Here is a 288,358-nt window from a genome sequence, read left to right on the forward strand (position 1 = left end):
CGGCTGCACGTTCACAAAGGTCCGGGGATGCTGCTCAGGCAGAGCACTGAGAGAGCCCACTGCAGAGCCCGTGAGCTGAGGATACTCCATGACACACCCTGCCCACTTGTTTGTAGAGGGGTGTTCCTGTCTACTACAGGGGATGCAAGAGCTCCTGGTCCACCGCCTCCCAACATTCCGATAGGGGAAGAGTTCAAATGGTGTATGTATGCTTATTCTTCCCTGCCTGTCCTTTCTCTTCTTGTGCCTATGTCCTTTGACTCAGAGTGGAAATCTCCAGGATTCTGCAGAGACGGGGAGGTGGAGACGCTCGGGAATAATTGATTCTTGTTAAATGTTTCCAACTCCTGGTTCGCATAATCCCCACACCAGCCAGGTGTAGGTTGTGAAGAGAGATGGGCATGTCTCATTTGGAGCCCTAGATTAGGGAGAACAGCATGAAACTGGGAGAAGGTGCTGGACCATGGGAAGAGGTCACCCCACGCTTCCTGTAGAATGTCAGCTGATTTAAGTTTCTCTGTCACTGAGCTAAGAGGTGTTTCCTGTCTTTGGAAAGGCTGAAATTTAGCACCCTTTGGGGAAATAAAGTACTGCACATGAGCAGGGCCCCTCCAGCAACAGCTCTGCAGGAGGTAAGTCAATGCTTTGTGCTCCCCTCTTTCTGTTGATACACACATACCCCAGAGCAGATGTGCCCTCTCTGGAATGAGGAGATGCTCCTGCTGGCCTGTCTAAGGACACCCTCAGGTGCATGCTGACTACAGCGACCATGTGCAGCAAGATGGGGTGGCATAAATATTCAGAGTGACTTCTGCCTTGGCTCTGTTATGGACTAAATGTCTGTGCTCCCTGGAGTTTTACAGCTTATAGACCACCTTGGAGCCTTGGAAAGACAACTGGATTTAGATGGTTAGGAAACGCCCCTTCCATTTTAGGACTAGTGGGTTAGTTAGGGGTGAGGAGATTCCTCTCTGTGTGAGGTCATATGAGGTCACAGTGAGCAAGCTGCCATCTGCAAGCCAGGATGAGGGTACCCACCAGAAACCGGCCTTTCTTGTCATTTTTGTCTCTGAACCTCCAGGTCCGTGAGAAAGGCAAGTGCACTGCCTAAGCTCCGCAGTCTACGGCACACCACCCCAGCCGTCTGCTATGGTTCAAAAGTGGCCTCCAAGTCCTCGTCCCGAATGCAAAGGTACGGAGAGGTGTAGCATGTTAGGCCACCACAGTTTAGACCTCATGAATGGAGGCAAGCCATCATCCGGAGCGGGGCAGCATCAGAACGGGTTCCTTATGGAAAAGATGTGTTCAGCCCCTCTTCCTCCCTCCCACTGACCATCAGGACTGGAAAAGCAAGAATATTCAGAATTTCCACAGGAACTTGATTGATTAGTTAGGAAGCTCTGGCATTGTCCACTGTGGTAACAAAAAAGGGGATGCATGTGGACAGAGACAATCCGGACTTAACTTCTGTTCAGGTTCTATGCACAGCAGTCCTAGCACATGATGCTTCCTCTGTCCCAGCTTGCTCTGTGGGCTTCAAATCCTGATACCCTAAGCAGAGACAAGATTCTGCTCACTAGAGCTATTTGACTATGAAGCCTCAACAGTAGGCACCAGGCTGGTGTCAGGGCCCCAGGTCAGGATGTACTGGCTGACGTCAGGGCTGGGAAGCCTAGCTGTCTCTGTTTTCCTGCTAGGCTTACACTCGCTTGACAGAAATAATCGCTAAGACTCTTGGAAGGTACAATGACAGCTGGATTGTGAGACATCTCACCACTCACATTTTTTGACAGATCATGATTTAGTTTAAAGAGTAGGGTGTTGGGTAGAATCATAATAACAGAAAATAGGGTGATGTAATCACAGGGCTTCATGAACTTGAATCCAAGTACTTTCTGTTCAGTCAGAGGGGGATGCAGGGATGAGCAAGTCAGCAATGGACACGTGATAGGTGGGGCCGTTTCTGCTTAGGGAAGGTAAGTCTTACTCCTTTAAAATTTACCAGTTGTAGAACCATGAACAAGTCAAGAATTTTGTGTACTAACCTGTGCATTCTAGCCAAAAGCACTCCTCAACCATTCCCTGAAACATGCATATGGGTTCCTTCATTGTGAACTTGGTTCCACACTCCAGAAGGCAAATACACCTGCCTGCTCTCCTGGGATGTTCTCTTTAAGGCACTTTCCCATGAAAAAGGTTTAGAAAAGAATAAAAAAACCAACAAATTATGAATGTTATAATTTATGGATAAATTCAAATAGATCAGCATTTCACATATATAACTTTGGGCAAAGAAGTACTACACATGTTTTTTATTTGTGATTCTGATCATTTTTAATTTAACTTAAGTAGAGGCGGAAAATTGTAGAGTAATAGAACTTTCCATTTGGTAATAGAATAAAGGTTCTGGGAGCTTTTGTGGATATAATTCTAAGTGTTAAGGGCGGGAAGAGTGGTGGGCAAGTATTATGATCTAATGACAGCCTGTTTTACACTATTACCCAAAGCGCCTGGTTTCTGGGGACCTCCTGGTCATCTGACCAGCGTTTCATCTGCATCACACACATCCATGTGCCTGCAAAGTCAAGAGTGCGACGCCTGGCTTACAGCAAGGACCTCTCAGAGTAGGTGGGAGGTTGCAATGACATACAGGGAAATGTGGAATCTGAAAAACAGCTATCATGGCTGACAGGAGTCTAAACAAGAAGTTATTAATTCCACAAAGAAGAGGAGAAAGCACCCTTTCAGCGGGAGTATTTACTTATTCCTACCCTGTACATGGTGTGTTAAACTTAACCCCGCTTTGCCAGGAAAATGGGCGCATTACCACAGCATCCATCATCAGAAAGAAGCAATCGCAGCTCGGTAAGCCCTTCTATGTGGTCCTCTTTCACCTCCGTGCCTAAGACGTGTTTCTAAGCTCTGTTTACAACAGAGTAACCACCTCAGCACACAGAGGAACTTCCCCGTGATTACCCAGACACACCTAAGTGACCATGTGTTGTATTGTGTTTTGTCTTATTTTGTTTTCTCCTTAATTGAAGTTTTCAGGTCATTTTGGAAGTGAGGGCAATGAAGCGCATTGTGTCTGGAGAGCAGAGATGTACTGTTCTTGCTGGAGTCCCTGGCCTTTGGGAAACAGCAGATCACCCTTGCATGAGACTCCAGTCCTGAACTTTAGTTCTCTGATGTGTTTGTTAAAATCATTATGCCTTTTTGTTTCTTGTGTGTCCTTCTTCCTGTCAGGGTACTTGGTCAGCACAATAAGGAAATGTATTTAATACAGAAACATTGGGACCGAGAGTGGAATTGGTGCAGTGAACTTGACCATATGGGTTATGGTTTTTGGAACTGGTTTGTGAGAAGAATGCGGTCGAGCAGAAGAGAGACCTAGGTAGCAGGCAATGCTTTACGGGCTGTTCTGGAGGGGGTGTGAAAGACAAGAAGGCAGAGAGAAACAGGGACAGTCAGAAACAGGACTCTACTGGACACAGGACTGAGGCTCATAACTACAACATTCTGGCTATAAACAACCTGGCTGACTTCTGCTTGAGTGGGGCTCAATTAAAAATAATGGAGTCGTTTATCTGACCAAGAACATCTTAAAACATGGCAGTGCCATGGCCAATGCTCACTGCTCACCCAGCTCTTTGGAAAGAGAGCAACAGTGGATCAGAAAAAAAAATGAAAACATGCAATCTTATGAGAAAATGAATAATCTTAAATTTGATACAAGGTGGGTGGTGAGACAGTAACTGTAATTGTTAAAGAGATTATTGCAATTAAAGAAAAGTCACGTGTTCTTCACTGGAACAAAAAGAATCGCACCCAGAGAGTAAGAGCCTACCCATGGGAGGCTCCAACTTGAGAAAATTTAATTCATTAAAAGGAGAGAGGCTGGTATGTGCTGGAGGGATTTCCTGTTTGAAATAACTGCTTAAGCGAGTATTTTCTCAGATTCAGCCACTGAGGCACAGAGAGACCCCGCGGCTGTGACCGAATGGCACAGAGAGACCCCCATGGCTGTGATCGAATGGGGAAAGACACGTGTTGAGCTGACAACAGAGGTGAACAATGTCAACCACACAGCGGCTGCTGGTTTCACAGGTGTCCACAAGGGAAGTGTGAAGTTACAGTGGCTTATACCAAAATTCTCAAACGCTACCAAGGCCACACATGTATCACAGTTGGTTCCTCTGACAGAAGACTCGAAGAGGACATTGTGTGAATCTGGAAGGTTGTTTCAGGGAAGATCCCAGGTTGTCAGAATTGCCAGTACCTTGGTACATCTGCTGAAGAAAGCTGCACGCATGGACCGAAGCAGGCTCCTGAGATAGGCTACCTGTGTTGCCCCTTTGTTTTCTGACCTTTTTGTTTCATTTTGGCATTTCTTGTTGTATTGGTTTTTGGCTTGAGTGTTTAGATTTTTTGTTTTTCTGCTTCTGGGAGTTTTTGTTTGTTTGTTCATTTTGTGTGTGTGTGTTGTTCCAAAGTTGTTTAAAAGTCTAATGTCAAAAATATCTGCTGAGACTTAAAATGTTCTTGACTGTGAGTCCTTCCAAAGAAGTTACACATTTCAAACATACTACAGCACAGAACAGACATTCTCATGTCTAAGGAGGAGAGTGGAGTCATCGGAAGGAATGACCAGAGCGAGATCAAGAGGAAAAAACACCAAATTCTTCAAGTCCTATAGCTTTGAAACTACTTATGAAAGTCATACCTAACAGATACTATTTAATAATATGTATCTATCCTACTGATTTTGTTTCTGAGAGAGCTGAATCAGTTACTGCCATTTTCATACACACACACACACACACACACACACACACACACTTTGAGAAGCAGATACCCGAGTAGCTCATCAGTCTATGAAAGCAGAGGCTCCCCCTTCATTCCCAAAGCCTGGAGGCTGGTTAAAGGGTTTGCTGTCCCTGAGTCTCCACTGGAAGACTGAAAACTGGATTCCGGCACCAACGAAGGCTAACACTACAGACAGAAGACGACATTCTCAGACCTCTTTCTGACTGACAGTCTGCTGGATCGTATCCACTTGGTGGCAGAGCTGCCCGCCTTCCCTCCACCTTCTCTAGAAATAGTCTTAGGTACACACAGAGGTGTGCCTCCTGGGTTATTCTCAGTCCTGTCAAGCTCACAAGAAAACACAACCTTCACGTGGTCTCTCGTTAATCCAATTACACCTTGGCAGTGGAAGCGAAAACACAGCTGTAATAAGAGGATTTGGTAATAGCTAGTGCTCACTGAGAAATTAAGAAGGCAAAAAAATATTTCACAGGGTGTTTTTAAAACAGGACATAGAGACAGAGCCTGGGACATATATTTTGATAAACAGTAGTGGAACACAAATGGGTATATTTCATATCCTCCTTTCAAACAGCCAGCAGAACAACAGAGTGAGACACCTGAACACTGAATCCTGCTGGGTGGAAGTCCAGTGTCAGCTTCTCTTTTCTCCTTCCCCACAAAGGCAGCCTGCCAAGTGGGCTGTGTTCTGCACATCGCTTCCTAACTGGAACCAGGCAGCCGCAAACGTCCATAATCACACACGATCCAGTCCTTTTCTGCTCTGCGGCTGGAATAATGACAGTCTTATTTTTATTGCTATTCTAATGGCTTTGTGCTCTGAATTGCTATGGTATTATTAATAACGGCTCAGGGGCCTGCCTTAGCCTGGGGAGAGCCTTCTCATATATCACGTTGAGGGCGGTGGGTGAACTGACAGGTTAACGAAGCTGCTCAGATGTGGCTGAGCCAAGCATGATACAGCTGTAAACGAAAGCATGTGGGGAGGAGATGCGAGCACTTTCCTCAATTGCTCGTTCTCAGTTCATATTTACCTCAAAGCAGAGCCTTGCGTCACTGAGTAGTGTTCCTTTTGATTTTCGAATCCCTTCATTCTTTTTCATTGGAGAATTTTATATGCAAAAACAATGAACTTTGCTGAAATACAGACTCATCCTGCAGCTCCTTCTAGACCCACCGCCCGAATCCCTCTCTCAACTTCACAACCTCCTTTTAAATAACCTGCCAAGTCCAATTAATGCACAGCTCTCTATTCCAGATCACTCTTAAATAAGCTGTGTCTGACTCAGCTCTCAAGGTTCCTCTAAGGATGTGTGCCCTTGCCTGTAAAATGGTACAAGCAGAATTACCTTGACATATAAGGCATACAAAATACTACAAAGTGGCAAAAAACCTTCCTGGTGCAGGAATCTAAATCTGGGCCAACCCCACTCTCGCTGCAATAGCCTGTGTCTGGATCTAAGAGTAAACTGCTTTTCCCCCTAAAGATGCCCTGTATTTCTCTCTGAACTCTGTGGCTTGTAAGCCAGTCTCATCTCTCTCTCTCTCTCTCTCTCTCTCTCTCTCTCTCTCTCTCTCTCTCTCTCCTAGTTTGAATGCATATCCTCGTAAATGTACGAAGGGGCAGCTTTACCAGAGTCCCACAAAGCAACTTGTCCGGAAGTAGATAAACAATGAGGGGCTTTAATGAACAGAAGTAGAGAGAGGACAGAATGTTCTGGTCTGGGAGATATTAGCAGATTTTTTTTGGACTGACTGTGGATGCATGTCCTGAAGTGGAACATGCATGAAAAGTCAGCTGGTCATGCTGACCTGAGGTGATTTTGCCAAGGAAGCCATGCCTGTCTCATGGCTTCTTCCAGGCTCTGTCCTTCATGTCTCTTCCTTCCCAGTTTTGGAAGGCCTTCCCTCTCACTTAACAGTTAACTATCAGTGTATCATGTTCTTTTCCCTCATGGTGTTGTCCAAACCCTACTCTGACCGTACTTTACCAGTGACTGTGTGCTTCACTTTGACTGCTACATTAGCAACAGAACAGGTTGCTATTGTATCATCATCCAAGCCCCTCCTGGTTCTGTCTGTCCCCAGCTGTGTCAAGACTGCGGGTGCCATCCTACCAGCCCTGACACTAAAGAAACACGAGGCCAAGACGCACAGGAGGCAGGTGGTGAGTCAGACGTTACTTTCCTTCTGCCATCTGTGAACAAGAAAAAAAGTCCCTAGGATGGATGTATTTTGATGGAATGGAAACAAAGAATCTCTTTAGAACCAATCAGCATCAAGCCCACGCTTCCTTACTGTGAGTTAGAAGGGGGGCTTGTTTCAGTTTCCCCTAATAGCAGAGTTTGCTCTTACTTCCAGTTCAAGAACGTCTATTTAATGATATTTATTATTTGTTTGGGGTTTTATCTAAAATGTGTGAACGCACGCCTTACGTTGAGAAGACGCTGAAACCTAAAGGCATGCACGTGGCGATTTCAGAGTCAACTTTCCTATAATGATAAGAACCCAAATCTCAAATGCATGACTTCCAGTAATAAATTTAAAGAAAGCATAATAAAAGAATAAGGTAAATTCAAGAAAAAGGGATAAATCTGTTAAACGGCACACCCCTCATGGCTCACCGAAATGCACTGGGACCAACTTGAACTGACCTATGCATATGAAGAAGTGTGCTCAGCAGAAAGGGCTTGGCGCTGAGAGTTTTGAGTCAGCACAGAGTCTCGAATGAGCAAGACCACTTTTGAGCAAGTCCTGACTCCAGCATGCGTGAACAGGTTGACTGCTTGACCTTGAGTTACCCTTGGGCTAGCTATCTTACTCATTCATACCCAATGTGTTAATCTTTTAAATATTGACAATATGGCTTCTATACTTTAAAAGATACTCAAAGCACTGTCCGTGGTCTGGAGAGATGGTATCACCAGTGAAGTACCTGCTGTGCAAACACAAAGGCCTCACTTAGGCCCCAACTTTCACATGTTTAAAAAAAATGTCCAGATGTGGTGACTTGGGAGAGGGAGGATGAGGGGTAGAGATGGGAGAACGCCCAACGCTCCAGCCAGTCCACCCAGCCGCTGCTCTGTAGGTTCAGGAAAATCTCTGTCTCAAACAATGGAGAGCAATAGAAGACTACACCCAGCAGCCACACCTGGTCTCCACAAGCACTTGTGTACACACACACACACACACACACACACAAACACAATCACATACACAGAATACACACACCCCTGCAACAAAAAACACTAGAGTCTAGTGCAAGGTAACCTGTGTGTAAGACTTGACTTTTACTGCTACCACTATTACAACCAGTGAAGTGCTGGAACTACCTTAAAATGGGCAGTGAAATAAGAATTCTGAACCAGGTGCCTATGCAGAGAAACCAGCAGCAGCATCCCGTCACCCACGTGTGGCACAGCAGGCCTTGCCTTCTAGGCCCCGGCAAGGAGCTGTTCTGCTTCCTTTTCTGCCTTTCATTTTAAGCTTGAGGGCTGTACCGGGCACATGTCAGAAGTGGGATGCTGAGCCAGTGAACATGGCAACTGAGCCCCTCCTGAGAGTCTGAGCCTTGCGGACTTGTGGATGACTTGCCTGCCATAGACAGAACACTGAGTTCCTGAGAAGACAGTATCTTGGATGAGCCTTAGGGAGGGTTACTTGGGTTCATGGTGGTCCTCAATCTCCCAGCAGGAATAGTCCCTGGCTGACTTAGGCCAGGGGTGAGTTGGACTGGTCTTGGGTGAACCCTGTGAAAGGGTCCTTTGTCCCCATAGGGGTCACAACCCACAGGTTGAGAATCTCTAATTCTTGAGAATCTTGTTAAAGGTGATTCTTTAGGGAAATGATATCAAAGGCGACTGCTCAAGGCAAAAAAGGCTTCGTCTCTGATAGCCTCTTTAGAGCAGAAAGCCCTTTCTGCCCGCATCCTCCATTGAAGAGGAGTTTTAAGCAGCTGTCTCGGCTTTGGCTCCACTCTGAGCCGGCACAACTCCAGGAAGCCAACAGTTAAGCCAGAGGCCTGAGCTACACACTGACCATCCCTCTCCAGGAAGTCTGGGGCATCATCCTCCCTGCCTCTTGACTGCACTATAAGAGAACGAGAAACACGTAAAAGTGACATGTACTCAGCCATGCGGGGTCACAGAGCCCAGAGCGGTGGAAAGCCCTACTCCAGCTCCAGGAACAGAAATTCCTGTGCCTACCACGAGAAATGACCTCAGTGTGTGTGTGTGTGTGTGTGTGTGTGTGTGTGTGTGTGTGTGTGTGTATTTGTTGCCTGACAACAGCTGTACATTTTTTTTACAGTTTTAGAGGTCGTAATTCCAAAATGAGTCTCACTAGGCCAAAGTGAAAGTGTTAGACGTGCTGCCCTGAGGGCACAGGACTCTCCAGTCACTGCTGTCGCAGATTCTAGAGGACTTCTCTTGCTTTCTTTGATGTGGGGCCTGTCTTTCATTTTCAAGACTGAAAGCATGAGCTGCTCCAATGGCTGCTTCTCTGTAACTGTGTGTCTTGTCTTTCCCTTTCCTTCTGTCTACGTCTAACACCCCCACATTTCGTCCATATGTATTTGTGGGCTCATTGAAGACACATCTAGTTTTACATAGAGCACAACCTCCTAAATCAAGGCTCCCAATGTCATCACGTGAGTGAAGAAACACACTTACTCTTCTCATGACTATGGCCAAACACCCAAGAAGAAACAGCTAATGAAGGGGTGGGTGTTGCTTTGATCCAGACCTTGGGGGAGTCTAGTCCACTGTGGGAGGTCACACTGCACCTGCAGTCAAGAAGCAAATATGAACGTTGGTACTCAGCTTGCATCCTTCTCTTTCCATTTTTATTTGGTGGGTGACCACAGCCTGTGGAATGGCACTGCCAACGTCCAAGGTGGGCCTCTCTTCTTTAGTTCCATCTCTGGAAATGCCTCACAGACATGGCCGTGTCTCCCAGAGGGAATTTCATCTGTTGACACTCAAGGTGAACCGTCACAGCATCCCCAGGTCTACAATGTCTTCCTGCCTGTCACAGTGGCACTCGGTGGGCCTCCAGCATCAGTCCCAAGACCTCTACAGCCCCTCCATCTCTCCTCACTGATGCTGGGCTTCGGTGAATTTGGCGCTTTGACTGAAGTTTCATGGAAGTGAGCAATAAAAACCAGGGCGCAAACCGAAGAAAACAAACACTCAATAAACATAATAGCACCCTTGGAGATTTTAAATATAGCTATTAGAAAAATTTAGACTTGATATAAGGGCTTGGCAAGACATAAAAGAAATACACCTAGAATCAGGTCCATTCTTCCATGCCCGCAGTAACCTAGAGAGTATTGTTTATAAAGAAATTCTATTTGCAATAGAAACAAGACATAAAATATTTAGAAACAAATTTAAGAATTGATGCATGTCCTCTATAAAGAAAATGACCTGTTTTCTGGGAAAAAGAAACTCCTTCAATGAGAAATTCTCCCATGTCGATACTAAACAAGGCAGGCTGCTTCTGAGGCAGCTCCATATCAGTACACCTTCACTGTCTCGTTCCTTCCCTGTGCAACTGAGACTCTAGAGTGCAAGCCAAGAACGCCCAGGGCTGTTCCTGTTCATCGGGTTAATATTTTGAACATTTCCTATCACCTTAAACTAAGCATGCTCAGGAATGGACTAACCCTTATATAAGTGTGTGTAAATGTCTGAATAAATTCCCCATGCTCCCTCCCTCTGGAATTAATTCCTTTGGCCTCCTTGCCTGTTTCAAGTAACAGCTCTCCATCTCTTCCTGACTTGACCACACACATTTTGACTTTGTTTTCGCAAAGCAGGTGTACTGCTTCTTAAAGTGGTATGCTAGGTGCGTCAACACCTGCAGGTTAGTTGATAGATCCCATGTAGTTTACATAGGATTCTCTGTGGACTGTCGCAGAAGGAGAGAGAACATCAGGCTGGCTTCGGAGTCACAGGAGCCAGGCAGGAAGCAGTGCCCCACTAGTGAGCTGCAGGTCTTCGATGAGAAGCTGCCACCCTCTCAACCAGCTGCACACCTTCTCTGTGCAGCAGGGACGGGTGACCATGTAGAGTCACACAGGTCACCAGGCCGCAGAGTGGTGAAAGCTGATTCCAACATGCCCAGAAACTGAATCTACAGACTCAGAAAGTGTAGTCGAGGACAGACACATTGCTGCTGTGAGAGGAGATCAAACCACGCTGTCATCAGGACAAGAGAGGAGGGGAAAGGTTAATGTCTTCAAGTGAAGCTCATGTGTGCTGCGTTTACCATCACATTGAATATCTAGGTGAGAGGATGCTCGCCTGGATGTAATTAGTGCACACAAATATGCATGCATTTAAATATCACACTGAATACTATTAATTAATGTGTTAATGGAAAATTAATAGTCAATTTTAAGGCAGTCAACATTAGTCCCAGAAGAAACAATATCTACAATATGAGATAAGGGATTCTGAAAATTATTCTTTGGGGCTTCTTCATCCTTCTAGCACTCCCATAACTGTCTTTTATGGGGATGTGGTGAGGGCAGTGGCCTGGAGCAGGAATATCCCTAATCCCTACTCGGAAACAGGAACACCCATAGGAAAGCCCGAAAGGCTCACAGGATTCCCAGCTATTCCAAGAACTCCACGTACGATGACTACAAAAGAAGAAAACACCAGCAGACATGGCCAGACCCAATGAAGCCTGCTGCAGGGATAAAAGGCATTTCAGGAAAGGCGCTTGTGAAATCATCCCTGGCCCTGTCACTTCTTTTGCAGACTGCTGGGCTGCTGGGGGTGTGCTTCCTGCCTGTGTGAGCAGCTGGAGGACCAGAGTGCTCACAGATCTGAGCAGTTTCTATTTTGGCAGAAGAATAGGGGTTCCATGCTAGGGCAAGTTGCCTTTCCTGCCAAGGCCCCCTGAGCTCCACTTCTCTAAGTCCCAGAGGAAAAGCCTCAGGGCACTCCCAGACCCCACCTCCCTTGGTCTCCAGCCATAGCATTCCACTTCAGCTGTCTCCTCTCTCTCCCTTGGCTGTGCTGCAGGCTCTGCAAACCTGCATGATCTTTGCCTGGGCTATTCCCAGACCTTGTGCATGGCTCTCTCTTCAGATGGCTTCTCTAACATCACCGGTTTGCCATAGCAACTGAACATTGCAAAATGTCACCTTTCATGCTACAATGTGTCTTCTTTTCCTCTGTTCTACCACATCTGTGGTTGTTTCTCTGCTTTTCTTCCTGTTGAATAAGTGTGAGGATGGACTTCAATCGCCTCTGCTTTCTAAAGAACCTACAAAGCTGAGAGCTGAGAGTCAGCGCTACCTCTGTCACTTTGGGACTCACTGTCTCGTTCTTTGTGTTGAGGAAGCAGAGCAGGGGATCCTACTCCCGGAGCTGTTCCCACGCATTGACTATGCTCCATGGAGTGGAGACAGTTCAGACCCAGCGAGGGGCTCCTGGACACATCTGCCTCTTTCTGAGGCTCTGTCCAGCCCTTCCTGCTTCCTTCTGCCCCACTTCCATCCATGCTTGACCTTAGTCTGAGGTGCAGCTCTCCAGCGCCATGCTTGGCCCACCACAATCCTTCCTTCTGATGGCTAGCCACATCCTGATGCCCATGTCTCAGAAAACCCAGTCAGACAGACAGAAAGGAAGCGCTGTTCTACCTTGCTCAGTTTTGTGCTCTTGGTGCCTTGAAAGAGTACCATTCACTAAAACACTGAGCAAAGCCAGCACTCAAAATACATTTAAGCCATCAAAAGAAAAAAATCAGAGCAAAACAATGCAGTTGTATTTTATGTTTCTAAATTAACCAAATAAGTGAGTTTTTATAATTATCAGATCACCGTGAATTTTTATAAAAAGACTTTAACCTTGATCCAAAAGTGATTTCTCTGAGGACAGCTTCTAAGGAAATCTTTACAACAAAAACCGGGCACCCAGCAGGCATGGCCTGAGCCGACACTCTTTGCTCTGGAGTAAGCACAGCAGATTCCCTGCCATCCTGAGCTGAGGCTTAAGCTACTCGGAGAGGAGAGGCAAGGACTCGGTTTGTGGGAAGATATATGAGGTGGCTCAGCAGTTAAGAGCACTGCCTGCTCTTCCAAAGGTCCTGAGTTCAATTCCCAGTGACCACACCGTGTTTCACAGACATCTGTAATGAGATCTGGTGCCCTCTGGAGGGAGAGACCTGGTCAGTCATCCTCATCAGCTTAGACCATGAAACCCAATATGGACAAGTTCAACAAAACCGCCTTATATGGGCTGCCCATGCCTGCTTCAGCATTGCCAGGGCATAAATTTCAACCATCCGTCTGTCCATTCATCCATCCATCCATATAAGAAACCTGCTTACAACCTTGGGAAGCTGTCTTTGCCTATCTACAATTTCCCATGCTGGCCCTGTAGCACAGGCCATTCCTGTTCTATGAGGGGCTCAGAGTGACCTAGGTTCTCTGAAGTCGATGTGGCCTGCACCTGCCTCCCCAGAGCAGGACACTTCTCTCTGTATATGAGAATAGGATTTAGATCACACGGGGACTCCTTCCATCTGGCAAAGCTCGAAGGCACAGCGCGTATACTCTGTATTGTTGATATTTGGTGGGCAATGAATTCTGAAACATTTTATCGACTTACTAATAGCTTTTCAGAGGACAGCAGAAAGGAACCACATTAAGGGTAGAAATCAATCGTAGGACATACTCTCTTTTCCAAACCGTTAACAAGAGAGCTACTGTGTGTCTCCAAGCTGGAGAAATAGAAGGAAGCAGGCTTGGCCGCTGCTTCTAAGAACTTGTCTGGACTCAGGCCACGGATCTGTGCGGGTCACTCACCGTATTTACCTCTGGTTACACATAGCCAGTTGTGAGAAACCCGTGTGGGCGACTGAGCCTTACACCCACACTCCTGAATACCCACACGCTATGTGTACAGAAGCAGAAGTCACACCAAACAACTCTGCACATGTTTTCTGTAGGCTCCTCATTCCTACATCTAACAGTCCCATCACAGAAAAAAAATCAAGAATAAAAATCCCACGGCTGAGAAGAAGGGACTACAGTGTGGGATCAAACGAGGGGGGATTAGATAGTCTCTGTGTGGGAAAGGCTGGTCTAACAAGCACCATTGTTGAGGGGATGGCACGGGGCATCTAGACCCATCAGAAACCTTTTGATGGTGAACAATGAGCGTTTCTGGTCCAAGGAGGCCAAGTGGAGCCCAAACTGACCAGAGCACTACAGACTCCATCTTCCTCCTTCTCTTGGATTGTGACACTTGTCACTGGGGATTTTTTGAGGCTGGGGGTAAGTTTATTTGATAAGTTTCCCCACAAAAGGTAGAGACTCATCTATTAGCTTCAAAGACACACATCTGGGGCGTGGGGGAAAGTGTCTCTCTGAAGGCAGAAGGATGATGGGAGACATCTGACTCTGTGTTGCTCACCTACCTCCTGTCTGCTGAGCAAATGTGATCCTTCCATGAGGGTTCTCTCTGGGTGTACGATAGTTGGACAAATATGTCTGTAAGTCTTTATGTGAAACTTAGAAAAGTTTACCCTGGTGCAGCTTCCAAAGCATGGCGGAGAATGTAGAAATGACAAGTTTCTCAGCCTTCTCAGTGCCCAAAGGGGACCTAGCCTGTGATACTCGATGGAGAAATTTGACCTAATAAGACACAGAAAAGTATGAACTAGCAAACCCCGAAGACCCCAGGTTCGTATGCCATCTGTGATTAACCCAGAGAATGGTGTGGCATGCAGAAAGAGCAGGTCTTTCAATCGTCACACAGGATAACCCCCGGCAGAGGGAGGGTGGCCAAAGGCAGCCCGCTGCATGCTGGATGACACAGAGGAGAGAATACTGATGTGTAACTGAGGAAGCCATGTCCATTAACTGTGTTTTCATATGTGGAATTTGTCTGTCACCGCGATTTCTAATCTAACACTGGTAAAATAGGTGTCCTATCCATTTGCTTTCAGATTAAACATTGAAGTAGTTTGGGGTCTGCTATCCCTTTACACCTAAGATGTAAAGCTAATCTTCATTGCCAGCTGTCAACTTGATGGCACTTAGAACCACATGGAAACTCACCCCTAGGCAAGTCTCTTGACATGTTTCCCAAACTGTTTATCTAAGCAGAGGAGACTCACCCTGAGTGTGGGTGACATAAAGGAAACAGCACCATGCACCTCCCTGACTGGAGATGCCATGCGATCACGTGAGCTGCTGTCACATCTAGAGCCTTTCTCCTGGACCACATCCGCCCTGCCAAGATGAGACGCTGTCCTATGACCAAACAAACGCTCCATTCCTTTCCTGCGTTGCTTTCTTCTGTCACTCAGTCACAGAAGCAAGGAAAGAACAACACAGGCGCCAATCTGCTGCCTAGTGAGGGCCGAGGCATTGTGTGCAGATGGCCGCCTTCTTGTTGGGATCTCACATAGCAGAGAGGAGAGGGAAAGAGAGGGGAGCATAGGAGAGGGATGAGACAGGAGCAGAGACAGTGAGAGAAAGAAGAGAGACAAAGGAAGAAAAGACAGAGGAGCAGAGGGAGCTTTCAGGTCTTCTATGGGCACTAGTCCCATTCTGGAGACTTCCTTACCTCTGAAGCCCCACATTCTGACGCCAACACTGCGACCTAAGTTCCAAGTTGTTTCAGTCCTGAGCAGCTCTCACTTCGCTTCCTCATCTTCAGGCTAACCTTGCTTGTTTGTTCATGAGTCAGGGTAAAGACTCACGTGAGCTCTTTGTTTGACAAAACCGTGAGCAACCAGTGAACGCAGGAGGCGGGTCCTGCTCTCGTCTGAGACCCAATGGGTTCAACTCCGAGCTGCCTGGCTTTGCTGTCAGTCATACACGTGTGCCAGGTTCTTTGATGAAAGCCCAGTCTTTGCTCCTCATGGTTATTCCTGGTGGAGCCTGCTGGCCTGAAGTCTGAAGCCTGCGCTGTGAAGAAGTCCCCCTCAGATACACACACTGATGAGCAGGAGAACCGAGACAATAGAGGCGTCTGTGGTGCTCACACCACGGCTCCGGTCTTTGATTTCTACTTATCCTAAACTCATTTCCAACGTAAAATCCATATGAATGCTGTACCTCGTGGAATTAAATTCTCCTTTGTACTCACTCAATTTTCCACTTTGAGAGACAAAGTTGAGATTATTTCTCAAATAATTAAGCATTCTAGTGAGAAAGTGATCCTGTCTAATCTACTGAGGCATTTTAAGCATTACTTAGGAAAATTAAACAATGACAGCCACCTCTAACGCGTAATTAGCCGCTGTTTAATATTTCTGATTTGTGGCTGGTGTGATTTACTCTCTTTGAAATAGAACACATTTTCATCCCCATCAGGATGTGTGAAGACACGGCAGAGGGAAGGATGTTTTACCCTGGTTGATACAAAGAAGGTTCAGTATAAATCTGAATTTTAAATAATTTCTCAGTTCCTACACTTCAGATGGGGTGGGACAGTCATTTTAAATTTGTAATGCAGAAAGCTATTTGGGATAGAGGCAGTTTGCCGTGGTGAGAAGGGGGAAGGGTGAGGCCTGCAAATTCTCACGTCTTGGCCCTCTGCCATGGGTGACTAGCGTGCCATGGTGGATTAACGATGTCCGTTCTGAGATGCGCCAGTGCCCTGAGTCCCTTGTGCTTGGGAGTGCCATCTTACCTGAAACTGAGCCTTAAGATGAGGTCACATTGAAAAGAAGCCCTGACCTCATATGACCATGGGTCCTTACAGGAGAAAGAGGAGAAATGGCGAGCTGGGGGAAGATGGATGGAAGCAGGGTCACACACAGGTACCTCCTGGGGTGAAGAGTTGGAGCGCAGAGAGGAGAGGAGATGGCGTGAGAGGAAAGCTGAGCCTGGGTGTAGGAACAGTGGTGAGCGCAGAGGAGCACCCAGCACCAGATCACAGGCAGCAGCAAGGATCCCAGAGAGAGTGAGCATCACATGGAGAGCTCCAAAGAACACAAGGCAGCCAGGCATGGCTAAGAGGCACCGCAGGGCTGACACCCAGTAAACCAGCTGCCACCAATGAATGGTTTGTCACGAGCAAGGGCATCAACGATGTGATGATGGGATGTGGCAGAAGATGCAGAATAAAAACCAGGGGGTAGCAACTAAAAGGAGGTATAGGGAGATGGCTTCCTTTAAAATCCTGCCTGAGCTGCAGGGATGACTGGATCTTGCTGGAGTGCTGTCTTGAGATTCTCCTGCCTCACCCTGATCTCCTGTCCTGGAGCTGTGGGGATGAGAGGGGATGACCACCTATCAGAGAGGATCACATTCCCACAGCAATCCCAGAGTACCGGGACAAGACCAGCCTGGTGGCCCCTCTACCATGCACGTTCTGACGTCAGTACAGCCTCAGTTAGACTGTCCTGGAGAAAGACGATGGCATTCCTCATAGCCAACACATCCAGCACCTTGTACTGTTGTTTCCCATAGCCATTTTGGTTTCTTCAGGGCTCTGTGTAGCATCAACGCCCATGTCATCATTTCTTATCTTATATTTCCCCAGTTTGTCCCAGCTTGGGAGACAAACAAATTAGATATGATTTATAGTAAGAACAAGCGATGTCAAAAGTCAGTCACCCATCATAGCCATGGAAACTGTCGAGAAGTTTCTGCTGAAACTGATATCACTTTGCATATTTATTTTCACTGGAAGTTAATTTTAATCTGTGCATACATTATAGAAATTTCCAATAAGCGACATTTGGTTAGCTTTCCCTTGAGACGCAGTTCATTATAGCCTGGGGAAGATGATGAATAGGTTGATGGATCAGGCTGTGTTTGGAACTCACTGCTCTTTAGTGGGGGCATAATATTATGGGATTCAGAGTGTGCGTTCCTTTGCAGAACCCCAGAAATGGCTAACCAGCCCTTATTTCCATCCCCACCACCAAACCCTCTCTCTGGCTCCAGAGATAAAGGATGCACTATGCATTGACAACTGGGATCTCTTTGCAAGATGCAATGGACAAACTGTCAGGCGCTTATCCTGAAAACAAGAGCTCCCAGCACCCAGAAGAGAAAATGAATCCATCCTGGAAGCAGTTGATCAACCACACGGCGAATTCAAATGCCAAGGTAATTTTCAAATGCTAATTTTCAGGTGCAAGAGAAGCTGTCTATAAATTACCTTTATGACTTTTACATCCATAATTTATTTCCTGCCAGGAATATAATCCATTGTCAGGTGCCCAGTACTCAGTAAGACCTTCTAGGATGGAAGTAAAAGGAACAATTCACGCACTTGGCTTTCCCACGTCCAAAGCCCCAGGGACTCTGGATCTACTTGGTATTTCCTGAAAGCACTTTAAGAATTACAGTTGCATGGTTAGTGACTAAATTCCTGGAAGGCTCTGTTCCAGGCAGGGCGGGATCTGGGTGCCGCTGCTGCCCACAGGGAGAGGAGAGGGGCATCCCCGAGAGGGTGAGACACTGACTGCTGAGACGTGATCAAGGAGCAAGGTGCGTCCTTTGGGGATTCCAGCTGGTAGAGATGAGAAGTTCACATGGGAATAAGATGTGCCCCCCTCAAGTGGTGGTGAACCTCTCTTTATTAGACCAAAATGAACCAAACGAAAAGGGAACCACCAGAGTTAAAGAAAGCTAAGCACCATAATAAACCTCTTGCCACTCTAGGGCCCCAGGGACATCTTCGCCCCTCAAAGCGAGTCTTCCAGACCAGCAGTAGCAGAGCCCAGCTGGCTGTTTAGCATCTGCAGTGATACAATGGGCTTTGGTGGTTTGCACGTATGTGAAAGTCCAGGAACACTGCCAGGGGTTATCTGACACAGAGCCAAAGGTCCCTGCTAATGGAGACCAACCCCTTTGAAAACACTTCCTTCCAGCCATTTCGTACAGCTGGCCCCCAATCCACTCCACCAGCCTGCCTCTTTTTGTACCAGGCTTCTCCAGGCTTCCCTGAATACAGCAGAGCCACGCTGGCTTCCGGCCAACCTCTGTGCAGCCCTTTGAGTTTGCCTTCCTAGTGCAGTATTGTTGGCCACAGAGCTGACTGTGTGCAGCCCTGTGAGAGGCCACTCCACACCTGGGGCAGCTGGAAGGCACCCCCCTGGTGCTAATCACTCTTCTGCACACTGTGGCTGCATCTACTCATGAGTGAAACTGGTACAAGTCCTGTTGGAGAAGAGAGAGCTTCCCACCTGCTGTGCTTCTGAGGGTGGGCAGCACAGGAGGTGGGGACCTCCAAGCTGCACCCATAGGCTCTGCCACTTGTGTCGGCAGCCACTGGGCAACGCTGCATCTTCCCAGGGAATCCCACCATGGCCGTCTGTTACAAGCCTCCACGGGCTTCAGAGACATGCATGTTCGTCCTAACACACAGCTCAGGTGCCAAGATCCACTCCGACCCTCTGCTTCCCACATTCTCTCCTCCCCAGGGTGTCATCTTCCAATCTGTCATCTCCCACTAGGGATCTGCGGACATTTGCACCTCTTCTGCCTCTCCCACCCAGTCCGCAGCAAACACCCATAGAGGCTCAGGGTTCATCTATCCCAGGTGCAGAGGGAGTGTGTGCTGTGTCCCCCGCCGTTTATACCAACATAGCTTTAGCTCAGCTCCACAGGCAATACCACCCTAGGATCCGAGGACCTGATCATGAATTTATGTGGGGGTTGGAAATTTGACTCAGCAGTGGAGGCTGAAATTCTCTTGCAGAGGACTCGGTCCAGTTCCCAGGACCTGTATCTGATAACTCACAACCACCCGAGGCTCCAGCCCAAGGGGATCTGATGTTTCCATGGGTACTCGTGGTTACACGCACACACACACACACACACACACACACACACACACACACACACACGTAAATGGACAAACTGTTAAAAGAGTAGACACCGATTCCTGTGGAGAAGGAGCTGCTTCTGGCACCCTTCATTCTGGATAGCCTGTGCTGCCTGCATGGAATCTGCTCTTCCAGGGAAGGCCGTGGGCAGGGAATGGCAGTCGTCCCTCGTATGGGGCAGCTCTGCTGTCACCAGCACTTAGTGTCTGAACCAGGTGATTCTGGGTTCTAAGGACTGAAAAAAAAATCTCATAGTTTGAAAAAATGGTGGGTAAATCTTATTCTAAAGTGACAGTACAAAGCAGAGAGACTGCATTGTCCAGAGGGAGAGCAGGCATGGGAGGGAGGATGCTCGAAGGCTCTGCTTATGGCTTAGGGCCTCTTTTAATAGGGCTCAGCAGGAGTCTGTTGCCGAGGGGTGCAGCCTGCTCAGTTCAGCAGACAGAACAAGTGAAGCTGCTCCGTGTGCCCCTTCCCACAATGCACCTGATTCTAATCCTATGCTATACATAAGCATAAGATGGCAGATGGGGTATTCCCAAAAATTCCCTCAAAGGGCACAAAGTTTGTCTTATTCTTCATGCACTCAGAACTAGTTCAGGCTGGACTGGCCTCCCTGCTCTCTTACTGAAAGTGATCTGGGCTAGGACTTGTTTGAGAGTCATTAAGAGGAGAAAATTACTCCTTTGCATGGGGTGGGATACAAATGCAGGGTGATGCAAGTGGGGTCCAAAGTTGCTAGCTGGTTGCTAGGTGCGCTGTTCAGAGTGAGGTGAGCATTGCACTACCTATTCAGGTCCTCAGCTGTAAAGTGCATTCTCAGACATAGCCCACGCCAAGTAGCTCCAGGTTGCTACTGTGTTCCCTGTGGTCGCTCACCTCAGTAGGAAAGGAAAACTCCTCCTCGCTTTTTGGTGCTCCCAGAGCTCTGGTTCCTGAAGCTGTCAGATACTTAAGTTGGGAGACTCAGAGGGTTGGGAGCAGGGTTAGCCAATCCCTGCCTTAGTGCTGCTGACAGTACCGTGCTTTTTCCCCGTGGAGAATAGGAAAAAAAATGTGTTTCTCAAAGTTCATCTTTATTCAAGAATCTGACCTCATTTCAAAGAGAATAAGTTGTCAATTCTGGCAAAAATGTCACTGGTTTTAGATCCCTCTGCAGGTTGTAATAAAGACACACAAGTCAGAGGTGATGCTAAAGTAACAGTAAGAATCACATGTGCCTACACTGCAGTGTGCTCGTCCAAAGACGCCATGCTGTCCACACAACACACTGCAGGCCCTATGCTGAGACGAAGCTGCACACCCTATGCCCCAGCCAGAGGCACCGATAGCTGCCAGGTGTCTCCCTAGCCAACCCCTCTCCGTGGAGCACCCATTGGCGTCTGACGTGCTTGTTGTCTTTAGTATACTGTTAGATGCCCAAAGGATATAATGGGGGGAAATGCAATCATTTTTCGGTGTGTCAAGGGCCCTTAGCCCTGCTTGTTGATTTATTATGTCACTTTAGACAAAACGACCTAGCTATCAATTGGAACAGTCTGTGTCATAGAAAGCTCAGCCTTGAGTGTCCTCAAACAATGTGGTTTTGTTCCAACTGAGAGATTAACTCCTAACTCTGTTATATATGAAGCAGGAACTGTAGCAAAAATTCTGTTTCCTAAACCTTATCTTTCAGGACTATACAACCCCAAATTAAGCATGTTAAGTTCTCACATAATTACTGCGCAGAATAACAAAGGGCCGTGAATTGCTGGACTAGAAAGTGTGGAGGACAGAGGAAACATGTCATTTTCCTGAAATAAAGTGTCCTGTACACTGTGGCATTATCAGCTCCAGTTTGAGATGGAGACACTAGAAGTTTAGAGGGCAGGAGGAATTCAGGTGTGGAACCTCTGAAGCGATGACAGGACCAATATTCTAAATTTGTAATGGGGAATCTGTCGAGCTTCTCAAACTGGGACACCCCACGTTTCTTCACAAAGCTGATCTGCTACAGATAAAACAACAGAGCCTTAAACAAAATGCTGTTTTACTTCTAATATATATATATATATATATATATATATATATATATATATATATATATATAATTAATATATATTTAATTCTGTTTAGGAGATTTCTGAAACCCTCATAGTCAAACAGATGGTCCTAGGAAGCAAATGGTTTACAAAGAATAAGTTGCTTCCTTTTAGATGCTGGTACCTACCTGAACACATCCAACGGAGAATTTACAAGTGCAGCTGCTTCTCACTGAATGGCTAGTGAAGGAGGATCCATGCTCCTGTGGTAGCTGCTTGTCTGGATTCCATGACAAAATGCCTGGCGAGAACTTAGGAAAAGAAGGGCTTATTTTGCCTAACAGTTCAAGGAGATACAATCCATCACAGTAGAGAGCAAGCAAGGTGGCAGATCTGGGAGGCTGCTGGTCCCATTGCATAGTCAGGAAACTGAGCGTGAACAGGAAGTAGAAATCAGCTATCCCCCCCCAAGGCCCACCTCCAGTGACCTACTTCCTCTAGCAAGGCTCCACCTCCTAAAAGTTCAATGACCTTTAGTGCCCTGAGCTGGAGACCAAGTGTTCAAGTGCACGAGACTCATTCATACCTCAATAGTTACCAAGTATTATTGATGTGGGAGTCCCCTCTGTACGCTGTGATTACCACTAATGAATAATGAAACTGCTTTGGACCTATAGCAGGGCAGAACTTACCTAGGCGGGAAAAATTAAACTGAATGCTGGGAGAAATAAAGGCGGAGTTAGAGAGAAGCCATGGAGCCACTGGAGAGAGAAGCTAGAAACTTTACCCAGCAAGCCACGGTCACATGGCAATATACAGATTAATAGAAATGGGTTAGATTAATATAAGAGTTAGCCAATAAGAAGCTAAAACTAATGGGCCATGCAGTGATTTAATTAATACAGTTTTATGTGATTATTTCGGGTCTAAGCTAGCCAGGCATCAGGGAGCCAACAAACGGCCCTCCTCCAACAGACTGGCGGCTCCTTACAACATATTGTATATTTAAAAGTACACGCTGACTGTATACTTAAACCTTCAAAGTCTGTGACAAACAGATTTGGGACCAGTGATGCCACACAGCTGGTAGAGCTGTTGCCTAGCATGCTGGGATCTCTGGGTTTGAGACGCAGCACCACATCAGAAGTAGGAGTCTATAAGTCCTTGGGAGATGGAGGTGGGAAAGCATCCTCAGTGCTGCATCGTGTCCCTCCTGTGTGTGTGGAGAGCATTCTCAGTGCTGCGTGGTGTCCCTCCTGCGTGTGTGGAGAGCATCCTCAGTGCTGCGTGGTGTCCTTCCTGCGTGTGTGGAGAGCATCCTCAGTGCTGTGTGGTGTCCTTCCTGCGTGTGTGGAGAGCATCCTCAGTGCTGCGTGTGTCCCTCCTGCATGTGTGGAGAGCATTCTCAGTGCTGCATCGTGTCCCTCATGCGTGTGTGGAGTGCTTTGGGGGATCTGCTTCATGCTCCATTAGGGATTCACCAGCTGATTCCATCAAAATAGCAATTACAAACTGGAAATTCCTTAAAAACCCCTGTCATGCAGAAGACATGGCCTCCACTTCCAGTTATGGGAACCTGTGATTGGCAGCCTTTCTCTATTCCAGCTTCACATCACCACTTAAACCAACCAAAATACTCATCTTGCCAGAGAGTAAATTGCCACTCTGAAACATGAAAAACAGGGAAAGTATAGAATTCTGAATAACGGTCATTGTGAGCATCTAAGCACTGTGTGGTTGCGGGAATGAAGCAATTTGCATCTTGTTATGTTTCTGGACTTCTTGCTTTCATAATTATCGGAATACTTCAGATCATTAACGCTGCCAAATACAAATTAGAAAAATAAAAGTCTCCCAACTGACACAGACTTTTCCCAATCTCAACTCCAGGGCTCCAACTCCTAAAATTTTCTACATGGAAATAATCGTTTTTACTTTATTGAAATTACTTCTTTGAAGTCATAAGCTCCACTAAATATGTATATTTACAGCAATGAAACACCTGGTTTATCCCTTTCATAGAAGAGAAAGCCTGGTCTTGTCTTGATACAGTGTGGACAGAAAGTGACACCCTGTCATCTGCCCTTCCTCGGTGATGATAAAGACCAATCAAAAGACAGAAGCAATCCCGAGGGTGCACGGCCTCCAAAGAGATTGACTAATTCTCTGAAACGGAGGGCCTTCTTGTTTGTGATCACATATTAGAGGTGCTTTACTCTTGTAGACAGAGCTAGAGAGCTACCTAGATAATAAGATTATAAGCTAAAAATGAGATAAGCCATTTCTGGGATAGTATATTGTGCAGAGAATGGGAGTATTATTGATGGTGGTCATCCTTACACAATGTATACATGCACCAAACCAACACATTCTCAATCCTGACTATGTAAAATTTGTTAATTAAATATAATATTTTAAAGTAAAAAGAGGACAAGATCAGAGACAAAAGGAAACTGCAGGGTGTCGCCTCCATGGAGTAAGGGATGAGGAGAGTCAAGTTGGTGACATGGAGCCATAGAGCTGGAAAGGGCAGAATCTACAAGGAGCTGAGCTGCAGCCTGCCCAGAGACATGGGCATCAACATTGATGACCAAATCCCCTGGAGGAGAGCAGCCTGGGAAGTACCACAGGCCACGGAAGTCAGGGTCTCCGAAGTGGAGAAGCCCAATAGACAGAACTGAGAGGGGTTGGGCAGTACTAAAGAGGTGAGGATTTCATACTGCAGAGTCTACCCAAGCACCCCTAGGCCTTTGTCCATTTGATGGTATGATTGTTTCAATGTCTTTGCATAAATTTCAAAAATAGCCTTTATAAAAATCAGTGTAAGAAAGCATAGACATATGAGCGGCCCCTGTATCATTTCATCCATAATTAAAGCCTTCTCTTAGGACTGGGGTGCCCTGGTACAGACAAATGAGGCCATTTAGGGATACTCTAGCTGACTGCTGGCATCAGTTTCAGATGACAAAGGTGTCATTGATGTCTCCATTTGGAAGGACAATGTCGTAGGAGACCGACTCATTCCAGGGCTCTACTTCTACAGGGCCTCCTGTGATCTAAGCTTCCTGATTTGCCACACCAAGGCTAGAGTCTGGCAGCCTGGCTGGGGTCATAGAAATGCAGCTGAAACAAACAAATGTCAAATATATTTTATGAAATTTTAACCTATTTTTAAAATGACTGATTTAACTCTATTTTCTAAAGTTTATTGGAAAAAAAAACTTTAAAAATCCTGTGCCTTTTCTAAATAAATATTTATCAAACATCCATCCTGAGGTTAGCTTGGTCCTTGGTGTTCCCTGTTCTTCCTAAGAAAGAGGGTTATAGTCAGGGGTGTTCCTTTCATATGTATACCAAATTGTTCCACAAAGTTCACGCATATGAATTTATGTTTATGCACATTCCAACACACATGTGTGCATAAGAGTATAGTATATACATAAAATACATGCAGGGTTTTTAGATCACGCTGCTTTTCAGCTTTGTATCCTGGATTTTCCACCGAGAATATATAATCATTTAAATCAAACTGTCTGGAGCCTTGTGAACCACTGCAATGAGATGGCTTTTGTTTGTTTAAATGTACAGCCTCAGAAAGTCCATTGCTTTAGTGTTTAAATGCCAAGGTGCAGCTTTGATCTTCTTTGACAGTGCAGCCTACTTCGTGCTATTAGTTGTACATATTTAACTTTACTATTTATATTTGTTTTTAATTGGCACATTATAATTGCACGTATGTATGTGGTACAGTAGGCTTTATGGACACACTGAGCAATAATCAAATCAAGGTGCTTAGCACATTCATCATCTCATACAGGAATAATCTCTTTGTGTTGAGAATGTGCAGTGTCTTCCTGCTGTTTTGAAATATTCGATGTATGATTTTTTAAAAATCAAACATGCAGACTGTGGCTGCAGGTGAAAGTCAGTGTTCTCAATAGCTGTCTATTTCCTTGCGTTGGGCTTAGAATCACACAAAAGTGTCTTGCTGTTTGTGCTCCTGGCATGTGTTTTAGAGTGCTGTTCTGTGCTCCTGAAGCATTGTTGCTGAAGTGGACCTTCGACTATTTCTGCTGAGATTCCTGGATTGTGCTGGATAGGAGGTGCGGCACAGAGTAATAGGAGTAGATGAGAAAAACCAGCGTGGAGTGGGTCTGTCATTCCGGATCAGGAAGTTCTTCAGTCAGGGTCATCCAGAGAAACAGAACCAAGAAGAGTACATGTGAAGCATAAAACACAAGGACACAGGAGTTCACACAGTGCACACACAAGGACACAGGAGTTCACACAGTGCACACACAGGGACACAGGAGTTCACACAGTGTACACACAAGGACACAGGAGTTCACACAGTGCACACACAAGGACACAGGAGTTCACACAGTGCACACACAAGGACACAGGAGTTCACACAGTGCATGCACAAAGACACAGGAGTTCACACAGTGCACACACAAGGACACAGGAGTTCACACAGTGCACACACAAGGACACAGGAGTTCACACAGTGCACACACAAGGACACAGGAGTTCACACAGTGCACACACAAGGACACAGGAGTTCACACAGTGCACACACAGGGACACAGGAGTTCACACAGTGCACACACAAGGACACAGGAGTTCACACAGTGCACACACAAGGACACAGGAGTTCATACAGTGCACACACAAGGACACAGGAGATCACACAGTGCACACACAAGGACACAGGAGTTCATACAGTGCACACACAGGGACACAGGAGTTCATACAGTGCACACACAGGGACACAGGAGTTCACACAGTGCACACACAAGGACACAGGAGTTCACACAGTGCACACACAAGGACACAGGAGATCACACAGTGCACACACAAGGACACAGGAGTTCATACAGTGCACACACAAGGACACAGGAGTTCACACAGTGCACACACAAGGACACAGGAGTTCACACAGTGCAAACACAAGGACACAGGAGTTCACACAGTGCACACACAAGGACACAGGAGTTCACACAGTGTACACACAAGGACACAGGAGTTCACACAGTGCACACACAAGGACACAGGAGTTCACACAGTGCACACACAAGGACACAGGAGTTCACACAGTGCACACACAAATACACAGGAGTTCATACAGTGTACACACAAGGACACAGGAGTTCATACAGTGTACACACAAGGACACAGGAGTTCACACAGTGCACACACAAAGACACAGGAGTTCACACAGTGCACACACAAGGACACAGGAGTTCACACAGTGCACACACAGGGACACAGGAGTTCACACAGTGCACACACAAGGACACAGGAGTTCACACAGTGCACACACAAGGACACAGGAGTTCATACAGTGCACACACAAGGACACAGGAGTTCACACAGTGCACACACAGGGACACAGGAGTTCACACAGTGCACACACAAGGACACAGGAGTTCATACAGTGCACACACAAGGACACAGGAGTTCACACAGTGCACACACAAGGACACAGGAGTTCACACAGTGCACACACAAGGACACAGGAGTTCACACAGTGCACGCACAAGGACACAGGAGTTCACACAGTGCACACACAAGGACACAGGAGTTCACACAGTGTACACACAAGGACACAGGAGTTCACACAGTGCACACACAAGGACACAGGAGTTCACACAGTGCACACACAAGGACACAGGAGTTCACACAGTGCATGCACAAGGACACAGGAGTTCACACAGTGCACACACAGGGACACAGGAGTTCACACAGTGCACACACAAGGACACAGGAGTTCACACAGTGCACACACAAGGACACAGGAGTTCACACAGTGCACACACAAGGACACAGGAGTTCACACAGTGCACACACAAGGACACAGGAGTTCACACAGTGCACACACAAGGACACAGGAGTTCACACAGTGCATGCACAAGGACACAGGAGTTCACACAGTGCACACACAAGGACACAGGAGTTCATACAGTGCACACACAGGGACACAGGAGTTCACACAGTGCACACACAAGGACACAGGAGTTCACACAGTGCACACACAAGGACACAGGAGTTCACACAGTGCACACACAAGGACACAGGAGTTCACACAGTGTACGCACAAAGACACAGGAGTTCACACAGTGCACACACAAGGACACAGGAGTTCATACAGTGCACACACAAGGACACAGGAGTTCACACAGTGCACACACAAGGACACAGGAGTTCACACAGTGCACACACAAGGACACAGGAGTTCACACAGTGCATGCACAAAGACACAGGAGTTCACACAGTGCACACACAAGGACACAGGAGTTCACACAGTGCACACACAAGGACACAGGAGTTCACACAGTGCACACACAAGGACACAGGAGTTCACACAGTGTACGCACAAGGACACAGGAGTTCACACAGTGCACACACAGGGACACAGGAGTTCATACAGTGCACACACAAGGACACAGGAGTTCACACAGTGTACACACAAGGACACAGGAGTTCACACAGTGCACACACAAGGACACAGGAGTTCACACAGTGCACACACAAGGACACAGGAGTTCACACAGTGCACACACAAGGACACAGGAGTTCACACAGTGCACACACAAGGACACAGGAGTTCACACAGTGCATGCACAAAGACACAGGAGTTCACACAGTGCACACACAAGGACACAGGAGTTCACACAGTGTACACACAAGGACACAGGAGTTCACACAGTGCACACACAAGGACACAGGACTTCACACAGTGCACACACAAGGACACAGGAGATCACACAGTGCACACACAAGGACACAGGAGTTCACACAGTGCACACACAAGGACACAGGAGTTCACACAGTGCACACACAAGGACACAGGAGTTCACACAGTGCACACACAAGGACACAGGAGTTCACACAGTGCACACACAAGGACACAGGAGTTCACACAGTGTACACACAAGGACACAGGAGTTCACACAGTGCACACACAAGGACACAGGAGTTCACACAGTGCACACACAAGGACACAGGAGTTCACACAGTGCACACACAAATACACAGGAGTTCATACAGTGTACACACAAGGACACAGGAGTTCATACAGTGTACACACAAGGACACAGGAGTTCACACAGTGCACACACAAGGACACAGGAGTTCACACAGTGCACACACAAGGACACAGGAGTTCACACAGTGCACACACAGGGACACAGGAGTTCACACAGTGCACACACAAGGACACAGGAGTTCACACAGTGCACGCACAAGGACACAGGAGTTCACACAGTGCACACACAAGGACACAGGAGTTCACACAGTGTACACACAAGGACACAGGAGTTCACACAGTGCACACACAAGGACACAGGAGTTCACACAGTGCACACACAAGGACACAGGAGTTCACACAGTGCATGCACAAGGACACAGGAGTTCACACAGTGCACACACAGGGACACAGGAGTTCACACAGTGCACACACAAGGACACAGGAGTTCACACAGTGCACACACAAGGACACAGGAGTTCACACAGTGCACACACAAGGACACAGGAGTTCACACAGTGCACACACAAGGACACAGGAGTTCACACAGTGCACACACAAGGACACAGGAGTTCACACAGTGCATGCACAAGGACACAGGAGTTCACACAGTGCACACACAAGGACACAGGAGTTCATACAGTGCACACACAGGGACACAGGAGTTCACACAGTGCACACACAAGGACACAGGAGTTCACACAGTGCACACACAAGGACACAGGAGTTCACACAGTGCACACACAAGGACACAGGAGTTCACACAGTGTACGCACAAAGACACAGGAGTTCACACAGTGCACACACAAGGACACAGGAGTTCATACAGTGCACACACAAGGACACAGGAGTTCACACAGTGCACACACAAGGACACAGGAGTTCACACAGTGCACACACAGGGACACAGGAGTTCACACAGTGCATGCACAAAGACACAGGAGTTCACACAGTGCACACACAAGGACACAGGAGTTCACACAGTGCACACACAAGGACACAGGAGTTCACACAGTGCACACACAAGGACACAGGAGTTCACACAGTGTACGCACAAGGACACAGGAGTTCACACAGTGCACACACAGGGACACAGGAGTTCATACAGTGCACACACAAGGACACAGGAGTTCACACAGTGTACACACAAGGACACAGGAGTTCACACAGTGCACACACAAGGACACAGGAGTTCACACAGTGCACACACAAGGACACAGGAGTTCACACAGTGCACACACAAGGACACAGGAGTTCACACAGTGCACACACAAGGACACAGGAGTTCACACAGTGCACACAAAAGGACACAGGAGTTCATACAGTGTACACACAAGGACACAGGAGTTCACACAGTGTACACACAAGGACACAGGAGTTCATACAGTGTACACACAAGGACACAGGAGTTCACACAGTGCACACACAGGGACACAGGAGTTCATACAGTGCACACACAAGGACACAGGAGTTCACACAGTGCATGCACAAGGACACAGGAGTTCACACAGTGCACACACAAGGACACAGGAGTTCACACAGTGCACACACAAGGACACAGGAGTCCACACAGTGCATGCACAAGGACACAGGAGTTCACACAGTGCATGCACAAGGACACAGGAGTTCACACAGTGCACACACAAGGACACAGGAGTTCACACAGTGCACACACAAGGACACAGGAGTTCATACAGTGCACACACAAGGACACAGGAGTTCACACAGTGCACACACAAGGACACAGGAGTTCACACAGTGCACACACAAGGACACAGGAGTTCATACAGTGCACACACAAGGACACAGGAGTTCACACAGTGCACACACAAGGACACAGGAGTTCACACAGTGCACACACAGGGACACAGGAGTTCACACAGTGCACACACAAGGACACAGGAGTTCACACAGTGCACACACAAGGACACAGGAGTTCACACAGTGCACACACAAGGACACAGGAGTTCACACAGTGCACACACAAGGACACAGGAGTTCACACAGTGCACACACAAGGACACAGGAGTTCACACAGTGCACACACAGGGACACAGGAGTTCACACAGTGTACACACACAAGGACACAGGAGTTCACACAGTGCACACACAGGGACACAGGAGTTCACACAGTGTACACACACAAAGACACAGGAGTTCACACAGTGCACACACAGGGACACAGGAGTTCACACAGTGCACACACAAGGACACAGGAGTTCACACAGTGCACACACAAGGACACAGGAGTTCACACAGTGCACACACAGGGACACAGGAGTTCACACAGTGTACACACACAAAGACACAGGAGTTCACACAGTGCATGCACAAAGACACAGGAGTTCACACAGTGTACACACAAGGACACAGGAGTTCACACAGTGCACACACAAGGACACAGGAGTTCACACAGTGTACGCACAAGGACACAGGAGTTCACACAGTGCACACACAAGGACACAGGAGTTCACACAGTGCACACACAAGGACACAGGAGTTCACACAGTGCACACACAAGGACACAGGAGTTCACACAGTGCACACACAAGGACACAGGAGTTCACACAGTGCACACACAAGGACACAGGAGTTCACACAGTGCACACACAAGGACACAGGAGTTCACACAGTGCACACACAAGGACACAGGAGTTCACACAGTGCATGCACAAAGACACAGGAGTTCACACAGTGCATGCACAAAGACACAGGAGTTCACACAGTGCACACACAAGGACACTTGAGTTCACACAGTGCACACACAAGGACACAGGAGTTCATACAGTGCACACACAAGGACACAGGAGTTCACACAGTGTACACACAAGGACACAGGAGTTCACACAGTGCACACACAAGGACACAGGAGTTCACACAGTGCACACACAAGGACACAGGAGTCCACACAGTGTACGCACAAAGACACAGGAGTTCACACAGTGCACACACAAGGACACAGGAGTTCACACAGTGTACACACAAGGACACAGGAGTTCATACAGTGTACACACAAGGACACAGGAGTTCACACAGTGCACACACAAGGACACAGGAGTTCACACAGTGCACACACAGGGACACAGGAGTTCACACAGTGTACACACAAGGACACAGGAGTTCACACAGTGCACACACAAGGACACAGGAGTTCACACAGTGCACAGACAGGGACACAGGAGTTCATACAGTGCACACACAAGGACACAGGAGTTCACACAGTGCACACACAAGGACACAGGAGTTCACACAGTGCACACACAAGGACACAGGAGTTCACACAGTGCACACACAAGGACACAGGAGTTCACACAGTGCACGCACAAGGACACAGGAGTCCACACAGTGCATGCACAAGGACACAGGAGTTCACACAGTGCATGCACAAGGACACAGGAGTTCACACAGTGCACACACAAGGACACAGGAGTTCACACAGTGCACACACAAGGACACAGGAGTTCACACAGTGCACACACAAGGACACTTGAGTTCACACAGTGCACACACAAGGACACAGGAGTTCACACAGTGCACACACAAGGACACAGGAGTTCACACAGTGCACACACAAGGACACAGGAGTTCATACAGTGCACACACAAGGACACAGGAGTTCACACAGTGCACACACAAGGACACAGGAGTTCACACAGTGCACACACAAGGACACAGGAGTTCATACAGTGCACACACAAGGACACAGGAGTTCACACAGTGCACACACAAGGACACAGGAGTTCACACAGTGCACACACAGGGACACAGGAGTTCACACAGTGCACACACAAGGACACAGGAGTTCACACAGTGCACACACAAGGACACAGGAGTTCACACAGTGCACACACAAGGACACAGGAGTTCACACAGTGCACACACAAGGACACAGGAGTTCACACAGTGCACACACAAGGACACAGGAGTTCACACAGTGCACACACAGGGACACAGGAGTTCACACAGTGTACACACACAAGGACACAGGAGTTCACACAGTGCACACACAGGGACACAGGAGTTCACACAGTGTACACACACAAAGACACAGGAGTTCACACAGTGCACACACAGGGACACAGGAGTTCACACAGTGCACACACAAGGACACAGGAGTTCACACAGTGCACACACAAGGACACAGGAGTTCACACAGTGCACACACAGGGACACAGGAGTTCACACAGTGTACACACACAAAGACACAGGAGTTCACACAGTGCATGCACAAAGACACAGGAGTTCACACAGTGTACACACAAGGACACAGGAGTTCACACAGTGCACACACAAGGACACAGGAGTTCACACAGTGTACGCACAAGGACACAGGAGTTCACACAGTGCACACACAAGGACACAGGAGTTCACACAGTGCACACACAAGGACACAGGAGTTCACACAGTGCACACACAAGGACACAGGAGTTCACACAGTGCACACACAAGGACACAGGAGTTCACACAGTGCACACACAAGGACACAGGAGTTCACACAGTGCACACACAAGGACACAGGAGTTCACACAGTGCACACACAAGGACACAGGAGTTCACACAGTGCATGCACAAAGACACAGGAGTTCACACAGTGCATGCACAAAGACACAGGAGTTCACACAGTGCACACACAAGGACACTTGAGTTCACACAGTGCACACACAAGGACACAGGAGTTCATACAGTGCACACACAAGGACACAGGAGTTCACACAGTGTACACACAAGGACACAGGAGTTCACACAGTGCACACACAAGGACACAGGAGTTCACACAGTGCACACACAAGGACACAGGAGTCCACACAGTGTACGCACAAAGACACAGGAGTTCACACAGTGCACACACAAGGACACTTGAGTTCACACAGTGCACACACAAGGACACAGGAGTTCATACAGTGTACACACAAGGACACAGGAGTTCACACAGTGCACACACAAGGACACAGGAGTTCATACAGTGTACACACAAGGACACAGGAGTTCACACAGTGCACACACAAGGACACAGGAGTTCACACAGTGCACACACAAGGACACAGGAGTTCACACAGTGTACACACAAGGACACAGGAGTTCACACAGTGCACACACAAGGACACAGGAGTTCACACAGTGCACACACAAGGACACAGGAGTTCACACAGTGCACACACAAGGACACAGGAGTTCACACAGTGCACACACAAGGACACAGGAGTTCACACAGTGCACACACAAGGACACAGGAGTTCACACAGTGCACACACAAGGACACAGGAGTTCACACAGTGCACACACAAGGACACAGGAGTTCACACAGTGCACACACAAGGACACAGGAGTTCACACAGTGCACACACAAGGACACAGGAGTTCACACAGTGCACACACAGGGACACAGGAGTTCACACAGTGCACACACAAGGACACAGGAGTTCACACAGTGCACACACAAGGACACAGGAGTTCACACAGTGCATGCACAAGGACACAGGAGTTCACACAGTGCACACACAAGGACACAGGAGTTCACACAGTGTACACACAAGGACACAGGAGTTCACACAGTGTACACACAAGGACACAGGAGTTCACACAGTGCACACACAAGGACACAGGAGTTCACACAGTGCATGCACAAGGACACAGGAGTTCATACAGTGCACACACAAGGACACAGGAGTTCACACAGTGCACACACAAGGACACAGGAGTTCATACAGTGCACACACAAGGACACAGGAGTTCACACAGTGCACACACAAGGACACAGGAGTTCATACAGTGCACACACAAGGACACAGGAGTTCACACAGTGCACACACAAGGACACAGGAGTTCATACAGTGCACACACAAGGACACAGGAGTTCATACAGTGCACACACAAGGACACAGGAGTTCACACAGTGCATGCACAAGGACACAGGAGTTCACACAGTGCACACACAAGGACACAGGAGTTCACACAGTGCACACACAAGGACACAGGAGTTCATACAGTGCACACACAAGGACACAGGAGTAAGGGGTACACTCATCCATTGCTGGTGGGAATGCAAACTTGTGCAACCACTTTGGAAAGCAGTGTGGCAGTTTCTCAGGAAATTCAGGATCAACTTACCCCTGGACCCAGCAATACCACTCTTGGGAATATACCCAAGAGATGCACTATCATACAACAAAATTATATGCTCAACTATGTTCATAGCAGCATTGTTTCTAATAGTCAGGTACAAGTTCTTATAACTAATCAAAACCCAGAAGAAAATTCAGGAGTATCTACAGGCAAACCTCCATGCCAGCTTGTCTTTTTAAACTTATTTTTATCTATCTATGTGTGTATTCACAAGTGAGTGGAGGTGCTAACTGAGGCCAGCAGGGAGCAGCAGATCACATGGAGCTGAGTTTACAGGAGGTCGTGGGTCATCTCACATGGCTTTGGAAGGACAGTAAGGGCTTTCAACTGGTGAACCTTCTTTCTGGCCCCACGGCTGTGTTTTCTTAACAAGGTATTTTGTTTGAATTAGAGCAAAGGTTGTGTGTGTGTGTGTGTGTGTGTGTGTGTGTGTGTGTGTGTCTGATAGCTGAAGCTGATTGTAAAGATTTACTGGTCCTGTCATTCCAGCTCTGTATCCCCATGGGAGTGCTTAGGGTACATCCTTACTTAACTTTGGTGCAGTGTTTTGTGGTAACTACCATGCATGCCATAACATGCCATGCATGGTAACTGTCTAACCAAGAACCAAAGAATTCAGCTCAAACTGCACAATTGGGAAACGGTGTGCAGGTGTTGCCGTCCCAACTGATCCCACGGTGCTGACTTGTGCATGGGTTTTCTTCATGCAGCAGAGTGTCTTGGTTACAGAACAGAGTGACCTTTGGCTGAAAGAAACAGAAATGAGCAATCGGCTATGATGGTAGGAGGTGGGAATATTCTAGAGACTATTCTAAAGGTATTTGAAGGGCAAATCAGCATGTGCCATGAATCCTGCTTTGAGACAAGTAGATATGTGATATTAATGCCAAAGTTGTTCTTCAGTAACCTCAGACTATAGATTCTGAACCGTGCAATGGACTCCATGAACAATGGCTGGGAATTAACCCACAGAGACAGTCAACATTGTACACAGACCACATCATAATCCCTCAAGGAACACACAACTTTTTCGCTGCTTGGTGTGACCCCTCCCTGTGACGTAAACATGTACATGCCAAAGTGCTGCCACATTCATTACCCTTCACCCAATAAGAAGGAATGCTGCATGCCTGATCCCAGGTGTCAGGGTGATCGCCCACATTCTTGCATACTGTAAAGGATGCTCAAGGCTTGTCCTCAAATGGCTTTGTCACTATCAAATGTTCCTGCTGCATTTCCTGAGCCTCACAAACAGCTTCCCCCATCTTTCCTCAATCACACCATAAACACAGCCTCAGAGTACATCAGTCAGAGGTGGGAAGAGGAGAGAAGCAGCCCCCAGTGTCATCTGTCCTCTCTCCCTTGACTCTGCAGAGGCAGCTTACACATAGAACTGTTTTCATGAGTTGCAGGAAGCCAACTGCTGCTCACTCACCTGCAAGTCACAGTTGACAGAAGAAATCGAAACCAGATTCTTTTCACATTTTTCTGAGAGTCATCTTTTAAAAGTGAGGGGTAAGGGACACCAAAGTGGCTTTTCAGATTAAGCGTAAAGTGGGAAATGGCTTCCTGCTGCCGACATCCCAAAGTGATATCTGATAGCACAGAAGGGTTGCAGGAGCCGGAAAGTCGGGATTTCCATGGTTTACAGACAAAAGCACTTGGAGAATCTCTGTCTTTACGAAAGGAACTTGGCTTTTGATAAGAAGTTGTGCTGAGATATTTTCTGGGTTTGATTTTTCCATCGAGGTGTTTACTCCGAGTCCCCTTTCTGTCTAAAGTTTCAATTTTTGATGCATATTTTTATGCAATGACATTTTCATTTTAGAGAAGGGAGACCTCTAAATAAGGCCCGAATGCCCCTTGGTGTTGAATAAAGCTGTAAAACGTTATTAACACATCGTCACCTCTCGTGGCAACAACAGGCTAACAAATGAACCACAGGAAGTGAACTGTATGGAGTGTCTTTCTGCAGGCTGGGAATGTGTGTTGCTCTCATTGGTTGATAAATAAAGCTACTTTAGCCTATGGCAAGGCAGAATAGAGCCATACAGGAAATCTAAGGATTCAGGACCTGTGGAAAACGAAGTAATGCCATGGTCACATGGAAATCTATAGATTAATAGAAAAGAGTTCATTTAAGATGTAAGAGCTTTTTAGTAATAAGCCTGAGCCATTGGTCAAACATTTATAGTTAATATTAATCCTTTGAGTAGTTAATTTAAAAGCATCTGTGGGACTGGGCAGGATGAAAGGTCTCCATTTACAAACCACATCATGGAAGAAGGAGTACTTGGGGCTCAGATTTTCATCTCAGAACAGAACAAGGTCCAAGAGGCAATCCTGGCTATTTCCTGCCTGATCCTGTCTTCTGGGTGATACCAGGACCAACTCAATAACTGGGACTGTTTAGCTGGAATGGGACCAATGATGAATATCAGTGGTGAGCAAAGCAGCCGATGAGGTCCCTGCAGCAGAGAAGTTCTTCCCTAGCACACGTGTGGAATGTACCTAGGGATTGGTATCTTACGCATTCTCAGTGGCCATGGAAATTTTGCAAGTCACCAATAATGACATTGTATGACATCAATAATGACATTATCTTCTCTTTGTTGACGTCTCTGTCTCCATGCTCCCATTTCCCTGGCAGACAAATAACCCCCACAATAGCTCCACACTCAGAATCTATGATTATGTTACCTTAAACAGCAAAAGAGATTTTTCAGATGCCAATGAGGATATTGAGCTTAAAGACTACTCTGGATTATTCAGATAGACTCAGTCCATTGATACCAGACCATAGTGGAGACCCCTTTCTCAGTAGCCAGGAACCTCCCTTGGCGTACTTAAAAGATGAATCAGATTACAGAATGTGGCTGTCATTCCATGAATATCTGGCATTGTGCCACAAACCTCAGCACGCTGGAGGCTAAAGTAGGAATTCCATAAGCCTGAGGCCAGCTTGGGTTACAGAGAGAGCTCCAGACCATCCTGGGCTACAGAGAGAGTTCCAGGCCAGCCTGGGCTACAGAGAGAGCTCCAGACCATCCTGGGCTACAGAGAGAGCTCCAGGCCAGCCTGGGTTACAGAGAGAGTTTCAGTCCAGCCTGGGCTACAGAGAGAGCTTCAGTCCAGCCTGGGCTACAGGGAGATCCCCAGGCCAGCCTGGGCTCATATCGAGCCTGTTCTTGCCCACCGTCTCCTAAAGGACATCTGCAGACAGTGTTGCAGGGGTGACGTATATGTTGGGGGAGGGGAGTGTAGGGCCTATGGCAGGAGGGAGTCTGAAAGGAGGCATCCTTGCAGCTTGTGGCAGCTCTAATAAAGAACACAAGTTCGCTGCTGTGCAAGGGTGTGGAGGCTGAAACTCTGAGCTCAAGGTGCCAGCTGCGTCGCTCTCCATCCAGAGGCTCCAGAAAGTCCCCCTGACTCTCCATGCCACAGTCCTGGTGACATCCTTGGCTTGTGGCTGTATCACGATAAGCTCTGCCTCAGAGTCACCCTGAGCCTCTTTCCCGGGTCTTTATTATGACACCCGCATCCCAGTACAGAGACAGCTCCACGGTACCTGTAAGAAGCCCAGGCTGGGCCCCTTGCTCTCCACAGAGTTCAGTCCTCTACTTCAAACACATATTGGTGTCTCTCCTGACTGCCGAGAGTGACAGATGATCCACAGTGTAGTCTGTAATTGCAAAGGGATTATAGGAAAAGGGCACATTCACCCAGCCAGCCTGTGATCTGTTGTCTTCCACGAATGTGCTGAGTCTCACAAGCCGTGGACAGGTGGAGGCATCTCTGTGCCCTCCGTGTTTGCCATGTGAGGATCTGTGCTACCCAGGAATCAGAGCTTGGGGTAACTAGGACCCAGCAGACCCAGGTTGAGATGACACTGGAGAATGTCACCTCCGGTTCAGTGTGCACAATAGACCGCAAGCTCTCAGAGGTGACAGGCCACTACGTTTTACTTTAATGACAACTTTGCAGTGGCACGCTCAGCTCTAAACCTGGCGAAGGGCTCTGCTCAGGTGCCTGTCTGTCCACAGGATGGGTAGGTTTCTCCAGCTTGTAGGGTTGCTCCTTTCATCTCAGCAGGGCCTGGCACCCATAAACACAGTAAGGGAAACACTAAGTGATACTGAATTTAATTGAAATGAGATCTGAGAAGGGAGGATCCAGAGCCAGCAATTATGTTCCAAAAGTGAACCCCCTGCTGATGGTGTTTTCATTTTTCTTGCTTTAAAGAACCTGTAATGGAAATAATGCTTGATAGAAACAGCGCAAATTCTCTCTGAGGGTGGTGAGACTGCAAAGCCCCATCAGGAAGGATGCTGTAGAGAAGAAGAGTCAGCGCCGACTAGCACGCCATCGTCTGGACTGCACCCAGCTCCTCTGACCTGCTGGCAGACACAGTTCTCTGTGAATTAATGTGTCTGTGTTGAGATGTATTATACTGGCCTCTCTGGACTTATTTCAACCCCAGAGCCTTCTCTTACCCACACGTCTAACCTACACAAATTATATCGGACATACTCGTTTATGAGTCTGTCTGTTGAAGGATTGCAGTGGGCCTGGCTTGACGGGCAGCGAGATGCCCATACTGACAGCTCAACTTCTTTCCCGCTGTGGTGTGGTCATTGACGGGCTCCTCCCAGGATCAGAGCAGCTGTCTTCCTCCAGTTGAAGGTCTGCATCCTCTAAGAGAAACTCTGCTCCAGTCCCTCAGACCAAGTTTTCCTAGTACTGAGGAAGACTCTCAGTCTTCCTCAACTGTGGTCAACCCCATAAAGAGCCTTCCAGCAAACTCTCCTTGGTCACAGCGCTAACGATACCATCTAGACACTACCTGTTCTGCTTGCAGAACACTGAGAAGCCAATCACAAAGTGACTCAGAAACTTTCTCCCTGATAAGCAACTTTTATAGTACTGGAAGTTTCTATGTAGGTTGCTGGGGGATGGGGTGGTGACATCAAATTCCTTACCTAGTCCTGGATCCTGCATGGTACAATACTTAAGTTCCAGGAATGTTGTGCCTTTTGGGACAATACTTTTTGGATGTTTACCAGAGTAAACAATGATTTTCTGATTGTATTTAAGCCCTTTACCTCAGAAAGAATGTTACATTTGATTCCATACATTTGGTCAAAAACCCATGACTAGGGAGAACATAAACTAAGGAGGAACCTATTGGCCTTGTTTAATTAAAGTTCTTGTTGTCAGACTACCTTTCTAATATTTATGTCTCGACCCACAGACTTGTGCTGCCCTTGGCCTTGAGCAGAGACGCGTCTTTTTGCAATGAGCAGTGGTTAAAGCAGAGACTTATAACTGGCTAAACAGTTCTGAAAATAAGTGATTCAGTCATATATAAGTAATCTATACCACCTCTAATCTCTTTTCAAGGCTCCAGGAGCATCACAGAGATGTGGGCAGAAAGAACGTCAGAGCTAGAAAACTGGGAGGAGTCATGTGATCTGTCTTCTGGGGATGGTACAGTTGATGCATGCATCATCTCTAAATAACTCCAGGCACTTGCATGAGGCCTGAAGAAGATCAAGCATGTCAGAATTCAAGCATAGGTGGAGGAGGATTTCCCAATCTCCCATCCCTAGATCAGGAACTATTGGAAATTGATGTTTGCTAAGGGGAGGCTCCTCCCACCCCCTATGATGTCCTCCAGGCTAATCCTGAATACAGCAACTATTCCTTTACAGTCATCCATACAGCTGGAAGCAGCCTCGATAGTGCCCTAGGATAAAGGAAATGGACTTAGGGGGGAACTAGGAAGTCTCTAATATACATTTTAAATTTTGATGTCTGCAGAAAACAGGTAGCTTGCCCAATCGTAGGACGGTCTGCATCCTGCACTGAGATGCTGCAAGGAGAGACTCAGCATTGTGTACAACCAGCTGGGGCCCATGGCAGGAGGCACAGGATTTTACCAACCCTGTAGCAAAAGTGTTGTGGCTTTGAAATACTGATCTACTCAAGGGCACTTCTGTGCTCAAGATCAAAGAGAAGTGCAGCTTTGTGGCCATGTGTCCCTGTGTCCACACAGAGGTAATAGGGTGTCTGAGCCTTGCTGTGGTGTGTCCCTGTGTCCACACAGAGGGAGGAGGGTGTCTGAGCATTGCTGTGGTGTGTCCCTGAGTCCACACAGAGGGAGGAGGGTGTCTGAGCATTGCTGTGCTATGTCCCTGTGTCCACACAGAGGTAATAGGGTGTCTGAACATTGCTGTGCTGTGTCCCTGTGTCCACACAGGGGGAGGAGGGTGTCTGAGCATTGCTGTGGTGTGTCCCTGTGTCCACACAGAGGTAATAGGGTGTCTGAGAATTGCTGTGGTGTGTCCCTGTGTCCACACAGAGGGATGAGAGTGTCTGAGAATTGCTGTGCTATGTCCCTGTGTCCACACAGAGGGAGGAGGATGTCTGAGCATTGCTGTGGTGCGTCCTTGAGTCCACACAGAGGTAATAGGGTGTCTGAGAATTGCTGTGCTATGTCCCTGTGTCCACACAGAGGGATGAGGGTGTCTGAGCATTACTGTGGTGTGTCCCTGTGTCCACACAGAGGGAGGAGGGTGTCTGAGCATTGCTGTGGTGTGTCCCTGTGTCCACACAGAGGGAGGAGGGTGTCTGAGCATTGCTGTGGTGTGTCCCTGAGTCTATACAGAAGTAGGAGGATGTTTGACTGTAGATGTGATTCCTATAGAATTTTCATGTTTTTAATATTTTAATATTCCAGGAGTGACAATAAGACCTCTACAGTGTGGAAATACAGTCCTGAGCTGGGGCAATTTAGAGGGAACATCTGAAGAACACAGATCAGATATGCCACTTGGGGTCCACTTTACTGGGTCTTTAGAGAGACTTGTTTTATGTGAAGTGAATTTCTGTTAAGTTTCCAAGTGCAAGACCTTGTGAATTTTCTTGCAGGGAAGCTCTGATACAGCAAGTTGGATAGATGCTTTCTTTTTAAAAAAAATTTATTCTTCTCCATAAATAATATATATTCATATACTATAACATATAGTATATGTAATATATCATAATTTCCCTCCCTTCTTCCCTCCTAGTCCCCCCACTTTCCCATCTCCTTTCCCCTCAGAAAAGGGCAGGCTTCCCAAGCCATCAACCAAACATGGCATACCAGGTTATAATAAGATTAGGCAACTCTCCCTCGTAAGTGGGACGGACTTGAAAGGCATACCTGGTGGCCAATACAGCAGCAGAGAAGATGCTGGTAGTGACAAGCTTTTTAGGACATCTCCCTGGACAACCCTCTCAACACCTGCAGAGGACCTGGTGTGGTCAAGCGTGCATGGTCACCTTCCTGCCATGTCTCACTCCCCAAAGCCAACTCTCCCCAAAGGATCTGCTGCTCTTGGACCCTTGGCTCCTCCTTCCTTTAAGGACACTGAAATGCTTCATCTAGGACATATTCTAGACCACTTTATGCAAAGAGGCCAATAACAACTTCATTCTCTGGAGGGACTGATCTGGCTAGTTTTATGTCAACTTGAGAGGCGGGAACTTCAGCTGAGGAAACACCCTCATAAGACTGGGCTATCCTCAAGTCTGTAAGGCATTTCTTTAATTAGTGATTAAGGGGGAGAGTCTGGCCCATTGTGGGTGGGGCCATCCCAGGACTGGTGGTTCTGAGTTCTATAAGAGAGCAGGCTGAGAAAGCCATGGGAAACAATAACAGCACTCTTTCATGGCCTCTGCATCCAGAATCCTGCCCTGTTTGAGTTCCTGTCCAGACATCCTTTGATGATGAACAATGATGTGGAAGTATAAAACCAAATAAACCCCTTTCTCCCCCAAACTGTTTTGGTCATGGTGTTTCATCACCATGATTGTAAGACAGTGATTGTAATGTGTTCATTCTCATTATACACAAATCCTTAAAGTGCTCATTTCCAGTGTTTGTGACCTATTTAATCTAACCCCCCTTCTCCAGTCATTTCTATAACAGACATCTCATGCATCTTAGCAAGAGTATTAGGAACAGAGCTGGAAAGCTGGAAAAGCCTGATGTTGTCTTAGCCATTTAAAAAAAAAGTATTAATGAGTTAGGAAAGAAAAAAATGAGGGGTTGTAAGGCAAACTGGGAGGCTCAAAACTACACAATAAATTCCATGAGGCAACCATGCTTGCTAAGTTAGAAGAAAAGTTAAAGGAAAAAGCAACTGTGCAGAGACTGCCTGGTAGAGGACCAGCTGGTGTGAGCCCTGGCAGAGTCGCATTGCACGTGCTCAGGCACCCCAAACCTCAACACCCAGGCAGGAAGCAATGATTCCAAGCCACCACACTGCGGAAAGTTAACAGACAATCTCACGCAGGTCCCGAGGACCATAAAAATCCATAGCACCATGTCAGTGACACTAAGACTCATACAATTTAGCAGCTGGGCAGGTATCCAGGACTGGGCAGACCCACACTGGGTGGAGGTAAACAATGGAAGACAGAAAAGGGCAATTGTCAGGTTACTGCCAATTTGAATCAAATCATGTCTGTCATCTATTACACAATACAAACTCCAAAGGCTGTGAGTCACCTTGGGGCTGTGAGGTGATCTGGTCCCCTGCTGTCCTGTGCTCCTAACCCCGCCATTCCCCCCCTGCTGTCCTGTGCTCCTAACCCCGCCATTCCCCCCCCTGCTGTCCTGTGCTCCTAACCCCGCCATTCCCCCCCCTGCTGTCCTGTGCTCCTAACCCCGCCATTCCCCTCCACAGCTCTGTGTCACCGTCCAGCAAGGCTTTCTCACTGTCTCTTTATTGAAATGCGTTCTGAAGAGCATGTCTTCTTCTGTCACTTGAATTGACACAGGCCTCATTCTGAAGGCAGCCATCACCCTCCCGGCATCTCCTGCATTAGAGCAGGGAAGACCCTAGACAAGCAGCCTCTGCATGTGTAGCCCTCCCTCCGTCTGACTCCCCAGCAGCCAGTCTCGGTGAGAGTTCTGAAGCCATGATGTTTTTCTGGCCATTGTCTGCCTGTGTGTCTCCTTGACTGTGCACACCCTGGCAGCAGGTGATTTTTGTCATGAATCTGTTTCTCGAGTGCTTTGAGAAGTGCCCTGTACTTGGTGACAGACAGCGGAGTGAGACGGAACATTTAGAGACCGTGACTTTTGTGGAGACGAGAGTGGTGGGCGTTTCTTCCAGGGCCCTGAAACGTTGAAGACACACTCCCATCCTCTGCCTGATGCTTATTGATTTGGCTGCCTATTTTCAGCTCCTTCCATCTGAATCCATTTTCCCAAAGACCCATTCCTACCAGTAACACAAACGACTTTTAAAATGCTCTCCTGTTTCTCACACTCCCATAATTCCATTCAGAGATAAAGAGGGTTCTTCAGCAGGCCTCATTTTGACCGTGGCCTTTTTGGATAGCATTTAGTTTTGTCTAAGGGATACCTCTGAAATTTAATAAAACCCCAGATCTTGGCAAGAGGATAGCTTATTAACTGGATCTCTCTGCTGCAAAAATCTCCTATTAAATCTAATTAAAGGTCTGTTATTCTAGTCTGGAAGCCTGATGGGGGTTTCCATGCTCAAAGCGGCCTTACTTGCAGCTGTGTTCCTTACCCCGGCCTCTGTGAAGCACTCAGGGACTCGTTCTTCACAACTCACCTGCACCAGCATTCAAGGACACACCCAGGCTTCCCAGCTAATGTCACTGATCATCAGCTCTGCCCCCAAATACTCCACAAAGCCTCAAACCCATCCTCCCTGTCGCCACCTCTGCCTCTTCTGTGAAAGCACAGATAGTCCTTCTACTTCTCCTATAAGCCAGCCACCATCTACATGTCTGCTTTTGTGGTTCTGGATGCCCAGCTCCTCAGCTCTGATCCATGGGCAGCAACCCGGCTCTATCCACCTCCTAGGAGCTTCCTGTAGAAGTTCATGGAGCCTCATGCTCACCCAGTGCTAAATACAGACATATGTGAAGGCATGAGCAGAGACATAGAGACATGAGCACAGACATGGAGAAATGAGCACAGATATGGGGCATGAGCACAGACATGGAGCATGAACACAGACATGGGGCATGAGCACAGACATGGAGCATGAACACAGACATGGGGCATGAGCACAGACATGAAGACATGAGCATAGACATGGAAACATGAGCAAAGACATGGAGGCATGAGCACAGACATGGAGAAAGGAGCATAGACATGGAGACATGAGCACAGACATGGGACATGAGCACAGACATAGAGACATGAGCATAGACATGGAGACATGAGCACAGACATGGGACATGAGCACAGACATGGAGACATGAGCACAGACATGGAGACATGAACACAGACATGGAGCATGAACATAGACATGGAGACATGAGCAAAGACATGGAGCATGAGCACAGACATGGAGACATGGGCACAGACATGGAGACAGGAGCAAAGACATGGAGGCATGAGCACAGACATGGAGAAATGAGCATAGACATGGAGACATGAGCACAGACATGGGACATGAGCACAGACATAGAGACATGAGCATAGACATGGAGACATGAGCACAGACATGGGACATGAGCACAGACATGGAGACATGAGCACAGACATGGAGACATGAACACAGACATGGAGCATGAGCATAGACATGGAGACATGAGCACAGACATGGGACATGAGCACAGACATGGAGACATGGGCACAGACATGGGACATGAACACAGACATGGAGACATGAACACAGACATGGAGCATGAACACAGACATGGAGGCATGAGCACAGACATGGAGCATGAGCACAGACATGGAGACAGGAGCACAGACATGGAGGCATGAGCACAGACATGGAGCATGAGCACAGACATGGAGACATGAGCACAGACATGGAGACAGGAGCACAGACATGGAGCATGAGCACAGACATGGAGGCATGATCACAGACATGGAGGCATGAGCACAGACATGGAGACATGAGCACAGACATGGAGACATGAGCACAGACATGGAGACATGAACACAGACATGGAGACATGAGCACAGACATGGAAAATGAACACAGACATGGGACATGAGCACAGAAATGGAGACATGAACACAGACATGGAGACATGAGCACAGACATGGAGCATGAGCACAGACATGGAGCATGAGCACAGACATGGAGACATGAACACAGACATGGAGACATGAACACAGACATGGAGACATGAACACAGACATGGAGACATGAACACATACATAAAGACATGAACACAGACATGGAGACAGGAGCACAGACATGGAGCATGAGCATAGACATGGAGACATTAGCATAGACATGGAGACATGAACACAGACATGGAGACATGAACACAGACATGGAGACATGAACACAGACATGGAGACATGAGCACAGACATGGAGACATGAACACAGACATGGAGACAGGAGCACAGACATGGAGACATGAACACAGACATGGAGACATGAACACAGACATGGAGACATGAGCACAGACATGGAGCATGAGCACAGACATGGAGACAGGAGCACAGACATGGAGACATGAACACAGACATGGAGACATGAACACATACATAAAGACATGAACACAGACATGGAGACAGGAGCACAGACATGGAGACATGAACACAGACATGGAGACATGAACACAGACATGGAGACATGAACACAGACATGGAGACATGAGCACAGACATAAAGACATGAACACAGACATGGAGACAGGAGCACAGACATGGAGACATGAACACAGACATGGAGACATGAACACAGACATGGAGACATGAGCACAGACATGGAGCATGAGCACAGACATGGAGACAGGAGCACAGACATGGAGACATGAACACAGACATGAAGACATGAACACAGACATGGAGCATGAGCACAGACATGGAGACATGAACACAGACATGGAGACATGAGCACAGACATGGAGACATGAACACAGACATGGAGACATGAGCACAGACATGGGGCATGAGCACAGACATGGAGACATTAGCATAGACATGGAGACATGAACACAGACATGGAGACATGAGCACAGACATGGAGACAGGAGCACAGACATGGGACATGAGCACAGACATGGAGACAGGAGCACAGACATGGAGCATGAGCACAGACATGGAGCATGAACACAGACATGGAGACATGAACACAGACATGGAGGCATGAGCACAGACATGGAGCATGAACACAGACATGGAGACATGAGCACAGACATGGAGACATGAACACAGACATGGAGACATGAGCATAGACATGGAGACATGAGCACAGACATGGGGCATGAGCACAGACATGGAGACATTAGCATAGACATGGAGACATGAACACAGACATGGAGACATGAGCACAGACATGGAGACAGGAGCACAGACATGGGACATGAGCACAGACATGGAGACAGGAGCACAGACATGGAGCATGAGCACAGACATGGAGCATGAACACAGACATGGAGACATGAACACAGACATGGAGGCATGAGCACAGACATGGAGCATGAACACAGACATGGAGACATGAGCACAGACATGGAGACATGAACACAGACATGGAGACATGAGCATAGACATGGAGACATGAGCACAGACATGGAGACATGAACACAGACATGGAGACATGAGCACAGACATGGGACATGAACACAGACATGGAGACATGAGCACAGACATGGAGCATGAACACAGACATGGAGACATTAGCATAGACATGGAGACATGAACACAGACATGGAGACATGAGCACAGACATGGAGACATGAACACAGACATGGAGGCATGAGCACAGACATGGAGACATGAACACAGACATGGAGACATGAGCACAGACATGGGACATGAACACAGACATGGAGCATGATCACAGACATGGAGCATGAGCACAGACATGGAGACAGGAGCACAGACATGGAGCATGAGCACAGACATGGAGACATGAGCACAGACATGGAGCATGAGCACAGACATGGAGGCATGAGCACAGACATGGAGCATGAGCACAGACATGGAGACATGAGCACAGACATGGAGCATGAGCACAGACATGGAGGCAATCTGCCTGTGACCTCCAGGTGCTGTGTGGCACACACTTTACTTGACACAAACTAGACTTCTGTAAGAAGGACTCTCGACTAAAAAATGCCATCATCATGTTGGCCTAGAGGAAAGTCTATGGTGCATTTTCTTTATCGATACCTAGTATGGGAGGCCCTGGCTCACTGTGGACAGTGTCAACACTGGGAAGCTGGTCTCAGATAATAAAAGAAAAAATGCAGAGTGAGGAAGTCAAGAGGAGAACTCCAATAAGCACTGTTCGTCAACAGCAGCTGACTCCTCCTCCTCCAGGTTCCTTCTCTGTGTTCCTCAGTAATGGATGTATAGGAGGAGAGGGCTGCTTGTTCTTCCCCGCTGCCCGGCTAGCTTGACCCTGAAATAACCACACAGAAATTGTATTAATTAAATCACTGCTTGGCCATTAGCTCTAGCCTTTTGGCTAACTCTTACATATTAGTTTAACCCATCTCCATTAATCTGTGTATCACCACGTGGCAGTGGCTTACAGGAGATTCTAACCAGGTCCATATCAGGTGGAGGATCCATGGCTTCTCTGACTCTGCTCTTCTTCCTCCCAGCATTCAGTTCTGTTTTCACTGTCTGCCTAAGTTCTGCCCTATCAAAAGGCCAAGGCAGCTTCTTTATTCATTAACCAACGAAGGCAACATATAAACAGAAGGACTTCCTACACCAGGACTGTTACGCAGAAGTACAAGCTGAAATAGAAAAGAGTTCCTCCCTAACAAGATACCACCCCACTCATAGAAAGAGGCAGGAATATGTCAACTGATTGTTATAAAAATTAGATAAGAACCAACAATGTATTTACAATTAAAAATTAGCAAATAACAATAGCATGTTCAGTACTAGTATTTAGCTCAGTCATTAGAAAAAAAAGAAAGAATGTCAGACATGTGGGACAGAAATTAATAAGATGAATAGCATCAGTTTCTATAGATGAACTGAGCAGGTTATGCTCATGTACTTAGGAATACACACAGACACACATACACACATCTAAACACACATACACACATGCACACACACACATACAAACACACACACACATGGACAACAATAATTAAAAAAACTAGGCCATGAATTTAAGAGAAAGGAAGTTAGAGTTGTATGTGAGTGATTGGAAGGAGAAAATAGACAGAAAAAAATGTGTAATTATATGAAAATCTCAAAAGGTTAAAATTACACAAATAGGGACAAATCTCAAAAAGTTTTTTATGTGCCCAAATTAGCCTTAATAAAATAAAAAAAAAAACCAAAAATTTTCCAACTTTGGGAAAATGAAAAAGAAATGAAACCCCCAAATTCACAATGTCTATGAAAACTCAAAATTATCATCGAGGATATAGGAAAATAACCTAGAACAGGCCGTCTAGCCTCCTAGAGTGTGAGAACTGCACTATGAGAAATAACTAACAATTGGAAATGGTAAATACTGGAAACACAGCCACAAATTAACAGAAATAGTCCTCCAATACTCACTTCAACCAAAGCCAAGCAGAACAAACCTCCTTCATTACAGTTTCAGATGGAGAAACTAACAGAAGCAACCGCTCAGGGAACAAATGTCCTCGTATTTTAGAACCTGCTGTAGAACTAGGAGCAGAAACCTGTTATAATTGGCACTGATTTTTTTTAACAGAGACAAAAGCAACATGACAAAGCAGAGGCTCCTCCATCTCATGTTCTTGCTGATGCCATTTTAGGTTTGACTAGAATTTGATGTCCTTGATGGAGAATATCATGGAAAATCACCCAACTCTATTCTAGGAACTCAAGGTCATGGTGCCCCAGGCAGCTAATCTTAGCTTCTGTGAAACTGCTTGCTTGAGCAAACCTCCCCTGCAGTTGATGAGTTCAACACTGTGATGTGGTTTTGTCTTAAAGAAATCCTTCCTCTAAACACTGGATGCTACACTTGGGTCCCAAGTAACGGAGTGTAGTCCTGGCACAGTGGAATAAAGACTTTCAGTTGGACCTAAACTGTGTCTGAGAAGGTCTTCCCTCGTGGGTCCCTGTAATGGCCCTAGAAGGAAAGAAACACCTTGTCAAACTCACCTTGGCCAGGGAAGAGCCTCCGTCATATCACAGACCAAACCTGTGCCATTGGAAACAACACAACCTGGACAATGATGTGAGTGTGACAAACACTGAAAATATTCACCATGAAAATTCAAATTTATGGGCTGTAAACAATGCAGTTAAGAGCTTCTATATGTGTACTGACTAAATTCAATATACATTCAAGAGAATTCTGTCAAAGAATTCACAACAGATTGTTACTCTGGTGGTAACAAAAGCAAACCCCGCAACAGACAAAGGTCTGATCTCCAAAATATATAAAGAACTCAAGAAACTAGACTTTAAAATGCTACTTAACCCAATTAAAAAATGGGGCACTGAACTGAACAGAGAATTCTCAACAGAAGAAGTTCAAATGGCCAAAAGATACTTAAGGTTGTGCTCAATTTCCTTAGCAATCAGGGAAATGCAAATCAAAACAACTTTGAGATATCATCTTACACCTGTCAGAATGGCTAAAGTCAAAAACACCAAGGATAGCCTTTGCTGGAGAGGCTGTGGAGGAAGGGGTACCCTCATCCATTGCTGGTGGGAATGCAATCTTGTGCAACCACTGTGGAAGTCAGTGTTTCGGTTTCTCAGGAAATTCGGGATCAACCTACCCCTGGACCCAGCAATACCACTCTTGGGAATTTACCCAAGAGATGCCCTATCACATGTCAAAAGCATTTGTTCAACTATGTTCATAGCAGTATTATTTGTAATAGCCAGAACCTGGAAACAACCTAAATGCCCTTCAATGGAAGAATGGATGAAGAAAGTATGGAATATATACACACTAGAGTACTACGCTGCGGTAAAAAACAATGACTTCTCGAATTTTGCATGCAAATGGATGGAAATAGAAAACACTATCCTGAGTGAAGTATCCCAGACCCAGCTGATACTTTAAATCATTGTCTTTTATCCCCCTCAGCCCTGCTACATGAGATTCTTAAAAAATCTAAAGATAAAAAGGACAACTTTAAAAAATTTACTAAAGGGATTTATGCTCATGTCCATATAAAGACAACTGTCATGAGATGTTCCCACTTAGCATAAGAACAGAAAACTTGACAACATTATGAACACACACACAGACACACAAACACTAGCCAGCAGTTAAGAGCTCTAACCTGTAAGAAAGAGACCAGGTTAGACCACACCCTACCACCTCTCTACAGGCGATTTCTAGGTCAGTTCTGGGGGAAACACAAGCTGAGAGCTTGTGGCTTTACTGAACTCATAAGGATGCTGTCCTTAAGGGACACCAGGGAGTTTTGATTATATGGGGTAGAGGTTTTAGGTAGAAGGAAAAAGTGACCCCACTTAAGTCTCAAGTTAAATTTTCCTCTGACCATGAAAAATTGAAGGGCCATAAGATTCTTGGGTTCAGCCTCCAGGATATCCGTCCACCCACTGTCTGTCCATCTGTGTGTCTGTTTGTCCAGTATCTCTCCATCCTTCTCAGGCTTGGGAGAGAACCACTACCACGTAGCTGAGAACCATTTGGTTCCTGACAGGTGTTTTGTTGCCTAAAAAGGGCAGTTTTGCTGAGCCCTTGAGAAGTCAGTGAAGTTTTAGACAGCTCTCAGGAAGAGCAGTGACCAATTAACCCGTGAGTAAAGGCTGCTTCATAAGAGCCTCAAGAAATGAGGAGAAAGAAGATAGCAAGATCTTCAGGTTTCAACTCCAAGACCTTCCAGTTCCGACTCCTCACAGTACAGTGCTCGTGTGCTGTCTCAAGCCCATGCTTCCAAGCAAGAAAAATAGTTCTCAGAATTCTAAACAATGAAGGGGATTCTAGGAAGTTTCCATGGGTAAAGGCACTTGACGCCAAGGCTGTTGACCTGAGTTTGACCTCCAGGCCCCACGTGGTGGTAGGAGAGACAGTAATGGTGCACATCATCCATCGGTCTCCACAGGTACACTGTGATCCATGACCACCACACACACACAAACAGAATCATAAAAACAATTTCTAAAAATTGGAAATAACATCATGCAGAGAATCCAACAAAAATTAGAATATAAAAGGAACAAGAAGCCGGGCGGTGGTGGTGCACGCCTTTAATCCCAGCACTCAGGGAGGCAGAGGCTGGCGGATCTCTGTGAGTTCAAGGCCAGCCTGGTCTACAAGAGCTAGTTCCAGGACAGGAACCAAAAGCTACGGAGAAACCCTGTCTCGAAAAATCAAAAAAAAAAAAAAAAGAATAAGCAGTTGATCCATTCACTGCTAGAATAGAAGAATCACAGGGGACAAAGAGGTCGTACAAAATTAGCATAGCCGGAAATTAAAGCAGCTACTTACTATAAGCTCAGAAATATAAACATAGTCAAAAGAAAAAAGGAACATATCAAGAAGAAATGTGGGTAACTTTTGGGACAATGAGCCTTTCCTAGAGATCAGCTCCCACAGCAAAATGGTTAGCCCAAAGACTATTTCCACACAGACATCAAAAATGGACTCAAAAGGACTCATGAGTGCATGTGAATGTGCACACACATACACACATGCACGCATGCACACATACACACATATATGTGCACAGACACACATGCATGTGCACACAAACGTATGCATGCACATGCATGATAATAATCAAAGAAAAAGAGACTATCAATTTAAGAGCATAGAGATGACACCTTGAAGAGGGTTGGAGGGAGGAACAGAAAGGGAGAAAATAATGCAATTCTGCTTTAATTTTAAAGTGTATTTTAAAGCCTACTGTAACTGTGCAAACTCTCATGGACTCAGAGATGTTTTCCCTTTGAATGGTGACTTTCCCATATTTTTCCTTGGATGGAATTAACACAAAAACTCAGTGAGTGGGAAACAGGAATAGCCCCATTAAAACTAAAAATAAAAGAAAAGTAAAATTTGGAAAATGTTTGAACTCTCTGTAATTTACTTATAGCCTGGATATGCTCCCTGTAATGGTGATCAAAGCCTTGGGGCATTTAATCCAGTTGGCCCCAGGTGGGAAGGACCATGTCTTCCTGTGGCAGGCCTTCTACCTTAAAAAAATGTCCACATTAAGTGGATTTAAACACTTCATCTGTGCAGTGTTGTGGATTTTATAGGCGAGCTTACCTGGCTAAGTTCTTACGCACAGATAGGCCACATTGCACCTGACAGAAAACACATGCTCGGGGCTTGTAGTGCAGACATAAGGCATAATTCTATGACTCTGAAGTTAAAGAATCAATGATATAAAATTTTACAGTGATTCATTGCAGAGAACATCAGCCCCACAACCCTACACAAACAGCTGCAAGCAATTAAGGAATGCCAAGAGCAGGAGAAACAGTCTTTCCCAATGAAGAACATAGCAATTGGTTATCCAATACCAAATGGGTAACCCTTAGAAGCATAAGTACAAATAACAGTATATAGACTAAGGAGAGAGAGAGATTGGAAATAAACATATATACAAATATGTCTGTAATAACAATTATGGACTATAGAGATCATGAATTTACAAGGAAGGATATACGGGAGAGTTTGGAGGCAAAAAAAGGGGAGGTGAAAATTATGCAATTATACTTTCAAAAAATGAAAGAAGTAAATTTTTACAAAAATATTTCACTAACTCAGGGACTGGGGAGATGGCTCAGTAGAAAAAAGTATTGCTATGTAAACAAGCAGTAAGACCAGAATTCAGATTCCCAGAACCCACACAAAAGCCAGGCAGGTGCTCAGGATACAAAGGGGATCCCTTGGATAAGCTAGGTGGCTACAGTAGGCAGAATTGGAGAGTTCCAGGTCCAGAGACATCTTGACTCAAGAAGGTGGAAGGCAGTGTCTTGTTTGGGTCTCTATAGTCACGAATAAACAAATGCATGCTGACATGCCTATGGACACACACAAACACACACTTGCACACACATAAAGACACACATGCAGGCACACTACACACATATACATACATTCAAGAGAAAGAATTCACTCATTTAGTATTTTTGGTAGCTTGATGGGGCATGACCACCATGAATAATGACACAAGACCATATCTTTCATTTCAATAAAACTGCTCCAATTTAATTCAGAAAGAAAGTGGTTCTAACTTGCCTGCTTCAGTGGCCCCCAAGTCCTTGACTGACCCTTTAACAGGGTGTGAGAGTAATGAAGTTCAGTCACTTCTCTATCTGGGAAGACAGAGTCTGCAGACTGAATACCAATGACTTTGAAGTCCCGCTAAGTTTCACTTCAAGTGGCAAATGAAGAGCAAACCTCACTGGAAGGAAATTGAAAATAGACAAGCAGATACCAAGGCAGTTTTTAGATGTCTGGAGAAGATTAGTTATGGTCCAGCCCTTGGAAAAAAATCTGTAATGTGATGCAAATCACAGAAAGTGGGAATACATACATCAGAAGAATTAGAAATGCCAGGCACGTGAGCATTGCAGCCCTCACCAGCAAATCCCCTGAAAGCATCTGGAAGAGCCAATGGGCCAAGGAGGAACAGGAAACTCACAGCAAGAACTAATCACCAGAAGCTTTACAACTGAGAGTTTTGTTGCTTTGTTTGTTTGTTTTATTGGATCATGTGTGTCCTTGGCTGGTCTTGAACTCACTCTGTCTCTCAGCTCAGAGTGCTGGGAATATAGGTGTGTGCCAACATGGCTGCTTTTTGTTAATTTTGGAATGGAACTCAGGACTTGGTACATTGTAGGTAAATGTATCCACCCACTAAGCTCCACCCCTATCTCTAGAACTGGCTGTCAACATTTATAGGAACAAACCTCTCTGTCACTGTCTGTGTTTGGACAGACTTACAGGAATGGAATTCTTGAAGGAGTGGCTACTGAAGTATCTGGATTACCACAAGCAACCCCAAAAATGAGGAAGAAGAGAAGATGGAGAAATAGCTTCTAATCCACATCAGCAATCTCCCAGAGAGTATTTATGGAACCCTGCAGTCTTTCCATGTTCAGAAGAGGTGATTCTTCTGTGTGTTCATCATTTATGGAAGAATGGGATAGGTGCCATCCCATAGTACTCATGAAAACTGGACAGCAGGCGTGTGATGTTTGACACAATGCTTTCTCATAGCTGCTTCCATGTAGATGAAAGTTTCAGTCCCACATGGTCCTGACCCAGTCCTGCAGCCGTTCAGACCCAAAGTAATACACAGAGGCTTATATTAATTATAGATTGACCCTTAGTCCTAGGGGCATGGGTTCAGGCCCCACATTGGGCGCCACCTCCAGGTGAAAAGTCATCACCGTGTTTTCCCACTAACTTGCATTTCCAAAGTTTCATTTTCACCACCCCCACTCCAAGAGATCTAAGTAACTCTCCACTATATCTAATATATGAAATTTTTCTTAACTTTGTGTATGCTTTTAGTTTTAAACATAAATGAGTTTGATGTTTAGAATTAGGGCAGGTAGAAGGACCCCCAAATTCAGGACCCCTGTCATCTGTATTTAAGAACAAACAAGGAAGATTCACAAGACATTATTTAATGCAAAGATATTGATAAATGTGGATATCTTATCTTTGTAAGAGATTTTAAAACCCAGAATAAAGCTAAACAAAAGATTATTAGAATGTTCATGGGAAATTCAGCAGAGCTAATGCAGCTCACACAAAGGAATGCTTTGTTTATAACCCAAGCAGTCACAGCCAGGGAGCATTGTTCACTGCATTTAAAGGGGTGCCCATCAGTGGTTGCTGGTCTTGATCACAGGGCATCTGCAGACCTGGGCTGACTTTTCCAGCATCCCCATTGCTTATGGCAGTCTTGTGACTGCTTTTGCAATCATCTCCTTATAGTAACAGACTGGTACAAGGACAGCTATGGCCCATGCAACTATTGTCTAAGCCTTCAGTGGGCTGCAGATCCCTAGACGCCTACACCAAAACATGAAAGTGCAGATTTCTGTGAGCAATGCCAATGCACAGAACTGCTCAGCAGACATGTTTCACAAGACAGAGAGAGAGAGAGAGAGAGAGAGAGAGAGAGAGAGAGAGAGAGAGAGACTTGTAGTAAGCCCCAGCTAAAGCACTGCCTCCACCAGCATGGACTGCACAGACACAAAGGGACTGAGTGTTCCAATAGTTTCGAATCCCAGACACAGGAATTCCAGGTTTTGATATATCCCAGTTGACATAGTGTGGCACAAAGACAGAACGCCTTTACTGTTTCAAATTAGAAATTCATTGGTGGAATGAATGACCAGAGCTTCCCTTCTAATGCATTTGCTTGTGAAAAACGAAAACAGATTTCAACAAAGAGACTTGCATATAAAAATGAATTGCTACCAAAAACTGAAAAAAAAAGAGTCCTATATACCAACTGATAGAATAGACAGGCAACTGTAGAGTTCCTATAATATAGACAAAAGACATTTTTAAAAAAGCAAAGTATTTGCACATGTAGAATGGGCAAGTTTTGCATGGCATGATTTCATTTGAATGACATGCAAAGATAGAGAAAACTAGCCAGGCATGGCACCTCACACCTGCAATCCAAGTACTCTTAGAAACTGAAGCAGGAGGTCTGCCCCAACTTCAAGGATGTCGTAAGATACATATTAATTTGAGACCAGACCAGACTAAAAAGTGAGACTCTGTTGCATACATATATATCAAGGTAGTTGTTTAACAAGAATAAGACAGCAATTGTCACACTTAGCTTCAACTCACAGATCTAGAGTCACTTTGGAGAAGGAATTGCCTCTATTCGACTGGATTGCGGTCATGTCTGTGAAACATGTTCTTGACTACTAATTGATGTGGGAGGGCGTTAATTGTCAACCATCCTTAGGCGGGTGAGCCTGTGCTATATAAGAAGGAAGACTGATTAGTCAACACAAGGTTAAGCCTTGGCCCCGGATGATGCTTTGTTAAACTTTCAAACAAACAAACCCATTCTTCCCTCAGGTTGCTTGGATCAGTGCTGTGCCATAACAACAGAAAGCCAGCTGAAACAGTGACCGTGAAACCATTTTGCAGTAGTAAGAATGGCTACGATGGGTGGGAACACGCTTTATCTGATGTGGGGCGTGGGGAATACCGGTCAGAATTCACCAAACAGCCACTTAAGATCTGTACATTTTCATGTCTGCTAATCACAGTTTATTAATCTTCTCCAAGGATACTTGTGCAACTACACCCACCTTATAAAACGCCTCTGCTTGCTCACTCCAACCAGAAATATTTAATAGCACTACAGAGGGATATTTTCTATTAAGCCGTGAGTAGGTGGAAATAGAGAAGTCATATTTATTGAAGGCCACTTCCCAAGGTGAGGAAGCTTTATTAATCCAGTTTGGTGACTGGAAATTCAAACAAGCTAGGCTAACCACCTGGTGAAATATGAGTCTGAAGATAGGAATGTTAGTGCTTGGAGTTCTGGAAGATGAAGATTAAATGGGGCACTCCTGTGCCTAATATTCCCACAAGGATGTGAAGATAAAATTAGCATGGCACTTACTGCCCACTCCACATTACTCCTAACAAGTTGTGGGAAATAACCTTTGTAAAATCAGGGTCATATTAACATGGCTAGTATATGGAGTCAAGGCTTGAGAGGCAGTCATGTTTGTCGAAGAACAGTATCCTGGTTATATGATGATAATTTTGTATGGAAATTAAAGTCAATCCTGGTCAAGGGAGGAGCCTGGCATGAGCCCCATCACCTGCAATCTTGGTCACTGGACAGAGGTGAACATCTCTCTCTCCATGAGGTATAGAAAGGGTTGTGCCCCGTTTCCAGAGGAGACTGAGCTGGGTGTGTGCATCAGCAGTAGAGTGCCTGCCTAGCATGTGTGAGACCTTGAGCTCAGTCTCCAGCAGCACAAAACTGGAAGCTCCATCTCCCTGTATCCCAGCAGACTTGAAAACAGCATACTCGGTTGCCTGTGTCCGTCGATAAGACTGGAATGAGTCCTCCTGGGGTGTAGGAGAGGCAGCTGTGCAGTATAAGAATTTTCTTCCTTCTTTCTGAGAGGTCATAGGTGATACTTGGATGAGTATGTGGACTCTGCCTGAGAAGAGGTCCCTGGTTTTTATAACAATGCTCTCATTCAGATGTGAGGACACAAGGAACTGAAGTCTGGGAGACTAAAGTCAACAGAGCTCACCAGACCACAATAAAAAGGCAGAAGACAAAATGTAGGGGAGGTCCAGAGATCTGCAGAAGGCCGTGTGCCAGCACCCTGCCTTGTTCTGACTGGATGTCCTAATTGAGGAGACTGTGTAAGTTCAGAAAGTCTCAGAGGAACCCGGAAACCTGGCACAGAGCTCACACAGGGTGAGCCAGCGCTTCTTCTCAACAAAGCCTAGAACATGAAATGGCTTGCGGGAGACTGAACTGAATGTGTTTGCCAACTCAGAGGAGAACCATTAGCCCTGGAGGGAGCACCATCCGAGAGTCGCACCACACAACCTCACAGCAGGAGCCAAGGGATCAGACGGTTCCACTGAGAGTAGATTAACTGTCTCTAAACAAAGCTCAGAAACATTTGTGGGAATGCAAACACTGCAGAACCCAGCAAGGGCAAACCAGTCTCCCTACCGTTCAGTCACAGAAAACAAAACAAACAAACAAAACAATCAGCTTTCCGAGAAACAGGAGGGAAAACACGGGTCTACTATTATGCCGGAATATCCTAATCCATCTTTTAATAAATAATAAAGCTGATATTAATTTACGGAAGATATAAAAGATTTAAACAACATTACCAACTGACTTGGTCTAATTAACAGTAAATATCATGGTAAATAGCCAGTAAGCAGCAGAATAGATAATATTCCCGGGAAACTGTTTTTGAGGCAGATTCCATTCAGTGTCATGAAATAAGTGTGGATAAATAGAAAAGAATAAATCCTTACAGAGCATAAACTCTGACTGCCACAATTCACATTTAATTAAAAGCAGGCAAATCTCTGGAAGCCCATGAATACTGAGGGGTGATTAACACACGTCCATGAAAAAAAAAATGATGAAAATCGGAGAATGCATTGAACTTGAGGAAGACGAGACCTCTGTGGGGTTTCTATAGCGCCAGTAACGCCATGATACGGGAAGCGAATTCAGCACAGTATGTCAGTATCAGAGAAATGAATGCTGTCAGTGAGTGACTGAAATTTCTGCCCAAAGAACGACCCTTCAAAAAATGTCAAATCCAAAGTAAGAAAACTATAGGAAAATAAATATCAGAAGAAAAGTCAGAGGAAATGGGAAGGAGCAGAGGATGGGGCAAACCAGCAGCTTCTTGGAGAATCCCAGCGGCTGGAAATCTCCAGCCAGGCCGGCTCTAAAGGAAGAATGAAAGCACCTATTTTAGTAATACTGAGAATTAAAGATGCAGCATCACCATATTGTATAGAGAAGATTAACAGAAATGATTACGATACACTTAACAAACTGGACAAAATGGGCATGCTTCTTGGGGAACATGAACTGTTCAGTGCCCCTTTAGGTGGAGAATGTGGGCAATGCTCAATCTGCTGCATTTTAAACTTGGAGTTATCAACCTTCTCACGAGCAAAATCCTAAACTTTGCTGGCTTGGTGAAAAACTCCCCCAGTCCCAGCTGTTCCAGTGGCTGAGGCAGGAAGATCTTGGGTTTGAGACTTGCCTGGCTACATAGTGACACCCTGTAGCCAGACCAAACAAACTCACTAATCAAGACTTAAAGATACAATAAAAATAATACAGACCGAAATGATTTCATTGGGGCTTTACAGACAATAGAAGAGATAATATCACCTCTCTAGAAACCATTCCTGAAATAGCAAATAAGTAACTGGTTCTCAAATCATTTTCTAAGGCCAGAATTGTCCTAATACTCTATGATGTTACCAGACAAAAAGATGCAGAACAGTGTCGCTTGTGAATATTCGTGCAAAGAATCTGAACAAAATCTTAATGCCTAGACTATGTACTGTGACAAGTTTACATTAAGATTGTAATGTTGTGTTCACATTCAAAAGAGGAGAGAGGAAAACAAGAGTCTTGATAGGGGGTCATTTCAGGGTTAGAGATAAGCCTGGCACCAGGTCAACTCCCAACAACACACAAGGTTGACACTAGGTAAGACTCCTAGCAATATTTGCCTACCCTAATTGTCAGTGGAGAGCCTTTATCCAGTAACTGATGGAAGCAGATGCAGAGTCCACAGCCAAGCACAGGACTGAGCTCTGGGAGTCCTCCTAGAGGAAGGGAAGAGGGAGTGTACAAGTCAGGGGGTCAAGGTCATGACAGAGGAACCCGCAGAGACAGCTGATCTGAGCTAGTGGGAGCTCACAGACTCTGAACTGACAGCCACCGAGCCTGAATGGATTCCACCTAGGTTCTCTGCATGGGTGAGTCAGTTGTGTTGCTTGGTCTGTTTGTAAGGCTTTTAGCAGGGAGCCCAGGACCTGTCCCTGGCACCTAGTTGGCTTTTGAGAACCTGCTCCCCATGCTGGATTACCTTGCTTGGTCTTTCTGCAGGGGAAGAGCTCAGTCCACCCTCAATCTGATGAGTCATTCTTTGTTCAAGCTCACGGGAGGCCTGCCTTTTCTGAATGGAGATGGAAGAGGAGTGGATGGGAGGGAGAAGACTGGAGTCGGGGGGAGAATCGGAGGAGGGAAGGGAAACTGGCTTCAGCATACAAAATAAATGAAAACAATGCTAATTAAATAAAAAAAAATTTTAAAGTCAGTTGTGGCATAAACTGTCATAGCGGCAAACAAACAAGAACCCTGTCATTAGTAAGCACACAGTGCATTTCGTAAAATCTTTCTCACCCAACACCCGGAATAACTGAACAAGACAAAACCTCCTCTACTATCTGTTTAAGGTGATTCATGAAAAATCACAGCTAGCTCCATGTTCACCAGGAAAAGACTGGCTGCTTTGGCTCAAGGACAGGAAAAAGTTGGCATGACATGCATTAGCAAATCTACTCAGCTTTGTGTTAGAGGTCCCAGCTATTGTAACCAAGCCAAAAAAATTAAATTTAAAAGAAGCATTATGTTAAAGTCAGAATTAAGACTGTTATTGTTCACAGTTACCACAATAATTTATCTATGCAGAAGAGGTAGAAAAACCGACTTGAAAAACACATTAGAGCCAGTAAGTAGCTACACAGAGTGGCTTAACACACATCAATCAATTTGTTTTTCTATAATTAAAAAAAATGGAAACTGAAACTAAAGTAATCATACTGTTAAGAAACTCAAACAAATAATAAAGACTAATATGAACAAATAAATGAAAAGTCTGCACATTCAAAAAGAGAAAGCATTACTGAGAGAAATTAAAGAAGCAGTTAAGTGGGAAGCTGCAGGCAGGAGTGAGAAAACAATGTTATGAAAATGTCAGTTTGCCTGAAACTGAATCTAAGCAATCACACCTAGAAATGCTAGGTGACATCGTTGACCATTTATGTTGGCATATGATGGGTAGTCCCCAAAACAATTTTGCAAATGAAAATAAAGCTGGAAGATTAGTAGTGCCTGATTTCATAACACACCATGGAGCTCAGTAATGTAAAATTTAGTGGCACCATTTAGACACAGACACAGGGCAGCAATGCTATTAATACAGAAAAGCAGACCATGGGGGCGTGGCTTCCAGATAAAGCACGCACGTACATACCATCGCTCAGGCAATGGACAGAGACAATGCAGGAGTATGGAAGAGTGATTTGACAGCACCAATTAACGGACTTTTTGCAACAAAAGTGTAATACAAACTATACCCTGCACTAGACATAAAAATGAACTAGGAAGAAAACAGGAGACGCGTTTTGTCAGCTTGGGTAAAGAAAGCATTTCTTCAATTACCACCTCCAAAGCACCATTCATAGAGAAAACCGATAAACTGGACTTCAGCAGAAGTGTTAAATGTCTATTCCAGGAGGAAATCAGTGCGTGAAGACAGGGAAAGGGTGGCTACCCTCGTCCAGGAACTGTGGCTTGGGTACCTCAGCCTGCTTTCTTAGACAACTCAGGACCACCTATCCAGAAGTGGCACTCTCTGCAGAGGTCTGGGTCATCCCTCATCTTCTGTTCATCAACACTGTGCCCCACATTCATGCCCACAAGCTCCTCTGAGGGGGAGAATTCTTGTTCCTGCTTCCCTGCTGTGTCAGACACTTCACTAAGGGGAAAAACTCCTGGTAAATAGCACCTGCAAGATACCCAACATCACTGGGGCAACTGAATTGAAATCACAACGGGATGCAGCCACACACCTTCCACAATGACTGAAACTCAGTCTGACCTTCACAGGTGATGAAAAATACGTACAGGTATTGGGTTCTCGTAAAGTGCTGGGACTCACGTGATAGACAGGTATCAAATACTAATAAAGAATTCAAAACTACTTTGAAAGGGTTGCCATGATTATTTTCTTTTTAAAAGTAATTATTTGTGTTTCATTGGTCATAGGCCAAGGTGCTCATGTTGGGGCGTGATTGTGGAGGTTATAGGATAACACACGGGAGTCTATTGTCTCCTCCCACCACATAAGAACCAAAGATCTAACTTAGGTTGTCAGACTTGGCAGCAAGCATCTTTACCTACTGAGTCATCTTGCTACCCTGTGTCCCCCACCCCAGGTTTGTAAAGGAGTTCAACTTTCTCCTCTCACGTGTCTTGTCCATTCCAATGCTAGGTGGTACCCCAAAGAAACACCAGCATGGATGAACAAGAAATATTAGCAGAGTTGATACCTGTTCTTGGGGTAAGTTTTTCTAAGGCAAACGACTTTGCAAACACTCTCTTCCACCCACCTCTCTCCTGTGTGCCTGACTGTGCCCTCTCCACAGGGTCCTTCTCTCACGTCCTCCAAACGTTTACACAAAGGTGATCGCTGAAACCCGGAACATCCAGCAAGGTGCCCACCTCATTAATCTTTATCTACCAGGTTAGGAACAACCCACCAGGGCCATTGCCATCATGCTGACATGTCAGTAAACCTAACTGGTTGAACTCCTGTCCCATATGGAATCATTCTCCCCTGCAGATCAAGAAGCACACGGCAAGCATGGGCTGAACGAAATAACAGACATGGTCACCTGTGCTGCGGTGAAGTCGTCAGATGTTTGGGTTTTTCGAGAAGACTTTAAAAGATGAATTTATTAGTATGAACTAAGACCCTTGCTCAAGTCTATTAAATGCCTTGAGATACTGGTTCATGATGAAACGGTGGATTATATACATTATGCATACACAAGGACATGTGCCTCGAGCACGTGACCAAAGTGATTGATGGTAGTTCAGGTCAAGGCCTAGAGAAGGATGCTGAGTGTGGGGTGGGCCACACTTCCCACTCAGGAAGCCAGAGAACAGCCTCAAAAGATGACTCAGAAACACCTTGAAGGACAACTCGGCTGGTTCATCTTAACATCTTTGTTTCTGTCAGAATATTTTGCTTGACACTCTCCCTACAAGATGGGCAAGGGAGAGGGAGGAGGAAGAACAACATGGATTTTTAAAGAGCATTGCCGAGAGTCTCCAGTGGTTGCTTCCTCTCTCTGCAGGCTCAGCTTGCCAGCCCCTGCCGAGCCTCACTAGCTAAAATAGCCGTGAACATAGAGCCTTGGCTGAGTTCCCTGGAGTGGGATATATTTTTTTAATTTCATACATCATTTACAGCCTGTTGCAGTGATTACACAATGTAGCCCACATCCTCCAGAGAGAGGAGAGATGAAAGAAGATTGTGGGGGTGGGGGCTCCATGGCCCTCACCACACAGAGGACTCTGAGCCTCCCCACCCAGAAAGGGAAAACACACTTGAATCATGGATTTCTTTACTTCTTGGATTGGTTGATTTCAGTGTTTCTGTCAATTAGCTAATTCCAGGAATGAGCTTAATTTTTTTGCTTTTATATTTGGACAAGCAACCTGATTTTCTTCTAAAGTCTATGTCCTGGCAACGCACAAGCCTGAGGAAGTCTCTTGCACTCTGTTCAATACAGAGGGATTGAGTTCTAGCGACATGTGCCTAGGCTAATGAACAGGAGACATGGGGACATCATGTTTGCATCGGAATTCCATCTTGGGAGAAACAGTCATGTTCAGAATAAACAGCATCATTTTCTTTTGCATTCTTGTTTGTCAGGGAGTCTCAGGCTATGGGAGACCTTGAGTTGGTGCTCAGTAACACAGAACATCACCTGTGCAACTAGCAAAGATGTGTTCATCTAGAAAACTCGCTTCCTGCACCTGAAACTACCCATCCCCCAGCAGTATTTGTGATGCACAACTTGCTGGCAGAAACCAAAGTGGGAGAGGCCAGCTTTGGAGAGCTACTGTCAATAAAACAGAAAAGCGGGTATGTGTGAGACACCCCAAGACAAAACATGGTCCTACAGAAAACCCCGGTGTCGCTCTGTGGCCTCCTGTGGGCAGTGTCATTGTTAACCAGCGCACACTTCCCCCAGACTCGTTCCTCTAATTTGTACTGCCTGGGCTCCTGATGATCCATCCCTGTTTTAATCAGCCAAGAAATGCACCAGCTGCTGCCCCCCATGGGCCCGGGAGCCCTGTAGAGAATGTGTCTCTTCTATAGCATTTTCTTCTCGACTTCCCCTGTGCCAACTGCTCCAGTCTGTTGTCGAACTCTTAGCTGTACAATTTTTTTCCTGGGACATCACTTGAGGCACCCGAGTCACAGTTACTTAGCCCTCAAATCACCAGCAGTGTCTCGTGACATGCAATTCACCATTAGGAAGCAGGGAGGTCCTGCAGTGTTCTCGTAGAGCCGAGGCTGGCTCTGATTCTACACTGCTTTGACCTTGGAAATCCTTTAGTACCACTTATCTGTGCTCAGGGGAAAAACAAAGAGGCCTTTATCGCTGGACAGTGAATCCTTGGTGTCCTCCCGAACTGCAGGAATCTGCTCCTTCCCCCAATCAGGAGTCTCTATCAGACCTAAGGGAAAATTGCTCTTGCAAACTAATGTTTGTCTTCTGATCATGTCTCATTTAAGCAGCATATAAGAAGTCACACATCACCACATAAGGACTCCTGAGTGACACATGATTTTTCTGCCTTTTAGTGGTTCCTATTCACAGAGTGATCCTAAGCTCTACTATGCAGCTAAGTCCAATGCTGTACCCACACTGGGTAAAGACAAGCGTTTGTTCTATTGTCTTTCTGAAGGGAAACAGAAGGAGCAGATCTGGGGAAGAGTAGGGGGTAGGGGGAGCTGGGAAGAGTGGGTGGAGGGGAAACGGCAGTAGGGATGTAATGTATGAGAGAAGAATAAAAGAAAAACAGAAATCAAAGAGCAGGAAGTGTGCTGTGACCAACCAACAGAAGCAGGAGATTGGATCTAAAGCAAAGAGTAAAAGATTTCAGAATAATAGTTAAGCAAATAGCAATAGAAACAGCTCAACTTCAGACTAGTAAATGATTTGAGAACACCTTTATGGAGCTTTTCAGAGACACTGTGTGCGCACACAGGTGTGTAGCCCTTATGCAAATTAACCATGATCGGCATTCTCTCACTGGAGGGTGAGTGGAGGGTTTGTGCACTGGGACACCTTTTAAACTGTGAAGTGTTGGTGGACATCTCCATAAGAGATAATGATTTTTATTATAAATGATTGTTAATTTATGTAGTGTGTCCCTTGTCGACCAGCTAATAATTAGTTGCTAATACCCCAAATACCATTACATTATAAAGAAGTTAAACTTCCATACCATAGATGCAGCTTCTTTTTCTCAAGACAGGACTCTCCCTCTCTGTGTCCCCCCTCCCATCGTGTGTGTGTGTATCTGTTTGTCTGTCTGTCTGAGTGCATGTGTGTTTTTATGTATGCCTGTGTGTGTCTGTGTATGTGTGCCTGTGCATATGTATGTGTCTGTGTGTGTGCATATGTGTGTGTCTGTGTTTCTATGTATCCTGTGTGTGTATCTGTGCATGTATGTGTCTGTGTGTGCCTGTGAGTATGTGTGTGCATGTCTGTGTGTGTGCATATGTGTTTCAGTAGAAATGAAGGATAGTTTAAACTCTCTTGTGGCTTCACAGAAGCTCAGTGTAAATACAGCCAGCAAAAGCGAGAGAGAGAGCAGCTCTCCCCCAGACCACTCCTTACCAAGCTGTGCTGAGAGCCTCCCTCTTCTGTATGGAATTTCCAATGTTTTAGTTCCTGTCAAATGTTCGTTTAGTAATTGTTAATCAGCATCTACGACCATTCCTTGTAGGAACAAGTGTTTACCAATCTTTAAAACCAGGGAAGTTGCACTCAATACATTTTTCAACCAAGCCTGCAAAAAGCAATGTTGGCGTGACATTGTTTTATTACAGGTTTGATTTTTTTTTCAGCCTACGTAAGCTTTGTGTCACAAGAGAAGAGGTGATGATGGACAATGTGATGTCACCACAGGCACGTCAATAGGGTAGCCGCATCCTGGAACCGACACATCCATCACTGAAACTGCAGCAAAGGACAGAAGGAGGCGGAGACCAACTTCACTTTCCCAGCAGATATTTCTGGCCCACGGGGGTTCCTCTTGTGTGGAATGAGGGGTCTCAGCATCCTGAAGTGGCTCAGAAGTGCCAACTCACTTCTCTGTACAAACGTCCTCTTCTTTGTGTCAAAGTTTCTGGACCCTGACTTCGATGGCATGTGTGAGGAGACTGATGTTGAGTATAAACTCTCAGATCCCTGGTTAACATCAGGAATGCTAACCCCCAGGTTTAGTACGTTCAACTTAGACTCAGGGGCTTCTGCCAGGGTAGCCAGGATGAGGATGGTTGGGTTTTTTTAATTATGCAATATTTTTATTTAGTCTTTAAAAACATAGTGGATAAAATATATCCTGGTCATATCAATCTTTACTCTCCCCTCTAACTCCCTCTAGTCCCTACCCATGAAATTTCTTATGCTGTAAATTTTTTAACCAAAACAAAATCATTTTTATAAAGTATATTCTGATCATGGTTTCCCCTCATCTCCTCCTAGATCCCTTCCCCCTCCCCACACTTTCACCTACATGTCTTCTTTCTCTTCCTCATAAAACAAACAAGCAAAAAGAAAAGACAAACAGGAGTAAAGACAAATGAACAAGTTAGTAAACAATAATATGGAAAAAAAGAACATGAGCAAGGAACATGTGTGCACACGGGCGGGCAAACACACACCCTATAAAAGTGCAAAGTTGGCCGTCTACTGCTGGGCATGGTACCTGCCCTATTACCCAGCGAAATTCCCTTGGAAATACTAAGTTTCCTTTGCAAGTTGCTGTTAATTGGAGACAGCTTCTTGATTGGTGCTGGGAGCTCTTGTGCCTACTTCCCATCTCAATGCTGGTGCTCTGAACTCTTTGAACCTATGCAGGCCCCATGCAGGCTGTCTGTCACAGTCTCTATTAGTCACGTGTGCATCCATCCTGCTGTAGTGTCTGGAAGACACTACTTCCTTAGCATCATCCACCTCCTCTGGCTCTGACAAGCTTTCTGCCTCCTCTTCCATATCATTCTCCGAGACAGTTTTAATGAAGACAATTCATTTAAATCTGAGTCTTCCAGGGGCTCTCATTCTCTTCACGTTGTCTGGCTATGGGCTTCTGTGTCTGTTCCCTTCTACTGCAGGTGGAAGCTTCTCTCTCTGATGATGGCTGAGTGAGGTACTGATCTGTGGGTACAGCAGAATACCATTAGGAGTCAGTTCGCTGCTGTGTTCCTTTAACAGAACAATAGTGTTGAGTTTCTCCCTAGCTCCATGACCGACTAGTCTCAGGCTCTTGGTCACTCTATAGTGCCAGCCATGGTAGGTTCATCTCTTGGAACGGATCTTCAATCCAATCAGTTAGTAGTTAGTTAATCCCACAGCTTTTGTGCTTCTATTACATCAGTGTATCCTGCAGGCTGCTCACCACTGTAGATCTCAGGGTTTGTAGCTGAGCTAGTGTTTGTCTTTCTTCTCTGGTGGTGTTCAGAGTACCTTCCAGTACTGTGAACAATAGTCAGTGGGTGTGAAGCCTCCAGTTAGACACCAGCTCAACTTCTCCTGTAGCAGATCTCTACCTGACCCTCTCAAATGGTTTTGTTTTAGCTGACCTCCCCATGTTCCCTCCTTCACCTTCTCCCATCCATTTGTTCCTCCTGTTTTCTCCCCTCTAATTTTTCTTTCTTCCTTGGGGGAGCACCCCTCCCTGCTATTCCTTATTCTATATCTAACCTCTGTGATTATTTAGATAATAATAGCATGCCTACTGAAGGTTTAAAAACTAACATCCTCATATAAGATAATACATACCATATTTGTTTTGGGGAGTCTGGGTTGCACACTCAGGATGATATTTTCTATCTCCACCCATTTACCTGTGAACTTTATGATTTTGTTTTTCCTTAAATAGCAGAACAACAGCCCACTGTGTATGTGTATCTCATCCTCATTACACATTCATCTGTTAATGGACATCGAAGATACTTTCAATTTCTCAGTATTATGAATAGAGCTGCAATGAGCATGGTTGAGAGAGTGCTCTGATATAGGATGTAGAGTCCTTTTGGTATATGCTCAAGAGTGCTAAAGCTGGATCTTGAAGCACATCTGCTCCTAGCTTCCTGAGAAACCACCACACTGATTCCCATTCTTGGCTGTACAAGTTTGCACTCCTAGCAGCAAGAGATGAGCTTTCCCCATACTCAACATTCTCACTAGCATGAGCTGTCATTTCTTATTTTGATCTTGGCCATTCTGACGTGTGTAAAATGAAATCTAAAAGTAGTTTTGATGTGCATTTTCCTGATGACTAAGGAAGTCCAGAATTTTTTAAAACCTTTCTCAAACATTTGTGATTCATATTTTGAGTATTCTCTGTTTAAATCTCTACCCCTGATGGAGGAAGGTCATTGGCTAATAAAGGAACTGCCTTGGCCCATTTTATTGGTTAGGACATAGGTAGGTGGAGTAAACAGAACAGAATGCCGGGAGAAAGAGGAAGTGAGCTCAGACTCCACAGCTCTCCTCTCCGGAGCAGACGCCTCAGAGAGACGCCATGCCCCAGCTCCTACCCAGGATGGACTTAGGCTAGAATCTTCCCGGTAAGACCGGTGCTCACAGATTATTAGAGATGGGTTGATCGGGATATCAGAATTAGCCAGCAAGGGCTAGAGCTAAAGGGCCAAGCAGTGATTAAAAGAATACAGTTTCCGTGTAATTATTTCGGGGCATAAGCTAGCCGAGCAGGCGGCTGGGGTTTTGGGGACGCAGCCCCGCCGCTCCTATTACAACATACCCCATTTTTAAAATTTTTCGTTTTTTACATTTTCTGATTATTTTTTATTTATTTTGCATACCAACCACAGTTTTCCCTCCTTTCCCTCTCCCTGTTTCCTTACCCCACTTCCTGTCTATCCCCCCATTCACTCCTCCATTTAGAAAAAGGCAGGCCTCCAATGAGATTCAACAAAGCATGTTCTATCACACTGATGCAAGATCAAGCTCCTCCCCTACATCAAGTCTGGGTGAGGCATCCCAGCATTGGGAATAGTTTCCAAAAAGTCAGCTCATGGACCAGGGCCAGGTGCTGATCCCACCGCTAGAAGCCACACAAACAGATCAAGCTACAAAACATGCAGAGGGCATAGGTCAGTCTTATGGAGGCTCCCTAGTTGTCAGTCCAGAGTTCATTAACTCAGGTCAGCTAGCTCTGTGGGTTTTCCCATCATGACCTTGAACCCTTTGCTCATACAATTTCTCCTCCCTCTCCTCAACTGAAATCCCAAAGCTTGGCTGTAGATCTCTGCATCTGATTCTGAAGCTCAACCACAAACTTTTAGATTCCAATCTGTTTGAGAAATGGAGCTGCTCGTGGGGACATTTGTTCTGTTCTGTAAGCAAAAGCAATTGGATCTTTCTCTGGAGTTCTCCGCTCGTCTCAGCCGGAATGCGATTCCACTTTGGTTTCCCAGAACATGCAGACGCATCAACAATGAAGCTGATTATCGTGTGGCTTCCCATTTGACTCCCTCCCTTCATGGGTCCCTAGATGTTCTCAGGTTTTCTATTTCTGGAGTTCTTTCCTATCCTAAGCCACTGACCTTTTCGGCCAAACTGGATGAGTTTCTCTTCCAAACTGAGAATCCAGAGCTGGGGCCAAACACTCAGAAATAAAAACACCCTGCTTTGGCTGGGATTGTGGGAACAAGGCCAGATGGGTGGCTGCAGGCGGAGATAGGACATACAGGGAAAAGGAGGTGGGGGTGGGCAGGAGCAAGGACAAGAGCTGAGGAACAGACTTCCTGCTGTGGGCAAGAGGTGGGAACAGGCGGCTGCAGACAGTGGTGTGGGGGACAGGTGGAAGGCTATGTGGAGATAAGGCTGTAGGTTTCGGTAGGTTTCTGAGTGAGCCCTCAGTAATTTTAATTTTCTCTTTAGTTATTTTTCTTAACAAAATCTTGCTCTATGATTAAAACATATTTACAAAGGACAACATGTCAGCTGTCTCTCTGCAGCAAAACACTTAACAAAATCTACTTAGGGAGGGAGGTTTCTTTTGATTATATTTTGGTTTAGTTTGGGGTGCAGCAGGAGGTCACACCAGCAGGGACTGGAGAAGTTCCTCATATTGTGTTACCGCCACCAGTAAGAAAGCAGAGACAGATGCATGTCAGTGCTTGGCCTAATTTCTCCTTTCTAGAGAGCCCTACGGTGTGGATGGGCCTCCCCATCTCAACCACCAGACTGTGGGAAATCCCTCACAGACATGTTCAGAGATGGGGCCTCAAGGGGATGCTGCGTCTGGCCAGGGTTCACCCAGCAGGCCCTGGCGTCCCTATAGTGCTGGACTGGGAACATCTTTCTCTCCAGAGGTAGACTGTCCCAATTCTCCTACATCACTACACCTCCCTGTCACCATTGCATGGGCTCTGCTAGCTCCTTCTGCTTTCCCTGAAATGATTTCTTTTCCATCTTATAAACCAGATGCCTGGAAACACTTGTTTGCTCCTAGAATAATAACAACAACTATCTCTATCTCTCTATCCTTCTGTAGCCGATTTTGCAGCCTCTCCCTTGACCGTTCAACATATTAAGGATAGTTCGCCATAACTGAAAAGGTGAATGAGATGGAGTAGATACCTACACAGAAGATGGTGATATGAACATAATTGGCCATTCTGGTCTGCGGAAAGGGAGCCTATAAGTCAGGGGAGAATGGTGTCTGAGATAGTGGAATTGATTAGAACCGGCATTAAGATGCTCAGCATCCTGGCTCCCTTTAGGAGAAATTGAGGACGACTATAGAGCAGAGAACACGCCATCATGTAGGACTAATGGTGTGTGCCAGAGATATCTGTGTTGCCTCGCTGTGCCTTAAACGTGCTGTCTAGACACATTAGGTTCCACGCTCCTCTCCCAGCTCAGCAGCACTGCCAGCTGAGAGGCTCACGGGGAAGCTGTCTGCCACTCTCTCGTCACCGAGCACTGGGAAGTGACAAGAAATATCAGGCTCTGTCTCATGGAAAATTCTAGACATGGCTGTATAAGGATTGCGATAGTGGTGGAAGGCAGCTAAATGGAAGGGGTGCACAGAAGATGTGGGGTGCTTCTCTGATGTCCCTCTGCCTCGAGGCCTCCCAGTAGAGAGCAGAGGCTGATGGTGGGAGAGGAGGAGCTCATCTTCCGATTGTGGCATACCCTTCGCCCTGGCACTGCAGCTTCCTTCTGCTGTCCTGCCACCTTGTGCTAAAGGGATGCCAACTGTAGGGTATGGACTGTGAGATTCAATATTTCATTTTTTTAAGTTTTCTGCTATGAGGGCATATGCAGTGTGTACCTGTATGGGATTTGCATACATGTGTGTGTTCATGACAAACAGGAATGTCTCGAGAGTCCTTCTCTATCACCTTCCACCTTATTTCCTGAGGCAAGATTTCGCACTTAACCTGTAGCATATATGTATATGGAAATATATATTTGGATATATATTTAGACACATATATTTGTATATCAAATGTATATATATACATATATATATATATTAGTCCTAATGACCCTCTTGTCTCCATGCATACCCCTCCTCCTATCTCCCGCTCCTGTGTTGGGGTTACCATGTTCTTAGCTCCATGCACACCATCCCCTGCATCTGTACATGGGCACATGCTTGACTTCTACATGGATCTTGAGATTCCAACTCTGGTCCTCATGGTGTGGGAAGCTCTCTTAACCACTGAACAGACTCTCCAGCACCCAAGTATAGGATCTAAAAAACCCTGTGTTTCCTCTGTGGTGTGACCTGGTCAGCTCATAGCCCTGACACCCTAACTATCTACCTTTGAGGTGCTGAAGCTCATTCCTACAGGAGGAGGCAGAAGCCTAAACAGCCTGGACCTGTCATCCAGACCCTTACAAATAGAGCTTTGGAAGGATGGTCACTGGGAAATGACTTCCATTAGGGCTTGCGAAAATCTATAATGTCATTTTATTTCTTCTTCCAAAGAAAAAAATCCATAGAAAATCAAGCCAAATCTCATCTGTAAAGCAGAAAGACAAAATGCTTCCTTCATTCTGATTCTGAAACACAGAAAGAGCTTTGAACTCTGTCCAGCCAGCTCTCAGTTAGGTAGCCACAGGATTCAAGGCATAAGGAAGAAAGAAAGAGACAAAAATACGAAACTAAAAATGTCATGGCTCCCTTCTTGCAGTGGGGGCAGGAGGCCCTGTGACCTCACCGGCATAGCTGTGGCTCTGTCCACAGTGTGTGACTACACAGCTGTTCTCTTTGAAGTGCTCAGTTTGGAGCTACCCTTGGCTCCAAGTCCATCTCCGCAGCCCTGCTATGGCACCAGGCTGGCCTCCGGTTCCCTTTCTGTTGTATTTCCTAGAGTCCTGGAATATGAAGAACAAATATTCTCAAAGGCCACACAGGCTCTAAATGCATGTGAAGGGAAAATGAGGGCTCCCACACAGCTGCAGACACCAGTGGATTTTAACACCGCAGTCTTTCCTTCAGGATTTTGGTATGATGCTCCCACCAGCCACCCCTGGCTCCAGGACAACTACACTGATTCTGATTCTCACTCCTACTCCTGCAGCAGAGAGAGAGAGCAGGAGATCCAGCCTCTCCCAGTGCAGAGGAGAGCATTGACCATGCTGTCTGCCTCCTGTGAGACAACAATGTATTCGCCGTCCTTCCTGTGACATGCCACCATCCTTCCTGTGACATGCCACTGCCATCCTTCCTGTGACATGTGACTGATGCGGGTACCAACATCATGCAAATTGGGCTTCTCGCTGTAGCATCTGGACTCCATTATGAGAAAAGTAGTGTCCCCATCCAGGAACCTTTAAACCAATAATTCAGCACCATTTTCTGAGCCTGTGTCAGGGATGTGTACCCTCTGTACAGTCCACAGAGACCTAGGCTCAGCAGTAAAGATACCTGGAGTCTCTTGTGGAGACAGTAGGGGGTGTGAGCCTGTCTGTGGGATGGTGCTCTGTCATCCTGTCTGTGGATGGTGCCGTGACCTGAGCCTCCAGAGCTCATCATGGACACAGTCTTGTCTCTCTTGCCTGGGTCTAGGAACTTTGCCCACCAAAACCGTCAAGGTCCTAAGGGCTGGCAAGGACCAACAGTGAAGACACAGACTTGTTATTCACCTCAGCTCCTGCACAAGTTTTCCACAAGGAGCCTCTTTGTGCACGCAGAGAGAGCACCGCACAGCTTTGGTCCATCCCCACCTGCCCCATAGGAATAACCCACTGGAACTGGGATGCTTCCTGGCAAAAAGTAGATTATTTGAACATTTCCCACCGTCAGGCAAACTCACCTCAGTCTTACCTATGCACATCACACACATAAAGCTAATGGTACCCTGATGGCTGTTTTCAAAGACGAGAAGACTCTTACTTGTTAATGATGTCAATTACACGCTTCTGGGGATGAAAAACAAACCCTAAGTACAAATACTGAAAATCACCTCCATTATTCCTTTGGTGTCTTTCCCATCTGAGCACACAGCAGCTTACAGCTCTCAGGGAAGCAGGGACCTGGACACCCAGCAGTGCTCGTGGCCTAAAAGAACTGAAGGGGTTGCCACCAATGCATCTACTGAAAGCCTGTGCTCTCAGACACTGGCAGTAAAGGAGCTGAAAAACCATGACAGACTCTAGTCTTCACTGTGTAAGAGCGGTTGATAAGGACCATGTGACAATGACCTTTCCCAGGAAGTCCCTTCGTGACCAGGGTAGTTTTATTCGCCTCGTCAAGGATAGAGGCGAGTCCATCAAATGTCTATCCAGGCACCCCACCCTGCCATGACTGAGCAGTTTCTCACCCCTTATAAACCATTCCTCTTTCTGCAGAAGGCTTGGCGTCCTCCACTGGCCTTTATGCCTGCGTTTCCTGTGATACAATGGTGCTGTGGGAACTGAGAGGCATGTAAGTCCCATCCAGCCAACAGACGAAAACAACCTCCCCAAGGAGCTTTTAGCTGTGAAACCCACTCTCCACTCTCAGTGTAGTGCAAAGGCAAAACAGGACAAGTCCAGGGCTGGGAGGATTTACTTCCCACAGCTCTGGGTCTGGACCAGAGACTTCCTACAGCCCAGCAGCCCTGCTTCTGGTCCCAGTGAGGTTTCCAGCCTACCTGGCCCACCTCGGTATGGACTTGACAAGCATTGTAGCTGAGCCTCTCAAAAGGTACCTGCTAGTGACAGGCCAATCATGATATGAGGAACGCAGAGGGTTGAGTGAGGGAGGGAGGGAGTTATAAAATTATTCAGCCCATGCTCTCTGTGAGGAGACTGGATTTGGGTCAGCCTGCAAAAATCTATGCTGCTGTCTTTGAAGTGTTCTTGAAAGCCAACAAATGTGGCTACTCTGATCAGCAGGGGCACCCATTCACCCTCAGTCTCCTCTCTATACCCCCTCCTTCCCTCAGCCTTTGCACAGTACAAAGCACTCTGGGAAACAGCTGCCACCAGCTGGATCCCAATGTGTTTACATTTACTACAAGTGGTAAATTCATCAGGAAGGATTTGGAGCTGGTTTATTATGAGATAGCAAGACAAGGAGATAATCTCTCTGAGCTACCTGCATTTTTAATTTGCATATGATATTGGGACCCAAGCTAATCTGCAAATAAAAGCAATGTAAATACAAAACTGTGATATTTACTTAGAAAAAAAAAGACCATGAATCTCCCTGGTCTCAGATTTATGGAATTTTCAGCGAGTCATAAAACTTATGTTTCATGACTTGTATCTGATTGAGATATCAGACTTAGCCTGCCCTTCTGGGTTACTGTCAAAACTAAGGCTTAACACATTCCGAGTTTTAAACTTAGTTGTCTCTAACCAAGGTCCTTCCCTTTGTAATAGTTATCTGAGAGGGAGGGGGAGGGAGGGAGAGAGACAGGGAGCATTTGTTTCTATTTATAGAAACAAAATAAGGAATCTCAAACACAATGACCTAAATATAGAAAGAATTCCATCCTTAAGGATCAAGCGTTTCCCATAATCTAAATGTGTGGTTGACTACAAAATATCTGTTTGCCAAACACTGCAGGGCAGCTGCACATATAAACCAGCAGAGGCTGTGCAGGCATGTATAAGACCTGAAGAAGCTCAACCCAGACCACATCTCACCATGGGGAGGGGAGGCTGACAGGAAGTCCCGCCTCCAGCATAGCGACTTACAGACAACTGACAGCTGCTGAGAGTCTGTTTGTTTTAAGGGTGTGGGTCCTGGTGAGTCAACTGTGCTCCAGTGAAGATCACACTGCAGGAGCTAAGGAGCAGAGCCAAGGGGACTTGATGGGAAAGAAGAGAAGGAGGAGGAGGAAGAGGAGGAGGAGGAGGAGGAGGAAGAAAAGGAGGAGGAGGAGGAGGAAGAGGAGGAGGAGGAGGAGGAGGAAGAAAAGGAGGAGGAGGAGGAGGAAGAGAAGGAGGAGGAAGAGGAGGAGGAGGAGGAAGAGGAGGAGGAGGAGGAGGAAGAGGAGGAGGAGGAGGAAGAGGAGGAGGAGGAGGAAGAGGAGGAAATGCTGGCGAAGGGGTGGACTGGGAAAGGAGAATGGATCTGGGGGAAACTAAGAAGAGGAGGGAGTGAAGAGAATCAAAATGCCACCTTATGAAATTCTTCAAGGACCAAGTATATAGGATCCTTACTCAACTAGGGAAAGGTGAAGAAGTTACCTTACAGTAGAAGCAATCACAAACCCACTGCCGCCTGGGGCGGTGTGTGACCTGTGTGACCACACACTCCACACATCCACTGCTGCCTATGGCAGTGTGTGACCTTTGTGACCACACACTCCACACTGTGATGGTATGTGACCTGTGTGACCAGACCCGGACAGGCGGAGTGCTGCCCAAGGGGGGGTTGGTGCTGCCCACAGCTCTGGAACTCTATCTGTCCGGTCCAGAAGCAAGCTAAGCAGTATTTACTCATCCTAGGCTGACATTGTGAATTACCAGAATTGATAGCTCCAGGAAGGCCTTCGCTCACCTCAAGTATAGACAAGCTGGAAAAATCATCCTCATACATTACTTTTATCCCCCGAAGAATTGCTATGTGTCATTTAGTCCAAGAGAAAGCGGTCTCGTGAGGTTCGAGCTGCAGAAAGAGAACAGAAAGTCACAAAAGGCCTTAGAATGAGTACCTTGGCTAGTGATGCAACCGTTTCCTTTGGGAGGGATCCGGGTCATCCTGCCTGGCACAGCTCCATTGGGCAGTCAGCCTGTTAAAGGGGCAGAGAGGCAATTCTCACTTACATGGGACTGGGTGCAGCTTCATCCATGAAAGTAGGCAACTTCAAATCTATGCTTGTAATAATAGGGTCACAGAAATGCTTCGTTCTGTTTATGGCTGTCTGCCAGGTGAAAGGGCAGGCCTCAGTGTTGTAAGATGGAGCGGCAGGCTGCGTCCCGCCACCCAACTGGCTTACACCTGGGCTGGCGGGCTGCTTGTTGTCCTGGCCACCCGGCTAGCTTATACCCCAAATAATCACACGGAGATCTGTATTAATTAAATTGCTGCCTGGCCCATTAGCTCTAGCCTCTTATTGGCTAACTCTCACATCTTGATTCAACCCATTTCTAATAATCTGTATGTCACCACAAGGCTGTGGCTTACTGGGAAAGATTCAGCATGTCTTACCTGGCAGCTTCATGGCGGGCGGCTCTCTGCCTGCCTTTTTCCTCCCAGAATTTTGTTCTGTCTACTCCACCCACCTAAGGGCTGCCCTATCAAAAGGCCAAGGCAGCTTCTTTATTCAACCAATTAAATCAACACAAATGCAGAAGGACCACCTACACCACCACAGTTTAAGCGGCTCTAGTCTTTGTCTCTCTGGCCTTAATGGCACGGTGGGTCACTGAATGCTAGCTACCCTGTAGCATCATGTGCAGGACACGATCTGGCCTGTGAGAGCCTGAGTCCCTAGGATAGGCTTGTTGAATTGTGGTTGCTATATAAAACATACCTCCCCAACACAGACAAACACACATGCAGACACATGCATACACACAGAACACACATGCATACACATACATAAGCATACACACATATATACACACACGCATACATACACACATACACACATATGCATACATGCACGCATACACACACACATACACAAACACACACTCCTGCTCAAGGACTCTGTCGAGAGCCTTCTATGAAGCACTGCTCATTTCTGCAACTTTCAGTCATTCCCATTTCATCAATGAAAACCCCTGGGTTTCATTCATGGAAGCAGAGGATAAAGTATGATCATTAGTCACAGTAACACAACACTGCTGCTGTATTCTGGGTGACTCTAATTAGTATCACCACCCCGGGGCCCGCTATGATTTGAATGTGAACTGTTCCTCGTCCAGTTGTGCTGTTCTGGAAGGCTGTGGAGCCTTTCCGAGGTAGACACTTCCTGCCGTTCTTTCCTTCCTGGAAGCAGATGCGAAGAGAGCAGTTGCTTGCCCTCCTGCTGCCATGCTGCCCTGCCGCGGCTGGAATAAAGAAGGCCCCTGAAGGGAGTGGCACTATAAGGAGGTGTGGCCTTGCCTGAAGTCTGTCACTGCAGGGGCCGTCTTTGAGGTCTCTCGATCTCAAGCTTCAGTCAGTGTGACAGTCTATGGACTTCCTGCGGCCTTCTGGTCCAGATGGAGTGAGCACCACATCCACCTGCAGGCTGCCATCCTCCCTGTCACGATGACAGTGGACTGAACTTCTGAAACTACATGCCATCGCCTCAATCAAATGTTTTCTGTGTTGGCAGAAGAATGACATCATTCTTTCAGGAAGCATATCTGTTGAGATACTAAGAAGCAAAGGCCATCCAGCATATGGATGGGGATGCCATGTGGGAAGACCCAAACACATTCCTGAGCTTCTGCAAGCTTGTGTGAAACAGGACACGTAAGCTGCTGCTGGGACAGCTTGTGATACCATGGCATGGAACATGTAAGCACAATAGATGTTGAGCATATAACTTAAAAAAATGATACAACATGCCTCTCCATAGCCCAGTGAACTGGGGGGTCCAACTACTTGCCCTTGGCCACACCATACCCTGTAGTGATGACTGAAGAAAGGACTTTAGCTCTGTGTGTGTTAGCACTGTGGTCCCCAGGGCTGCTTCCCAGAGCTGTGGGAAGTTGATCCAGCCCTCACCAGGAATACACTTCTATGACTTCATGGAAGCATAGTTTAAATAAAATAAAGTTCACCCAAATTAAGCGTTGTTTGGTGAGTTGCAATTGTGCAGGTGGCACGGGGATCAACATTGGCAACACTTAGGTTGGCTCCCAAATTCCCTTTGCAGGAAAAGCCCTTCGTAGAAGTCCGTGCCCGTTGGGAAGAAAAGCCAGGATTGGCGGGTAAGGAATTTCTTCCTTCGGACAGGCTGAGTCAGTGAAAGCTTCCAGCCAGCCATGCTGTATCAGAGGAAGATTAGTGCTTCCTTCTTAAAAACCAATACACATGTTTCTTATAACATCATAATAATCAAGATCAGAGTACTTCACCAATAACAGACATATAGATCAATGTGTTGAGATTCAGTTGTGTTCAGAATTCTGGAGAAAATTCTATTTGACCTTGCAAGAGAACGTCTAGATTAGTGGTGCTAGGCATAGCAAAGCTCCCAAATGATCGTGTTAGCTATCATCAGGGACCAAGTTCTCCACGTACCTGTGGCTTTGCTAGTTACACAGGCTCATTCTAGTCCCAACAGTTCTGCCACATGCTCATCTACCATGGCAGCCAGCTCTTAGGTGTAATTTTCCTCTTATCATTATGAAGTTCTTATTTTCACTCCCATCTTATCTGATATTTAAATGGCCATCCTACCTCCCTTGCAGTGTTCATGAGGTTTGTGTTTTCATGTCATAGCTGTGTCTCTGAGTTTAAAGTGAACCTCTCCATCAACATGCATAGCTTCCTCACCTAGCGTGATAATTTATAACTGATTCATCACGCTAACCTCACACTTCGGACATGTTCGTGGGAAAGTGTCCCATGCCTGTCTACTTTGGATCGCTTTATAGTATCCCAAGTAACGGATGTGCGATACATTGAGATGACTATCCCCCAAGCACTGGCCTAGATTAAAATAATAATCACTAAATATAGCACTTCTTATGTGTCAGTCAACATTGCAAATTATTTAATCCCCAAGAAAAACATAAGAAAAATTCAGCATGTTGCTCTTGTACAGATGAAGAGCTGTGGCATAAAGGGAGAAGTTCATGTGACTTCCGTGCTTGCTTTATACAATTTGTATTAGCTCAAAATTAGATAGCATGGACTTCAAACATCTTTACCTTTTGTTGTGAAAATGTGTCAGTTTTGGTAAACTATCCCCATGTTAGCTCATTCGTAAAAATCTCTAAAGAATAGCCATTGAATGCTGTGTATGCATGTATAAATGTTCACTAACTTTTAACTTAATTTTCTGGTAAAATTGTCTGTGTGATGCTTATAAACGTCGTGAGCTGCAGCTGTTTAGTTTGCCTTTCTCTGTTCCCAGCTTATGTTGTTGGCTTTTCAAGGTTTATACCAGTGCATTTGGTTCCTAAATCCTGGCTTTGGTACTGAATTACTATCCTTCTACATTGTTCAACTTTCTCAATATCAAATTCTTCATGACATCAATATTGTTTCTATAGGCTTTGTTTGCTTATTTTTATCTAGATTCCATTGTTCAATGTCCTTGTCTTTTTACCATTTTACTTTAAACCTTTGTTTCCATATATTTCTGGTAAGCATAAAAAAAGGCAGGTTAGTAGGGATTCCCTTCGCTGGTGTTTATTTCAACCCGACCAAAGCCCCTTCCTGAGTAACACAAAGACAACGGCAGCCAAAGTGGTCTGAATCTCTGCACACACTCACCAAGATAGTTCATAAATGAAGGAGACAACAAGGGAGACGCAAACAGAGCACAGAGTAGAGAACGCCACAGCTGCTTACATGAAGCAAAACGTCCACCACCATGCCATCAGCCCCACGCTTCACGCCCCCCTCACTGGTTGTTGACATCGGTGGGTGAAAGGTCACCAAAGAGCAGGGCATGCTTATGTGCCTGACTGATCGTCTTACCACGGATAGCTTATCAGAGGTCTCTGTGTGTACATGTTTATACTGAACTACTCAACAGTAAAGAGTTGTGATGCTTTCACCCAAAAATCACAAAAAATATTATAGACACACAGAAAGGGGAGTGCTCAGGTAAATTCTGTCAAGACTGTCAAAGATTCTTAGGAAGGTTACACAGGAAGTTCTTTATAGTAGCCTTATGCACCTTCCGCAATGACAGATTCTCACCAAGTGAACCATCCACCAAAGAAGGAAGAAAGTGAGCTCACTTCTAGTGGGTTGGCTTCCTTGGACTCACTCTTCCCACCGCACGGTGAGCCTGCTCGTTCTGTGTGTGCTCCTGTGTTTCCATTTACATAACTTTGCTTTTTTTTGCCAGCTGAGTGCAATGTCTCTTTTTATCCTTGAGTTTCTATATATTTCCCATTCACAAGAATATGCATTCCACAGTGGCTTGAATGGAAAACGTTACCTCATAGACTCATGTTTTTGAGAGCTTGGCCTCATGTTGGTGGTGCTTTAGGGGACTGTTTATGTGGCCTTATTGGAGAACAAAGGCCACTAGTGGCAGAAGCACACCCTAGTGCTGTTTTGTCATAGCCTTGGCACTCTGGGGTCCTGTAGGACATTTCAGTGGATGTCTGTAATAAACAGAAAATGATTGTACACATGATGAGCCAAACAAATAGCCAGCCAGAGGAGGTGGAGTGTACCAAGGACTTGGGGCATGCGGTCAGCCCTGAACCTCCACTTAATCCTGCACACACTTTGTTCACACCAGTAGCGTGACCCAGAGTGAACCCTTTCCTGAGCCCCAATGTCTGCCTTCTCAAAATAAGAGTACAGAAGAAAGATGGAATCTGCCCTGGTAGTGGGTCTAACCGGCATGGGGATGCTGATGGGAAAGCTAGGACAACCCTGGGCTTCCTGACTGGGCTAATCCGCTATGTCCACCAGGGGGAGAAGCTGGGAAGCAGCAAGATGAAGGCAGCCAGCAACTGATGGATAGGAACAAAACTCAGCCACCAGCCATTCCTGACCCAGTACCCAATCTGCACACACAGGGTAGTTGTCCCAGCCAAAGAGAATTAAGTAGAGTGCATCTCAATAAATTAAATGGGATTAAAACAAAAGGCACAGAATGCTGCAGCGATCTCTAATTTGGGGGCATAAAAGAGAAGGGAGAGGGGATCTTAATGGAGCTCCCAGAGCCATTAGACTTGGGAAAGCTATTTCCATAAATTATGGAAATGGGTGCTGGTCTCAAGTGCGGCCCATTTTCATATTGTTTTGCGGTCTTAATGACATAGGCTATTTTTGTAACATCTGTTTTTGGGGACCCCCCTTTCCTCCCACACTTCATTAGGAATTCTGTCGCCATCCTTTATGAGCCGTGCCTGCTGGGAGACGGATGGCATGCCATTGTGTTACTGCGCAGACCATGATGTGGAGTTGAAACAGCCTTTCACAGAGTGTGTTCTGATGTGGCTCTAGACAAGTTCCTGGATGGATGTGCACGCATACCATGCTCCGCAGAGGCAGGAGGTTAACTTTCTCTGATTCTGGGAACAGGGTTTGCCATGTTGACCATTCCCAAGCAGCGGCGTTCACTTCATGGCCAGATACAGACTGTACTTGAGAAATTCAAACAAGATTCTAAAGTTATTACCCATGGCAATGGCACTGAGAATCTTAGAGCATCAGCACAGACAGAAATTAAACCCCAGCCATCAAATGTGGCAAAGCAGTGTAAACAGAAACTGTGGCAATCCTCTAAGGACCCGGATTCTGGGTGAGCCTGCAGGGAAAGGCCACTTGATTACAGTGAGAGGCAGTGAACTGCACACTGGTCTTGGGGTGAGAAGCAAGCAGGAAAAGGAAGGAAGGGAAAATAATGGGGGTGGAGAGAGCAAGGCAGTTTAGGGAGCCCGAGTGAGAAGTGCTGTGTCTGGCTACCATTCCGCCTTCCCACTAGGCAGTGTGCATGCCCTGACTAGGTTTCACCTCAGTCCTCTGGGAATGAGCACCCACTGATGCACTGACCACTGGTCATCAGGAAAGAGTCCCTGCAGAATCACAAAGAAGGAAGATGAGGTATACCCACATGTCTTCCTCATCTTTGTGATCTTTTAAAGTCTGTATTTTCATAGGAATTTTTACACCTTTCTGTCTTACCTGTGAAGATCAGATTTCACGTTGTTTTACACAAATCTAAGTTTTAAAAGAAAAAATTGAGAATCATGATTTTTTTTACTTCTGAAAATGTGAGACCCTTGCTCTGCTGGCTATACGACAAAATAGGGTGGAAATTCACCCTCCTGTCCCTTGTCCTATCTGTCTGCCTCCTTTCCACACATTTGTTAAACTCAAGACTCATTCTCTTGTGCACATGGCACACGCGTGTACACACACACACACACACACTCCATCCCTGCCTCTCTCTTCCTGGTATTTCACAGTGCCCCCACTTGGACATCTGGTTTGAATGATCATGGAAGGCGTTAATTTCTGAGGGAGCTTCAGTAAGGAAAAAGAGACTGGACATTTAAGTTTGCCAGTTTTGAATCTACCCTTGCCGTCCTGTCCTTCTAACCTGGCCAAAACTTGGGTTCCTCCTAAAGATGTCCCCTACCTAGGAGAGGAGGGGCCTAGTCACACTGCAACTTGACATGCCATAGCTAGCTGACATATGTTGGAAGCTTGTCCTTTTCTGAAGAGGAAGGAGGAGAAATGGAGAGGGGTGGAAGGCTGGGAGGAGGGACTTGGAGGAGAGGAGAGAGGGGAAATTGTGATCGGACTGGAAAATAATAAACAATTAATTTAAGAAGATGGCCCTTACTATGGACAAAAGCGAGGTAGCTGCTTGCAGCCGGCAGCAAGTCAGATCTACCTAGCAACCGACATGGCCACCTCCCCATTTCATTTGATCCAGGCACGCTGCTGAATTAAATGGCTTTGATTCCCTGTCCAGGTCAGCCAGAAAGGCCACACTGGGCAGAAGCACGAGGAATGGCGGAGGTCACTTCAGCCCAATATTCTCAGTGATCTTAGAAGCAGTGTTAGCTCTTTAGATCCTCTGCCATTAGACTCGAGATGTAACAGGAGCTGCCTCCCCTGCTGAGGAGCTGTCACTTCCTAAAAGCATCAACAAATCAAACCTTAGAGCTAAATAGCTACCTGGGCTTATTGTACTAAATAGCACGATCACAAGAGGGGACAACCTCCCCTCTGTCACAAAACCATTAGAAAATTAGAAAGTAAGAAAAATGAACAACCACTCGTAGTTCCTAATCCAGTAAGTGGTCAATAAATCCTCAAACTGTGCATGCATGCGTGTGTGTGCATGCGTGTGTGTGCATGCGTGTATGTGTGTTGCTAATGACATCACTCTCTGCTTCTGAGACATATTTAAGTACTGATTGCAGAAATGCTGTGTTCTTCAGGAGAAACTCCCCCCCCCCTCCCCTACACACACACACATCACTTATTTCCTCCTGAGGTCCACAGATCCTTGGAGAACTGGCAAGTCTGAACCTCTTGCATTGATTCCTGACCAGAAAGGATACTGAACCAAACTGTGCCCCCACTAGGGCTAGGGCCCACAGAGACAGTAGCTGTCCCTTGGAGATGTTCAGGAGTTTAGCATCTCAGCAGGTTAGTAGCTTATCCGGTTTAAAGGATATAATAAAACCCCCACTCTTCTCTGCAGCAAAAATGCTTTTTGACTGCAGCTGGGAGGTCCTGGGATATAGATGGATCCATTACTGACCTCTGGCATCAAGTAACAGCTACCTCCCAAGGTACCCTGCTGTGGCTGCCCCTGCATCCCCACCTCACCAGCAGCCCTTAGTAACTTCAGCTGCATCTGATACAGTTAAAAGCCTTGGGCTCAGTTTTGTTAACATGTTTCCGTGAGCTGATACCATGAGGTTCTCTTAAGTAGTTGTTTTGATTCACTTGGCAGAAAACATCTGAAACAAGCTAAACACACCCATCTCCTTTTTGATTCAGTTCAATGAGACTAGGGATTATGAACTCATTTTAAAGAGTTACCAAGGGGGGGGGGTGGTTTAAGGAAGCCTGGAGTCTGGACTCACCTGGAGGCATTGGAATCCCTTGGATTAAGATGGAATCTTGCGTTCTGCAGTTGGTGGTGATATTTGGCAAGGGTACAGAACCTTTGGGACGTGGAACCTTGCTGGAGAAAGTATGCCACTGGGGATGGGCTTTAGGGGTTTATAGTCTTCCACTTCCTGTTCTTCCTCTCTGCTTCCTGTATGTGTATGAAAATGTCCCCCACCTCCTGTAACTGTCCACAGGCCACGCCATCGCTCCCATCTTCAACTCTGTGCCTCTGGAACTGTAAGTTGAAATAAACCCTTTCTTGCAAACAAAAAACAAAAAAACAAAGAAGCTAACAGCACAGTAGTGTTCAGGTGTCAGCATGTTTTAAGGCATGAAGCATAAAGCTAGTTCTATCTTAGATGAGGCTAGGACCATCTTGCAATTAGGTGACCTGCTGATGTCTTCAGCTCAAACCGTCATGTGACCTGGTGTGACAACAGGATTGTTGCCGATGGAACTAGGTAAGATGGTATCATAGCGGAGTACGGTAGCCCCTGATGCAAAAGGAATATACTCAGAAGGATGTACCTACAGAATGCAAGATGCAAATGAAAAGAGAGCTAATTACAAGCCAAAGAAAGCCAAAGACTGACAGCAACCCCCAGAAGCTGGAAAAGGTCAAGCTCTGCCCACGCCTTCTGGAAGTACTCCTCTTGCTGACACCTTGACCTCAGTCTCTAAGTTCCAGAACCTTCAGAGGACACTGTGGTTGTTTGGCAACCCATTTGGTAGTTATTCCTTAGGCAGAATTAGAGAACTGAGGTGGCAAACAGCTGTGAATTTGCAGGGCATGCATGTGAAGTGTGCACAGATTCACTGTGATCACTTCAGCACAAGGAAAGTGCGGAGAGTGTGCACGGGCTCCCAAATAAGAGGGGGCTTCCTTCTGACGCTCACCTGGTAATTTTACCTCACATAATCAAATCAGTTTGCATTGCAGATAGGCAAAAGACAGTGAGAGCGAAACTCCAAGCAGGAAACCTGTGGGGACCCTTTCTTCCCCGATTTGAATGTGTAAATAGCATGGGGAGCTGTGCACTTAACTAATTCATAGTCATAAATGGAGGATGCGCGAAATCTGCAATGCAAAATATTCTAGCTCCAGATGCCGAGTTCATAAAAATTTCTATTGCTTTATAAATTAGAATCCTACAAAGATTCTACAGGATCCAATATTATCAGATCTACTTCATCTTTCAACCAATTTATAAATCATATTTTAGGTCAACTCATGCATGAAAGACAGGTGTTTCAAAAACAATCAGCGGCCTTCAGTAAAAGGCGCCTTCCACCAGCCTCTCTTCTGCTACTGTTGAGCACTTAACAAATTTCAACTGTCTTTGAATGAAACAGTAACTACCTGGGGAAAATTAAAGTACTTTCGCCAACAGGGAGATTAGCATTTCAAACAGTAGTTGCACTTACTCTATGAAATGGATTTTTACCATACTGCTGACACATAATAAATTAAATATTGAAATCCAAGTAACTTTATTTTACAATATCCGCTACTCAGATTTTCTAAACATTTTATTGGAGGGAAGGAAATTATTAGGATAGTAAAGAAAATAGTTAGGTGAGAACACTTCAAGATGTGGGCCAGGGGAAGAGGAGATGCTCTGGTTAGCCAAGTGATTAGAGAAGCATGAAGGTCTGGGTTCAATTCCCTGGTACCCATGCATAAAGAAAATAGCTGTTTTCATGGTGCAAGCCTAGCATCCCGGTACTGGGGCAGAAACTTCTGAAAAGCAGTTTCCTACAATAGGAGAGGATGGGACAATGTGGGCAACCAGCCTGGTAGCCCAGCTTAATCAATACTCGAGGACAGGGAGCATTCTGAAGAAATACAGTGTAAGGGGCGATGGTTAAGGTCAGAGTGCCCAAAGTCTGGAAGGGTCCTGGTCAAGACATCAATCACACATCACAATCTGTGTGGTCACTATGGTTTAGAACTCTTTAACTCATGCGTAGTGCATTTGAATTGACATATATACAAATTAGTAATACCACATTTCTCTAGATGTTTCTTTGCAAGTTAGAATTTTCGTTTTCTTAGTCCGTCACATGTGCTCATCTAAATTAACAAACACTGACTGACTAAATCTTCTGTGTTTACTATTTTCTTATCTTCCCCAATCAATGCCTTTTTTGGTAAGTGATGGAGGATTCTCACAGGTGCAGAACTGACTGCCTTAATATGAAAATGAGAATCTAAAGGTCGAAGCCATAAGCTCTGTAGACCACCAATGGAAATGCAGGATTTCGTCTGGGAGAGAAGGGATATTTCAGAGAAGAGCGCTAAGTTTGACATCAGCCTTTCTCTATAGGGGGCTTAGACTTCGTGTCTCTGCCTTCCTGTGTTATCACTTTCTTTAGTCTGTGACTATTAGTTAACCATATCCAATCTGCTTCTAATGTCAATCTCATTCGACATATTTTAGGGATTCTTACCTCAGCTCTGAATATGGGTTTCATAGAATATTCCTGATGCTCTGGTGGGTGACCTCCCGCATCTCTTCATAAATGGTCTTCTCTGCTCGAGTAGACATTAGAATGTATTAAGTTAAACACAATGCAACCATGGCTTTCAGGAAGTTTATGGTCTACTGAGGAGCTGAGATAGCATTCACAAAAGTACAATTTAAGGTAGCGAGTGATATATTGCTATGGAGACATGGAGAAATGAACTGTAATATGAAAGAATATAGGGGATTAAAGTAAAAAGCTCAGGGCATTGTTGGCTGTCTTTTTTGTATCTTCTCCTCATCTTTCTTATCCATAGGCCCAGTCGTATTTTGAGGATCTCTATAGCTCTGACAAACTAAGGAAATGTTCATGTTATGTTGAGTGTACTTTCTAGATGTTACAATATAAGACTGTGTTAGTCATCTTCTCCAGAAAAACAGAATGAGAGAATTTACCTGTAATCAGAAGGGGTGGGTTATCAAGTTGGTCGACTTGATCTCAGGGGCTGAGAATCATAAAGATCTTCCATATGCTGAGAGGCCAGGAAAGCTGCTGCTAGTCAGCCATGCCAGAAGCCCAAAGAAAACACTCCAGGCTGAGGCTCAGAACCTACAACCCCCACTGGGGTCAGGACCTGTAGGTGAAAGCCAAAGGGGGTGACTGTAGAGAACACACCTTCTCAAGAAGACTCATGGCAAGCCAAACGTGGCTCCTCTTACTGCCTTTTCCTTCTCCTTTGGCCCTAGCCTGTCACCCACACCCCATACGTGTCACCCCCATAAGTTTAATGACACCCATGCCAGTCTTCCTTCCATTAATTCACAGACACACCCAGAAGAGAGCCTCACCAATTCTCTACACTTCCTTGAGTCCAGTAGACAGCCAAAATCAGCTATCTCAATGACCATCAATCTTGGGAAATTACTGAATTCTGTCTTTTGGAAATCCAATGCCTATTTATATTTTCCATATAGGATTGAGATATTGCATGCTCTAAGCTGGAATAGACTAGTGCCAATTTGTCCTTGTTGGGGTGGGGGAGCTTCTTCAAGAAAGAAGCTTGGAAGTAGGAGGTGAGAGAGGGAGAGAGAGAGAGAGAGGGAGAGAGAGAGAGAGAGAGAGAGAGAGAGAGAGAGAGAGAGAGAGAGAGAGAGAGAGAGAAGGAACCCAGAGAGGAGAGTAATTTCCCTTCAGGAGGATAGAGAGACAGCAAAAAAAGGAATTCAGTAGGCATTTGTGGGCAAAAGGGGAGACATGAACAAATGAAGGTAAGGTAACTATGGCAACAGAAGAGGAAGATAGATGGAAAGTAGGAGGAGTGATAACTGTCAAGGAATTAGGCGCATAAAGGCTGGTGGGAGAGTATGGGATAAGGATGGCTCCGTAGAAGGTCACAGAGTGGCCCTTCCATCTCCAGGAAACAAGGGGAGGAGACAGCTTTACAAACAGAGGAGAACAGAGGGCTGAGCAGGGCCACAGAGAGCTGGTGGCACAAGGAGATCCATCATTGAGGTAAACACAGCTTCTGTCTGTGGCTGTTTGAGCAAGGTCTCTGTCCTCAGGGCTGTGCAATAGGGGAATAACACACCAGGAAACAGAACTCACTAGACAAAATGCCAATGTGTCTTCTACACAATAATGCTCAGTAGATGTCAGCTAATCTTTCTCCCTGCCTTCCCTCTTTCCTTCCATCCATACCCATTTGGTCTTTTTCTTGTCTTCTTATCACACTCAGTCTTTCCTTCTGCAGAAAGGAAAAGGTTTGGGAAATAGCCGCTAGCAATTGAGAAGAAATCACTGATGTTTCCTTCATGTCTCATCTTCCCAAGGACACTCATGTGCCACCGAGATCCCCAGTTCCTTCCCCTCGTGTTTGTTTTTTTATTTTTTTATTTAGGAAAAGGTTTTGTTTCAGTTTTTCTGAATTTTGTTTGCTGGCTTTGTTTGTTGAGACAGGGTCTCCTGTAGCAGAGGCTCTCCTTGATCTCTCTATACAGCCAAAGATGACCTTGTGTTGTAATAGGAGCGGCGGGGCTGCATCCCTAGCACCCGTGCCGCCTGGCTAGCTTATGCCTTAAAATAACAACACACAAACTGTATTATTTTAAACACTGCTTGGCCCATTCTGCTTGGCCCATTAGCTCTAGCCCTTACTGGCTAATTCTGATATCCCTATCAACCCATCTCTAATAAACTGTGTAGCTCCGGTCTTATCGGGAAAGATTCAGCATGTCTGACCTGGCGGCTTGCTTCATCGTGTGCGTCTGCCCGGGAGAGAGGAGCATGGCATCTCTCTGAGCTCACTTCCTCTTCCTCCCAGCATTCTGTTCTGTTTACTCCTCTTACCTATGTTTTAACCTATCAGGGCCAAGCAGTTTCTTTATTGCTTAACCAATGAATTCAACAGATTGATATATGACACTCCCACATCAACCTTGAACTTCTCTTCCTCCTCTGGGATCACAGATATGTGCCAGCACAGTCCTGTTATGTGGTACCTGGAATCAAGTGCAGGCCCTTGTGCATGCTAGGTAATCACTTGACCCACTGAACTACCACCCCAGACTCCTTCGTGTTCTTCATTCCAAGACTAGGTCAGTGACCTCCTAGGTCAGTTTCCTAAGTAAAACTCCAAACCATAAAAGCAGCAGCTGTGTTTGACTACGCACTATTGACTCTGCTATTCAGACATCCACCATGCTGCCTCTGAGAAGAATCCTAAAGGATGTCCCAGGAAAATTAAAACCCATACCTTCTTAAAGATTTCCAGAAAAGGGTTGATAAATAATTCATTCTGGTATTTAATGGCTGTCTACATAAGAAATATTTCTGTTAGATCCTAAGTGTTGTGCCACTCAGCAAGGTCTTCTGAGGAGCTGTGGTTAGCCATGGTGGCACCAATTACTACCAAGAACATTTTGCCAGTCACCATTTGTCACATGTAGTTCATATGTGAATGAACACAGAGCTCCTACATGAATGACCCTCATCGACAAATCGTGTCCTGTCTTTAAGAGCAGGTAAGGGACACAGTCTGTGTCATTAGCAGTTACATGTTGTAGGGAGTGGATGGAAGCCCTTCTTAAGGCATGACAAGAGCCAGCAGCTCATCGGCATCATTCCCAATGAAGACAATACAGACTGCTATTTCCCCTTGTCCACTGGACCACTCTGAAGCTCTTCTCTGTATTATTAGATGAAGAATGAAATAAAAATCAACTAGTCTGCCATGTGCAGTCTAGCTTGGGATGGTATCAATTCTTCATTTGAAGATAAAGAACCATAGATGTATGACTTAAATGTGTTCTCTCAAGCTGCTGTTATGACAGAGCAGGAACAACACACAGTCTGGTTTCAGTGTGGCGTGGACCCAAGCTCCAAGATTTGCCTGGATCTCACACAATGAGCACTCAGTTTTGGTTCACTGAAAGAGCGTGACCATATTTTGAAACACCAGCCTTGATCTCTGCATGCTTGTGGCACTCCTCAGCATTCTCTGTGGAAAAAAAAATCCAAGAACGGAATACCCGCCACCTTCTCCTGTTCATCCCTGCAGATCATGCAGCAAGATTGCCTATGTTGGTGCACAGGTCTCTATCACACTACACACACCAGTGCTGTTGGTGCACAGGTCTCTATCACACTACACACACCGGTGCTGTTGGTGCAGAGGTCTCTATCACACTACACACACCGGTGCTGTTGGTGCAGAGGTCTCTATCACACTACACACACCGGTGCTGTTGGTGCACAGGTCTCTATCACACTACACACACCGGTGCTGTTGGTGCACAGGTCTCTATCACACTACACACACCGGTGCTGTTGGTGCACTGGTCTCTATCACACTACACACACCGGTGCTGTTGGTGCACAGGTCTCTATCACACTACACACACCGGTGCTGTTGGTGCACAGGTCTCTATCACACTACACACACCGGTGCTGTTGGTGCACAGGTCTCTATCACACTACACACACCGGTGCTGTTGGTGCACAGGTCTCTATCACACTACACACACCGGTGCTGTTGATACACAGGTCTCTATCACACTACACACACCGGTGCTGTTGATACACAGGTCTCTATCACACTACACACACCGGTGCTGTTGATACACAGGTCTCTATCACACTACACACACCGGTGCTGTTGATACACAGGTCTCTATCACACTACACACACCGGTGCTGTTGATACTGTTGATACACAGGTCTCTATCACACTACACACACCGGTGCTGTTGATACACAGGTCTCTATCACACTACACACACCGGTGCTGTTGATACACAGGTCTCTATCACACTACACACACCGGTGCTGTTGATACACAGGTCTCTATCACACTACACACACCGGTGCTGTTGATACACAGGTCTCTATCACACTACACACACCGGTGCTGTTGGTGCACATGTCTCTATCACACTACACACTCCGGTGCTGTTGGTGCACAGGTCTCTATCACACTACACACACCGGTGCTGTTGGTGCACAGGTCTCTATCACACTACACACACCGGTGCTGTTGGTGCACAGGTCTCTATCACACTACACACACCGGTGCTGTTGGTGCACATGTCTCTATCACACTACACACTCCGGTGCTGTTGGTGCACAGGTCTCTATCACACTACACACACCGGTGCTGTTGGTGCACAGGTCTCTATCACACTACACACACCGGTGCTGTTGATACTGTTGATACACAGGTCTCTATCACACTACACACACCGGTGCTGTTGGTGCACAGGTCTCTATCACACTACACACTCCGGTGCTCTTGGTGCACAGGTCTGTATCTATCACACTACACACACCGGTGCTGTTGGTGCACAGGTCTCTATCACACTACACACTCCGGTGCTGTTGGTGCACAGGTCTCTATCACACTACACACACCGGTGCTGTTGGTGCACAGGTCTCTATCACACTACACACACCGGTGCTGTTGGTGCAGAGGTCTCTATCACACTACACACACCGGTGCTGTTGATACACAGGTCTCTATCACACTACACACACCGGTGCTGTTGGTGCACAGGTCTCTATCACACTACACACACCGGTGCTGTTGATACACAGGTCTCTATCACACTACACACACCGGTGCTGTTGGTACACAGGTCTCTATCACACTACACACACCGGTGCTGTTGGTGCACAGGTCTCTATCAATCACACTACACACACCGGTGCTGTTGGTGCACAGGTCTCTATCACACTACACACACCGGTGCTGTTGATACACAGGTCTCTATCACACTACACACACCGGTGCTGTTGGTGCACAGGTCTCTATCACACTACACACACCGGTGCTGTTGGTGCACAGGTCTCTATCACACTACACACACCGGTGCTGTTGGTACACAGGTCTCTATCACACTACACACACCGGTGCTGTTGGTGCACAGGTCTCTATCAATCACACTACACACTCCGGTGCTGTTGGTGCACAGGTCTCTATCACACTACACACACCGGTGCTGTTGGTACACAGGTCTCTATCACACTACACACACCGGTGCTGTTGGTGCACAGGTCTCTATCACACTACACACACCGGTGCTGTTGGTGCACAGGTCTCTATCACACTACACACTCCGGTGCTGTTGGTGCACAGGTCTCTATCACACTACACACACCGGTGCTGTTGGTGCACAGGTCTCTATCACACTACACACTCCGGTGCTGTTGGTGCACAGGTCTCTATCACACTACACACACCGGTGCTGTTGGTGCACAGGTCTCTATCACACTACACACACCGGTGCTGTTGGTGCACAGGTCTCTATCACACTACACACTCCGGTGCTGTTGGTGCACAGGTCTCTATCACACTACACACACCGGTGCTGTTGGTGCACAGGTCTCTATCACACTACACACACCGGTGCTGTTGGTGCACAGGTCTCTATCACACTACACACACCGGTGCTGTTGGTGCACAGGTCTCTATCACACTACACACACCGGTGCTGTTGGTGCACAGGTCTCTATCACACTACACACACCGGTGCTGTTGGTGCACAGGTCTCTATCACACTACACACTCCGGTGCTGTTGGTGCACAGGTCTCTATCACACTACACACACCGGTGCTGTTGGTGCACAGGTCTCTATCACACTACACACACCGGTGCTGTTGGTGCACAGGTCTCTATCACACTACACACACCGGTGCTGTTGGTGCACAGGTCTATATCACACTACACACACCGGTGCTGTTGGTGCACAGGTCTCTATCACACTACACACACCGGTGCTGTTGGTGCACAGGTCTCTATCACACTACACACACCGGTGCTGTTGGTGCACAGGTCTATCAATCACACTACACACACCGGTGCTGTTGGTGCACAGGTCTCTATCAATCACACTACACACACCGGTGCTGTTGGTGCACAGGTCTCTATCACACTACACACACCGGTGCTGTTGGTGCACAGGTCTCTATCACACTACACACACCGGTGCTGTTGGTGCACAGGTCTCTATCACACTACACACACCGGTGCTGTTGGTGCAGAGGTCTCTATCACACTAAACACACCGGTGCTGTTGGTACACAGGTCTCTATCACACTACACACACCGGTGCTGTTGGTGCACAGGTCTCTATCACACTACACACACCGGTGCTGTTGGTGCACAGGTCTCTATCAATCACACTACACACACCGGTGCTGTTGATACTGTTGATACACAGGTCTCTATCACACTACACACACCGGTGCTGTTGATACACAGGTCTCTATCACACTCCACACACCGGTGCTGTTGGTGCAGAGGTCTCTATCACACTACACACACCGGTGCTGTTGGTGCAGAGGTCTCTATCACACTACACACACCGGTGCTGTTGGTGCACAGGTCTCTATCAATCACACTACACACACCGGTGCTGTTGATACACAGGTCTCTATCACACTACACACACCGGTGCTGTTGGTGCACAGGTCTCTATCACACTACACACACCGGTGCTGTTGATACTGTTGATACACAGGTCTCTATCACACTACACACACCGGTGCTGTTGGTGCACAGGTCTCTATCACACTACACACACCGGTGCTGTTGGTGCACAGGTCTCTATCACACTACACACACCGGTGCTGTTGGTGCACAGGTCTCTATCAATCACACTACACACACCGGTGCTGTTGGTGCACAGGTCTCTATCACACTACACACACCGGTGCTGTTGATACACAGGTCTCTATCACACTACACACACCGGTGCTGTTGGTGCACAGGTCTCTATCACACTACACACACCGGTGCTGTTGATACACAGGTCTCTATCACACTACACACACCGGTGCTGTTGGTACACAGGTCTCTATCACACTACACACACCGGTGCTGTTGGTGCACAGGTCTCTATCAATCACACTACACACACCGGTGCTGTTGGTACACAGGTCTCTATCACACTACACACACCGGTGCTGTTGGTGCACAGGTCTCTATCACACTACACACACCGGTGCTGTTGGTGCACAGGTCTCTATCACACTACACACACCGGTGCTGTTGGTGCACAGGTCTCTATCACACTACACACACCGGTGCTGTTGGTGCACAGGTCTCTATCACACTACACACACCGGTGCTGTTGGTGCACAGGTCTCTATCACACTACACACTCCGGTGCTGTTGGTGCACAGGTCTCTATCACACTACACACACCGGTGCTGTTGGTGCACAGGTCTCTATCACACTACACACTCCGGTGCTGTTGGTGCACAGGTCTCTATCACACTACACACACCGGTGCTGTTGATACACAGGTCTCTATCACACTACACACACCGGTGCTGTTGGTGCACAGGTCTCTATCACACTACACACACCGGTGCTGTTGGTGCACAGGTCTCTATCACACTACACACTCCGGTGCTGTTGGTGCACAGGTCTCTATCACACTACACACACCGGTGCTGTTGGTGCACAGGTCTCTATCACACTACACACTCCGGTGCTGTTGGTGCACAGGTCTCTATCACACTACACACACCGGTGCTGTTGGTACACAGGTCTCTATCACACTACACACACCGGTGCTGTTGGTGCACATGTCTCTATCACACTACACACACCGGTGCTGTTGATACACAGGTCTCTATCACACTACACACACCGGTGCTGTTGATACACAGGTCTCTATCACACTACACACACCGGTGCTGTTGGTACACAGGTCTCTATCACACTACACACACCGGTGCTGTTGGTGCACATGTCTCTATCACACTACACACTCCGGTGCTGTTGGTGCACAGGTCTCTATCACACTACACACACCGGTGCTGTTGATACACAGGTCTCTATCAATCACACTACACACACCGGTGCTGTTGATACACAGGTCTCTATCACACTACACACACCGGTGCTGTTGGTGCACACGTCTCTATCACACTACACACTCCGGTGCTCTTGGTGCACTGGTCTGTATCTATCACACTACACACTCCGGTGCTCTTGGTGCACTGGTCTGTATCTATCACACTACACACACCGGTGCTGTTGGTGCACAGGTCTCTATCACACTACACACTCCGGTGCTGTTGGTGCACAGGTCTCTATCACACTACACACACCGGTGCTGTTGGTGCACAGGTCTCTATCACACTACACACACCGGTGCTGTTGGTGCACAGGTCTCTATCACACTACACACTCCGGTGCTCTTGGTGCACTGGTCTGTATCTATCACACTACACACACCGGTGCTGTTGGTGCACAGGTCTCTATCACACTACACACACTGGTGCTGTTGGTGCACAGGTCTGTATCTATCACATTACATGCTTTAGAGAAAGCTTCAGCTCCTTTTATAAAGTGTCCCCAGCTGAGGGCTGTAAAGCTAGGCCAGGAGCCAGGTTCTGATGTGCAAACTTCTGAATAATCCAACTAACCCGAATAAAATATGCATTTGAGATACGGGCCCCTGAAACATGCTTTCCTCTTTGGAAACTGAGCAAGTAAATATAAAATTCAACCACCATAAGGTAAACTTAGCTTTAAACAAACAACCTTATTTCTTTATTGAATAGCTACTGAGGAAGTAGAGGCAAAGAAGAAGATAAATCCATGCAAATTCTAGCTGCACCCTGAGGCAAATCAAAGCAGTCTGGAGACAGGCACCTCGGGTGGGAAGTCCCCCACCTCCACAGACCAGGGTGCTCATGAGCCTGCAAGCACTGCGTGGCAGGGAGGGATACTGCCCATCCTGTCCGGAACTGAAGCCAAGTCTTTTCCCAAAGGCAACTGCCTGAAACATCTAGGTACCGAGAAGCCAAGGACAAGTAATCTTCATTGATATTCTTTTCAAAATGGGGTCCTACTGTGGGACAATGGTCTTTTATCCTGTCACTTGTATTGTTTTAATGATTGGCCAGTATCCAGGCAGGAAGTATAGGCAGGGTGATGAGAAGGGGAGAATTCTGGGAAGAGAAAAGATGCAGTCTGCAGTTATCACCCCAATGCAGAGGAAGCAAGATGAGAATGCCTCGCTGATGAAAGGTACCAAGCCACGTGGCAAACACAGACAAAAATAATGGGCTGATTTAAGATGGAAAATTAATTAATAAGAAGCCTGAGCTACCAGGCCAACCAGTTTATGATTAACATAGACCTCTGTGTGTTTCTTTGTGACTGAATGGCTGTGGGACCGGGCAAGACAGAAATCTCTGCCAGCAGGGTCCCAATAGCAACTCAACAACAACAACAAAAATCTGACCAGAAACCACAATAATTTCTTTTGCCGGCATGGAGTTGAGTTAGTCAGTTAAATTACAATTTCCAGGCTTGCATCTTATTGCAATTTTCTGTGACTTCACACTGCTTGAATATTCCTTGCTCTCCTTGGGAGGAAAGTGTTCATTCTGAAGGCTATCACTAGTATCTATTAGAGTCCGTGCTGCTGGACGCCTCTCTGAATGGCCCCAGGAGGAAGCATTCTAGATAAGTGGATTGATTGCTGCCATTATAAGTCCAGCTGGAATCCCTGAAGTGAAGGTGACATCCGCAAGGGCAATTAACACAAAGAGAACTTGGGCACTCATCTGTCAGAGCCTGGGGACAGAGAAGAAAAACATTTTGCTCCTTAGATTTCACAGGAAAGAAAGTCAGTCTGGGAGAAGATGGTTCTATTGGAAGAGGGTTTTAAGTTCATTCCTAGATACATGCCCACAAGGTCTTCTTGTGTTCTGTGCTCTGAGAACAGATGACAGAAGCCCCCATGTATGTAATGGTCTACTACTGCAGGAAGTAACAAGGCCAGCCTGTGCTCCAACCACCTGGGAGGCTGAGGCAGGATGGAAGGTTCAGTGCCTCTCAGGGACACACAGGAGGCTCAAAACCAGGTCATGTAACTTAGTGAGACTTCCTCAAAAAGAAAAACATTAAAACAATTTGGAACATAGCTCAGTAGTAGAGCTCTTAGCGCAGATAAGACCCTAGGATTAATTTTCAGTACCAGGAGAAAATTACTTTTGAGTTACAGTACTTTTACAATGTGATTTAAACTTATTGCCCGAGTACTTTAATAAAACCTAATGGTGACATAAACCTCGTAGTTGATTTGAATCATTTTAATGTGCTGCCAATTTCCTGTCTCTCAAGTGCAAAGGCTCCAGGCTGGCCCTTGAGAAGAGCCCTTTTGGAAGTGATGAATGGACCCCAGACTTTGGGAGTGACATGCAGACACTGGAGCTGCCACACCAACCTAGCCCTACAGAGGGGGAGTTTCCTTAGCAGATTTTCCTTGAATCCCAGAATCAAGCCCTCAGAGGGCAGGAAAAATGACTAAGGGGGCAGGACAACAAGGTTCTGCAGCTGCGCCATCTCTACAGCCCTGCCCCACACGTCCTGCTGACTGCTATTTGGTCAGTGCTTTTGTGGGTCAAGCTGACTTGGTGGTGGCTTCCACTCTGTTTTGCAGAGACTGGAAACAACAGGTACTATAGAAGTTGAAAGGCCAAAGGCTGGTCTGACTCAGGAGGCCCACTGGGTGATGTCATTTGCTTAGGGGACAGCTAAACTCCAAAAAGTTTCAAAAGATGAGAGCTTACGTTTGGTTCTAAAAACAGGTGAAAACTAACAAAACTGATTACATGATAATTATCAACACCAGCAAGGCTTTTACATCTTGTTTTATTATTTTTTTAGTTGTTCAGGCACCCTGCATGCCTCTGCTAGAACAGTGTTCCCTAGACAGGCCTGGTCATGGCTGTGCTCTGCATCTAGAAGTTCACAAACACCCCAAAAGGACTCTCAATGGTTGACTGGACCAGCAGGAGCTTTGGAGGCTCAGCCTTAGGAGGTCTTGCTTACATCTCTGGACCCCTTCTATGTCTACACACATACATAGTGGGAGATCTTGTTGTGAAAATCAGGTGGAACAGCACCTGAGACCCTCTGGTTCCACATACACATATGCACACACATCCACACACACAAGCACCTGAGCGTATACAGACACATGCACACTCATAGTAGCAACAATCATGGTTATTATTATTATAAAAGTATTATAAATTTTAATTTTTTATAATTTTAAATTTAAAAATTATTTATTTAAGATTTATTAAATTATTTTAAATAAGTAACTAAAAAATTTAGAAACAATTATACAAAATATAAAACCCAAATTATTATTTGTATTTTCACAAGTATTAGAAATTCACAAAACAGGAAAGAACTGTGTAATACAAGTCACAAAACTGAGAGATCTACTGTCAGCTGTCGGGTCCAAGGTGGCCCCACTGTTGCACGAGTCCTGCTTGGTCTTAATAATAAAAACCCGGAGCCAGATATCAGAGTAAATGCTGAAAGATCAGAGACAAAGGAGCCAGCCACAGCCACCTTTTACCTTGCAAACACCTCCGCTGAAAAGGGGCTGAGCTCCTGACCCCTCAAGCCTTATCTTCCTCTCTCCACCCAGGTGTATCACTTCCTGCCTGTCTGTGCAGACTGCCAGACCTCCATGGTTAACTAGTGGCTAGCTCAGCCCTCTGGTCTTCAGGCAAGCTTTATCGTTTAGAACACAAGCGGAATAATGCCACAGCCTACCTTTCCCAGCATGCACTGCTGCATCAGGACTATGGCGAAGGGCCTGGCACACCGTCTCCCTTCAGACTTTCCCAAACAGCGGCTGCTATAAAGTTTCTTCAAACCTCTCTATCCACTACCAGTTATAAATGCTTTCGCAGCGTGATTTAAACATATGGCCATGTGTTTCATGAGGGCCTAGTGATGGCATAAACCTCACAGCTGAGTTGAGCATCCTCCCCTTCTTGTCAGGCCAAGCCATCCCTGGACTGGGGCGATTCTTGGGGTCTCAAGCATGATCTTCCAAGCCAAGTCTCATGTCCCATGGCTCCCCTACTCCACCCTGCAGCCCCCAGACCATCCCTAGCCCTCCCTTTGGGTCAACTAAGAGAGGAGTCTCCTTTAAAGCAACCTCCTCCTTCTGACCTTCAAGGCCCGGTTCTGAGCTGCCCACTCCTGCTGCGTGAAGCCTTCCCTCTCCGAGCAGCCATTGACCTGCGCTGTTCTCCAGTGGCTTTCTCTTGAGCCCCTGACTCATGGATTTGTTTCTTTGCTGAGGTTAGAACATCATAGGCAAAGCAGGAAGAAATGGTTCCTGGACCCTGTTGTAACCTAAGAAAAGCAGACCACCACTGCTACAAGAGAAAACCAGAACCAGCTGCATTTAGAAAGAACCTACAGGATTTGGGCTTCAAATAAACATCTGCGTGGTCACCATCCTCTTCCTCTGATTCTCGCTCTCTCAGCACAGGCTCAGCGGACACGCAGAATGTCCCGGACTAAAGCGATTCTCCCCACCCACCCACTCACTTCGAAACTGATCTTGCTGCTTCCCCAAGCCGGTAAATCTAATTCCCTGCCTGTGAAAACCTTGATTAGAGTATTACTCAGCAGTAAAAAACAAGGACTTCTTGAATTTTGCATACAAATGGATGGAAATAGAAAACACTATCCTGAGTGAGGTAAGCCAGACCCAAAAAGAGGAACATGGGATGTACTCACTCATATTTGGTTTCTAGCCATAAATAAAGGACATTGGGCTTATAATGCATGTTCCTAGAGAAGCTAAGTAAGAAGGTGAACCCAAAGACAAACACATAGGCATCCTCATGAATATTAACCTTCATCAGGCGATGAAAGGAGACAGAGACAGAGGAGCACGGGACAGAAATCTCAAGGTCCAAATCAGGAGCAGAAGGAGACGGAGCACGAGCAAGGAACTCAGGACCGCGAGGGGCGCACCCACACACTGAGACAATGGGGATGTTCTATTGGGAACTCACCAAGGCCAGCTGGCCTGGGTCTGAAAAAGCATGGGATAAATCCGGACTAGCTGAACATAGAGGACAATGAGGAATACTGAGAACTCAAGAACAATCGCAGTAGGTTTTTGATCCTACTGCACGTACTGGCTTTGGGGGAGCCTAGGCAGTTTGGATGCTCACCTTAGGAGACCTGGATAGAGGTGGGCGGTCCTTGGGCTTCCCACAGGTCAGGGAACCCTGATTGCTCTTCGAGCAGATGAGGGAGGGTGACTTGATCGGGGGAGGGGGAGGGAAATGGGAGGCGGTTGCGGGGAGGAGGCAGAAATCCTTAATAAATAAATAAATTAAAAAAAAAACCTTGAAGCTGACCCTCACTCCTTTCTCTGTCACACTCAGCTGCCAAACAAACTCTATTTAAACTGGACCAGCTGCCCTGGGTTCTCCATCACTCCTGCCCAGCTGCAGCAGCCAGCGTCACCTGCAATGTTGTCCATTCACCTCGAGCCTACTTCCCCCACTGCCACCAACTCCCTCTTTCAAGAGACTGGCCTGTTAATCTACTGTCAAAGTTCACTTCCAACAACTCTCGTGCTTCCCACACGCACACCCCTGGAAAGCTACGGTCTTTATTTCAACATACTAGACTTGAGCACAGAGTCAGACTTCTGCCTGCGCATCCAAGTCACTCTGCCCCAGCTCTGCTGGCCTTTGGCCTTTTCTGTCTCCTACAATGGCAGCAAAGCCCTCTCCCGCTTACTCCGCTGTGTGAATTGCCTATGCCCTCAGCCTTTGGTTCATCCTTCTGCTCTGTTGAAGCACTGTACCTCAGCACTTTCTACCCTCAACCAGCCCTGGTCACATCCTTGGGGCATGTCGCAGCCTCTCTTCCCCAGGTTCTGTGCCTGTGCCCATGTCAACGCCTGTGTGTATGTGCTATATTTATCTAACACTTTTTATTGTATGCCCCCTTAAAAGTGTAGACTCTGTGAGGAGACTTTGTTTTTGTGGTCATTGCTATTGTTTATTTTTAAGTTACACTCATTCTTTGACAGTCTTAGACGTGCACCTGATGTGTTTCCATTGCTTAGAGTCAGATCTGAGACACTGCAACCTTGCTGTACCTAGGAGAAGATAGGCAGGAAGAAAGGGGGAAGGGGGAACAAAAGGCAGGAAAGGAAAGGCGAGAAGACAGCTTCCTGTCTCCATCAGCACCAAACTGGCTCTTTCTGTGATATTAGAAAGTACATTTCTTACAAAATTAAAGGTGCTTCCAACAGATAGCCAGGTTTCTTGAGTGGCAATTAGGAAGAAAAATCTGTTAGGAAATCATTGGGGGGCGTTCAGTTTGAGGGAGACTTCATTTTGAACAGATGGATGTGAAATGCCTGCAGTTAGAAAACAGGGAGGAGGAGCGGTTGGCACATTTGCGTGGGGAGCGCCTTGGAAGCCTTGGATAAGCACTACAAATGGACCTGTGTTTGAAAAGCAAAGCCCACCCCCGTGCAAGGGTGAAGAAGACTTTGCTTTGCACAAGCCTGAGCTTGCTGATGGCATTTCTGGGACTCACCTTAGCGCATGCAACCAGTGAAGATGCCTGCAAAGCCAGGGAAGAAGCTAATTTAGGAGAGGAAGCCAGTTCACATTCGTCTCCAAAAGCCTTGATCCAGTCTCATGTGCCACTTAGGAAGGGCCAGTGTTATTCTAAGGACAACTGTTCTGCAGAGTCTTTCACGGCTGCATAACTGCTTGTGGACTCCAGGAAGTTAAATGCTCCACAGTGTCACCTGGCAGTGGAGACAAAGGCTCTGGCTTCTCTTTCTTGAAAGTCTACATTGTCCTTGCTCCCAAGCCCAATTAGAGCAAGCTCCCCAGTGGTGGTTCACTGATTTACCATAGTATATGCCTAAAGCTCAGCCAAGGCATGGCTGATTTATAAAACACAATATCCTGTTTACGAACAAAGGTGGCAATAAAGAAAACTGACAAACTCTGCTGATGGATCATTTTGCTCATGCAATGAAAGACTTTTACATTTTTCTTACAATTCTTCCCAAGATTACCAGCATGGTGGTATAATCGATCACATAACGCATGTCATCAAAGAAGCTGGAAGAGAAATGCATTCTTCTGAAAATCATATCAAAACTTAGAGTGCCACACAGCTTCTTAAAAGAAGCCCAGATATTTCCCCACCCTTGGGGGATGGAGCACGTTCTATGAGCTGAGACCATACACCAAAAAGAAAGAGTCATGTCAGGGAGAGAGATTAGGTTCCCTCCCTTTGACCTCATGCTCCCAGACAAAAGGTCAACACTCCAGTTTTGATGTGAGTCGGGGAAGGGGTGAAGGTAAGCACCTCGGGCCTCCTGATTGCATCCAAACTGAGTCTCATATCAGGCACGTGGTAGAATACTTGAAATTCAACTTACAAAAGATCCATGCAGCCTAGAAGATAGGAAAATTGCTTTAGTCCCATCTTCTGTGTGTGTTTGTGTGTGTGTGTGTGAATGTGTGTGTGAATGTGTGTGTGTATGTGTGTATTTGATTGTGTGTGAATGTGTCTGTATGTGTGAGTGTGTGTATGTGTGCGTGTGTGTTGTATGTGTGTGTGTGAATGTGAGTGTGTGTGTGCGGTGTGTATGTGGGTATACACATGCCATGGTGTTCTGTAGTGGTGCCCATGTAGATGTCAAATGATTGGTCCTTGATTCCTAACTTGTTTGAGACAGGGGTTCTCTTGCTTGTCATTGCATATGCCAGGCTAGCTGGCCCATGAGCTTCTGGAGACCTTCCCCCAGGTCCCCCTGATTGCTATAGGGGTTACTCTGAAGTTTCAGATGCCTTCACTACTCTGTCCAGCTTTTGTGTGGTCCTGGGCATCCTTCAGGCTTTCAGCCTGGCGCCATGAGCGTTTTACCCTCTCAGCCATCTCCCTGTGTATGTCTGCCCTTCCTGTTAAGGCAGAATCTCTGCAAGCCAAGTTGGCCTCCAACTCGCCTTGTCTAAGGATGACCTTGGACCTCTGCCTCCACCTCCCAATGGCACATACCTCTACTCCCAATTTAGGGGACGCTGGAGTTCAAACTTGGGGCCTGTGATCATTGTGCAAACACTCTGCTAGCTCCTTGACTTGCACCCACAAGTCTTTTTTCCTTTTAAAGAGACTGGAAACTCAGACTTGTGAGGTGACCCGGGGGTGAAGCTGCTCACTCCCAAGCCTGATGACCTGAGCTCAGTTCCTAGGAGCCACGCAGCAGAGGGAGAAAACCGACCTCTCAAGTTGTCTTTGACTTCTGTAGCCAGACCTTTCGTGAGCAGCTGAAAGCAATGCCCTCTGAATGCTGAGAGCTTTGCACTTGGTCCCTGTAGCTCATTGGTTTTGACAAAGCACATAGACACCAGCGCTGCAGAAATAAAAAAGCCACAGCCATAGCTCAAGGGAATAAATGATGGGCTGAACAGAAAGTGCAAAAATAAAAAACTGGACCTTTTCCTTCCTAGACATAAAAGGTTTCTTCTTCATCTCAACTAGGAAGACTATGGCATCTCTAAACAGGAGTTAGACGCTGTTCGAAGTAGAAGAGTGAACAACTTTGGGCATCGGGGAATACAGAGAGCATGCTTATAGAGGAGCCGGGCATCCAAAGAAGAGGAAGACTGTGGTTATGCAGGTCAAAGGGGAAGAAACCCAGGCAGCCAAGGGAGGAGCTCAGACCTGGCTCCGATGGTGTTATTTTTTTATGCTACATTTGTTTAACTCTGTGAAGCTGTGATTCTTTGCCTGTATGAAACACCTGATGGTCTAATAAAGAGCTAAATGGCCAATAGCAAGGCAGGAGAAAGGATCAGAGGGGCTGGAAGGCAGAGAGAATAAATAAATAAAGAAAAAGAGGAATGAAAAGCAAGAGAGATCAAGGAATAAGAAAAGGAGAAGTGGAGGATACAAGGTGCCAGGCACCCAGCCACACAGGCAGACATGGAATAAGAAGGAAAGAAAAGATACACACAAATAGAGAAGGGGTACACGGGATGATTTAAGTTAAGAGAAGCTGGCTAGAAACGAGCCAAGCTAAGGCTGGGCATTTGTAAGTAATAAGTCCCCATGTGTATCTATTTGGGAGATGGGTGGCAGAGCCTCCAAAACAGCAAAGAGTAATGAAACAACTAAGCACAGGAAAGTGAAAAGGGGATGGGGGAAATGATGTAATGTTCATCTCCTTATATGGTAGACAATCAGCACCGACTGCCAGACAGAGCATTCTGTGATGATAGACACTGTGCTCACACTGTCGTGGATAGAAAACGGTATAGCATGTAACTTTTAATGTATGCCCAGTCTTACTGAAGAAATGCATGTGGAATATTATTTAGTTTTATTCACTTCAAATTCAAATTAAACTGCATTATATTTAGTCTATCTTTAAACTTTTAAAGTTTAATTACTAATAAAATTGTGATTCTTGTAAATAAACAAACAAACAAAAAACACAGATCCCCAAGCTGTGTGGGGAACGCATCCTTATAGTTCCAGAACTCAGGAGGTAGAGGTTGGAAAATCAAGAGATCAAGATTAGGCTAAGCTGTGCAGCTAGTTTGAGGCTAGCCTGGGCAACACTAGACATTGTCTCAAAATGCTGATTCTCAGGCTCTATCCAAGACATAGGGAGTCTATCAACAAGCCTCCCAAGAGACTTTCATAGACACAAAGTTTGTGAACTTCTGTGACCCTTGGGTCCAGTATGGCCCATCACGTGACCTATTTGAACAGAGATAAGAAAATAATAATATTCCCTATACACTGACTGTGTCTATTGTCATGGAAATAGCATCAGAAGCCAGGTGGCCTGCTAAGGTTAAACTGCAACCTCTGACCCCTCAGAGCTTGCTCACATGCTAGCCCCTGTTCTAGATCTTGTATCAGCTGTGCAATGCTGTTGGGGTCCATGACACCCCTGAAGCCTCCTCCCCAGTTCCCTGCCTGCCTCCATTGGGATTCTTCCCAGGCCCAGGCTCACAGCCATCTCCTCTCTTAAGCTCCTGCCGATTTCTCCCTGCTCCTCTTCCCAGCGCTATACCTGAACAACCTCTAGAGGTGCATAACAAATGCCGACTAAATACAGAAGAAGGATAAATGATTGGAACGCAGAGGGGCCATTTGGATCTTCACTGGTGTGGAAACTTCCGATAGGTAATACTCACTGTTATTAATGATCTAGTTCCAGGTGGCATTTCAGTAGACATTTAAAAGAAATACGATAGGCGGGGGGGGGGGGGTTCCTCCGTCTCTTCCTTATTGTTCTGCATGTATTCTGATACCTGGGCGCTGTTACAGGTGTGCACACTGTAGATACTTCAGGTCAACAGGAAGAGGCCCTGCAGGGTCGGTCACCTCTGTGCTCTCACTCTGTCCCCTCAAATCCAATCCATGAAGATCCAATACTATTAGATCCCTATATCTTCTCAGGGATGTTATAGCTTTACAAATAAAACTGACTTGAGCGTACGAACCCACACAGCTTTAGGAGCTAGAATGAGGGAATCAGTAACGAGAACCAAATGGGAAGGATCCTTAACAAACTGTTCTGAATCAGTTCAAAACAAACCACGGCGGTTCGTGCACACAGAGGATCACCTTTCGTATACTGTGATCTAAGGACCAAAGCTTCACAGAAGGACAGGGGTTGCCAAGATTTCTCTCTCCTGACATGGTGTACATTTTGATCATAAACTTGTAATGTTTGGTTGCAAATAACTGAGATTCGATGCAGTAGCAATGCTTTAGACAGAAGCTCCACAGATACTGACAAACAGCACGGTATTGCTCTAGAGAATAAACTCTGGCCTTTCTCAGGACTTTCCCCTGAGTCCATGAGGCAAGGGATTGAGAGAGCTGAGGGCAACCTGTGCTGTTGGTCCCTGATCACCCACACAATAAATCTGGGCTGTTCTATGGTCCATTTTATCCAAAATAGTGTTTTCAAGGTGATGTTACCCCATTAACCTTGGGAAATTAGAGAAGATTCAGTTTTAGTCAAAGGACCCCTGAGATGCCAGAGAGGAAGTAGCTGTCCTGTCAAGGTCTGGGGAGAGCGTGGTGACCGTGCTTGGGCAAGTCCTGTGGACAGTCCTTCACTTCCTGTATGAGTCCAAGATGTCCTCCTGTGCTGAGCATCCTTATATGTGACCAATTCCCTCCTGAACCTGCAAGTGACTGACATCTAGTCACTCCCAAGTACCTTTAGCAATAATAATGTCAGGTCTGTTTGACCACATTCCTGTCGTTGATGTCACCTCATAGAGCGTTTCTGTCTCCCTGACCCTTGCTCTTTGGGTACACCCCAACTCCCCATGCTTCGCTTGGATCAAGGCTAATCTCCCTCCTCCATTATATGAGCCCTTTGTATTGGTCCTTTTATCTATTTTTATCCTTAATACAATCTGCCTGTTTCATACTTCAAATGTGTAATTGAATAATCTTCTTTACCAGCAGCTACCCTCTGGGGCTTACAGGAAAGGCTAACACAGCCAGTCATCCTGTTTCTAGAGAGCCACCAGTGTCCCCGAGCTTCGTCTAGGTTGTGGTGTGCTCCAGCTAGCTCCAAAAAGCCACCAGCAGAGCTTGCTCTATTCTCATCACAAGGGAGACCAAGACACACCATCACCTTCCTTTCAGCAATCCCCATAGAAACCGGTGGCCAAACCTCACAGACAGCCAGTTTGTAGGTGATGGACTCTTCAGGGTAGCACTGTCTCTGGGATATCTGAGGAAATTACCGGACAACAGAAGGTAAAAGGAAGTCACCACAAGACATTTCTGTGGCAGGCAGAAGCTGGCCTCGGTTTTCTCAAACCAAGCCTCTCTCCCTCTGAGAGAGCCAGGCAGAAATCTGATCCTCAGCTGTTGAACAACTTCCTCCTGGAACCACATATACAGTGAGCCAGCAGACACTGGATCACTGAATGTTTTCTCAATATGGTTAGCCCACAGTTCTAGATCACATTCCACATGAATAAAATATATCTTGACTTTCGCTGTGATATGCACGCTTGACTAACATTTAGTCCACGTCGCTATCATCTACGTGTGTTGTGTGGACACTGTTTTGGGGATGTGTTTGCTGTGTGGAGACTGTTGCATGAATGTTTTGGGTGTTCTGTAAAATAAACAGTGGAAAAAAGCGTAGAAAGAAGGCTGAACAAAGTCCTGATAGCTTCTTCCTCTACCCTCCACCCCATTCCACTTCTTCATTTGGGAGTTCACGCTTAGAGGATAAAGCCCACTCAGCTCCATGAACTAGGCGCAGCTCACCCTGGCTGAAGGCCACCATAGCAGCTCTTTTCCAGTCAGTGCTCGCTCAAAGGCTCTCATAGACTTTGACTTCTTATTTCTTCTCCAAAATTTTAGTTTATGCAAATTGCATAAAACAATGGGTTCCATAATAACGTTTTAAAATATACCATGTACATTGGCCATATTCCCTCCCCATTACTCTCACCTACCTCCCTTACCACTGCCTGCTCATTCCCATCCCTTTCCCAAAGCATCCTCTTATATTTTTAAAATGTGTTTGTGTATGTATGCACATAAAAATAGGTCCCACATGTAAGAAAAAATGTGTGGCAATTGCCTTTCTGGATCTGTTTATTCTGCTTGATGTGACAATCTCCAATCCCATTCAATTTTCTGTACATGACATTTTTTCCTTATTCATGGCTGAATATATATATATTCTTTAATCCCTTTTTTCTGAACTCCATATCTCTTGGCATCAGAATTGTCAGTCTGCCACTTGGGATTGCACAGTCTTTGCTCCAGTTGAGATGTTTCCTCCCTGACTTTCAGGAGGTCACCTAATGTCAATTGCAACTTTGTAAAACTCTGCAGAAGACTTCCCAGACAAGATGGAGATGGAGGTCAAGGGAGCATGGAATGAACGGGTCTGATGTGCACAGGGTGCTTTAGAAGAGGACCTGGGGAAGTTCCAGGGCTCGCTCCCTTTGAGAGACAAGAAGAATTCGTGATCTAAGTTGAACTCTGTCAATCATTCCTCTGTCTCTACATTTTTAATCTTAGTTATAGCAACCAGACCAGAAACATATGAAGTGCAGAAATATTCTATTTTCTAAACATTGTGCTCTGACTTGAATAATCACATATTAAAATGTGATAAAGTAATAATAACTGTCTACTGCCTTTTATGTCTGTAACACAGCCAGAATTCACTCTTTCCTCATTAGGCACCCTCAAAGTCTGGACCCTTAAGCAAAGCTATTGTATTGAACCAAAGACAAACCAAGCAATCATCACTCAACAACATAAAATCCTCCTGTGATTAAACAACACTGGTAAACCTAAGGCAAAGGTGCAGGATAATAATAACAATAAAAAATCCCTTGAAATCTCTGTGCTAGCATGAAATCTTGAATATAAAATTAACAAAACAATAAAATTGACAAGAGTACCAAAACTTAATAAAATAAGATCAAGAGAGCAAATATAATAAAAGATGTTTCAAAAGCTGGCTCAGCTAGTAAAGATGCTCACCATCAAGCCTCACTACCTCCGATCTGTACCCCAGAACTTTCAGAACAGAGAGTGCTGGCTCCTGTACTTGGTCCTCTGACCCCCACAAACTCACTATGATATCTATGAACATGTATGTGCACATGTCCACAGGCACACACACGTGTATAAGAATGAGACAAAAGTACAAAACATATATTGAAAGTTGTAAAAAAAATGTTTTCAGAGAGAAATAAATGGGCCATCAATAGCTGGAGTTATGTACTATATCCATAGACTGGATTCTCAAAACATTAAGAAGTCACTTGTCCATAACCAAATTCATTGTGGCCCCAATCAAAAACCAGCAGAATGTGTGTATACTTATAAGCCAATTTTGAAACTCATAAGGAAACACAAAGAGCTTAGGAGAGCCCAACTGTAAGGAAAAATAATAGAATTGGATTTTCCAAACTAAAGATTTACTGCAAGGCTATAATAGTCAAGAGAGTATTAGATGGAGAACATAAGGAAAAATTCAGAGCAAAGACAGAATATATATGGAAATATTGTTTTCAACAAGATTTCCAATATGACTCCTAGGGGACTGGATACTCTTTTTCCTTAAAGTGTGTGTGTGTGTGTGTGTGTGTGTGTGTGTGTGTGTGTGTGTGTGTGTGAAGTATCTGTGTTTATTAATATATGCGCACACTGTGTGCAGATGTATGTGTTTAAAGGTCAGAACCAGGGTGTTATGAATGTGAATGGCCCCTTTAGGCTCAAATATTTGAATACTTGGTCCCCAGTTGGTGGAGTTGTTTGGGAACAATGAAGAGGTGTGGCCTTGTTAAAGGAGGTGTGTCCCTTTGAGATTTTAAAAACCCACATTATTTCTGGGGTTCCCCCCTGTCTTGTACTTGTGGATCACGGGAAAGCTCTCACTACTTCTTCAGCATCATGCCTGCTGGTCTGCTGCGGTGCTCCCCCCGCCATGATGGTCATGAACTCTAACCTTCTGGAACCTGAGCAGCAAATGAAACACTGTTGTAAGTTGCCTTGATCATGGTCTTCTGTGGTGGTGACTGAAAAGAAATTAGGACAGAAGTGAACTCATTCCTTTCTCAGCTACTCCCAACCTTTATTTTTTGAGACAAAGACTATCACAAAAGCCTAAAGTGCTGTCAAATTGTCTAGGCTGACAAATAAGACTCTAGGATGCTCTTGTCTCCATCTCTAACCTAGCTGCACACACGCAGAGCCGAAACTGTAGGTGTTTCAGCTGAGGATTCTGGGCTTCCAAATTCATGTGTTTGTGCTTATGTGGCAGGCACTGTAATGATTAGGCCATATCTAGAGTCTCAAATAAGATAATCTGCAATTAATGGTGCTAGACCACTTAAGCAATTATTTATGTACATCCTTACCCGACTCTTTACACATAACCAAACTAAAGAATCCACGGACTTGTGAGTTGACACAGTATTTTTGCAATGAGACACTACTCAGTGGTAAAATAAATAAATAAAGAATAAATCCCTGTCCTGTGGTACATGTGTCAATTTAAGAGCACCTGGCCAAGGAAAACAAACAAGGTAAACACAAAAGAGTGTGTCGTGTAAGATTTCACCGTGTTCATCTACAGAATGCAAAACGATAGTCACAGAAAATGGATCTCCACTGTGCTGGGATCTTGAGAGAGCAGCTGATGGCTCTGAGCAAACATTTGGGGAGAGAAGAAAACTGTGTACTGTGTTTATAGTCATGGTTCAACAGCTGCGAGCATTGTCAGGCACAGCCCATCCTAGACTCAACACCGTGACTTTCTCCACCTCTGAGACCAGAGAAAACAGCTAAGAAGGAGAGTTTGGTCTGTTTGTTAAGTCAGGCTGAGCAGATCTAAACCATCAGCTCCCTACAGTCAGGCTGAGCAGATCTAAACCATCAGCTCCCTACAGTCAGGCTGAGCAGATCTAAACCCTACAGTCAGGCTGAGCAGATCTAAACCCTACAGTCAGGCTGAGCAGATCTAAACCATCAGCTCCCGACAGTCAACGGTGGTTTACTCAGACCTTTCTTTTCTTGTTTTGGCTGACAGTATACTCTTTTATTTTCTTTTCTGAGGTGATTATCTGCTACTCGACTAATTAAATATTAATTTAGAATTCTATTATCGTTTTCAATGTTTTATAGCTCCCTTTAATTATATTTGGTTTGAAAGTTAAGCGAGGAGAGTGTTTTCCATTTAGCCCGATTATCCTCTATAAGAAGCGTGCACCCATGGAACCAGAGATGACACACAAGAGGGTTATTGAATACAGTGCCCTGACCCCTGCCTTCTGTGAGTTGTCTGCCTGTCTTCGTCATCCACAAAAATCAATGGTACAGTAAGGGATCACCCCCATAGCACTACCCCCGAGTCTCATTTCCCATAGGCACCCCCACTCTGCGGACCACTCTCCCTCACAACCCCCTCCCCATGAGTATCTCCACTCTATAGCTCACTATAGCCCATGAACTGCCATTACACGTGGACTTCCTCAAGCCTCAGTGGCTATGTTATATGAAGCTGTCATCTGATCTATTATAGTGATATATTATTTGTGTTTTAATAAATAAAGCTGGCCTGAAGGTCAATGCAAGGCAACCACACTAATCAGCCATGCAGGCCAGGCAGTGGTTGCACACACCCTTAATCCCAGCAGCCATATTAGTTAGCCATAGAGGCCGGGTGGCGGTGGTGCATGCCTTTAATCTCAGCCCTAGAAAGGAATGTAAGATGAGAGGAGACAGCTCTCACACACAGTCTCATTCTGAGGATTTGTGGAGACATGATTGCCATTTTGGTCTGAGGTAGGGGTAAGAGCCAGTGGCTGGCTGTTTTTCCTTTCTGACCTTCAGGTTGAACCCCAGCATCTGTCTCTGGGATTTTATTAATCATGCTACAAACTGTCTCACTGCACTGTCTTGTAAAGGTGTTCCCTGTATTGGAGTCAGTTTTTCTGAAATTTTCAGGAACTTTGTCTTTCTCTTAATGCTGCAGATGTTAATATATAAAGATTACTCTCATAGACACAGGCTGTAGTCCCATGTCATTTTACACTTAAGTATTTCTCTTTGAGAAATGTATTTGTGGAAATAAAATAGGAGTTGGGAAAAGAGAAGTACCTCTCTCTCTCTCTCTCTCTCTCTCTCTCTCTCTCTCTCACACACACACACACACACACACACACACACACACACCACCACCACCACCACCACCACCACCACCACCACCACCACCAGATGCTTCCTGCGGAAGGATGCCTGTGGTTTTCAGTGAAGTCTGCTGGTGACCCGGCCCCGATTGTGGTTCTTGCTGGAGGGGTCACCACTGACAAGTCCAGTGCCTCCCTGCCCTAGAGGTTGCTGCCATTGTGAGGCAGGTTATGGTATCCCAGATCCAATGATACAAACTTAGCATCTTTCTGATCTTTTATCTGGACTCCAAAATAGAATTGAATTTATCCCTGAATCCAGCTGACTGTGTTTAGTGACAGTTACAAATAGCAGTTCCCTCTTCTCTCTGTGGGGAAATCTAGCCAGTGTTCATCTTTGGAACTGGGATTCACATCCCACAGCTTACACTGAAGGGAAAGGAAACAGCAGACTCCATTACAGTCTTGAAATATAGACAATCCATAATGGTGAAAAATTATAGAATTAACTTCCTTTATGCTGTAATTAATTGGTTTTGATCCAGCATTTATTGTATATTCCATATGAACTACTGTCTATGCTGAAGAGGCTGCAGAGAATTCAGAAGCAATGGAGAGAATCTCAAATCATGTACATGCTACCTCACAGACATGCGCAAATGCGCAGAAGACTCACCCTGAGGCAGACTTACTGAACCATGTGTAGGCATGTGAGGTTCCTGAACCATGTGTAGAGGGCAGGGGCATGGTTGGAGACAGAGCCATGGACTTGTTTCTTTGCTCAGCTACATACTAGCACAGAGTTCAGCTTTTTTATCTGTCAACTGGAGGAATGAATGCAGAAAAAGAGCAGTATCAGGAACCCAGTGGGGCACCAAGCTCAACGATGAAGTTGTGAGCTGCGACAATCCCTCATCTATAGACTTGGAATTTGTAATCCTCACTAAAGGTCAACCTGAAAGACCTGGAGAAAAATGGAAGGCCCAGAAAGGATGTCCCAAGAGCCTTGCGTATAAATCACAAGAAGTCCTTAAACTAATTCCTTGGGCTGTGGCCTAGAGAACTTGGGCATTCTCTCAACTAACCCTAGTAAAACTAGAAGAAGATTGCCAGTGCATGGATTGAGGAGTCCTCTCCAGGGACCAGTAACGTGTCTGTGATGATCGGCTTTACTTGCCAACTAGTCAAAATTAGAATCACCTGCAAAGAGTCTCAAAGAGGAATTGTCAACCTTGGATTGGTTTGCGGGCACATCTCTGGAGGACTGTCTTCATTCAGCAAACTCATGTGCAAAAACTCAGTGCACTGTGGGTGGCACCATTCCCTAGGCAGGGGATGGTCACTGTACTCGTGTATCCAGGCAGACCCAGGTGTCTGTGCGCCCAGAGAAACCCCTTGTCCAATCCTGGGGTCAGTTTACCCCATCTGCAGGTGGGTAGACGATCAGCTCTAGCTTCTCTGTTGTGGGGTTGGCCAGAAGGCAGCCTGCGAGGAGCCACCCTATTTTCCTGCTTACCAGGGGCCATGCTGCACTGGAGCCTGTCCCCATCAGTTAGCTAGAAAGAGCACAGAGCCGAGAGAAAAGAATCACACACCACAAAGAGCTCAAGCAGGCCTGCATGCAAGGGGGCTGGCTCCTGTTTCAAGACAGCTTTATCTCTATAGCTCCCACCCTCAGGCTCTGAGCAATTTCAAGGTTGAAGGGGCAGCAACTGTCGGGCTTTCTTCCCAGTTGTTGCTTATTTCTCTCAGAGTTGTAGCAGGAACACAAGGCAGCCTCGGATGGAAATAGCGTGGATGTTCCTCTCTCTGCTCACCCAGCCACATCAGACCTTTCTGAGGCCTGGGGGCTGAGCCCAGTTAAGGACAACCTGGGCCCTTGCACATCACCATGCTATGCTGTCAGATCATGCTCTCAGTCCACACAGAGTTCACCAGCACAGAACGTCTGTGCCCCGTGAAGGGAACCAGAATGTTCCCTACGTGTTCCAGTCTGCCAGTCTGTCCCCTCTACCTCAGAGACAATCACATGGGTCTCACCTCCATGCTACAGCCCTTCCAGAGGCTTCTGTACCAACCAGTGAATGGCATTAACCCCGTGGGACAGAAAGCAAGGGCTGTGGAAGAGCTGTCATTGTGCCCACAGTTGCTTCTGTACCCAATGAACCTTACATGGCCCACTCAGAGTCTCTGAAACCCATGTCCCCCTCCGTTATCTCAGAGCTGTTGGGAAGACCAACTTCAGGCTGGAGATAAAAAAATCATTTTCATAATAAATACCATCTTTTCCTTCAGTGCTGGCATCTAGACCTGTGGGTCTTAATGCCCTGAACTGAATTTTAGTCTCCCATGTAAAATCCCTTTCGTGATGGCCGTACTGTGAACTCCGTTCTGGGGTGGAACTCCAGTGTGCTTGTCACTGGCTAAGCTCCTGTCCTTCGGCACACTGTGATCCATTCACCTTGCAATGGATGCTTCCTGAGATAGTCAAGCTTTTACCAAGAGAAACAGTAAATGCAGAAACCTCACATCCAGCAGGAAGTCCCTGGGGACACATCCCAGTGTCAAGCCAGCTCTCCCACAGGCATGAGGGGATGAGGAAGAAGCAGGGAGTTGTAACTTTACACTGCTCTGTTGGGCTTTGTAATAATGACCCGGGAGACCCCTGCTGTGAAGGTGTGCATGAGACAGGAGCATGTGCACAGATATGCTCCTAGCCAGTAAGCATAAACATGACTCTCTAAGACAGCAGCAGGAAAGCTCCATCCATTGCCCCACCCTCAGTGAGGGTTGTTATGGGCTGAAGCATGATCCTGTTGGACTCTAGCATCCAAACACCGAGAAGGAGTCGCCCCCAGAGACCATCTCACACACCACAGCCTATGCAAAAGCATGAGGATTTTATTAATTCTGTCATGACAGGGTCCCCTAGCATTCGGGAAGCCGAGGGACCTCGAATAGCTGGTACAGTCTACTTTTAAAGGGGCCATAGAAGCAAGGGGGGGGGGGTTGTTCTTTGACTATTCTGATTGGCTTATTTGAAAGGACTATTACCAATAATTGACTGAAGAGCTGTTGCCAGATCAGATGAGGTAAGAGGTCATTTTGACCCCGTTTCCCAGGGGACTGAATCAAAACATATGTATATGGGTAATTGTTCAGGAACTGAGTACGTGCGAGTGTAGCTGTTAGGTCCTTGGTTCCCAGGGGAGGAGGGGAAGCACTATGGCACAGAGGCTGAGAGGATTCAGAATTGTCAAAAATGGCGTCAGGATTGTCTTAAAGTCTTACAATCCCAATTAATCTTAACAATAAAAAATCAGGAGTCAAATATTGAGGGAAACCTGGAAGAACAGAAAACTGGGAGCAGCCACCAGTTGCTTCCTACCTCTCTCTGTTCCTCCATCTGAAAGACTCAGATCCTGCATCTGCCCTGCCCCAACCCTTCCTCTCTGCCTCCCAAGGGCTGGGGTCAAAGGCTTGAACCTCCCAAATGCTGGAATCACAGAGGTGTGCCACCACTGCAGGAAATATCACCTAGCAATGGATTGGTACTTTTTTCCAGGAAACTGCATTTAGGTCTCAAATGAATCTTAAAATATGCGATGCTAAGCTGTGAGGTAACCCTTCTCTCTCCTAAAGAGGATGCAGTTATGTGGACCTTCTTGTGAAACCTTCTGGAAGGGTCAGGAGATGGTCTTTGGGGCCATGTTTTTCACCTGCTGAGCGACTTCACTCAAGACTGTCTCAGTGAGTGTGAGGTCGTCTCCACTCACGCTCCAGACCCTCGGGGCAACCGTTGTCCTAACATGGGTCTTCTAGGAAGATCATACAAGGGACTGTGGACCTGCACATGAGCAGAACACTGACTCCCTGATGACCTCCTAGGTGCAAATCTCCCTTCTGCTTAGTCTCATGAGGAGCTTGTGTTCTGTCTGCCTGATCTTCACGCACTGAAGATCACGCATCTCTAGCGGCCACATCTATCTTCTTCAGTGAGGATTCCAAACCTGGCTGGTTTATATGTTGGCTATAGACCTTCAAAAGTCAAGGGACTCCCCCTGTCATCAGAACATGGCCCGGGAGAGGAGCTGTGTTAGGAGAATTCTGACTGCTTGTGAGAACACTTCAAGGAAACAAGACAAGGGTCTCGTGACCTTGATTTCTACAACACACAGAACTGTTCTCGGACTGAGTTTTCACGCTCCTCCCAGGTGTAGCTGATAGGAGTGAGTGTGCTTCAGACTGTTGCTGTTGTTATCCAGTTAAATGTCTAAACCATCCTTTATATGCCTCTGGAGAAAAACATGTGTTCCTGCCATGTGCCGCTTGTCCTTGCATTTTCATACAGCTTGAACTCACAAGAACGTTACTGGCGTGAGCTTTCTCAATTGGCAACATATACATTGTCTGAGGCTCCCAATGAAGTTGGCTATTGAAGGAGACTTTAGTCTGCCTCATTCTTTGGCTCCATTCTCCCAGGTCCCACCACTTCTAGAAAGATGACCCCCCATGTGCTTAACCATTTTCCCATTTGCTAAAGTGCATAGTGCAAGCCAGTAGCACCAAGGCCTGATTACTTTTGCCCAGTGCAGAGACGCTGTCAATAATTAACCTTCTCCATACACCGGGGAGGGTGACAAGGCTCAGAGTCCCATGCATCGCTGGTAGTCATCACTCACATCTAAATACATGTCCCTTTGCAAAGGACATTATTGGTCTCTTCTTCTTAATTGGGATATTGGTTTGTCTCCTGGGAGAACTGCAAGAGAGTTATCTCTATCCATCCATTGTCATTGGATCCACTGGGGAAAATCCCTTTGTTCTTTCTCAATAGTGAAATAATGCAGACTGGAGCCTAGTGCTTGACTGAGATCCCCAAGATGATAGAAGTTTGCACAAGGAGCAGATTAATAAGTGAGTGAGCCCAAGTGTTCCATACTGGGCAGACTGGGTGTTTATCATCCAGTGCCAGTGTAGGAGATTAGGGGCTCAGGACAGTTCCTGGATTGATGGGACTGTCTGAGTGGGCTGCTCTTGGTGCTCAGAATTTAAGACTGAGTCTAGACATCACCTTTCGTTTGAGAACACGATGTGGCGTTATCTTAGACTCAAGTCTACAAACGCATCTCACAGCTGCGAGAGCCCTTTGAGCTGGGCCAGGGATCCACACCAGTTCTGGCGAGCCATGCAGAACACTGAGCACCTCTTTCTTGGTCTTCTGGAGTTGCATGACAACCCTGGAAGCTGAATGTACAGAGTCAAGGGGTCAAAACTCAGTGTCTGGTGAGCGCTCTCCCCTGGCTGGCCATTACCAGGCTTCACGTGCTTGTGGGACTTTTTCTGCCCACGCATGCAGAGGAGATGGAATGGAAAAGGGTGATTGGGTGTCAGGTTTGGATCTTACTCTATACCTCAGCTAAATTTTTTCCACGCACACTCAGATTGGGGGTTGTTATGAATTTGGAGGATGGATACAATTCAATGCACTGTATGTACTTAAAAGGAGTTGAGAATTTTGTCCTTGGAATGTTTTCACAGTTAGACTCATGATCAGATTCCTGCCTGAGGAGGAAGGATGCTTTGGTAAGAGACGGTGTGCCTGCCATCTGTCACTCTCCCAACTACAAATGGGGAGTGGAGGGAGATGAAGAAAGGAAGAGGAGAGATAAACCCACGGTGCTGATTCACGGTCCGGCAGGAACAGGGGAAGATTCGAGAAATACAATCTGTGTTCTAGAATGCTAAGCACTGTTCATGAGGAACTCTTTAAAATAAAGAGCAGAAAGCCGTGCTTTCGGGACTGCAGGCAGGGATGTCTCAGGCCTGTGAGGCTCTCTGTCCTGTGTCTGAGGGATATGGGATTCTCTCAGTTCTCAGTGGCTTGTTGAAATGGGCTTCCAGCCTCATTGCCATGCATCCATCCATTATGCATTTGGCAAACTTTCAATTATTCAAGAAGTAAACCAGTATTTCCTCGGGAAACCACGAGAGCTAATGAAGCTCTTCCCTGTGTGGGCCGATTTATCCTTACCGTCCTCTTGAAAGGGTTCGGGTTTCCATTTCTTTCTTTATTCCAGACAAGGAATTCCATAAACGGTTTATTATCAGCCAGCTAAGCCAAAACCAACCCTTAGGTAATAAGGATAAAGAAATACACAAATTAATTTTTTGTAGTATGGGCCATTTGCCCTGGCATGCCTTTTCTCATTTAAAATTAAAATCTCAAAAATGTAAAGCCAGCCGTAAGCTGTTCCAACAGTTACCAGTTTAATTCTCAGGAATGCTGAGGGTATATCTATACACAGAAACATAAATTGTCTGTATTAGTATCCTGTACCACATTTGTATTGGGGTTGACTTCTGAGCCCCTGTGCTGAGGATTTATTTGGACATGAATCAATGGTCAGCTTGGTGGCTTGGCATGTTATTCTCTTAAATAGACCAACATATTCTGCTAAATTTGTATTTTCTTAAAGTATGCGTATGATTGCTGCATACTTTTAAAGAAAGATTTATTTATCTGTTTATTTGTGTGTGTGTGTGTGTGTGTGTGTGTGTGTGTGTGTGTGTTTCTGCCTGCATGAGTTTATGTGCACTTGGAACTGGAGTTATAGATTGTCACCTGCCCCATGTAGGTGATGGGAATTGAACAAGAGACCTCTACAAGACCAGTAGCTCTTAGTCTCTGAACCTTATCTCTAGCACTTTACTGTGTACTTTAAAACCAGATTGTCTAAAACTGGTTAGATTAAAGCTGCCTTTCTGGGGGATAGGTTTCACCATTCAAAGGAAACATACACAGTCGGGAGGGAAGTTTAAAGCAGTTTGTCCATAATTCAGTGCTGATAAATAACTAGTACCAGATATACTAACCACACACACATACATACATACACACATAAATACATATATACATACATGCACACACACATACATACATACACACATACATACATACATACACATACACATGCTCTCTCTCTTTCTCTCTTTCTCCCCTCCTCTCTTTCTCACACACACACACTGTCACACACACACATTGTATTTTTTAATGCTCTGAAATACCCCAGAGGGATAAGAGCCTCAGGTTCCTACCATCATCTCCATTCTATCTGCAGGGGGTTGGAGAAGAATCCTTGTCTCACAAAAATGAGCCTGCCTCATGTCTGTGTGAGTTACCTTGTTCCTCTCCTGGCCCCATGCTGGCAATGCAGACATTGCTTCATCAATCAAGAACAGCAGCCCAATGTTGTTTATAACTAACCTCCCTTGACTGGTTGACATCTGAAGGCTGCCTAGAAGGATGAGTGTGGTCACTGGTCCCAGGTGTACGTTCTAATGACCACATGAAGTTACCTTGGCATCCTTGAACTTTCTGTATGGTCAGCTAGTATACAGAAAACATGAAATAGGGTAATAGTGTCCCTGGTGGACAGAAGCATGGCCTGTGGAGACAGACTGCCTTGGGACAAGTCCCTTCTTCGCTACTTCCGTGTTGCATGGCCATGAAAAGGTCTGTTAACCTTAGCAATACCTTTCAAGGCTTCAAGGCTCCAGGGAACGTGCGCCAACGCCTGCCTGTAGCAAGTGCTGTGCCTGTTTGATGCTCTGAAAATCGTGAGGGATGAGAAGATGTTTCTGTTGGCTTTTGATCTTCTAAGAGCTCTTTGAACGTGAGGCAGCAGAAGAGACAATGAAGAACAATGTCCTTTCTTCATGACATTTGTTGATTTAATTTTCATAAACATAATAAGAGGACAATCAGAACAGAGATGGAAAACCTGAATGGTATCAAGCAAATGAAGCACGAACAGGGAGGATTAGCGGGGTCTGTGAACCACAGCTAATTGGGTGCCTGGCTCTTTGGGGTAACTTGTGGGGCCCATTCAGATGTGTGACCCACCGTCACATGTGATACTCTGCTTTCTTCTGGCTCCCCCAAAGAAACTAGTGCAAAGTACTAGCATAGCAATTGCTGTCTGCTGGGGGGGGGTCACTTTGCTTCAGGGGTGTGGCCCCTCACAAGCTGCCCCCACTCTAGTGAATGGTCTTATACCCATGTTATATAGGCTGCACTAACTGGACTGACAGGAGGGCAATGATGATGATGATGAAATAATAAAAATAATGAGCAAATGTTTAAAAAAGAAAGCAGAAAAGCCCACAAAAAGGCATGAAGTTTGAAAGGGAACATGGTGGGGCCTGGAAGGAGTTACAGGAGAGAGACAATGTAGAAATGATTGTGTACATGAAGGTCTCAATGAATAAATTAAATATGTTTATTTAAATATATTTAAATACATAAAGAATAAATTCATATATTTAAATAACTGCATCAAAATTCTGCTAGAGACAATGGCGTTCATTGTGCCTGTTTGGTTAGTTTTACACACCTCATCCTGCTGTCCCCCTGATGGAGGCCTCTGCTATACAGAATTTTGATAACAATCCCTTATCTTTACTTGGGTCTTAACGCTAGTCCAAAATGCCACCACTTCCTCCAAAAGGCTTCACAGACCAGGCTGACCCCATGGGTGCTCTCTCCCTCCATTCTATCATAATTTGGGGTAGATGCCAAGTCCCATGAGGGCACAGTTACATGGGAACAAGATGGTGTGTGACACACAGGAGCTGGCAAGCAGGCTATGCCCTTCATGCTCCCGTCCAATGGATTACGAATGCCTTCCGCGTGAAACTCGCCATGAGCACACTGTTTTGAAGATCTGAATGTGTGACCATCAGAGTTCATCGACTGGAATCCCAACGCCCTGCCAGATAGTGTTAAGAAGTGAAACTTTTGGTAGGGCAGGCCATAGGGTGGACCCCTGGTGAAAAGGATTACTGCCATTATATAAAGACACATCCTTGAGATCCCAATTTTTGCTCGGCAATCTTGTCTACTTCCCATATCCAGGAGGATAACTATATGTTTTTCTTTGGGTTCACCTTCTTATTTAGCTTCTTTAGGATCACAAATTATAGACTCAATGTCGTTTATTTATGGCTACAAACCAATCATGAGTGAGTACATCCCATGTTCATCTTTTTGGGTCTGGCTCAGGATAGTGTTTTCTATTTCCATCCATTTGCATGAGAAATTTGAGAAGTCATTGTTTTTTAACTGCTGAGTAGTACTCTAATGTGTATATATTCCACACTTTCTTCATCCTTTCTTCCATTGAAGGACATCTAGGTTGTTTCCAGGTTCTGGCTATTACAAATAATGCTGCTATGAACATAGTTGAACAAATGCTTTTGTAATATGATAGGGCATCTCTTGGGTATATTCCCAAGAGTGGTATTGCTGGGTCCTGGGGCAGGTTGATCCCGAATTTCCTGAGAAACCGCCACACTGATTTCCAAAGTGGTTGGACAAGTTTGCATTCCCACCAGCAATGGATGAATGTGCCCCTTACTCCACAACCTCTCCAGCAAAGGCTGTCATTGGTGTTTTTTATTTTAGCCATTCTGACAGGTATAAGATGATATCTCAAAGTTGTTTTGATTTGCATTTTCCTGATTGCTAAGGAGGTTGAGCATGATCTTAAGTGTCTTTTGGTGGCATAGGGGTAAGCAGAGATGGGGAGAGAAATGTGAGAAGGGGAGGATGAGGGGAACTTGGGGAATTGGGATGGTTGGGATAAAGGAAGGGTGGATATGGGAGCAGGGAAGCATATACCTTAATTAAGGGATCCAGCTTAGGTGAGCAAGAGACCTAAACCTAGTGGGGCTCCCAGGTGCCCAAGGGGATGTCCCCAGTTAGTGCCTGGGCAGCTGAGGATAAGGAACCTGAAATGGTCCTATCCTATAACCACACTGATGAATATCTTGCATATCACATAGAACCTTCATCGGGTGATGGATGGAGGTAGAGACAGAGACCCATATTGGAGCACCGGAATAAGCTCCCAAGGTCCCAATAAGGAGCAGACGGAGGGAGAACATGAGCAAGGAAGTCAGGACCGTGAGGGGTGCACCCACCCACTGAGACAGAGGGACTGATCTATTGGGAGTTCACCAAGGCCAGCTGGACTGGAACTGAAAAAGCATGGGATAAAACTGGACACTCTGAACAACGAGGACTGATGAGAAGCCAAAGACATTGGCACTGGCGTTTGATCCTACTTCATGTTCTGGCTTTGTGGGAGCCTAGCCAGTTTGGAGGCTCACCTTCCTAGACCTAGATGGAGGGGGGAGGACCTTGGACTTTTTACCTGACTGCTCTTCGGTCTGCAGAGGGAGAGGGAAAGGAGTGGGGGGAGGGGGAGTGGAGTGGGAGGAAGGGGAGGGAAATGGGAGGATGGGAGGAGGCGGAAAATTTTTTTTCCATGAAAAAATAAATAAATAAATAAATAAATAAATAAAAGAACAGGGGGGAAAAAGGCACATCTTTGAGCCCTCCGCCCTGGCAGGATGCCATCTCTAAGGCAGGGGTCTACACCAGATTGCAAACCTGTACTTCCAAAGCTATACAGAATGAGCTTCTTCTTCTTCTGTGGTTCCTAACTGGTGTTCTCACAGCTGCCTGAACAGCCTAGGACATCCACGGAGTCAGGTTACTGGATGTCCTGACGGGGAAGAAACTGCAGCAGTAAAGAGGACATAGGACGCATTGCTATCAGATTTGAGCTTCTGTTGGGATTCTGTGGAAGCGTACAGAAAGCTAGCTTGTCTCTGCACTGCCAGATCCCAGGATTCTCCTGTGGGCATCTTAATAAACCTTATCTAGTGAGTAAGGAGAAAATGGGCAGCGCTTACATCACTATTATCAGCAACCGCGCTGACTGAGCTGCATGGTGTCTTGGACCCCATCCTCCTTCTCGGCTCTGCTGTGATTTCAGTGGGGCCTTGTCTTCTGGAACCCTCATGGCCTCAGACTTCCTACATTCTAGATGTCAGTGTGTTCAGTAGGAGCCACATGCCTTGTTGTGGCTGCTGGGACAGCTCCAGACATCTCTCAAATCCAATTGGTAGAAGAAAGCTGGAAGGACTGTGTTTCCTGCCAGCCTGAGGCTGAATTGGAAGCCTGGGAGCCAGGCTTGCTCAGGACAGAATGAGCTTTCCTTGGATCCTCACCTGTTCCTATTGCTGAGGCAAAAGCTGTTCTCTTCCAGAGACAGCCTCGCAGGCACATCCAGAAACCAAGTCCGCCCGGGCATCTGATGCAACTGAATTGACTCTGTTACCCCGCTTCTGCTTCTGTCTCTTTTCACAGAGGGGCAGAAATGACCAGACTGGAGACAGACTTGGCATTTCCTACATAGTCTTCCCTACCTCCAAGGAGAGAAACTCAAACTCAAGCCCTCCAGAGTGCGGAGTGTCCCCCACACGCATTTGTTTCCAGAACAGATTATTCTCAAGCCACACAATCAGGACTTTTTTCCTCCAAAGAGACCGGCCATGTGCTGTTTCCAACCTGGAGCCTCTGAAGCAACCACCAATCACTGTGATCCTTAAAGGTGAGGAGGCCACTGGGGAGTGTTCCAAAGCTCTTTGCTCATTTCAAATATTTGTCCATGGAGATGAAAAGGAACTCGAGAGGAGGATGTTTGAAGTCACAGAGTGCCTCCTGCAGAATCGGTCCATGGTGGAGTCTAAACATTCCCACGGAATCCTCCCGTGCCTCGTCTACTCGTTTATGTGATGTGCTTGCATTTTCCCAGCATCTGATGAGAGGACCTGTAGTTTATTAATCTAATGCTGGGAGAGCTGCACTCATCATTAGATACACGGTAGAGAGAGCAGAGTATGCCACTGTCCTGGTTTATATTTCGCTCTTGTGAGTGCTTTAGTTATGGGATGAATCACACCAATATTCCTGACTTCTCCAAGCACAGCTGGGGGCAGATTGATAAGGGAAGCGAGCATGCTTGGCCCAATATTTATTGTGGGGGTGAGGCTTGTTTCTTCCTTCATTAAAAAATACTTTTATTAAGAAATGAACTTTTCTCTAAGCCTGTGAACCAAAGGAGATAAGCAAGTAGTAATTTCTGGCAGAGTCCTTGTAGCATACCCGAGAGAAGAGAGTCTGCCCACGGATCATAGCTGTAGTAGCGGAGATCTCACAGATGCTAGGAATGGCACAGTGTCACTGAGCAGGGGACGTGGTGTCACATCCCTAGAAAGGGCCTTCGAGCACCAAGGAAAGGTGCTGAGACTGCTCCCAAGGGGGGAAATATCTCTACAAGTCACACTTGGATTTCACTAACATGGGTGTGAAACTGTGAAATCCAGTAAGTGCTTATGAGTGAGAAGATGGAGAGCAGACGTCAGGTTTCTGCAAGGCGGATCCAGAAATCCGGAGAAGGACGAGGGAGCTGTGGTCTGCAACGGAGCCGAGAGTAGATGGAAAGAAAGAGCCAGGCTGGCAGGAAACTGTGGTGGACCAGCAATCCCTATGACGTAGGTGTGACTTGTAGTGTTTGGAGGAAAGCTACTTCTTTTAATTTGAAGGGAATCCAGTGCAGCCATGGGTATCCTGCCCTTCTTCCACACAACACGGCATTGGCCATGCCCTCTTTCAGGGAAGACATTGCCCTCTGTGACTGAACCCCTAAAAACCTACACTAGAATTCAGAAAGGCAGCCACACACTTGTTGATTAAAAAACAGAAACCAAGGTGCGTACAAAGCAGGAGTCTAGATTTGTTATTTCATAATTCATTGAGGCACCAAAAGTTTCCTTATTAAGTCTTCCCTTTGAGGTCTGAGGTTAAGCCATGCCTAAGGCTAAGAATATAATCTTGAGCAACAACAAACAGACTATGCATTCTGATGTGAAGCAAAAGCAAACCCTGAACCATTTCTTCCAATGCAACTTGAGCATATTCACCTCTTACACACAGCCCAGGTCCAGCCCCCTCCCTACCCACCCACCTTCACATCCACAGCCCAGATCCAGCCCCCTCCCTACCCACCCACCTTCACGTCCACAGCCCAGGTCCAACCCCCTCCCTATCTACCCAACTTCATGTCCGCAGCCCAGGTCCAGCCCCCTCCCTACCCACCCAACTTCACATCCATATCCCAGGTCCAGCCTGCTCCCTACACGTCCAACTTCACGTCCACAGCCCAGGTTCAGCCCTCTCCCTATCTACCTAACTTCACATCCGCAGCCCAGGTCCAGCCCCCTCCAACTTTACATCCTTTTCCCTTAAGCCCACCAAGTACGATTTGTGCTGTCTGTATTCTCTTACATTAACAACCTTCCACTAGAGTGCCTTCAGCCCACATGGGGCCACAGCCTGAAAGAAAACTGAGTTTTCTTCCAGCGGCTCCCAACTGTCAGCAGCTCCCTAGCCAGGGATAGGACTTCCTGCCTACCTCCCTGCTTCATGCGAGAATTTCTCCGATGAAAGACAGCGTAGACCTAATGCATGCCATCGGCCTCATCTGCTGTGAATTTGTATATGCGACTGTCTCTCCATGTCTGGAAAACTCTGCCCATGGCTCAAATCTTTCTGCCCTTAGTCTGGGGGAGGGTTGTGCCAGTTATTCAGTGGAACACTACTCAACTGTTAAGAGAAAGGAGAGCCAACGGTAAATGGAATGAGTTGGGAATAATCACACTGAGTAGATAACCTCGACCCAAAAAGAAGATAAACTTTTGGCATGGAACAGAAAGAACAGGCAGGGACGACTAACACCAAAGATAAAGAAATTATATGAAAATCTGCTGCTGTAGAAGCTTCTCAAAACACCCCCCCCACACACACACACATGCAAACACACACACAGTGGAGTTACCCTATAATGGGTCAACGATGACCTACTAGATTCCACAGGATAATAAATGAAAACCCCAGGGCTGGGAATGGGGTACTTCTTCGGAGTTGTTGATCAATGAGATCCCATTGACCCCCAAACATTGAATTTTGATTTATATGCAATTCTCCTAAGTGCAGCTTGCTAACCCATTGCACCTTTGGAGGTATGATTTATATATGATTCTTGTCATAACAATTTTAAATTTGATTGGTGACTCACTTCTCGCCTGATAGTTTTAGGCACTCTCGCTAAAGCAGAGATCCTCGTGAATCCAGAACAAAACATCTTTGCTGACGCTGCCTCCTCTCAAAGACTGTAAGGGTTTTAAAATGTCTCCTGAAGAACACTTGCCTGAGCGAGCAGGACTGGCTGGATGGCAGGCTCCCTTGCCTCTGAGTCTCTCCAGTCTGAGAAGAACAGGCTCTGCTCCACTTCCTCGTCTCTGCTCTCCTTTGTTCCGAGGCCCCACTTTGTAACTCAGAGGACACAGAACAACAGCCACCATGCTCAGCCTGTGTTTTGGCAAAAGAACTGCAGCCCAAGGACTGTTTCCACCCACTGACCCACTTCTGGGGAACTAGAGAGTCCTCAGCTGCTGAGGTCACAGCAGATATCTGCCTTCCTGGATACTGTGCACGAGCCAGAATTGGTGACTTCACATACTGTTCAGATTAGGAACAGGAAGAATGCTGGGGTTCTACAAGAGAAATTAGATGCCTTGGGAAGATGTTGGGGGTCACTAGAAGGTATGCCTTGGGCAAAGTCTTGAGGGGAGTGACTGCTGGATAATTCTGCCTGAAGAAAAATAAAACTAGGCAGACATTTGTCTTAGGAGAAAGACCATGAAACTTCCTTATGCCAAGACTTAGAAGGACATGGCCAGTAAGGAGCTCAGGGCAATAATGAAGATGATGCTTTGGGGACAGTGCCTTGAACACTCTCTACTTGGTTTCTGGCTGTGTGTCTTATTGAAAATATCAGAACAGTGTTTCCCCAGTCCCAGTGGCCTCCAAGATGATCTTTAGATTCCGAATCTCTTCCTTCTCGTGGCTGCCTCTTGCAGCTACCTATCACTCGTAGCTTCTTCATCTGTAGTGTAGGGGAATTTGCTTCTTCCTGAAGAAGTCAATTCTAGGTCATTGGCTCCATTGTCTCAAGAACCCTGCAAGGTCTCCCTGCATCGCTTTGACACTAGGTCGCCTGGGATGGAATCATGAGTCATGGGTGCTCTACCATGGCAGTTTTGTGATGGTGTGTCCTGTGTGCCCACATTCACCAAGGTGGAGGATGGACAGACATCACACCAATGTCTATGAAGTGCCAGTTGCTCTGCAGGTGGGCATCATTACTGCATCCCCAGCAAAGAAGGAGGTGAGTGAGTGCCTTGGTCACATGGCTAGTGAGTGAAATGGCTGTAACTCCATGTCCCATCCTTTCCTTTCTGGTTCTTCTCTTACCCAAAATGTTCCTTAATTCAAACTCTTTCAACATAGCATTCACACAGTCATGACACCATGTCACAAAGAAGGAATAAAATAATGACTTGGAGCTCAGGAATGCCTGACCCTGGTTATCTAATCCTGAGAGGTTATGCAAAATCAAGCGGTCAACCACTGGCTAGAGGCCTGGGACAAAGTGTCAGCTTCTTGCCACAAAGTATTCATTGACAACACAAACCCAACAGCTGTGTCTCTTTATAGATACCTTAAGATAGAGTGAAATTCCTTGATTGAAAGTCATTGGTATTTACAGGCATAGTTTTGTCGTGCGATTTCTAATTTGGTCTTAATGATAAAATCCCAGAGTCAGATATTAGGGGGTGGAAGCTGAAAGATCAGAGAAGCAGAACAGCAGCCACTAGAGAGACCTCAAACCAAACGGATATCCTGTCTCTACAAGTCTTCAGATGAATGCTCTGTTATCCTGTCTCTACAAGTCTTCAGATGAATACACTGTCATCCTCTCTCCGCCTGCCTTATGTTCTTGTCTCCACCTCCCTTGTGCTGAGATTAAAGGTGTGAGCCTTCCCTGGCTGGCTGTTTCTCTTTTAGATTGATTCAATCTAGGGTAGCTCACGGATGACCTTGAATTCCTGATCTTTCTGCTCAATCCTCCCAAGTGTTAGGATTAAATGTGTGTGCCTTTAATTAAACACAGTTTGATGTAATGAATGAACCCATTGTAAGAATCTTGAAATAAGTTTTATCTCAAGAATTTTCTCCCCTTACGGTGTGAAATTCACCAAGAGTTGACACATTGTCTAGAGGAAGAAGGGAGTGCATCTGTGTAGGATGCGAGAGGATAGATTTCTGTGCAACAGGCTTGCAGGGCTGTGCAGGCTCTGGAAGACCCCCTTGCAGGGTAGGTGATATCTGCATTGTAGAGGAGTTGCTCACAAACCATACATCTATTTTCTCACTGGAACAGGGGAACCTTTTCTGTAGAAGGAAAGGGCTTTTCACTAGGGTTCCTTTGGGGGTGCCTGCCTTCTCTTGCCTTTCTGTGATCATCAGCTCCCCTTCCTGCCCCAAATGTACAGCTGCAGCCAGAACATGGGGCTGTTTCTAAAGTGAAGTGATAAGGACCATCCTGCACTGGTTCAGCCAGATAATTCAAGAGGAAGCAATTACTGTAAGCGCACGAAGGGGCTATTTCAGTTTATCGTGACACAGAAAACTAAAATAGTTCAATCTTTGCAAGGAATAGCTGACTCCTCAGCCCATAGACACTACGGTGGAAGGAAAAGAACCTGAGAAGCAGCTACCTTCCTCCTCCTCTTCCTCCTCCTCTTCCTCTTGTCTGTCTCTTTCCATGTTAAAAGGATAGTTAGCAACTCCCAACTCCCTTTTTAAAATTAATTTTCATACACTGTATTTTGATCATATTCTTTCCCCTCCCCTAGTTCTTCCCAGATCCTTCCACCTACTCACCCAATTTTATGTTCTTTCTTTCTCTTTTAAAACATACACATGTGGATGTACACAGACACACAAAGACAAAAAAAAAGGTACAAAACAAACGGGGACACGGGGACTTTTTGTGTTAATGAAAGACTCCTGGGCATGGGGCCTGCCCTAGAATGTGGTTGATATATCCGGAGATACTCTATTGATGAAACCTGATTCTTCCTCTTCCAGCAAGCATCAATTACAAATAGCTTCTCACTTAAGTAGGGGACTGTTGCGGGAGGTCCTTCCGCTCCTCCAGCCTATAGCCGCTGAGATACCAACCCATTGGGGCGTGGTCTCTCTCCCTTTACAAAGCAGCCACTTTCCTCTCTCTCTTCACTTCCTGCTCTGCCGGCAACTAGACTCCCTTCCTGGTTATGCAGAGGGCTGTTGTCTGGGATGGTGATCTGTAAATTTTTTCCCCTTTAAATAAATACCACCCTATTAATCATAATTCCAAACTGGTGTGGCATTGTTTGTGACTTACGTCTACAGGGAACTCTGTGCCCACTTCCATTTCTCTGTGCTGGGGTTTTGTATGGTTTGAACTTGTGCAGGTCTGTGCATGCTGTCACTGTCTCTGTGAGTTCATGTCTATATCAGCCTGGTTCTATCTGGAAGAACATTGTTCCCTTGGAGGCTTCTGCCACCTCTGACTCTCATAATTTTTCTGCCTCTTCTGCCACATAGATCACCCCAGACCAGCCCTTATGATAGAGCAATATTCACTTGGTACCCAGGACAATCTGGGCACTTGTCTGGGCTGCAGAGGCTCAGTAGGAAAGAGACTGACTGAATCACTACTCATAGGAGGTCCGGGACAAACAAATGGAAAAACACTGTGTTCTGAGTTACATGTTTACAAGACGATGTTTTATATTATACAGTTTCAGAAAATAACTCTCAACTGCACAAATCAGTAGAGGAACTCAGTTGGGGTGGGGTTGTCCAGAACAATCTCTCTGGAAGCAATGGCCACAGCTCTCCACCTGGATTTGTTTGTGAAGATCCTACCTTGAATTGTACTGGACACGTAGGGGACAAGAGAGAGGTGGCACCAAAATCTCTGGTCAATTGGTATCTCCATGTGGTCAGTTTCTCATTGGCACCATTGTCCACTTGGTTCATTCTTAAAAAGTAGATGCCCTTCAAATCTTAGGCAGCCTTCCCTCCCTCACCCAGCAGTGAGAATTCTCTGTGCATTTCCATTTATATGCCTTATTTTCAGCTAGATTAACAGCTGCCCAGGGATAGTAGCTTAAGTTCCAGCACACAGCAGGAATTAAATAAGTGTTGCCTCAAGTGAAATCAAACCAAATTAAAGATGCCAACATTATTTTTTTTCCAAATAGGTACATTTCCTTCAAGAAACATTCACCAAGTCACAGTGTGAATGCCGAGTCTAGGGACAAAGAAGAGATAAGCCGGTCAGAGGCAAGGCTTGACAATGATGTCACATGGCAATCTCCTGCTCGGTTTGATGTTCTTGACTGACTCATTCTCCCTACATGCTTGACTGGAGGGAACATCCTACAGAGCCAAGAAGACCTGATAGAGGCTCTTAGTCACCCTCCCTGAGTTAGACAAATCCCTCCGGAGTCACACACCTGAAATTAACAGCCCTGCAGGAGTACCTTTCGCTGTGGGGAGGCATGTGCGAAAAAGAAGTCTCAAAGCTGGGTGGTATGCATAGCAATTAACAGAAACAAACGGAGCAGGGTAAGTAGGAGGCAGGGAGACAAAACCATAACACACACGTGTGCTGTGTCAGACATAGGATGCGAAGAGCCTGCAGCTCCTGGTCCTTAGCTGGGAACAGCTAAGTCAGAAGGTTTGTGCACGGAAGAGCAGATGCTATGTGGTGTGAGGAGAGATGGATAAAATGTGGCGTGGCGTGAGACCCAAGATATCAGAACCCAGAATGCCCGGGAGAAACATGAATCTGGGTTTAAAGGACAATGGAGGGCACTTCCTTTTCCAGTGAGAAGTGAGAGTAGGAGGTGACTTGCTTGCCTTACAACCACTTCAGGGATTCTGATGTTGCTTTCAGTGCCCAGACCTTCACCTTTCTGACTCTAACATGTGCCTTTCCCGTCTCTATTCTGAACTCAAATGAGCGCATACTTAGTGACATCCGTCACACGTGAAACGTTAAAGTGGTGTTTATCTCAGCAGACACAGGCAGGGACAAGGATGTCTAAAATTAGTCTTGGGTGCTGTCAAGCTATGCACCAAATGCTTGCTGCAAAATCTGGGGAGCATCTGAGTGTGCTCAACCTAGAAGTTGGGTGCACAGGAACCTGGTCATGGAGAGAAGAAACAGGGGGAGCTTCATACGGGAAGTACCCCCTCCCCCTGCTTGTAGGTGCAGAAAAAGTTAATAATGTTGTCATTTCAATATAGGACCATCGAGACATATAGACACTAGCAGAAAGCCTGGTCCCTGACTTTAGTTTGGGGTCCAAGAAGCCTGGCACTCACCAACATGGACTACATGGATTCCTACCCGCGCCGGAGCTCAGATGAAGAAAGCATCAAACAAAAACTTAAAGAGGGTTTGACCAGAACACCTAATCACTCCTCTATGAATGGCTAAAACTGAAACAATTGTAGTTATAGATGAAATCATGAGGCTAAAGATAAATGTGAGAGATGAAAGTAAAATAATAGAATTATGTTTTACAAGTCTAACAGACCGAACCCCCATGTGTGTATATGTGTGCGTGTTTGAAATGCTATGTTAAGTGGACTTTTGTGAGTTGTAGTTGTAGTTTATTAGCTTTGCCTGCAGAATATCCTGTGTCCAATCCAAGTGCCACCGAGGAAACCTAAATTAATTATTTTTTTAGTGGCCTCTTTCTTCTGACTCTTTCCCCCCATGTTTCTCAGTTTGTGCACATCTCAAATCTTGGTTCACCAGTCACTTCTGTCTCCTATCCACGTCCTCCTCTGTGCACCTCACTTCCTCCTCTATGCATTCCACTTCCTCCTCTGTGCACCCCACTTCCTCCTCTGTGCACCTCACTTCCTCCTCCATGTACTCCACTTCCTCCTCTGTGCACCCCACTTCCTCCTCTTTGCATTCCACTTCCTCCTCTATGCCCCCACTTCCTCCTTTGTGCACCCCACTTCCTCCTTTATGCACCTCACTTCCTCTTCTATGCCCACCACTTCCTCCTCTGTGTACCTCACTTCCTCCTCTGTGCATCCCACTTCCTGTTAGGGAATATTATTTTTAGGTGTGTGACTTTTGTTTCTGCTGCATTTGCTTAACTCTGTGAATCTGTGTTAATTACTGTGCCTGTCTAACACACCTGATGGTCCTAATAAAGAGATGAATGGCCAATAGTGATGCAGGAGCAAGGATAGGCAGGGCTGGTGGGCAGATAGGATAAATAGAAGGCAAAATCTGGGAGGAGAGTGAACAGGAGCAAGAAAACAAGGAGAGGAGGACTCCAGGAACCAGCTACCTAGCCATGCAGCCAGCCACAGAGTAAGAAGGAAAGTAAGATAAACAGAATGATAAAAGCCCAGAGGGAAAAGGTAGATGGGATAATTTAAATTAAGAAAAGCTGGCAAGAAACAAGTCAAGCTAAGGCCAGGCATTCGTAACAAAGAATAAGCCTCTGTGCGTGATTTATATGGAATCTGGGTGGTGGGACCCCAAAAAGCAAAAAGAGTAAAATATCCCACTTCACTTCCTCCTCTATGTACCCCATTCCCTCTTTTGTGCACCCCACTTCCTCCTGTGTGCACCTCACTTCCTCTTCTTGCACTCCACTTCCTCCTCTATGCACCCCACTTCCTCTATATATCCAATTTCCTCCTCTGTGCACCCCAATTCCTCTATGTACCCCATTCCCTCCGCTACGCACTCCACTTCCTCCTCTGTGCACCCCATTTCCTCCCAGAGAGATGTCAGAAATCCCAGCCTCCAGCTTCACAACCGCAGACTAAGACAGGAAGGCTGAGGTGAAGTCATCTAAGCCATTTCCTTCTGACACCATGAAGGAAGAGCAAGAACTGAGAGAAGGAGCAGGAGGCAAGCTTTAAAGGAGATGCTGCCTGAGCTGAGCCCTGGAGGTCCACTAGGCACACAGAGGGTAAATGGAGAGGAATCACACCTAAATTACCGTACAGGTGCATGGCTGGATGCAATGACCTTGACCTCTTAGCTGGTAAGATTTTTAACTTCTTTTTTAATTAACATAAATATATTCGAGCAACTGGTGTTTAATAATTAAAAACTCAACCCCTGCAGTGTGCATACCCCTTTTCTGGCATGTGTCATGCCGTGTGTCCATTGCTCTTAGAAAATCCTGCCACATCATCAGATTGCACTGTGTGGATATGCTCCAAATGGCCTAGTCAGCTGAGGACAGACAGCTGGGTTGCTCGTTTGGCTACTGTGAGAAATGGCTTTGTACATCTCCTGTGCACTTGGGACTCCACTTCTCTTGGGTTTACACCTGGGATTTAGGAGTACAGACACCAAAAATTTTGGAAGCTGTCCAACAACCAGACATCAAAGTTCCTATAACCAACTGATGGAGGAAGGTCATTGGTTAAATAAAAAGACACTGCTTGGCTCTCATTGGTTAGAAGATAGGTGGGAGGAGTAAACAGAACAGAATGCCGGGAGGAAGAGGAAGAGAGCTCAGACTCGACAGCTCTGCTCTCTGGAGCAGATGCTTCAGAGAGACGTCATGCTTCCCGCTCCAGGGAAGATGCACGCTATGAAGCTCCGACCCAGGATGGACTTAGGCTAGGATCTCCCCGGTAAGACTGGTGCTATACAGATGATAAGAAATGGGCTAGTCCAGGTGGGAGAGTTAGCCTAGAAGATGCTAGGTAGAAATGAGCCAAGCAGTGTTTAAATGAATACAGTGTTCGTGTAATTATTTCGGGGCATAAGCTAGCCGGGCAGGCGGCTGGGGTGTTGGGGACGCAGCCCCACCGCTCCTATTACTACAAATGATGCCCAGACGTGTGGCTAACTGAGTCCACAGAAAGCCTGAGAAAGCTTGGAAAAGAATAGAGTAAAGCATGTTTCTTGTGGCAATCTCTTGGGTCTACTCTGCTTGCCAGAGGCAAGCAAGCGCCTCATCTAAGAGAGGCTTCCTGACTCAGCTTTAGCTGCAAAGCCTGCAGCTCATTAAGAGGTCCTGCCACGAAACACTTAAATGGTGTTGATGAAAAGCTGAACGCATGCTTTTCGGTTTTCAGCCGTAGCAGGAAAAAAGCTGTGCCGTTTAAAAATGCCAGCTTCTGGGCTGTCCTGCCAGGGCAAACTCTGACTGTTTGAGGCAGGAGGGCCGGCTACCGAGAGAGGATTTGAGTGTTGTCTGTTGTAGCTTGCTGGCTGGCAGGGACCTTGAAACGCCATAGAGGTGTGGCTATAAACATGGCTGCAGCCTGTATACCAGCCATGAGGCTGGAAAGCTAAGGAATGGACTGGATCTAGCTGGCAAAGCCATGCCTTTAGTCCTACTGATATTGCTTGGTAAATTAAAGGCTCTTGTGGTCAGAAAAAGAGAGATATACAATAAAGAGAGATTCAAAGACAAAGAAAATTTCTAAATGGTTTAAACTGTGTTAAAAATATATGCAGACTAAAAGTTAAAATTCTTAAAGTAAACCTCTGTGACTTCAAGGTGTGGTAGCACACGCCTTTAATCCCAGTGCCTAGAAGGCAGAGACAAACAGATCTCTGTGAGTTCAAGGTGTAGTAGTGTACGCCTTTAATCCCAATGCCTGGGACGCAGAGACAGGCAGGTCTCTGAGAGTTCAAAGACAGATTGGCCTACAGAGTTATTCCAGGTCAAAGATATATGCTCAAAAAGCAAAAAGTTAACCTAGGAATGTCACAGCTTAGATTCTTAAGTGCCTAGTGATTTAAAGGCGCAAATCAAACGTGCTCCTGGATAGTAAAAAATTGCAGATTCACAATAGGACAGATTCAGACCACTAAATGAGTCACACTGTTGGATGAATGTACGTAGGCTTGGGAGAGAGAAGAAAAAGAATATAGAAAATAAAGTTAATGTTAAAAAAAAGGTAAAGTCTTTAAAGAGACAGAATAAAGTAAAGTGATAGAGTAAAAATGGAAAATTCACAGAGAGTCTGGATTATGTACATTGTGTTTTCTTTAAAATTTTTGACTGTGAAGGAGCTAAGTACAGAGAGACATTTCATTATATGGGCTGCCAAGTGGAACCAGAACGGATATCATGAGGGTATGACTTTGAAATTTGGATCTAAAGACATGATGCTTTGGAAAGGAGTTTCTTATTTTGTTTTCACAGAGGATGAGACCCTGTTCATTTCTTCAATTCCGATTTGGTATGATGGACCATGTCCTCCTGAAGGGTTGCTGTGAACATCTTCAGAAAATTGCTTCGCTCAACTGCCAACTGAGATGACCCTGGCACACAGGTTATACCATGAAAGGCCTAATTAACGACGCCCCCATTCAGCAGGAAGCAGTTTGGAAAGAAAAAACTGCGCCCATGTTCCCAAATATAGTTTATAAATGTTCTTTTACATTTAAAGGGGGATATGATATAGACATGAATAATTTGCATTAGTATAGATTTTGCTTTATTGATAGAGATTTACGGTCAATTTTGTTATATGTATAAATGTTTCTGATGTAACTTTTACTTGATAACTGTTTTGTTATATGTAATTTTGCTATGTTAAAGTTAAAGCCTTTTGTTTTTTGTTTTTTTGTTTAAACCGAAAAAGGGGAAATGATGGAGGAAGGTCATTGGTTAAATAAAAAGACACTGCTTGGCTCTCATTGGTTAGAAGATAGGTGGGAGGAGTAAACAGAACAGAATGCCGGGAGGAAGAGGAAGAGAGCTCAGACTCGACAGCTCTGCTCTCTGGAGCAGACGCTTCAGAGAGACGTCATGCTCCCCGCTCCAGGGAAGATGCACGCTATGAAGCTCCGACCCAGGATGGACTTAGGCTAGGATCTCCCCGGTAAGACCGGTGCTATACAGATGATAAGAATGGGCTAGTCCAGGTGGGAGAGTTAGCCTAGAAGATGCTAGGTAGAAATGAGCCAAGCAGTGTTTAAATGAATACAGTGTCCGTGTAATTATTTCGGGGCATAAGCTAGCCGGGCAGGCGGCTGGGGTGTTGGGGACGCAGCCCCACCGCTCCTATTACTACAACCAACTATGTTCCCACCCCCAATACCCAAAGGTGTTTGCTTTTCAATTATAAGTTGTTTTACATATGGCCTTAAAGATTTCTTCTTCCATTTGTGGTCATCTGTGATTTTTGTGAGCATGAATTTCAGTCTTAATTCACGGTTTGTATTGGTTCTTACGGAATGGTCAGTACTGCTGCTGTGCAGAGAAAGCTTAGGCCTTTAAGAACCGGAGCGTTTTCCCTTGTGTTTTCTGAAAGTTGTTTCTTTTCACAGTTCAACTTTAATCCACTAAAATCCATCCTCCTGCAAGGTCTGACTTTCTTTCTACAGAGATATCCAAGCAATTTTCTTGGTGGAAAGACTGTTTCTTGAGCCTGCTCCTGGACTCTTTTTCTTCGGTTTGCTTGCTTTGTCTAATTCTGATGTGTTAGGGTCTTTGTTTTATCTTTTATATTACATTACTCTATATTAATTGTATTATGTTTTATTAGTTATATTTTTATCTCTTAGAAGTCTGCTTGTTTCCTAATGAGAGGCATACAGCATGATGTGGACAGAGAAGGCTGGGGAGTGGGAGGAGCAGAGGGAGGAGAACCATGTCAGGATATATTATGTGACAAAAACATCAACTTTCAATAAAAGGGTAAAAAAATAAAATTAAATTTCTGGAAAGAATATCTAAAGGTGGGAAGAGAAGAAGGGAGGAAGAAAAAGAAGGCAATGGAGGGGGAAGATGGTGAGGAAGAGGAGGAGAAATAGGAGAAAGTAGAAGGAGAAGGAAAGAAGGAAGGAAGGAAAAAGAAAAGAAAAATATATAAATGTTAAGTCAGGAATGATATTGGTGCTGACCATGAAGATGCACATACAGTAAAGGAGAAATCCACACACTGAGATGCATCTCCAAGCTGAGATGACGTGTAAATTCTTAAGAACAGTACTGCCAAAAGCAAAAAACTGGAATAGAAGAAACAGAAAATCTAAAGATTTTTATATATACTAAATAAATCTCCAGGTTTGCATAGTTTTTGTTGATTAATTCTTTCAAGCACTCAAGAAATAAACACCAAGAGTTTTTTTACAAATCCTTCCAGGAAATAATAAGGAAGAGAGATCAAACTTAACTGTTTGAAGGACCCAATTCTACACTGATACCAAAGTTGACAGGGAGTGAAACAAAGGACAATTTCACTTCCTCTTTTCATAAATACAGAAGTCCGAATTATGGTATTAGCAACCAAGTAAGGTAATTGGCAACTAAGATCTCAGCCACTAAACAATATAATCAATAACTAACTAAGATAATCTCTAACTATGATCATCTATAACCAACTAAGATAATCTATAATTTAGGTCATCTAACCAAGTAAAATGACCTGTAATCAAGTAAGATAATCTATAACCAAGTATGATAATTTATAACTAAGTAAAATAATCTATAACTGAGATCATCTATAACCAAGTAAGATAACCTGTAACCAAGTAAGGTAATCTCTAACTAAGATAACCTATAATCAAGTAAGATAATCTATAACCAAGTAAGATAATCTATAACCAATAAGATAACCTATAATCAAGTAAGATAATCTATAACCAAGTTAGATAATCTGTAACTAAGATAACCTATCATCAAGTAAGATAATCTATAACCAAGTAAGATAATCTATAACCAAGTAAGATAATCTATAACCAAATAAGATAATCTGTAACTAAGTAGGATCATCTATAACTAAATTATCTATAGGGAAGCAAGAGTGCTGTCTAGAGCCTTAACAACTTGTCACAACATTTAGACTCATTGGATCGAGTCCAACTGAGAAAACAGAATCCTTGCATTGTACAAGGATCAGAATAAAGGTAGAAGTTATATTTCTGTCACAGTAGTGGTAGATCAGTATTTGTTACAGTCAATGAGATCTTTGGGACAAAACTGATAGAATTCTGGAACTAGAGATCATATCCTTGATTTGATCAAGGGTTTCCATAACAACCCTCAGCTCACACACACTCTATAGCAAAGTCCTAAGAGCTGTGTCCACAGGCCAGCAAAAAGGACAAGGACACTCACAGGCACCAAGACACTCACCAGAGTGACTGAAGATGATACTGCAATTTGACATAGGTAAACAAACAAAAGAAAATTCAAATATGAAGAATGAAGATTAAATAGACATTGGTTCATTATTCAATGATTATGTTTTGTATAATCAAACTAAAATTATTTTGGTAAAAGTTTTAAAATAAATAAACACATTTAACAAGCTTGCTAAATGGTAAGGAGGAATAGACGGTAAAAGTTTTAGAAGATATTTATGGTGGTTACAGAAACATGATAGCAAAATTTCTACACATATTTTGTCTTTCTGGGCCTGGGTTACCTCACTCAATATAGTTTTTTCCAGATCCATCCATTTGTCTGCAAATTTCAAGATGTCATTATTTTTTTTTTACTGCTGTGTAGTACTCCATTGTATAAATGTACCACATTTTCTTTATCCATTCTTGGGTTGAGGGGCATCTAGGCTGTTTCCAGATTCTGGCTATGACAAATAATGCTACTCTAAACATAGTTGAGCACATGTCCTTGTAGTATAATTGAGCATCACTCATAAGTGGCTTCTAGACATAAAGCAAAGAAAAAACAGTCTACAGTCCCCAATCCCAGAGAACCTAGACAACAAAGAGGACCCTATGAGAGACATACATAGATTTACATAGGAGGAGAAAAAGACAAGATCTCCTGAGTAAATTGGAAGCATGGGGATCATGGGAGAGGGTAGAATTAGAGGGGGAAGGGGAGAGGGAAGTTGAGAAAAAGGTATAGCTCAAAAAAAGCAATTTTTTTTTTGGTTTTTTGAGACAGGGTTTCTCTGTGGTTTTGGAGCCTGTCCTGGAACTAGCTCTTGTAGACCAGGCTGGTCTCGAACTCACAGAGATCCGCCTGCCTCTGCCTCCCTAGTGCTGGGATTAAAGGCGTGTGCCATCACCGCCTGGCTAAAAGCAATTTTAAATGTAGCAAGGAACAGCGGGCCTCTTCCCTGCCACCCCAGCTCCCGGCTGCCAGCTAGCTGTATACTCAAAATAATTATACGGAAACTGTATTCTTTTAAACACTACCTGGTCCATTAGTTCCAGCCTCTTATTGGCTAGCTCTTACATATTGATCTAACCCATTTCTAATAATCTGTGTAGCCCACGAGGTGGCTTATCAGGGAAGATCTTAACCTGCGGCTGTCTGGAGTGGGAGAATCACGGCGACTCACTGACTCAGCTTCTTTCTCCCAGAATTCTGTTCCGTCTACTCCGCCTACCTAATTTTCTGTCCTCTTAGGGTCAAGCAGTTTTGTTTATTAATTAACCAATGAAAGCAACAGATAAATACAAGACCCACCTCCATCATTTAAAAAAGAAATAAAGCACAAAACCTCTACAGAAAAAAACTACAAAATTTCTGCTGAAATCTTTCTTTTAAATTAAATAACGATGAATTAGAAGTCTCTGTATAGAATAGCATCAGTACTCCCCAAAATGGCCTAATTTTATACAATTTCAATAAAAACCCCAAGTTACATATATTCTGTTAAGTATATAGCCCTCTGTCTTTGTTGTGTTGTGTTAGGCACTGTGGGAATCTCACTGTGTGGCTCCCATCGCCCTGGAATCCACATGTAGCTGAAGTTGCATTTGAACTACAGCAAACTTGCCTTACCCTCCAGGAGCTGGAGTTAAGGTGTGAGGATCCTGTCAAAACTTTGTATACACATTTTATAAAACATGAACAAGGAGGTTATCCTGACCACTGGCTCCCTTACTCTATGTGCCTAGTTTCATCTCTTTCTGTGAGATCTTCCTTAATGCTTTGTAGCTACCTTCGGGGAATATTTTGTTACATAGTTCTTGCATTCATTGTGTTAGATTTATTTCTCCAGAGCTTGAAATGATATTGTATATTTTGTTTCCTTTTCCAGATACAGTTCAAAGAGTATGATGGACTATAGTAAAAAAAGGATGTAAATCTAGTTAATAATAAAATTGTGTCATTGTTGTAATAAGAGCAGCGGGGCTGCGTCCCCGGCACCCAGCCGCCCCCACGGCTAGCTTTACCCAAAATAATTACACGGAAACTGTATTCTTTTAAGCACCGCTTGGCCCATTTCTATCTAGCCTCTTCTAGGCCAGCTCTCGCATCTGGACTAGCCCATTTCTAATAATCTGCTGTAGCCCACGAGCTGGCTTACCAGGAATGATCTTAACCTGCATCTGCCTGGAGTGGGAAAATCATGGCGACTCTCTGACTCAGCTTCTTCCTCCCAGCCTTCTGTTCTGTTTACTCCTCCCACCTACGTTTTAACCTATGAGGACCAAGCAGTTTCTTTATTGCTTAACCAATTAAATCAACAGATTGATATGACACTCCCACATCACTTCCCCTTTTTCTGTTTAAACAGAAAAAGGAAGGCTTTAACTTTAACATAGCAAAATTATATATAGCAAAACGGTTATCAAGCAAGAATTACAGTTTCAATATTTATATCTATTTTATCTTTTATCATAACTAAGGAAAACTATAACTATCTATTCATTCTTCAACTCCATCAAAGACTCCAGAAGGATATAATACTACCTAAGTAAACAAGAAATAAGAAAACTCTAGAAATGACAGAGACATCCCGTTGCCTGGACAGTCACCCAAAGTTCTTTTGTATGGTTGGGGCATCCATCTTCAGCCTTCAGGCCCATAGTATCCAGCAGACATTTCCATGAAGCAGGAAATTCCAAAGACAGTTCAGTCACTTTCTGCTGTATCCTGCAGAATGTCTCGCAGACTCTTTCATGAGTCAGGAACCCCAAAAGACCATCTCACCTTTAGGCAAGTTTAGCAGTCCTCTCTCTGTGGGTTCTTTGTGTTCAGTTTATGCATCAGTCCAGGCAAGAGCAGTTTCTTGCCCAAATGGCTATCAAACTCCATAATGATCCTCTTTGATGCCCATCTTCCTCTCGAAGTCGATTGGTGCTGCCAGGAGCAGACATGTCTCATTGTCATGAAAAGTCCTAAGTTATTAAAATATTTTAAATGCCATATTCTGTAGCCTTTGAGAGATATGAAGAATGCCTATCTGAAATATATCTCTATATATCTAGAAAATCTAAGTAACATGACTACAAACTTGACTATTATTTATGATTATCCAACAACAACCTATATTTCCTAATTATACATTACATTTTAAAAATGAACTACACAATCACACCTTATTCAAGATCAAAAATACATATACATATAACAAATTGACCTTAAAATCCACACCAATGCAAATTATTCATACCTATATCATTTCTCCCTTTAAATGTAAAAGAACATTTATAAACTATATTTGGGAACATGGGCGCAGTTTTTTCTCTCCAAACTGCTTCCTGCTGAATGGGGGCGTCATTAATTAGGTCTTTCATGGTATAACCTGTGTGCCAGGGTCATCTCAGTTGGCAGTTGAGTGAAGTAATTTTTTGAGGGTGTTTACATCAACCTTTCAGGAGGGCGTGGTCTATCATACCAAACTGGGATAGAAGAAATCCATAGAGTCTCATCCTCTGTGAAAACAAAAGAAGACTCTCTCCAAAGCATCATATTCTTAGACCCAAATTCTGAAGTCATACCCTCATGATATCCGTTCTGGTTACACTTGGCAGTCCATATAATGAAATGTCTCTCTGTACTTAGCTCCTTCACAGTCAAAAATTTTAAAGAAAACACAATGTACATAATCCAGACTCTCTGTGAATTTTCCATTTTTACGTGGCTTATTTTTCTTTATTTCTTTTAATCTATAACTATCTGTACTCTGTCTCTTTAAAGACTTTACCCTTTTTTTAAAGTTATTTTTTTAAGTATTTATTTATTTATTACATATACAATATTCTTTCTGCATGTATGCATGCAGGCCAGAAGAGGGCACCAGACCTCATTACAGATGGCTATGAGCCACCATGTGGTTGCTGGGAATTGAACTCAGGGCCTTTGGAAGAGCAGGCAATGCTCTGGGGCTGGAGAGATGACTTTACCCTTTTTTAAAACCATTAACTTTATTCTCTATGTTATTTTTCTTCTCTCTCTCAAGCCTACATACATTCATCCAACAGTGTGGTCTTTTACGTCTGAATCTGTTTTATTGTGAATCTGTAACATTTTTTTACTATCCAGGAGCATTTCTTAAAATGTTAAGCAGTTCTTAAAAACTTATGTTGCGCCATGTACAGGTAATACGGTACCGCCTGTGTCCTGCCCAGTTGAAACCTCAACTGCGCTGTTATTATAGTAATTATGGTAGTTCCTGCCTGAGACCAGCACAGTTCAGCATGGCAGAGCTGAGCCGCTCCTGCCTCAGAGCCATTTGGTGCCCCTGAGCCACACACAGTTCCAGGCACACAGCAGTCCACATTGCCATCAACCAAGCCGTAGAGCTTTACTCCAAATGCTCCATTCAAAAGCTCTGTCTCCCACAGGAGCCAGACAGAGATCGCAATGGCAGCACAGCCCAGATAGCCGGCATTTTAAAACAGCCAGTTTTTTCCTGCTGCTGAGTCAGGACAATTTCTTTGCAGCACGCAACCCACAAACAGCAAAAAGCTGTCTTAAATTCTCTTTCTCTCCTTTTTAAGCCCTCTCAGGTTTTAAGTGGAGTTCATTAGCACGTTGGGTGCCACTCTGTTGAAATATGGAGCGGCGGGCTGTGTCCCGCCACCCGTCTAGCTTTACCCAAAATAATTACACGGAAACTGTATTCTTTTAAACACTGCCTGACCCATTAGTTTCAGTTTCTTATTGGCTAGCTCTTACATATTGATCTAACCCATTTCTATTAATCTGTGTAGCCCACGAGCTGGCTTACCAGGAATGATCTTAACCTGCGTCTGTCTGGAGTGGGAGAACCCTGGCGACTCCCTGACTCAGCTTCTTTCTCCCAGCATTCCGTTCTGTTTACTCCGCCTACCTAAGGGTTGGCCTATCAAATGTGTCTAGGCAGTTTCTTTATTAATAAGAAACCACTCCCACATCATGTCATATATGAGAGGAAATGCTAATAATTTTCTTTGATTTAAGTTTTAAAATGTCCTCACAAAATTAATTTCATCCTACTTTAAATCATTGCTCTTTTATTATTTTGTAAGAAAAATTATCAGCAGCAAAAACTTGCACATGGCTGCAGCTTGTCTATGAATAACTTGCAAAGGATTCTATACTTTTCCATTAAATTAGACTTCTAAGACTGAACTTGATGGAAATAATGGCCCAAACCAATGATTATTAATGAGAGAAGGTAAATTTCATGGGTATAGTAAGCTATCAGTACATGAAATCATCAGTAGAATATAAAGTTCCCGTTTAAAATGCTTCAGTGGAAATGATTTATATAGTTAGAAAAAGACAGTATATGATTAAAATTTTTCATAAGTTAGTCAGCTACATGGCAAAGGAGTTTGAGAAGGCTTGAGAAGAAGCAAGCCTAGGAATGTCTTATCAAGAAGACGTTCTGGATACAAGACGAAGCTTCTCTGGTGATGGCTGAATGAGGCTCTGATCTACGGGTGCAGCAGAATGTCAGTAGGAGTCATTTTCTTGCTACTTTAACAGAACAATAGTACTTGGGTTTCCCCTGATCCATGACTTATCCAGTCTCAGGTTTCTGGTCACTCAAGCAATGCCAGGCACAGGTTCCATTGCTTGGCGAGGGTCTTTAATCCAATGAAATAGTAGTTGGTTACTCTGACGGCTTCATGCCACTATGGCAGCTGTGTATCTTGCAGGCAGGCCATCACTGTAGATCTCAGGGTTTGTAGCTGGGTTGGTGTTGTCCTTCTCCTCTAGTAGTGTTCACAGAACCTTCCAGTACGTAAACGTTAGTCAGTGGGTGTGAAGTCCCTACGTAGGCACCAGCTTGTCTTTCCTGGGTTTAATGAGATGTGTAGTTATCATCTTCTGCAGTAGGACCTTACGACCAATTTTGAGAAAACATCCAAGGGTTTTGGCAACAATTTGAATTATCTGAAAGCTAGGGCCCCTTTGGCCAATTATTTAATATGTAACCCATTCGGGGCACTTGGTTTCAGAAAACCCCCCCAAAAGTCTAGTATTGTCACCCTCATTATTTGGTGGCTTCGTTTACATTTCTTTCATATAGGTGTATATTTTAAGAAACTTCTACATTATTGTTGAGCCCTGCTAAATTTTTTTCCTGAATATGCAATGCAGGCATTCCTGTGACTGAACAGTGAAGTTAATTCCGTCTTATGATTCTCTGCCTTTCTCAACTGCTTCTTCCTCACTGCCTCTCACCAGGAAACGAAGCCCAGCAGAATCATGTGACCCTCCTCTGCAACCTGGAAAAATGTCACTCCTGGGCTCAAATGAGGGCAATAAAAATTCATTTTTATGATTACTTACGCACTTGCAGCAGCAGAGGAACAAGAGAAGAATACAGTCTGTCCCGAAGGAGGTCTGAAAAGAGCAGGCATGGGACAGATGATTAACGAGCTTGTCAATGGCCACCAGCCATGCCTAGCTTAGCAAATGTGAGCTGAGGGTCCTCTGGGACCTGCGTCCTGGCCATTACTGCCAAATGGACAGCAGTCTCCTGGGCTAATTTAATGCTACAGGAGCTCCGGATTCCTGCTGCTCCGTGCATTGGCTGTTTAGAGTGGAGATGCACTTAGCATTTAATCCAACAGCAGACACAAGTGACCTTTGTATACAAGAGGCCAAATACATAAGAAAGTCATGGGCACACAGGCATTAACAGAACTAAAACCACACAATTTTGTAGAGGAAGCTGCAAGAGATGTTGACACCTCCAAGGTCACACAGCCAAACAGCAGAAGACCCTGCACATAGATCCAGCCTCTCCTTTCTTATCCGCCAACTCTGGACATCTGAACCTCAGACAGTGCAGAAGAACCCACAACAACTGTGGATTATGATGGGGAGGGGTTGTAAAAGTTACACACACACACACACACACACACACACACACACACACACACACATACTGCCATGCCCTGGCATCACTTAGGGCCCAGAATTCTCTCTGGTGGTAACAAAGGAAAGAGGAAAGAACAGACAAATAGACACACATACAGGAAAGCTGGGGTAGGGTGTTCTGGGCTCTCCCATAGAGAAGCCTTGGCATCTTAGAAGCTCAGTGTGTTTGTTACACACATCAGAACAGGGAGGTAGGGCTATTGCAAACAGATAAATAAGGCGACGGATTTGGGTAAATCTCCATAGGAGCAATGTCTGTAGGGAAGCTGTCGTTCAGCCCTAAACATCTGGGGAGGGGAAGCAGGGCAACTTGTGCATACTGTTGAAGGACCAGGAAGAGTAGAGCCAAAAATCTAGATTAGCTGGTTCAGTGACTCTGTTCCAGGAACTAGCTGACCATAAAGTTAGATTATAATCTTGAGAATAATCTTGAGAAACGGAGTTACCCCCTTGTAATTATCACCGGTATTTTCGAAATTTTCCAATGATGCCCTCCCTGCCCGCTTTGGGTTGTAGTTTCTTCCCCTATATACCCCCTCTCCCAGCTACTCGGGGTTGAACTCCTCTACCCCTGCTTAGGAAATGAGTTTTGGCCCCAGAGCACTGGTTCCTGTCAATAAACCTCATGTGATTGCAGCAAGGACGGTCTCTCCTGAGTTCTTGGGGGGGGGGTTGTTACCCTGAGACTTGAGTGAGAGTCTCCCCACTCTGGGGGTATTTCACTGTCACCATCCACACAGGGACCAAAGGAAGGCTTTGCCAACTCTCTCAGCAGCACGTGGGGGACACTTTGTCATTTCCGTGGAGTGGAGGCATTGGAGCCTTGACACCGTGGCGCCCATGTCAGTCCACTTTCACTGAGGACTTCAGACACTCAGGGCCTGCTCCGCTCCCCCTCATGCCATATCCTTTTAAACGCATAGGTGCTGCCATGGCTGATAACACACGGGGTCGTCTAGGAGCACCACCGAACTCACGTATTTCATCATAAAATAGCCCTTCAATTAGTGTTTATTTAAAATGAAACCATTTCCCTGGAATCCCTCTAGGCTAATATTTAAAACGCATTTTACTAAACAAGTCAGGGGCCATACTCCTGATGCTTACCCATCTCTAACTCACTACACAAGAACATTCGAGGTTCCTTTTCTTTCTCCAGGCTAAGACAATTGGGTCATCCTGTGGCTTTCACTCAATAGCCCCTCTGCACGGTGAGGAGCGAACACCCAGGAGCCTTCCTGAAGGGCGCCAATTGCGGTACTGACTGCGGAGTTAAGCGCTGGTATTGTACCTGTGAATCGCCATGTAAATGAGCACAGGATGTGCAGGAGAGAGCAGTCGTTTCATTAGGAAGCCAAGCTGGAGCTCTAAGCTGCTCAAATCCTTGTTCGCATCACAAATTACTTTTAATGCATCTTTAAAACAGAGCAAACAAAGGAACAGAGTCATTATTTGCATCTAGAATAGAATTTCTTCCATTATTGACAAAGGACTCCATGAGTCCAGGTAGATAGAATATCATCTTTTCTTTTCTTTTTTTTACAAACGAGGCGAATCAAGAGACCTTGGGTCACAGGGTCTTATATTGATGAATAGTGTGTTCTTATTAGACACTCCCCAGGCAGGTTTACACGTGGGAACCATAACACTTAATAAGGCAGGAACCACAGCCTAAGGACCCACTATGTTTATTAAGTAGAAATTGCAGTGCTTCCATTACGGGGGCCAGTGCGACAGAAGTCAACGATCTTTGCATACTGATGATCTAAATGAGCTGAATTATTTTTATACGAACCCGTAATCACTTAAAACCAGAACTGTATAGAGTCCATTGTCTCTCACACTGACCAGATATATAGGCAAACTATGCCTGTAAAACTCAAGTGCAAAGCTTGGTGGGGACCCGAAAGCCACAGAGAGCAGATTCATTGGGGCCTTGACAGCTAGACAGAGCTGTGCAGGCACGCTCAGCTGAGACCACCATTGGAGGACCTGGAAAGACCGGTGCGCAGAAGAGGAACGTCAGCTAGGCCGTCCAAGTCACAGCCCCTCCCCGTGCCCCACTGAAATGGAGCTGGGTGCTATGTATGGATTTGGCAGAGGTCCATTGGCTTGAAGAAAATTAAGGAGCAACCACCTTATGACCCTTCGCTACTCCTTCCTGCTGTTGGAGACTCGCCAACGGCTGAATTAAGGACCACACGGGGCACAGCCATAACAGTAGAAACAGCGGTGAGAATTGCTCCGTTTTACACTGAGTTTCTACATGTCAGGTCCCAGACAAGGTGCCCCGCTCTGTCACAATCACTCTGTGGGGTGTTTCTCCAATATATGTTAGGTTAGTATAACAAAGGATAACAGCATTTTTAATTTTTTAAATTTTTCTTTCTTTTCTTTCCACCCCCACCGGAGACAGGGTTTCTCTGTAGTCATGAATATCTTGAAACTCATTCTGTAGACCAGGTTGGTGTCAAACTCAGCGATTCATCTGCCTCAGCCTCTGGAGCGGTGGGACTAATGGCGTAAGCCGCCAAGCCCAGCTAGGATAACAGTACTTTAAAACAACAGGCATTTCCTCTCTTTCAGGTTGCATCTTCGTGGACAGGGATTGTCCCTTCTGAAGTCTCTTTCAGAACCAGAGGAGGGGCTGACATTCCAGCTTGCACAGGGGTAGGTGAGATGGAGAGTTCGGGCCTAGGACTTTGAAGGGACGCACGAGTCTCTGAGGCCGGGTGCTGTCGCTTGGTGCCTGCGCGGGTGCTGGTTGGAGGAGACTGGAAATAGCAGGCTCTGAATTGGTGGAGGGGTAACAACTTTGGAAAGCAAAGCCAAGGCCAAACCTTCCTTTTTCAGCAGCCCAGCAGTGTCTCACTAGCGCCCCCTAGAGAAATAACCCAGCAGGGAAGAAGTAACAAAGCAGATACTTGCTTTGCAGAACCGTGGCTCAACAGGGCTAAGCTGAAGCCAAAGGAATGCGATTCTATCGAAATCTGTCACTGAACAAGCAACTCCTCAGCTTAGAAGACTCTGAGTCAGCAATGAGCAAGCGGGATTTGGCTCTACCTGTGCTCCTCTGAGATCAGCTGCGAACCAAGATACTTACTTTCCCTTGAAAGAAGCTTCAAGACACACGCACAGGAGGAAACCATGCTGGGTACTAGAAACCTAGTCAGCTACCTGCAACTAGGGATGTCATAAGTCTTAGAAGAGAATCTACTTACCACTACATTGCCAGACCAGTGTAATTCTTTACTACATCCTAAGCCTTCTCCTTGTAAGCACAGGCCATTGTAGCTCCCACCCCTCATCAAAGAAACTCTCTGTACAGCAAATGGGGGCAACACACTCATTTCACTCCCGTAGGGTGTTAGCTGCTCTTCTGTTGCTGTCATAGGAGGCCTCAACAAGAAGAAACTTAGATGAGAAGGGGTTTCTTTTAGCTAACAAGTCCAAAAGGAGCCATCATATTGGAGAAGGCATGGCAGGAGGAACATGAGACCATCTTGGTCATCAGAATGAGCACTTTGCCACCATACACAGGAAGCAAAGAGAGAGCAGAAAAATGGGGCCAGACTGTATGCCTTCAAAGTTTACCCCCAGTGATGTACTTCACCTCCTAAAGGTCCTACAACCTTCCAAAAAGTACCACCAACTGGGGACCAAGTGTTCAAACACATGAGCCTTTGTGGGGTGGATTTCATGTTGAAATAACAGCCATCAACTCAGACAGATGAGAGTCAAGCCATTTTCTAGATGTTAGAGAAACCATCCTTAGGACCCTTTATGCAACCAAAGGCTACGATGAAGAGGATCATGGGCTCTTTCTGACTCAGTCCTCTAAATCTTCTGAGTCTGCTATGGGTTTCGGACAGGGCAATCATCATTATAACTTTCAAGGGGAGCTCCTGAACGCCTAACACCAAATGGGATGTTTCTTTTCATCCAAAAACGTGTCAAGTCAGACTGAAATTGTTCCCATGTGAATGAAATGTCTGACTACAAAGCAGCCAGATAAGTTATGCTCGTGGTGCACACATACACACACACACACACACAGAGAGAGAGAGAGAGAGAGAGAGAGAGAGAGAGAGAGAGACAGAGAGAGAGACAGACAGAGAGAGATACATCATATACTTGTACATACACACACATATATATACACACACATCATATACATACATATACACATACAAACAGAGAGAGAATGTGTGTGTGTGTGTGTGTGTGTGTGTGTGTGTGTGTGTGTGTACTTCTGCTAGCCCAGAGTGGGGAGGGTGGCTCACACTGTAGACACACTTTTTCCATAAGGCTTATCATTTCCTGCCTGATGGACTGTAGTTGACACACAGTGTTATTTTTAGCTCAGTTCTGAGTTCTGGGGTTGGTGCCTTTCTCACAACTGACGCCATTTGGGGCGGAATCAGCTGGCCTAGGAAGAGTGTGGAGAAAGGGCCTCTGGTTGGAAGGCTAAAATGACCACACAGGTGCTCCCCAAAGCCAGGAAATGAGGTCCACGTGAGACCTGAGCTTTCGGTGTGCTTTCATCTCAGACTCCAGAGGGAGACAGGAGAATGAAGACTTACAGAGAGGCGGCAGGAGGAAACATGACAGGTTCATTGAGCCTCCTTCCTGCTCTGAGAAATAAGCCAATTGTCTTTGTCAGCTTGGGAGGCTAAAACAACATTATCTGTAAAGAACAAGAGCGTGTTTCTGATCTTGGTGGAGGCTGAGAGTCCAGGACTGGGGTGGTGGCTCTTAGAGTCCTGCTGAGGTAGGGAGGCTGTGCCCTTCCACAAGCAAGGTCAAGGGTTAAACTCCTGCCAAGTTCTCTCACAAGAGCATGTGAGCGGTCTGTAAGGAAGGAGCCCTCGTGACTCAGTCGCCTCTAGGAACACCCCTCAAAACTCCCATCACTAACACCGGAATTGCAGAGGGGACGACGTTCAGACCATGGCAGCAGTTCGTCAGCTGAGTACAGACAAATAAGGCGTGTCAGAATTCCAATAGGAGAAGCGGGGGGTGCATCCGCTCCGGTAAAGAGTGCCGGACGCATCGCACGCATCGATATATTGAAATCGCTCCTTGGGGAGGCTCTTCCACTTGTCTTGCCTCCATCCTGGAAATCGATGGGCGCTATACCTCACCCACGTCCATGTCTGCAAGCGTCATTAATTAGAGGGGAGTTAAGCCGCTGGAATGAAACTCGCTTTCCATTATTCACATTCTTAAAAGGCTTCCAGGAGATTAATACTTCTTAAAGTTTTAAGGTGACTATTTCATATATTACATCCCATCCAGGGAGGAGAAAAAAAATCTGACTTCATTTGTTTGATCTCCTTTTCACAGTAAATTTCACAATGTGTTCAAATCCTGCGAAGAAACTGAAGCTCAACACTCCGTTCTAATTTCAGGAAATTTCCACACAGCAATTGTGATCTCATGGTTCAGGCTCATTATTTTAGAGCCTCTCTCCCTCTCTGCAGTTATAGATGACAAGAGTTAATGTTAGAAATCCCTGCTATTGAGCTCTCTGTTTTAAGACTTGTGCTGGGAACTCGAGACGTTTTTAAGAAAGTAATTTACATAAAACTCTGTACAGCTTCTGACTCTCCATGGTGTGTCCCCCACCCCCAGCTCTGCATTTTGCTTCTCACACATTGTTTATTCTCTCAGCACCTGGCCCTGATGCTGAGTCTCTGCTGCCCTTCTCTCTTAGTCCTCACCCCTGGGGACACCTCTCTCAATTCTCCAAGTCTGTTTTGTCATTTTAAGCAGAAAAATAAGACTTACCCAAAGACCCTGTGTTTGATTCTGGGAGAGACAGAGCAGAGGGAGACAAGCTTAAGACAGAAATCATAACAGTATCCAGGGAAAATAGCCCCCCCTTTCCGTATGTGCGTGTGTGCACTGTGTGGTGTGGGGTAACATAGGCGTGGGGGTTCTTTTAAAGGTGTGAGGATAACAACCGACATCTTTACAGTGACCATTAAGCCAAACAATCAACACCTTCAATAAGGATGAGGAGTATGGGCAGGGAAAAAAAAACCTGTACCCATTGAAGATACCTTGAAAGATAAAACCTCAATTAAATCTTTCACACAGCAAAACTATTGAGTCCTTACAATAGTAACCTAAAAGATATTCCTAAGCCTATAGATCAGAGAGAGAAGAGTGTGTCCATTCAAAGGAAAATAAAAGCCAGGAAAATGGAATCTATGCCTAAATCCAACTGAAATTTGCACTGTAAAAGTTTAGATGTATTTTGAGATTAAAACAAGCCAGTTGAAGCTACACTAATCATAAAAGCAAGATTAATACGAGTTCAAATGTTATAAAGATCTTTGTTAGCAGAAAGGATAAAAGGATTGAACTGTTTTAGAAGTAACCTTGCTATAATTGCTAGGAAAAATAATAAAAGTAGAAATGAATATAACCTGCAAATGAGGAAGATAAAAATTGTTATTGATAATAAAAATGAAGTTCTGAGGAAAAAATGGATACAGAGAGAGCTTGACTAACACGCCACGAAGCACAATGAAACATCTAAACCCAGGTACCCAGCACTTCAGGGTCAACAGGATTGTGTGGTTATATCTTGTTTGTACTCCAACAAATAAAGCTTTCCTGAAGATCAGAGGGTGGAGCTAGCCACTAGTTAACCACAGGTTGGAGGACTGTACAGACAGACAGGAAGTCATATGGCTGAGCCGAGAGAGGGAGATAAGGCGGGAGGAGACAGTGGTTCAGCTCCTCTTTCGGCTGAGGAGTTAGTAAGGTAAGAGTTGATTGTTCTTTTGTGCCTCTGATCTTTCAGCATTTACCCTGATAGCAAGCTCCAGATTTTCATTATTGAGACCAATTAGAACTCATTTAACAGGATTTTCCTATAATACGCAGTGATAATATCAGATGGAAATATGATGAGCAAGACATACACCAGATGATGAACAAACTGAGTTTGTTAAATCTGGGGTCACCATGGAAGGCTGGGTTCACAGTAAAAGCTTATTGTTGCAATTAAAAGTATGAAGAGAAAATTAGGAAAGTCATAGCTATGGATATGTCATTTGGTGGAATTTCCACGATAAAAAATTATAGACAGCTTAATAAATTGGTGATACTGGCACTTTTTGCAGTCTGACCAACACCATCTACAAGAAAACAGTGCCAGCACAGATCTCGTCTCAGTGACAGTGATTGTCTCAAAAGCACAAAACCCTAGCCTCAATACCTACCAAAATAATAAAATCCCCCTTAATAAAATCAGCAGCAAATATGTCAGTTGGGTAGCAAGTGAAACTTGTTTTGAATTGAGGAACAATTTCACATACCCTTATATCATATGTGCCTTTCGATGTTGTATTAACACATTAAGTCAGCCTGACATAACAGAGCTAATGGCATAATGGAAAGATAGCTAGACTCAGAGAACCAGGTAAGGAGGCACAGCTCACAGCTCCAGCATTCAGGGGCTCTGAATCTACAGTGTCACAACACCCTGTCAAGAAAGGAAGGAGTGGGGAGAAGGGTGTCTTAGTTAGGGTTTTATTGCTGTGAAGAGACACCATGACCACTGCAACTCTAAAAAGGAAAATATTTAGTTGGGGCTGGCTTACAGTTCAGAGGTTTAATTCATTATTATCATGGCAAGAAACAAGGTGTCATGCAGGCAGACGGTGCTGGAGAAGAAGCTGAGATCCATAGACAGTAGGAAGACAGAGAGAGAGAGCCACACTAGGGGTAGCTTGAGCATTTAAGACCTCAAAGCCCACCCCTAATGACTCACTTCCTCCAACAAAGCCACACCTATTCCAAAAGGACCGTATCTCCTAATATGTCACTCCTACGGGCCATCCATTCAAACACATCCCTATTCAAACCACCACAGTGGAGAAAAAGGCTGAAATGACTTGTGTGAAAGGGAGGTGATATGGTCTTTGAGGAATAAGCTTTGCATAGAAAAACATCCATACATAACTGAGTAGGACTTACAAAATAATTCAGTAAATTTTAAATTTGTAAGAGCAAAAATGTAGAAAACAAACTCATTTTACACGACAGCAAAAATGTTACAAAGCAAAAATGAAAACTTTTAACCATGACAGCAAGTCATGATGAAATAATTAAAACCATGCAATAACTTAATAGGGAGGTTTTTGAATGCCATTAAGACATATTAGAAGAAAATGGAAATTTGACATCTAGCTCTACCTCATGAGCACGCAACCCTTCTCACCCAAGCTGCCAGCCCATGTGGCCACTGCTGACAGAATGACCTCATGGAACGAAATAGTTCTGGCCGACCGGTTGCAGCACCCTCGTGTATATTTTAGTCTTAACTCACTAGGTGGGGTGCTGTTTGTGGTCAAAGCGACCAGATCGCATTACCTCATGACAACTCGTGGCACTTAGCAAGGGATTTCCCACATAATAGATAGTAAGTCATAACTGAATGAAGAGCAGACATGCTGTCAGTTCCTCTAAGCACTGACTTTGGCTATGCTCAAAGAAACGGTGGTTCATGACGTCCATTTTAAAAATACCCTTCTTCTGGGTTTTCATATCTTGTGCTCATCCACGTCACTGCTGAGCACACGTCTCCCTCTGAGTTAACGTTTCGAGAAGCAATCCAAAAGCACTCAGCTTCCTCCCCGTGTGGACAGACAACACCGTAATTAAGATATTTGTTGCGAAAGAAATTACTAAGACATCCAAGTAATGCCTAATTACGGTAGCACTTGGGACCATTAGTCTCCCGTCTGCCTCCCCCTGTCCGGTGGAAGATAATATGCACTTTTGAAAATGGGGATGTACAGAAGTTGGTTCTATCGACACAAAAGCAAAGCTGATGAAAGGGAAGAAGCCATAGAACACAAGCATAATTATACCCTACGTCCATTTCATGTGTGCTGGGAAGAAAGTGCTTTGTACCATAGGACAGGTTAGCCTTGACCTAATCTGGCTATGCTCAGTTCTCTGGGCAATCAGCAGAAAAAAGTCACACAAAACAAAAAGTCATGGGTTCTTGGAAACAGTCATTTCAGCTGCTACCCTAACCTGACCGCATCTCTGTCACCTAGCAACAGATAGCTTCTGTTCTCAGTAGGTCACTTGAAGATGTATCTTACCCAGTGAGGAAAAAGAAAAAAAAAAACAGGTATAAAAGCCAGAACACAGGTTATGTTCTCCTAGGGGTGGGGATCATGCACACTTCCTTGTATTTTTAAGTCTTGGGCACATGAGTCAATGTGAAGCATCAAATGGTCCTATTTAGTAAAAGATATCGTCTATTTCTGAAGCCTCTGGGTGCTAAGAAAGAAAGGCTTAAAGATTCCTAGGAATCTGAACACTTTACAATTCTTCTAAAATGGTTCCGATTTCCTAGGTTCTCTATAGGGAAACCCCACGTGGGTACCCCCAAACAACTCTGTCCAAACCCTCATTGCTGCTCATGATGGTGGTAAGAGGTGCCTATCATTTCCCTTGGGAGCTCACTGCAGGTTGCTCAAGTCCACCTCTTTGCTGGTGACCTGGCATTGATCATAAGCTGCTGAGGGGTCTCAAGGATGAAACCAGCATTGGCTAAGCTCTAGATTTTCCAGAACTGTTCCAGCCGTACCTTACCTTTAAGTGTCACTCATGGGACCCATGACATGGCGATTCCAATTGAAAAAAGGAATGCAGCCTTTTCTCAAGCCTGATCCATAGCCAATAGAGACTTTTCCATGCCTGACCTTGGAGAACACTCCTTGGATACCAGACCCCTTTGTAGACACCTGTTACTGGATCCAATAACCAGGCCTGTTTGTAGCAGCAATGAAAATCACAAGTTCTCCTGAGGCTCTCGACAGTAAGTATGGGAGTGGTTAACTCTGTCCTGTCTCCTACTGGCACATTCAACCACCCTCTCCATAGAAACAAGACAAGGAGGAAGAGCAAGCAAAATGCTCAGTAATGAAGATTCCACCAGAGAATAGTTAATGGAAAGAGAGGAGAAAAGAAAAACAGAGAGGGACAGACAAAGGAAACAAGATGGGTGTCATGTCCCAAGTCTCACTACCTAAATAGCTTCCAAATCCCATCACACCTAGTTTCTGGGAATGGCTGTCGGTGGTGAAGGGTCACAGGTTTGTGCATGGTATTCAGGGAGATCAGAGGGAAATGGAGTTGGAATGTGGTTAACAAGGAGCTTTGAAATCTCACAGAACACAGGAGCATGGCCTGGAGTTACATATATCTGCAAGCTTCTCTCTTAAAAGAGATTTTTGAGTGAAACTATCCAAACGGATCTTGTCAGACCACACACTGTTTTCTCCAGGATTCCGGAATGAATTGAGCATCAGGAAAGTATCCACTGAACTCGGAACCCATCTCTCTCTCTCTCTCTCTCTCTCTCTCTCTCTCTCTCTCTCTCTCTCTCGTGTGTGTGTGTGTGTGTGTGTGTGTGTGTGTATGCACGCGCGCGCACCCGCATGTGTTGTGTATGGACACATTTGAGGGTAACTGGACCTACAGAGGCTAGGAGAACATCTCTCTATCTTATTCTCTTGAGATAAAGCCTCACATGGAGTCTGGAATTCAATGCTTTCCGGCTAGGCCAGAGAGATGGGAAGTGAACTCTAGCTTTCTCACTTGCCCTGGTTTGTGTTACAGATGTGTGGGGAGACAAGCCCAGCTCGGGGTGTGGATGCTGAGATGCAAACCTAGGCTTTCGTGTTTGTGCACAGCAAGTGTTCTTTCCCACTGAGCCATCTCCCCAGCTGTGGTGGTTTAAATGAGAAATGTCCTGCATCGTCTCTGGCATTTGAACACCGGCTCCTTGGCTATTGCTGTGTGGGGAGATTTAAGAGGTGTTGTCTTGACACCAGAGGCAGACTTGGGCATTTTAAAGACTCCCGACACTTTTAGTCTGCCCTCTCTGCTTCATGCTGGGGTTTGAGGATGTAAGTTCTAACCTTCTGCCACTTGCTTCCATGGCAGACTCAACCCTTAGACTGGCAAACCCAAATAAACCCTTAAACCCTCCCTCCTATAAATTGCTTTGGTTGTGGTGATTTCTCACAGCACATTCTGGTCATGATGTTTTAGGCACTCACTTGAAGCAGACGATGTCCCGAAATCTCACTTCCTAGCAAACAACAGCTCCCACACTGGCATGCCATCGTTTTCGGCCAGAACACTGCATCTCAGCTGGCTTCATACAACTCTGTCTCCTCTTCATCACCACCCACCTGATGTCATGCCTGCAGCTCTCCGGAATTCACATGTCTGACGATATATGTGGCTGGCTGGTCCTCACCTCTGCTTTGCCTTTCTAAACTGGAGGCCTCTGGGTCTACCTGTTCCTAACTGTCTAAGGAGGATGTTCTCCATCCTGATTCCAATCTAAGTGCCCAGGGCTCTATTCCAGATATTTGAAATCCCTTTCACTAGTATGTCACCCTGTAAGAGGCAGCTGCCGGGTACTCTTGACCCTATGAATGGCATCTGCATCAGCCAGTAGTAACACACAGCACAGAGTAGCTGCTGTAACAAAGCATGCACATCATCTCGAATTGAAGAACTAGACCCAGTCATATTGGGTGCAGCATAGACCCTGAAAGTGAAGCAGGCAGAGCTGCGATTTGCATCAATATGGCAGGATTAACAAGTCCCAGTGACACGCACTGTGTGAAGATGCAATCAAGTGGGCAGATGGAGACACAGCCGTGCAAGCCCATACCATGTAATTAAGTGGTAAATTGGGTAAGTCGATCAATATGTTAGGAATGATCAGAGCCACTCATTCACACTGGGTGAGGGAGGCGGAACCTCCACCTCAGCTTCCTTCTGTCTGTGAAGCTTTCATGGGAAAACAGCTCCCAAGGCCAGGCCGACTGTTGTCAAGCTCCAGGATGGAGCACGTTCTCAGGTATAGGAGTAGATTAGACCCACATCGGGCAGCTCAGGTCGTCTTCTGCATTGGCACTCTCGTTAGGCGTTAGGTAAAGAGCAAAAGTGGTAGCCTGATCCCCTCCCCAAGTGAGAGGGCAGCGCCATCCCCGGGGGAGAGCTAATCCTCCCCAGCTCAGTCAACACAATCTATTCCTTAATATTTAATTTAACTCATTAAATTAATTTAAAGTGTCTCCTTAGGGGTTTGATAAGGAAGCCGAGTTCATAAGCACTGATGTAAGCCTTTCTAGAAAAAGTTCCCCAAAGCTTTCAGTAAAGATTCAAACTTTCTTCATCAACAGTGTTACATGGGAAGTCAAAAGACAGCCTATGCAGTGTTGGAAAGTTCTGGAAATCATAGACCATTATAAGTCTTATATCCCTGCTAAATCTATGGGGCATTTTAAATTCAACAATAAAAAGGCAAATAGAGAAATTAAGATGAAGGGAAATGAGGCAGATAAGTATTTCTCTGAAAAAGATTTATCAGGTGTGCATGCACACAAATACACACACAGGCACACACACAAACATGTACATGTACATAGACACACACACAGGATGTGTAATATCATTGGTAATCAACGAATTACAAATCAGAGCTACATTTGACACTCATTTAGAATGGCTCTACGGGCCTGTTAACTGAGGAAAAAGTGTTACTCAAATAGCTAAATGTGGCAAATGGTATCCCTCTATGATAAGCTTTGTGAAGGCCTTCTGAACAGAAATTGCTGTGTACCTTAAAAAAAACTGAAGCATATTCACAGGAAATGTGTACATACATACATACAAACATACATGCACATGTGTGTGTGCATGCACACAGACACACATGAACATTTACAACAGTCAAACAGAAATGACCCAAGTGTCTAAATATCTACCCATAAATCTAGAGATAACCAAATGAACTGCATCCATAGACTACGATATTATTTTTATTTTATTTTTGGAAGCCCAGAGAAATTTCATTATAATTTAAAAGCCACCGCAAACACAAGCTATAATTCCTGGCATCTTGGCAGCTGCTCAGAAGAGGAGAATGAGCAGGGAAGGGGAAAGCCATGCCACTCGAATTATTCCAGCGTGAGCTCAGCCACAAGGTGGACTAGCAGCTGCACGAGGGAGGGGAGCTTGACAGAAAGAGGGAGGAAACCTGAAGTGCCAGAGGAGGAACACTTAGCCTCTGGCCAGCTCTGAGAGGAAGAGACAGAAGAGAGAAAAGGGAAAGGAAGGAAGAGCCAGCCCAACATCATGGAGGTTCACCAAGACTGCCATAGGACAGCATTATGAAGTCACAGAAAACCTGATGCATGACTCAGCACAAGAGATCGGAGAACTGTGCTAAGTAAAACGCTAGTTAACAAACGTGTCACGTGACTCCATTTGAACCACATATAGCATTGAGCCACTCAGTTTGAACAGAGAACACTACATGACTGCATCTAAACAGCGCGTCTGTCCAGGACAAGTCAGTTAATGCTGACAGTATACTAACGGTTGCCGGGAGCTTGGAGCGGGGAGAGGACCATGCCTCCCGCAGTGTACCTTTCTCTTCGGAATGATAAAAGTTGTCTGCACTTGAACCACTTTCCCAATGTGCTAAAAAATATTAAAATATATAATTTTAGGGGATCAGTCTTATGATATGCAAATTAATTCTGAGTTAAAATCATTGCCCTGATCATTTTTCCTGAACGAACTTGGTAAGAGCTCACACTAGCTTTGAGATGTGGAGGAGGAGGCAGGGCCACCATCGTGGAGAGATGTCCACTGGATTGTCTCACACCACATCATCTCACCCCCGACACCACAGCATCCGCGACTGTTACAATCAGTCTGTGAACATACGCTAAATGAGCTCAAGTCAAAGATGCATCTGGTCACCAGGTACAGCTCCCACAGCCTAATGGCCCAGGCTCTCGACTGACCTCTTGATTGTTCCCATCCGCTCTACTGAGCAAGGATGGCCACCACTGATAACTGCTGAGAAAACTCATTGCCAAGTCTGGTCATGTTAGGACCAAGTGGGCAGGTAGAGGAGAGAAACCACAACACGTTTACTCTCTGCCCAATCTCAGTGAAAGTTCAAGAAGAGAGGTTTTATCTCTTATATTGCTCTAAAACACGGAGTGTTAGGACGAGAGAAACTGATAGGCACCCAGAGCCCAGGATGGTCTTTGCTAATCACAGCCGTCAAGAGAAGACAGCTTCTCAGCATCAGACGGGCAGCATCCCTGCTTTGCATACATACGAAATACTAGTCCTAATGTAGTCTGTAACTAGAATGTCCAGGTCACAGATGTCTGTGTCTGCTACTTTGAAAGTCTTTCTCCATCGTAGTTACTAGGGAGTGGCTAGGAGCCAGAGAGAGAGACCAGATGAAGGGACAGAAGAGGAATGGGGAAAGAGGGTGGCTCAGAGATGCCACCAACCCATGACTGTAATAAGGAGGATGGTAGAACCATCCCAGCTGACTCCCCATCCTGCCCTGCCCCATCCCTGTCCCTGTCCCTGTGAGGACCAGATCCCTGATGTTGTAATTGCACTTCCTCGGAGTCTTGCTGCCTCTGACTTCCAAGGTTCATCCTGCCCTCCAGCCCTGCACAGCCGTGGAGGAAGGCCCAGTGATGACAGAGAGCCCTGTTTAACTGAGAAGAGAATGCCAAGCAGGATGTGCCGTAGTCTCAAGCTGAGGCCAGTCTCCAGATCTCACATGTCAAAGCAGGGATAGTGCATCTGGTCCCCAATCTCCACCTGTCCCTGGTCTGTCTCGGTCCCCAGCCCCATCTATCCCCACTCCCACTCCTGTCTCTGAGCTCACCGCCTTTTGTCTCAGCATCACCATGCAGAAGGGACATCTGGTCGCCTTCCTCCATGGCACAGCCCCCTTTATTCTGGAGAATTGCTCTTGTATGAGCAGAGGAAAGCCATTTCCCACCCCACCTCCTCCTCCACAGCTTTCCAGGCACTGCAGGACACACAATGCTCTCGCAGACACCTCTCTGCTCAAATTGCCCTTCCCTCCATTTGTGAACTCTCTGGTGGGACCACTCATTTATTGGTCTCTCATTAGGGGAATACACATGGAGCTTTAGATAAAGTCTTTCTGTCTGCATTTTAATGCCAATCCCTGCTAATTCGTCCATCTTTTTTCTCTAAGGGGTCTGCCTCCTCAGCCTCACAGACCAGCGAACCCCTCCCCCTAATGAGCAGTTCCCGCTGCTAATTGAACCTCCACCTGCTCCTATCCTTCCTTGTCCATGTCTCTCTCAGCCTGAGGGATGCTGTCTGTGTCCAACAGGCTCCATCCAAGCCTTTGTCGTCCCACCCTAGGGAGTCAGCCAGATCTCGACAGAGCAAACTTCTCGTTTCACCTCTCTATCTCTCTCCTCAAATAGCCTGGCACAGAAGAAAAGAGGTAAAGAGCAACGCCAGAGAGAAACACGCCCCCTCTTAAAACTAGTTTTTTTATTTTGTTTTGAATTTATTTGGATTAAAGGTTGCAACAGGAAAATAATCCCAGTTGTTGTCAGCATCATTCAAACAATGCCTCAGTGTACTCTTGGAAAAATGTTCTCCAAGGACAGGAAACTGTGTAATGTGGCCCAGTAAGGATTTTCTCTGTCTTTTTTTAAGATTTATTTAGTTGGTTTGTTTGTGTGTGGTGCATGCGTGTGTATGAGTGTATGTATGTGAGTGTCATATGTGTGTGCATGTGTGTGTGATGTGTGTGTGGTGTGTGCGTGTGTATGTATGTGTGTAATGTTTGCGATGTGTATGTATGTATGTATATGTGTGGTGTGTGTGGTGTGTTTGTCTATAAGTGGGTATATAAACATTAATGAAGATGCCTGTAGAGACTGGCAGTTGTTGAATCTTGTAGAGCTGGTGCTACGGTAATCGTAAACTATGTGGTGTGTGTTGTGTGTGTTCTGGGAACCAAACTCTAGTCTTCTGAGGCACTGAGTAGCAAGTACTCTTCACCACTACCTCTCAGCCCACTTCCTAACCCCCCCCCCATCTTTCTACATAGCCCTCGCTGTTCTAGAACTCTCTATGTCGATTATGCTGGCTTAAACCGCTTGCCTCTGCATCCTGAGTGCTGGATTACAGGTGTGTGCTGCTATGCTCAGCTCCTCTGACCTTTCTTAACTCTATGTCTCTGCCCACATTTTGTCTATTAAATAGTGATTGTTCATCTTTCTTTTTAGTTGGTGTATATTTGCTGTACATGGTACTGAGGTCCATAAAGACATTTCAATATAGCCACAGATTGTACTTACATTCTCCACTCCTTTCCTCCTCCCACTTCCACAATCTTCTCACCATTTCACCTCCACCTTCACACCCTAGATACATAATTATTTACACAAATTATTAAATATATCAAGAAGTGAGTGAAAATGTGGTGTTTGTCTTCCTGTGTCTGGCTTAATTTGTTCAATATGATAACTTCAAATTGCATCCATTATTTTCTGTAAGCAAAACTATTGCGCCATTCTCTAGGGCTGAATAAAATTCTGTTGCGTGTCTGTGGTGCATCTTTTATCCATTCCTGTGTTGACAGACACCTAGTTGTTTCCATAGCTTATCTATCATGCATGGGGCTGCAGTGCACACCAGTGTGCAGCGTCCCTGTGGTCCACCTACCTGGACTGCTGCAGACCCAGCGGTGCTGAGCTGGGTCACAGAGTAGCTCTACTTTCAGTTTTTTGAGGGCTTCTGTGCTGTTTTCCTTGGTGACTGGATACTTTGCATCCCTACCAGCAGTACAGAAAAGCTCGCATTTCTCCACATCCTTGCCAGCATTTAATGTTATTTGTTTTCTTAATGACTGCCATTCTCACTGGGATGACATAGAATCTCAATGTTATTTTAATTTGCATTTTCCTGATAGCTAGTGAGGCTGAACACTTTAAAATTTATTGGCCACTGGCCATGTGTATTTCATCTTTAAATAATTATCTGTTCATTCCATTGGCAAACTTATTGGTTAAGTTGCTGGATTTGTTGGGTTTTGAGCTCTTCAGCTTTTATAGATTTTAGATATTAATGCTCAGTGAGACGTGTAGCTATAAACGTTTTCCTCCCGTTGTGTAGGGTGTGTCTTCACTTGGTCCATTTTCTGCTTACGTGATGGAATGCCACAAATTGGGTAATTGACAAGCAGTAGCTGTGTTTGCTTGACAGCTGTAGAGGCTGAGGAGTCAAAGAATAGCGTCTGTACATGCTGCGGACCTTTGGTGTCAAAACCTGGTAGAAGATTCTGCATGAAGAGAAGAGAGAGGAGCTGCCTTATCAAAACTCCCCCTCCTGCAGGGCTCCCCCAGCTTCATCATCTTACATAGGTCTGCCATCTCCAGCTATACTAGGGGCAGTTAAACACACATCAGCAAGAGTTTGAAACAGAATATCCAAACCATAGAGGATGGGGCCTCTGTTCACCAGCATCCTGTTCAGATACCGTGAAGCTCTGTAAAAGGAGCTTCCTTACCATGGGTCCACAGCCATAGCCGACCTGGGGGTGAATGGTTTTTGTTTTTTGTTTTCCCAAGAATGCTCTTGTTTTCCTGACACTCACTCCATGCAATGTCACTTTGCATCCTTAAGCTCCTGTCTTCAGAAGCCCTATCCACTTCGGCTCTCAGAAGCATCCCTTTCCCTTCTGTTTTCTGAAGGTCCCATAAGAGTTAGCACCCGCTATGTCTTATAACCACGTGTTATCAATGACCAGACTATCCACTCCTTCCCTCTGCTCCCCAGGAGCCAGCTAGGTTGAAATTCTACCTCTGGGTAGACATCACAGCACTCCCTCAACTTACTGAAGCCAAAAGCTTCAGCTGGCAAGAAATTCTCCAGCACTAAAGTGTTTTCTTTGGCCTGCTGGCTAACTATGGTGCAACTGACCAGGGAGAGGATGGACTGGGTGATCCCCACCTCAGACAACTGACTGAGCTGCCACACATAGCCTGGCTGTGACTCAAATGTGGGGAAAAGCTCTGTGATTACATCTTCCTATTCCTATGACAGGGTCAATTGTCTTCATGCTCAATCATGACAGCACCATCTTTATTGCAGGCTTAATCCATATGTTAAGAAATTATATGGGGATCAAATGCTCCTTGGCATTAGAGAGTAACTCCCGATTGTTCTCAATGGATTTTATCTGAAAATAAGTGCTGATTTACATGAATTTACATCTAAAATGCAAATCGCACAGTCCCCCAATGGGGAGCCAAAGAATATTTGAAGGCAGCTAGTTTCCTCCTTTATCTAAAAAGCAATAAGGTTCTATTTGGTTTTAGAGTAGAATGAAACAAAGCTGTGTCCATAGCAGTAGCCTACACAAAGTGCAAGGCAGCCCGCACTTTGCACAGGACCCCTTTATCCTGCCCCATGCTGTCTGGACTCCCCATCTTCCATCTGCACCTGATTTACATGACTCCCCTCTCAGCTGCCTGTCAGCACAACACAGAAGAGAGGCAGTCCTGGGGGAGGGATAACTGCTGCTTCCAGAGGGAGAAGAGCTCTCTGGGGCTAATACTAACAGGGGTCTCTGGGTAGTCTGGTCACTTCCAACAGAGAGACTAGCAGGTCAGTTGGACATCTTTAACTCAACACATATACCAGGGCCTTAGAAGAATCACAGTTCCACTGGTCCAGCTAAAGGAGGCATAATTATGTCTGCATGTATATTTGGACAAAGCTGCTCCTAACAGTTCACAGCGAGTGAGACCATGCAGTGGTTACAATCTGCCGTGTTACTGAAGAGAACACTATATGCTTATGGAGGTATGACAGGTACGTTCACTGTCACCTGCCCAGGCTTCTTCCTGCTGGCCCTCTATGAATGGACCAAGGGCCAACAGAGACTTCAGCTAAGCCTGTTGAGCAACCCAGGAGACAGAAATTAGGGATTTTACTATCCTAGTCATCCCAGATGGTTAGGGGGAGAGGAGACAGACATCTTGGTAACCAGGCTCAAGTTCTTCTTCAATAGGAAAATACTGAAAACCAATATCAGACCGTGAAAGACTGCCCGGAGGTCTATTCTTCGAGCTGAGCCATTGTAGACAGACAAGCACTTGGAGAGCAGGGAGGGACATCTAGCCAGAGAGGGGGCAATCCACAACCCTTCTCTCCTCTCTGGCTGCAAGGTTCTTGGGTAGGAATTGGTTCTTTTATTCTACAGTGCATCCCTGGGATCAGACTCACATCTGTAAGCGTGGCAACAAGCACCCTTACCAGCTGAGCCATCTGTGACCCTGTGGCAGCTTTGCAGAGGCCAGCAGCTCCATGCACACACGCAGGAGTTGGCCAAGCCCCACCTTCTCGCCTACTCTCTCTAATGTTCCCCTCCAAGCAATAAGTTCTTGCTTTGACTCTGCTTCACAGCCTCTAGGGGCGGTCCTGCGTAGGTTAATTTGCATCCTACTGATTTCAGCGAATTTGATATTTTCATATGTTTATGAATCATTTAGGCTTACACTTCTCTGAAATTACTATTCAGATCTTCACCCATTTGTCTTTGAAGCTGTTTGTCTTTCTCGGTACAGTTGTAAAAGCTGTTAATGGACTGGAAGTCTGCCCTCCTTCATCTGAGCTCAGGGACCGCCTGGACAGCAGCCTCTGCTGTGTGGAGCCCCAGCCCACCTCTCTGTCTCCTCTTCTGTTGGAGAGGAAGTCTCCATCTTGCAGGAATCCTGAAAGGCACGTTAGGTCGATAGAGCTATTTACCACACAGTTTAATTTAATGTAAGCCAGCATTGTTTTTTATTTGCTATGCAAATGTTTAGATTTATAATGTTTTGATATCATCTGTTTTCAAAGGCTCCAGACCTAGGGAGAGAAGTGTTCATCTGTTGCCAAGCTACCTCCCTCAGAGTATCAACACATTGCTGAACCACAAGGGGGTCTCCCGAAAGGCTCATTACCTCCTCAAATTAGTTCCATGCTTTGTCCAGAGATGAACGCAGACCTGAGGGTGGGAGCTATGGCCAGTGCACCCACGATCTCGCAGTAACAGTAGCCCTCACCTGAAGGTGGAGGCCTCCTCCTCAGCTTCAAGTGGCTGACACTAGCAAACTTCAGCAACCAAGAGGAACTTAATTTTTTTTATTTCATCAGTATTACCCAAAGTTCCCCTGTCACTAAAAGAACAGATTTGAAGTACAGCAAAGGACTTGGAGAACAGGCCATCACCTGCTAAGTTACCACCTACTTTGTGAAGCGGTGACTCTCGGCAAGACTTTCTCTGAGGTGGCTCTCTTTTCCACCAGCATTTGTCTCTGAGTTAAGTGTGAATGCAGCAATACCATTCTGCCACGGTGGATTACATAGGCACATGAACACATCCAGCACCATTCGGGAGGCATGGATGGATGAAAACCCTGTTCCCCCACACAAATGTAGCGCCTATAAACTTACCAAAGTAGATGGGACCATATGGGCACATGAACATACCAAGACCATATGAGACCAAGAGCTTACCAGATACCAGACTGAGGAGAGGTTTAGCACGCCATACTCCATCAAAACACCTGCCATCATGACGCTACAGTCTCATCATCTTGTCATCAGGCCATCCCACACATGCCAGGAACCGACGGGCAGAGAGCTCTCGATGGTCCCAGGGTGTCACTTAGCATGGTTCTGTTGCTAAGCAGCCGGCTGGAACTGTCATCTCTCCATCATCCAGACCGGGTCATGTGCCTCACCTCTATGGCCCCTCACTTTTTTCAATTTAGTTCAACCCTGCTGCTGTACTGTCTGGACACTGTGAGCCTGTGACTCCCACTCTCGGCTCCTTAGAATCTAGCCAACTGCAGAGGTTCTCCTCCGCTCCATCAGTTCTTTGCCTCCAGACCTTTTAGTAGATCCCCCCCGTTTCTGTATCTGTGTGTGTCTATCTATGTCTCTGTGTGTACGTGTGTGCATGTGTGTATGTGTCTATCTGTGTGTGTGTGTCTGTATGTGTCTGTCTTTTTGTCTATCTCTCTCTGTGTGTGTGTTCCATGTGTATACAGGTGTGCTCCTCAGTGCAAGAGCATGTGGAAGCCAGAGGCTGCTGTCATAATGTCTTTCTCAGTCACTTACTTACCTCACAATGTTGGCGCGGGGGGGGGGGGTCTCGTTGAACCTCAAACATGCTGTTTGGGCTCGGCTACCAGGCTGGAGAGCCCCCGATTCCAGTCTCCACCTTCCCATGACTAGGGTTATAGGAGTATTCTCCATAGCTGGCTTTTCTTGTGGGTGCTGTGGATCAGAACTTAGCTCGTCCCTCTCGTGAACAGGCCCTTGACTCCCTGAGCACATCTACAGCCCCACGTAGGGATTTTCAAGTGGCTGATCTTTCTCACGGCCCTTGGTGTGCAGAGGACCAGGAGATCCCTAGCTTTGCTTAAGAATTTCACTTCCCTCTCCACGCTGACTGCCTGCCCTTGGCGATGACTCTCCCTTCCCGTGTGTCCTTCTCGGTGCTTCCTATACTTCATTAGGACCGATTTCTGACTAATTGTTCTGCTTTGTCATTGGCTGCTTTGGTAAGTAAAAGCAATGCAAATTAATGGAATTCCTTTGTCTTTAATTGCTGAATTACTGTTTTAACTGAGGTCGCAAATCATTTTGGCAAATATACATTGTTATGCTTTTTATTGCCAATGAATCAGGAAATTAAATTAATTATTAAATTGATTAACTCTGGCTAACGATGATAATTGGTACTGGCTGCTTTGGTCTTCAGAGGAATAGAAAGCCCATCTTTCTGTCTTCCTGGATTTCATCATAATATCTATCATACTCAAAGTAGGGAGGAGAATAATCATGAACCATCCCCATGAGGGAAGCTCCCACTCTCCCACTCCCAAACATTGCATGCTGAACCTAGACACACTCTTCTCTGGCCCATGTCTTTTTCATTCATGTTTCTTCGTGACAGAGGAATCATAATAAAAACATTTTATACATGGAATTTTCCTGCTAGAGACAGCATCTGCTCCATTCTTTAAAATCCTCATACCCCTAAGTCAAGACCCAAAATGTGATTGTTTAGCTCAACTTGAACATATATGACTATATGACCAGGACATGCTGACAAACCCACGCCTTGGGAGTCATGCCCTCTGGCCATCTTTCAGGACCTTCCTCTGGGAAGAAACCCACCCTGAATCCTTCAGCCTGGTGCCTGGGGCTCTCTGCTCCTTTCCAGTCCCCCGTTTCTCCATGTGCTCCAACCCCACTTTTCTAGGGTCCTTTCACCTGCACTTCTAGAACACCAAGTTGCAAGTGTTTTCTACTCTGCAAACCTATGCCAGCAGCCACCATGAGCTCTTTGGTTTGTGGCTTCATCCCACTAATCTCCATCTCATGGTTGCTTCCAGGAAATCTGATGCCCTGGTGTCTCTGGATCGCTCCTGAGGCCAGGAAACTTCACACAGTCAGTTTTGTTGCTGCCGGTGTCTGTCAATGTCTGAGCAAATTCCTGGTGTGTTGGGCCAGGTTCCTGTTACAACATTATGTGACCACAAAATGCTCCTCTAGGAAGGTACTGACAGGCAGCCATTTTCATCAACCTTTGCCTTGCATGCAGCTTAAAAGACTGAGAAGAAAACAGTCACTGCCCGGACACCCACACACAAAGGTCAGAGCCTGAGCAATAAACAAGACAGGTAAAAGACCTCTGAATGAAATTCATAGGCAGATGTATTTACAGAGACATGCACGTGATGATGCGCTCATTCATTCTTTAAGGTTTTCATATGAGGATACAATATGCTTGGATCTTTTAAAGTCGTCCTCCTCAGTCCTTCCCCTGGACTTCAACCCAACACATCCTCCGAACTTCATATATATCTATGCCCTCCATAGATGGATAGATAGATAGATAGATAGATAGATAGATAGATAGATAGATAGATAGATAGATAGATGATAGATGGATACATACATAGATATAGATGATAGGTAGATAGATTATATGTATATAAATAGATGATAGATGGAGAGATAGATAGATGATAGATATACAGACAGACATACAGACAAATAGATAGATAGACAGACAGACAGATAGACACATGTACACACACGCACATACACCAGTGAGTATAGTTACCACAGAAGAAAATCTTGCATGTTGATCAGAATGGCGGGACCATTAGAGGAGCCCTGGCTTGAGAATGTGAACAGATATGAATGCTGGGCTGTGAAAGTCAGTCCCAGTCGGCTACATGCCGAGGTCAGGCAGAAAATCTCAGTCACCTGCAATTGTTTCCAGTGCAAAGCAGGACCCTCTTACCACACCCCTGCCTTGCGCACAATAGCAGGACTCTCTCTCCCACATCCCCTTTATGGCCACTGAAGCAGAGTCCTGCAAAGTTCCCCCATACACAACTTTCTGCCCTAACTCTTTGAAACAGCTTCAGGAAGGGTGATTTCTCACTCAGTCATAAAATAGATCAATCTACATTTCAGAAGTGGAAAGAGACGAAGGAGGGAAGATTCAATGTGGGTAATAGATAAGAGCCAGAATAGCTGGGTGGAAGACATGAGCCCTGCTGGAGAACGGAATACCACCACTCATTAGGGACCAGAAGCATTTGGCACAGTCGGGAAGGGAGGGAGGCTGAGAACGAGTGTGGGAGCACAGCTCACTGCCAAAGACAAGACCTCCGCCCCAGGCCAGGGAGGAGAGGTGCTCAGAATTAATGGGCAATAATAGCTCCTCGTTGGGGCTTGGTAAACCCATTTGAAATGGCTTGTTCTCTTTTTAATCTCCTATTATCAAAGAGAATGTGAAACATTACTGGGAAGGTCACAACTGAAGATTGTGTGGCTTCAGATCCAGCCAGACAAAAGTGCCCCCAGAATGCCTAATGGGGAAGGAGACACAGAGCAGAATGAGGGCGAATCACTTTCGGAAGGAAGAAGACATCTATCTTAATGTCCTTATAGACCTGCCTGGGTGTGATGGAGACCCCATTTTCAGCCGTACGTACACAAAGGCATCTGGCCATCAGCTGATGATCGCCTGGGTTACAAAGAATGTTGTCAGATAGGATGATCACATCCCAGATAGTCTTAGCAAACAGCAAGCAGTCTTACACTTTCTTTGGTAGAGCTGGTCAGGTGCTCGCTCTCCTGTAAGGAACCCCTCATCCACGCTGCCATAATCAACCCTAATGAAACTCAGTGTGGCACACTCACGTAAGATGGAAGTAAAAAGGGACTGGGCCTAGTTGGAAACAGGAAGGAATTAGGGGTCCTGGGAAAGGGGCCAGAGAGTGTAATGAGGGGTGAATACAATGTAAGTTCATTACAAGCCTATATGAAAACATCACAACCAAACCCATTATTATATATCGATATAAGCTATCAAAAACATTTTTTTAAAGCAAGCTTAGCAGGAGCAGGACAGGTGGCTCAGAGGTTAAAGTGCTGATGCCCTCACAAAGGAACCAAGTTAGGTTCCTAGCATCTCGGTCAGGCAGCTCACAAGCACCTGGAACCCCAGCTCCGGGAACATCCAAAGCCTCGGGCCTCCGCAGGCGTCTGCTCTCACGTGCACATAGACACACACACACACACACACACAAAATACTAAATAGTCTTTAAAACAAACACCTCAGAAGCAGGAAGTAGCTACTCCCTCTGCTCTGACAACACATCAAGTCCCAACATGCCTTTGAGGGGCGCGATGGGGTATAAAACTCTCAGATTTTGAAATGGAAACAGATCCATGAGCCACTATTCTGAGCAAGTCTTCTTTCATCTTTTTTTTTTTTTTACTGAGTGTTGACGCCAGGACACAAGTACAGCCGTGCAGAAGCTGGGGTGAGGGCAATGGGAGAGGCAGGCAGATCAGCCCTACCAAGCAAGAGGAGCTCCTCACAAGCTTGAACATAAGCCATGCCAGAAGACACATCTGGATGTCCCTATACCCAGTTCCCGGTGAAGTCTGGGGCGGATCACAGCTCTGCCACCTGCTCGGGACGCCAGAGCTACGGACAGTGAGGGCAAGATACCAAATTCCAGAGACAAGACACTGTGACGTTCCACTGCCCTCCTGCCTGCTCTGGGAATATCTCCTGCTGGCTGTCCATCGGGTCCTTTATAGCAGCCCTTTTTAGTATCAAAGACAGACAGATGAAAACACCCCCTTGGGTCACATGCGCCTTCCTAACAGACTGTCAAGCCAAGCTGTGTATCTTAGCCCTCAGCCAGTGGGTCAGAAGAAAAGGCATGAGCTGGGGACTTGATGCTGGCTAAACAGACTGACCCCTTGAACTGTGATGTCTGCAGTAACTGTCAGCATTCGCTTGAATGGTCCGAGGGACATCTCTCACACATTTTACATCAAGAGCCTCATGACAGAAAAGCATCTTGTATTTTTCTTGTCTTTTATTTAGAGATTCACTGTAAAGACTTAAATCGTCTAGAACTACCTTTCCCCCAAATGCATCTGGTCTGTGGAAGGAGGCCAGGTCTCCCACATGAGCGCATCAGTGCTCCGTGGACCTTTTAAAATACAAGTGTTCTGAGTGAAAGTCTGAGGACAGGGGTCCGTGGTCCAGCCTGTGGAAGCAGCAGGCATGGACACACTTCACCCCGAGGAGCTGCAGGAACTTACACCCGAGAATGCCAATGATGGGGAAGGATGGTGCTGGCTGGTGGCTGCCATGTCCCCCAACTGCCATGGCAGACATCCAGCGGCTTCTCGGCTGCCAGGTGATTTTTAAATCATTCTGTGCATCGACTCCCATCTACTTCCTAGGTGTCTGCCCACTTAGCTCTTCTTGGTTGACTCTTCTACTAAGAACATTTTGGAAAATCTACAACAGACTGCCACATGGGTTTCCATCTTACCAGAGAGAAGGGTGGCTGAGGACAGAGTGTGTTTCACTCATGTTTCTTTGTATCAGGTAAGGTTAAGATGGAGGACCTATGATCATTTGCTTTTCATCCATGAAACTTCACCATCCCTCTGCATATCAGCAGCAAGAATGGCTACATCCACTCTGCAGCTGAAAGTTTCAATATTTACATAGAGAGTGACTTCATTTTCTTTCACTTACTGCAAAACACATCTCTACCTCAGGAAGAAAAACAAATCCTTAACCTACAACTGGGCTTCATGGCCAGTAAGTTATCACCTGGCTCATGGCTTTCTGTCTGCACAGACACAGCAGTGGGGGTGGAAGGGTTGCTACTGTGATTCATCTGTCAGCTGTGGTTTTTAAAGGTTGGGCTGTATAACCCCAAGAGAAGCATCAAAATAAATTGCAAGCTCCACCGGCCCAGCAGAGAGCTGCAGATGCATGGCGACAGGCTTCTCGGAGCTCGGCAGAGATGAGGGACTGCTCACAAATGTACTGGATGAGAAGTTTATTCATTCAAGAGCTCGGGTCGGCCTCTATCATGTCATTGTGAAGGCACATTATGTTAACCTCTTGAATAAAATGGTCTAAGTCATCGTGGGTGATTTGAACCTCTTAAGAGATAGACAAAAAGTGGCCAAGCGCTGCTCTCCACCTCCCCTCTTTATGCAGACATCAAAATAAAATGATTAGCAGTGACGGGGACAAAGGACAAGGGAGATGGACAGAAAGAATCTCATTGGAAGGAGGACAAAATGAGGTTCATCAGCAAACAAAAGTTTCACCAATTGTGGAAAGCTGAAAAAGGGATGAATCAGAGCAATATACTGTAGGCTCAGACTCACAGAAAAAATAGACCGAGAATAACAAGAACAGGAATAATAGCAGCTGCAAGAACACATCAGCTAACAGCAGCTGGGAGTCACGGACCAACCCCAGTTATCAACTTTCAGCCCACATTCTCACACCTAAGCCCCACAGCAATCCTGACAGAAAGGCGTTATCATTTCCATTGCAACCGAGGAGGCTCCAGAAGAGTTTATATAACGTGTCCAAGGTTAAAAGACTAATAAGTATGAGTCTGGAAGCCAAAATTCATACCCAGGCAATCTGACTTCAATTTCATGCCATTCCCAGAAAGAGAGGGTGAACTTCCATGCATGGAATCTGAGAGAAGTAGATGTTGTGGGTGAGTACAGAAGAAAAGCAAAAAGAAATGGGGGAAGGGGTATATACACATTGCAATTCTAACTTTAAAATACCCATTTGAGTTGTTTCCTTGGTGTCTTAGTTAGGGTTTCTATTGCTGTGAAGAGACACCATGACAATAGTGACTCTTATACAGGCAAAACATTTAATTGGGGTGGCTTACATTTTCAGAGGTTTAGTCCATTATCATCATGGCACCAAATGGTGGCATACAGGCAGACTTGGTGCTGGAGAAGTAGCTGAGTGTCTAAACTTTGACTTGAAGGCAAAAGGAAGTAGTTCAAGACATTGGGGATGCCTTGAGCATAAGAGACCTCAAAGCCCACTTCCACAGTGGTGCACTTCCTGCAACAAGTCCACACCTACCCCAACAAGCCACACCTCCCTTTGGGGACTATTTTCTTTCAAACCACCAACTCAGATATTGGTAAACACAGGGAGAAAAATGTCTCAGACTTTTCTTCTAGCAAAATAAATTCAATAGATCAATAGAAGATAATATAATTGTAATGGATTGTAATGCTGGATGGGTGGTAGATGGTGGGCTGGGGGGATGGGTATCGAATGCTAGATGCTGTCTAAACTGTGGGCATAAGAATGGATAGATGAGGGGAAGATAATTGCATAAGCCATATATTTTGGGTTTCTTCCCTCTTGCCGTGATAAAAAAGAAAAAGAAAAAACCCTGGCAAAAACATCAGGAAGAAAGGGTTTCTTTGCTCACATCTCCAGGTCACTGTCCACTACTGCAGGGAAATAAGGCAGAAGGAATTTGAAGCCATCAGACACATGCACAGCCAGTAGCAAAATAAGAATTAAATGCATGCATGATTGTGCTCAGCTTCTCTCTTCTTTTATGCAACCCAGAATCCCCTGCCCAGGGAGTAGTGCCACCCACAGTGGGTGGATCATCCCCCTCAATTAACATCATTGAGATAACTTCCCACACACAGGTTCATAGGCCAATGATTCTACACAGATCTCTCCCTGAGACCATGTGATCTATACAGCCCCTCACCTATGTCTACACAGCTCCTCACTGATACACTGTATTCTACACAATTCCTCACTGATACAATGTATTCTACATAACCCCTCACTGATACACTGTATTCTACATAACCCCTCACTGATACACTGTATTCTACACAATTCCTCACTGATACAATGTATTCTACATAACACCTCACTGATACACTGTATTCTATACAACCCTTCAGTGATACAATGTATTCTACACAACCCCTCACTGATACAATGTGTTCTACACAACCCCTCACAGATACAATGTGTTCTACACAACCCCTCACTGATACACTGTATTCTACATAACCCCTCACTGATACACTGTATTCTATACAACCCTTCACTGATACAATGTATTCTACACAACCCCTCACGGATACAATGTGTTCTACACAACCCCTCACTGATACAATGTATTCTACACAACCCCTCACGGATACAATGTGTTCTACAGAACCCCTCACTGATACACTGTATTCTATACAACCCCCCACGGAGACAATGTGTTCTACACAACCCCTCACTGATACTATGTATTCTATACAACCCCTCACTGAGACAATGTGTTCTAAACAACCCCTCACTGAGACAATGTGTTCTACAGAACCCCTCGCTGATACAATGTGTTCTACACAATCCCTCACTGATACTATGTATTCTATACAACCCCTCACTGAGACAATGTGTTCTACAGAACCCCTCGCTGATACAATGTGTTCTACACAATCCCTCACTGATACTATGTATTCTATACAACCCCTCACTGAGACAATGTGTTCTACAGAACCCCTCGCTGATACAATGTGTTCTACACAATCCCTCACTGATACTATGTATTCTATACAACCCCTCACTGAGACAATGTGTTCTACAGAACCCCTCGCTGATACAATGTGTTCTACACAATCCCTCACTGATACTATGTATTCTACACAACCCCTCACTGAGACAGTGTGTTCTACACAGTCCCTTACTAAGACCATGTGTTCTATACAACCCCTTACTGATACACTCTCTTCTACACAACCCCTCACTGAGACAGTCCCTCACCAAGATTCCTTCCCAGGTTACTCGGGAGTCTGTCAAGGTAGAAAATTAACCTGAGCATCACAGTCTCTGCTCATTTTTCCTGCTATAAATCCTGTCAGCCCACAGGCCTCCTCACAGTCATGGGATTTTCCCAACACTGTGTATGCAGGAGTCAGGTCACTGCATATAGTAGCAGAGGATACACCAGCCACTTAAATGAATTACCACATCCTCCATTCTTTTAAGATGGTGTGTGGGGACGGGGGAGCACTTAGAGGACAGTGCTGTGGGGATTTTTTTTTACAGCTTCCAGAGATTGAACTCAAGTCATCAAGCTTGGACCAAAAGCACCTTTACAGATGTCACCAGCCCCCACATTCTACTTTGCTTAAGATGATCAGTCTTGCCAGGCAGTGGTGTCTCATGCCACTAATCCCAGCACTCAGAAGGCAGAGGCAGATAGTTCTCTAAATTCAAGGCCAGTCTGGTCTACAGAGTGAGTTTCAGGACAACAAGGGCTACACTGAGAAACCCTGTCTTAAAAAAAAAAAAAAAAAAAACCTAATCGGTCTGAAAGGATTATGAGGTGTAAAATGAGAATCATTGGAATGAGCTAAAATGTACAGAAAGAAAAATTGGCAGTTTAGCTGACATTGGCAAGTGAAGGGGGAGAACAGAGCAAGAGGAAAAGCAAGAGCTATTATCCTTCAGTGATGACCAAAGCAGATCGCTATCATGAGAACCCCCAGGGTTCTACAAACCTCTGGGTCCATCAAGCATTTTATGAAAGCCTGTTCCTCCCTTCTTCAGCTTTGTGTTTCAACAGTACCACATGCTGAGGCCTTTCTGGCCTCTGTCCCTTGAACTAGTCACCCTCCACACCCTCACAGACATACCCACACTCCCTCCTGCTCACTCACACCCAGTACTGCTGTGGGAACATTTGCTGGTTCAGGTGCCTTGAGTCTCCTACAGATATTGCTGGCTCCAAAGGATGCATACTTCTTAGAGCCAGTGTTTAAACAGTGGCCAGCACAAAGCAGGTTATAAATCAGTAAGTGAAAAATAAATCCTTTTATTCAGAAGAAGAGAATGGCTTGTAATTAAAATAAACTAACAGAGATCAATAAAGAAGTCACAGAAATAAAAGCATGCTCTCCAAAAGTAAGAAATAAATCAGAAAATTTCCCATAATACAAAGCAAAAAGACAGACAGAAGAAAAGTTTAAGATAAAAATAAGAGACACCAAGAAATTCCACTTTTTTTTTCTGGAAGGATTTCAAAAAGAGAGAGTAAGACAAAATGGTGGAAACTGACAAAGTAATCTGACAGGAATTGCTGACCAGGCTTCCCTGCCCATCTCCCTTCTTTACTCTGCTCAGTGTCCTTGAAGCTGGTCTACACCACGGGGGCCGGCACTGCGGTCCTCCATTGTGTACCATCTGTCCAAGGAGGGACAAAGTGGAGGCCTAGGTCCACATTTCAGACAGGGGCATCAGAGGAAGACCAGGTCCCTGCGCCTCACAGCCCCCCACCACAGAGCACTGTTCTCACACCCCAGAGTGTTCTGTGCTGTTCTTGGAGTGTCCTCCTCCTGCACACACATGGAAAACCAAGTCTTTTATAACATGACATTATGAGATAAATCTTGAGGAGAGTTAAACACAAGGAGTTTATTTCAAAACGTTAAAAACTCAAATGTAAAGAATGAATGAATACAGTATCCAAAGATTGTTTTTTTTATTTTAATTAAACTTGCTGATCAGTAGAAACATCACAAGTGGTCCAAATGATCGCCAGTGGGAAAGTGTCAAGAATATGAATGAAGCAACATGCTGTGCGATCACCTAAACAAATGGGCAGATAAGTCCTTTTCACAAATGACCTAAGCTAACAAGCTTCTGCTTTCTGCCAAGACCATAAATGAAGATCACAATAAGGCAACGGAATAAGCAGCAAGCATACTTAGGGGGAGTAAACAGTGGCCCTGTTGAGTAGCCTCAGACAATGCTGATGTGTCAAGAATTCAGACTCTCATGACTACTAGAGAATGAATGAATCTTCTTCCTCACACAAGCATGAGATAGCATCAGACTCACAAGTGACTGATCTTAGCACTTTTCTTTAACCTAGAATTCTACATCCAATCATCTCTCAAGTTTAAATGAAACCTGATACAGATTTAGAAAAGCAAACACCTGGAAAGCTTTTCTTAGGAAGCTACTTGAGGGTGCACTACAGACATACAAGGCATGAGGATGATGACGGTTCAAGCATAGGATATCCAATCCAAGGAGAAAACCCAGAATCCATCCTGCAGCCAGTCTAGAAATCTACCCACCTCACTTAGGAGTGAAGAACATAATTCATATGGTAACACAAAGTAGAAGTCCATCTTTCTTGTCAATAATAGGGAAAAAGCCCTATCTAAAATCGATTAAAAGAAAACTCAGATCAAAATAAGAAGAAAATGAAAAGTCAGCACAACTGTGAGCATCTACATAAGATGAAAGGTGACTTGATCATGCGGTGATGGACACCTCTAGCCCCATCCCTGAAGAGGTGTGGGAGAAGGGGCCCTGGTTCAAGGACCTTCTTGGGCAGATAGTGAGTGTGAGGCCATGGAAGGAGACCTTGTCTCAAAAAAGAGGAGGGCTCTAATCAATGTATCCTCCATTTTTCAGTATTATCTAGTTTCTGCAAGATCATGCTGAGGTCATGACCTTGAACTGGCAAAGAAAGAAACCTACAGTTTGCTCAGCACCTGGCCCAGCGGGTAAGATTTTCATGGAGTCACACTCAAGCAGATGCTCTGTGAAGATTTGTAGCTTTTCATTTCAACTGAAAACCATGAAAAAAAGCCACAATTTCAGAAGAAACTATAAATGGTATCAGCTTTGGCAATACAAAATGAAGGCATAAATACAGACTGGGAGGAGAAGAGAGAGTAGACATGATAGGGCAGAAAATGGATGTTGCCTATAAAAGTTGACAAATCTGATTACTGAGGGGGAGGTTTGAGAACAGCAAAACAATCCTATGGCATAGTCAGCACAAGGGTGGGTACTTGATACTAAGCTCTATGATACAAGCCGACTTAATATAAGAAGCCTACTGTGTTCCAAAATATTTGTCTCAGTGGCTTTCCATTTTGCTATAACAAAACACCCGATCAAAGCAACTTAAAGGAAGAGTTGATTTGGACCCCAGTCCATCATGGTAGGGAAGTCCTGGCTGCAGACTCCCAAGGCAGCTGGTCACAATGATCCACTAAATCTCCAATCAGGAAACAGTGAGGTTCAGGCTCAGCCAGCCTCTCCCTCTTTATGAAGTTCCGGACCAAGCAGGAAATGGTATCACCTGCACTTAGTGTGGGTCTTCTCACGTTTTAACTTAGCCAAGATGATCTCGTGTGTGTGTGTGTGTGTGTGTGTGTGTGTGTGTGTGTGTGTGCGCACGTGTGCATGTGTGTGTCCTTGGAGACTTGTCTCCTACGTCATTGTAGAGCCTGTCAAGTTGACAGCACTAATCATTACAACCCCACCTCTTGCCAGTGTGACACCCAAGCTAACCACTTTAAGGCACAGCTTTCTGTGTTTGTTTCCATAAGCTCGCAGCCAGGCAGAAAGACTTTTGATTCACCTTCAGGGGTCCTCATAGCTTTAACAAGAGCCAACACTATTCAAAACCACCAAATCCACATCTTAACTGAGACTAAGGGCAACCTCCTGTGAATCCAATAATATCAATAACAACTCACACGCTTCTAACAAAGTAAATAGTCTTGTTTCAAAATGGAAGAATTGGACCGTCACAAACAGTAAACAGACTAAAGCAAGGCCAGAGCTCAGCAAAGAAAACAGCAAATTCTGTGGCTCACGATGAAACTGGCTCCAAAGTGTTTAGGTTGCCCCATCCCTCAAGTTCTATCATGACGTGCGGCACACACAACCTCCTTCTCAAACTAGCTTCACACCAGCCCTGCACTTTTTCTCAACACCTGTTCCCTGGCCTGGCATTGCCACCATCATAGTTTCTATGGTAACTTGGGCTTCATCTTTACACGGTGACCTCCCAGAGTTTTCAGGGACTCTGACCCTGCTGTAAGCTGTCTAGCCTTAGTTCCTCTCTGGAGTCATGGAAGAAGACACACATACCTTCAGTCTTGTATCTTTCATGCCTTCAAAACCAGTCAACACTCAAATGCTGCTGCTTGCTGGAGCCAGAGCTAACCCCTTGAGCCATGATGGTGTCTGCTGAACCTGAAGAAACCCTTCCCTCTGGGGTTGATTTCAAGAAATGGGGGTTCTGTCAGCTGCATATCAGCCCACCTCTGTCCTTTCAAATAATTTTGCATTTTCACAAATTGAACCCTTAGATGGGTAGAGTCTCTTCCTCTAGGCAAGTTAATGATTGTCCCCGTGACAAGCATGACATTTGTGTTTAACAGACACAGCCCCCTTCCCACAAGCTCCTTTCATTATTGAAGCCATCATATTTATCCACAAACAGCACATCTTAAAATATTTTCCTGCCAAACATTTCTTTGTATTTCTCATTGTAGACCTAGATAAATACAGTAAAAGGAGTTGCACCACAGCCTGAATGTCCTTCTCTTTTGAAATTTTCTTCCCAAGTTAGTCTGTTATCTTTAAATTCATTACCTCCAATAATTCTCTTAATTCTCTATTAGGTTTCTGTCTGATTGACCTGTCCCTTGGAGAGAAAGGTGTGTTGAAGTCTCCTACTACTAGTGTGTGTGGTTTGATGTCTGCCTTGAGTTCTAGTAATATTTCTTTTACATAAGTGGGTGCTTTTATATTAGGGGCGTAGATATTCAGGATTGAGACGTCATCCTGATGAATTGTTCCTGTTATGAGTATAAAGTGACCATCTTGATCTCTTCTGATTGATTTTAGTTTGAAGTCAGTTTTGTTAGAAATTAGTATGGCCACACCTGCTTTTTTCTTAGGACCATTTGCTTGAAACACATTTTCCCAACCCTTTACTCTGAGTAGATGCCTGTCTTTGTGGTTGAGATGTGTTTCTTACAAACAGCAGACTGTTGGATCCTGTTTTCTTATCCAATCTCTTAGCCTGTACCTTTTTATAGGTGATTTGAGCCCATTAATATTAAGTGATATTAATGACCAGTGGTTGTTTACTCCTGTTATTCTTATTGTTTTTGGTAGTAGAGTTTGTGTTTCTCCCTTCTCTGAGATGTGCTGGTGAAGGGTCGCTAGATGCCTCAGTTATTGTAGGCAGTGTTGGCAATGTTGGATTCCTTGGGTTGCAATTTTCCTTCTATTACTTTCTGTAGAGCTGGATTTGTGGCTACGTATTGTTTAAATTTGTTCTTATCCTGGAATGTCTTGATTTCTCCATTGATAGTGAACGATAGCTTGGCTGGGTATAGTAGTTTGGGTTTGCATTCATGGTCTCTTAGCTTCTGCAGTACGTCTATCCAGGACCTTCTGGCTTTCATTGTTTCCATAGAGAAGTCAGGTGTGAGTCTGATCGGTTTACCTTTATAAGTTACTTGCCCTTTTTTCTTTGCAGCTCTTAATATTCTTTCTTTAACCTATATATTTTGTGTTTTGATTATTATATGGCGAGGAGATGTTTTTCTTTGATCCAGTCTGTTTGGTGTTCTGTATGCTTCTTGAATATTTAAATGAATATCTTTCTTTATGTTGGGAAAGTTTTCTTCCATAATTTTGTTAAAAATATTTTCTGGGCCTTTGAGCTGTGACTCTTCTCCTTCTTCTATTCCTATTATTCTTAGGTTTGGTCTTTTTATTGTGTTCCATATTTCCTGAATGTTTTGTGTTGAGAATTTGTTGGCTTTGCTGTTTTCTTTGATCTGTGCGTTTATTTTCTCTATGGTGTCCTCAGAATCTGAGATTCTTTCTTCTATCTCTTGTATTCTATTGATTATGCTTGTTTCTGTAGACTCTGCTCGTTGACCTAGATTTTCCATATCCAGCTGGTCCTCAGTTTGTATTTTCTTCCTTGCCTTCATTTCAGTTTTCAATTCTTGAACTGTTTCCATTACCTGTTTGATCGTTTTTTCTTGGTTTCCCAGGGTATCATGTACGTATTTACTCATTTCTTCAAACTTTTTGTTATACTTCTCATCCATTTATATAAGGGCGTTTTTTTGTTTTTTGGGTTTTTTTTGTTTTTTTTTTATTTTCGAGACAGGGTTTCTCCGTAGCTTTTGGTTCCTGTCCTAGAACTAGCTCTTGTAGACCAGGCTGGCCTCGAACACACAGAGATCCGCCTGCCTCTGCCTCCCGAGTGCTGGGATTAAAGGCGTGAGCCACCACCGCCCGGCCTATAAGGGCATTTTTTACATGTTGTTTAAGGGACTCTATTGCTTTCATAAAGTAAATTTTTTCCTCTTCTTCTGTGTTAGGGTGTCCAAATACTTCTGTTGTAAGATCATTGGGTTCTGGTGTTTTCATGCTGTTTTTCAAATTATTGGGTGAATTCTTGCCTTGGCGCCTGCCCATCTCCTCCTATCGATCCTATCTAATGGGTCTTTTAAAACCGGATCAGCTTTCCCTGCTGGCCAAGGGCTCTGCTTAAGAAATGCCCTTGCTCTGTTTCTTGGTTCCTGCCGCAGGCCAAAAACCCTCTCACCCCTCCTAAGGGTCTTCAGGACAGGACCAGGCTCCCCGTTTGTCAGTGACCTTGCCAACAAAAGGCCTACCTCTTTGATTTAATTGTAGTGGGGTGATCTGCTCTCATTATTGCGCGCCCGTCCCTGCCGCTTGCGTCTGCCGCCGCACCGGTCCCCCAAAGCCTATTCCTGATTGCCGAGCCTCTTTGCCACGTCTGCGCCACGCCTCTCCTCAGCGCCTCTCTGCTGCATCTGGACACTGCGCCTCTCCCTCTCCGTCTCGTCTGGATGCCGTGCCTCTCCCTCTCCGCCTGTTATCTTTAAATTCAGCTCTAGTCAAATTCCAAGGTCATAGACAGGATGAAGCCACACTGTTGGTCAAAATATCACATGGCTGACCCTAAACCAGTTATTAATCCAGTCCTTGCTTCCCTCTAAATCTTCACGAGCCAGGCCTCCCCTCTTCACCCAGCTCTCAGCATCCTTGTTCTTCCCAGCTCCCACCAGTGTCCCATTAGCCCCTACTTCCAGCATGCTAAGCTTTTTTGAGCCCAGCATACCAAATCTTCTATGTTTCAGCCATGAAGCAGCTCCAAAGGTGTAAGAAATACATGCCCAGGGTTTGCCATAGCCCCACTTCCCTATGTGAGATTCTGTTTCAACTCTTTCCCTGTTGCTGCAACAAAATAACCAAAGCAACTTGGGGAAGGAAGAGTTTACTTTGGCTCACAGTGCCAGGGCACCATCGCTCAGGTTGGGGACACTGTTGCTCATGTTGGGGGCACCATCGCTCATGTTGGGGGCACCATCGCTCATGTTGGGGGCACCGCCGCCCAGGTTGGGGATTCTAGTGTCAGGAGCAGGGAGGGAGTCTGAGGCAGTGGTGACACTGCCTCTCAGACAGGAGAAAAGAGTCATGCATGGGCGCCATTAGCTTCCTCCTCTTGTGCAGTCCAAACCAAAGCCCAGAGAACGAGCCTTCCATAAAGTCTTGGCTACTTTAGGAGTGGGCAGTCACCACTATCGCATAATATATCAATACAGCTGATCAGCTGTCGTCAACACACCATACAAATTTATGATGCTAAGATTAGGGAAAGCAGTTTGGTGACAGGAAGAAGGTCTGAGAGTTTTATACTCTGTGCTCTCGTTTTCTGTTCCTGACACTGCTCTAAAAACATAATCTATCTTGTTAAGACAGTTGGAAACCAAGAATAACATAATGACAAACTTGGTGTGAGTGGAAGAAAGTAAATCTACATTTATCTCTTATAAAGAGTGTCAGTAGTTTATCCTCAGATAAAGGGGAGTCAGTAGTTTACCCCTCATAAAGGGGAGTCAGTAGTTTATCCTCAGATAAAGGGGAGTCAGTAGTTTATCCTCAGATAAAGGGGAGTCAGTAGTTTATCCTCAGACTAGGCAGCTGGGCACTGACCGCAGCCTTTACTTGCCAAGTAGAGCAATTCATGAGCAGAGGCACCAGGGTGGCTTCTCTTTAAGAGCTTCATGTGCACTTTGACCTCTGGCTTGGTCCTGAGTTACTCCAGATATAATCTTTCCAAATGCTGGTCTGTCTCTGGGCACCTGTGCCTGGCCATGCTGCCTGGCTGTGCTGCCTGGCTATGTTGCGTGGCCGTGGCTCTCTCAAGAGAAGACAGTGCTGCTCTTCCACAAGATCCTCACCTCCCTCCGGTGTCGGGTACTGTGAACCCCCAAATTCTGAATTTCTTGTAAACAACTTGCTTTCCTCTGCTCTGAGCAGCCTGCAGCTGCTCTGAGCACTAGACCCTGATGGGAGGGGAGTGGGTTCTGATGAGTCTGTAGCTGAAAGATCCCGAGAGCTGGGGTGTGGCCAGAGCTCTATATAAGCTGACAATAAAGGGGACATTCTTATTGTTTCAAGGATGACCTGTGTCTCTGTCTGTGTGTCTTTGTGTGTTTAAATCTCCAGGCCCTTGCCCGAGGCTTGCGAATTCTACCGTAGCATAGAGCATAGAGGGCAGAACACTCTGGGACAGTTCCCCCACAACCAGGGCTCCCCAGTTATTCAGTGTTCTCCCTAATATTGCATATGAGAGGTCTGATCACAACCGTACATATCTACTTATCCCAGGGTTGTCTGCATTTATCTGACATCTTAGAGCGGTTGAGAGGATGTTTTTGTATACTGTGTGAAGATGCCTCTGTTTTACCTCACCTGCCTAAGGCACTTTCTGATTCATTTAATAAAGATTGAAACTGCCAAAAGCGAGGCAGGAGAACATGGGCAGAACTTGTGGCAAAGATGGAAACTCTGAAAAAAAATCTGAGGTAAGAAATTAGCCAGTGAGTCATGGAGGAAGTCAGATCAATGGTACTGAGAAGAGGTAATGAGTCACATGCCAAAATAGAGATTAATATAAATGGATTAATTTAAGTTTTAAGAGCTGGTTGGGAACAAGCCTAAGCTAAGGCCAAGCTTTCATAATTAATAAAATATCGCCATGTCATTATTGGGTAGCCAGCCATCCAAAGAAAGTCCAGCTATAATTGGTGCCCAATGCAGGACATCAAAATTTTGTTTTTCCACCAGCTCAGCAGCTGCGCCTGAATCTGCTCCTGTTTCAGCCAGGACCCGCAGCTCTGCAGTTACTAGTCCATTTCTAGGGCAGTGGCCCACAGGATCCACCCCCTACCGCTGCCACCAAATGTAGCTTTTAACTAAATTGCTATCATTCTGTTTACTTTATTGTAACATTTTGTTACAATAAAGACTCAGGAGTCAGAGGCTGCAGTGAAAACCTCTTCACTTAGAGAGGTTGATGAGAAACTCGCTGACCTTCCCTCTTCGCCCACGTCTCAGAAAGAGAGTACCTCTTTGGATGTACCAAGCTAGAATCAACTGCCACACTCAAAGTCCCTCCCTCCTACTTCCTGTCCGGCTCTCTGTCTGTTTTCCTGACTCCCTCTGACTCTGACTACATTTTTTTTTTTTTTTGGTTTTTCGAGATAGGGTTTCTCTGTGGTTTTGGAGCCTGTCCTGGAACTAGCTCTTGTACTACTTTCTATCAACTAGTAGCTGGCTCTACCTCCTGACCCAAGGTTATTTTATTTAATGAACACAAACACAAACTCAGGGGTCATAGTGTGAACACATACACACACAACAGAGAACCACATATTCATTCATTCGTTCATTTGCCCACTCACTCACCCACTCACTGCCAAGTGCACAGGAATAGCCTCTGGGGTTTGGCAGCTCACCTGGTCTGTTCTGTCTGGGGTATGATGCCATCACCCAGGCAACAGAAGCTAGAGGATGTGGACGGTCATCTAGGAGATGTCCTGGGGACATATTACAGGTAGATGGTGTAGCTTGAATGGAATGTTGGCAGAGAAACCGTTTGTGACCAGCAGAAAATGAGCCAGCAAATTAGACTTGGAAAAGTAGAGTTAAGGAACCTGGAGGGTGGTGTGGGTTAGTCATAGTATGTGGCTGTGTACATATGTGTACATGAATGTGAATACACACATGTACATGTGTGTATATATGTAGGTGTGTCCAGCTCCCCCTGCACCCTTGAAGATGCTGTCAAGGTCACGTACAGCCAGGCACTAGAGAACATGCACCATCTGTCAGAACTGCTAAACAGCTGAACAAACTCATAAACGATTAAGTTGCCCATTTTAATCTTAGTTTTGAGTATCTTTTAGGACCTGTGTTTATGTTCAAGTTTGATCACATATTGTACTAGATAGACATTTCTATTTTAGTTAGATATAATTCCTAATTTCTGTGATTTCTATTGTAGGTAGATGCTATTTTTAATGTTGCTACTAAACTACAGTCCCTAAATGGTGCAACTTACTTGAGTATTTGTAGTTGGTAAACTCTGGAAAGCCAGGCAGCTGAAAACAATGGGGCTCAGTTTAGCCATCTAACTGGAGTCAGTGGATGCTCCGTGAAGTTGCCGGCCCAATGTAGAGATGCCCGGATCCAGTCTCATAAGAAGCAGCTGAAGGAAGTAGCCACAGTTCCCGATTGTGGGGCGTGCAGAGCGATGCTGACAGCAGCGGGCTCCTCCAGGGATCAGCTCTGCGAGACAGCAGGGTAAACCCCTCATCGTTCCTGCATGGCCTCTGGTGTTTTTAATCAATGCTAAAAAGTTTCCTGGAAACTGGCACTAATTACGCATCCCTCAGAATCAAGCATTTAGTGTTCCGCAGGCCTGTACTGCCAAGGGTGTAAACTACTGTGGCTGCCTTCTGCTGAGCGAGAGCCCCGTCTGTGTCCGCGGTCAGAGGAATAAAGGGGCGTTTGGGACAGCTGGAGAGATGTGCACGAAGGGCTGCAGGTTCGGATGGTGTGGAAAAGCCACGAGTCAACAGTATGCTGCCTGGACGCACTGTGCGGGCCCTCACTCCCTCACCCCCTCACCCCCACCACACGTGGGCTGCCAGCCTCCCCCAGGCACCAGAGTCAAATCTGTCTTGCTGGCAGATCTCCATGGGAATCCTGCTCCACTCCACCTTTCTGTGGGCTCCCTCGGGCCTAGATTCTACCCCAGGCAATGCTTTCCTTTTCCAACCCCCGAACTTCATCTCCCAGAGTCTTAATAATCCCTTGGTCCTGTGTCAGTCGTTGCTGACATTCCATGCTTGTCTTCATAAAAGTCTAGTCTGCATCCTACTCTTCAGAGCACTTGACTACGTCCCACCCTGCCATGTGCTATCCCGAGGTCCGACGCCAGGGGCGCAAGTGAGCAGACAGGCCCACCAACGTACCCTGGAACCTGGATATAAGAGGGCAAAACTGTCTCTTGCTTATCTCACATTCCAAAAAAATGCCCAGCTGACCCTAGTCTTAGTGACTTACTGAAACCGAGAGGAAACTCCACACTAGACACAATTTTCCTAAATGGAACTTCCAATTAAGGGCCAGTTCCATCGTGGAGCAGACTAAATTGCATCCCCCTGACGCCTGGCACATAAGAATCTGACAAATGTGGAAACAAAAGGCTACAGAGGAAATCAAACTGAAGTGAGGCTCCTCGGCTGGGCCCTAATGAAACTAACAAGAGACCAAAAGGATACCAGAAGGGAGAGGGCAGAGAAAAGACCTGCGAAGGGGCATCAAGAGGACATCCTGGAAGAACCCAAGAGCTTGGACACAGGAGACCTCCAGCTTCCTGAACCATGAGGCTGACTGCTTGGGCTCCAAAGCTGTGGCACTGTGTCATGGTAACTATAGATAAGCAGTGCATGTAATTTCTCATGTGAGCTTGTACAGCTGTGTCTACATACCTCACTGAATACCAAGATACCTGCAACCCATGTACTGCAGGGTGCTGATCACCTATATGCCTGTGCACTTACACACCTGTTCGTGTGTGCACCTGCTCGTGTGTTCACCTACACGCCTGTGCACCTATGCACACCTGAACGCCTGCTCATCTGCATGCCTACATGCTTCCATGCCTGAACTTATGCACTTTGAATGCCTGAATGATTGTACCCCTATCTGCCTGTGCAACCATACACCTGCACATCTGAACACCTGCAAACTAGGTATCAGCTTGCCTACAAAGTTGCATAGATGGGCACCTGTGTACCCATATGCATGGACACCTGCCAGCCTGCACATCTGCATGTCTGTGTATAGCTGTACCTCAATTCCTGAACACCTCCAAGCCTTTGCATCTGCACACCTGTGTGTCTATACACTTCACAGATACTCACCTACATGTCTGCAAACCTGAATTCCTGTGTACATATGTATCTTCATACTTGCATGGTTGAACAGCTGCACAGATGAACACCTGTGCATCTGTATGCCTGTAAGATTACACATCTGTGCTTACATGTGCACTAATACATCTGCATGCCTGCACATCTGAACTCTACACTTGCATACCTGCATTCCTGGATGCCTGCATTTCTATGTGCCCAAACACCTAATCCCTGTCTGCCTATGTACCTGAGCACCAACAGCTTCGTGCTTGGCATTTCCAGGCAGTTCTTCATCCCTTCTTGTATCATTATTTCTCAGATCATTTTCCCCAGAGTATTTTTCTACTCTGTAATCCACAGAGCCTATTGTCCCTGTGTTCCCATTAATTTCATGCTCCATGACTCAAAGCAATAGGATGTGCATTGGTTACCTGCAAGACCCTCACTCTCGGACCCCCTTAAGCAGCTGCATTTCGCCTGCCATTTATACCATGATCCTTCACAGAGCCTCCGTCCCAGGCTCTACTCGGCATTTGTAATGAGACCCCATTATCCTGCAGAGACCCTATACCTCAAAACCCTCTGTACACTACTGCATGAACACTAACCTCTGTCTCTTGGGTGCAACAATGTAAGGGACATCTACCTCGGGTCCTGATGGGGAAGCACTCACAAGCATGTTCCCTCCTCTCCAGTCTACTGGTCAGTCCATCTTTAGACAGCCTCTGTTTTTGCAGCCAGCATCACAAGGAAGGAATAAGATCAATGAGTTCATATCTAAAAAATGTCCCCTAGCCCCATGATGAAGCACTGTGAACAAACACACTTCATCCTGTACACTGAATTCTTAGCAGAAGGATGGATGAGAGAACCAAGCTGCGCTCCCTCCCTCCCTGTGGATGTGGAGAGGGCTGGTGACAGCCACTCCCTTGTTGGGCGCCTAGAGGAGGAGGGGGCAATCCTTTCTAAGGCCTGTAAGCTGGAGCTGTTGCCGCAGCCCCTGTTTCTGGCCAGGTGCCAGTCCATTAAGAGACAGACTCGAGATTTATTCCTGTGCCTGCATTATAATCCACACATAAAATCTGGCCCTGGAACTGCAGGCCAATGCCAAAATCTGTCGCGTTCCTTTAAGTTTTTGTATTTATTTTAATTAAACGCTAGCAGAATGCCATTTACAGTGGCATATTGAATACCTTTGTTAATTAACAATACCAAGCCGGGGAGACAGGCTTCCTCCACATTCTTTTAATTAACTGAAATATGAAATAGTTCAAGGACGAGCAAGCGATGGTTTCTTTGTGGGCACGGAAGGTGGAGGGTAGAGAGGAATACCCTTCACTAGTGAGTAAGCACCGTTTTGACAACTGAAGGACCTCACAGGATATATTTGTTGTAGAATCATTATTGGAGGTAAAAAGATTAGTGCATGTAATAGATTAAATATTTTGATTGAAAGAACCCTTCATCCAATATGAAATACGGTAAAAAAAAAAAAGTTTAAGTAGCATGAGTGGGCTTAATGGTGCTAATGATTCAGTCTGTGGGGAATTACAGGATCCAGACAGGTCCCTGACACTGGGAAATTGGTCCCAATGCTTCACAGAAATACAGTGCATTTTAAAGTTCAAAACACTTTCCTCCGAGCTGCCATGGCTTTTTTGTTTGTTGGCTTTTCTATTGTCCCTGCAAGGTCCCCAACCTGTGCCACATTTTAAAGGAAATACACAATTTTTTGTCCAGAGCTCTTGAGATGAATTGGTGCCCTATGCATGGGGGCTGCTGCTTCCCCTGAGCCCAAAGCAAGCGTGAACCCATGTGGGTGCAGAAGCATCACACTCTCTTTAGTAAACCCATCTTTAAATCCCTCTCTGGCACCACTGTAGAGCCCAGAGCACAGTGAACTTGTGTTGCTCAAAGAGCAGCAAGAGGCAGTGGGACCCTGCCTTCCCCTCACACTACTGGGTCCCCAGTTACTTCTGCAAGCCCTTAGTCACACCCTCCTTGAGGGTGGGCAGCTGCTGCTGAGCACAAAGGCATCCACCCATTCTTTTGCCAAAGGCGTAGTCCCTGCTCTGACCTCAGAGGAACACCGGAGCTCACGCCAAGAGAAGCCTTGCCCTGGGGGAGGGGGACTTCACTCCTGCTTCCTCTGTGGCAGATGAACTCTTGAGATTGAGAGGAAGGGCTTTCACTTGCTGAATTAAACCACCTCTCCTCTTTCTCCTTCTCATGCTTTGCGGCTCTGAACCGCATTTTCCAGACACAAACTGCCAAGAGAAATCCCTTCTATATTAAATTTTGCAGCCATCCTAAGAAAGGGAGAATTATTTGCTATGCTAAGGAAATGAAATATATTTTAGATTGAATAGCCTCATGAATATGTTAATAAGGCCCAAACAGTTTAATAATGATAACAGACCTTGTCTTCATGTGGCCTCTTTCTTCCAGTAAAGGTTGACAGCGCTTATGGTGGGGGAGGGGCGGAGAACAAAAATGGCCCTGTTGCATAGACTAGAGGAACGAAGCTTTCTCTCTCTGTATGAAACTGGCAGTGGGCACAATCTTGTCCACTTCCTTTTTCCACAGGATGGGGGCTGAGCTCCTGGGATCCGATTGCAGGCTCCAGGACTCCTCCATGAGACTCTCCCCTTTCCGAATCTCACTTATCACAGCCATGAGAGGGAAGCCCATGTCTGCAGGAGATATCCAATGATAAAGATGGTGAATATGGAGTCTTAACCCACTCCCCTTACCTGGGATAGGTCTGTTCCCCCTCAACCCAGGAACCAAAGCAGATCCTCTGGGCTGACCCAAGATTTTCTGACCTTCTGGTACCATTTCCCTGTGTCCACTTTTGCTTGAGAGAGAGGAGGACGGACAGTGAAAACGAGTATCGGTGGAAGCTCATCTCACTAAAGGCAGATGAAGGAGGAAGCTGCTCTGGCCAAGGGTCTGGGGGTAATAAACACTAAACATCTGGTAAATTCTAGGCTGCTCCTGAGTTCAGTGTGAGCTGGAGAGACTGAGTAGGGCAAACGGGCAGAAGGGGGGCAGCCATGAGCAGTGTAGACTTCATGACTCACAGGAACAGTCTGTGATGGAAAAGCAGCAGGCATGGGTGAATGAATGAATGAATCAAATCTGCAGCACACTGTGATAACCTCTTCATTGCTCGTGTCTTCACTGGAGAGCAAGCAAGTCCTCAGCCTCCAGTTACCATCCCCTGGGAGCTACTGAGCTCCCCTGAGAAAACCCACTTGCTCAGGCTTTTTCTGAACTTTGCTTTGGCTGCACATGTGAGGAATTGGCAGCACTGTTTTCCCCTCGATCTCCTCTGAGTGTGTTCTTGAGCATTACTGACCAAGCAGACACCCTCCAGTGACTTAGAAGATGCCCAGCTCCAAAGAAGAAGCTGTCGTCAAGATCCAGCTGCCTCCTGGGCCCCAGGTGTTGATTTGACAGCACAGGAAGAAATAAAAAAGCCCATTGAAGAAGGCCTTGATCAACAGAGGAAGCATTTGTGAGCTGTAAGGCCGCTGCCAGATCCCACACTGCAGTCTAGAAACAATTGCCAGGAAGTAGTGTAGCACAGTCACAGAGGAGAGAGAGAGAGAGAGAGAGAGAGAGAGAGAGAGAGAGAGAGAGAGAGAGAGAGAGAGCAGGTGTCTGTCCTTTGAGTTTCTACTGAAGAGATGGTGTTACAGTTGGATCGGAAATCATCTTCAGAGCCCCCTGTGTGAGCTGTTGGGAAAGGGTGGGACTTTTAGGAGGTGTCACGATGTGCACTATGTTGGTACATTGTCTTCATTGCTGGAGTTCACTGAGAATCTGATCCTGCAAACAGAGTTGCCCCTCCACCTCCAGACCCAACCTGTTTGTCTCAGAGTGCCAAAGCCCTTTGTGAGGGTGGTCCCCCCACCTCCAACTCTGTGACAGGGTTGGAAGAAAGGCACAACAGCACAAGATTAAGACACAGTGTCCATGTAAACAGCTAGAAGGTAAACCATCCCAAATATGGTTACTGTCATTTCTATTCTGATGTGAAAATACCTGTCACACAAACCAGAGTCTTGAAGTACTCCCGTGGAAATCTGCACTCAGGAAAAAGACCCAGTCAGAAACTCGAGCCAGCTGCCTCAACTTCCCCAGTTATTTCCTGCTGGGTGTTACGTTGCTTAGTGCTGGGTGTCATCTCTAAACGCTGTTTCTTCTTTTGTTTGAAAACCGTTCCCAAGGGAGCACTTTGCTCTGCCTAGCACTCTCATCCAGAAACTGCAACTGGCTGCATTGCACGGCTTGCCCGGCAGGTTTCTGTTGGGTGATTTGTGATGTTCTGTTACTTGACCATCTATCTCTTGTTATTTTTTTTTTTACTTTGCCTTGTTATGTACTTAAGAAACCAATTCACTCAAAACTGAAAATCCAGCCCTTAGCTCATTCTCCAGATCTCACAGAGCAAGCAAGTCCCAGGGGCAGGAAGTCTGGTCTTTGAGGTACAAGGCACATCTTAGTGGGGAGATTGGGACCACAACATCTTTTTCATTTTCACATTGCTTCCTGGTCACCATGAAGTGAACAGATCACAAACCCCCCTGCAATGATGTTCTGTCCCACCCCGGCCAAAAGCATCAAAGCTCAGCACCCATCCGACACCTGGAGACAACGGGAAATTAAGCGACTACAAACTGGCTTATTTAGTGTGTTCTGTCACAGTCACAGAAAGCCAGTGCATATGGCAGGTAAGTGTGTGGTGTGTAACGCTCACACATATGCTGGCAGGAAGACAAATAGCTCGAGACGAAAGCCCAATCGTCCACAAGAGCAGAAACTCACAGGGCATGAGTCCAACCCTCCACCTCAGAGACAGAAGGATTCCCATGTCTTCGCTGGCAGCAGCCAGCCCACACTCAACTCCTTTGCCTCCACAGACAACACAATCCTACCCCATCTCAGACATGGGCAAGCGATGAGGAAAACACAAAAATACAGAGCCTGCTTCCCTGCAGGCCTGTCTCTCTGCTGCTCTGTTCTCACTCATCCCTGGAAGCTACAGGGATGCCAAGCCTTTGTAGGGTATGGACGTGGCTTAGGAGTGCTCCCTTCTCCCTGGGCTTCTGCCGGGAGCCTAATCAGGGGCTAAGCCCACTATGGTATCAAATGGACATCAAGGTGTCCTGAGCCACCAGGGTGTGCCAGGCATCTGGTGGGCCTGACAAAGGCAGAAGCCTCCACAATGCCCCTCATCAAGCAATTCAGGCTCCAGAAAGCAGCTTGCATGAATAATGAGGCATTTGCTTCCTCCATGCACAGGACCCATGCCATTTGGTGACCTCATCAGTTTGCTTAGGCTTTAGGCTCACCATTAGCAGGTTAGCACGGACATGCTGAGTCCACTGGGACAAAAAACAGAACACCAGGAAAACCCACAGCCCAGGTGTGATGAGAGGGGTCGACTTACGAGGGTGGGGGTCAGCTCTGCATGTCTGTCTGGTGTCGGATGTCACTGTCATGGTGACCCACATGACGGTCACTCACATTTATTTGAATAACCCCAGACTTCAGCTTCTGAGCCTTCATTGTAAAGATGAAATGTAAAAGAAGCAGGTATCTAGGCTTAAGAACAAGCTTCTCCTGTGATTTGGGGCTACCCCCAGCTCCTAAAAGAGCACAGCTCCCAGGGGCCCTGCTATTCTGACATCTGTGGGCTTTTATCCAGCTGTATTTCAGCCCCATACTTGCTAAGCTTTTGACTCCATATGAAAAGAAGAAAGGGCCCCGACCTTGGACATTAGAGCACCAGGACAACGTGTGGATTTACCTGTGTAATGTTCCTGGAACCCGCCTTGTGCTTCTGTGGAAAGCTTGTGAAGTGGCCTCCTACCCACTCACTCGTGGACAGAGCGTGAAGGCTAATAAGCTACTTGTTCAGTTCAGAGTAGTGCCCACACAACCTGCTGATCTTGGAGCCTAAGCCAAGCCAGCTGGCTTTGTTAGAAGGAGCTGCCGAGATCACCAAGGGTGGAGGCATTGCTCTCCTGACTTACGTTTTCCAGCCTTGAAAAAAGACATAGGTTTAAGAAAATGCTTCTTGGTATTGCAGGGTTTTGTGACAGATATTTTTAAAACAATTCCAATTAATTGTATCCTTATACAAACAAGTCTCTGTGGTTTCACTGAAGAGCCACCAGCCAAGTGTACCTTCTTGATCATTGCTGCCACTAGTCACTCATCCTATTAGTGTGCTTGTCCACAGAAGCAAGGTCAGCTTCAATAGTAATATGGACAGAGGGTTGCTTCTTCATCTCTTCTCCTTTGCAGCAAATCATTTTATGTGAATTTACAGCTCATCTGGAAGCAGTTGGAGACTCTGTTTTGAGTTCTTCCCTGGCTATCTCAGCTTCCTGAAACATAGGGTGCTGTCAGAGCCCACTAGAACCCCAGCAAGCACAGGACTGCCCACGGGGTCTGCTCATCCCTGGAGCTGAGAACCCTGCAATTGCAGAGTCTCTTCTGCTGAGGTGCTCACTCTATAAGAGGTTTGCCATCCAAAGTGCTATTAGCTTTAAAGGCTTGCTGCAGATCAACACGTATCTGAGACACTCAGAAGACACCCCCAGTAGGACCACATCCTCCTCTCGGGGAAAGGATAGCAACAGCTGCTGGAATGAAAAGGAGACTCCGGGGAGACCCTGAGTCCTTATTGCTTCGGGGGAAACTGAGGCTGTTTGCAGATTTGGTTAGAATCAGGCTGACTATGTGGCTGAAGTATGGGTCATATGACATTCCACGCAATAGGAAGCAGGACTCGGGCACATGTTGGAGTGGAGTGATTGCAAATTAGAAACCAAAGAGAGAAAAAGTGACTGTTGTTGGTCAGACATGTACAAACAGATAACTAGTGATGAGAAAGACCATATGAAGGAAGCCTGGGTCAGGCTTCTGCTGCTCAGTCCACACCAGTCAAGCCCGGCAGCTCACAGGTGAAAGCCCAGTTCAGCCACGCCTCCCTATCCTAGGAGAGCAGCTCACAGAAGGAAGGAATTGGATTGAGACTCCCGAAGAGATTGCTTCAATGTTCATCAATTCACTTTCTTTATACTGCCCTGTCAAAGAAACGACCTTAATTATAAGGAAGGAAGGAAGCTGTAGTAATATGGGCGGCGGCAGGGTTGCGTCCCCAAACACCCCAGCCGCCTGCCCGGCTCGGCTAGCTTATGCCCCGAAATAATTACACAGACACTGTATTCATTTAAACACTGCTTTGGCCCTTAGCTCTAGCCCTTACTGGCTAATTCTCACATATTAATTTAGCCCATTTCTAATCATCTGTGTAGCGCCCCTAGGTGCGCTTACCGGGAAGATTCTAGCCTAAGTCCATCCTGGGTTGGAGCTTCATAGCGTGCGTCTTCCCTGGAGCAGGTAGCATGGCGTCTCTCCTGCGGCGTCTGCTCCTGAGAGGAGAGCTGTGGAGTCTGACCTCACTTCCTCTTCCTCCCGGCATTCTGTTCTGTTTACTCCACCCACCTAAGGGTGGGCCTATCCAATGGGCCTAGCAGTTTCTTTATTGCTTAACCAAGGAAATCAACAGATTGATATATGACACTCCCCCATCAGGAAGCTTCTGGTGAGAGAGCTGAATGGTAACCTCAGCTTTACAGACAGTATAATAGCCCAGTTATTAGGGAGGCGGAAGTAAAGACCCTCACTCTGGATGACATCACAAAGCTAGGAAGAGGTGGACTTTTCAGCAGAATGGATTCCATTGAGAAACTCAAAAAAACAAAAACAAAAACAAAACGAACTTAGAACTTTTGTTCCAAGACAAACATGCATACCCATCATGCGCTGAGGTGTGGGTCCTGCTGTCTACTCTTTGGGAGTTCGCCGTTTGCCTGATAAACTCGGGATCTCCGGATCAGGATGTCCTGCCTGTTGAGGGATGTCACTGGTGACTGTGACTGGCCTACTGAGTCGGAGCCATCTTCACTGCCTGAAGTAAATCTATAAAGGAGAGATGTTGTGGAACGGAGTCCAGAGAAGCAGCAAGAGACTCCGGAAATACGAGACAGCTACAGGCTCAATTCAGATTTGACTGGGGCAACAGAATCAAACAAGAGTCATAAACCTATCAAAAATAAATGCCTTCTTTAGCGCTGACAGCAACCCTAACTTTAAGTGTTCTTGTGACTATCAATAATTTAAAGATGGATCAGTCTGCTGTTCATCACTGTACAGAAGAAATTCTGAGGTGAGGTCCTTTGATGAAGAAATGAGGTGTATTTAGCTCCTGGTCTTGGAAGTGGGAATTCAAATAGCATGGTGCTGTCTCTGGGAAAAAGCCATAGAGGTGGTGTGTCATAGTGATGTCTCCATGGTGGAAATGTTAGCAAAAGAGAGAGGCAGGCTGGTAGGACGGAAAGCTGGCGTGCAATCAGAGTAACATTCTCTTTAAAGAAACAACACACAGTCTCATGCAAACCTAATGACTTTTTCTGACTTCCTTCCCATCCCCATGACGTAACCAATTCCCATCAGGTCCCACTTCTGGAAGTACTCAACACCACTCAGCATTGCCACAATAGTGCCTCACTGGGGACCGAGTTCTTCTTAGCCCAACCGTAGCCATGGGTAAGAAAGCAGAGTCTGGAAAGGCCAAGCAACATCCTCACAACCCAGAGAGAATAGCATTGCGACCTGCTACTCCTGTGCCTACAGAGAGCCACCTTTCTCCTGCGCCAGAGGAGCAGGGCGGGTCTTAAATCAGATGGCCAAGGACAAGATGTAAAGAGGGTTGATGTTCTGACTTCCAGGGGACAACCACAAAAGCAGATGTGAGGAGGAGACTCTTCCAGCAGGACAGGAAGAGGCAGGTTTGACTTGGTCATAGTTCATCGTACGGCAAAGCAGTCTCCATCTATCCTGAAGGTCATGAAGAGCTCAACAGTTGCTTCCCATGCAGTGGGCTTCTGGCCACCCCTCCAGCATCTGGTACCCTCTATCATCATGAGTTTAGAGGTGTTAGCTCTCTCAGTTCCGTTATTGCTAAGAGCATCGCCCTCAGGTGATTCTCTCAACCTTTGAGCTACAAAGGAAGGAAAGTAATTGAAAATGACCATTTTTCCTAGTTTTATAAACAGATCTTAGAATGATTCAAAGGGATTTTTTTATGGACTTGAGACTATAGTCACAAGCTGGAGAACATAGTGGCCATTGTCTGGGATGACTAGTATTCCTTTCTCTGAATGCCCCCACTGTCATGATGTCCTTTCTACCACTACCCTGAGGAGATTCCAACTGCATTGCCACCAAAGATATCCACTTCCCTGGAATCTTTACCTCCTGGTGCTATCATCTCCAGGAGCTGGTTCCCTGCTAACAAACATGACTAGAAAGGGCCTCTGTCTGTCTGCACCTTTACCTCCCAGCATAGGGACTTTGAACGTGTCCTCTGCAGAGGAAGTTAACAGCTTCACTAACTACTATGTTACCTAGCATAGGCATTCCTCAAAAATCCCAAGAAGTCAAGGGAACCAGTAAAATAGTATTGCAGAGTGGAAGGGGTGAGCGGGGAATAGAAACACCCTGCAGTAAGTCAGCCTCTCTTCTGCTGACAGGCACTCATGGTCAGGGCCCCAGGAGAGGTAGGAGACAGCATGGTGTCAGAGAGAGAGAAGGTCCTGGGACCAAGCCTTAGCACATAGAAATTCTCTCACTGACTGTCAGTTCAGCGCACTTGGCCTCTCTGCGCACAGCATACCTGTTGAGGCCCAGACGTTTCTAGCATACTCCAGATGTGCGGAAAACAAATGCTGGCAAGAACTCCCTGGAACTTTGGGAGCCAGCTGTTGCCAGATAAAGCACACACCCTGGGCCTTATGTTGAAGGCCTCCATGGTGTTTTGGGGACCTGTGTAATGTGCACCACTGCATGGTCCCTTGCTGGGGAACCATTTGCTTCACAGTGAACCTGACATTGAATCTCACCACATCTTCTTTCCATCCTACTTCAAGAGAGCTTTGGTGTCTCTGGATACTGAAGTAACTTAAGCCTTTGAAGCTTGGGCGATAAAACTAATGTAGCTTGTATGAAAGAAAGACATGCATTTTGGAGTGGGGGTATAGAATGCTTTTGGCCGAATGTTTGTGTATTCTCACCCCCAGAATTCTTATGTGATGGAGTTTGGAAGCAGGAACCTTAAGGGAAAATAGGCATTGAGGGTAACGCAAGGCTATTCCTTCCTGTACCCTAGATATTTGTTCTCCTGAGCATCTACACAATACCAACAAGCCAGGTGTCCCTTTGGCCTCAGGCTCCTTAATAAACTCGTGCTCTGACCCTGGTTATGTTGCAATACAGCACTGTCATGCTGCTCAGATGAGGTCATAGACTAATCATGCGTTGGTGACAATGCAGAACTGACATGCGATTTTCCTACCAAAACCAGACGATTCCTTGACTGGCCTGTTAATCTCAGCACCACCGTCCACATCGTTAATCTTACACATAGTGTCAGGACCTCTCAGACTTCCTAAACCAGTGACAGGCTTGGCCTCAGGGGTCCCTGGCATTAGAAGGTTAGACTAAATGCCAGGAATCACTTCACCCAAATTAATTGGACTTTTAGCTATTCGTACTTAAGGAATAAATAAAATGTCTAAGTAATTTGCCAAGTGCAGAACAGAATGTAATTAAATTGAAATTAAGGTTCATAAACCTTATTTTAGAAGGTACCTAGCAAGTGGAATTATGAACTAAAGCCTAGGTTTTTGCAAACAGGGAAGACACGGCTTCTTAAATAATGACAACAACCCTAATGAGAAGACCCAAGTGCTGACTAATCCATATACCAGTTTTGGGACCAGATGGTATTGAAATAAGCAAGGTTTTTCTGCTATAAAAGGGATTCTTGACAGTCAGGCCTCAAATTTCTGACTTCTAAGGCAGATAAAGTCATAGCAAATTTTGGCTAGCATCTCTGCCTTTCTTGATGGGAGTGTAGTTCAGTGGTAGCACATGCACTAGCTTGTGTGAGGCCTGGGTTCATTCTGTCTCCATCATAGATGCACAGAAAAGTAGACACATGACATGTGATAGGTGATGGGTAAATAGATTAAAGATAGATAGTCAGATAGATAGATAGATAGATAGATAGATAGATAGATGATAGATATAGATGATGATAGATAGATAGATGATAGATAGATAGATAGATAATAGATAGATATAGATGATGATAGATAGATAAACAGATAGATATTTAGATAGATAGATAGATAGATAGATAGATAGATAGATAGATAGATAGAGATAGATAGATGATACACATAGAAGTATATTCAATATCAGTAGATTACATTAAATGTCAAATATGTTAAATTCTCTTATGAAAACTGTACTCATTAACCACAGTTTGTGCTTTCTTCCTAGAAAAGAATCCAGGGTATGGTTATAAAGAATTCTTTGGTGGCCCTACCCTTCTTTCTCCAGTTTCATCTATCATGTCCTGACCCTAGTGCCTTCAGGAGGGCCCTGTCTTCTCTAGACACCTTCTCTGAAGGACATCATTTACATCTCCCCAACCCCGTGACACTCACACACAGCCTGTGTCTCCCACATGCCACATTTACAGCAACACAGACTTCTGACATCTTTAAAGGAGGCTGTTGAGGTGAATCAAGAACAATGAGACCCTGCTCCATCCATGAGTGGGCTTGTGTAGTCTTCTCTGCCTGACTTCTCCCAGTGAACTCTTTTATCTGAGTTAGATGTTTGCTAAGTCAATGGAATGTTCTAAGACTCTGGTCTGGTAAGAGAAGTCCAGTCTTTGACTGGGAAATGGTGTGACTTGTGTAACACTGGATACCTGGTCATGCCCCTCCAGGGGACACTTGTAGGTGATTGTACATGTTGGATGTACTCTTGTGGGATCAGCACTGTGACAAGCTAAGAGAAGGTAGCTTGACCTAGATGGGCTGGGACCGGCAGTGTTCTGGGTCCTCAGTAGTTCATGGAAATGCATGATCCTGGCCATTGAGACTGGAGTCCCTCAAAACATGAGCACACTGCCTAGATAAAGACAGTGTCTCTCCTCAAGTCCACTTGACCACAGCATTTATACCATAGGCCTCCACAGCCAGGCACCTTGGCACAGATCTGAATGTGTGAGCAGCAGTAAGCCATGTGCATTCGTAGGAGCCTCCGTGAGAATGAGGCTGACTGGGGTTTGGGTCCTGTCTTAGCTCCTCCCAGCCTTCTCCACTTTTGATCTTTATAGTGTCAGCAAGGTAGGATGCAGTGAATCTGAGGAAAGGAATTATCTGCATCCTCTTGCAAAGGCTCTAGTCACTGTGGGACCAGAACAACTTTGTTGTAAGTCGTTATTTCAAAGACTTGTGCATAGCAGCAAGCTAAGGATGATCTGGCACAGCAATCCAGGTTTTTATAAACTAAAGCATCACTTTTAAGATAAAAAGCATGTTTAATGCTTAGATAAGAAAAAATATCTTCTTGTAAGCATGAAAAACTTGCAAAGCAAGATTTGTGAGTCTACCCTAAATAAATAAACATCTATTTCTCAATTCTGAGCTAGTGTGGGATTTCTTTTAAGCATCCTTCTTCAGGTACATAACCAAAGGATTTGCTGGGTCTTGGGGAAGGTTGTTTCTTAATTTTCTGAGAAATAGCCATACTGATATCCAATGTGGCTGTACCAGTTTGCATTCCCACCAGCAATGGAGGAGTGTTCCTTTACCCCACAACCTCTCTAGCATAAGCTGTCATCAGTATTTTTGATTTTGGCCATTCTGACAGGTGTAAGATGGAATCTCAGAGTTGTTTTGATTTGCATTTCCCTTATGGCTAAGGATGTTGAGCATTTCCTTAAGTGTCTTTCAGCCATTTTAGATTCCTCTGCTGAGAGATCTCTGTTTAGGTCTGTACCCCATTTTTTACTGGATTATTTGTTCTTTTGATGACCAATTTCTTGAGTTCTTTGTATATTTTGGAGATCAGACCTCTGTCTGATGTGGGGTTAGTGAACGAACATCTTTTCCCATTCTGTAGGCTGTCATTTTGTCTTGTCTGTGTCCTTTGCTTTACAGAAGCTTTTCAGTTTCAGGAGGTCCCAGTTATTAATTGTTTCTCTGGGTGTCTGTTACTGGGGTTATATTTAGAAAATGGTCTCCTGTGCCAATGCATTCAAGTGCACTTCCCATTTTCTCTTCTATGAGGTTCAGTGTGGCTGGCTTTATGTTGAGGTCTTTGAGCCACTTGGACTTGAGTTTTGTGCATGGTGATAGATATGGATCTATTTCCATTCTTCTATATGTTGATATCCAGTTATGCCAGCACCATTTGTTAAATATGCTTTCTTTTTTACATTTGATACTTTTTGCTTCTTAGTCAAAACTCAGATGTTCCTAGGTATGTGGATTAACATGGGATCTTTTGTGTATAAAATCATATGATCTGACATGAAGTTGGGTTGGTATGCTCATCCCAGGTCATCATCTGGGAACTGTTAGGGAATATTATTTTCAGGTGTGCGACTTTTGTTTATGTTGCATTTGTTTAACTCTGTGAAGCTGTGTTGCTGTGCCTGATGGGCCTAATAAAGAGCTGAATGGCCAATAGCAAGGCAGGAGCAAGGATAGGCAGGGCTGGCAGGCAGAGAGGATAAATAGAAGGAGAACAGAGAACAAAAAGAGCAAGGAGCAAACAAGACAACAGGGAGAGGAGGGCATCAGGGGCCAGACACACAGCCACCCAGACACACAGCCACACAGCCACCCAGACACACAGCCGCACAGACACACAGTCACACAGCCACCCAGCTACACAGCCACACAGCCATGAGTAAGCAGGAAGGAAAAATATATAGAAATAGACAAAGATAAAAGCCCCGAGGAAAAGGTAGTTGGGATAATTTAAGAAAAGGTAGCAAGAAACAAGCCAGGCTAAGACCAGGAATTCATAAGTTATAAGCCTCCATGTGTGATTTATTACGGAACTGGGTGCAGGGCCCCCCAAAAGCCAAAACAGTAAAACATCCCACAGCAGGGATGACTTGAGAAAGGGGAAAGAATATATTCAAAATCTATTGTTTAAAAATTCAAATAATTCTGTGTGTGTGTGTGTGTGTGTGTGTAAGAGTCCATATTAGGCACTGAGTGGGATACACACACTGAAATAAATATGGAATGATTGGATTACCATGCACTTTATGGTAAGTGTGGGGGGTTATATGTCAATATCATAGAAATATCAGATAACATAGTGTATCTGTTTTACAAAGCTTGCTGCTGTCAGCCATGTTGTGGGAACAACTTAGACCAACCAAGAAGCTCCTGAATCTTCAGCAGAGCAACAGAGGAGGTGCTGTGGGCCACGGCATTTGTCCCTTGAGAAAGCCACGTGGTGAAGCCTTGGCGGTCAGCTTTTCCGAATGCCGTCATTTTGGAAACAAGAGCCCTATGCATGTAATTAGTTAAGATGAAGTCCTTATGGTGGGCCCTAACCCCATATGCTGTCATCAGAAAAGAGGGAAACCTGAACACATACAAGTAGACACATAAGGAAGGGGGGAGACAAGAAGATGCCGTGTCTGTGAGCCCAGGACAGGCTGGACCAGATTCTCCTCCAGTCACAGAAGCATCTTACCCTCCAGCCCATTTATCCTGGACACCCAATCTGCACAACTCCAGTGTCGCACATCTCTGTTGTCTAAGGCATCTTTCTGTGGAAGTTGTAACCAGCGGGGATAGCGTGCAGCTCCACCCACATCGGGCCCTTAGGGAGCTGGTAGTCTGGTCTCCCTTACCTGTGGCAACTCTGAAGACTGGAGTTCCCATGGACTCTGCAGCTCCACTCCAGGAGCTTCTGTCCTGCAGTCGTACCCTGGTACCGCATGGTCCCTGGAAGACCACAGAAAGTAGCCAATTCTCCCCCTACGTCAGCCTCCTTCCCAGAAGCACTCCAGGCAGACGACAGCACTAACTAGGTAATTACAGACATCGGTCTCTGTCAGGAGTTTGTTTCATTAGCTTCACACAGACGTGACTATCCTGGAGCAAAGCTGCAGAATAATAGTTGAGGTTTCAGGGTAAAGTCTCCGACTGCCCAGATGCCCTCCTGTGTCTGAACCCTGGAGGGTTCGGCTGGTGACACTGTTGTAAGGACGGCCATGAATCAGTAGCTCAAGGAGCAGGGAAATGAAAGGCCAATATATCTGGAAGCTAATGGGGAGGGAGGTGCTTTGCTATGAAAGATGGATTGATTCCCATGAGGGGCATTTCTGCTGGAGAGGCATGCTCACACTAGTTCTAACCTCAGCTAGGATGCAGATGGGACTCAGTCAGACCAATACTTCTCAAAGGCCCAGGCCCCCGGAGATGCTCCGCCCTACTCCTGGACTCACTGATTAGCAGCAGAGAGCCTTCAGGGTCCGTGCTGACTCTCCACTGGACAGACCTGCAATTGACCCGAGTCATCGTTTTCTGTACTCATCCATGAGAAGTGGGGCAGGTTCTTGGGGAAGAGCATGAGTAGACGGAAGGATCCCAGAGCTCACAGGTTGGAAGGAGAGGAGAGCACAATTGGGGGGACCAGGGTCAGCCAGGAGGGAGCTGCCTAATTCAGAGATTTCTGAGCATCTCACATGAATCAGAGACATCTCAGAACCAGAGAAAACGACTTGAAGGAGATTCAGGGTTCTATCAGTGTCTTGTTTTCTGTGATAGCAACACGCCCTGCCCACCCACATCCACCCAGGAGGTAGAGGTCCATGGGAAGAGGGGCTGAGCCACGTGCTAACTGCCTCTTGGAGGCAGGCGTCTGTGGGACTTCTGTCCCTAGACCCGAGTGCTAGCATGGCATGCTTTGGTTCTGATGGTCCTCTGGTCAGGCCTTCTACACATTCATTTTCCATCACCCAATCCTACAAACCCTTGCTGACGCCCTCAAGAAACCGGATCTGGGAGAGCCTAGCTTTCTCAAGACTCAGAAGAGCTAGGTGGGTGGGAGAGAGGACATTGGAGAAGCTTCAGGGCAGACAGATTCTAGGCCGACATCATGCTGCCATTGATAACCTGGCTGTGTGTGGCGGGAAGCTTTGTTGGCCATGTGCAGGGGCAGCAGGCATCCTCTGTGTTTCTTCTCACAGTCATGACTGAAGCAGCCTTGGCAGTCTGATGCCTGTGAGCCATTCCTGATAGATAGCACAAAAGGAAAATGACACCCAGGCAAAGAACAAGTCAGCCCTGACACTAAAAAGACACATGATAAATGGAAACCAAGAATTCCCTAAGCCAGGGCACAGCTGGGTAGGAGGTATAATTTATCAGAATTTCCAGCACCATATACAACAGAAAGAACTGAAAAGGTTTGAGTTGGTTGATAGCGAACCTGACACCTTTACTAAAGGTCTGTATAAAAATCCAGTGTGAAGCTTTAATTTAACAACCTATGCTTTCGGAGTCAGTGAGCTGGCACATTTTATCTGAGAGAGAGTCCTTTGCATATGCTATACCACAGGCACAATTAAACCCATTTCCTGGTACATGCCGACTTGTTAGCATGGTGAGGCCTGGCTCCCTGGGAACTTGAATTCCTTTATAGACTTAGACATGGTACCTGCCACACACAGAATTGAGAGATCCTGGAGGCTGTCAGAACTGCAGGTGTCCTTGCCCGTGGCAAGCAGCCTCACATACCCTTCTATGAGATGGATTCCAGCTGCACTCCCACTGAGCAGCTGGCCCTGGCAGCCGTGAACTGAGGGTGAAGATAGTTGGCACACTGTGGTGGATTTTTCCCTCACATGGGTTTCCATGAGAAACGTCTCAGCTGCTGTCTCCACTCGCCCAATGACAAGGGTCACCACCGCCTTCACTCACATCTCCTTCCTGGCTGTCTTGGCCATTTCAATTCTAATTTGCTCCTGAGGACACAGAAATGTGTCTCTGTGTGCCTGAGAGGACGCCTCAGGGGAGACATGAGCATGTCTCGTGGTGGAGGAGCATTAGCAGAGGCCTGTGAGGTTCCGTGTGGTCATGGTCATGGGAAGAGCATGGGTTCCAGTTTCAGTCTCTGGACTTTCATTGTTCCCTTTAGAACACGTTAACTCTCTCGCTGCCGAAAGCTCTGCAATGTCACCCTGCACGGTTCTCCCTCTGGGTGTGACGGTGGCCTGGTCCTGGGCTGGGTGCATTAAAGGGGGTTGGTAACTGCCCCTTCGAGCCACCTGCACAGAATAATGTCTGCTGTTTCTACTTTGCAACTCACCTCCTCCTGTGTGCAAGCAGCTTTGGAAAATGTCTAACTCCATAAAATGTCTTATCTGCTGGATCCTCGGCACCCACTATTCCCTGTGAGCACAGTAGGGATGCTTGTAAGCGGTGCTTGACCCATCCTCATTTCCCCGGCTCCCATTCTTACCCTCCTAGCTGAGGCCACTTCTCACCTAGCTGTGCATCCGTGCTAAGTGGCTGCTGGTCCTCTGGGGTCAGAAAGCACCACGACTAAACATCTTCCATCACAAGGAGGGCATCCTCAACCCCATCCGTGTGGTGGGTATCACAGTTTCCTCTCTGAACATTTAATCAGGCCTGTTTAATCAGGGCCAAGGGATCAGTTAAACAGAGCTACTGAATAAGATACGAGAGCCCAGGGTTTTAAACAACAGAAATGGTTTGTCTCGTAGTCTGGAGGCTGTACGTTTGATTCCAGAACATTGGTAATTCTGTTCCCTCTTGGGAGTTGTGAAAGAATCCCACACAGACTCCTCTCCTGGTGTTATAACACGAATGTGAAATTCATCTCATAGGTTCATGTGCTAAATATTTGGTCCCCAGATAATGGAACTGTTTTGAGCAAGTCTGGAAATTTCACAGAGTGCAGCATAGCTATCACAAAGCAGGTCCTAGACCAGGTCTCTGGAAGTGACATCTGGCCCAGGTTCCGTTTTCTCCCTTCTCCTCAGCTGTCATTAAATGAACTGTTTTAGTTCTCCTTGCCCTCCTCCGCTGGCTACCTGACACAGGCTAGATTCATTTTTGAAAACACAACTTCAATCAGGAAAGATTGGCCTATGGACAAGCCTATGGAACAGTTTGCTGATTGATGTTTGAGGTAGAGGGCCCAGCTCACTGTGTGCAGTGCCACCTCCAGCCTGGTGGTCCTGAGTGTTAAGAGAGAGCAGGCTGGGCAAGCCATGGGGAGCACACCAGTAGGCAGCACCCATCCATGCCTCCTGCATCAGCTCCTGCCTGCAGGTTCTTGTGCTGAGTTTCCGAGTGAGCTATGGAACTGTGAGCTGAGATAACCCTTCCCTCCTTAAGGAGCTTTTGGTCTTGGTGTTCTAACACAGCAATAACACTTACCTCCCCACTAAGATGGTCTGCCTCACCAAGGGCCTAGCAACAAGAAAGTGGACATAATGCACATAAATTATGGGGCAAGAAATACATTGGAATTATGAAACTATTATGATTAAATATGAAATTCCCCCTTGAATTCATTCCCTGGTGACGTCTTGGGAGGCAGTGGTACAGTCTCGAGGGCTCTGCAATCAGTGAACTCATGATGTCATTGTTAGGAGGTGATGGAGGTAGGAGGTGGCTTGAAGGTGTAGGTAAGTGGGACTGAGTCTTTTAGCCATACTTTCTTCCCGTGTTCCCTCGGTTCCGTGTCCTCCATGATGTCTTTATCTTCTTCCTCTCAACGTCCCCTGCCATGTTGTTTCTCTGTCTCACTCAGAAACAATGGAACCAGTGATTACTCATAGAAATCTCTGAAAATGTGAACTAAAAGAGATTCTTTAAGATGTCTCTGTAAAGTATGTGGTCACAGCAATGATAACGGATATAGTAACTCCCTTTTTTATTTTACCAAAGGGGGTCACAGTTAAACGCCTATCATGTGTCTCAGAAAAGACTTTTGAATGGGGTTGGATCTATTGATTTGAGGGTATGCAGAGGTAAACGTGGTTTTCATTATGAGATGGCCATGAGTGTTTGGAAGCCAGTGGAGTCATGCTATAGTTTGAGTATAAGATGTTGACCACAGGCCTGTGCATTGAGTGCCTGGTCCCTGATGATCTGGTGTTGTTCAGCTCATCAACTGTTCTGCAAAGTTGAAAGAAAAATCTTGATTGTTCCATGAACCTAAGTTTATCTTTTAATTTTGTCCTTTAGACCTCAAATAATTTAAAGTGAGATTATAACTATTATGTTTCTTAATATAATATAGTCTATAGCAGATCTCCAAATCCTTCAAGAATGAGAATACTCGTGACATACGGGCAACTCACAGTGGCACATGGGAGAGCGGACCCTGAGGGCTGGCTCTCACACATTCACATTTTTCATGTCCGATTGGCTAGCACTGTTCATCTGAAGGGCATAGGCAGTGAGGTCCTACATGTGGGCTGGAAGTTAGCATCTCTTCTAAACCCTTCCCACACTCACTTCCTTCTGCTTGTTCACCTGAGCTCTTCCTTCATGCAGATCCATGGATGCAGAACTGCCCGGAGAATGCCAGGAGAACCACGGCTTAGTTCTGGGTTTTGAGTCATTCTCTTTCATTGTTTGAGAACTATTTGGGATGCTGGTTCCATCTCCTCCAATCCAAGTCACTCCAGCCAAGTTCAATTCGGATCTAGAGATAGAGTGACAACTGCAGATTCTGTTTGTAGTTTTACGATTCTCAGGGACAAGCTGGCGAGTTCCTGGCTCTGAATACATTAAAGGAAGCATCTTTTCAATCTACCTGGAGGCTGCCACACCTGTCTGCTCCGCAGGGATGACGGAGGAGAGCCTTTTTGCGGAACACTCTTCCGAATGTAAGCTGTATTGAATACCAGAGAACTATGCCCTGAGAAACTGTCCAAGTTAGTGAGAGGTTGGGCGGTGGCCTTTGTTCGACAGGTAGAAGAAAACAGTGACAGGTGGCAAACAGGCAAGATGGGTGGAGGAAAGCTCAGGTGTCAAGGAAGCCAGCCTCCAGCTGAGCACCTGGAGGGGAGGCCCTGGTGATATTCCCAACCTCCTGTGATTTGGATATGACATGTTCCGAGATGCTCCAGTGTGAAGACTCCATCCCCAGTATCGACGCTCGTGATAGATGGCTGGCCCTCAAGGGTAGCAACTTCACAGATGCACTGATCCTCTGATGAGTACGCAGCTGAAAAGGTTGTTAGAAGTGGGGACAACTGGAAGAAGTGAATCTTGTTCCCAGATTGTTCCTCCCTTCCTTTTCTCGGCTCCGTCGATGACTCTAGGGGGAACATTCTGGCCATGCTGTCTGCCACAGAGGCGTCTGACCATAGACTGAAATCTCCAAAACTGGCAGATAAGAACTGTCTTCCTTTCCAACAGGAACAGCCTGGGTGCTTCTGGAGCCTCTGGGATAGAAGCTGAGGTGGCGTCAGTCTCTGCTCCCACCCTTCTCTCTGCTTCTTCTTCCTCACACCTCCTGTGTCCAATGCCCGAGCTGCTGTCCTCCACACCCTCTGCCGTGCTGCACTGAAATCTTTCCTCCCTGAAGTGGTTTGGCTGGTGCGTCGTGTCACAGTGATAAAAGCTAACCCAGCCGCAGATCCTGTCTGGTGAGGGTGCTGCTCTTTCTTCGTGAGCTCGTTAAGCCTAATCATCTTCATGAAGGCCCTGTCTCCTGATACAGTCCCACTGAGAAGCTGCACCTTGGAGCAAACCTTGGTTCTGGGGGACCATAGTTCAGTCCTAACACACTTTTAAATGAAAGGATGTCAAAGAGGAGTTGAGTTTATTTCACATACACATGTAAGATATTAGTTATTGCCTGGTGATAATAAATGATCAGAGTCAAGAAAAATAGTTCTGTTCCAGTCTATTTTCTTTGATATAATGTTAAAAACTAGTTACATGACAATATTCTTTCAAAGATATTGTTAAGTTCTGTTTCCTGGATATTTAAAAGGAGAACTTGAGCTTGCCAATAGGATGGGCCTTCAAGGCTGGGCTTAGGCTCTGAACTCAGAAGTGCATTGAGAATTTTAGGGCCTGGCAGTGGATGGGAAAATGCCCTGCTCACTGCATGCCTGTCTTCGCATCAGCATACACCTTGGGCTTTCCAAAGACCCTGCTTTTCACACTGGCCAACTGAAGGGAGAGCAGCCTTTACTGAGCACCCCAAACGGATGAAAGATCTTAACCACACACTGACCTTGGTGCTGACCTTGGTGCCACCTCTGCTTAGGCCTGGTACATAAATCAATCTTCTCAGAAGATGCAGAGCAAGCATAGCAAGCACTTGGTCGCGCATGGCTGTTTTTCCTCAATGGATATTGCTTTAGACAGGAGGGACATTGAGCATCTGCTAGGTAGAGTGTCTTATCATCACATGGCTCTGCCCTTCCTCTACTGCTGCCTACTCCCAGACCTGTGTGCATATTGTCTGTGTTGGCTTTATCACTTCCCTATTTCAGAAAGGTAGCTGGTGTTTGCTAGTGTTGTCTGCCTAGAGTCACTACAGACGTCTATCTGGTCTCTAGGCACAGAGTAGTGAACCCTTTGCTGCTCCCGGGGGTCTTCTTTGGAGCCTCTCAGCAAATACGACTCATTAGTGGTTCACTGCTTTGTCTGTTGCAACCCCATTGCTCACAGCCCAGACCCCAGAAGGGAGTTCTTTGCAGGTTACCATGAGAAGCAGAGCTTAGAGTATTTCTGCTTTACAAAACACTTGGCCGGAGTTCCCTGCTTCCCCATCCCACTAGCTCAGACTTCAGTGATCTTTCTTTGTTGTTTCTAACCCTCACTACCAAGATGTTAATTAGATTGACCAAACTGAAGTGTGGCTTCCATGTCACAAATGACATCAGTGAAGATGGTCAGGAGTGAGTTTCCAAGTTAAATAGCCACACTCCGGTGGCCTTAACTGTGGATGCCTTTGATACCAAGTGAGGATGAAGTCCGGTCCGAGCAGAACCACATTGTGCCACTTGTTCCATACTTCTTCTATTTGTTATAGAAATTGTTTGTTTGCATCTAGAAATGGGCTAAGCAGCCAGGCAAGAATACTAATTCTATTTATGAAATTCATGGTGCCTCCCTTCCCTTCTGCAGCCGAGAGCTCTCTCTCCTTTCCCATCAGTAGTTCCACTGTTGGCTCAGGGGGCTCACATTGGTATGACACCTGAGCCAACCTGGGATGGGTCTCACTGTATAGTCTCTATAGGAACAAAGGGAATCCCAAAGTCCTGCTGCAAAACTTTGCGGGGGAAAGATGGAGCTGTCCATTGAGTCCTGCTGAGGAACTGAAGGGCCACCGTCCCTCAATTCATTCGCAGGGTTGGCTTCTCCTCTCCCCTTCCTCAGTCTAACCCCCCCACCCATCTGTTGGCTCCTTCACTTCAGCTCTGTCCTACAGGAATAGCGCTAACAAAGTGTCAGGCCTCATAGGAGACAGTGTTATACAGAACTGCTGCAAGCAGCAGGATTTTCTCCCCGCAGTGGAGACCAGTCCCTAAAGGAAGCAGCTTGAGCCACACCCTGTGAAACTGCAGCCCCTCTTCACTCTGGCTGTCTGGACCAGATATTGTTCAAGATTGATCAACGAGACATAAAGAAATGATAAGAAGGAAAACAGAGGCTACAGAGATGCTGGGGCTCCTGCCTGCCTGTCCAGCATGAGAAGAAGGCAGACTTCTTTCTCTTGTTTATCAGCATCCCCTGGACCACAGAATCAGAGCCCCTGCTTCCTCTGGGACAGAACGGATGTGTTAGAGACAGACTTCCGATTGACAGAAACCGTGTGATGCCTCTGGGCCTGTCTCGGGGGCCTGGGGCTGCTGCTGTCTGACCTTGGTGGGAGTAAGTCACTCAGCCTCTGCGGGTCATCCATCAACGTCAGGCGGCAGAAGTCAGACCAAACACAAGGCACGCAGCGTGCAGACACTGGCAAGGGTGACTCAGCATCCACAGGCCATGAGGAGACAGACACATGTCACCTGTACACCAGACACCCTGGGGGACCTGGAACTACGAGAGAGTCCCCTTGGGCTGAACTGTTTTGTGGATCTTCCTCCTATCTCCGAATTTCTGAGAATAAGGTTCTTCATCAGCACCTCTGCTCCTTTCTGGTCAGGGGCTCATAGTCATCAAACCCAGTTCACCCAAAATCCTGTTTAACATTTTGCAAATAGTGAAGAATAACTTATACTTTGTAAAAATATTTTCAAGATATGGTGACTGGAATACACATGACTGGGAGCACAGATGAAGAGAGAGGAGAGGACAGAGCCAGAGGACTAGGGTGCGTGCTGGGAAGTAGGCTTCCACAGGGTATCCTAGGAGACAGGCAGAGCATGAACTTAGTGCCTGCTAAGCTATCTGCACACTGAAGTCAGACACGGTGAAGACGAGATCGTTATGTCCATTACACAGATGAAGGGATCAAGGCAAAGAGAGGTTATGCAACTCGCCCAAAGAAGGCTGGACAGGTGTCTCTGTGTTGCATGAGGCTTCTACAGACCCTGCCGCTCATGATGGTGTTGAACTCTGCATATTCACACATACTATCCAGCTCCAAACCCAGTCTGAGAGGGAAAGGCAAGAAGTTTTCTGTAATGATGAGTTATCTGCCTAGGGAAGCTAGCATAAATCACAATGAAAACACTCAGAACTATAGATATGGATTTTCTGGAAGTTCTATAATCTGAAAGTCTGGAACCAAACCATCCACAGGCTCTGTCCCTTAGAAGGCTTTCAGTAAGAACCTATGCCATGCATTCCCCAGGTTTCCGCTCAGCCGGCAATCACTGTAAGTTTGGGGCTTGTGTCACATGACTCCATCATAAGTTTGGGGCTTGTGTCACATGACTCCATCACCGTCAGGCCAGTTCCCCTCATCCACACATGGCGGCTTCTCTTTGTGCCTTTTCATGAGACTAAGAGTCACTGGGTCTCTGCTCTGCCATGAACCCAGGTTGCTGCCATTCCAAGGCCTCTACTTAAGCCCACAAAGAACCTCTTTCCAAATATGATCATTGTGAGGCTCTAGGTGGGCATGACTTTTGAGAAGAATTTCTTCAGTCTACTACAGATGATTACAGCTGAACAGAGTACCTTTGTGTTTCCTGTGTATGTATTATATCCAGCTGCAGGTACCACCTCTTCCTTTATCTCAGGCCCTCTGGGAGGGTGTTTCTGCAGTGCACTATCAAATTCACCCACGTGCCCATCACTGCACACCCCTCCTTCAGGTGAGTTACAGGATCTTTCTTTCCTCTGCTTTGTGGATCTATATGAGACCTCCAATCATATGCCAAGTTAAATCTTCTATAGGTACTTGAGCTTCTCAATATAATGTGCACTCGATTCTCTTGATAAAAATATCTCTTAGTATAAACATCAACCTAAGAAACCTAGAGAGATGTCAAGCAGCTGTGAGGATCAGAGTTCATTCTCCTAGAACACAAATCAAAACCAGACTGAACTACTATCGTAGCCATCAAAGTTGACAGCTGGCTATGATAGATGATTACTTTTCTCCTCCAGTACTGTACACAGACCCTTCCGGCACTGTGAGAGCAAGACATGTTAGTGCTAACTTGATTTCTATATAGTCTATGGCTCAGAGAAGTGATGTCTTCAGCAACAGAGTCTTACCATCAAGTTCTGTAGGGCACCAAACAGCATTGGCCTGTAATCTTTGGGGACTCTGCATCCTCACTGAGGTGGGACTCCAAAAGAAGTAATCCACTCCTAGTACTAGAATTTTTCCTTGTTAATATCTGATGTCTGATAGACCCATTATTGCCCTCACTTTAGGATAATTCAGATAGATGATAGATAGATAGATAGATAGATAGATAGATAGATAGATAGATAGATGATAGATAGAAAGATAGATAGATAGATGAGAGATAGATATAGATAGAAAGATAGATAGATGAGAGATAGAGATATAGATAGATATAGATAGAAAGATAGGTAGATAGAGAGATAGATAGACAGATATAGATAGATAGATGATAGATAGATGATAGATAGATAGATAGATAGATAGATAGATAGATGATAGATAGATAGATAGATAGATAGATAGATAGATAGATAGATAGATAGATGAGAGATAGATGAGAGATAGATAGATATAGAAAGATAGATGAGAAATAGATAGATAGAGATAGAAAGATAGAGATAGATGATAGATAGAGATAGGCAGACAGATATAGAGATAGAGAGAGAGATAGAGATAGAGATAGATAGAGATAGAGATAGAGAGAGATAGAGAGAGAGATAGAGATAGAGAGAGAGATAGATAGAGATAGAGAGAGGGAGAGAGAGAGAGAGATAGAGATAGAGATAGAGATAGAGATAGAGATAGAGATAGAGATGAACGTGAATGCCTGGAAAGATGGCCACTGGTGGATGTGGCATGAACATCACTGGAGTAACCAACCACTTTCTGATTGGATTTTGAGTCCTGCTCCACAGAATGAATCCCATAGCTGGTACCATTACTGGGTCAAGAATCTTCAGCTGCAGAGGTCATAGGCTCTAGTAGAGAACCTACTACTATATTCTGCCACATTGCCATAGTAGTAAACCAACCTCTAATGGCTTATTGTTAAACGAATAAAGCAAAGTATTTCTCAACCCTCATATGAAAAGCTTCCATTTGTAGTACATAGTGACTAGCACAGAGAACCTGAACCAGTTAAGGTATAGAGAATAGCAGGCTGTAGAACTGTGGGATGCTTGTCCCTGTGGAGAAAACAATTACTGCACCCTGCACCCTGCACCCTGCACCCTCAGGGTTCAGGGATCATTGTAGAGAGAGGGAGGAAAGAATGCAGTGCCTGGATGGTTGATGACTACAAAGAAACAGTATCTTCTGGGCTTGGCAGAGCAGCTGCAAAAAAAAAAAAAACAAGAGGACATAAATTTAAGTAGGGATGGAAGAGGGATGTGGATTTGGTAAGAATTGAAAGGGGGAGAGGTGAATGAGATTAAAACATGCTGTGTAGCTCTCTCAAATAACTAATATAAATTTAATATAAAATTAAAAAATAAGATTTTTCCAAAAGCCAGGCAGGTGGATGCATCTTATCATCCCAAAACTTGGGAGGTAAAGAGAAGAGGGTCAGGAGCTGGCTGGCCTGCCAGTCTGGTCTAACTGCTGAGTTTTTGGTAAAGCTGTACACACACACACACACACACACACACACACACACACACACGAAACTGGCCCATAAGGAATTACAACAGGGGACAGGTTGTAAGTGAGCTGGACAAAGGGAACAAGCAGCTGAGCACCTGCTGTGCAAACAGACAACCTGAGTGCAACCCACACAGATGTGCAGAAGGAGAACTGACCTGCGGAGTTGTCCTCTGACTCCATGTGTGTCATGTCATGTGTGTGCTCCACCATATTGCACATGCGCACGATAATAAGTAAAATTGAAAAGGCTTGCAATTATCTACCCATCACCCTACCATATCTGGCCATCTGTATATCAGGCTGCTAAGCCATATTTTCCTTATATTTTTCTTTGTCAGAGTGCATGAGTAAGGAAGGGCACATGTGCCCACATGCGCACATGTGTGTGGTAGTCAAAAGACAATCTCAGGAATTGTTTCTTGGGAAGCCTCCACTTTTTTTTTTTGAGACAAGGTCTCTTTCTGGCCTGGAACTCACTACACTGGCTCGGTTGGCTGGCCAGGGAGGCCCAGGAATCCGGCTGTCATGACAAGGATCAGTGTTGAGACTCTAAGTACATGGCACCACAGAGAGCCCCTTCCCGTGGGTTCTGGGGTTTGAACTCAGGTCCTTATTCTTGCAATGCAAGCCTTTCACTAAGCTCCCTCCTCCACACTGTTCTTTTTCTTTCTGCACAAGAAATGGATGTGGCAATTTGTGTGTAAACTAAGTGAGCTCTGTGAGAACAGACTTCTGTACACAGTAGTGCCTGGCACAATGCGGTCCCTTTGCTGAAGGAGCCACATGACTGGGTGTGACATCTCAATCTTTCACGTGTTCTACTTTTCTTCTGTACTCACTCTCTACAAACCCTACAAAAGGTTACAGTTTAATAAATCTTACAAGGAGACACCCTGCACATGGATAAAGCTGGTGCCTCTCTAAAGTTAATAGCCTCTAGCTTCTAAAAGCCAATAGGAATGAGCAGGATGGTGACATTTGGCTTCCTTCAGACTAACAGATCACAGCAATGAGTTTGGATTGTTATTGTAGAATGAGATCTTGAGCAGGGGTGACTTTTTGATCACCATGAGAAAAGACCACCATGGTTCCTATGAAAAGGAATTACAGAGGAATACAGTAGGTAGAAGCAGGTAGACATATCACGAGGCTTCTAGCCTCAGTGGAGATACTAGATGGAACCAGTTAGAGCCAGGGTGGGTATTTGAAAGTCCTAGGTGGCTGATGCATAGGAGGTTGCACAGGAGGGCGAAGTTGAAGGGCATCCCAAAGTTTGTGAGCCCAGCTTCTGACTGTCCACAATGGAGAATCTGTCCACTGAGTAGAGAGGCTAAGGGAAGAGCAGGCTTGAGTGACATGTGAAAGATGACTTTATGGACATGTACAGTTAAAGTCAATCAGGTGTACAACCAGACACAAAAAGCAGGCTGGTAATATGAGCTCAGGAGGAAGATGGGGGTGGAGCCTTCATCGGTGGCATCATCCATATATTATGACATATCTAAGCAACGATAGTAGATCTGCCTGCCTAGGAATGAGAACAGGAGGAGAAAGGAGGCCAAGGTGTCAGCAATGGCACCAAGGAGAGAAGAGAGAGCCAGAGTAGTGTGAGGGGTTGGGGACTCTCAAAGAGGAGGCAGGAGCTTTTTCTCTGGAGGGAAGCCAAGAAACAATGATGCCGTGGAGACACAGAAGTCTCGAGCTCTCCTGATTTCCATCCCCTGTTTTGAGAGCACAGCGCAAAGACTAAGAGTGAACTACAAACATTGATGCAGAAGACAGAGAGGATAATTGCAAGGGGGAACTGATGTGGTTGCAACTTGGTCCAAGCGACATTACGGCAGAGATAAAATAGGCAGTTAAGTCCACGGGCTGAGATAGAGAGCTGTGTTAGAAGGACTAATGGATGGAAAAGAACACTCCAGTGACAGAGGGGAGCAATAAACCATGAAAACGACGGAAATGCACTGCCTATAAGCATCTATAATTTTCCTTGGGAATAACTGAGTGTTTCTCCAGAATGTATTTGTCCTACATAATTGTCTTCAAAGCACAAAGCAAAACAAGCCCCGTGCTTCCCTGGATCAGCACCGCACATTTTGATGTCATGAATATGCATCCCCTTGTTTCTGAATGTGTGATTCATGCACCATAATGTGGCCAGGAAATGAGCGCATTTCGTGGAGCATGCATCCAGCCCCCTTCCCTTTATGATGTGCGGGAGGTTTCATATCCTCATAGGGCAGGCGGCTGGCGCAGGATGCTAAATGTGTGTGAACCACATGCTGATCAGTTGCTTACCATCTTTGCACCTTGAGGAGATATTGCTCGTGCCTAGGAAAAGAAATATAATTACAGCCTGCCTTAAATGGGTTTCCCTAAATTCTGATCTCTCCAAGAACTAACAATCTTGCTGTTTCTCTTGAGAAAAAAGAAAGAAAGAAAGAAAGAAAGAAAGAAAGAAAGAAAGAAAGAAAGAAAGAAAGAAAGAAGGAGAAACCTGCTCGAAAAATCTGAACACAGAAACAGCTCTGCTGCTTGATGTCTCAGTGCCCCGCATTAGCCGGTTCATACCTTAAGGCTTTGGGATTCTCTCTATAAAAGGTGCAATCACACCTGCCTCTTTAAGCTGCCATTTAGATAAAGTGAGACAAAGCTAGCAGCAACACCTAACGGGGCGAAAACATGCAGGAGTTCCCAAATCAGGAAAATCAGTTCTTTGAAAGAGCTGCCGAGTGCCCCCTGGCCAAGTGCCCTTTGTGTTGTTCTTATGGGGGAAACACAGTATTATTCCCTCAACCCCACACAACAGCCCTTTCTCTCCTGTGCGTGCCCCACATCCTGAGGTGGATCACAGCACTGAGACCCTGAGGAGCATCACATCTCCCTTTTCCCATCAGACACTTCACACCCCAAAAATTCCTACCTGGGCAACCTAGCATGTTAGACTATAGGTTCTCCCCCAGACCACCTGCAAAGTTAACTCTGGTTTCAGATTCCAGCTGCTTCGTGCATTTGATTTCAGTCTTATGACACTGGGGTCTTGATAAAAACATCGTACAACTTGAATTTAGGCCAGCGCTGTTTTTTATTTTATTTTACTTTATTTTATTTTGGTGACATCGACACCTCTGCCCACAAGAAATTCTAAGCACATGGAATATCTCAATGACCCACAGAAGCGGTAATGGCTCCCATGGAGTCTGTCTGTGACTGGGAACCAGGACAGTGTGTGAATGTAGCAGAGGGCAGTCGAGAAGCCTAGGCATGGAGTACCAGCCCCAGGGCCTCTACCAGCTGGCACTGTTATCTATCATGTTCTCTGTGCGTTAGGTGGTGTATGTAAAGTTTGGGACTTGGAGGGGAATTTGGGTACCAAGAGTCTACTTACACAAAGTGTGGGTGTGGGAAACTGGAAGGGCAAGCTCAGTCATCAGACGCGTAGAAGAGCGCCCCTGAGCAGCTCCGTGTGGTAGACCTGCTGCTTTGAGGCTGCAGGATGAGAATCCAGTCACTGAAGACAGCTAGAAGGAGCCTACAGAGTGCCAAGGGAGGACACAAGGGAAACAAACACATTAGGCCCGCAGCATCCAGGGCGGAAGCATTCCAAGTGCCCCGCGTGGAAGGCCAGAGGAGTTGAGGAAGCACTGTTCTTCCTATGCATGCATATTCATGATGGAGACTAATTTCTAAATAAGCAAGGAGGGGAAATGGGGGGTAAAGGTCAACAGCAGAGAAAGCAGTGTAATTAGCAGGCTAATGTAAGCATACGTAGGCAGTGGTTCTCAACTCTCCTAGTGCCGTGACCCCTTAATATAATTCCTCATGTTGGAGTTACCCCAACCATAAAATTATTTTTGGTGCTACTTCATAACTGTAATTTTGCTAAGGTTGTGAATCACAATGCACATATCTATGCTTTAGGATGGTCTTAGAGGGCTCTGTGATAGGGCCATTCGGCCTGAGAATTTTAATCTTTATGAAAAGACAACAATAACATTAGAAATAAAATTAAATACGCCCCCCCCGATGATGCCTCCTCTATTCTAAAAGCAGCTTTGTGCTTAGATTTGACTACTCAGAATTAAGAGACTGAGAATTTCAAACATGCATACAGAATATTCTCTTCATACTTGTTCTCACTCCCCAGTGACTCTTCCCAGACACACCTCCAAACCCCTTCCAATAGCATGTCCTCTTTTTTTTTCTATGGCCCACTAAGTCCAATTCATGCTCCCATGTCCTCATAAGTGTGGGGCCACCCCCTAGAGTGTACAACCTACAAGGGTCCACATTCTTTGGAAAAGTTTGTCTTCCTACCCCAGCCGCTATTACTGTAAATATCTCCTTAGCTTAGGCTGGGGGATCGGTGTGCCCTAACCTCTCCATGCTGATACGTTGATTGGCTTGATCCTGTTCTCACAGCTGCTGGGACCTCGTGAGTACTAAGGTCTGTCTTCTGTCCTGGACTACTCGTGATTTTCCACCTCAACTGCCACACGGTGCACAAGGAAATTTCTTCTACGGTGTGTGAAAGCTGCGATCAAATGGGGGGTTGGAGATAGAAATTTAGTGGTCAGTTTGATACTTCATCTATTTAGAAAAATAATAGTAGTATATTTACCCCTGTGGCCTATGAGTTCCACTGCTGTGAATTCCCAACCAGATGTCGGTACCAGACATTCCTGTAGCCTCAGATCAACAGAACCAGGCATTTGACAGAATTTAGAATCATCCTAGAAACATTTCTCCGACACATGGACGAGGGCTTTCCAACAGGGATAACGGGACAGAAAGACCCACTGTCAAAGTTCCCCTTCAAAGCGGTGGTCTGAGAAAGCTGAGAAGTGCTGCCCCACCATTGACCTCTTCCCAGTTGGGTTTGGGTCTCCTACTGTCTCCATTCTGCCCTAACTTCACAGCTCTCCAGGGCATTCGCAGGCAGCGAGCCCCAGTCGGGGACCGCTGCAGCACCCAGCTCTGTGTGTGGAACAGCTACTAGGCTCTGCTCCTTCAGCGTATACAGAGCCCCTATGGTGGAGTCCACATAAGTTCTATTGGTTCTGTTGCTATGGATATCTCTGCTTGACATACGATTCCATCCTTGTTAGTCGTCACCACCATTGGTCAACTGTGTAATAGAGAATTTACATGTGTTACATATTTTCTATATATAAAGCAAAAGTACTTTATTTTTCTCTGAACATACCTTTTCTCTTGCTTTCAAAGAGTCTGAAATTTTACTAGACCTCTCAGTCAAGTTAATAATGTCCCTTGAGATTAGTTAAAACTCTGTCTTTAGCAGCTCTCCTTCTCTGTGCTCAGCCTGTTTGCCTTCATGAAGATATAATCAACTTTATTATACCTTGGATTCCCCAAGCAATCTGCTTTTACAGCCTAAGTTAAAGGCATGGCTTTTACTCTTATGTTATACACTCTCCATACCCCTGAGCTAAAAGGGTGTGTGTGTGTGTGTGTGTGTGTGTGTGTGTGTGGCCATTCCTGGAAGCAGTCAACAGACTGAAAGTATCCTTACAAAACACCCACCATAAACATTGGAAGCAACTGTGGCTATCGGTCGATATTGTCTGTTGGCAGCTCTGAGTGCTATTCTGGGTCAGCTGGGAGCAGTAAAGAGACTTGGGAAACTCTGTGAAAGATTTCTATAAAAAGTGATCCCTTTCTCATCTTGTTTTCTCCATGTTGTTGAATAAATACAGAGCCAAGCCCTTTGTCCGTGGCAGACAGATCATATACATGCACTCACATATATAACAGACAGACAAGAGCAGACAGGCCACGGACCACAAACTGAAAACAGACAGAAGACATGATGGAGGAGTGGAAGAGAAGGAATTCAAATTTGGGCTTGCTTTTGGTGAGCTATTCTAAGATAGTCTCTCTCTCTCTCTCTCTCTCTCTCTCTCTCTCTCTCTCTCTCTCTCTCTCTCTTTCCTTCACTTCTGAGGTTACTTTAATGCACTGTCGACTCAGCCAGTGTTGTTTCAAACCCAGTTTCCATAAAGGAAAATTGAACCCAGAAAACCTGACAAATCTGGTGGGGTCACATGGACAAGGAGTGGGGCCCCTTGAGCAGGAATCTGGATATGTTCTGACAGAGCCTACAGGTACCTTCGCCTCAGGTACCCTCCATACCAGGAAGTGACTCACTCTGCTGCACAGCCTGTGTCCCAAGGGAGCAAAGCATGGGAGCAAACCCCAGTGCAAACATCTTCTGCATGGCATATGAATTGCCTTTGTGGGGGAAAGTGTTTCAAAATTGCATGTGTATAAATGCCATTATGGGCTCAGCAGGTTTTCTATGCAAGATAAACAAAGTCTTAGCAGTCACATTAACATGTCTGTGTACAGAAAACTACATGTGTAAAAGGCTTTCTTTCCTCCCAGAGGGTCCGTTAGTGAGGGGTAAACACAAACTACCGGGGAGTCTTCTGGGGAGCTCACACTTCTGCTAATGCTTAATAAAAGCAAGACATGCCTGTGCCTACAAGAACATCTGCAAACCCAGCCATGGAGCAATACTCAGGAGCGCACAGGCGTTTGAAAGCCACACGAAGAGGCCTGGCCGAGGACTGGCCCTCAACTCGTGTTAGTGACGCACACGTGGTTTGCTTGATCTGCTTAGGTCACATGATTTCCTGTGTACAAGTTGCTTCCATAAAGGAAACAAATCAAGGCTTAGGATTTGGTGCAGTTCATCCCATGTTCAAGCGTGGGGAATCTGAGCTTAATCCTCGCAGCCACATTAAAGGAGCGAACACTAAGCTCCACGATGATCCCAGCTCTGGGGCAGCAGAGAGGGGGAATCCTGGAGTTCTCCTTCCGGCCAGCCCAGCTGAATCGTGGGCACCAGATCCTGGGAGAGAGCTTGCTGCAAACCAGAACAGAGAATGTGATTAAAGATGACATCCAGCATCAACTTCTGACCTCCACACATGTGCGTGCACACACATGTACACACAGGTACATACAAGACTATGCATGTGCACACATACACACACAAATATATATATGTGTACATATATGCATTCACAGATGCACTCATGTGCATACAAATGTAAAGAAACACCAAAACACAACAGAAACACAACACATTGAGTTTTAAGCACCAAATGACTTTTGTTTAGCATGCCATGGATCTGAGAATATTCTCTATGACGACAGAGCAGAATTCTGTTGAGCACAGAGGAGATGATGTCTGTAAGGTAAGCATCAGCAGGAACACACAAAGGGAGAAATGTAAGCCTGTAGCTTGGTTACCAGTTTCCTCTACTCTTCTCCTCGGAACCCTTAAAGCCCTTTCTTAAAGTCACGCTTTGCAGTTAGTTGTGGGGGATTTGTCTTTTTGGAAGACATCTACTTTGGAAGAATTTTCCCATGTTTTAATGTTTCCGTTGGACTATGTCATGTTTAATAACAGTTAGTTTACTCTAGTTTGGTTTTCTGAGGGCTAGTAAAGAATGATGACCCAAAATAATAGCATCCCCTAAGTTGTTTCTGACATTTTCTAGTCAGGAGCTAGGGAGAGTGAAGGCGTAAGTCACAAACAATGCCACACCAGTTTGGAATTATGATTAATAGGGTGGTATTTATTTAAAGGGGAAAAAACTTACAGATCGCCATCCTAGACAACAGCCCTCTATGCAACCAGGAAGGGAGTCTAGTCGCCCGAGGAGCAGGAAGTGAAGAGAGCGAGGAGAGGGAAGTGGCTTCTTTTTTAAATGGAGAGAGACCACGCCCCAATGGGCTGGTATCTCAGTGGCTATAGGCTGGAGGAGCGGGAGGACCTCCTGCAACAGGAGAGTTTGGCGGTGTTAGCTGTGGCTTTGTGTGAGTGTGTGTGTGTGTGTGTGTGTGTGTGTGTGTGTGTGTGTGTGTCTTCTGGGAGCTTTACTGGCTAGATAAGCCAGGACACATGGTACCTCAAAGGCAACACACACTTGTCTCAGTCCACAAACTCTGAAAAACTTTTAAAAGGATGTTACGGAAAAAAAACCCTGTATGTTTGTTTAATTATCCTCTCCATGGGGAAACATGGGTCTGTTGGGTCTTCCCTTCCAAGGTCACTCACACTCTAGAAAGACTGAACTGGGCCAAATGTTTTTGCTATTTTATCATTGTTATGGGTTTATGCCCACTGCCATGGCATTCATGGGCAGTCAGCGAGCACATTTACTTACTAGGCTTTACCACCAACTCTGGGCCAGATCATTAATTTGCTTCTCTTGGTAGTGATCACAGTCCTCACTGGTTGCCCTGGAGACATCCTTTCTAACCTCCCTGAGCCATGGGCCAGTAGCTCTTGGGAGTTTCTATGTCAAGAAAGGATGTGGAGTTATTAGGGATTTGGGAAAATCAAGTTCCCAGGTCCTCTGTGCCCGAGGTGGGGCTGGGCACAACGGGTAATCAGTTCAGGGATTCCCCAGTGCAGGATGCTCATCTCCTCCCTTCCCAGCCTCAGGGAACCTGCCTGTCCCACTCCAGCTCCTCCCTCCCAACTCCTGCCCTCTGACCCTCAACCCTTTCTCATGTATCAGCAATACCAGATCAGAACAATAGTCTCCACAAGGGGAGAACACAGCTCAACTTCAAAACTTCTCCAAATAAGATAAAATGAGACATTTCATCACGGCACACAAAACAGGAAGTCTGAAATAGTCAGCTGTCTGATAGGAACTCCCAAGACATGGTTTCTTGCTGCACAGTCGTGTCCTTGCCGGCCTCTGAGGGTTACGGTGTACAACCTCAGTGACCTGAGAGCTCTTGGGCCATGGAGCTTCTGAATTTGCTAACCAATGGCTTAGTAAATGCATTTCATTTCTGACCCTTCCTCTGTCTACTACAAGTCTGTCCTTGGCACTTTTCCCCTCCTTACTTTACAGACTTATAGAAACTTCATCATGGTTTTACTGGAGGATTAGCATAGCATTCATAAAAATATCTGAAACAGCCCTTCTGAAACATAAAACCCACTCACCATCACCTCTGCCTTCCCTTCTGTGACATCGGATCCCTTTTGCTCCCTCTAAGACTCCTGTGTGGAGACACTTGCTCTGGCCACTACACATATCAGTGGCAAGTTCCTCACTGGCTAAGGTGTCCTGACCTGAACCATACATACATTGTTCTCTGATACTTCATGATATCATTTACCCATTTGGATTCCCAAGCACTTGCAAAGTGCTGAGCACAGCAGCTGACAAAAATATAAGGTGTATTGCTTAAAGAAGCCTCGTGTGTACAATGTAAAAATTTGCTCACAGTGTGGGAACACTTTCTTGTCTCTATATTCCTGAGTGCTGGAGGTATGGTTTAATTATAGAGTCCTTTCCTGGCATATACTCCAAGAAGAAAGAAAGAGGTGGGGGAGGGAGGAAGGAAGGGAAAAAAGAAGAAAAGATTAAGAAATCTCTAGTAAACAGCTAAATACCAGCTCAGCTCATCATCCAAATGCTTCAGAATTTCAAATGTTAAGAAAGTTTTAGACAATTGATAGAAAAGGCAGAATACACGGGAAATACATATGTAAATAAGGGCACTACAGTGAATAGAACTGTTTTTCCCCAACGTATGAAAGTATGTACCGGATATGTTTCCCAAAGAAGTTCATAACTAAAGTCAAATATTGTGCTCAGGCAAGACCAGTAAGTTTGCTCCCAAGTCTTTCCTAAAGCTCCTTAGCAGCTAAGAAAAAAAGAAAACCCAAACTCAGTACGAATAATTCAATCTGTTCTCATGAAAACGTTATTCAGCTCTTCGGCATGGTGTGGAGATGCCTGTGGGAGACTGACAGCTGAAAACATTGCAGAGACAGTGAAGGGGTACTCTTGAACACCCAACCACTGTGAAGCAGTCATTTGAAATATTAGTCAGTGGGCAGAAGAGAATTCTTGCTGTACTGGGCATGTGTCTCCCTGGGTACAGCTTGTAAGTCACAGTGGGAAGATGAAAGATGAAATGATAGAAACAAGAAAGTGTAAGAACTTAGAAGAGCCATGATGAATTTCTCACAGGGTTCTGAGAGTAGATATAACTGATATGGTGATGCTAGAGCAAACCCTTGGAGGGTGGAGGGGGGAAGTAAACCACAGATCTGGGCAGACGCACTACAGATTGGTGTCTTTAACACATCAGAAAATGGAAAGATCTCCCATGTTCTTAGGTAGGTAGAATTAACATAATAAAAATGGCAATTTGCCAAAAAAAATCTACAGATTCAATGCAATGCCTATCAAAATCCCAGCAAAAATCTTCACAGACCTCGAGAGAACAATACTCAACTTCATTGGGAAAAGCAAAAATCCCAGGATAGCCAAACAGTCCTCTACAATAAAGGAACTTCTGGAGGCATCGCAGTCCCTGACTTCAAATTCTACAACAGAGCTACAGGACTAAAACATGGCATAAAAACTGACAGGAGGACCAAAGGAACTGAATCAAGGATCCAGGTATCAATCCACACACCTACAAACACCTGATTTTTGACAAAGAAGCAAAAAATATAAAATGAAAAAAAAATCAACAGATGGTGCTGACATAACTGAATATCAACATGTAGAAGAATGGAAATAGATCCATATCTATCACCATGCATAAAACTCAAGTCCAAGTGGCTCCAAGACCTCAACATAAAACCAGCCACACTGAACCTCATAGAAGAGAAAGTGGGAAATACACTTGAATGCGTTGGCACAGGAGACCATTTTCTTATATATAACCCCAGTAGCACAGACATTGATAGAAACAATTAATAAATGTGACCTCCTAAAACTGAAAAGCTTCTGTAAAGCAAAGGACACAGTCAACAAGACAAAACGACAGCCTACAGACACCTGTACATCCCAAGAACTGGAATGCTGCCTGCTTCAGAAGGTGATGTGGGAATTAAGTGAGGATCCACAGGCCAGATAGAAAGACAGATGCCAGGCTTGATGTTCCTGGTACAGTGCCGTATACCTTGGTTTGTTGTGGAGTATTTGTTTAAGCAAAGATGTGTTGCATTTTTTTAACTGAGGAAACATGTGCTGTTTTACCTTGCCTGTCTAAGGTACCTGATTGGTCTAATAGAAAGCAGAACAGACAATAGTAAGGGAGGAGGTAAAGGTAGGACTTCCGGTCAGGGAAAATATTTAACAGGAGGAAATAAGGCTCAGAGAAGAGAAGAGAGGGGAGAGGGGAGAGGGGAGAGGGGGAGAGGAGAGAGAGAGAGAGACAGAGAGAGAGAGAGAGAGAGAGAGAGAGAGAGAGAGAGAGAGAGAGAGAGAGAGATATCAGGGAGATGCCGGGGCCAGGCAGACATGGAGGAAGCCAGAAAGTAGGACATACAGAATGAAAGAAAGGTAAAAAGCCCCAATACAAAACATAGAAGAATAGAAACAGGTTAAATTAAGTTAAAAGAGCTAGCAGAACAAGGCTAAGCTAAGACAGAGCATTCATAATTAATAATAAGTCTACGTGTTATGTATTTGGCAGCTGGTTGGTACCCAAAGAAAATCCCAACTACATTGGTTAGGGTTACAGTTGCTATGATAAAACATCACGAACAAAGCCACTTGGGGAGAAAGGGTTTATTCAGCATATGCTTGCCCATCACAGTTCATCATCATAGGAAGTCAGGACAGGAACTCAAGCAGGACAGGAACCTGGAGGCAGGAGCTGATGCAGAGGTCATGGAAGGGTGCTGTTAACTAGCTTGCTCCCTTTGGCTTGCTTTCTCATAGAACCAAGGACCACCAGCTCAGGGATGGCCCCACACACCATGGGCTGGACCCTCCCACATTGATCACTAATTAAGGAAATGCTCTGCAGGCTTGACTATAGCTGGATCTTAAGGAAGTGTTTTCTCAGCTGAGGCTCCCCCCTCTCTGATAACTCAGGTTGTGTCAAGTTGTCCTAAAACCAGCCAGTACACTGTGTGTGTATAGACTGTAACGGAACACAGGAACCTCTTATGTATGTAATCACCCACAGTCATTTATACCCTAAAAGTCTCTTACTGTTCGGAGTCTCCCTGGGAAGCATCTTCTGTTTTATAGCTGTAAAGTCTCCAATAAAACTCTGAAGAAACTAATGAATAGCACCCTTTCTTGTGTTTATAAATCATTGAAACAATAGTGACATCATTATGACGGATATGAACAACACAGCTATATTTAGCTGGCTGCTCACTCGCATTCCTGGGTAGGTGGATCACCATCATCATCAGAACTGCTGGGCCGGACAGCGCTTGCCCTGCAAGAATGAAGTCTGTGATCTGAGCTCAGCCAGAGACATGTTCTCAGCGGGGAGGTCAGGACAATAAGAAAAGAAATCAGCTCTATTGGGTTCCCAGGTCTATTTGTGTAGGGACCTATTCCTCTGGTCTGAGTGACTTAGCATGACCCGGGAGTCCTTTCTACTCCTTCTCATGAATGCACCAAAGCCCTAGTCCCCATCTCATGTGATTCCTCTTTAACACAAGAACCCTGAGGGAGTGAGGCTCCTCCGTCGTCCACCACACAACCTACTGCTGTTCAGGAGAGCTGGCAAGGGTGTCTTATACCAGCCAGCAGCAAGTGCTGTGGCCCAGGAGTAGAACACCTTACTTCCAGAGATTTGTCCGTGTTTGGAAATAAGTTTTGATCTGCTTGTAATTTTAGAAATCATGGATAAAATTATGGAATAGTTTTCTTATTTCTGAAATTTTATTTGCACTGAAATTTCTACTTACAGGATGAGTGAGGTGTCAGAATCGAGTTATGGATGAGTTGGTACTAGATTAGGGACGACATCATACAAGGAACTCTATTCTGATAAAGAGAAGTTTGTACACACACACACATAAACGCACACACACCCTTTGATAACTGTCATATACCACCACACTCTCATTGGGTTACAGATTCTTGCTGTGGACTCACTGGTCCAAGGGAGCAGTTCCCAAAAGCTGCCTGGGCTTTCAGCAGTCTGGGTCCAGACTATGACCATTCATTTCTTCAGAATTTGCTGCAGCAAATGGTTCAGGATTGATGTCGAGTATAAAGGCTTTTATAGCTGCAATCCATATTTCATTCCCGGTCATAAAATAATAATTTGAGAAACACAGAAAAATACACAGTTAACACTTTAGCATTCACTTTCAATAAATGGGATGCATTTTACAGGGAACTGCAGCCCATTATGGAAATCATAATTTGTTGTTTGGTGCCAGGAAAATGTATTCTCAACTTCCCTGCACCCTGTGCCCAGACATAAAGCCTGAAACTCCCTTTGCATTATAGATTCTCATTATGATAGATTAACAAATACGGTATGAAAATAAGTCTGTTGAAGACAGCATGCAGAATTTTAAATGAAGATGTCAAAACATGTCAACTTCTCTAAGAGGGATGGCAGGACTGAAATTGCCCCTTATTTATGTGAGGCAATGGCAAATGATGAGACACAGACTATGGCGCATTCAGGATGATCCCGGCTGTGTGTGCTCTTTGCTAATTCATGCATTCTGCAGCTCCCAATGCAGCAAAGGTTTTGTTTTCTCCAGAGCTTTCCAGAAAATAACAGTCTTTGCATCCTGAAATTCAGTGGCATTTAAGCAAATTCTGCACCTGTTTGGGTCTGTCCGCGCTCTTGTGTCTTACACGTACACTCGTCTGCACAGATCTGCCAGCTACTCTAAAATTCAGACCTAATAAGACACAAGGCACTGCTGACACAAAGACAGCGGCCTCATCCATCTCACTGAAGTGCGGTGCTTACAACGCGTCACGGGATGGGAATATTGGAACTTCAGTGACTTAGAAGCAAGAAACGAGACAGTTGCCTATCCTGAAGATTACAAAAAGGCAGTTCCATATAGATTTTAGTTTTCCTGTGTGCAGGTAAAAAGAATTCAGATATGAGCATCGACAGACAATAAGAGTGAACTGAATCTTTTAAAGTATCAATCAGTCGATCGGTGAAATTTCCAAATAAAGTGTGACACGGGTGGAACTTCCTCCCTTTCTTCCCTTACTCATATATAATATTATGAGAAATAATATCTATTATATGAATATATATTATTTGCATATATTTTATACATACACAACATAAAACATTAAGTTGTAATGCCACGCTTCTCTGTTTTGAAATAAAGCGGACACAGGCAAATCCAAGGGGAGAATATTGACTTGCTTTTAACTGCAAATTAGCATTCCTGTCATTTTAATCAAAATGGAGCTGTCAATTGATTTGTTTGACTGTTGTAAAAATGTTCAGGGGAGGCCTGGGTGTTTGCGTATTTTCCTCACATTCCTGTGAGCAACGGCAGTAAAGTGAACGTGTAATCTGTGGAGGCTGAGTGGGTGTGCTGGCTAGCTTTCTATCAACTTGACACAAGCTAGCGTCAGATGAGAGAAGAAACCTCTACTGAGGACATGCCTCAAGAAGGTTGAGCTGTAGGCAGGCAAGTCCTGTGGATACAGACACCAACACCCTGCCATCTTGCTTGCACATCAGTTCATATCATGAAGACTCCAAGCAAACTTGTGCAAAGGGATCCTAATCTTCCTTATGCTCGCTGGTTTTGAGTCTCAATCTAGACCCTAGGGGAGATGAGCATCTGCTTCCAGCAGCACAGGATAAGTGGCAGAGAATGCCTAACGAGGGACCTGGAAGTCTACTGCCAAAATTCTAGACAATGAAGCCCTCTGCAGAGGCAGGCAGGGGTCAGGTAACCATGGGTGAGCTCCTGACAGAGTACTGTCTGTAACAGTTATAGTCTCTGAGTAGTGGGCAGGGCTTTTCTGGAGTTCTTATTTGAAGTTGTGACCAGAGTGTCTTAAGAAGGTGTACTGTCTCAGCTAGCCAAATTGGAATCATCTTGAGCAGTTTGTGGTCCAAAACTGATCTTTAGGTGCCGTCTATTGGCTCAATGGCATCATCTGAATCAGGTAGAATTGTTGTTGTGGGGTCCTATACTCCTTCTGGGGACTTCAGAGATTACTGAAGGAAAATTTATTGTTCATTGTGGTTGAGGAAGGGCGCACGTTCATTTCCTGGCCACCCAAACTCTTGAAATAATCACATAGAAACTATCTTATTTAAATCACTGCTTGGTCAATGGCGTAAGGGTATTGCTAGAAAGCTCTTATATCTTTGGTTAACCCATTTCTATTAATCTGTGTATTGCCATGTGGCTGTGGCTTACCAGCAAGGCCCTGGCACGTCTGTCCCTGGAAGTAGGTATATGGCTTCTCCTGACTCTTCCATCTTTCTCCCAGCATTCAGTTTAGTTTTCCCTGCCTAGCTTTATTCTGCCCTATCACAAGCCAAAATAACTTCTTTATGATTAGTTAATAGAAGCAACACATATACAGAAGGACTTTCCACACCAACTGTGGAGAACTTTAACATTATTAAGATCAAAATGAAAAGTTTAAAATTTAAGATTTTACTATATTTAAGGAAAGGTTCTAAAGAATCAAAAGTAAATATGGGGAGAGGAGAATTTTGGAGACATGAGAGACTATTGTTTTGACAACAATAGTCCATAGACTTTTGGTATATTTTTCTGCCCCACACCAGATAGCTCTTCTGATATGAGACAGAAACTGATTTTTTTTTTCTTTTAACAACATTTAGAGAAGTAGAGAGTCATGCTCCAACTCCAAATCCAACTTTGATTTTTTGTTGAATTGGGACTACAACTTTTCTGAGAAATAAAAAGATACAGATGTTTATCTCAGTAGGTGGAACATGAGACTTTTAATCTCAGGGTCATGGGTTAGTGCACCATGCTGGGTGCACTATAATTAGGGAAGTCCACAAGAGTCCAGAATAAAGGATAACTAACTTTTGGGGGAGAACACTCACACAGTAGATAGAGTGCTGCTGCAGCCCTCTACTCTGTGGGCGCTGAAAACTGTGAACAGAACTCTGACAACCACCCAAGAGAGCAAACAGTTTTCTTGTCTCTGCTTATCAGTCCACAGGCAGTACTTCAGATTATGTCCTAACGGGCCAGTACTTATTATAATAAAGATATTAGCTGAATGGATTTTCATAATACCTCACCATGATGATAACAGATTCAACCTCTAAAAATGTAAACGAGCCACCAATTAAATGCTTTCTTTTATAAGAGTTGCCTTGGTCCTGGTGTCTCTTACAGCAATAGAACAATGACTAAGACACTACTCTTAAATCCCTTACTCTCTGAAAAAAAGGCTTGCTGTGACAGACAACCATTGCAAACACTAAACAAACTCTCATTTTGGCAGGTAAGCTTGTCTGTAAAGCCTTGGCTAGGCATCTCCTCTTCCCACTTTGGTGTGGGGGTCCCCTGGTGCTCCAACTCCTCTCTTGCTTACACAGTAAACTTTAGCAATTCACAGTGTCATAAGATTATATTTCTTATAATGAACAATGAAATTATCATGGTGGGTTAAAGATTTCTGATGGCTGAGCAGGAACTTCCCTGGGCTGGACCAAGATAGGTTGTAGACTGCAGTAGGATTTCCACCTTGGCCAGGCATGAGCTGGAATCACTAAATTAGCAATACCCACTGTACAGGGAGTCTTAGGATGCCACTTGACTGCCTTGAATGTGACTTGATCATTTATAAGAGAAAGAAGGCAATACCTTCTCACGGGGCTCTTATAAAATTTAAATGTCCTTAGCAGTCAGTGATGGGGCAGTTAGTGAATTATAGCTGTTATAATAAGGTTAATTGAGAATACCATAGATTGAATGTTATTAAAATATTTGTACAGAAAAGGGCCTCCTAAGCATTTTCTGCACCTCTTGCTTTAACTGCAGTCCCTGGAGAAGCTTCCACTTCCCGGAGTGGAGTTCTCCAGAGACAGTGTGGGGAGGTGCACGACCTTCCAGAGCTCATAGTTTTCAGTGTGGTCTTTCTTCAGAATCCCGATGCCCAACAGGAATCCTGGGACCTCTACCATCAAACAGCCAGAGAATTCAGCCAGCATTCCAATTTTCCCAAAGCCTCACCAAAAGACAGGACCTGCTGTCTGCCCAACTTAGGATTCAACCATGTCCTTATCTGTCTGATGCAATTGTTTAAGCTGCAAATCTGTATAGCTGGGGTCAAGGAGCACCATGTCACAAAGGTCACACAATTCCTCAGTAATCTTGGAATAGCTGTTCTACTTTCATTCAGCTATTTGCCTGTTGTCTTGGTATATTTTACATTTAGAGTAGCTTTAGTTTCACCTGAAAACTTTGGATAAGGTACACAAAGTGTCTGCTGTGCTCACGCATGTGGCCCCTACCATTGCCAGCATCCTTCACCATAGTAGGACCTTGCTACAACCAATGAACCCAACCAACACATCCATACATCTATAACCAAAACATGTCCATCCTATTGGCTTGGACAAATACGCAATCACGTGTTTCACGATGGGCACTGAGCAAAGAGTTCTGTCACTCAAATCCCGTGTTTTGCCTGTTCATTGCTTCTCTCCCCTCTAGCTCCAGAAGTTAATGGTCATTTTTAAATTAACTGTTAGCTATCACCCTTCCCAGAAGGTCATCTTGTTAGACTCATCACAAACTTTTTAGATTGGCTCCATTTAAATTCCTTATGTTTTTCCCCCACCACATATAGCTATTTACTTTCCAACACTGAATAGGTTCTATTGTCTAGATACACTAAAGTTTAGTTATCCACTTAACTACTGAGAGACAACCTGCTTGCTTCTAATTTTCATCAATTGTGAATAAGTAATTCTGATATCAACAAACATGAGGAGGTTCTTGTATGGACATATTTGTTACCTTCATTGAGTAAGTAAATATAGGCATAATTAAAAAGTTGTGTGGTAAGTGATTATCCCACTTTTGTAAGTGTCTTCCACGGAGAGCACACTCTCTTTTGTCTCCCTCAGCAATGAGTGAGGACCCCTGTAGTTACTCAGCCTTACAGAATCCAGTCTTGTCAGCTCTGGGGACCGTGGCAGTTCTAGTGGGTGAATGGTGGATGAATGGTGGTATCTCAGTGTTTTCATTTGCACCTTCCCCATGACAAACAAGGCTGGACATCTTTTCATAAATATGTTTGCTTTTGTCTTTGATGAGATGTCTGTTTGGGTCATTTTGATAACTAGGTTGTCTCCTCCATAGCTGTTGAGTTTTGAGAGTCCTTTGCATACTGAGTACCATAGTTCTATAGGACACACAGTTTGCAGGTGTGTTCTCCAAATCTGCATCCACGTCATTGGTAGAACAGTCTTATTTTGTCAGCCCTTCCCTCCAAGTAATAGAAGCACACTAAAATTTTTAAATACAGCTTCTTTTTCCCCAGTTCAAATAGCTTTGACCACTGGGCACTCCAACTGTGCCAGTCACTCTTGGAAGCACTCCTGTAGATACAGGATATTTTCAGAGACACGAGTGGTGATGGTCTCAAAACTATCTATGTCTTCATCATTCCTGAAAGTTACCAGCAAATACCCAGGCCCCATTTGTCTAGAAAGAGGACCCAATATGCCTGTGGGAACATCATCTCGAGTCATTAAGTCACATCAGACCAACAGAACAGGAGTGTTTCAGTACAACACAGACCTCTGTGATTATGCTTGTCCACAGAATGCCAGTGCTGATTAAATAGTAATTAATTACTCGACAGGCTGAATTAAATAATCAAGCAAGCTGCAGGTAATGTAATTACAACAGTCAGCTTTTAGTGGATGCTCTTGGAAAATATCGATGTAGAATTTTATCCACCCAGCTAGAATCAGGCACTGACTATGGAATACTCCTTTTTTTCCCTACTAGGAGCTAAGTATTGATTTTTAAGTCATGTTCCCCAGTGTGGGACTAAATCACATGGTGGGAAGGAGCCTGGGTTTGTCATCGCTTATTCAGACTGTGCCATGTGAACCTGGGGTGGAGGGGTAGCCTGGGAGCCAAGGTCACGGGAGACAGTAACTGCAGGGAGCTCTGTGTGGAACCCACACCTGAAAACATGGAACCATGGGAAGACACACTCAAGATCAGTCGAGTTGACAGAAAACAAAGAGGAGATAAAAGCATGCGGAGTACAAGAGAAGAAGAAAAAAAACAACTGGTGTCCTTGACAACAATTTCTCAGTTCTGTGGTCAGACTCTGGTCACCAAACAGCCAAGGCCACATTCAGGCCTCGCCTCCCTTTGCCTATGGTCAACCTCTATAGCTTCTAGATTTTACCTCCTGATGGATGGATATCAACATGCGTCCAAAGACACCAGTCCTTTTAGAGACATAGCACCTGCCCCCAGACCTGCTGTTCCCGAAGCATCCCCAAGAGTGGACCTTTAAGTTACTTTATGAAGGAGTGTGCAGAACCAGGGATGCCAGCGCCATTCGGAAAGCTATTAATCACACGTTGGGGGAATTTGGGCTTCATGTGCCTGTTCCTTTGCAAAGGTCCTGGCAGGGGGCGCGCAATTCAGTGGCTGAGCACGTGACTAGCAGGCGTGAAGCTCAAGGCTCAGTCTGCAGTACCAGGAAGAAGAAAGCAGTAAGGCCATCCTGTGACCTTCACAGAAAGACTTGATGGCTGCAGAGTCAGAAAGCCACCACTGTGGAGGCTTCTCCCTCTCCAGGCAGGCTTTAGAGAGGTCATCGTTCTATTTCCGTGTTAGCCATAAGATAAACAACCCGTACTTTACCAATCAGGACAGCTCCGTGTCAACTGCGAAGAAAGAAACCCGTCGTCCACACAACTGCTTTCAGCCTCACTGTCTTCGTATGAATATTTACTCTTCCAGGGAGCTGGCACTGGGCTTGGCTTCTCTGAGATGCTCTCACTCCCAGCTGCCCCATAAATCAATTGTTAGGAGTGTTGCCATGGCAACGAAGGGCAGCAGCCGGCAGAAGAAACTGACAGTCACCCACACAGCGCCGGCGGGATCTGTGGGCTAATTAAAAGGTTCCATGCTCAGGGTCACTTTGTAAAAGAGAACCGTCTCTCAGAAACCCTGGGCCACAAATTACTCCACCCAAAAGCCACAGACCACCCAGCCGCCCAGGCAGGTGCTGGTTGTTCTCAGAACCGGCTCTGCTCTCCCCGGCCAAGGTCCACACAAGGCCACCTGAGCTCCTTGTCTGAGCCGTCTTATTAAAGGCACTCAATCTATTTCCTGCCAGGAGGTACATAAAGCACCGAAGTGGCGTGATTAAAGGCAAGATGTTTTCCTTGAGTCCTGTTCTAGTGTGATGTCATCTGGGTATTGAGTTTGGTTCTGGAAGCTTACTCGCGTTTTTTGAGACTAATTATCAGGCTATGAGAGTGGTAATCAGGAAGAGTGTAGTGTCTCATAGCTGGTGGGGTTTAATCCCCAGAGTGGGTTCTGACTGAGTTTCATGGGACAGATAGACTCTAAGCAGCTCTGAGATTTGCCTAAAATCCTGTTATCGGGACCGAGGTTAGCCCACCATGAGCATCAGTGGCTCAGCGTCCACGGCCAGTTCTATCGATCTGCTTTGGACACAGTTATGGCTCCTGTTCTATGCAGTCTCATACCAATAACTTCCCAGAAAACACTAGAAAGCTTAGACTCCTAACCAAAGCCAGACTCTTGGAACTCTCTGGAAGTTATGTAGGGAACAGGAAGCCTCCTCAAAGAGAGAACAACTCTTTCTCCAGATCCAACTGATCCCACACTAAGGAAAGAAGCCAACACCCACAGGAAGCGGGCTGAGAGCAGTCTGAGATGGCAAAGTTCTGGACCATCTCAGCTGAGTCAGCATCCTGGTGGTTACCAAGACAATTGAAGTTTGAACAAACTAAGATCTCTCAACACAACCCCGTCTTTGAAAAACTCCTGTGAACTTGAGACTCCAGGAGTAGATACAGAACTGGTGCTGCAGGGTTTCCAGCAATGTCTGCTCAGGTGTGCACACGGGGTTCTGTATCTGCTCAGGTGTGTACACGGAGTTCTACTGGGTTTCCAGCAGTGTCTGCTCAGGTGTGCACACGGGGTTCTGTATCTGCTCAGGTGTGTACACGGAGTTCTACTGGGTTTCCAGCAGTGTCTGCTCAGGTGTGCACACGGGGTTCTGTATCTGCTCAGGTGTGTACATGGTGTTCTACTGGGTTTCCTGCAGTGTCTGCTCAGGTGTGCACACGGGGTTCTGTATCTGCTCAGGTGTGTACACGGAGTTCTACTGGGTTTCCTGCAGTGTCCGCTCAGGTATGCATGCAGGCTTCTGCAGGGTTTCCAGCAGTGTCTGCTCAGGTGTGCACACGGGGTTCTGTATCTGCTCAGGTGTGTACACGGAGTTCTACTGGGTTTCCTGCAGTGTCCGCTCAGGTGTGTAGACGAGGTTCTGCCGGGTTTCCAGCAGTGTCTGCTCAGGTGTGCACACGGGGTTCTGTATCTGCTCAGGTGTGTACACGGAGTTCTACTGGGTTTCCTGCAGTGTCTGCTCAGGTGTGTAGACGAGGTTCTGCCGGGTTTCCTGCACTGTCCGCTCAGGTATGCATGCAGGGTTCTGCAGGGTTTCCAGCAATGTCTGCTCAGGTGTGCACACGGGGTTCTGTATCTGCTCAGGTGTGTACACGGAGTTCTACTGGGTGTCCTGCAGTGTCCGCTCAGGTGTGTAGACGAGGTTCTGCCGGGTTTCCAGCAGTGTCTGCTCAGGTGTGCACACGGGGTTCTGTATCTGCTCAGGTGTGTACACGGAGTTCTACTGGGTTTCCTGCAGTGACCGCTCAGGTGTGCACACGGGGTTCTGTATCTGCTCAGGTGTGTACACGGAGTTCTACTGGGTGTCCTGCAGTGTCCGCTCAGGTGTGTAGACGAGGTTCTGCCGGGTTTCCTGCACTGTCCGCTCAGGTATGCATGCAGGGTTCTGCAGGGTTTCCAGCAGTGTCTGCTCAGGTGTGCACACGGGGTTCTGTATCCGCTCAGGTGTGTACATGGTGTTCTGCTGAGTTTCCAGCAGTTTCCGCTCAGGTATGTACACGAGGTTCTGCTGGGTTTCCTGCAGTGACCGCTCAGCCTGTGCACACGGGGTTCTGCCCTGAACCCCCTTGGTGTGCCTGCCCAATGAGGAACTCGTGTACACCTCTAGCCAGTCCCTCTTTTCCTGCAGAGCTCTGTCCCTGCCCAGAGCACGTCTCACCTTCAGTTCTGCCCACTCAGAGGTTTCCATTCCTGCAAGAGGGCACACTTCTTCCTGAACCCTTACCAGATTCTCAAACATCTCCCTGAGCCCTGGGAAGCAGGCTCTGTAGTGAGCACCACATTCTCAGCACAGCAAAGCTCACGAGTGAGTATAGCACAGCACCTCCCTGAGTCCTGGGAAGCAGGCTCTGGGCACAAGCTGCCTGTTTCAGAGAGGCTGGACCTTCCAGAAAGTGATCTATTTATTCCAGCACCTACATTTTTATTTCCTTAGATGCTACACTGTTGGGCTCGTCTATTTTCCTGGTTGCTTTAATAGCATCTACTTTTATTTTTAACTGAGGGATGAATACGCAGGCATTTCAAAGTTAATCTAAATCCTTAATAAAATTGGTCATTTGCTATTAGAAATGAAAGTGAAATCATGCAACTTCTGAAACAGTTTGAAACACTGAAGACAGAACTGTTAGAATTAATGGAGACTTCGGGAAGGTCTGTGCCTACACAGGCACTTCTGTCTTACAGTGTGAATTTAGACTATTCCACAAATTAATTCTGGGATCCTGGCTATATATATATCTATTCATGAAGCTGTGACTTCCTAAAGTTTCCTTGGCATAGTAAATGAATATATTAGGATCTGGACTCCTGTGTGCTTCCCAGAAGAAACCAGAAGCCGGGTACTTCTGTAATTAAATTAATCCAGAAAGCAAATGATCACAATGTAAGAAATAACCCTGCCAGGAGGCCCTTGAATGCCGACAATACCCAGATACATTTATGCCTTGTCATTCTAAGACCCTTTGAAAGCTTTGCCAAATCTTATCAAATTGAATTTTAGGGATACAAAGGATTTCCAGAAAGCTCTTCTGGGGATCAAAATGAAGATGTATAGCAAATAGGAAGAGATTTGGTTCTGAAATAACTTTTGATAGTACCATGTTGATGGCCTTCAGTGAGAGTCTTCTCAGAAGTATTAGCACATGGGATGCTCAATCAGAGAAGCAGGGTCAAAATAGGGATCTTGCAAACTAAAGACACCATTTGTCGCAAATCAATAAGCAGCAAGATCACAGGAACAATGGAATTTCCAGGGTATAATGCATAAAATCAAGGCAGGTTATGGATGATGTCACCCGGCCCCTTGGCATCAATGCAACAAGACTATGCTCCAAAAATCCCAAGATGGACAGAGAAAGAGAAAATGATTTTACAGGACAGAGAAGGAAGGGGCAGAAGGATGAAAAGCAAAGTCGGGTGAAAACTAGAATGTTTAGACTAGGTACAATCCCAGTGACTTGGAAATAAAGTTCAGGTCAAATATAAGCCCCATTTCATGCTTACTAACACATCACAAACCCAGCCTAGATGCTTCACAAGGCCCTGGATCCATGTTTGCTGTGGAAATTATTGGGGTCTCTGGGTTAAGCCAACAAGTTCTCAGAAGAGCAATGCGAACAGTGAGTCAGAGAGTCACCAGGAGGCAAGAACACAGACTTGAAATATGGCAGAAGGCAGAAGTTAGCAAAAGCAGCAGAGTTGTTCATGGGCAGCATGACAAGAAGTCCATTTGGACTGAGGCTCCATGATGCCCAGGACGTTCCATAAATCAAAGAGTTCCTTTGCCAGTGGTCACTGTGCAGGCAAAGCAGAGATGAAGGCAACAAGAAGAGATCAGCTCCCTCGGGTCTGATACTGATGGCAGAACTCCTTTTCTGCCCGATGATACCTTCACCCCAACCTTGACAGAAGGAAGACGGGGACCTGTGCAGAAGCAGCACAAATACTAACACCCACTTTCATTATTGTTTCAGAACCGTGTACATAGAATGTAGACTGAGGACGGAGACCTGTGTCTTCATCTCTACCGCGGGAGAGCCTTTCAAAGCGGACAGTGATGTGAAAACCCCAGCTCCTTCTCCTGATGGGGCTTCCTTGTTCAGGATGCCCCAGTCCTATATGCCTCATACCCAGAGGCTGGTCCAGGATCCTATTCTCTCCCTGGTGTTTCCGTGTAGACATCTACTGGGTTCCCCAAACATGGCACACATTCCACTCGGGATTCCCCCATCTGGACCTTCAACACTAGAGTCTTCATGGTTTAAATAAAGCACCTAAGAATTATTTTTGGTTTCTGTTTCTTCACATCCTGCTTAAAATCATTCAATAGAGTCTAATAACAGCCTGGTAGAACACATCTGCTTCTTCTCTTGTAGTAGCAACTTAGCACCAATATTGGCCTGTGTCACGTCCTGTGCCACCTGGGCACTGCTACCTGTACCCGGTGGGTCTCCTCCAGTCTACTGTCTTCTCTTTGACTGGCAATTCCCAAAGTGTGACACATTCAAGAGTCAGATCTCCTCCCAAGATCCCTAGTTCGAGACTACACATTTTCAGTGTTCTGCCTTCTGTGTCTTCAAGAACTTCCTTAAACTCTTTCAGGGTGAGTAAAACCAATTGACAACGATCTCCTCACTACAATCACGGCCTCCACAGAGTGGGAAAGCTCCTCTGGCCACTTCCTGTTTCTGCCAAAAAGCCCTGTGAAGTGTCTGTTTTCATGTCCAATTTTGGACACTATATCTCCTAAATTGGGAACATGTTTCCACGTGGAACTCGAAGTCTGACCCAAGGACTCTCTCTGAATGTGGGAGACTGGGGTATCTTGGCAGAATGGAGTCTGAGCACTCTGGCGTGAGTCTGTGACGGGGAAAGAAAATGGCTCTGAAACCCACAGCACCTGGCAAGTCTCTGGGTGTTTATAGACAGCCAGAGTCAGTTAGAGTGACAAGAAAAAGGACCATTTCTGTGTGTGCAGAGCTTGGGAGTCCCCAAGGCATTTTGCATCCACTACCAAGGGCTGCAGAGATGTCGGAGGGAACACACAGCCGTTAGCAGAGTTGATGCAGCTCTCCCCTGCTTATCTGTAATCTTGATTGAACAAGCACTGGCGATGGCCTGAATAATGTCCCGGGCAGATGCGGGCGGAGTCAGCATTCAATCAAGGAGGCAGAGACCAAAATGAAAGAACCCTGGGGTTCAGCTAAAGGTGGGCAGAGTGCGCCACCACCTCTTAAAACACCCTCACCCACATTTGTGTCCCCCTCCTGCACCATCTGAACATCGCCTCATCACGGCACCCCCTCACACAGGCACCTCGCTTTCACCATCTGCAGCTCACCTGTGACGTAATGGACTCTGTGTCCTAAAGAGCTCTCACGTGGGACCCTCCCCTACTGGAGGGATACTTTGGGTACCACTTCCCCCACAGCCAAAGGCTGTGTACTTTTTTCTGCCTTGACCTGAGCTCCTTCCCAGACACTTTGCATGTCACCCTCTTTCAGCAGACAGAGCAAGGTTTTGATATATGGAGCATGTGGTGGCTTGAAAGAGAATGCCCCCTCAAGGTCCCGTCACTATTAGTAGGTGTGGCCTTGTTGGAGGAAATGCGTCACTGTGAGGGCAGGCTTTGAGGTCTTTTTGTTCAAGCTTCCCTCAGAGTGACAGTCAGCAGACTTCCTGTTGCCTACAAAATTTAGCACTCTCAGCTTCAGTGACACATCTGCGGGCATGCCACCACACTCCCTACTATGATGACAATGGACTGAACTCTGAAACTATAAGCAAGCCACCTCAATGAAATGTTTTCTTTATATGAGTTGCCGTGGCCATGGTGTCTCTTCAAAGCAATAGAAACCCTAACGAAGACAATGTGCGTGCCTGATTTTAGCCTGAGTTCCCCACATCAGCCTTACAGAAACTATTCTCATTGTTTTATCTGAGCTGTTTCACCATGTTCCCTCAACAAAGCAGACTAGGTTTTATATAGCATACGTGTTCTAGGGCAGCAAAGAAAATGGTCATAGACATGCACCCACAGACATGCATACAACATGCATATACATTTCACACCCAACACACATATGTACACATACACCATAAACACACACAACATGTATACATACACTCAGTGTGGTTCCCAGTGTAGAATGTGATTCAGACATAATCTGCCTTATAAAGTAACTAAGACATTGCTTCACTTCAAACAAAAGAGAAAAAGCAAGGGAGAGGAAGGAAGGGGAGAGGAGAGACAGAGTCCTTGGCTGCCAATGCCAGATCAATGGCTCTTTATCTCCAGTGGCCTCTGAATTACTCAGCGAGCTTGAGAAGAAGATTCCTGGCTCCTACACCAGGAAGTGTGATTTAACAGGTCTTGTGTGGCTATAAATCTGTGTTTATACACAGCTCCCTGCTTAATTCATAAACTGAAAATCCAAGGGCTGAACCGAGACCTGCTGCTGAGCCTGTCACCTTACGACTAGGTGCCCTTCAGGGTGTCCTCTGAGGGCCAGAGTAATGCACCAGATATACCAAGGAAGCCCTAGGATCTTTCTGACCATCTCCATCTATGTTACTGTCCCCAAACTGAGGTACAACCCCACACCCCATCACAACAAGCTCTAAAATTACTCTAGCCCTAAGCTCACAACCTGTCCCTCAAGGAGCCCCAACTACTTGCAGGAAGCATTGCAGCCTATTCAATAATCTCGCTCATCATGTGGCATCTCCTGATGCTGAAAACAGAGCCTCCCAAGGCCACCCCCATGGTATCAGTGCTCTTGCTGTTGCTGTCACAGAATAGTAAGAACGGGTCATTTATTGGGAAAATGAAGGTTCATTTGGCTCTCAGTTCTGGATCTAGGACTCCAGGCATGCTTTTGCATTTGCTTGGCCTCTGGTAAAGGGGTCATGCTGCAGTTAATGAACGGGGGTATCAACACCAGGAACAAGCTTCTTCCTGGCATCCTGCTCTTAGGGCTGAGCAAAGTCAGAGAGGCATGAATAGTCCTTAATGACATCATAAAGGCCCAGCTCTCAACACTCCATTAAGAGCAGCAAACTCCACCATGAACTGGGAGAGGAAAGACCCTAGGGTCCTCCACCAAGGTCTCTCGTGACAGCTCCACCTACAGGGTCTTGTTCGGCATAGCTCCTGACCCGTGTTGAACCAACTCACACCTTGACATAGGAGCTAGAAGTCAGTGTGGCGGTTACTTTTTCTTCTTGCCATGACTGAAGCCCAGACAAGAAGGATGTGAGGAGAGGAGGGTCTGCTCTGGCTCATAGTTTGAGAGTCCCATCCATCGTGGTGGGGAAGTCATGCTGCACGGAGCATGTGCCTTGGCAGTAAGAACTGGGCGAGAAGCTGTTTTCACACTTCATGGAAGATGGGGCAGGCAGAAGCCATCAAGAAGTAGGATTGTGTGTCCTGCAAAATCTCATTCAGTGACCACTTCTTTCACCCAAACCCAACCTCCTGAAAGCTCTAGAACCTCCCAAAATACCGCAACCACCTGTGACCAGTGTTCTAATACGTGAACCTAAATGGAATGTTTCACAGCGTCCTTAGCAACTGGGTAATCACATTGCTTCCTTTCTAGGTTCACAGAGGCATACACTACAGAAGAGGGACTTTTAATCAGCATTTCACCACATGAACCAGAGAAGAAGAGAAAAGAACGGAGAAAAAACACAGGTAGAGAGTTCTACCCATTTCCCTCTGCTTTTGCCTTTCCATCCTCTGCTCCGCCCACTGTCTTCCCCGAGTTAACCAGCCCTCTTTCTCCAGGGCACATTATGAACCATGGCTGATGGAACAGCATGCCAGTGACTGACGAGCTCAAGCAACAGAGACTGATTGTAGCATAATTCTGTAACTGGGCATCCAAGATCAAGGTGTCAGTGACATCGGTTCCATCTGGGGCCTCTTTCCGTAGCCTTCACACAGTGACTTCTTCCTGAGTGCTTGCGTGGTATTCTGGTTTGTTTTTGTCCCCTTGACATAACCCAACACATATCTAAGAAAAGGAAATGGTAACTGAGAAAATGCCTCCATCAGATTGGCCTGTAGGCAAGTCTGTGGGGGCACTGTCCTGAGTAATGATTGATGTGGGAGGGCCCATCCCACCATGGGTGGTGCCACTCTTGGTCGGATGATCTTGTTGTATAGGACGCCAGGCTGAGAAAGCAGTGAGGATCAAGTTAGCAGGCAGCACTATTCCAATGGCTTCTGAATCAGTTCCTGCCTCCAGGGTCCCATCTCCAGGGTCCCATCATGACTTCCGTTAATGGCAGACTGATGTGGAAGCATAGACAAAGTAACCATTTCCTCCCAAAATTGCTTTGGGTTTCTTATTACAGCAACAGAAGCCAGAACTGATACACATGGCCATCCTACACACAGGCTGTGTCCTGATCTCCTATTCTAAGGAACCCTGGCACACAGGCAACCACAGCCACATGGTTGTGAGAAATATCGTCCATTCCCCTCTAGAACATTCAGCCCAGTGCCCCCGAGGTCTGCAGAGCATCCACCTTTATCCTGGCTCTGATTTTCGTGTTTTGCCGCCAAGAACAAGTACTACTCAGAATTATTGCTTAAAGACTTGGAGCTTCTACTGGAGTTATAAAAAGCTAGTGATTTCTGAGTAGTGCATGAATCACAGGAAAGAGCCCTTGATTATTTTTTCCCAGGATCTGGCAGTATCCTATGATAGATACGTGCAATGGATCATGGAGTGCAAACTCCCTCAGTGCTATTTCAGAGTTACAGACCACCGTTGCCAGAACTTGCTAGAAGAAACAGCCGGTCTTCTCTCTCCTATCTGGCCTTAAGAGTGCATGAATGTGTCCACAATCCTAAGCCCTGTCTTGCAAAGGACAATATGTTCTTGCTTCCCAGGGACAAACAACTTCAAAATTCAGGGAGAACACTTCTCATTCTAAGAAAGCCATCAAAAATCAGTTAAATATCAAGTGATGTTGAGGAGGGAATAATATGAGCCCCTCATACATTCTGGAATGATTGTACAGTGTATACACCATGAAAAGCATGCCTGTCATTCTTTGGTAAAGAGGAGGATGTGTACACACGGAAAAGGACAAAAACTTGCATGTGTGTCTGAGAAGATATCCAGAGGACACTTACTGGATTCAGTTGCCACAGCAAAAGTGAGAGGTAAAAATAAACAGAATTCTAAGACAACAATAATAAAGGAGGAGGAGGAGGAAGAGAAGGAGGAAGAGGAGGAAAAGAAGGAGAAGGACGAGGAGGAAGAGAAGGAGGAAGAGGAGGAAGAGGAGGAGGAGGAGGAGGAGGAGGAGGAAGAAGAAGAAGAAGAAGAAGAAGAAGAAGAAGAAGAAGAAGAAGAAGAAGAAGAAGAAGAAGAAGAAGAAATAATGAAGGAGCCATATCTAAATACATCAGGCATATGAACCCTAATTTACAATGTGGAGTTGAGAAGATAAACTTAATGTGGCTGGCACACGTAAAAGCATTGACATGACTAAGGATGAAAGAACCGGCCTAGAATGGCTCTTTGTAAACTGGGTTCTTGGCTAAATGCCTACGAATTTAAGTTCTCAGAGTTGCAACTCTTTCTTTGCCAATCAGAGTGGTTCAGCACACTTAACCTGGGTAGAAAATGTCCTTTATGCTTCTGAAAATATGCCTGTCCCTCAAAAAGATGCCTGTGTGATCAGCCCCCAGGGAAAACTCTGGATGTTGACTGTCTTTCCTGCTACCCAACACTTTCCTCATGTTGCCACAGTGCGCTGCGAGGAAAACCATGTGCTGAGCGTCTCTGTTGGCGAGCCCCCTGGAGCTGGACGCTGGCTCCCCACAAGGCACCCCATGTGCTGTTTCTCTTTCTTTGACTTTAATATCCTTTCCCTGTAATGAGCTGTGACCATACATAGTAGAAATATGTACTGTAGTATGATGTTCTACTCTTTTGGCTTTTTGAGGGTCCCGCCACCAAGCCCCTAAAGAAATCACACTCACAAGCTTATTCTTAGTTATGAATACCTTAGGATGGCTTGTTTCCTGATTTTCTTATGTTAATCCTACTACCTTTCGACTGGGCTTTTATCTTTCTCTATTTCTGGATGCCTTACTTTATTTCTTTCTCCGTGGTTTGCTGTGTAGTTGGGTAGCTGGCCCTTGGTGTCCTCCTCTCCTTGTTCCACTGTTGCTCTTCTTCCTTCTCAGTTCTCCTTCTATTTACACTCTTTTCCTGCTAGCCCTGCCTATCCTTGTTCCTGCCTGCCTATTGGCCATTTGTCTCTTTATTAGGACGATCAGGTGTTTTAGACAGGCACAGGGACACAGCTTCTCAGAGTTAAAAAAAAATGCAGCATAAACAAAAGTCTCACACCTGAAAATAGTGTGTGACCTCAACAAAGGTCCTGAGTTTAGGGTTCTTGAGTGTTGCCTAAGGAATCAAGGAACTCATTTGCAGGGAGGGAGAGCCACTCTCAGATGAGAGTAAAATACAGCTCACTTAAGTTTAAGGACACATAAAATTAGACTCTGAGCTGTTAACCAAGATGTGTGTGATGTGTGGTACACAGGTGGATCCTGCCAGAGAGGCACACAAGGCTCTATAGGGAGTTTCTCCTAGGTGATGGAGCAGATGTACAAGACGTTAAGACTCGCTGAGGCTAGTGATGGTTTCCTGCGCTTTCATAGTGTGCTGCATCTCCTTGTTTCACATGACCTTATACAGGCAGTGAAAGCAAACAGCAGAGAACGTAAGGAAGGTGCATCTGTTCTATACATTTCAGTCCTAGGTCATGGTCCATGCCCTCAACTTCATGCAGCCCAGAAGAAGCCCAGAGACCAGAGTCCCAGAAGATACCATAAATCTGCCCAGTTCTTCCCCAAGCAGGATTGTAACTGTGGGAGAAGGAAGAGACCTGATCTGTATCATAAAGCTTCTTCACCCTTCAGTTTCCCTCCATCCACAGACATCTGGTCTACCATGTAGCATTAAAGCCTCTTCCTGGCTCTTGCAGGATCCAGAGGCTTTCCCTGTCTGCTCAAGCTTTGCTGGAATCTTTATAGGCATTTCTCTAATGGTCTCTGACACTCACATCTGACTTTACCCTCCCTTGGATCTGCTTCTCAGAAGACACGGGTAGTACAAGTGTGTTTTCAATACTCATAAAGAACAAAAATCAATAAAGGATTGAAAATCCCCTTTTTCGATGAATAACTGGGGAAAACATTTTCTTGGGTGAAAACATCAGTTTGTACATAGTAATCTACAAGGAAAAGCAAACTATTCTTTGGTGCCTGTAGCTGTATAGAATAAAACAGGGCACTGTTCACACTGCTCATAACCTTCTCTATGCTCAATGGCATTTCTTTATTCATGGAGAATCAACAGATGATGAGAAATCTGTCAGTGAGACTGTACTGTGCTAGAAATAATTAACCTTAGTTTCTACCCCATGTGTTGAGTCATGCTGGCTGCTCTAGATCCCTCATATCGGCAGCCCACAGAGCATGAGCTCTGAGTGGCCACCCAGATTCCAGCTGTGCCCCAGAGGCATTGTCACTGGGGAACTAAGTGCATCACTATGGGTATAGTGATATGCACCAACACCTAGCTTTCAGCATTGACCACAAAGAGCCGTTTTCTAAACTCTAAAGCTTGGAGAACCAAACAAGGGTGCAGGGCCAGTCCTGAGTTCACAATTGCTCTTGGAAGCCACAGGTAGCCCTTAGTGTGGGACTGCTTTTGTATCAGCCTCCTTTGCCCGTCATGCACCATGTGAATGAATAGCCAACAGCATTAGATGCTGGTTCTGCAGCCTTCTCCTCTGCCTGCTGCTCAGCATTCTTTAGTGACCAGATCAGTCCTCTTGTCCACCTTCAGCAAGAAGTAGTGATAGCCAAAGCTGTTAGTGCTTGGATCTTGAAAGCTCATGCCCTAAAGGACTGGCACACTGTTTTCCACAGCGCAAACATGCAAGATCCTGTGAATGGTGAGGAAGTCTGAGACCCTAACCCGGCCCACTTTCTGTTTTGGCTTCCTCGCTTCCTTCACACAACACAATAAAGTTCAGCTCTGTCCCTCAGGAGGAATCTGTCGGAGTGAGATATTTTGTGAATTTGACAAAGATACAGTCATAACAGGTAGGCAGCTGTGTAGGGAGACTGCTTGTTTGTTTCCTGGCCGTCCAGCAGCTCAGACCCAAAATAACTACACAGAAACTGTATTATTTAAATCACTGCTTGGCTTATTAGCTCTAGCTTCTTATTGGCTCTTATATCTTAATTTAACCCATTTCTAGTAACCTGTGTATTGCCACGAGGTAAAGTTCTGGGGTCTGGGTGGGGGGAGCTACACGGCTTCTCTCTGACTCTGCCTCCTTTCTCCCAGCATTCGGTTTAGTTTTACCCGCCTAGCTCTCTTCTGCACTATCAGGCTAAGCCAGTTCCTTTATTAATCAATGGTATTCACAGCATACAGAGGGGAATCCCACATCAGATGGTTACTTATCTGTGCCCCTTCCCCCCCAACAGTTTTGTGGCCTGCATTTGTTAAAATATTAGCCTCACAGCTCTCCCCACCATTAATCCAGTGGTTGTAAGTGAATGACCATGGGCATGCCCGTCTTTGTTTTCTCAATCTGTCAAAAAGTCAGATCTCTGATAGGAACGGGAATTAATCCATTTTCACTGTCACACGTGTGGGAATTCTTCCTAACAGGTAGCTAAAAGTTTTGCCTCTGTATGAACATTATCAATCAGAAGTTAATTTTAGAGATGTGTTTAAAGCAGTGGAAGGTTAAGACTGAATAAGAGAATGCGTCTGATTGGCATCTCCATGGTGCCTGACATCGCCCTGGGAGGCAAGCACGGCTCCTCCTTCATCCGCGCACTTAAAGGTTGGCTTGTCAGTCATTCCGAGGGAAGCAACAGGAAGCTGACAGCTGGAGCTCCGGGAGAACTGGTGAAGATAACGATTGTCTCAAAGAGTGTTTATATATAGTGTCAGCTCTGTTTCAATAGCCTCTGGGTCTCTCTTAGAATCTTAGCAACAAGCTGTATTTGGAACGTGAAAAGGCTTCCGGGTTTTGCCATGGTCTCTGCGTGTCACTTGCTAGCTAAGCATGGCAGAATCTTGCAGTGCGTTGCCCATTTGGCAATGACAATCTGGAGCTTTCTGCTCCAAAAAGGGCTTCAAGGACACAGCTTCCAAGACACTCAGGCTCCGGACTGGAGGTGTTTAGAGCCATTGAAGACCTTAAGCCCCCTACCCCTAAATGTTTGCCATCTTCTTGGACCTGAAATTCAGAGACACCAAGTCAGCCTGCCTTCTTCTTAGGCAAGTAGAGGTCAATCAAACTTAGCTCCTACAGAACACAAGACACCTGCTGAATCCAGTGAGAGAGGCTTCCTTTACTATTGAGCCTTGCTTAAGAGCTCGTAAGACTAGCAAGCAAAATTTTTATGTATTGGGCATTTTTGCCTTAGTTAGCTTGTCCCCCCCCCCCGAAACCTCCAGTCATGACCTGCTTCTTGGCTGAATTGCATCCCCTCCTGCTTCTTGGCTGAACTGTATGCCCTCCTGACTGTGCAAGTATGACCTGATTTGGATAAGTATCTTCACAGAGGTTACCCAACTGTGGTGAGATCAGTAGAATAATAGATGTCTCTAGAAGAGGCTAAAAGACATACATGGTTAATGGCCGGAGATGACCAATCAAAGAATGGCAAAAGCCACGAACTGTAAACGTCAAGAAAACATTCCCTCTGGGGTTCTATGAGAGGTGACTCTGAGGACACCTTGGTTAGAGACTTCCAAGACTCCACAACTCCGCTAGAATAAACATCTACGCTTTTAATGAACTCAACCTGCGGAAACTTCCAACAGCACAAAGCTGCTTAGGGCAAGGTTTGAAAAGCAGTCATTGTCGTTGGTCACAGCCAGTGACTTGGTGGCCAAAGAACAGACTATGACTCTCAGAGTGTGCTGGTCAGATGCCAAGGGCCACTATCTGCGGCAGTCTTTTGCTTTCTGTGTAGACCACAACCTAACAGCAAACGGACCTCCTGCTAGGAAGCATGCACGAAAAAGCCACTGCTTATCCAGAGAGTTCTGAGGACAGGTTTGAAAAAGGAGGTCAAGTGTCTACAAAGGCTCCAGGGAAGAAAGACAGGGAGATAGAAAACCAAAGAAAGATTGGAGATCCTGCCGGGACCCCCTCACCTCCTGCTCCTGGCAGCCCCTGCTTCTGCTTCTTAGACGCTGTGTCCCTTGGCTAGGAGAGCTGTGACTGGCCCTCTCACCTTCAGGAGGAAGGTATAGGGAAGTACAGTTTAATTAGAAAACAGTCTAGTACTGTCACCAATTTGGACAATACTGCGAGACAACAAGGACCCAGGCCTGAAACCCCATCTTCTTGGGGAACTGTGAGCCACTGATTTCCGAATGCCTGTTTGTCTGTGTTGTTATAGATAGTAGGTGTTTTCCCTTCCTGGACTCAACCTGTAAAAATGATCTTCCTGACCAGAAAGACAGTGGGACCTGATCACATGACTTGCTTTCACCAATGACCTGCTATTGAAAGTGATGCGGTCCCTTCCTAGAAGGAAGCTTCAAAGCCAACCTGGGTTTCTGTGGCTCTTCTTTTCTGATGAGCACTAAATCTTAAACTCTCTCAGGTCTGTGCCAAAAATGCAGCCCTCAAGACCAGCACAGTGGTGGGTGTCCTTGCTCAAATCTAGATCTCAGAACACTGAGGTGTTAGTCACCCAGAACAGGTGCAAATCCCCACAGTGGCTACATGGTTACCACCATGTTTCCTTGGGATGGCCAGCTACAGCTTGCTGTCCAGTATGGGTAGTGCATCATTTTATACGACCACGCCCAGACACAGCGCTGCAACAGGAGCTGATATCTCCTAGGAGCAAAGCACTCCCTAGGCTTCCCAAATTGCTCTCATAAGGGGCAATTTAGGCAGGTTGGCTTGGGGTTTTTTGTTTTGTTTTGTTTTTGCTTTTTCTCAATTTTCATAAAACAAGGGTATGAGGACTTTTTAATCAACCACATAAGAAAAAAGTCTCTGGTGTGTTAAATATAACATCATGGTCTCCACACATTGCTGCTTATGAAAAATGACATTGGTAAATGGCTTCTCCCATCTTAGTTGCTAAAAGGTTGGTGTTAGAGATTCACCCATTTTAGGAATCCACACTGAGCAACAGTGACCTCAGCGCAAACACACAGAGCTTTTGTGTTTGTAAAAGACAGGAAGGTTTCGACTATGTTTGTGGAAAAATAAATGATAAGCATCGGAGACACTGACTGTGTTTGTGTCCTTGTGATGCGTGCTAAGACGGACGGCTGCATCCCCGATCAGTTCCGGGGTGATTGCATTCCCAGGTTGTTAGCACTGCTCGGCTCCTGAAGACAGCTAATAGGAGCATCCGATACAAGACTTACGGTAAGATGCCGTAGGAAACACAAAACTGAGAGTGGAACGTGGGCTCCAAGGATGGTGCCACAGTGGTGACCAGCCCTCTGTCTGATATGAGAAGACACAGCCTCACAACTGGCAAAGTCAGCCTGACATCTGGCTGTTTAATCTGATGTTTCCACTTTGTCTTATATCTTATCTCCGAAGTCTTTAGAAAGAAACAACTTTCGCTCACTAGCAACGCACAACACCCGGAGAACCGTGACAACAGTGCAGCAAACCATTTAGCAGATGCTCTCTGAGTGACATCCAGGAAAGAGCTCCCACCTCTGGTACTACAGGAGGAAGTATCAGCAACACAGCTGGGAGCTTCGCAAGGTTGAGCCCTAAAGGGAATAGGATCCTGGTCCCCAAGATGTTACTGTATAGGTCACTAACCCTATAAGAATTAGGGCCAATACCAGTTGGGGCTTCAGTTTTATGAAGAAATTCATAGCATCCCTGGGCTCAATCGCATACTACATTATTCCAAGTGTACAGGTTGCTGTAAAGCAGAATCAACTGTCTGCCTGATTCTCGTGTTCAGTTTGTGGTCTGATTCCCCAGCATACTGTGATGTGGCCAGGGGTCCCTAGTCAGCAAGCTGTGCTGCTGTGAAATTGAAAAGTTCCAGACAGCAGAATTGTGAGCCAGAATAAACGATTTTTAACATAAAATACCCATGCTTGTGTATTTTGTTATAGCACCATGTGGACTAAAATACACGGCTTGGGATCTTTACATGACTGATGCTCAAGATTCCAAGGCCTGTTTTTAAGAGAAACTTGCAATCAATGCATCAATAGTAACCTCTCTGACATTCCCTGTCCTCTCCTATGACCCTAACTTATCCCATGCCATAGAACCAGCCCAGTGTTCACGTATTTCTTATATATACTGGAATTGTCAGCTCCTAGAGGGAGTTGTTTGAACCGTGATCTTTATCTGAGGCTTCTTCTTCCCACAACCAGTATCTTAGCTGATTCTTTTCCCAAAATTCAGATGAAAGCGGTTATTTCAGCGCATTTCTCCACTCCCATTTCCACCCAGGCTGGAAACGATCAACCCCTCCCTGTGCTTTTGGTCCCCCTCTATGAGCCCCGTGGTTGCTTCCTCGGTGGCTACTCCTGAACAGACCGATTCTTCATCCTCCATCCCCTCTGCACTAGATTCCGAAGTGCCTCCAGGAAGGGATGGTGCAAGTCTATCATTCAGCCTCAATCAATGCTAACAATGAGCAGGATTAATTGAGAAGGAGTTCTTCCCAGACCTGTGTCGTCCCTTCTGCTTAACCAGGGATTTCAGCCAGAGGCTGCAGGCAGGGCTGGCAGTGAGCATCCTGGGAGGCAGGGCTGTTCATCATCGTCCTCACAGCCTCCCACAGTGGGGATGCTTGGCACCTGCATCTGCAAACGTCCTAAAGAAAGCCATGTCTTCAGGCTCTGTGGAAAGGCAGCTTCTAGGCTAAATTGTGTCGGTACTTATCAGACATGTCTTCCACCCAGAAGGATCTGAAACAACCATTAATGTAAACAAAGCAACCAAAACAATTCCTCATTAAATTGAGCCTTTGACAGGTAGCACTTCCTGCAGTCAAAGCGCCTGTGATAAATTTGTATTCTTTTTTAAAACTCCAAGCTTCACAATTGTCAAAATTCCACAGGTATGTTCCTCCATGCCCTGATAAACCACACGGCTTCCTCCAGGGTGCTGGGACCACCTGTCCACGACCCAGATTCTCCATCACCTCCCCTTCACTCTTCCTTGATGCCTGCTGTCCTCCAGATCACGAGGACGTAAACATGTTGAATCCCACATCTAGGTCAGAGAACTCATGTTTCTGAAGCTGTTCCTAGTATTTGTTCTTTTCATATTGATTTCTTACCATTCCAAGATAGTCAGAACAGCAGTGCAGAAATAGGCCTAGAAGTCCAAACCCACTCATAACTTTCGGCACTAAATATTTCATTTATGTATCTCTTACGTAATGCTGCATGTCTACCGTAGTATTGATTTTCCCACATTCACCTTCAATATTTGATCACAAGGATGAGAACAACCAGAAAAAATAAAGACAGGTTGGTTCAAAAGTAGTCAGTTTCCTGCTGATGCAATAAAGAGGAGAAAACAAAGAACAGAATTCATTTCTCAGGAGAGAAGCTGACTGTATTTTAGGAATGGCTTTATGAATATCTACCTCAAGTCAAAGTGATATAAAAGCCATGGTTGCGACACAGGTTTTCCCCTCTGATTCAGGGCCAGGCTGAGAGGACAGCCACATGATAGTTTGATAACCCTCCTTAGGCTCCTCACCAGAGAGAGACAAGATACAGAAAGTGTGGCATCTACCTCCAGTCAAGGGATCTCTGCTGAACTGAATGGGGCATTTGTCTCCTGTCCTCTTAAACTTCCTCCTACATGAGTCAATCTGTGGTAGTGCATGCCTATGATCCCAGCCCTAGGGAAACAGAAACAAGCTGATCTCTGTGAGTATGAGGCCAGCCCGGTCTACATAGCGAGCTCTTGACCAGCCAAGGGTACATGGTAAGGTTCTATAGTATAATAAGGAGAAAGAAGGCAAGAAGAAAGAGGAGGAAGACAAGGAGGAGGAGGAGGAAAAAGAAGAGGGAGGAAGAAGAAGAAAAGTTTTCTGATCACAATGCTGCTGCTTATTCAGCTATACAATCTTGTCCTTCCCAGGTTCATGTATCCATTAGTTTTTCAGACATGCTCAGGGAATACCCAGTCAGCAGTGATCCACCAGTCTCATAAGTTAAAAATATGAAACCCTTTATGTTCTCCTTGCTTGTAGCTTTCATCCCCACCCCACCCCACAGGTCACTAAGTCCTGCAATCCTCCTGAGAAAGACCTCTTACTAAGCCCCACATTTTCTCATCTAAAATAGATTCTTGAGGCTTTGATTTTCCTACCTAGAGATACAGTGAAAAATGACTTCTAGGCTCCTTTACAAAGGGCTGCAAAGGAGAGCGGGCCACAGAGAAGACAGGGGTGGCTTCAGTTCCAGCAACAAGAGGAACCAGAAGAGAATTCGCACTAAAGATGAATGAGAGCAAGAACAACGTGAACTGACTTCATGCTTGTCCCTCCTGGGGAGCTGGTAAAGAGTCCTCAAAATGTGGTAAAAATACAGTTTTCTCCATCGTGAGGTTTTACTCTCTCAGTTTCTTTGTCCTGTACAGAGCCCTTGAGATGCTTCACAAAGATGTCCCCTGGTATGCATGAGCTGCAATGTGGCCAGAGAGGACGGGGTGAATGGGCAGGAGGAGTAAGGAAGAAAATTCTGCAGCCACGGGTTTTTCTCTGCTCTGCACTGGACCAGGGAGCTAGAAAACCTTAGGGGTTCCATGTCAGCCTAACCTACATAGTGGGCGCCAACCTCCAAATGCCAAGGGTGGAGGAGGCAGCAGAGTAGCATTGTGCTTGCCTACTGTTCTGGTGTCTGTGCTGCCAAGACAATCTCCACAATCAGAACAACTTGGAGGGAAGGGTTTGTTTCATCTTACAGGTCAAAGGTCCACAAGCCAGGAAAGAATGGGCGGGAACTTGAGACCAATTCACCAGAGCTGCCGGCGAAAGAACATGTCTGGGACAGCACAAGGGAAAGATGTGAACACGCCCCATTTACAATAAAAGTGCAGATCTAGAACCTCACAGACGTCCAGCAGCATGGGAGTCCTTTCCCTCAGTAGACATTCTAAAAAACAAGAACCACGGGTCTATGAAAACAGTGAGGAAGATTTGCCTAAGTTCACCTATCTGTTTAAAAATTCACCCTAGAAAACTAACCTGTGGTAGGTATGCAGAGGTTAGAAAACCCAAACCATCATGGGTTTTCATCGTAATAATTCTCTGTGTCCATTAGTGTGCATTGGTCCGGGTTCTCAGAGTAGCAGAATGTATATAATGAGTCCACATATACATGAATTTGCCTTGTTACTGATAGAAGAATGAAGACCACATTATGTGGGGAGCAGCAGTTCTGTTTCAGATAGTGACAGGTTGGATTATCGAGGGCAGCAAACTCAGTGGAAAACCAGACAAAAAGCAGCAAATAACTAACAACATAGCAAGATTCCTGAGCTCGGTGTGGGTAAGAGAGTACATGAACAGGTCTCCTGGGCACGTTTCCTGAGAGTCACGAGACAAATCCAGGGCAAGAGAAGACTCAATGAAGTTTGTAGGCAGGTGTAGTACGTTCCCACGGTTAAAGAGATAAGAACCTGGGAGAGAAAGAGAGAAGACGGAAGAGCAAGTTTGGGACTGAGGCTCCCTTGCTAGAACACTTCAAAATGAACTTCAGAAATAAGTACTTTTTCAGGTGTCCTTTCTTTATTCCTTGAAAATACACACGTGTGTGATGTCTTTGATCCTACCCATCCCAACTCCTCCCTTTGTCTCTCATAATATTCGCCCACCATGTCCCTCGCCCACCTTCATGCTCTCTACTTCTTATGTGATCCATGGAGTCCAGTTTTACTGCCTGCTGGAATGTTGATGATATCCTTGGCATGACTTTGCCTTAAGAGCCTACAACTATGACAAACCATAAGGCATGCAGGAAGGCAAGGAAAAAATAGTCTAAAGACACGAAGTAAGTCTAAAAGTGTCAGACTCTGTACTGTGGAGACTGAAGACAGCTACTGCATACACACTGGTTTGTGTGTGGTGTGGAAGGTAGACGAGGGGAGAAACAGGTGAGCCATGGAGACAGTCTAAGAACAAACGGAGAGAGCCAACTAGGAAGGGAAGTTACTGGAGCAAATTAGCTTGGATGTGTATTTGAAGTTCTCTCTTCATAATAAAGGAACATGATGTAGCTCAGAAAGTTGGTCTGAAAAAGCAAGAGCATCAATGAGGAAATAAATTATGGGACATTCACCAAGACAGGCCACACTAGGAGGACATGAGAAATACCTGAACAGTTCTAAGATGGGAGTTATAGATAGCACACATGGACAGAGTTGACTGGATATGCTTAATGCTGGGGAAGGAAAAGAACCTACGGTCAGTAGGCCACAGGTCAAAGGTCTCTGGAGCTGATGAGGTCGTTCAGCAGTAAATGTGCTACCACATCTGATGTCTTGAGACCGATCCCAGGAACCTGAATAGTGGAGGGAAAGAACTGACTCCCCAAGTTTCCCTCTTGTCTCCACGTGTGTGCTGTGGCATGTGTGTGTACCTCGCTGCCCCACACAAAATAACAAAGTGCATGTGGAAGCAGGAGAAGGTTCAGAGCTACTAAAACATATTTTACGTAAATGAGTATGAAATGCAAAGTTAACAGTCACGTCACAGTCCAGTCAAGGTAGCAAACAAATGGAATCACGCAAACAAAAAGAAAATTACTTGAAAGGAATGATAAATTAGTTCAGTCCAGAGCTAGGACAATGTGTGTGCAAGGGTCTGCATGCATTTGCCCTCTCAAACACATGACAAAGGAAAAGCATGAACTACATTATGCTCACAAATCAGAGCTTCAGTGATAACACTGATGTAAATGTAGTTATCATGGAAACTTCATGGGAAGATCACAGGAAGTCTGCTCTGTAACGCACTTTTTCTGTATAATTAAAACCACTCAATAGTTAAAGGTTTATTTTTTAAACTATAAACATCTTACAATTCATTTTCTATTATTATTCACTTTCATTATTTAATTTGTAATTGATTGCATGTCTCACACTCTTCCCTTGTGCTGTTTGATACTAGAACGTAATAAAGAAAAGCAGCACCAACTGCTCAGCTGAGTCGCTCTTCCACTGAGACTGTGGTAACCTCCCGACGAATGCCGTCATTTCTAGATCATCACTTCTGGGTCAGACGGCCTCTGCTGGGTTCTCTTGACGGTACCAATGCCTATTTCTATGTTCACTGGAGTGTCACAGGGCGTGATTCTCAGGATCAAATATTTGATTTTCTCTGAAGAAGTTTTTCAAACTGTATTAATAATGTAAAGAAAAATCGACATGTGGACTTGCCGAGCTTTGCCTCCAAATAGCCATGGGTGGGCCAAACCAAACACTAGTTTTCCGTGTCCACTGAAAACCAAGTTCACCTTTCTTGAGGATCAGCTGCCTCTTTGCTAAACACTTCTAGCATTTTACTGAATGTCTATAATGGCATATCCATGGCATTCCATTTGGTATGTCCAAGAATAATGGTAAACTCCTCTGAGAGATTCCATGTTTGGGATGATTCAGAAAATGGCGACAATGACATGAGTGGTGCTCTGCTGTCAACATGTGGGTCTGGGTCGTGGCGGATGAGCGCAGAGGTCAGAGGTCAGAGGGAAACCTCTGGAGCTGGTTCTGTCTTTCTATCGCATAGGGTCTGAGGACTGAGCAGATCAACAGCCTTTGTGGCAGGTGTCTACCTGATGAGTCATCTCAGCAGCTCCACAGTCAAACGCTGTGCATTTCACATGGTAAACATAAAGACAATGGCCAAGTCACTAACTTTTCTATTTTACTTCTCATCTTTCTGATGCATGCCGTAAGTTTTAATTGCCCAATACAGCTTATCTTTGGCATAATCTGGTTGATGTTATAAATATTTACATAATGCCTATGGGTGGTTTTTCTATCACTTGTAAGTATTATTAAAATGTGAATCTCCTTTTAATTTTCTACTTGATAATTGTAATGTGCTTTATTTACTGTGAACATTCTAGGTTCAGTAATTCTATCCTCTAATTTTGTAGTGGGAACTTTTACTCTTAAAAAATCCACTGTTTTCTAGAACTTGTATCTGTGGGTCCTTGTGCACCTCTGAGCACCAGGAGGCAAGTTAAATGTGAGCTTGAAGTATTGCCCTTCCCAGGAGTCTCACGGATGACCAAGTGTCTTTCTTGATGGTGCCCATTTCTCTGTAATGCAGACCTTTCCCCGCGGCTGTGATGGCACATGTGTTGGTGTGTCCAACTAACTAACAGTTTATGTTCTTACAGATAAGGATGTGTTCCCAGTCACAAATAGTCTATTAGCCAAAGTGAAATTATAAAACATGAAAAAAGTTGCAAAATGGCTTGTCGTTGGACTTAAAGCAAAAAAGTTGGTTTCTGCACTTTCTTTCTCCAGCTGAAAGGATTTTTGATGTAAAATACTAAATTTTCCATCAAGTGCATGCACAGAAAACTTAGAGCTATCAGCGCAGACAGAGCATCCTGGAGAAAACCCGAACTTTGTCCAACAGCCAGGGGAGGCTCCATGTCTCTTGCTCAATTTACCAATTCTATGAATATATTTTCCTCCTCCTAGGACAGGAACAGGAGCTCTGCTCATTGCTTCTGGTCATGAGTTTGGTGAGAATTATTCTCTCCCGTTCTCATTGGTAACAAAACTTCAATCTTCTTGTAGCGGCAAGCACAGGGAGATTTTCATCCGGCCCTCTCGAGCTTTACATCTGGTGAGCATTTTCTTACCTACTTCCATCATTCTTCAATATGCAATTCTGAATAATTTAAAAGCATAATGACCTTCTGCAAGTTATGAGCCAGTCATCCTCAGAAGTCTGCTCAGTTCCTTGGTTTCTCCAAATTTCTAAATGTAAGCACAAATGAACTCTTGTGAAGCATTTTCTGTGTTGTTTCCTGGTGTCTTATACTTGCTTCTGCTTTCATATTTACTGTTTCTATAAAACCGTGTCTTGAATTATTAAAATGGCATTTTAGTTTGTAATATACAATGGTTCATGCTATTCAGTTAGGTACCTTTCAAAATACATATTTAAATATTTTTATGTCAAAACATAAACCTAGTATATGAAGTATTTAAATATTAGCAAATGTTAAGACATTTAGGAAGATAGCTCAGTCAATTAAGATGATGATCTACTGAGCCCCAGCTTATGTAAGAGGGGTGCACTTCTGTAACCTCAGTGCTGGGGAAAGGGCATGGGAATGACCGCTCACACCTGCTAGCCAGATCGTCTAGTCTAGTCCGCGAGCTCTATGCTTTGTGAGAGACCCTCTCTTATAAAGTAAGATGGAAAGTGTGGTGGTTATTCCTTCTTAGAAACTTGACCACACCTAGAACTAAAATCTCGATATGGAGGTCACACCTGTGAGGGATTTTTGTTTAAATTAAGTAAGGAAATCCATTTCTAATCTGGATCTTAGGGGTAAGAGCATGAGGTAGTTTGAATGTATTTGGCCCCCATAAACTCATAGGGGGTGTCTCTATTAGGACATGTGACCTTATTGGAGGAAGTGTGGTCTTACTGGAGGAGGCTGGATGACACACGCCTTTAATCTAGACCTTGAAGCTGGAGCGCACACTGTAACTGGAAGTTTCTCTCCCATCTGCCAGTTACCAAATAACCACTTTGAGGCTTAATATTAATTACAAACGGTTTAGCCTATTAGCTCAGGTTTATTATTAAATAGCTCTTACAACTTAACCCATTTTTATTATTCTATATTTTACCACAAGGCTCTGGCTTGTTACTCTACATCTTGCTTTCCTGGTGACTGGTGGCATCTCCCTGACTCCACCTTCTTTCTCCCTCTCTCTGCTTGGATTTCCCACCTGGATCTACTCTCCCTGGTTATTGGCCACATCTGTGTCTGTATTAACCAATGGTAATAAGACATATTCACAGCATACGGAAGGGCAGCCTACATCATCTGGGACAGAGCTTCTATTGGAAGTGTGTCATTGTAGAAGTGGGCTTTGAGGTCTTTTCTCAAGCTTCCCTTGCTGTGACAGTCAGCTGACTTCCTGCTGTCCAGACGTAGGATTCTCAGCTCCAGCATCACATTTGCCTGCATGCTTCCATGCTCCCCATCCTAATATAATGGACTGAACCTCTGAAACTGTAAGCGAGCACCACTAATTAAATGTTTCCTTTGTAAGAATTGTCATGGACACGGTGTCTCTTCACAGCAATAAAAAACCCAGCTAAGGCAGAAATGGTGGCTTTAATGCAGATCTTCTGAGCTGGGAGAAGGCTCATCTTTAATCAGAATCTCAAGGTAGGAAGACACATCTTCTGCTGAAAACCGATATAAGGACATGGAAGAGGAAACTTTTCTTCTTCACCTTGCTAACAAGACCATTTCTTCACTAGCATTAGAGCCTACTTCTTCAGGATTTTAGTGTATACTGAAGACCAGCTGAGATAATCAGCCTTGTAGAATGAGCTACTAGACACTTGGACTTTCTGATCATAGCCAGGCATTGTTGAAAACAACATAAATGCACAAACACCTGCATGCACGAAAGCACAGTCACTCACATACATACATATAGTACACAAAATAATGGCAATATTAAGTGCTAAACACATTTTAGGTATGTCTCCTTCCCAGCCCTCTGCAAAAGTTAATTTTCTCCTAAGATGTTTTAACTATATTTTAAAAATTAAAGGTCACACACTGTCATTAGTGTTCTTAAATTTTTAAGACAAGTAATGTAAAAAAATTTGCAACTATATAATTTCTTAAAACTGTAATTTAGTCTTATTAAATTATTTTATAGTATTTTTATAGATTTAATATTATGTTTATATTCATTTTAATTTATATTAGTATATATTTTATAAATTGTAAATTATTTATATAAAATATTTATATAATATTTATATATTTATAGTATTAAACTATTTTATATAGAGCTATTCACAATTCTTGGGGGAGGGATTGAAAGGAGATCTTTTCCTATGGTTCTGACTGGTCTCACAATCTCTATGTAGTCCAGATTGGCCTCAAGCTCAGAACGATCCTGCTACCCCAATCTTCTGAGTGTCGGGATCATCATTGTGTTCATCATATCCAGCCAATGATCTACAATTCTCATTGAATCCATGTCTCCCACTGTGAAGAGCTGCCCCAACACATTATTCCTGCACCTCTCCAAGCCCCACTACCCCCAGATCCCATACTGCAAGGCCATGGCCATCTCTGACGAAAAAAGAGATATGACTCACAATCTCTCCCAAGCCATTGCCTTTGCCTTGAGAACTTCAGGCAAGAACTGCAAGAAAGCTCATCCTGGGTTCAAACAGGGCCATCTATGTAACAGGTTCATCGTTACAAACCACCCTGTGCTTGGGCAAATGGACACTTTCTGAGTTAGGGGAGTAGTGATGATTCCATGGATACACATCTGTCCATGTTTCTTTATCCATGACCCTCTCAGAGAAAGACTAGTGGGGAGCCCAGTTTCCTGCTCCAGAGGCAGGCACACCTGTGTCCATCCCTATACTCCCATAGATGATGGAGGCACCGCACACAGTAATACTTAGACACAAAGCCAGCTTGACAGGCACAGAGGTTCATTTTCGGTATGATAGACCAACAACCTATTATGCATTCACAGAGTGGAGTACCACACAGCCATGACAACTGAAAAACCATGACTATGTACAATAAGGAAAAGAACATCACACCTGAGTGAATAAAAACTTCAGATGCAAAAATTAAGTATGCTAATTGATTCCATTTATAGAATCCAGCTGTTCTCTTGGAGATGCTGCCTATCAGGCAGGATATAAAGAGAAGCTAGGAAAAGATGATGGGGGAGCCAGGATGCTAATGTCCAGTGAGGAAAGGGGAGGAGCAGTGCTCAGAGAGGGTGTTGGGCATGGTATCTGGCTGCATACTGAGGAGTTTTGTGGTCTTTTGAACTGTACACCTTGTACTTCAAAGGGGAAAACGTGAAAATAAGTTGAAAGAGAGAGAGAGAACAGTGTACACGGTTGGACGATTCATTGAGCAAATTCTTGACGCCGCCGTGTGTTCTGCTTTTCCCAAAGCTATCAAAAGAGAACTCAGCAGCTGAGGCCTTGCTGTGTCCTAAAGCACACATTTTCCCACAGTTCCGTCCTCTCTCCAAATCTACCACAGAAACACCCCACAGAGCAACAAGCATGAGTCTTGTACACGCGGCGTGAAGCCTACCCTATCAGATGCAGACGGCCAATCAGAATGTTCTTTCCCATTGATGACCCCGAGCAGAATGGCCACGATGAACCACAGCCATCCCTCTGAATTCTCCAGTAGGTGTTCAGAATGTTTTCCTGCCCTGAGACAGGAGCAGGAGAGAGTAGCCATCCCTGGAGCTGACCTTGGTGCTGAACTCCTAGCTGGCACAGAGCCTAGCCGTCCTGGAGCTGACCTTGGTGCTGAACTCATGGCCGGCACAGCCGCTTCAGAGCAGCCAGTTCTTAACAACTCTCTAAACTCTTCAAATCTCCTTTGGAGAGATTTCCTAGTATTTAGCATTTGGATTTATTATCTTGTCAAGTTGTCATGAGGAAGAAACTTAAAATGAAAGTATAGAAAAGTATTCTTCGGAGTTTCAATGGGACAAAAGAGTTACACAGAGAATTCTAAATCAAATGTAGAAGACGCTTATTTCTAATGGGCCAAAAAGTTCTTGATCCTGGAGAAGGAGGACAACAACATGGCTAAAATCAATGTTTAACTTGTAATATCCCCCATGGCATCTCACTCAGGAAATACGGAACAATTGCTTGACTCTTTATTGGAGGCAGAGGATCACGTGCAGCTGCTGATGGCCACAGATAAGCATCTCAGAAGAATTACCAGGAGGGGAGGCCCTTGGTCAAGCACACAGAAACAATGCCTTCAAGGCCTCCCACAGACACAAGCTGGCACGCCTCCTGCTTCCCACTAGCAGGCCAGGGACACAGAACTACCTGTGGGCTCCAGCAGAGAAACATGTTGTTCAGTCTTTCAGCTCAGAAAATCCCAAATTAATGCAAACCTTAATACAAACAGAGCACACTGGGGTCCTAATGGTCGGCATGGCATTTTCATTCCCCTCAGAACTCTCAGTATCTTTTCTGGGTTTCTCAGTGTCGTTTTACTGCATTTGAAGAACACTTTCATAGCCCCCTGAGAGTTAATTTAATAACTACACGTCCCCCCGTGGATATTACAGAAAGACTCTGGGGCTTAGCGGATTATGCAGTTCATGCTTTATTTCAAAGGCATGGGCTCAAGATATAAAAAAAGGAGGCTTTATTATCTGAAGAATACTTTCTCTGTTTAAATCTCAGTGCATATAATAGGTTATTTTAAAAGAGAAAATTATTATGTTAGGGCATGTCACCATCAATAAAATAATGTATTTAAATGCAATTCAAAGATTAAAAATTCAAGAAAATTAAAAGAACATTGTAATTTCAATAAGAAAACACACTGTATTTATAGAAAAACCCTTTTAACTAAATGAATATTCACATAACCTTAGGTTTATTTCACTAATGTTCATTAATATCATGCCAATTCAAAGTGCTGTGCCTGCTCATTTGAACTAGTTAGAGCCACTTCTCAGGGGAGCTCAAAGTAAACACGTTTAATTAAAACTAAACATCCCATCCCTTGCTGAGACAAATGGGGGTAGGCAGCCTCCCTGATTCGTGGGGCTGCACCTTGGCAGGGGGACCAGGTGGAGATAGACTGCCAGTGAGGTGAGGGCATGCAGCAAGTGAGTGCCAGGGTCTGCCATAGGACCATTATGTCTGGTGCTTACCCATGACAGTCCCTGTGTTCCTTGAGTGAGCATTTGCATGCTATCTTCTGGCTTTAAACCATCTCAAAGCTGGCATGTAATGTGAAAACTGAGAGGTTGTCCCTAGGCAGAGATCTCCCAGAGTCCTGAGCATCACTTTGTCATGTATCACACTCTGTAGTTTCCATGGTGAAATCAGCCAAGATTCTGGGAGATTTGATGTCTGATAGGATTCTGTTTCTCACCCATAACCATTGTTTTGCTGGGTCTTCATGGGGTACAACTGGCAGAGTACCCGCTTCTCTGGGGTCTTGATTATCAGTACTGACTCCATCCATGAGGCTCCATCCCGTGACTGAATCATTTCCCTAAGGTTCCATCACCTAACGTGATCACTTCCGGATCAGGGACTGAGCACATGAATTCTTCATGGGACTGGACTAAACATTCAGATGTTGTCAGGGAGAAGAAATGGAAGAGGATGGAAAGAAGAGAAATGGGGAGAAATCAAGATTCCATCCCACCCCTCGCCTGTACCATTCCAGAAGTCCAACTCAAAGCAAGGCTTTGTCAGCTTCTACTGTTGATGCAGATGGAGAAATGGTTCATACTGGTCCTTTCAGTTTCCTCAAGTATTTGCCTAAACAACATGTGAAACCACTGTTAGGAGCCAGGAATATTTAGAGTCTCAGAGAACATGCTACCTTTAGTACTTTACAGTATCTATCTTATATTTTAAGTATCTGTTTATTTATTATATCATATGGACATTGGTGCCTGACTATGTGTATGGGTACTGTGTGTGCGCAGGGGTCTTCAGAAACAGAAGACGGTGTCAGATCCTCTGAAACTGGTGGGTGCTCAGAGCTAACCCTGGGTCCTCCACAAGAGCAGAAAGCAGTCTGAACTACACTGCGCCAGCTCTCCAGCCTCCTGTTACTGTTTTAAACATCATTTTCATGACATACCAAACCAAAGAACACAAAAATCAAGATGCACGATTTGTTCAAAGAAAATTCATACCCTAATACTAGTTTAGGCTCAGGAATCACAAGATTGCCCACAGTCCAGGAAACCCCTTATTCAAGACTGGCTACTCAAGAGGAAGCATGTTTAGTGAATGCTGATCTGAAGAAAACAAACACAGGCAACATATCTCTTGATGACTTGTTTTCCAAACTGCATCACCCGCGTTTTCAGAAGCACTGGCAGTGGCCAGCCACAAACAAGATCCACTCCAGCACAGGGTCCCAGAATTGTCATTTTCAACATAGACCTACTCATGACATATGCATCCTTACTGTTCCAGATTCATGTCTGTTGCTATGATAAAAAAAAAAAAACACTGGCAAAAAATCGACTTAGTAGGAGAGGCCTTATTTCATCTTATACTTCCAAGTCACAGTCCACAGACACTGAAGGAAGTCAGGGCATGAACTCAAGGTGAGAAACTGAAGCAATAACCGTGAAGGAACACTGCTTGCTGTCTTGCTCACCGTCTCAGGCTCAGCACCTTTCTCATACAGCCTGGACTGCTTGCTTAGGAATGGTACCACCCACAGTGGGTTGGACCCTCCTGTATCAGTCAACAGTGGAGCAAATCCCTCATAGATGCTCCCACAAGTTAATCTGATTGAGGCGAATCCTCAGCTGAGTCCTTCCTCTCAGATGACCCTGGGCTTTGTGCAGCTGACATTTAATGCTAACTGGGACATTTATGGAACTCTTGGGTTTCCCATGGTCGATGAACTACTTACCTGTAAGGATATAGGTAGGAGGGGCAAGGTCCCCCTCCTCTCCTGCTTAGTTGTTACCTAAAGAGGAAACTTGGCAAGTGATTTATTTTTAAATTTATTTGCTCATTCATTTATCATCATCATTGGAGTGGGATAAGACACATGCTATGGCATATTATTGTAGTGTTATTGTTTATGATCTAACAAAAAAAAGCTTGCCTGAAGATCAGAATGCAAAGCAAGCCACACTTGTCAGCCCTCCAAAGCAGTCAGTGGTGGCACACACCTTTACTCCCAGAAGCCGCACTAATTAGCCGTAGAGGACAGGCAGTGGTGGTGTGGGCCTTTAATCCCAGCCCTAGAGAAGACTATAAGGTGGGATGAGACAGGAACTTGCTTTCTTTTCAGTCTGAAGATTTCATAAAGGTGAGAGCCCACTGGGAGCTTGGCTGCTTTGCTTCTCTGATCTTTTGCTTGAACCCCAATATCTGTCTCTGGGTTTTCATTAGCTGTGCTACAATGTATGGAGGTCAGAGGATAATTTCCATTGCAGTCAGGTTTTTTTTTTTCCTTATACCTTTGTATGGATTCGGGGGATGGAATCCAGATCACCAACCTTACATAGTGATCTCTTTGACCCACTGGTCCATCCTCTCATTTCCTGCAAGCAGTTTCTTGAAGGAAAGAAATACACAAATCCCTGTTTCCCACATAGCAGAGAAAGATATTACTGGTAGGGAAATGCTGGAGAGGCAGCCATGTGAGACCTAAGAAAGCGGGGATCTAAGTGCATACAGGAAGAAACCAGATCCTGGAGAGGACACAGAAAACCCTGGACCAAGCACCGACTCCCTAGGGCACCTGGTAAAGGAAGCTATGGTGAGCTATGATGGGGACAGCTGAGCTCTGACAGTGCCCTCTGTGGACCGTTTTACACCATGCAGCCACCTTAACTCCACTGTGTGTGCAAACACCTTCGCTCCCAGCAAGTTCATCTGAAGATGTCCAGGACTTTGGAAGAAGGATCACACACCCACCCATCCGTTATACGTGAGACACATTAGCACTTCAAAGAGGCAGAGAAATAGCCACAAACACCCTCTGTCCTCTCCTGGGTGCTAAGAGTTCTTCCAGATGCCACCAGCCAATCCCTAATACTCTGTGTCTTCAGGAACCCTCAGCATACTGTTCTTCAAAGGCTGCTCCTCCAGGGTCTGCATTCCCCCCAAATTCCACAAATAGGGGCAAAGGGCAGATGTTGAAACCAACCCACAAAGGGGGAATACCTGAATTCACAAGAAGCCCTGGAACAAAGACCAACTTGTTGTAGCCTTAAGCTAAATCTATCTTGACTTTCCAAGCTGGATTTACTGAAACCAGGAAGCCCTGTGGCTTCTGCACTGACTGGAAGTCGACTCCACTTCACTGTGGTGCAGAATCAGGAATTGCCTAGTCTCCTTCATTAAGAGAGCTGCCACACACAGTTATTTGTAACTTTTCAGAGAACCTTTGGCATTAAGCCACAATACAATGTCAGAATCTAGTTTATTGGCATCGGAATGCCAGAGTAATAATGAAATCTGGAGTGTTCTGTAACACCCAGATACACTCCTTCAGAGTCATAAATAAAATTTGTCTTCCTGGACCCATTTGGACTGGGGAAGGGAGATGTGTTTCTGATGTGTTAAAACGACCAGGTTCTGAGAGTGAGCTTCAGGTGCAGCCCTTGTTTCTGCTTACAGAGCTGAAATATCCAAACAGATAGATGGATCGTCAAAACACCAGCATCCAGAATGCTCGCAGCTCCCTCAGAAGCAAACCCAGTCTCCAGCAATAATGCTGACATGTGCATACCAGAATTAAATCACAGGAAAGCTTCCAGGCAACCCTTCCAACAGCCACTTCCAAGCAAGAAAGTCTGTCCTCTGAGACTGGCTTCAGCTTGGCTTTGCAGCCAGCATGCCCTTGAATCTCCTGGTTTTCCCAACTGCATCGGGAAAAGAATTCCTTTAATGAGATTCTTTCCTGGGGTGCTTTGTATTCATTAAGGGTGAGAAGAAATGTGTGGGAATAATTATAAATTAGGGACGATGCAGTGTTGGCAATCAAGGAAAGCATGGAGGGGAAAGACGTTACCAGACGACTTTTCTCAAAGTTTGCCGTCTTTTTAGATGAAAGAGATTTTGCATCACAGGTTGAAAGCAAAAATTGAATAGACTCATTTCAGGCTAACAGGGAAATTGCACTGTAGAGGGAGGCCAGCTGCTGGCCGCTGATCTCAAACCGATTGTAGCGGAGCGAGGATGGATCATCTGAATAGCGTCCACCAGGCCGTGTTAGAAACGAAAATGTTTGGGAAAAGCTTTGAAGAAAAGTATTGCACTTGGGAGGAAAGTAAAAGCTGGAAGCCATAAATCATCAAAAGATGTGGACATGAACCTGGGGCTGTGGGCAGAGAATGAGAGAAATATAGAGGGAGGAGAGAAATTGCCAGCAGCGTGACAGATTATATATGGAAGATGGAGAAAGAGGGGAGCAGGTGCGAAGGACCCTCTGACGTCGAGCGCATACAACTACCACAACTCTATGTACTCCACGGTTTTCTAGTGGCCACTGTTGCTGACACACTTGAGTAAATGGGAAACTCCACATCAGGGTCAAAGTCAAACAGATGAAAGGTCATAGCACTAATTAGTGAGATCATTACACTTAGTCCTCTCTGGCCTAAGTCAATTAAAGCTGAATCTTTGCCCAAAAGTAACTCTAAGGTCATTAAGACAATTCATAAAAATCTTGCTACAGTTAGCATAGTTTCATTGAGGTGAAATCAGACTTTAGACTCAATCCGGATGTGAATGGAACAGAGTGACCTCGAAAGATAGGATAACAATGGCAACAATGGACTGGATAATGTGATGATGGTCACTGACGGTGGTGGCAGTGTCATGGGGGATGATCGTCACTGAGGGTGATGGCGGTGGCAGTGGTGTGGCAAATAGAGACTCAGGTGGGGATGAAGACAGTGATGGTGGAAATCTTAAGGATGATGGTAAGGATTTGGTAGTGATGCCAGTGATGGTGAGGATTTGGTAGTGATGCCAGGATGGTGAGGATTTGGTAGTGATGCCAGGATGGTGAGGATTTGGTAGTGATGCCAGGATGGTGAGGATTTGGTAGTGATGCCAGTGATGGTGAGGATTTGGTAGTGATGCCAGTGATGGTGAGGATTTGGTAGTGATGCCAGGATGGTGAGGATTTGGTAGTGATGCCAGGATGGTGAGGATTTGGTAGTGATGCCAGGATGGTGAGGATTTGGTAGTGATGCCAGTGATGGTGAGGATTTGGTAGTGATGCCAGGATGGTGAGGATTTGGTAGTGATGCCAGGATGGTGAGGATTTGGTAGTGATGCCAGTGATGGTGCTGTTAGTGATAATAAGGAAGGTGGATGTGGCAAAGATAAAATGTCCCCATCTTTGGGAACTTACTATATGCTAGGCCCATAACATTTTATTTGAGTAACTGAATTTAATCCAGACACCATATGGGGTTGGACTATAGCTATACGCATGTTGTAGGTAAGAACCATCACCTTGTTGCTGAGGAGGAGGTAAGAAAAGAAAAGATCAAAAACAGTTTGATTCTGAGTCATAGAATTCGAAGGCACCCATGAGGAGTGAGCAGTCAGTGTCTGGTGGGAGCATGGCCCCGGAAGTCACGTAATGAGCCCCATGCTTCTGCTGTGAGGCCTCTTGACTAGAGAGGAAGATTGGAACAATGGACTTCTGTCAGTCAGCAACTGAGGCTCAGAACAGTGGATACGCACACTGTTCAACTGTGCGAGGCTTGGAAAGCCTTGAGGAGGAGCAAAGGGGACAGCATGGAGGGTGGTGGGGAAGAGAGAGTGATATCAGTGGGGGGAACCTTGTAGAGAGGGGACCTTGTAGAGGGGGCACCTTATAGTGGGGATACCTTATAGAGGAGGTGCCCTATAGAAGGGGTACCTGGAAGAGGGGGAACCTTGTAGAGAGGGGGCCTTGTAGAGTGGGTACCTTGTAGAGGGGGACCTTCTAGCGGGGGCACCTTAAAGAGGGAAGGCCTAGTAGAGGAGGCACCTTGTAGTGGGAGTACCTTATAGAGGGGGTACCCTGTAGAGGGGGCACCTTGAAGAGGGAGGACCTTGTAGAGGAAGAAACTTGTAGAGGGGGCACCTTGAAGAGGGAGGACCTCGGAGGAGCTGTTTGGCTGAAATAGGAAGAGCAGAGCCAGAGCACAACGACCACAGCAATCCTTTCCTTACACTTCCTCCTCCCCATCTGCCCTCCCTCAAAGTCCCCGCCTTCTTTCCCTCCACCCTTTAGGCATGGAAGCAATCCTCTTGAAAGTCACGATAGTCCCCTCCCAACAAAGTACCAATAACAACAGGGGTTCCAGGTGAAATTTGGAGGTGATCGATTATTTTTAAATTTCAAATAAACACAGGGTATTGTTTAGTGTGTCTCATATAATGTCTGAAATTCGATTTCATCTGAGCAGACTGGGTCTTTGTTTCCTATATCTGAAATGTTACCTTAAATAAGGTCTTTCCTGCCAGGCATTGGTGGTGCACATCTTTAATACCAGCACTCAGGCAGCAGAGGCAGGGGGGTCTCTGTGAGTTTGAGGTCAGTCTGGTCTACAGAGTGAGTTCTAGGATAGCCAGGGCTACAAAAAGAAACCATGAAAACTGAGGATAGGAGATAAAGGTCATATTCTCTCTCTCTCTCTCTCTCTCTCTCTCTCTCTCTCTCTCTCTCTCTCTCTCTCTCTCTCACCAAGTCTTTCTCTTTATTAACTGAAAGGAAGCTGTTTTGGTTTGCTTTCTTATCCCAGTGATAAACACCACAATCAAAAACTACTTAGAGAAGGAAAGAGTTTATTTGGTTTATAGGTCACAGTCCTTCATCAGGAGAAGCCAGAGCAGGACTTCAAGGCAGGAAAGTGAAGCAAAATCCAAGGAGAAACACTGATTACTGGCTTGCTTCCCATGGCTTGCTCACATTCTTTCTTATACAATCCAGGACCACCTGCCCCTGCGAAGTATTGCCAACAGGGAACTGGGCCCACCCACATCAATCATTAAAAAGAAAAATGCTCCAAAAGGCTTGCCCCCAGGACAATCTGATGGAGACAGATGGTCCTCATCTGAGGTCCCTCCTCGCAGGTGACTCTAATGGGTATCATGGAGGCGAAAGTAGCCAGCCCATGAGGCAAGAGAAGAAGAAAGGTAAGAAGCAGAGTTGGGGGGAGGAGCTACGACATGCCATCCTCTGGGAAGGGCGTAGCTGTGGCACATGAGAACTCATAGTGACCGGTCACCAGAAAACATTCATGGAGGTCAAATGCTCACATTCTGCTTCTGTTGGAGGGATTCTTAAGAGCTGGAGGCTGCCATGAAAGGGAAAGTCACTCTGCTTTGGTGATGAGACTGCTGGTGGGTTGTTCATGCCCCGGCGGATGGTCCTGCACTAATTAGACCCAGCGGATTATTAATAGCAATGAAAGAGGACTGCAGTTGGGAGAGAGATGGGGTGGTGGTGTTACAGGGGGTTGGACGTGGATAGTGGATGTGATCTATATACACTGAAGAAAGGTTTTTAACTTTCAAAGAATAAAAGTTATTTTTAAAAGGGTATGAGAGCTGTGCAGGTACATGGGAGAAAGAGACAAATCACCACTCCTCCACGGATCATGTACCAAGTACAGTCCACAGGCTCTCAACAGCATCTTCATGCAGGATGGATGGCAGGCGGGGTGGGGAATCGAGGAGAAGCCAGCAGAGCTGAAGATTCCATCCCCTAGTGACGTCAAACCATTCTGCTGCTAGAACACATTGCAGGGCACCGCTAGAGCTGTGAAGTTCAGTGCTTTCAGCTGCACACAGTACACACTTGGTAAGGAGAAGCGATTACGCTGCTGCTTTGTGCTGTTGCCATATTTCATTATTACTTTAGAGAATCTTCCATCTACTCATAGTGGGAAGTTGATGAGAAAGTTGACTGTATGCCAACAACAGCCCTGACTATCATATGCCCACGATATCATTTCATATTATAAAGAGGTCATATAGGATACCTGAACTCTCAGACATGTCCACATGACAAAGAGATGCTTGAGTCTCTCTCTCTCCCTCTCTCTCTCTGTCTCAGAAAGCCTGCAAGGAGCATTAGTTCACCCTAAGGCAAGTGTAGTAACTTCCCAACATGCCCTAGATCTGCCACTGAGTGACCACTGGTCCTCAGAATGTGATATTATTTGAAGCTGGTTCACTACAAAGATCAAGTTAAAATGCAGCCTAATGACCTTAGGATTTGGGTTCCAATCTTTAAGAGTGTCCTTAAAGGTGGAAATTGAGAACAAAGACCTAGGATGATTGTGTGAAGATGCAGCATTAAGAGAGTGTCTCCACTGAATGAACAGATGATGGTCTTACAAGTTCAACGGAGGCCCCAAAATAGGGAAAGAATAGGCCCATTCCTAGACTCCTGAAGGGCAGGGTGGCCCTTTAGAGATCTTGATGCTGACTTCTGTCCTCCAGACTCTGCATCAATGAATACCTCTTGAGCTAAGGCGACCTGGTCCACAGCACTTTGCTATGGCAACTCTAGATATTGATAACACATCAGTCACTGTCTTAGGGTGGCTGTGAAGAGACACCATGGCCATAAGAACTCCTATAAAGTAACACATTTAATTGGGGTGGCTTACAGTTTCAGAGATTTAGTCCATCATCATCATGGTGGGATACAGCAATGTGCAGGCAGACGTGGTGCTGGAGAAAAAGCTGGGAGTTCTACATCTTGATCTGCAGGCAGCAGCAGAAGTTCCTGCCATACTGGGTGTAGCTTGAGCACAGGAGACCTCAAAGTCCACCCTCGCAGTGATACACTTCCTCCAACACGGCCACACCTACATGGACAAAGTGGCACATTCCCTAATAGTGCCACTTCCCACAGGGCCATTTTCTTCCAAACCACCAAAACCACATACCCATAGTGAGCACACAGGAACCACCTGAGTGTGGAAAAGGGGGAGGTGGGGATCTAGGGTTGGTATCAGAAAGATTTTCCTTTGTCCAGGAGCTCAAAGAAGCTGGTGGCCAATAGACAGGGAGGCCAGAAGAGGCAGGGCCTGAGAGCCTAGGGAAGCAGACAGTCAGTCAACCTCCAGACTGTGGTTGGGTCAGCCAGTGTCCCTCTTGACCAGGAAATCTGGAATGACCATTGGAAGTTGGAGAAACTAATCAGGAAAAAAAAAACAACCTTCCCAGAAGCAATCCTTCTGCTAATAAATCCCATAAATATGTCTCTGATGAAATTAAGAGGCCTTCTCCCAATCACGTCAGGAAGTAAGTGTTGCAAACGAACTAATAAGAAATGACATGCAATCTCCAAACCAGCGATGCACAGTGCTGTAATTGCAGAGGCCTTGGCTAGTGCTAGGAATGTTTTAAGAGAAGGGGGAAGGGCTGCATCCACACTCTCCCAAGTGCCATCCGAGAGAAAGGATGCCCCAATTTTAGATACTCCCTCCCACCCTCGACTTTTTCTGGAAATAGCCTCTGAGCTGCAAAGGACCACAATTCCGCTACTACAGCACATTAGAAAACCCTCGGACTCCCCACCTCTCGCCGCTGTCATTTCTGCTCACTAAGCAACCTTCTGAGCTGTAATCTGGTGTTCTGACTAGGTGATGCTTTTTTCCAGGCCCCGAGCCAGGAGAGTTCTCACGACTAGAAGTTTGAGCTGAGCAGGAAGAAGGCAGATGGGACGCCAGACAGGTCCCTATTAGACAGCACAGGGGTGCTGGGCGGGCACAAACTGGGTAAACAACACAGAGCAGGCAGCTGGAGAGTGTGTCCCCTCCCACAGAGGGTCATTTTGCTTAGAAGACCTCCAGTGAGAGCTCACACACCCCGGTGGAACACCCCAGGCCTATGACCATCTCCAGGGACAGCTTCAGAAAGCAGGCAGCTGCCTCAGGAGAGGGGAGAGCTGGCAGAAGCCCAGGCCAAGAGCTGTTCAAGGCGCCTTGAGCAGGTCAGAGTTCCCACTCAGAGGACACTCAGAAGCAGTGTCCTTTTGTGGTTCCTCTCTCTTAACACGCATCCCGTGGCGGTGTCACGGGGGTCTCCTAGGTTTTTATTGTTTTGTTTTGTTTTTGCATGGTTCAAGCCTTCACCACACAGAACTCAGGAGAACATGGGTTGGCTTGATTGTGGCATATTTTTTCTAACCTATGCCTGGACCAAAGCATCATTTTATAGTTTCGGTACCCAGCTCCTGCTTATGAATTAGACCCAGGGAAGGTGAGGAAAAAGAAGATTCAGCCTGCACCTAGCTGGGCCAAAAGACGGGTGTTGGCTCAGGCTCATAATGCTGATTCTTAGACAACACACAAACACCCATTGCCCCGTGGGCCTCCTTTCCCACCTCAGGGTGCCCCCCCAACTCTAATGCCTATGCGGTCAGCACTACTGAGCCTCTGAGAACGAGGTGGGGATGGGCGAGGCAGCTTCAAGAATCTTCAACACGCTTTTCTCTTGCCTTCAGCAGCAACTCACTTGACTCCCAAATACACAATCAATCAGAACTAACAGAGCAGCGTCCCACAAGCCTTGGCTGGGAGACTTTCTGATTTATTGGAGTTCTTGTCCAAAGTCAGATAAAGTCATTCTGTTGATTAATAATGCTGTGTGCTTTAAATCTGTGTCCACAACCCTGGAAGCTCAAACAAGGATGTCTGTAGCTCTGCCATGGGAATCATGGATTCCACTCTGTTCACAGCACTTAGGGGCACCTACTCCACTCTACTGCCTTGTCTCCCTCCGCACAGGAAGGAGGATGAGAAGCAACATCATGGTGCTGTGGGGGAGGGCTTCTGTGGAGGGATGTCTTGTATCCAGCTTGGTGGTCATGTCAGAGGATCTACTCTACTAATAGCCCCTGCTCCAGGGAAGAAACACCTATGCAAACACCTCATGACCCCATTGATCTCAGATCTGTAAGTGCTCCACCATGGGTGCTCCACCATGGGTACTCTGCCATGGGTGCTCCGCCCTGGGTGATCTGCCGTGAGTGCTCCACCATGGGTGCTCCACCATGGATGCTCTGACATGGGTGCTCTGCCCTGAGTCCTCCACCGTGGGTGCTCCAACGTGGATGCTCCTCCCTGGGTCTCACATAGGTGCTCCACTGTGAGTGCTCCACCATGGATGCTCTGCTATAGGTGCTCCACCATGGGTGCTCCACCATGGGTGCTCTGCCCTAAGTGCTATGCCGTGAGTGCTCCACCATGGATGCTCCGCCATAGGTGCTCCGCCATGGGTGCTCCACTATACGTGCTTCACCATGAGCCCCTTGTAGGACAAAGGTAGTTTGATGGCTGGGTAAATTTAGGTCAACCATGAAGGGTAGGTAACCTCTCATGCTATCTCTAAAAATACAGTTTGTTACATATGTAAAAAAGACTAGGATGGGGTGAAGAGAAGGAGGAGGAAGAAAATGAAGAGAAAGAGAAGAGGGGGAAAAGGATGAGAGAGGGAAGAATAAGAAGATGGGGGAAAAGGTATTTTGGAGAAGGAGAAGGAATGAGAAGGAGGGGAAAGGTATGGGGGAGAGGAAGGAGAAGAGGCAACAGGGGCATGGAGGTGAATGGATAACAGAGTAAAATAATAAAATCATCCAGAGGCTTTGAGTGGTCAGACAAAAGCCATCTCAATATCCAGTAAGGGATTATTCTTGATAAAAAAAAAGGACCTAAAAATGGCTTAGTGCCTTCCACATGATGAGTCCCGAGTAATCACTGCTATGAGCTCGCCAGACCTCTATCGACCTGAGCAGGCACTTTCTTAAATTGAAGGGGGTGTGTCTGTGGGCAGCAGCTCACCAGATAAACCGTGCTGCTGCCTGGCTCTGGAATCCCATCTTTCTTTCTCTCCTGATGTGGCCCACTTATAGAAACACGTAGTCTAACTGTGGGGAAGATGAGACCAGCACTCTGTCTGCCTGCATAGGCTTGAGGGAAGGGGGCGTGGAGACCACTATAGGAGCAAGCAGAGAACCCAATAACCCTCAGAAATGCTAAAGAGTAATGAACTTCCATCAGCTCCCCGAGGATCCACTGTGCAGGGTCTCTAACCTAACACAAGACAGCGTCCGCAGTGGCGAAATCCTCACTGCACTGTTATTGTTCTGAATTTACAACCTCATGTTTTGTTCCTCCTGCATTCATAGAAAGAATGAAGCAATTTCAATACTGCTATAAATTCTCTGGTCTCATAGAAGGGTTTAATCAACCCCTTCCATCTGTTCTTTCTCCCAAGATGGTAACAAAATCATTTTCTGCCTACAAGAAATAACGTTAGAAGAAAGGAAAGTCCTGCTTCAATTCCAAAGCCATTTTGATTGTTCTGTCTTTGCCAGAAAGTTCCGAGAGCTGTGTTTAGTTACTTTGGGTGATGGAGCAGTTTTCCATTCTATAATCCTGAGAGAGAAGCAACTGCTTGTCAAGGATATGAGCATCACGGTCCTCTGCCAAGCTCAGGAGCTCCCTCTGCATCAGGGTTTATCAACTTGTCTGTGAATCACTGTGAGTGTTCTGGAAGAAAGCTGATTATGGAAGGCCCATGGGTGCATTCATGGGGAAACGCAAACACAGGCTCTCCACCCACAGGCCAAAAAGCCCATCTGAGCAAAGCGGTCCTCCACAGACCCTCAGTCTCAGCCCTCCAGCATAGCCAACAACTGGGAGAATCACAACAGAGGAGGTGGGTAGATCGGGGACACAACTGGCTTGTGTGGTCACAAGACGCACGTGTGTGTGCATGTGTGTATGTGTGTGTGTGTGTGTGTGTGTGTGTGTGTAAGCTATTCCCACCGCAGTGCAGCCAACAACTGTGAGAACCACAACAGAACAAGGGGACAGATCAGGGACACAACTGGCTTGTGTGGTGAGAAGGCCTGTGTGTGTGTGTGTGTGTGTGTGTGTGTGTACGTGCATATGTGCTTGTGCATGTATGTGAGTTGTTCCCACCTTTTGTTTGCCTCCAAGACTCCTATTCCCTTTCCTACTCAAGGGACAACATATATTGCCTTTTGTCCAAGATATTTTATTTCTACCTTATCACTTGCTTTAACTGGTTGGAATACTGTGTTCTTGAAAAATTACACAACTCCCAGGGATATCAACCCAACATGGCAAATCAAACTAAACATACCCTCATATTCAGACTGGACAAGGCAACCCAGGAGGAGGAAAGGCAGACAAAAGAGTCAGAGACAGCCCCCACTCCCACTAATAGGAGTCCCACAAGTGCACCAAGCTACACAACCATAACACATATGCAGAGAACCTAAGTCTCAGAGAGCCCATGCAGGGTCCGTAATTGTCACTTGGATCTCCGTGAGCTCCTCTGAGCCCAGGTTGGTTGATTTTGAGCTTTCTTTTATAGTCCCTCTGCCTCATATAATCCTTCATCCCCCTCTTTCTGCAGGGTTTCCTGAGCTCCAATTAGTATTTGGCTCTGGGTCTCTGTATCTGCTCCCATCAGCTGCTGGATGAAGCCCCTCTGATGATAATGATGCTAGGATCCAGTCTGTGAATATAGCAGAATATCATTAGGAATTGTTTCATTGACTTTGGGGGAGGGTCATGTTGGTTCTATCCAGGGTCTCTGGGCCGTCCAGCCTCTGGTTCTTGGCCCTCCCACCAGCAACAGTGATGGGTGCCCTTTTGTGGCATGGATCTCAAGCTGGACAGTCATTAGCTGGCCACCCCACGAGTTCTGCACCACCTTTACCCCAGCACATCTTGCAGGCAGGAAAATTGTAGATTGAAGGTTTTGTGTCTGATCTGGTGTCCCATTCCCTCCACTGTAAGTCTGGTCTGGTTACAGAATCCCCCTTGACTGGCTCCAGATCCCCCACTACGAGAAGTCTTCCCTAGGGCTACTCTCATGGATTCCTGGGAGTTTTCACTGCACTAGGTTTCTTGCTCACCTTGGAAATTGACCCCAATTCTAGTCATCTCTCCCAGTATTCTCTGCATCTCCACCCCAACCTGCTCTCCCAAGTTCCCATCCCTGCCTGCCCCCAGTCTACCTGTGAAATCTATTCTACTTTCCCTTCCCAGGGATCTTCCTGTATCTTCCCTTCAATCCTCCTTGTTACTTAGCTTCTCTGGGTCTGTGGATTGTAACCTAATTCTCCTTCACTTTATAGCTAATATCCACCTATAAATGAGTACATACCATGTTTGTCTTTCCGGGTCTGGGCTAGCTCATTTAGAATGAGTTTTTTGACTGTTTTAAAAAAAAATAAAATCATGAAATTTGCAGTCAAATGGGTGAAACTAGGAAAACTTATTTAGAAAAATAAATTATTTCTTCCCCAGGTTCCTCTGTATATTTATCACAATGACAAAATAAATAAATGAAATCAGGCCTCTCATAAAAGGGACACTAGATCTCCTTGGGCCCTCATGTTCCCCGCCCCAAGCCCCTCCCTCCTACCCCTTCCCGGTCTACCCAGGGGATCTTAACTATTTTCCTTCCTGGGACCTTCCGTGTGTGTCACTCTTAGGATCCCCCTTTTTAACTATCTTCTCTGGGGTTGTGGATTGTAGCTTGGTTAATCTTTGTTTTATGTCTAATATCCACGTATGAGTGAGTACATATCATATTTGTCTTTTTGGGTCTGTTTTACCTCACTCAATATGTTTTTTTTCTAGTTCCATCCATTTCCCTACAAATTTCAATTTTTTTTACCACTGAGCAGTACTCCATTGTGTAAATGTAGCACATTTTCTTTATCCATTCTTCAGTTGAGGGGCATCTAATTGGTTTCCAGGTTCTGGCTATTATGAATAATGCTGCTATGAACATAGTTGAACCAGTGTCCTTGTGGTATGATTGTGCCTCCTTTGGGTATACCCAAGAATGGTATTGCTGGGTATTGAGGTAGATTGATACCCAATTTGCTGAGAAACCCCCATACTAATTTCCAAAGTGGCTGTACAAGTTTTCACTCCCAGCAGCAATGGAGGAGTGTTCCCCTTACTCGACATCCTCTCCAGCATAAGCTGTCATCGTGTTTTCAATCTTAGCCATGCTGATAGGTTTTAAATGGAATCTGAGTCCTTGTGGATTCCTGGGAATTTCTCTAACACCAGCTTTCTCCCTAACCCCATAATGTCTCCCTCTATCAAGATATATCTTTCATTGCTCTCCTCCTCTGTCCCTCCCCAACTTGGTCAGGAATTCACAGGGTGACCCCAGGTAAGACTCCTAGCAATAGTGTAGAGGGTTCCTAAACAAGTCTTCCCCTTATAATCAGATTAGTGACTACCTAAATTGTCGTCTTAGACCCTACACCCAGGAACTGATGGAAGCAGATGCAGTGACCCACAGCCAAGCACTGGGCTGAGCTCCTGGAGTTCAGTGGAAGAGAAGGAGGAGGGACCATATGAACAAAGGGAGTAAAGAACATGATGAGGAAACCCACACAGACAGCTGACCCGAGCTAGTGGCAGTGCATGGACTCTGGACTGACAGCTGGGGAACCTGCATGAGACCAAACTAGACCCTCTGAGTGTGGGTGACAGTTGTGTGCTTTGCTCTGTTGGAGGAGGCCCTGGCAGTGGCACCAGGACCTATCCCATATACAGGAACTGGCTTTTAAAGTCCATTCCTTATGGTGGGACACCTTGCTCAGCCTTAATATGGCTGGAGAGGCTTGGTCCTGCCACAAGCTGGTATGCCAGGAGTTGTTGCCTCTTCAGGGAAGGGTTTACCCACTCTGAGGAGTGGATGGGTGGAAGGAAGAGGGCAGGGGAAGGGATGTAGTGAGCCGGACAGGATCACCATTACAAGATGGCGCCGACATCCTGTCTTGTTGAAAATAAACAACTCCATATTTGGCTATGCCTTTGAGAGCTGTGTGTCTCCCGCTTCCCGCATGCACGGTGGATGAGGATCCTTGAGCCTATCCCGATGCAGTCTGGTGTCAGCTGTTGGTGGCAGCCAATCCCTATTTAAGCAGCTGCCTCGGTGCCCTTCGCCCCTTCACTCCCTGCCCTTCCCTTCCTGCCCCTCATTTCCTGCCCCTCTCGTTTCCTGCTCCCCATCAATCAAGGGTACTCCAGTAAAGCGTGTTCTGAGTAGAATCCTGGTGTGGTGGTCATTCTTCCTCGCTGGTTGAGAAGTCCGCCGCAGCAGGTGTCGAAACCCCGGGATCTTCGGTCGCCAGGCGAAGGGCCAAAGAGGATTCAGAACTCAACACGCAGAGTGGCGACGTTGGTAAGTTTCTCCCAGTATGCTGATTTCAGTCTCCCCAAGTATGCTGTTTGCAGGAGTTGATTCTAGGGTGTTTGGTCTCATGTTCTTGGCGTTTGTGGTGTTTGTCCTAGCCTGCTGTTTCTGGTTGCGATGCCGTCAGTCAGGCTGCAGCCTTGGGGAGGAGGACAATGTGAACGTTCTGAAAGAAGGGCAGAGGGCCCTCAGTGAACACCAGGACAGTCTTTTAAAATTAGATTCAAAGGAAGAAAACTTGGATAGGCCTAAAAGAAAAAAGGTAAAAGAAAAGGATCCTGATACAGTCCTCCCTAAAAGGGAGGCAAAGGAGAAGAGGGGAGGTCCCCTCTACCCAGTGCTCAAGGAATTTGCGGGCCTGGATCGGTCTGAGGAGGAGTTAGACCCTCAGGAGGAGGAAGAACTGGAGGAAGCCGCCACTGGCTATGAGGAGGAAAGATATGGGTGGAGGCGCCCCCCACACACATAATGCGTCAGCGGGGGTGGGTATGGGCTCATTGGCGCCTCGGGAACCATGCCCGCTCCCTGTGCCTCCATCCTATTCACAAGTGGGAGGGGGATACCATTTTATTTCATCCTGGGATAGGCTTGATAGAGATCTGGATTTTGCCGCTAATCAGGGTATGCTAAGAAAGAAAATTATAATCATGTGGTCTGAGTTACCGAGGCCTCCGGAGTTTGTAGTGGAGTATGAGAAGCTGCAGCTCCTAGACCAAGGAGCTCTAGGCGGCTCCAAAGCCTAGCAGCACTGAGGGTCTGCAAAGCTACAAACGGGACCTAGCTACAAACGGGAGCTGCTGACAAGGCTAGTATGCTAGGCCACTCCCAGCGTGGGCCTCAGGGCATAGAAGCACACGACCCTGGTAAGGCTCACCAGCTTGAACCTCTGCCCTAGCCCGGGGCAACCAGCCTGGATCAGGTCGACCCAGCCCCTCTGCTCAGCCACACCTCCAAGCAAGGCTGAGCACATGTTCTTGTGGTTAAACAACTTTGTATTTAGGCCCAAAAAAAGGGTATTACTAAGTTTTGAGGTAGATATTTGCCTAATTTTAAAAAATAGACATAATGGGAGACTCTATGCTGGGGAGACTCTCACTAGGGATGGCATGGGCCCCCACATGGCTCGCTGGAGGCCATCCTTGCTGAGGTCACGCACACATGGCCTTGGTTGGCGGGGGAGGAGTTCGACCCCTAGTGACCGGGAGAAAGAATTTTTGAGAAAAGAGGCCACAGCCCAGTGGTCCAAAAGGGTCATAAACTTCAAAAAATCCACTGGTGGTCGCAGGGGGACTCCCCGCCTCGTGACCACTCCCAAGGTTGTAATCGACTAGTTCCTAAAACAACAAGCTGATAATCACAAGGAGGAAACTCACTGTTTCTTGGGATTGTGCCTGGGAGCTGGGAGCATGGCGTCTGCCCCCTAGAGAAGAGCTGTGGAGTCTGAGCTCACTTCCTCTTCCTCCCAGGCAGATGCACACTATGAAGCTCTGACCCAGGATGGACAGAGGCTGGAATCTTCCAGGTAAGCACACCTAGGGGCGCTACACAGATGATTAGAAATGGGCTAAATTAATATGTGAGAATTAGCCTAGATAGAAATGGGCCAGCAGTGATTAAATGAATACAGTTTGTGTGTTGTTATTTCGGGGCAAAAGCTAGCCGAGCAGGCGGCTGGGGTGTTGGGGACGCAGCCCCGCCGCCCTTATTACTACAAATGGCACCCAACGTGGGGCTCAAACCCACGACCCTGAGATTAAGAGTCTCATGCTCTACCGACTGAGTTAGATTAAAGGCCATTTTCTACAGCTCTTTGAAGAGATTGAAGATTATCTATCTATACTGAGTATAATCTCTATAAATCTAAAGAACCTGATTAGTCTGATTATAAATGACAAACTTAGATGACTATTTATCTATATAATTCTCAATATCTATCTAACTTAAAGACTAAGACAATAAACAACTGTGTAACAAATGAGGATAATGACCTCCAAATATAAACACTGTACAAATATACATTGCAATATGGCAAATATATATCAATACACAAACATTATATAAGTATCTTAATCAGAGGTAGAAATGTACATTGCAATATGGTAAATATATGCAATATATATATATCAATACAATATATGTCAATACATAAAAATGTTTTAAACAGACATAGAAACATGCATGCATACAATAGTAAATATAATTTAACTTTGTTTCAATATACAAGAATTGATACCAATATATTTGTCTAAAAGCAGTAACTCTCAATTATAAATCTATTATCCCATCATTCCCTCTTTTTTTTCAAAATGATCCCTGAGCTTATAAAATTCCTTCCCCAACCTCCCAACCCCTAAATGATGTTCCTAAACCCAGGGGTAAACTTTACTGGGAGAGGGGACGTCGTCCTCTAGAATTACTTCCAGCTGTCATGGGGGCGACGTTCTTTCTAGGGGATCCTGTGAAAGTAAAATGATGGTTAAATTTCAAGATCAATGTCTTTTAAAATTGCAAATAGTCTCTGAGTATTTTGTGCAGGTCTGGCCAGAATGTTGTACAAGATGTGCACCATTTCAGCTAACCAAGTTGGGATCGTCTTGTGCAGCTGGTATCCAAAGCAGGTCTTGTAGTAGCGCTATCAGTATCATGACGTCATATCAACCAGGTAGAGTTGTTGTTGTGGGTCCCCATCTTCTTCCTGGAAACTTCAAATGTCACTTCAGGAAAAACTCATTGTTCATTGTGAAAAACTTAAACATTAATCATATAGACATATATATACATACATATATATTCAATAAAAGGCATGATAGATATATTCAATGAAAAGTATGATAGATATGAAGAAAAGCAAAGATGTTTTCTAAACTCATATTTCTTTCTGTCCCATATCATGCTCTTGACATGAGACAGAAACTCCAGAAACTCTGGGTTTTTCTCTTACTAACAGGCTTGGAATTGGAGAGGGACTGAGCCAGAGTCCAACTTCAAAACCAGCTATATATATTTATAAAGAAATGTTTAATAAGACATATAAATAAAAATTAATACTTACAAAATGTGTCCATCCATCAGTAATTAAATATTCAGGGTCCCTCAATTTCTTTGAAGATGAGTATTTTCCTGTGGAGATAAGAAAAGAACCCTGTCTCCAACCTATCTGTATATTGGAGGTCATTATCCTCATTTGTTACACAGTTGTTTATTGTCTTAGTCTTTAAGTTAGATAGATATTGAGAATTATATAGATAAATAGTCATCTAAGTTTGTCATTTATAATCAGACTAATCAGGTTCTTTAGATATATAAAGATTATACTCAGTATAGATAGATAATCTTCAACCTCTTCAAAGAGCTGTAGAAAATGGCCTTTAATCTAACTCAGAGTTTCGTGATAGTGAGACACAATTGCTCCTGGCAACACCGCTCTATTCCCGAGAGAATGTTGAGCACCAAAGACACTCCACCTGGAGCCTTTCTATTGGGCAGAACTGGCCTTTGGGCAAAGAAATGCCCATACCTCAACCACTGACACAGATACAGAGCGTGCATCAATGGATAAAACAGGACTGTCATATCCTGCCAAGACAGGGTAAGATAGTTTTGAAAAGTTCCTTGCCTTTTATAATGGTATGTCAGTCATGTTAGGCCTTAGCCAAAATTGGTTGACTCAACATTGCAAATGAGACTTTGGGTGATTGCCCAGGTAGTCAGTTGTCTCTGTCAATTATTGAACATTTTGGATATATCTCGTTTGTTGAGTAGTGTTTATTCCCTTCTCAGATCTTTGACTGAGTTGAAGATTATATAATTGTAGTTACTCTTTACATTATTTGGACTCCTTGAGATAGAATGTTTAGCAAAGCTTTTGTTCTCAATATTGTTTGTTATATTTATTATTTGTTGTTATTGTATGTAGTTGTATTTGGTTTAGTTCTGTCTTATTTAGACAAAAAGGGGAGATGTAGGGATAAGTCCGGCCCCTTAGGGGGCGTGTTCGCCTCGGGCTAATGTCTGCCTATAAATTTGGCGAGCGTGCTCTGAGCTGTCGCTTCTGCTTTCCTGGTCTCCGCGGGAACGGTGGTTCTGTAAGACTATTTCTACATTAAAATCTGTCTGCATTTGTTTACGCCGCTACATTTTGGCGCCCAACTTCAGGATTACAGTCTGGTTTTGTCTTCAGCTAGTTCCTGATGCAGGGTCGCTAAACAGGCTGGCCCTGGATTTTTGGTTCTTCTCTTCCTGCTGGGAGAGTCTGGTTTATCCAGGATTTTCAATATTAGGTATGATCCAGAAGTGACTGTCAGTTTACACTTCCAGCACCAGTATACACTTCCAGCAATAAGGTTTTTTCTTTAACCACATTTTCTTAAGCATAAATTGTTAACAATAATTTTTAATCTTGGTCATTTCTACAAGGATAAGGTAAAATCTCAGAATTTTGGTTTGCATTTCTCTGACAGCTAAAGGATGTTCCACTTAAAGATTTTTTAAATGTCTCTCAGTCATTTTCAAGTTCGTCTGTTGAGAGTTTTCAGTTTAGGTCTGTAACAAATATTTTTATTGGATTAATTTTTAATAACTAATTTCCTGAGTTCTTCATATATTTTTAAAATGGATAAAAAATGGTTTGACAAAATATTGACTATGATCAATGTTTCTTATACTAAATAATAGATTCATTGATAATTTTAAGATTGATTCCTGGACAATTGTCTTTGCTCAATTCAAAGGCCAAAAACAATAATCTTTTCCCAGATGATCATTACTACAATTCACACAACTGTATTTTGCTAATGTTATAGTAAAAAATCCCTTAAAGGATTTTATGCTAAATTTTACAATTGGCTCTTCCAATGGAAGAACTGCACATTACCCTACTGGGGTGCTATGGCAAAATGGCCCTTTATGGTGGATCCATGGTAATTCTTCAGGTACCAAAGCTATTCAATATTATCCAGAGTTGGTTGCTTCTCAAGCGGTATTGGGAATAAAACATTGCTTAACATCTTTTGCAACCATGCCAAATAAATTGATTATTCCCTATACAAAGGGACAGGTGGAGACATTGGCAGCTACAGTGAATGAATGGACTGTTTTGGTTTGTGCTTTTCCTAACCTTATTGATAATCATTATCCAAGACATCCCCTATTAAATTTTGTGGAAAGGAACTTAGTGTATTTTCCTAAGGTTACCTTTAAAAAGGCCATTAATATGGCCTTGACTGTTTTTACTGATGGCTCCAAAACTGGCAGAGGAGCCATAGTAATTCAAGGTAAGGATCCCATTTTGCTTGATTTTCGACCTGATTCCCCACAAGTCACGGAATGAATGACCGTGCTGGAAGTTTTTAAAAAGATTTTCAGAACCCTTCAATTTATTTTCAGATTCTAAATATGTGGTGAATGCTGTTGCCTCATTGGAGGTGGCTGCCTTTGTTAGAAATTCAAGTACAGTTTCCATTATTTTGTGTCAAATTCAAGCATGCATTTTACAAAGGGATAATCCCTTTTTTGTTGGACATATTCGGGCTCATACTTTGCTTCCAGGACCCATGTCTGAGGCCAATGATTTGGCTGACTGCCTTACCCGGTCCATGGCTTTGGTCGTCTCGGACCCTGTAGAATTAGCACGATATTTTCATAAGCTTTGGCATGTGCCTGCCAATACCCTTAGAAAATAATTTCATATTTCCAGACAGATAGCCAGAGAAAGTTATAGCCTGTTCTTCATGCGTGACCTTTTTACACCCCCCTAATGTTGGGGTCAGTCCTAGAGGGCTACAACCTAATGCATTGTGGCAAATGGATGTTACCCATGTGCCTGAATTTGGCAAGTTAAAATATTTACATGTATCAGTAGATACCTTTTCTGGCATTATTCATGCCACGCCCCTAGCGGGAGAAAAGGTAACTCATGTAAAAACACATTGCCTTGAGGCCTAGGCTGCCTGGGGAAAACCCCTACACCTTAAGACAGACAATGGCCCGGCATATACCTCCCATGGATTTCGTGCCTTTTGTGCACAGCTCCAAGTGACCCACATTACAGGTCTTCCATACAATCCACAAGGACAAGGTATTGTGGAGAGAGCCAACAGAAATATTAAAGAAATTCTACAAAAACAAAAAGGGGGAATAGCTGAATCCACTTCCCCCAGGGAAAGAATCTCCCTTGCTCTCTTCACACTTAATTTTTTAAACCTGAATGAGTCGGGTACTGCAGCAGCTGAGAAGCATGCAGCAGGCCCTATGAAACAAAAGGAATATGTGATGTGGAAAGATGTATTGGATAACAAATGGTATGGACCGGATCTTGTGGTGGCAAGATCCAGGGGAGCTGTATGTGTTTTTCCACAGGGCCAAGAGGCTCCACTTTGGGTTCCGAGCCGGCTGACATGCATGATCAAGGAAGTTCCTAAGGATGAGGCTGAGTCTCTGGAGGAAGATCCTGCTGACATCCCTGATGACATGGATCCAGGGGAAGGTGGAGCACAGAAGGGGAATCCTGTCAGCCTTCCCAAAGGCGATGCCTGTTCTGCATGATGCCACAGTTTTCCCCAGATTTTTACCACCAATAGAAACCTTGATTTATCATTTTTAATGTATAAGTCTGAAATGGCCCTTTTAGGAGAAGCATGTAACATTACAGAGAAAGGGTCCCTGTGCTTTCAGTTGAGTGGGCATATTTTTTGGCAAGCTGCCTGGGTGGCTGTGTGTTGTGCCTGTGGTTGGTTTGCTGCCTTTGAGCCCAGACCAATAGGGATAAGGCTATATTGGGATAAGGTTATAATCTCTCGGGCATTAGCTACCCTGGAGTGTGGCTCCTTCCCCCAGACATGGTTGTCAGCACTAAGAGACGCTTAGGGCTTCCATCATGCACAGCCTATGCACCCCGTGGGATCTGTTGATCCATTGCACTTGGGTAGGTGTGCGGATGTAGGTTCCTGCGACACAGCCTTTGCACCCCCGGGGTTCCTCGAGTACCCATTGCACAGGGGAAGGTGTGTCCATAAAAAATATCTTCCATCCTCGATTGACCAACACATCATGGGGTGGGGGTCAGATTGGATGACGTTAGTCCTGCGCTCATTGCTTACAAACAATAAGGGGGAACTGTAGTGAGCCGGACAGGATCACCATTACAAGATGGCGCCGACATCCTGTCTTGTTGGAAATAAACAACTCCATATTTGGTTATGCCTTTGAGAGCTGCGTTTCCCCCGCTTCCCGCATGCATGGTGGATGAGGATCCTTGAGCCTATCCCGATGCAGTCTGGTGTCAGCTGTTGGTGGCAGCCAATCACAGGGCGACCCGTGTGCCAATTCCCTATTTAAGCAGCTGCCTCGGTGCCCTTCGCCCCTTCTCTCCCTGCCCTTCCCTTCCTGCCCCTCGTTTCCTGCCCCTCTCGTTTCCTGCTCCCCATCAATCAAGGGTACTCCAGTAAAGCGTGTTCTGAGTAGAATCCTGGTGTGGTGGTCGTTCTTTCTCGCCGGTTGAGAGGTTCGCCACAAAGGGAAGGGAGGGAGAACAAGGATTGGTATGGAAAATGAAAAGTAAAACTTTTTAATAAAAAGACTCAAGAAAGGGTACTAGGATGCCTCCCCTTCCCCTGGCTCTGAAAGTTAATTAGAATGACATCCGTGAGAAACTGGACCCTCTCCAGACACCAAACCTGAGGGTGCATGATTCTTTAACTTCTAGACGCTAAAACTGAGGAATAAATTTCTTTTGCTTTTAATCTTTCTATGATATTATAGCAGCCAAGAATGACCAATTACTCCTAATATCATTCATTATATAGAAAATGGTATTTTTCTGATTATTGGCTACCAGACATGAGATGGGACTTGAGTAACCATGCCTATGCAAAGGAGCCTGGTTACCCCAGATGCTCAGTACACACATCCAAGAAAAGAAAGTGCTGAGACAAACAGAGCAGACATCACATGGTCAAGAGCAGAGTCTGGGAACAAACCGTCTTCTCCTATCTCTCTATTCGAGGTGCTGCCAGCAGTGGACAGGGTGTTCTCTTTCTTTAATTATGATGTTCTCTTTAGAGCCAAACAGAGATGACAATCGTTCCAGCTCCTACCGTGTCTCAACAGGCAAAAAAATACAAAACTCTACAGCTGCCCGTATTGCTTACATTAACCAGAACCCACAGGTATTAATGACAGAGATGACATTGTTCAGGGCTGACTTGAGCAGTGTGGGGATTTGGGATGAGAAAGGAGTTTGAAGGGTTCGCATGCGCTACATCTCCCCATTCAGAAAACAGGTGGATCCCCTGGGGTGGGCATAGCCCATTCGGTGACCATGCCTGCTTCCATCCTAAATCCCCACACTGTCACTGTCAATGAAGGACCCATATTTCTTAATCATTACAGTTGCAGAAAGGCTTATTCCAGGGCCAGGGGCATTCCTTTTGCTCACAATAACATAGATAGACAGATTAATTGGGCCAGTGTTTCTAGATCACTAACACAGAGCACGATTCCCACCCCAGAAGAGGAAACTTGCAGAGGGTGGCATGTCCTGATGATGACTTTCCAGCGACTGCCAGGCGTGTTCCCTTCCAGGGCATGGATTCCGTCAGGCTGGCACGTGCATGCCTCTGCTGATGGCGATCTTTGAAGTTATATTATTCTGAAAGGGGTCCCAAGCGTGAGAAAGAGCACCACAACACCTTGTACCTTGAAACAAGCCCTCCACGGGGAGTGTGTCACATCAGTGACTTGAAAGCTCAGCTTCCAGTCCTGTTTCTCCAGTTTCTGGAGAAACCCCCCTACGTGTTTTACACATCTTCTGTTGCCGAGGGGAGAAAACATGGCCCATTTAACAAGTTGATTTCTTCACGGCTGCGCAATTTCTTTGTAGTTTGTGACAATTTTCGTCCATGGGGATTGCAGCAAATATTGGTTACAATATAATCACATGGATAGAGCGAGGGCTGGAAAAACAAATCTTTTCAATTATTTTCACAGCTTCATCACAGTTCTTGTGATTCTGAGCAATCTAAGAGTCTGTTATGGCTAAAGGTCAAACTAATCTCTAGCAAGGAAAAATAATAGTGGATTCAGAAACTGCACTTCCGTACTATTGTGGCTTCCTAAATCTAATTATGTGAATAAATGGGCTTCTCCATAAGGTCCACATGATCCCTCCTGACTGAATGAGGAGCACACGATTTTGCTGAAAATGCTGTATTAGTCAGCCCAGACTCTCATAATAAATACCATGGATTGTGAGACTTAAATGACGAAAACATGTTTTTCCCTGTTCTGGGGGCTGTGATGCCAATATCAGGGTGCAGCAAAGCCAGTCACCAGAGAAGTTTTCCTTCACAGACAACAGCCCTTCAGATGCGTTCTCGCCATGGCCTGTCCTCAGGCGTCAACTCAGGAAAGGGGTACACAGACCGCATCACCTGAAGTGTGTTTTCACGTGGCGTGTCCATGCATGTGCGCTGGGAAAGGGGGAGCTTTCTCTCTTATCATTCTTACAAATAAGGACAATGACAATGCCCCAAGCAGATGAGAACACCAACTGTAAGATGCCACTTACCCTTATACCTAAAGCTTTCTGTCTTCACATATAGTTTTGTTAGAGTTTAAACTTTTTTTAAAAAAATATGAACTTTGTGTTACACAATAAAATCCTAGCAAAGATGGATAACGAAAATGACTGAACATCAGTTTGCATGTGATCATGTAGGTATCGGGGAGACAGGACAGTAGAAGAGCCAAAGTACCCTGTGGATGATGAGTTATAATGTAGCATGGCAACCAGAAGCATGCACAGGGTCGGGCAGGCTTTAGGAAATCAGTGGGGTTGAATGGACATGAGAGAGACAGGATCATCAGGGGCCTGGAGATCCTGCAGGACTGAGCTGTGCAGAGCCCTGGAAAGGGCTGAGATCACAGCAGTCACTGTAATCCCAGGACTTTTGCCTGGGAGAAGAACCCTTTGAGCTACTCTGCCTCCGTGGTTTCACATGGGCAAAGTACTTTATGGAACCAGGCCTCTTTCAGCCATGTGGGTTCCAGGGACTGCATGCGGGTCATGCCGCTGGTCCAATGTACAATTTTATAAGGAAGAATATTTTCATTGTGTAGTCACCGGACTGTTGCAAATTATTCAGAGCAAGCAAAACCCTGAAAGCTACCAAATACCCTCTGTACCTGGCCATGTGGATACGCCTATGCAGAAACCAAGGGCTGTTTCATTTTGTCCATGAACAGTGCTCTGGATGTTAAATTACCTAGGAGGGTCTCATTAATTCACAGCAACAAGGGGCAATGTCATCAGTGGAATCCACACCTCAGACACATCCCAGGGAACACCCAGAACCTCCTCCATTATTACAGAGCAAGCAACGATGTGTCTTTGTGTGACAGACATTGAAGAAGGAGGAAGACAGGGAGAAGGGGCAAGGAGAGGGGACAAAAGGAGGAGAAATCTGTGTGAACCTTTTCCTTCTTTCTTTTTTTCCTTTTTAAATTGAAAGTGAAAATAGTCTCATAGAGATATCCAGCAGAGATACAAATAGACCATGTTAAAATAAGGTTACTTAATCTCAAATGGGAGGATATCATAGAAAAGATTAAATGTATTATTAATCATGGAAAGCAGACAGCTGAGCATATTTGAGGAGTCTGAACACAGGTGCAGCTTTCTCCAGCCTAATCCTGAGGGATGCTCCAGTATTTTCCCTGCTGCCTTACTCTTTCCCATAGCCAAGACTGCCAAGCAGTACCTAGTCATTTCAGATCCATTCTCTGAATTCATAATAAAACCTCTTTCCCTAGAGTGCAGAGCCAAGCTCACTACCCCTCCTCACCCACCACCCCACCCTACTCACCCCCGCCCAAGGACTGGTTCACACCCACTGGAAGAGGTACATCCTACCTAGAAGAGCCCACTAGTAATTCAGACTTAGAACAGTATTACACAACAGTTCCCTCTGAAATTGAAACATTCTATCCTGCAGGGAAGCTCTTTTAAGCAGGGAGATAAACAGCCTAACTAGCTTCAGGAAGTCCCTGAAATTGGCCAGATTAACTAGGCCCCTCCCTCCCAGAGTAAACAACCAAACTGCTGAGAACCCCTCTCAGACAAGCCAAGCTGCCAAGAAAATGCTGAGATCAGCCCAGTTTAAGATTTAGACCAACTGAGTCACATGGAAAAAAACACTCTCTAACTTGTTGAGCCTGTGTAGTGTGCTCCAAGTCTCAGCCTCCCAAACATGAGCACCAATCAGAGGCTTGCACTCTGAAAACCTGCTCCAGATCTTCGTCCGTGACGTAAGCAAGTGTGCATGTCTGTCGAGTGTGAGTCCACCTATAAAGGGTAGAGCCTTAATGGACGGGGAACTTTGAAGGCTTATTGGCATATGGATTGCTGTCCCAAAAGACAGGTGCTTAAAGGGCTGGGACTGTAGCTTGACTACAAAGTGCTTTTATGGAGAGAAGAGTGTGATGTCAATTAAACACAGCCCAGCACGGATGTGGGGACACAGGCAGGACGGTTTCTTTTTAAGATACCACCATGGCTCTGCTACTGGGATCTACCAATGAAGGAAGCATACAGCAGATTGATATTCTTCTCTCTGGGTATCCCTTCCCCCACTGAAGCAGTCTCCAGCTATAATTGCCCTGAAGGCCCTGATACTATGTTCAAAAAGAGAGAGGTGGGAGAGAGAGAGAGAGAGAGAGAGAGAGAGAGAGAGAGAGAGAGAGAGAGAGAGAACTGTTCCAAGTTGGAATCAAATCCCAGGTTATCTCTG

Source organism: Microtus pennsylvanicus, chromosome 6 (genome assembly GCF_037038515.1).
Source record: "Microtus pennsylvanicus isolate mMicPen1 chromosome 6, mMicPen1.hap1, whole genome shotgun sequence".
Taxonomy (NCBI): Eukaryota; Metazoa; Chordata; class Mammalia; order Rodentia; family Cricetidae; genus Microtus; species Microtus pennsylvanicus.